This window comes from Marmota flaviventris, chromosome 3 (genome assembly GCF_047511675.1).
Source record: "Marmota flaviventris isolate mMarFla1 chromosome 3, mMarFla1.hap1, whole genome shotgun sequence".
Lineage (NCBI taxonomy): Eukaryota > Metazoa > Chordata > Mammalia > Rodentia > Sciuridae > Marmota > Marmota flaviventris.
Window position 1 is genome coordinate 155,509,873 of NC_092500.1, and position 288,358 is coordinate 155,798,230.

Consider the following 288,358-nt stretch of genomic DNA (forward strand, 5'->3'; position numbering starts at 1 on the left):
TTTTAGTTAAGGCATATTATCATTTGTTCCACTGATAAAAAATGTTAATGCCATTTTTAGTTCATAAATGTAATTTTGACAAGACTGTCAAAGTTCTTAGCAATAAAATTTTAAGCATATTCTCAACTTCTATTTGTATATAATGAAGCAATATACTGAGTGAACTCAAATTAAGATTCACTTTTTTCTTTAAATTGATTCTATAAGGTTTTCTTTAAGATGATATTTATTTTATAATAATCAATACTTTACTAGGTGCTACATAAGCTGAGTTTAAATAATAAATATTCAATTTAGACTTTTTTGATAAATGCCACATGATGCACTCTTGCTTTATTATAAAATAGCTGATTTTATTAAAAATTGATGTTTACTAGTGAAAGAATAGGAACTTTAAACAGAAGAAGAAACTTATTTATTATTCATAGGAATTCATACTAGTACAGCCATGTTAAAAGATAGTTTATAATTTTCTTACAAATTTAAAGATAGTTTTAACATGAAATTCAGCAATAAGGCTTCTAGGTATTCACCAAACTGATTCAAAAACTTATCTACACGAAAACTTGAGTGTAATTGCTGATAGCAGTTTTATTTGTAATCACCAAAAACTGGAAACAAGTTAGATCTGTCTTTTAATAGGTTAAAAGATAAAATATAAAACAGCATCTTATGGACTTTAATAAAAATATATCAGTATTAATTGATATTACAGCAATGTCAGTAATGGCTAATAAGTGTGTAACACAAATAAAAGATGTTTATTAATAGAAGAATACGGGTACAGAGTTTATAGAAATTCTCAGTACTTATTTAATTTTTTAAGATCTAAGACTTCTTTAAAATAAAGATGTTTATGAACAATTTAAGAGAAATATAAAATTCATACAATGTTAACTGAAAGCTCTTCAAGATGACACATAATTTTAGGTGGTATGGATCTTGTTAAAGTTTTTCAAAAGAATAAGATAGAGTGAGGATACTTAGTGTAGTATGTGATAACTTTTTCCACATTATTTTCCAAGTCAATGGAATCATGGGACATTTAGTTTAATTTTTGAATAAAAAGGTGAAACTGTAATTGTCTTCACAGAATCCTGATCCAATACTTTAAATCAGGGGAAAAGATGTTATATCAAAAAATGTGCTAAATAAAGTTATCTAAAGAAAGAAAAATCAATTTAAATTCAACTAGGTAAAAATAGATATTGACATTTAAAATCAGAGATAAATCCTTATAGAACTATGAATGTTTTTCTTAGGAAAAACTTGACTGCTCCACAAAAAATAAAGCCATTCAAGGAGAGTGAGGGTCTTTCCTTCATTAGATATACTTGCTTTCTGTCAGCTGAGACCAAATATTAAATTGTTTATTAACATACAGGAGGAAAGAAAAGATAACAATATTATCACATTTGTATTTATTTAAATAAAATTTTAAATGGAATTTAATTATACACATTATAAATATTTAGATACAGAATTCTGTGTCATGACATTGCTACCGAACTCTGTAGATATTGTACTAAGCATCTAATACAATGAACTTTATGCTTAAATTAGACAGCAACTACTAGTAGCATAAAAGAAAGTGAAGTTGTCTTTTTCTTTTTTTAGATTTTCATACTGGTTAATTACAGCCAGATTTATTTTTCAGTATTAACCTGTATGAATAATTACTTCATTAAAATGCATTTGTCTTAAAATATCACTTTGCTTCTATAATTTGCTTGTTCAGATAAAATCACCAAAACATTATTTTCTGTTGTTGTAAAGATAAGATGCATTAGAATTTTCATTTAAATTCCAAAAAGACCATTTCATGCAATTTGATTTTATTCTATTTAATAGTCTACAGAGATATTTGTCAGATCAGAACTTTTATTCTTCCCATGAACATGTTGAGTCCCATAGAGATTAATTGATGAGAATACATTATCAATTTATGATGTTCTTTTTGTATGGAAAATGTTATTCTATGAAAGAAGAAAATAACAAGTTTGTGTTAGGACCCCTATAGTTTCTCACAATAAAATTCAAACTAAATTTAATCTTATACTTAAAAAAAAACTAATCCACTTGCTTACCTCAATATATTATTGGAAGCCATGGGTGAATTTAATCTTAGGGATGGTTGAAATCCATGTGCTAAAACTTTGCTAAAATTCTCTTTTCTTTTTTATTTTCCCCTTTTCTCTGCCTCTTTGCTTTCATTCATAAATGCTGGCTCTCTGAAAATCAAACAAAAACAAAACCTCAGACCATGGCCAGTTCCTCCTGGACTTTCTGTTCAGAACTTATAAACCAGAGAAGATTCTCCATAAACCTGTGCCCAGGAATGATTCTCCTGCCCCAGCTCATCACTGTTCTACCAATCACTGTGAATGAGGTGTTATAATTGCTCCAAATCTGGGCAGAACTCACTTCTGAAATCAGGGGGCTAACTTCAAACTTCAACAAGATCATTTGGTTGGAATAAGAACCAATTCCTAATATAAAAGAGGAAGGGGTTTAAGAGAATAATTGGAGTAAAATAAGTGTGTATACATTGTATGTAATAGCTACCAATTAGAATATCTTCATCAAAATTGCATTATGACAGAATTACTAGTCTCACATTTAGAGAGTTTTAATGAGAAATTGAATGTCTTATACAAAATGACTTGGTAATTTCAAGTGAATCTCCTTAGACATCAAATCCCATTAATGCCTGTATTCTAGTATTGCATATTTCTGGGTATTTGAGACGTTTCTTTCATCCTTTTCCCACAAGTATCTTTTCTTCAACATTATTGTGAAAAATCAAAAAAGAAATCTCGAAAATTTCAAATGCTACATACCATTGGCTACAATGATCAATAAGAAGCTGACTTCTTACTAAACTGTGTCAGGTCCTACCTAGAATAACATTTAGATCACATATGTTAGTGTGCCTTACCGGGTATAATTTATTATTTCTTTCCACTTCTGTCTACTTTTGGGACAAAGTCACAAAGTGTCACAGGTTAAGTGTTGTATCCATCATTTCATTATTCCAAGGACAGGATGTGAAGAGTATGATCTTGCAAATGAAAACCTCTGAGCTTAGTTTCAGAAGAGGAGAGACCAGTGGTGGAGGGCATAGGAAAGAAGAACTGAAGGTATTATCTACAAAGGTATGTGAAAAACTGATGTAACAAAGCAGCAGAGATCTTGCACCCTCCTGGCAGGTCCTTTCAGAAAGATTACCTTGTGGAATCAGCTCACCTCTAATGTAATCACTCACTGCACAGTATTATGCTTTTGAAAGACTAAAAGCCTATGGATTGGATGAAATGGTGCTGTCACCTATCCTGGAATTTCTCTGTAATCTTGCTTTTGATGGTGAAGAATTGGACTAATTTCCTTGGTGTTCAATATGCTGATACAACTTTATGGGAACTGGGGTGTGGTATTCATAGAGATTTTCACAATGAAAAGTGGTAATTTTCAATGTCAGAAAGATTCATAGGAAAATGACTTGGAATAACCCATTTGATTTTGCATGTTACCGGGACTGGACATTTATATATCAAACCTGAAAGATAGTTCTGTAACGTAAATTGATTAATTTAAAATGCACAAGAATTCTACTTAAAATGAGGATTAAATTAAGGAAATATATTTGTGCATAGGAAACTGTTAACTTAGTTTCCTTGGTTTAAAGTATTAACAAAAACAAAGTAAAAAGCTGCAGAGCCCATAAACATGTACTAAATGGGATATGAATTCAATTTTGCCATACATATTATGGTTCTGGTTTATAGAACATTATTTCAGAGGTTGGAGAAGTCTGAATTTCCATTGGATAGTATCATAAATGAGCGTAGTTTTTATCACCAGTTTATAAAGTGTAATTGTTAAAGGTGTCAGGAATTCTTTATATTTATATCTGAGCAACTACATTAATAGTCTGTGTATATGAGGCAATGAATAGGAATAAAGATGTAAAAAAATAACTAATATGGGGTCTAAAGTTTCTAGGATATAAAATTATATGCAAAACTATAAAAGTGTTGTAGAAAGTATGGTCCACATCATAAAATACATAGAATGCTATTCTTACCCCCCCAAAATTATAACTAGTATTCACCTAAAAGTTTTTAATATGGAAATTTACACCAAAATTATAAACACTTGTAGTATTTTAAAGGAAGCCTAAGTTTTTTATTTGCTTGATAGGATTCTTATTGAGAGCTTTCTGTATCTTATGGGTGTTATATACATCATCCCATTTAATGCCCATTTCAAAAGAGATTTATATTTAATCTTTAATTTTGATTAAAGGAATTGAAGGCACAGGCAAACTAAACAATTTCCCCTAGCAAAAAACATAAACTACTTATAAAATGGCTCTGAGACCATTTTTTTATAATTCCAAAGCTGATGTTTTCAATCTTTTATTGTCAATGTTTCTACCACTTTTATTGCACTTAAAATTGATTAATGCCCTGCATGAAATATCCTCAGGGCTTACTCAGCTACTAAAATGAGTTTCACTTTGCAAATTTTAAGATATAGTTTGTCTCTTTCTAAAAGTTGAAATGGTGGTATGTGAAAATGTTTCATTCACATTTCTATATATTCAGAAGCCACTTAACAAAGTTTTATTAAGTCCTGACTATGTTCCAAGTGCTATTTTAGATAGATTTGATACAATAGAGGAATAATTTAAACAAAAATTATGCCCCCATGGAAATAACATTCTGGAGGACAATGAATTAAAAACACAAATATTTTTATATTCAAATGGTGAAAATGATTTAGAGCAAAAAGTGAAGTTCTGTTAACAAAAAAATTAGCAGGATATATTAGGAATCAGTTGTAAATAGAGTGTTTAGAGAAGTCCTCAGTGAGGTTGGGAACACAGATGCCTGGGTTCTTAGGAATCAGATTGATTTCTGGGGAAAGAGTATTTCAGGAGCAGGATCTGTAAGTTTAAATACTGTCAAGTTGAAAGTATGAAGGGCTAGGTTTGTGGCTCAGTGGTAGTGCACTCACATTGCATGTGAGACCCTGGGTTCCATCCTCAGCACCACATAAAAATAAATAAGTGAAATAAAAGTATTTAAAAAAAGAAAAGAAAAGAAATATGCATGCAGTGTTCAGTGAACAGAAAAGTGCCCAGTGGGTCCAGAGCAGAGAAAGTGTAGTTAACTACAGGAGCTGAAGTCAGATGTAAATGACAAGATGGTGGCGTAGGGCTATGTGCTCCTAAAAGAACACTGGCTTTACTTTGAGTGAATGGAAACCCCTGGAAGATATTGAGCAGAAATATAACATAATTTAATGCACATTTTGAAGGCTACTCAGTTGAGAGGCAAGGGAATAAATGGAAAGACCTGTTAGTCAGAGGAATTAGGTACTGATTAGAATGTAGGTAGAGGTACTGAAGAAAAAATTGGATATAGACTCTGGAGCTTAAGGGAAGTGGTTTGGCAGGACATGTAATTCTGGAAATCGTCTGTTTATGAATGGCATGTCAAATCCTGAAATAGTAGGCAATCCCCCACAGAAGAGTGCCAGCAGAAAAGGTCATGAGTCATAGGCATTCTGACATTTGGAGGTCAGTTGTGTAGATGCAGAGAAATTGCCAAAGGAGAGAAAGAACAGCCATTATGGTACAACATGTTGTGGAATGTCCATTCAAGAAAATGTTATAAGGGGTAGTTAATAATATGCTGTGTCAAATACTGCTGGTTTGGAGACTAAGGTGAAGACAGGGACATGAATAATGGATTTAGTAACATGAGGGTTATCACTGACCTTGATAAGAAGTTGTTACCAAATAATAGGGAAAATGTAAAATGCAGAAGGAAGTTCTTCAAGTAAGAAGGAAAACATGGCATCTAGAATCCAAGTGATAGTATTTAAGCAGTTCATATCTTAAAAGATCCAAAGGACGGTAAAAATATAGGGTGCAGGCAGGTGGCTGGAGGCAGTAATATCAGCACACAGATTATCTCCTCTGATCTCATAAAGGGTAAAATTTGCTTAGACAACATAGGAAGTGAGGTCTTTAAGTCAAACAACAGGAAGAGATATGGAAATATGAGAAAATGATTCTTTTGAACTCATCACACAAAATAATTAGAGAAAGAACAGAGAAAATGTGCCAATATAGCTGTAGAGGGCAATGGTGGAGAGGAATCGGCAGCAAGACAGTGTCTCTTTCCCCAGCCACATTCTGCTACAGAGGTGGAGAATAGGGTAGACAGCTTTAAGCAGGGTTGTTGTGCTTTGTGAACGTTGAACCCTAAAATTACATTTTTTTCTGTTTTGTTTGAAATAAAATGTTTATGCTAAAAAAATAAATAGAAATGATTTCAAACAGAATTGCTTCCTAAATATTTCCAAAACTCAGTAATTGAAAGTCTTGCTTTAAGGCATTTTTTAGTACACTCTACATTTTAGCTTTAGATAACAGAGAAAGAGGTATATATTCTATGCCTCTGTCAGAGCCACTTGAACCCACCAAAGGCAAATCACTATTTCCACCTAAGTTGTAGCATAATCACGCTTGAATTGGAATGCAAAGCCCAAGGTCATCCTGGGGTCCTGTTGCTCGACCTTCTGGTGTATATACAAACACATGATTATTTTAACTCTCATTTTCAGACCTGTGAAGCATAGTAGGCTTGTGTTAAAGTTTGAGGATTTAAGTGGAATATGAAATAAATAATATTTCCTCATCTACGTGCATTTTACTTTCAAATTTCATAACTTAGGAGAGTAGTGCTTCATTTTCCTCCTAGCAAGAGGTACTGAAGGTTTTCTGATAGTTCAACTCTAATGATATAGTAGAAATAATGATGTCCCAGAGAACAGAAGCCAAAAGGTAGAAGCTGACAAAAATGACAGGGATGGCCATCAACACTCATCATAAAATGGGAAAGAACCATGAATTGTGAGCAATGTGGATTTCTTTTCCATTCAACTATTTAAAACTGAGGATTTTTCAGTCATCATTTTCACATGCATCACTGGAGATGAAATAAAGAGCTTGCCAAAAAGTCCATCACCTTAAACCTGCATTGTGACTGAATAGGCAATTCAGAGCTCTTAAGGAAATTACTTCAAGGAGACAAAGCATTTTACTTTTGCGGGACTAAAGTTTGGAGTAAGAGACCGTGAAATAGAAATATGATTATCTTTCAAAGCTGCTAAAATGAATCACATGCATAAAATTATGCTCAATAACTATTTTAACTTCAACAAAAATTACAATGTTTTTTTTTTCCTTTCTAAGATTTTATTTTTAATTGAAACAGTAATTGAGAGGCTCTGGCTAATGAGCCCATAGTGGAAAAGTTGACAGTTAAGTGAAGCACTGGACTCCTGACCATCTGGGCTTTTCTTGTATGCATTAACTTGCAGAGACACAAGTACTGTTGTTGTTAAGATTATGTTAAGTGTGAGTATTAAGGGTACACTTCTGTCTCTCTCTATTCTCTTTAGAGTTAACATTGCCATTTTCACTTCCAGCCAAAGACCTGTAAATCCCCTTTCTCTGTGTATTGACACTAACTCTGAAGTCATGAGCACTGCAAATCAACTATAGTACTTCCAAAAGTCCTTCACAGAGTCTAAATTCCAAGTGTTCCCTTGTCTTTCTTACTCCTTTTTGGATACTGAACATCTTAACTATATCATGAACCCTCTGCATCACCTCAAGGGTTCTTTTAATCTAAGGGAACCTTGCAGCTATATTATTATCCTGCCAACTAGTAACTCTGTCGTTATGTATTTTCCTTATTCTGTTACTCACAGAGCACAAAACAATGAAAGGTATCTCATTAGAAAGGGAAAAAAAAGTCCATAAAATGCTGACACGACATTATGATACTTATAACCATCAAGCTCTAAGGAAATTAAGTCTATAATAATAATAGTTTGGAATTTTAAATGTTTCATAATTTATGAATGCCTATTTATTATAGACTTAATCTCACACAATCTCGGGCACATTTCAGGAAGCTTAGATAAGGCTATGAAAAAGAAAAGCATGCATAATATTTCAACCCCTACTTAAATTTGCAAGGCACAGTTTTTCATAGTTAGATATAATCATAAACTTTGCAGATGAGATTTGTGGTGATGAATGTGAATCTCAAAAAGACTTTCATAATAAATGTTAGCAAACTAATATTATAAAATAAAATACTTTATAATAATACTTAGTATCAATTTATGCCCTATTTGCTATGTCACAGTGGATAAGATATATTTTGATATTATAATTAAAATCACAAAAAGTCATGTTTAATGCAACTTTTAAGTGCTTTGAATTTCACTTAACAAATAAAAAAATTCATCAAAATCTGAAGATTATTATCATATGTAATAATTGATGGAATTGTTAATAGACCAACACAATGATTATACATGTTTCCCTAGAGTAATAGCCATTGCTACATACCACAGATATTTCTGTTTGACTCCTTATAAATTTTCAGTATAGAATTACATTTAGTATAAAGGTGACTGACAATTAGTTTTGTGAAAATATTAGTTATATATTAATAGTAAGAAAAATTTTGAAACCAAATGTTATGAAACAATGTAAAAATTTAAACTCTGAAAACTAGCTGTACACACATGCTCTTTCCTTCTCTCTTCCTCTGCCTCCCTCTACTTTCTTTCCAGCTTGCTTGTTGGTTGGTTTTGATTTTCCTGGTAAAAAGACTGTTAACTTTCTCTGGCTCCCATTCAATCAATACAAAGGGGAAAACCAACTTGATCTTTCCAGTATAACTACAAATTTTCCAGCTTAAAACTTGATATTGTGTCAGACTTATTTTGCTCCTGATTTTGTCCCATTCTTCTGGATGATATCTTTATGCACGTGAAGGGTTTGTCATATCATGGCAACTGGAAGGATCCTGGACCAGTATCTTTATCTCTTGAGTCTCAGAGCTTCTCACTGATGATGGAATTGGCTGCAGGATTTTTCTGATGTGCAATGCATCCACTACTTCTGTTTGCTCCTGCCACATTCTCTGCAAATGAAGTTCTGACATTTTACATCACAGATCTCTTCAAGTTCATAAAGTCTGTGAGCAATTTCTTGAATTCAAAGACACATGGGAAAAGCTGTGTCTTGGCTAATTTAACTCTGATGCATACAGGGCCCTCATTGCCTCTTGTCTGAAGACCACATTCCCCCAAGGATACTAGACTGCTACTGTCCATTATTCAGGTGGAGAACACTGTCTGGACACCTGCTGGAGTTCCAGAGAAGAAGTGGGAGAAATTCCCCTTGTGTTTTGGATTCCCTACTAGCATACCTGAGTTTCAACACTCCCATCCTAAGGCACCTCTCTGGCTCTGGGACATTCACGACTCATCTAACCCCAGTTGTGTATCCTCTAAATCTCTGTAGGACTTCTCTGTATGAAAAATAAAAAGGAGACACAGAAACAAGATGCAGAAACAGGAAAAACTGCAGAATAACAGAACAGCCAAGCTACCAGCTTGATTTGTATCAATAGGTTAAATAAGGTCACTGGCATCAGTAATACATTATTGTTCATTGTGTCATTAGGCAGGTTACAGAGTTAGCAACATTATGCAGCTTTTTCCTCAGTTACATACTATAGTTGTAATGTGCAGCTTTCAAGAAAGTCCACTGTTTAAAGTTAGTGTTATGTGGACAGGCTCAGGCTCAGTGGAGCTTGGTGAAACATTGTGGTTGTCTAATAAGAGAGTTTCATTATTCCCAGGACCTGTGTGACTGAGATCAAGGTCAAGTCTGATAAGACTCTAGCATAGACCCTCCTCAAGTAGGGCATTGCTATAGCAGCCAGGCATCCTGTGTCTTTACACAGAAGTTTTTTCAGCAGCCAGACATTCTGTGTCTTTTCACAGAAACTTCCACATTTGTGAAGCTATCAGAGATCTCAATCCCAAACACAGAACCCTTACGCCTCTCTGCAGCCTATGGATGGATTTCACATTCTTTTCTGTTAAATGGGAAAGTGTCATATATTATCTTCTGCACCATACCATAAATGGTGGTAAATATTGTTTATCTTTATGCTCTAGAGTTTCAATATTGAATATTTTTTAATTGACATATAGTGATTATATATTTCATGGCATACAGTGAGACATTTCAATACATGCATCCAATATATAATGAGACAAAGGTAATTGGCATATCTAACTAAAATATTTGGTTAATATCCTCAGCCTTAGTTATACTACTGTATTATAGAAACTTAAAAGCTATTTTGAAAATCAAAACATCATTCTCCATTTAAAAATCCAGTTTCTGAAAAATGAAAAATAAGTCTTTTAGTTGTTTCACAGAATCAGAAACCAGTACTGTGTTCTGTCTTATATGTCCCTGGTTGGACCTGGTTGGAACTGACCAGGCATGAGACTAATTAGCACTTTTATCAACAGAAGGATGGCCAGAGAAGTAAACTATCCCATAAAACATATATAACCTAAATATAGTTAGAAATAACAAACATTTTAACTTACCTGAATATTAAAATAAATATTTACTATTGATTAAAATTCCTTTCCCATTTGCTCCTTAAATTTTGCCAATAATTTTTGTAATTCCATACTTTTTTCTAATGATTTGCTTCCTGAACAAGTAAAAGTATTTTTTTCATTTGATCAAAGAAAATGTTCCTTAAACCACCTAAGTAGTTGAAAGTTTCTTTTCTGGCTAGTTATTTCAAACAAAACTTTTCTAGATAACTATGTTTGGAAGAACCTTGAAAAATACAACCTGCTGTGTGCTGCTTTTCTGTCTCCTGCTGTGAGAAACAAACATTCTCTGACTACATAAGGCAGCTTTCATTGTAGTTAGAGTGCATATGCTAGTAGACAGCATCCTCTTCTTTTTCCAATCCTGAATTTACAAAGTTTGTAGACATTTGTTTTACTTAAGTTAATGCTAGGAGAGAAGGGGTAATTTTTGAAACTATTAATATTCAGATTTTTGAAAACAATCAAGCGGCTATCTGTGAGCTGAAAGTGGGGGGAAAAAATCTCTGCAAGGTGAATTTATCTTTCACACTCAGTGGTCCCTCAAACTTGGCCAGGCGTGCACAAACGTTTCCTAAATAGTAGCTCTGCCTGTGTCTTGAACAATTGTCATCTACTGAGAAGATTTAGAGTGCTTTGATTCCAACAGCTCTTCTGATTTAACTTCAGTAACATCTGAATTATTTAAAGAAAAAAACAACCAGCGAAACAGAACAAACACCCCAAGGCTTTCCCAAAACTTTGAGTTGTTTTCTATTCCCCATTTACATACAAATATTATAAAGCTGCTTCCAGCTCAGAGAGAAACTAGAAAAGTATTTGAATCATAAAGTCATTTTAACAAATGTTTGTTATTTGAACTTTGTTATTTCAACTTTGTTAATTTAGCCTTTCACTTTGAGAGAGACATTAACAGGGATACATACAGATGCTTTTTATCATGTGCTTGCTTTGAAAAAATAGTGCATTGATTGCTATAAAGGAACAAGACATCAATTGTCCTTTTTATTATTTATTTATTTTTGGTATCAGGGATTAAAATCAGAACCAGGGGTGCATAAACACTGAGCCACATCCCAGCTTTTTAAAATATTTTATTTAGAGACAGGGTCTTGCTGAGTTGCTTTGGGCCTCACTAAATTGCTCAGGCTGGCTTTGAACTCATGATCCTCCTGCTTCAGCCTCTAAAGCCACTGAAATTACAGAAGTGTGCCACCATGCCAGGCTTGATTGTCCTTTTTAAATTAAGTACTAAGGGACTATGGTTGACAGACAGTATTAATGATTACATGATGGTCATTTGCATTTTTGCTGAGAAAAGAAAATTCCTTCTTTATACAATCATAGGCATAATTTTACCTATTAAAATAAAAATGTAAAAGAAACTATAATTCTTTTATTATAAGGAAATTTTATTATATTAAAGATCTTTATTAATGTGCAATAAAATCTTTACTTTGAAAAATGCTAGTAGTCTTTACAGTGGTGATTGAGCCCCTATACCAGTGGGCTTTCATACTCTTTGAACTCAGAAATCTGTTGAATTATTAAAAATTATCGAGATTCCCCATGATATTTTAATATGGGTCTAATTAGTTATATATAACATATTACATAGGAAGCAGAAATTTATAAAATAATTCTTATTGACTCCATTAAAAATAAGAATAATAAGCCAAAATTTTGTCAACATATATAATACATAGTTCATGAAACTAGAAATCTCTGTGATGTCTGGCTTATTAGGAACCAGATGGATTCTTACACCTGCTTCCACATTCAGTTTGTTGTGATATCATGCATTGTGTAGTTTCTGGGAAACTCCTCTGTACACTCAGGGGAAGATGAGACTGAAAAAGACAGATGATATAATGTGGCGTGTATACCATTTTTCAAAACAAATACTTCCATTCCTTTGTGTTTTCTTTATGACTCACTGAGCATACACATATGTATCAGAAATGGCAAGCAATTCAGGGTTTCTGCAGCGTAGAATATTTACATTGGGACACATTTTATTCTAAATAACTAAAGTTACCTATGCCAAAAATGTTCAGAAATTTGACATAGTGCACGCAAGTGTCTTCTTCCAATTTAGTAAATTTTCAATAAAAAGCAAGCACATATATAATATATAAATCAATAAACACATGTCTCAAACATCTCCACTACATCCGCAAATACAATCGCTTTGAGAAGCGCCACAAGAATATGTCTGTGCACCTGTCCCCCTGCTTCAGGGACGTCCAGATTGGTGACATCGTCACACTTGGCGAGTGCAGGCCTTTGAGCAAGACGGTGCGCTTGAGTACATTGAAGACGGTGCGCTTCAATGTATTCAAGGTCACCAAGGCAGCTGGCACCAAGAAGCAGTTCCAGAAGTTCTAAGACTGGATGCCTGCCCACCCTCCAAAGCAAAATAAACTTATTTTGTAATTCAAAAAAAAAAAAAAGATAAATCAAAGGTCTCTATGTTGTGATATAATCCTTTACCTGCTCTTCCTCCAGGTCTAGTACTAGGTCATATGTCAGGAGCCACTCTGGACAGAAGCTATGTACACACCTTTAAGTCCTGAGTAAATAGGTATTGAACATTGCAATGCAACTAGACCTTACCTCTGCTCAGATAATGAGGTGTGATGCCAGAAGTGGGCGTCACCTGACAGGGTTGAATTACACCCACCTGTTCCTTTGTAATCCTACCCCTTTGCCCTTTTGTGGGTAGAATGTTCCATGGAAACTCCTCTTGTGTGCCCTCTATATAAGAATAAAGAATTCCAGTGGCTCTCTCTTTCCATGGACCCCTAAGGTCACAGAGCCATCCCTGGATTTTGAAAAGGTACTTCTGTATATTCGCATGCTTTCTTTGTTATTTTCTTAAGTTACTGGAATAGTTAGATTTTGTGAACTTTGTGAACCTAGCACGGGTCACCAGCTCAGATAGATGGCAATAGTCATGTACCTGGGAACTCCAGTTCATCCTCTGTGCTTCAATGTTAGCTGCTCCAGCAGAGTGGAAACTGTAAAAATTCCTTACATTCACCTACTTAGCCCTCATCCATGCATTTATAGTACTTATCACATTTAAGCATTCATCTTTTTCATTCTCTTTATCTCTATTTCTGTCTCCATCTTTCTCTGTCTCTGTCTCTCCCACTCCTAAGCCTACCAGACTATTGAAGACAGATATTATTACTAAGGACTTGATGAATTTAATTGACAGAAAATGATTTATTTTTTACCATTTTAAAGAATCTAGTTTCCCTCTATATTGAACTGATTCAAACAATGATATTTTGTCTACTTTCTTCAAGCTACTTTTTGTGTGCCGTCATCAAGCCTTCTCTATGAAGTTCCACCAAATGAATAAATAAATTCTCTTCTGGCACAGTCATTATTGACCTGTCATTGAACCTTACCCAAAAGCAAGAGGATTACATCAAAAGCTGAAGAAGCTTAACCTGGAGAAAAAGAAATGGGTCTAATTAAATTTTAAAGAGTAATGTTAAGAAGCAATTTGCTTTATATGTCTGCTAGTTAAACAAATGCATGCTTATAATGAAGACTGACAGCTGTAGAAATTATCTAGTGGTGAGTTTCATATTCAGGAAGCTGAATTCAGAAACATAGTGATTCCAACAGCTGATCCCAGGCTAGTAAAATACAAAAGAAGAAACGGTTTAGCTTTTGTTTGATTAACTACACTTTGAGGTCATGTTATTAAAAGGAAAACTATAGACATTCCTTAAATGATGGCTAATAATTAAGGAGATTTAGAATATTTTAAAACTCCAACTGGGGTATATATTTGATTACTGTGAATATGTGATATTTTGAAATATATAGATTTATGTGTAATATATTAAAGTAACTTTCCAACATAAATATTATATTCCTACCTGTTCAAATTTGCTTACATTTGCACATATTGTCATTTATAAAGCTAATCACTATTTGGCTACAAAAATAGAGGTCTTGAGTTTTGGTAGTTTATGCTTCAAAATAAGATTCCAAATTATGTACAAAGAGAATGTATAACAGCTGGATGTAGAAAACCGTATTATTCCTTTCCTATATTATTTCTTTTAACTCCTTGTGTGTGTGTACGTGTGTGTGTATGTGTGTGTGTCTGAATGTGTCATTGAACATAGAAAAGCAACATCATAAATTAAACCTCTCCACATGATCTATTAGGGCTTCAAGCACTAATTTTCTAGAATGTCATCTTTTTCTGTAACTATACATGATGAATGAAAAGATTTTGCTTACTCTTTCAGTATTGCAACACTGGACCAATACAGTAAAGGCTTGCTTATTAAATAGTATTATAGCCATTATTCTATTAGCTTGGTAATTAAGTAATCTTTTATAATCAGCTTATCTAACTTTTCATTCAGCATACTAGGCATCATCTAATTAAGATGTTCATAGTCACTTGAAGTGTTATTAATTAAAGTAGTGCTTACTCTATGATTTTGGAAAAAAAAATAAATTTTGCCTTATATTAAAATTATTTAAATTTGTGGGTTTTTTCCTGAAATCTTATGACATTCTAGGACACTCTTACCTATGTTATATACAGGCTTAGATGCTTAAGAAATGCATTATTTAAAACTTTAAAGTTATACATATTATGAAAAGTATTACAAATCTCAGTAACTTTCATGAGGCCTTTAATTGTTTTGTGATCTGGAGAGATTTTTTTCTTAACATTTTAAAAATTATTATGCAGTACAATTAACCTTTTTTTGGTAGGAAGTTATTTGAATAGATTTGTATGACCACCACCATCATATTTATGATACTTCAATAACTTCTGCATGCTATTCTTTTACAGTCACAGCCCACTGCAAAACCTAATCCCTGGTCACTACTGATCTGTTTCCCATCACTTCAGATATCTCTTTTTGAAAATGTCACTTAAATGGAATTATATACTCTAAACTTCAGAGACTGGCTTCTTTTACTCAGTATAATGTCTTTGAAATGTAATTGAGCTGTTATATTCTTCAGTAGTTCATTTTTAATATTGCTAAATAGTACTCTATTTGTGATGCATCAATTTGTTTTTTCATTAACTCCAGTGAAAATACGTGGTTTATTTTCAGTTTCTGACAATTATGAAAACAACTACCATAAACATTCACATATAGGTGTTTTTATGAACATATGTTTTATTTCCCAAATGTATTCACATATCAGTTGCTCTAGCTATTTGATTACAATATTTTGGGCTTATTCTGTTTGAGGTTCACTGAATTTCATGAATATATAATTACTTATTTTACCAAAATTGGAAAGTTTTGGCCATTTATTTCTTCAGATAATTTTTCAATACCCTTTCTTTTCTCCTTAGGTCAATTACACAGACTCTAGACCTTTACTGTCACTCCAACTCACTTGACCCTTGGACTCTGTCCTTTTTTATTAGTAATATTTTCATGTTTGTTCAGACTAGATAATTTTACGGATCTATCTTCAAGTTTAATGATTTTTTCCTCTGTTACCTACTTTGGACTATTTAATGCCTCTTGTGAGATTTTATTTTGTTTATTGTACTTTTCAGTTACAGAATTTTTATTGGTTTTTCTGTGTATCTTTTATTTCATGGTATAATTCTTGTAATTTTTTTTCTGGAATCTATTGGTGGTAATTTCCATATAATTTAAATTGTTACTAGTTCTAAATATACCTAATTATTTTGAATGTGTCTTGAGCACTTTGAATATTATACATTGATATTGATATTTAAATCCTTTGAAAATGTTTATATATTTGTTTTATCCAACAATTGATTCAGGCACAAAGGCCAGCTCACTCATTGTGAATGTAGTCTCATAGCCTCCATGGTGCTATGTGGATCTGTCTAGCACTTCCACCTGCGAGCAAGGTCAGAGACCTTGGCAGTGGTCTGCTTATTGGTTAAATTCTCTACATTTTCAATATGTGTTTAGGATCAGATACTCACTTTGTGATGAGCCTCTGAATTTTATAAATTTTTTTATGTGATGACTCCAAAGCTACTTTCTTTTTCGTGTTCCAAGAACTTTCTGTTACTCAAGAGCTCCACTTGTTTCTTTTTAAGTTAGAAATCCAGTGCTTAGTTGACCTCATTCTGATTTGCATTTCTGTGAATAGTATCCTCTTCTGGGGACAAGCAGCTCAGACAAAGACAGAAAAGGGAAAAAAATATTCATGGATCAGGAATAAATATTCCCCACCCTTAGAGTTTAGTGCTGGTGGTTATGGAATTGCTTAGGGACTCAAAAAAAACAATAAATAAGGAATAATAATATTTAAAATTATTTTTAAAACATCAAAAAGAACATGTAATTGGAAATTTTTGTACTCTGTCAAATATTAATAATTCACACTCCTGTTCAAAAACCAGATATGGAGGGCAGCTCTTGCAACCCCTATATCCCGGGTTCTAGGATGTGCTGCATTCAGACTGATGATATCACAAAGGAAATAATGTCTAACTCACTGTAAGTCTGCAGGACTTGGTATTTTAGTCTTCTCCAATTCACCTACTACCATTTCCTTTTCAGCACCTTCACATGGCTTCTCCATGCATTCTATCCAGATTTAATGATTAAATTCAATGAGACAGAAAGGAATATGTTAAATATTTTCCAGAAATAAAATTAATTTTTAAATGTAATATTTTTTCATTATAAAACTAAGATAAAGAGCTATAAACAGATTGAATATATCCAATGTGTTTCAAGATAATGATAGTAGTGTTAAAACAAAGAATGTGGAAAAAGTTTTGGACTTTTCCTTTATTAAATATATGGTATATATGTCTTATATGTATATGTGTGTGTATATATATATATGCATACACCCATGTAAATCTTTTTACAGGAACAAGAGAAATTCTGCAATCTAACATGCTGCATGGTTGAATGTGAATTTTGTCATCATTTGACACAGGAAAATAATGTAAATAAAAATTTCTTAAAATCACAAGCTTTGCCACTTCCCTATGTAATTATGTGTTGCATTGTGAAAACAGTAAGAATGCTTTGAAAATAATTCCCATTTTTAAAGGTAAGGGACAAATACTGACAGTTATCAGTATTTTGATATGGCTTCAAGTATAATAAAAACAATTATCTATCTTTAAATTTTTTTGAAGAAAAAAATACACATAATTTAACAACTGATGGTAATTATATACATTGTTAGCAAGTAATGGTTACATTGATACAGAAGATAGACTATAATTTAGATCTCTTTTTCTAAATGAGTGATATCTACTATAATTACATAATCAAATATCCTTTTAAAAGATTATTTTTACTAACCCTAACAAACTAAAACAAAAGAAAGTAAAAATTTAAAAAAAAAACTATAATTACTTTTATTTATACCTAGGACATTATTGCATACTTCACACAAGATTATATGGTTCTGATCCTTCTAAAAAATCATTCATCCTTGTAAGAAAATGTCAGATTCTTTCCAGATTTATCACTGTCATCATACATCACTTATCTTATAAATGAATTCTTGCTCAGGATCTCTTTCAGAAAAGTACTTAAGAATTCAGATGGATATTATTTTGTGGGAAGAAAACCTGGTAAGCCCTGCTTTTTTAGTCTGAACTTTTTTCATTCCAAATGAAACATCTGTTGAATTCACTTTTCTCCAGGTGTTTGTAAAGCTGTGCAATTGTAAAATATCTTCACTATTTTGTCCAGTCCAATTGTTCAAGACAAGAGAGAGAAAAGATTCTAAGTGTATGTAACACCAAGGTATTCAATGCCGGATAGTAAATGCCTTAAGAATTTTTGGAAATGCTGGAGGAGTAAAAGTCAAGGGAGAAATGATACCAGAAGGACTGATTTAAATGATACACCACCCTTATTATCCACATGTAGGAAGCTGCAGCTGCTGTTGCTGCCATGATTTCTCTAGCCACTATTCCTGTGGAACTTCCAAATGAGGGTGAAAATCAGAAATATTGATTTCAGCAGGTCCAACTGCTTCTAAACACTTGTTTCTTGAAATCACTTGTTAGTAATATGTTTCCAACTTTTTGTGAGTTCCTCTGTTGAACCAAGACTTTCCTTATTCTAGAGTCTTGATATAAAGTAATCCAGAAAATATAACATTTAGTTTCCCATTCCTAGTTTTATAGGAAAGGAAAAAAGAAGACCTTGGAAATTAATGTAAAACATTAATCAGCATATCCAATACACATGAGATCTTTATTTTTCTATAGATGTCTATTGATTTATCTCTTTTTATCCTTATAAATTAATTCAGTTCTCAACCACTGCGTAATTTATTTTTGTTAATAAGGTCATTTTGTACCATGACTGTTGACAATATAGCATATTATACTAAATGTGGGAACTCTGATTTTGTTATTGAATACCAGACATTGTATGTCTTTCACTAAGAGAAATATATTCAACTACACAAGCAAGAAAATGCTTATGGAATTATAAAACTTTTTTTTAAAGTTGCTTATTGTGTAAAATGATCAAAAAATAAGGGGATGTGAATTTTTTGGATGGCAACTGGAGTATTAGGGTTTGGATGTGAGGTGTCCCCCAAATCTCAGGTGTGAGATAATTCAAGAAGGTTAGGGGAAAAATTAGTAGGTTGTATGAGTCTTAACCCAATCAGTGAATTAATCCCCTGAAAGGGATTAACTGAGAGTAATTGAAGTGGGAGGGTGAGGCTGGGGGAGGTGGGATTTGGGGGCATGGCTTTGGGGTACCTGGAGAATGGAGTCTCTCTCTGCTTCCTGATCATTACAGAGCTGCTTCTCTCTGCCACATTCTTCTGCCATGATGTTCAGCCTCACCTTGAGACCCGAGGAATGAACCTGGTGTCTACAGATTGTAGATTGAGACCTCTGAAATGGTGAGACCCCCAAATAAGCTTTCCCTCCTCTACAGGATTTGGTCCAGGTTTTAAGTCACAGCAGTGAAAAAGCTGATTGAAATGTTGAGATTAAAAATATTATTTCAAACTTAGGAATTGTGAAATAACCTAAAAATCAAAAGATTTAGGATATTTATCAAGCAGATTGGATAATTTTAATTTATGTTGTTTTAAATTAATTTGAACCACTGTATTATTTTTAAACAAGCAGGAAAGAAAAAAATGACTATATTTAATTTACTAAAGTAAGTATGACTTATATGTTAATATAGAGTATGGCAAAGACTGATTTTATATATAAATTTCTATGGTACAGCTAATAGGATAAAGCCTGTTTTATTTTTTAATCCAAATTATGATAATTCTTTAACCTTTAACTTCACTGTATCCAAACTGTTTGAAAATATTTGTTTAGATCTTACTCCAAGATCAAATGTTATTAATATAGATGAGGTCAACTCATGATTCATATAAAAAGAAATTTGGCAAAGAATTTTGTGGTACATTTTCGACAATCACATGTACCTTTTTAAACAAGTAAACAGTAATTATTGGGTCGGTTTGATATAATTCAGAAGTTTTAAGATTTGCTTAATCTTACCGAGGGAAAAGAGTAAATGTAAAGGTGAAAATTCAAAGTCTGCTGATTTTTTAACCCATTGTAACTTTCAAAAGACTATCAAATTCAGTAAGATGTTGTCTTTCTGAAATGTAGTCTTAATAAGTAATATTTGAATTAACATGCTCTATGTATTTGGTGAATTATATAACTTCCAGTGCAAGCTTAATAATTTTTTAATTACAAACTATGTAAATAGGTTAGACAATTGAATTTAATTTGGCTTATTAACATATGGAGTATAGGATATTATTAACTATATTATTAACTGAAAACCCTATAGAGTATGGTATCAGACTACACACACACACACACACACACACACACACACCCCTCCAAGTGTCTTCAAAAAGATTTCCCTGAGAAAAAGATGTCCCAGTGTATGAAGTAAAGAGTAGAAACTATATAGAAGAGAGTGGATTTGAGGGGAGATAACCGTTTAATAGACTTGAGTGAAAAGAAAACAAGTGAGAAGAAAACGAGAAGCACAATGAATGAAAGAATAGTTGTAGTATCAGAACCTTCAGGTCTCTGCTATTGTTCTTGTGCCTTTAGGGTGGCATGGAATGGGAAGTCTTTGGTATGCCTTAGAACAAGACATGATTCATGGTTATGTGGAATAAGTAAGAGACCACAGAAAATGGTGTGCTCAAGTAAATATGGAATGGAAGGAGGTGTGGTAACAATCGCAATGTTGTTTCATGAGGGTGGGTGGGAAAAAAGACGAACTGTGGCATATGACCAGACACTGTTTCCTCCATAGCATACCCTATTTTTTTTTTTGTTTGCTTGTTTTAAAATTGAACATTACACCTTCAGGTAGCATTTAGTTTAACAGTATGTGCAGTTTCACATACCAGGGGGAGAAAAGAATACTCTGAACTGAATAATTGTGTCTAGATCTTTTTCAATAGGCTTTAGTTACAAGGAAAAAGGAGACAGGAGTGAGGAGAGAGGAAGAGAGACAAGGAAAGGGGAGAGGAAAGAATGGGAGAGAAGGAGAAGGGAGGGGAAAGGAGAGAGAAAGAGAAAGAATCCATCTATTTATCTTCTCCATTTTTCTCTAGTTCTTCTTACATTATCCTGAGGTACAAGCCTGTTAGTTCTGATAATTTTTTGAACAGGAATTTGTCAAAAATATTAAGTTATCAAGAATCACAAATTGACCCTCTGGACATACATTGTTATTACATCTCATGTTCTTTTTTTTTCTTCTCATTGGTTTCATTTCAAATACTGAAACATTAATTATTCTTATATTTGGCTGGTAAATATCTACCATGTTGTCTTCATCTCAACTCAGTGGAAACTGAATTGAAAAACAAGGTGAGCAAGCAAATAGCGATTTTTTCTTTGTAATTATTCTTGCATAGAAAATTATTCTAATAAAATTGTCCATTTATGTTTTACTCTAGAATGATCACATGAGAATACATGCCAAAAGCCTACCTAGATACAAAATTCCATGATCTCCCTGGCTCCTGCAGGTCTAATTGTTCTTAAAACATACACTCATCTTAAATAGACTTAAGCTGTAAAGGTTACTTTTGTTCTATTTTTTGTTCATTTGCCCTGTACAGATATAAAATATTATTCAATATGCAATTGTGAATTATCCTTTGATTTACTCCTGATTTCAATCTTCTGCTGGTGCATTTCATGCACAGTAGTCATAAAATATTTCATACACGTATTACATTTTGATGTGCATTAATCTGAGCACAGTTATAATGATCACAACTATATGAAAATTGCCAGCATTCATTGAAAATATTCTATGAAAATTTGTGCTCTTACTCTGTTTGTATATATGTTCATAGAAGCAGCTAGAAGCACAAATGAGCACTTACTAAAGAATGATTCCAGAGTAGACTAGACAGAGTGGCATAAGCTCAAAGACAGGCAACAGACCAACATTACCAATAGGACCCAGAAATAGACCTACTCTTATATAGGCACTTGGTTTATGATAAAGTTCCCAATCTAATGAAGAGGACTTGCAACTACTGGATATATGGAAAACAAGTAAATACTGAGCCCTTCTTCACATTACACACTAAAGTAAGTACCAGATGGACTGCAAATATAAGATTAATATTAATATTAAATAAAATACTCTTAAAATATAGAATGACTTTTTTTTTTTGAGAACCAGGGATTGAACTCAGGAACATTTGACCACTGTGCCACATCCCTAGCCCTGTTTTATATTTTATTTAGAGACAGGATCTCACTGAGTTGCTTAACACCTCACTTTTGCTGAGGCTGGCTTTGAACTCAAGATCCTCCTGTCTCAGCTTCCCTAGATGCTGGGATTATAGGCACACACCACTGTGTCCAGCTAGAAGGACATTTTAATCTTGAAAAGGAAATAATTTTTTAAAAGGTCACTCTAATTACTAACCAAAAGTAAAAAAATTAAATTAGATTTTAAAAGGCAAAAATTATTTAGAATCACCATGTGACACAGCTATTCCACTCCTTGGTATATATCCCAAAGAACTACAATTAGTATATCATAGTGATACAGGCACATCAATGTTTATAGCAGCACAAATCACAATAGCCAAGTTATGGAAGCATTCCAGGTACCTGTCAAAAGATGAATGGATAAAGAAAATGTGGTATGTATACACAATGGAGTTTTACTCAGCAATAAAGAACAATGAAATCATGGCGTTTATTGGTAAATGGAGGAAACTGGAGAATATCATGCTAAGTGAAATGAACCAGAGTCTGAAAGTCAAGGGTTGAATGTTTTCTCTTATATGTGAAAGTTAGAACAAAATAAGAGGGGGAGGATAGTAAATGAAAATAGAGAAGGGATCAGTACAGTAGATAGAGGAAGGAGATGGAAGGGGAGGAAGGAAGGATGGGGAGAGGGAGGAACTGCAGAATTAAATTGATGAAGCTACACTATGTATGCACGTGAATACACCACTGTGTATTCTACCTTTATGTATGTCCATAAAGTAACAATAAAAAAAACCAATAAATTATAGAAGGAAGATCAGTAGAGAAAGGGGAACAGGGGAAATAAGGAGAAGAGGGACATTGAAAGTACTTGGTTACTGAAATGGAGCAAATCGTATTCCATGCATGTATGATTATGTCAAAGTGAACCCTACTTTTGTGGATGATTATAATGCACTAACAAAAATAAGTGAAAATGGGATGGTATTTTGGCTCAGTGGTAGAGAGCTTGCCTACCACATGCAAGGCATTGGGTTTGATCCTCAGCACCACATAGAAATAAATAAATAAAATCAAGGTATTTGTCCAACTACAACTAAGAAAAAAAATTTTAATAGTGAAAATGAATAACCAGAGTAGAATAAAATATTACCAATCATCATATACAAGATTAGTGTTCAGAATATAAGCAGAATGCCTAAAAAACAGTACAAGAAGACAAACTAACAAGAGGAAAAAAATGCAATTGTATTTTTCAAAAAGAACAAATGACCTATGAGTACATAAAATGGTCTTTGCTAATCTTTAAGAAAATGTAAATTGATCCCATTAGACAACTACGATAATTTAAAAAAAATGTATACAAGTATAAAGAACGACTAGTCCCCCCATCCATTTCTGATGGCTGTAATTTGGTATATAAACTGGGGACAATATTTGGTGTATATGCTTATACAAAACATATACTTATTTTATGACCTTATAATTCCATTCCAATAGATGTTTTCAAAAGAAACTGAACACTACTAAATTGCTTAATGACTATAAAATAGATACATGATGAATACATTGATGAAAGTCAATGACTGTGTCTTCACTTTTTCTGGAATAATATATAGAAAGTAGATTAAGCAGAATATAATTAAATGGTTCTAGATGGAAAAATCCAATGAGCATAATATGGATAATATTAAAACAATTACAAAATTCTATGTGCAGTAAGATAATGTTTTTTAAATTTTTATTCTATTCAAAAACAAGATGTGGCATTTGGAAGTCGGGTTAGGAATCACTTTTAATTGTGGGGTCTGGGTGACTAGAAGAAAATTCCACATGGACCTTGGAGTTTGGGCAGCATCCTGTTTCTTACTGCTGATCATAGTTATATGAGTCTGTTTGATTTGTTAAAGTTCATCAATTTATGTGTATATGATTTGACTTTTTGCGCTAGAATATATCAATAATATTTTTTAAAGAAATGTAAATATTAGTGTCTTTTAGTACAAATTTACTCTCCGGTTAAGGGCAGCTCTTTTTGCTTCACTGTTGTTTATTTTACATCTACTTCACAAATGTGTGGTAGTGGTCAGATTCTTTCTGACATCTCGTGTTTTGGCCTGTACTAGAAACCAAAATGAATACAGATGTCTTCTATCACTCAAGATAATTCCCACTGAATTAAATCCTTCATTTATTTTTTTCTGACAAGGAGTTGACATGATGGAGTAGTTTTCTGATCCATATTTCCACTTCCATAGTTGTCAAACAATTCCATGGTACTTATTTTATTTCATCCATAAAACATTAAATAATTATAAAGCAAAAACATTAATGAATTGTTATGGAAGATAACAGACAGTGTGTGTGTGTGTGTGTGTTTGTGTGTGTGTGTGTGTGTGTGTTTGTGTGTGTTTGTGTGTGTAGTGCTGCGGATTGAACACAGGACCTAGCACATGGCAGGCATATTTTCTACCACAGAGTTATACTCCTGGTTGAATAACAGATTTTTGAGATACTGAAAAGAAGACTTTTCTTCTACTTACACATTTAAATGTTTAGTGTGTATATACCACAATTTGTGAAATCTATTCTCCTAACCAAACATGAACAAATATTATTAATGCTAACATGTACCTTTATGTCATATTCTTTAGCACAACATTTATAAGGACTGTGTATTCACGTTTTTCAGATCTTGATGGTTTAAACTGAGAACTTTCAATTAAATAAAGAAATATGTCTTCAGACTGTCTTTTAAAAAGTGATCTCTTCTTTTATTGCACATTGTCTGTGGTTTAATAGGGGATAGAACCCATATTTATTTCTTTATAAGCTAGTAAATATTGTAAATATTCTTCATATTCTTTAGGTTGCTTTTAAATCACATGGCCCTTAATGTCAGTAAGCATGTAAGTAAGTAAAATAGGCTGACATCCAATTAACATGAACTTTTACAGGTTTAACAAGCAGTTATAAATTTAAATCCTTTCTTAGGCACTTTTAAAGATAGCGTAATAAGAAGTAGAATGGACTAGAGGGAATGTTGCTCCATTGATTCATAATAAATTTTTTCTAAATTATTTGTTTTCAGACAGAAGGAATTTGTTTTGCAATGAAACCCATAGGTTATTTAAACATTTCTATCTGCTGTAAACCCAAATAATAAAATACAAATCCTTATACTATATAAGAAAATCATAGGGTCTATGCTTGGGATTGCTATTTTATGTGATTTTATTTTTAGGCGTTCAATTTGCAGCTGTTTCTTGTCTTCTTTATTATTTTACTGCCAGTATGCACACTGTTCCATGTTGCCAAGAGATTTTATATCAGAGATTTTAATAAAATGTAACATTAAAGTTTTAATTAGCAAGCAAAACTTTTGCATACAAATGTACAATCTCAAAGGCTGTCTCTATTAAAAATGTGTTTGTAAATGATAACATACAGGCATTTTTGCTCCTATGATTTGACATAATCATTGAAAGTGATTCCAATATAATAGTAATTCAGCTTTTATGTCAAAATGTAACATTTTGAAATAATAGTCAATCACACTAATTACAAAGAAGTGATTCTAAAAAGTCATGTAGCATATATCTGATTGTAGCATGACTAAAGTTTTCATGAATAATGTATATAATATGATTGTGATAATATTATCAGAGATTTCTCTTGAAGAATTGAATTTTAATCATTTTTATTATGCATATCATTTTAAAATGCATCTTGCACACATATTACAAGAAAAATATAATTCCTTGATTTTTCCAGCTTCATGGAGATATAATTGACAAATAATTGAATATATTTACCCTGTACAAGGTGATGCTTACATATATATATATATTTACACATAAATATATATCCGAAGTCACTACAATAAACCAACTAGTTAACCTTGCATAGTTATCTTTGTATGTGTACAGTTAAAACATTTAAGATTCACTTTAACAAATTTCAAGTATACAATGACTATGTTAACCAGTCACCATAATCCTCAGAACATATTCATCTTATGACTCAACATTTTGTTTTGTACTTTTTGACCAACATCTTCCCATTATTCTGCTTGTATGAGTTCAACCCTCACATTGGTGAAAGCATGTGGAATTTGTATTTCTCTATCTGATTTATTTCACTTAGCATATTGCCCTTGAGTTTCATCTTTGTTATTGTAAATGGAATGATTTCCTTTTTATGAATGAATAACATTATATATAGACCACGATTTTTGTTTCAAAATATACAAAGAAAATTCGTGAACATGTGATGGTTTTCTGAAAGCTATATGTGTTTCACACTTATGGGAAACTGCACAGTTATGCTAAAAACACATTCCTAAAAAGACAACTATATTTTCTAAACTTCTTGTAAGGGATATTCTAATTTCCCAAAACACTGAGGGCAAAAAATAGGATCTTTTCATGTAAACCTATTTCATGTTTATTTAATCCAACAAATTCGGTCTTGGTAAATAGTGTGCTGCAAGATTGTTGACTCATAAAGCCTTTGTTCAAATGCACAAGCATTTCACTTACAGGCACTTTGGAACAATCGGAATATAGCTAAGTTGAGTATGAGTGGTGTCTTGTTCATCATTTCTTATGTCATTGATTTGAATGATGCTGATGTGCATTACATGTTTTAATAAGTGGAAAAACAATATGTCAACTTTTGTTTTATATATGGAAAAATTAAATATGTATGGATTATAATTCTGAATCAAAAATACAACATTTATACAATGAAATACAGAGGATTATCTCAATGACCTTGGAGTAGGGAAATGATGCCTAAAAAAGCAAAAAAGTACTATAACTAAAATAAAATAATAACTAAATTGAATTTCATTAAATTAAGAATTTCTGTCTAGCCAGGCATGGTGGTGCACACCTGCAATTCCAGTCGCTCAGGAGGCTGAGACAGGAGGATCCCGAGTTCAAAGACAGTCTCAGCCAAAGTGAGACACAAGCAACTCAGTGAGACCCTGTTTTAAAAAAAAAAATACAAAATAGGACTGGAGATGTGGCTCAGTGGTGGAGTGTCCCTGAGTTCAATCCCCAGTACCCAAAATGATTAATAATAATAATTTCTGTCTATCAAAAGATATATGGTGTGAATAAGTAAAAGATTATGGAAAAATGGAGAAGCTTCCAGATGTAAAGATAGATACAGATGTGGGCATACATATAGATAGATAGATAGATAGATAGATAGATAGATAGATAGATAGATTTATCAAGAACTTGTGTCATATTCAGAATGTATGAAGACTGCCTAAAAATCTGTTTTAATTTAATTAGTGTTTATTTTAGTACATTATAGTTATACACAACAGTCAGGATCACTTTGGCACATTCATAAATACATATAAAATAGTTTTCTCCATCTCAATCCTTAGTACTATCCCTTTCCCTCCCCTCCTCTCTTCCCTGATCTCATTCCTTTACTTTAATAGTTTTTCTTTCTTTCTTTCTTTCTTTCTTTCTTTCTTTCTTTCTTTCTTTCTTTCTTTCTTTCTTTCTTTCTTTCTTTCTTTCTTTTAATTGATGCATTATAGTTGTATATAAAATTAGAATGTGTGGTGGCATATTCATACATGCATCTAGCATAATTTGGTCTACTGCATTAATCAAAAGCGTACACTCTAATTTAAAATTGGAAAGACATTTAATATGAAAACAGCAACCTTGACAACTTAAAAGCCATCCGTTGGTGGCTATTTCAACACTCTCAGCTGGGCTGTAGGTTTCTCCTGCAAAACAATTTCACATAATACCAATATCATGAAAGGCCAGTCTGTGACAACAGTGCAGTGACACAAAGCAAGACCCTTCACAATCATGTCCCAGCACAGAGAGAAACAATAAAATAGTTCAAACCACAAACTTGACAAATAATCTCCTCTCCCAGCTACCATGAATGCCTGCTGATATTATGCCAATTAGAGGTTTAGCCACACTTCATCCTTCCCATCTCTTGGGTAGAATTTTTTTTTCATACTAAATTATTCCTGCTTTCTGATAAAACCTAACTAAAACACACCTTATTTTCTTCAACACAAACAAATGGAAGTTCACAACTTACTGTGACCTTTCCTCATAGTCTTCTATTGAGAAGTCTTGTGATTTCCCATGGTGTACCAACCACCCCCCCAACCCCACTGCAGCAAGTAAAAGTCCCAATTATAGTTCATGGCAGATGTTTTCCTAGTGACCTTCAGCTCGTGGGCATCAAAAACAAATAAGTCATTCAAAAAGAATAAGAATATTAAAGTAAGTCTAAGAACACATCCTAAATAATGTGGTTGAGCAGGGAAATTAAAATACAACTAAAATGACAGTATCTAAATTTTAGAAGATCAAGAGTACTGAAATTTTGCACATTAGTGGTATAAGTGAAATATGATGCATTTTCATACTTTTAAAGACAATGTACAACAAACAAAATATACATCAGGGCTGGGTGCAGTAGTGTACGCCTTTAATCCCAGCGGCTGGGAAGACTGAAACAGGAGGATTGTGGGTTCAAAGCCAGCCTCAGCAACTTAGCAAGGCACTAAGCAACTCAGTGAGACCCTGTCTCTAAATAAAATGCAAAATAGGACTGGTGATATGGCTCAGTGGCTGAGTTCCCTTGAGTTCAATTCCTAGTACCAAAAACAAATAAAAAAATAATAAAATAAAAAGGGCTGGTAATATAACTCAGTGATGGAGTGCACCTGGGTTCAATTTCCAGTACAGAAATATATATATATATATATATATATATATATATATATATATATATATGAATACAAATATATGTGAATATCAATTTGTGAGATTTTACCAATGCATCTGCCTTTGAAATTATGGTCAAATTCAAATTTGATCCCTTGGTGCTTTTTTGTCTTGCCTCTCTTCCTCTCATTCCAGCTTCTTAGACCCCAACACCCACTATGATGTATATAATACTATCCATTAGTTTGAATTTCCTAAAATGCCATATAATTGGAACCATACAGTGTGGACGTTTATGTTCCAGTTGCTTTCAATTAGTATTGCTATTTTGAAATTTATCAATAGTGTGTGTATCAGTTCAACACTTTTCACTGCTGACTGAAAATGTACTTGGGTGTGCCCAATTTGGAGCTATAACAAAGAAAGCTTGCTATGAACATTTATGTGAAAGCTTTTCATGGACATCAGTTTCCATTTATTGACCTAAGGAACGAGTGCCTGGATCATAAGGTAGACATATATTTAATATTTAAGACATTTCTCATTTTCCAAAGTTGTACCATGTTTACTAGTTTATCTGAATTCTGATTGCTCATTATTTTTATAAATACTTGGTATAGTAATTTCATTTTCACCATTGTAATAAATGTATAGCGATGCCATTATTTATTTCAATTACATTTCCCTAAAAACTAATGATGCTGACATATCTTTATGTGCTTATTTTCACCCATCTATCTTCTCGGGTGAATCATTTGTTCAAAATAAGAAACAGACCAATAATTAATCTATGGAAGAATGAAAAATAATCAGCAGCACATCATTTCAATAGAAAATGGGACAGTAATAGAAGGGACCACTAATACACACAACACTGTAGACATTTCTCTGAGATGTTGTGTTGAACAACAAACAAACACAAAGAAGAGCATACTTAGTGAGTCCATCCTGTGAAGTTTAATAAGAGAAAAAAGTGAGCTGCAGTAACAGAAGACAGAAAAACCCCTCAGGGAAGGTGTTTGAAACGTTTGAGACAGGGCGTGGTTTGGTCAGCCTTTTACTGTGTAATCAAAACACCTCAAAAGAATAACTTAAAGGAAGAAAAGTTTATTTGGGGATCACAGTTTCAGACTTCGGAGTCCATCGATGGCTGACCCCATTGCTCTGGACCCAAGATGAGGCAGAACATCATGGCAGAAGGGCTTGGGGGAGGAAAGCTGCTCAGTTCATGGTGAAGGCAGGAAGCAGGGAGAGAGGGGAAGGGGCCATGGGGAAGACGCATGCTTCCAGGGTATACCCTCATTGACCCACCTCACCCAGTTATTCCCCACCTGCTTACAGTTACCACCCAGGCAGTCCACTAAAACTCAGATGGACTGATTAGGTTATAGCTCTTGTAATCTAATCATTTTCACCTCTGACTATTCCTGCATTAGCACAGAAGCATTTGGAGGATACCTTATATCCAAACCATAACAGGCACAGGGGGTTATAAAATATTATATATCATGATTTGAGCAGCATGCATGTGTAAATAGTGAAAATTCATTAGACCACAAACAAGAGATCGTTGAACTTTGCTGTAAGCAAGATATACCTCAATTTTTAAAAGATTTTACTTTAGGAAATATTCATATTTGATCCAACAAGTCAAAATAAGGTTTTACTTGGCTATTTATGGGTGGATCACTAGTGCTGGAGTAATATACTCTCTCTGTTTTATCTGATACCAAAACATAAAAAATATAATGATATTTTAAATATAATAGGATACACTGTATATAATTAATATAAATTATATTTTATATTTTAATTCCATAAATAACTTTTTATACTTTATATTTATATCACTGGGGTGTAGATAAAACAAATCAGAATAGAAGCTTTCAGGTTTGTATGGCTGTTGAAACATTACCTTTTTACTTGCTCACAGTTTTCACTTGTCTGATAGCTGTTATCCCAGAATACTTGTCACATTCTCGATTACTATATATGACAGTGCACTGCCTATGTGCAATTATTTTAAAGGAGACAGGGACATAAACACTCAAAGACTTTCAAACGTGTCAGTCAACTGTTGTGGGGAATTTGAAGCTAAATTCAATCTCTGCCAAATGTCTATATGGCTGTTGTGTTTCACGTTTATATCTGCACTTGATAAATGTGGTACATACATATGTAAGACAATGATAAATGCATTATGATATGGATACGAATGTATTCATTCCAAATAAAATAAAAGCTTTATTTTCCATACCCAGAGCTTAAGGAATTCTAGTTTATTGATTTCCCTCCACATGCTTCCAAAGTTCAAAATGAATTATTTATTGTTATGCTTGAAATCCTTGAATAGCAATCCATGCCTATCATTTCTCAGAGTTCTTGTACTTGAATAGATACACCATGTCAACTCAGACTCTTTCTTATCATTCCTATTCCCCCGCCTTATAACCTCAACTACAAATTTACCTACAAGTTTCTAAGTTTAAAAGTACAAGTTTGCTTGTCTTTTCTCTCTCATATTTTTTGACAATTTAAAATGTTTTTATAGACTTTGCCACTGTTTGTCACAGAGTATACCAGATTGATTTTCCCCTTTAATGGATCAGCATTTCTTATTATACTCTACACTAAACAGTGGGATTGACTGCATTCCATGAAGCTCATTTTAATTCTATTTCATATGTAAGTTGATTTGAGTCCTTGATACAATTCATGGTATAAATAAGAAGTCACACTTTAACAAAGAAGTCATGTTAATGAATGAAAAGCCACATAAAAATCATAATTATGTGGTACCTTATATGAATGCAACATTTGATCAAAGGACAAAACTATGATCTTAAATTTCTTCCACTACCTATATGTTTGCTTGTTTCTTGATGTTCTGATTTTTATAAAACACATTCAAGATAAAATTTATATCACTTTCTGATTTAGGTACTAGAAAGTACTTCTAAAGGATTTTTTCTCCAAAGAATTCCAGCTTTGTTTTGCAGTTGTATATTTGAGGAGAGAGAATTATTTTGCTTTATATTAAACAGAAACAAAGTTTGAATTGAACAGCATTCTGTTATCATTACATTAATTCATTATGGAAAAGGTTCTAGTCAGAGCTGAGCTGTATAATAAAAAATGTAAAAAAAAGGAAAAGGAGTACCTATTATTGTTTCCCTATTTTATTTCTATATTTTGTTTAATTTGAATGATAAAAGAAACATGCCTCTAGTTAATTTGAAAAAAATTAGATACATTAAAATGTAGAAAGAGGTGATCCCAAGAAGGTCCATTTGCCATTTTTGGTATTGTTAAAATACTTATCTTCCTTTATCAGAGTTGACCATCTTTGTCTTTGAATATTATCTTTAATTATTTTAAATTTGTTGGGTTAAAAATTTCAAATTCGTATGTCACTACCCCATGTGGAGGTGATTTTTCTGCCCTCTTGAAGTTGGACTTCCCTGCATTATCTTTGAATTTGGTAGGGTTAATGCTGTGTTACCTTCTGCCCCAGGTTGTAAGATAATGGGCAGTTTCTGTTCACTTCCATGGAATGCTACTCCTGGGATATTCTGTATCATGCCAATGGAGGTTTGCTGGCTGACAGCTCCTGTTGAGCTCCAAGCCAACAGTAATCCATCTTGGGCAATCAAGTCTTTGGATGTCTCCAAACTCAGATACCATCTCAGAAACGAAAGATGCCTTGTAAGAACCTTCCAACTAACCTCAGTCATTTCATAGTGCTAGAAGGAATAAAAACAAATGTCATTTTAGGCCACTGAATTCTGAGTTTGTTTTGCTTTTTTTTTTTTTCCCTTTTTCACATGCTACAAAATCTGTCCTGTCGCTTACAGTTCAGTTAAAAGTAGATCATAAAGCAGAAGAGTTTTTCTATTATATAGTTGGCTTTCCTTCATTAATATATTTTCTAGGGCTAACGACCAGTTTTAAGTAACAAATGCTGGGTGTTTCTTGTAATTAGCTTTTGTAATCTTTTCTCAGTTCAAATCTATTCTTTGGCCATTTCATCCTTATGTGTAGTTTAATGATTATCCATATGGTGATCAAACCTACCATCCCTGCAAAGTCCATATTTAAATGCCTAACTGCTTACTTGATCTAATTGCATTTAAAAAACACTTAACTAATCAATATTGCTATCAAAATATTTTCAAAAATTGTAGTAATTCCTAAAAATGGATTTTTTTTAATCCTAGTCTTTGCCAAATCATTGTTTCCACCATATATCCAGTAAGGAAAGTCAGAAAATAGAAGGCATATCTATGAGTTCCTACCCGCACACTCTGCCAGCCATCCAGCACCTAATAAACATTACTAATGCTACCTTAGTTTCTGAATGTGTCCTCATTATACTATCCCCTACCCCAGGACAAGTGACCATTGCAATGCACCATTGCAGTGGTCTCCCAAATGGTCTTTCCAAGTCCACTCTTACATTACTTGAAAATCTCCCTGCTACACTCAGGGTGATCATTTCAAGGAACAGATCACTTTAAGAATTTCGTAAAAAATAACAACATACCATATTTTCCTAAAGTAAAAGCAAAGATTCTGAATGTTCTCATCACAAAGAAATGGTAAATGTTTGATGATATAGATAAGTTTCTCCTGATTTGATCTATGCTATATACACATGTATTGTAACATCACATGCAACCCCATAAACATGGGTAATAATTATGTGTCAGTTCAAACAATAAAAGCATTATGACCAATGTAAGCATATTTGTGAGTCTGTTTCTATATTTTACACTTTGTTTCATGGTTCCGTTTCTATCACTCCTCCAATACCACACTGTTTTGACGACTATAGCTTTTTACTAATCTTAGTAAATTCTTTTTTCTTTTAAGATGGTTGTAGCTCTTCTAGGACATGTGCTGTTACATATAAATTTTAGAATAAACCTGTGTATGTTAAAAATTATTATAAAATGCAGGCCATTGTTTGTATTAAATTTACAGATTATTTTTTGAAATTTAACAATTTTACTATGCTGGTGTTTTAATCCATGAATGCAGTGTTTCTCTTAATTTATTTAGAATTTCTTTGATTTCTTTCATCAGTAATTTGCAAACTTCAGAGTGTGTATTCTCTTTAGTGTATGCTTAAATATTTAATTTTCTTAAGAATATTTCTATAAGGTTTTATGGTTTGGTTTCTACATTATTGATTTTAGTATATAGAGTGGCTTTTTATGTGATCTTGTATCCTGCAAACTTAATCATTTTACTTATTAGTTCTCGGGATTATTTTGTGGATTATTTGCGATACTTTGTGTAGGCAATTATGTCATTTGCAAATAGGGACAGTTTCATTCTTTCTTTCTAAACCGCATGCCATGTTTCTCCTATTATAGTGAGTAGAATTTGTAGTATCATATTGCGTAGATGTGGTGAGAATAGTTATCCTTGGTTACAAATCACAGACTTCTTTAACTTGTCCACTATCAAGATGATAATTACTGTAGAATTGTACAGATGTTCCACATAAAGTTGAAGTAATTCTCTATTCCTAATGTGCTGAAGTGTTTCTAAAAATAATTAGTTGATGCGACATTGTTTCAAATGTTTCTTATGCATCAATTGATGATCAAATGTTTTTATTCTTCAGCATCTTGAGATGGTGGATTAAAGCAATGGATTTAGAAAACAAAACCAGCCTTGTATCCTTGGAATACAGCACACTCCTTCAAGATATATAATTCTTTTATATACTTTCATTTTAATTTGCCAATTGTTGAGGAATTGTGTCTAAATTTTTGAAAGATATTATTCTGTAGGCTTTATTTATTTATTTATTTATTTAATTTGTACAATCTCTGACTTATTTTGGTATCTGCTTAAAATTGGCTTCATACATTAAATTGTGATTGTGTCTTGCTCTTTCCAAAGAGATCGCATGAAGTTAGTGTTAGTTCTTCTTTAAGTGTTTCCTGGAAATTTCCATGAAAATATCTAGGTCTGGAAATTTTTAACTGCAAATTAAATTTGCTTAATGGATACACTCTTCAGGTTGTGTCTTTAATATTGGCTGAGTTTAGATGCCTTGGGATTTTCAAGGATTTATGAAAATAATGCTATTCATTATATTCCTTATTTATCATTTTAATGGAAACAGATATGTAATTATATCCTCTATTTCATTCACATTATTGGTAATGTGAATTTTATATTTTTGCCAGCTAGAATTTTATTAATTTTATTGATTCTTTCAGGTGAAGTGCTCTACATGTGTGACTTATATCCTGTTGGTTGGCCATGTTTGCATTTTTCTGCTTATTACTTCATATTAGTTGTAGAAAGCAGATTATTAAAGCCCTTAATTATTTTTTAAAGTTTTTTCCTTTTAATATTTTTTTAGTTGTCAATGGACCTTTATTTTATTTATTTATACATGGTGCTGAGAATTGAACCCAGTGCCTCATACATGCTAGGCAAGCGCTCTACCACTGAGCCACAAGCCCAGCCCTAAAGCCCTTATTTATAATCGTAGATTTGTCTATTTCTTTTTCAGCTCAAGTTTTACTTCATGTATTTTGAGTCTGTGCGGTTTAAAGCAACCATCAGGATCATTGAGCCTTGCTGTAGGATTAATCCTTCTATCATTATATAATTTCCCTCTGTGTTAACAATATTTTATTTCTAAAGCCTACATCACCAGTTATTAATATATCACTGCTTGATGTTTTTATTATTCTTGTTGTAGTATTATCTTCTTTCCTTTTTACACTCCTATTTTATTGACTACCAAGTGGGTGGGTATCTTGCAAACAGCACATGGTGGAGTCCATGTTTTCTTTCCAATTGTGCCAGTCTTTGGTCAAATACATTTGACTAAATATACTTTGACTAGTGCATTTAAATACTTATGTTCATGGTAATTCATGATAAAAAGAGCAATTATATCAACCGTTTTATTATTTGTTTTCTCTTTGCTTTTCTTCATTTTGATTGTTGTTGTCTCTTTCTTGTAGGACTCCCTATCCATTGCCCTTGATGATGATGCCAAGTTTGCTTTGTTTTATCTGGAGGACTACTATTTGGTCTGGAGGAAAAATTAACTCACCTGAGCTATACTTCACTGCTGGGTTGAGGGTTTAGAAATGCCATACTTTCAGTACCCTCTTCATTCCAAGAATTTACAAAGATTTAAGAATTTTAGATGTAAACATATAATTGCATTCAATGTGAAGAGACCCAATATTAATATTTTCAATTGTTCCCTACTCATAGAAATATTAAATCTACCTGAACAGGTCAAAAAAGTTTTCACTTCTGAATTCATATTTATACCTCTGTCAGCTTTTACAATTTATATTTACAGAGAACAAATAGCCAAGCTGAAAGGAACAAATTTAATGCTAAAATTAAATTTAGCATTTAGTAAATAGGTAAATTTATAGGTAAATATAAATTTACCTATAGGTAAATCCTTAGGATAGTCTGTCAGTTGAGATCTCAGGAGGGTCAGGCAGTTAAATGTAAAGAGCCTAGGAGTTGTGATGCTAGTGGATGGTGAACAGATGTCATAGCCCAGGTCATGACCAACCCACGGGGATTTTAACCAGGGAAATAGCAATTGTTTGTTAGTAGTATAATGTCAAGTGTTTTATCATGGTGAACATATTTTCGGTCATATTAAGCTACTGGCCATCCCTGAACCCTCTTTTTACCACTTTGTTCTGGCTTTTTCGGTGTGTAACACTGGTAGCTTTGGGGGAAAAGAGTCTTTTTTATGGAAACAATCTTGACTCATGACAATAAATTGCATCCTTAAGTGCTGCACAAAAGATACCAGTATTTTGTATCAGTCACAGTGACAACAGCTCAAAAGTCCACACCCATTATTGAATGCTCCTGGGAGAGACTACCGCACCATGGAGAATATGATTTCCACCGAGGCATGAACCTAGAGTCAGAAAGTAAAGGGAATCAGGAAAATTCCCACATAGCAGAAAACAAAGAAAAAAAAATGATAATGATAAATGACCCATCACTGAGGACCATGAAATAGAAGGGATGACCAGAGAGATTTGAGTAAACTAGCCATGTGTCAGGTTCACCATACTGTCTACTTCAAGTCTCCATTCTAGTGTGGGTTTAAGAGGAATTTGAAAGGGCCACCCCCTCCTTTAAGGTTTGAATTCTAAGAGGAAATTTCTTCTGTAGAATTTTGTCAAATACATTTTATGAAAATGTTTGCAGGAGTAAGGAAAAAGAGTTGCTACTTGATTCTCCTGAGTTGTCCTCATGTATAAAGGTGCCCAGAAATTCTCTCAGACTCTGAGAAGAGATTTAAAAATGACAATAATTTAGAATTTGGCTGGAGAGCTTGTCAGTCAAGGACAGTTACTTTTAATTCCAAAGAATTTTGTGAGGATTAAACATATAAATAAAATAAAAATTCTAAAACTCCATTTTCTTCATACTCTATGTAATACATATTAGTTGTTATCACTATTGAATATTTACTTTGTGTCAGACTAGGGATTTGTTTTTTGTTATGGTTTTTGGATGTAAGGTGTTCTCCAAAAGCTCACTTGTTAGACAATGAAAGAAGGTTTAGAGGAGAAATCATTGGGTTGTGAGATTCTTAACCCAATCAGTGAATTAATCCCATGATAGGGATTAACTGAATGGTAAATGAAGGTGGGTATGGTGTGGCTGAAGGAGATGGGCATTAGGGGCATGGCTTTGGGGTATACATTTGTATCTGTCCAGTGGACTCTCTCTGCTTCCTGATCATCAGGTGAGTCACTTTACTCTGCCACATTCTTCTGCCCTGTTGTTTTGCCTCACCTGGAGACCTGAGGAATAAAGCCCATGTCTATGGATTAAGACCCTTGAAATTGTGAGCCCTCAAATAAAGTTTTCCTCATCTATAGTTGTTCTGGTTGGGTCCTTTTAATCACTGCAGCAAAAAAAGCTGACTAAAACAGTTCACTTCAAACAAACTCTTCTCAAGTTCAAGAGTCAAATAGACCACAACACAATAATTCTGGGTGATTTTAACTCACCACTTTCACCACTAGATACTTTGCCAAAGAAAAACTAAAGAAAAAAACTATAAAATTCAATAATTCAATCAATAACTTAGACTTATCAGGCATATATAGAATTCTTCATCCATGAATGCATGAATACACTTTTTTCTCAGCAGGACATGGATTCATCTCTAAAACAGACCATATATTATGCCACTAGCAACTCTTAGCAAATACAAAATAAGTAGACATACTACCCAGCATTCTATCAGATCATAATGGAATGAAATTAGAAATCAGGGATAAAATAGAAAATAAAAGCTACTACAACTCCTGGAGATTAAATAATATGCCATTGAATGAACAAATGGTTGAAGAAGACATCAAGGAGGAGATTTTAAAAATTCTTAGAGGTAAATGAGATGAGCAATACAACATATCAAAATCTCTGGGACACTATGAAGGCAGTACTAAGAGGAAAGTTCATTACATGGAGTTCATTCTTAAAAAGAAGAAAAAGTCAAAAAAAACATGACCTAACATTACATCTGAAAGCCCTAGAAAAAGAAGAACAAACCAATGCCCAAAGCAGTAGAAGACAAGAAATAATTAAAATCAAATCTGAAATCAATGAAACTGAAACAAAAGAAACAATTGAAAAAATTGACAAAACAAAAAGTTAGTTCTTTGCAAAAATAAATAAAATTGATAAACCCTCAGCCATGCTAACAAAGAGAAGGAGAGAGAAAACTCAGATTACTCATCTGTGATGAAAAAGGAAATTTCACAACAGACACTACAGAAATACAGAAGATAATTAGAAATTATTTTGAAAGACTGTACTCCAATAAAGTAGAAAGTATTGAAGGCATCGACAAATTTTTAATATTTTATGATTTGCCCAAACCGAATCAGGAAAATATACACAAGTTAAAGAGATCAATTTCAAGCAATGAAATAGAAGACACCATCAAAAGTCTACCAACTGAGAAAAGCCCAGGCCTGGATGAATACACAGCTGAGTTCTAGAAGACCTTCAAAGAAGAACTAATATCAGTGCTCCTCAAATTATTTCATGAAATAGAAAAAGAAAGAACACATCCAAACTCATTCTATGAGGCCAATATCACCCTGATTCCAAAACCAGACAAAGAAAGAAAACTTCAGACCAATATTTCTAATGATCATAGATGCAAAAATTCTCAATAAAATTCTGGCAAATAGAATCTAAAAACATATCAAAAAGATAGTGCACCGCGATCAACTGAGATTCATCCCAGGGATATAAGGTTGGTTCAACATACAAAAATCAATAAATGTGACTCATCATATCAATAGACTTAACAATAAGAACCATATGATCATCTCAATAGATGCAGAAAAAGCATTTGACAAAATATAGCACCTCTTTATGTTCAAAACTCTAGAAAAACTAGGGACAACAGGAACATATCTCGACATTGCAAAAGCTATCTATGCTAAGCCCCAGGCCAATATCATTCTAAATGAGGAAAATTGAAGGCATTCCCTCTAAACACTGGAACAAGACAGGGATGCCCTCTTTCACCACTTTTATTTAACACAGTTCTTGAAACACTGGGCAGAGTAATTAGACAGATGAAAGAAATTAAAGGGATACGGAGAGGAAAAGAAGAACTCAAACGCTCACTATTTGCTGAAGACATGATTCTATGCCTAGAGGATCCAAAAAATTTCACCAGAAAACTTCTAGAACTAGTAAAAGAATTTAGCAACATAGCAGGGTATAAAATCAACACCCATAAATCAAAGGCACTTCTATACATCAGTGACAAATCCTGTGAAAGAGAAACTAGGAAAACTACCCCATTTATAATAGCCTAAAAATAAAATAAAATGAAACAAAATACTTGGGAATCGACTTACCAAAAGAGGTGAAAGACCTCTACAATGAAAACTATAGAATGCTAAAGAAAGAAATTAAAGAAGTCCTTGGAAGTTGGAAAGATCTCAATTGTTCTTGGATAGGCAGAATTAATATTGTCAAAATGATCATACTATCAAAAGCTCTATACAGATTTATTGCAACCCCAATCAAAATCCCAATTATATTCCTCATAGAAATAGAAAAAGCAATCATGAAATTCATCTGGAAAATTAAGAGACCCAGAATAGCTAAAGCAATCCTTAGCAAGAAGAGTGAAGCAGGTGGCATCACTATACCAGAACGTAAACTAAACTACAGAGAAATAGTTAAAAACAGCATGGTATTGGCACCAAAATAGACTGGTAGACCAATAGTACAGAATAGAAGACACAGAGACAAACACACATAATTACAGTTATCTTTTATTAGACAAAGATGCTATAAACATACATTGGAGAAAAGATAGCCTCTTCAATAAATGGTGCTGAGAAAATTGAAAATCCATATGCAGCAAAATGAAATTAAGCCCCTATCTTTCACCATGCAAAAAACTCAACTCAATGTGGATCAAGGACCTAGGAATTAGACCAGAGGTCCTGTGCTTAATATAAGAAAAAGTAGGCCCAATCTTTATCATTTTGGAATAGGTCCCAACATCCTTAATAAGACTCCTATAGCACAAGAAATAAAATAAAAAATCAATAAATGTGATGGATTCAATCTGAAAAGCTTCTTCTCAAGAAAAGAAATAATCAGTGAGGTGAAGAGAGAGCTTATAGAATGGGAGAAAAATTTTACCACATGCACATCATAAGAGCACTAATCATTAGGATATACAAAGAACTCAAAAAACTTAACACCAAAAAAAAAAATCAGTAAATGGGCCAAAGAACTGAACAGACACTTCTCAGAAGATGCCAAACAATCAACCAACAAATATATGAAAAAATGTTCAACATCTCTAGCAATTAGAAAAATGCAAATCAAAACTACTCTAAGATTTCACCTCACTCCAGTCAGAATGGCAGCTATTAAGAATACAAACTAAATTAAGTGTTGGTGAGGATGTGGGAAGAAAGGCACACTTATACAATGCTGGTAGGACTGCAAATTGGTGCAACCAATATGGAAAACAATGGAAGTGGAAGTATCTTGAAGTTATTCTATTCTATTTTTCTATTTTTTTCTATTTCTATGGGGTTCCTTAGAAAACTTGAAATGGAACCACCATTTGACTTAGCTTTCCCACTCCTTGGTTTATACCCAAAGGACATAACAACAGCATACTATAGTAATGCAGCCACATCAATGATTATAGCAGCACAATTCGCAACAGCAAAATTGTGGAACCAAACTAGATGCCCTTCAGTAGATGAATGGATAAAGAAACTGTAATATATATATATACACAATGGAATATTACTCAGCATTAAAAGAGAATAGAATCATGGCATTTGCAAGTAAATGGATGGAGTTGGAGAATATTATGCTAAGTGAAGTAAGCCAAACCCCAAACACCAAGGCTGAATGTTTTCTCTGATATGTGAATGCTGATCCATAATAGGAATGTGGGGGGACATGAGAGGAATGGAGGAACTTTAGATAGGGCAAAGAGGAGGTAGGCGGGGGCTGGGGATGTGGCTCAAGCAGTAGCACGCTCGCCTGGCATGCATACGGCCCGGGTTCAATCCTCAGCACCACATACAAACAAAGATGTTGTGTCTGCCGAAAACTAAAAAGTAAATATTAAAAAATTCCCTCTCTCTCTCTCTCTCTCTCTCTCTCTCTCTCTCTCACAAAAAAAAAAAAGAGGAGGTAGGGGAAGGGAGGGGGCAGGAGGGTAAGAAAGATGGTGGAATAAAATGGACGTCATTACCCTAAGTACACATATGAAGATGCAAATGGCGCGTGACTCTACTTTGTGAACAACCAGAGCCATGAAAAATTGCCCTCTATATGGTATTGTGAATTGAAATGCATTCTGCTTTCAAGTAAAACAAGTCAGAATAAATAATTCAAAAAATATTTTAAAGCATAGTTTTAAAATAGTCAAATAGTTATATATAGAAAGTATATATAAACCAGATTTTTGCATTTGACTTATAAATTTGGTCAAGGGAACTTGGTATTCAGAAAACATTTTAAGACATGTTCAAGATCCAAATTACTCCTTAAGTTACCTGTTCTGGTGATCCTCTATCATTTACCCAGTACAGTGGGGAAACATCAAATTGTGCCTGATAGGGATAATTTTATATGCTAGCAAGAAAAATCAACTCTTATCTGTAGTTTCATTATACCAAAAGGGAGAAATTTATAACTCTGATCTAATTTATATAAAGTTATAAAATAAATAAAATTAAGATTCCCATGAAATTTAACACATGAGGATGAGTCAATGCTTCTTCTTAAAATCATGAACCGGAGGTCTTTAATACAAGAAATACTTTTTAGTAAACCTGTAAAATCTTTGAAAAGAATAACTTCAAGGTACTTTCACTTATTCATCTTTAAGTACTGAAAGAAAATGATGTATCTATTCAATGGCAAAACTTTTATATGTCTAAAGATAATAATACCTTTGAAATAGTTTTTAAAAGAAATTGTTGATTACTGCTATTAAAAAGCAATATTATTGGGTTCATATTGGGGCTTAGGAATAAGCAGATTCACTTGCTAATACTCCACATGGGTAAGATAAGCATTTTGCATAAAAGACAAAGGTATTGATAATATGAGGATGCTATTGACAAAAGCTGAGGACATTCTTTTGGCTGATGTAGTACCCTTAGATGATTATTGACTGTAGTGCCAGGAAGACTCCCTTTGAAAATCGAACTCCATGAAAACACTTGACTGAGAAACAGCATTGTACTGAGATTATAGCTGTTAAATCAAATATACATTATGTACAATGGGGATATTATGGCAGGTAATATAACACACAAATTGGTCACTCAGCACATAAATGGGATTAATTGCCCAGAGAAGAAGTTTCTCAGTCATTTGAAAGACCAGAATCACCTCAATACAGATAGATTACAGCTGTAAAAAGTGCATTTAGGGAAGATGAATATTTTGAGTTACTATATAATTTGATATGAAAAAGCCAGACTATGATGCATGAAAAACAATAAAGTGCTCTCATGCCCAGGATGTATATATATATATTTTACTTTATTAATGAGTGGTGTCTGATAGATGTTTAGAATGCCGATTATTATGTGAGCTAACACAGATTAAAGTAGTAATAATACATTCTCTCTGCAGCATCTACACACAGAAGGGCCAAAGGAAAGACTCAACCTGAGAAAGTTGCTCTAGCCATATTGTTGCTAATGGTCAGGGCAATTAGAGTCACCCCACTTTCTTTTCCTTCTCTACCTTTAATATTAACTCTGATGATGGAAAAACTGCATGTATCATACAGCCAGATTGAAGTTTGAATCTCAGACATAAATCAGTTGAGGTGAAACAAGCAAGTTCATCTTGAGCAGACCTAATCCAAAAATCTGATACCTAAAATGCTGCAAGATTCAAAACTTTCTTTGGCTCCAACACAATGGCCCATTGGGAAAAATTTCACTCTTGACTTCTTGTGATGGGTCAAAAAGCACATGCACTAACATTTTGTTTGAAATTACCTTCATAATTTGTTCATAATACATAAACAAAACAAATAAATTTCATGTTTATATTTGTGTCCCATACCCAAGATACATCACCAAGTATATGCATTATTTAAATTTCTGTAAATAATTCCAAATTCAAAACCCTTCTGGGCTGGGGCTGTGCCTCAGTGGTAGAACACTTTCCTTGCATGTGTGAGGCACTGAGTTTGATCCTCAGTACCACATAAAAATTAATAAATAAAGGCATTAAAACAAATAAATAAAAGTGTGTGTGTGTGTGTGTGTGTAAACCCTTTTATTCCAAAGCATTTCCAATAATGGATACAAAACCCAGATTTTATTTAGGTTTACATCAGAAAGTAGAACTATTGTGAGTGATGTGGAATGAGACATTTATTATTTTTATTAGAAAGATGAGTCCACAGTGGATCTGAAATCAACGTAGGTCAACAGGACCAGCAGTCAGAAGAAACACCAGGATTTAAAGTGGGAGGAGCCAAGACATCTTGAACCCATGGAAAGAAACCAAGACTCACAAAGATAAACTGGACTCTGCCTCCATCTTTCCTGTCACCAACCTCTGTGACCTGCAGAAGAAGCAGGTGACTTTCACCAAACACCTGTGTCAGTACATGTCCCAGGACTAACATGAAAGAAGCAAGACTTGCTATAAGCAAGCCCTACACATACAAAGTGAACCATAGAGCCACAAAAGCTCTTGTGAGCTCTTATAGCCCCTGGGACAGGATGATGGATTTCAGAGAGGAGTAGCCACAGTTTGGTCCCACTTTCTAAATCCCTTGCCTATTTTTTCCCATAGCCAAAGCCTTACCAATAACCATATGTAGAAGGAAATGAAGGAAAATGTAATTTCACCTGGACAAAGCCCAAACAGCAGAAAACCACCACAGTATGTTCCTTAAATTTTCTGAGCCTCTCTTCTAAATTTTCTAAAATGGAAAGAAAAATATTTCCAAGAGTTTATCAGTTTGAAAATATGCAAATTGAGCTCACTCCACTCATCACCAGAGACTTTGAGTAGCTGTGTGTATCTTTCCTCTAACTACCTCAACTATGAGGAGGTCTTTGCCTGGGACATACACCTAAACAATCATGAGGACCACATGACTCTCAAGTCCTCTGCTTCTCTCAGAAGGACATCAATCCTTAACTCTGTCCTCAAGAAACAGCCCATGAAAGCATAAAGAAATGTATTTTTAATATTCCAGACTGTGCATTCAAAAGTGTCGATTCCCAGAGAAACAACATTATAAAGTATAGAGAGAATAAAAACAAAACCACAAAATTTTAAGTCAGAAATATTTGAAAAGAGATTTCTTCTTAAAACATCACACCCACACACCTGGCTACACACAGGTACAAATGCACGTGAAGGAGAGATAATACCTATTGCCTGATGCAAAAATTATTGAAGACTAATGAAATTATTTGAACACCTTGAACAATGTTCATGCACATATTTTGCTTTTTAACAATCATCTTCTCTTTCCCTTCTACTTAATGACCCTGAACATGTTTTGGTAGCACTCCAATTTCTTTCACTGCTATTTTGTAATGAATGCTGATTGAGTTAAGTGGAAAAACAATCTCTGAAGTAAATATCTGCTTATTTTATTTTTAAGGGTTATACAAAGCATAAGAAGAAATAGAATAGATTTCTCCCCCCCTCCCCCAAAAAAGACACACAAAAAACCCAAAAAAAGACACTTGTTGGTTAAATAATTCAATCATACTTTTGATTGTCAAGAAATGGTCTCTGTCTTTGAAGTAAGTTTATCTCATATCAAGCTTCCATTTGCAATGCTATAATTAGAATTCAAATCCCTCACTCATTTTTTAAAATGGGAAGCAAGTAAATAATTTTACAAAGTATCAAGTATTAAAAGTATTAAAGCAATAGAACTGATAAGACCTCATGGAATATTACAAAATTATTTTTGACAGAAAACAAATTATGTTAGATAGCATGTACAAAGATTTAGACAAGAACAGATAGTATGTCTTTTAAAATGAGTATAAGAAATGAAATTTTATGCTAATAGACCATTAACTGGATCTAGCTAGAATACTTGCATGTAAAGTAGTGAATTTGGGAGTAGATAAATGTCACACAAAATTTCTTTTAAAGACAACATTTGTATTCCAAGAAAGAAAAGTCATAAAGTAGGTTTGATATAACAAAATAATTAATATTTTTTCCTCAGCTTAAATGGATTGAGATTATTATTCAAAATCATTTCTATAGCCAGAGCTGGTAAATTTGGGTCAAAGGGAATTTAACTTTATGCAATATTTTACTTAAATTGCTTTATCTCAATGACTCCCCACCTGTATTTTATTTTATTTTATTTTATTTTTTTTTTATTTTATTTTTTATTTTTATTTTTTTTTAATTTTTTATTGTTGGCTGTTCAAAACATTACATAGTTCTTGATATATCATATTTCACAATTTGATTCAAGTGGGTTATGAGCTCCCCTTTTTACCCCATATACAGATTGCAGAATCACGTCAGTTACACATCCATTGATTTACATCTTGCCATACTAGTGTCTGTTGTATTCTGCTGTCTTTCCTATCCTCTACTATCCCCCCTCCCCTCCCCTCCCCTCCCCTCCCCTCTTCTCTCTCTGCCCCCTTTACTGACATTCGTTTGTCCCCCTTGTATTATTTTTCCCCTTCCCCTCACTTCCTCTTGTATGTACTTTTGTATACCTCTGAGGGTCTCCTTCCATTTCCATGCATTTTCCCTTCTCTCTCCCTTTCCCTCCCACCTCTCATCCCTGTTTAATGTTAATCTTCTTCTCATGCTCTTCGACCCTACTCTGTTCTTAGCTACTCTCCTTATATCAAAGAAGACATTTGACATTTGTTTTTTAGGGATTGGCTAGCTTCACTTAGCATAATCTGCTCTAATGCCATCCATTTCCCTGTAAATTCTATGATTTTGTCATTTTTTAATGCAGAGTAATACTCCATTGTGTATAAATGCCACATTTTTTTTATCCATTCATCCATTGAAGGGCATCTAGGTTGGTTCCACAGTCTAGCTATTGTGAATTGTGCTGCTATGAACATCGATGTAGCAGTGTCCCTGTAGCATGCTCTTTTTAGGTCTTTAGGGAATAGACCGAGAAGGGGAATAGCTGGGTCAAATGGTGGCTCCATTCCCAGCTTTCCAAGAAATCTCCATACTGCTTTCCAAATTGGCTGCACCAATTTGCAGTCCCACCAGCAATGTACAAGTGTACCCTTTTCCCCACATCCTCGCCAGCACTTGTTGTTGTTTGACTTCATAATGGCTGCCAATCTAACTGGAGTGAGATGGTATCTTAGGGTGGTTTTGATTTGCATTTCTCTGACTGCTAGAGATGGTGAGCATTTTTTCATGTACTTGTTGATTGACTGTATGTCCTCCTCTGAGAAGTGTCTGTTCAGGTCCTTGGCCCATTTGTTGATTGGGTTGTTTGTTCTCTTATTGTCTAATTTTTTGAGCTCTTTGTATACTCTGGATATTAGGGCTCTATCTGAAGTGTGAGGAGTAAAGATTTGTTCCCAGGATGTAGGCTCTCTATTTACCTCTCTTATTGTATCTTTTGCTGAGAAAAAACTTTTTAGTTTGAGTAAGTCCCATTTGTTGATTCTAGTTATTAACTTTTGTGCTATGGGTGTCCTATTGAGGAATTTGGAGCCCGACCCCACCGACTGTAGATCGTAGCCAACTTTTTCTTCTATCAGACGGCGCGTCTCTGATTTGATATCAAGCTCCTTGATCCATTTTGAATTAACTTTTGTGCATGGCAAGAGAAAGGGATTCAGTTTCATTTTGTTGCATATGGATTTCCAGTTTTCCCAGCACCATTTGTTGAAGATGCTATCCTTCCTCCAATGCATGCTTTTAGACCCTTTATCAAATATAAGGTAGTTGTAGTTTTGTGGATTGGTTTCTGTGTCCTCTATTCTGTACCATTGGTCCACCCGCCTGTTTTGGTACCAGTACCATGCTGTTTTTGTTACTATTGCTCTGTAATATAGTTTGAAGTCTGGTATCGCTATACCGCCTGATTCACACTTCCTGCTTAGCATTGTTTTTGCTATTCTGGGTCTTTTATTTTTCCATATGAATTTCATGATTGCTTTCTCTATTTCTACAAGAAATGCCGTTGGGATTTTGATTGGCATTGCATTAAACCTATAGAGAACTTTTGGTAATATCGCCATTTTGATGATGTTAGTTCTGCCTATCCATGAACAGGGTATATTTTTCCATCTTCTAAGATCTTCTTCTATTTCTCTCTTTAGGGTTCTGTAGTTTTCATTGTATAAGTCTTTCACCTCTTTTGTTAGGTTGATTCCCAAGTATTTTATTTTTTTTGAAGATATTGTGAATGGAGTGGTTGTCCTCATTTCCATTTCAGAGGATTTGTTGCTGATATACAGGAATGCCTTTGATTTATGCGTGTTGATTTTATATCCTGCCACTTTGCTGAATTCATTTATTAGCTCTAATAGTTTCTTTGTAGACCCTTTTGGGTCTGCTAGGTATAGAATCATGTCATCTGCAAATAGTGATAATTTAAGTTCTTCTTTTCCTATTTTGATGCCTTTAATTTCTTTCGTCTGTCTAATTGCTCTGGCCAGTGTTTCGAGAACTATGTTGAACAGAAGTGGTGAGAGAGGGCATCCCTGTCTTGTTCCAGATTTTAGAGGGAATGCCTTCAGTTTTTCTCCATTGAGAATGATGCTAGCCTGAGGCTTAGCATAGATTGCTTTTACAATATTGAGGTATGTTCCTGTTATCCCTAGTTTTTCTAGAGTTTTGAACATAAAGGGATGCTGTACTTTGTCGAATGCTTTTTCCGCATCTATCGAGATGATCATATGGTTCTTATTTTTAAGTCTATTGATGTGGTGAATAACATTTATTGATTTCCTTATATTGAACCAGCCTTGCATCCCAGGGATGAATCCTACTTGATCATGGTGCACAATTTTTTTGATGTGCCTTTGTATCCGAGTGGCCAGAATTTTATTGAGGATTTTTGCATCTAGGTTCATTAGAGATATTGGTCTGTAGTTTTCTTTCTTTGAAGTGTCTTTGTCTGGTTTAGGTATCAGGGTGATGTTGGCCTCGTAGAATGAATTTGGAAGTTCTCCCTCTTTTTCTATTTCCCGAAGTAGCTTGAAAAGTATTGGTATTAGTTCCTCTTTAAAGGTTTTGTAAAACTCTGCTGTATACCCATCCGGTCCTGGGCTTTTCTTAGTTGGTAGTCTTTTGATGGTTTCTTCTATTTCCTCAATTGATATTGGTCTGTTTAGGTTGTCTATATCCTCCTGACTCAATCTGGGCAGATCATATGACTTAAGAAATTTATCTATGCCTTCACTATCTTCTAATTTATTGGAGTATAAGGATTCAAAATAATTTTTGATTATCTTCTGTATTTCTGAAGTGTCTGTTGTGATATTGCCTCTTTCATCTCGTATGTTAGTGATTTGAGTTCTCTCTCTTCTTCTCTTCGCTAGCATGGCTAAGGGTCTGTCGATTTTGTTTATTTTTTCAAAGAACCAACTTTTAGTTTTGTCAATTTTTTCAATTGTTTCTTTTGTTTCGATTTCATTGATTTCAGCTCTGATTTTAATTATTTCTTGCCTTCTACTTCTTTTGCTGTTGTTTTGCTCTTCTTTTTCTAGGATTTTGAGATGAAGTATGAGATCATTTATTTGTTGGTTTTTTCTTTTTTTAAGGAATGAACTCCAAGCAATGAATTTTCCTCTTAGAACTGCTTTCAATGTGTCCCATAGATTCCGATATGTTGTGTCTGTGTTTTCATTAATCTCTAAGAATTTTTTAATTTCCTCCTTGATGTCTTCTATAACCCATTGATCATTCAGTAACCTATTGTTCATTCTCCAAGTGATATATTCTTTTTCCTTCCTTCTTTTATCGTTGATTTTCAGTTCCATTCCATTATGATCAGATAGGATGCATGGTATTATCTCTACTCCTTTGTATTGTCTAAGAGTTTCCCTGTGACATAATATATGATCTATTTTTGAGAAGGATCCATGTGCTGCTGAGAAAAAAGTGTAACTGTTTGATGTTGGGTGGTATATTCTATATATGTCAATTAAATCTAGGTTATTAATTGTGTTATTGAGTTCTATAGTTTCCTTATTCAACTTTTGTTTGGAAGATCTGTCCAGTGGTGAGAGAGGTGTGTTGAAGTCTCCCATGATTATTGTATGGTGGTCTATTAGACTCTTGAACTTGAGAAGAGTTTGTTTGATGAACATAGCTGCACCATTGTTTGGGGCATATATATTTATGATTGTTATGTCTTGTTGGTGTATGGTTCCCTTGAGCAGTATGTAGTGTCCCTCTTTATCCCTTTTGATTAACTTTGGCTTAAAATCTATTTTATTTGATATGAGTATGGATACTCCTGCTTGTTTCCGAAGTCCATATGAGTGATATGATTTTTCCCAACCTTTCACCTTCAGCCTATGTATGTCTTTTCCTATCAAATGCGTCTCCTGTAGGCAGCATATTGTTGGGTCTTGTTTTGTGATCCATTCTACTAGCCTGTGTCTCTTAATTGGTGAGTTTAAGCCATTAACATTTAGGGTTATTATTGAGATATGTGTTGTTCTTCCAGCCATATTTGTTTATTTATGTTACTAAACATGGTTTGTTTTCCACTTTGATTATTTTCCCCCCTTTAGTGTCCTACCTCCCACTGTTGGTTTTCATTGTTATTTTCCATTTCCTCTTCCTGTAATGTTTTGCCAAGGATGTTTTGAAGAGATGGTTTTCTAGCTGCAAATTCTTTTAACTTTTGTTTATCGTGGAAGGTTTTAATTTCATCTTCCATCCTGAAGCTTAATTTCGCTGGAAACACAATTCTTGGTTGGAACCCATTTTCTTTCAGTGTTTGAAATATGTTATTCCAGGATCTTCTAGCTTTCAGAGTCTGTGTTGAAAGATCAGCTGTTATCCTGATTGGCTTACCCCTAAATGTGATCTGCTTCCTTTCTCTTGTAGCTTTTAAAATTCTCTCCTTGTTCTGTATGTTGGGCATCTTCATTATAATGTGTCTAGGTGTGGGTCTCTTATGATTTTGCACATTCGGCGTCCTGTAGGCTTCTAGGATTTGGGGTTCTGTCTCATTCTTCAAATCTGGGAAGTTTTCTCGAATTATTTCATTGAATAGATTGCTCATTCCTTTGGTTTGAAACTCTGTTCCTTCCTGTATCCCAATGACTCTTAAATTTGGTCTCTTGATGTTATCCCATATTTCTTGGATGTTCTGCTCATGGTTTCTTAACAGTCTTGCTGAGCTGTCTATGTTCTTTTCAAGTTGATATACTTTATCTTCATTGTCTGATGTTCTGTCTTCTAAGTGTTCTACTCTGCTGGTAGTATTCTCAATTGAGTTTTTAAGTTGGCTTATTGCTTCCTGCATTTCTAGGATTTCTGTTTGTTTGTTTTTTATAACCTCTATTTCCCTGTATAGTTGATCTTTTGCTTCTTGGATTTGTTTATGTAATTCATTGTTGAAGTGATCTTTCATTGTCTGATTTTGCTGTCTGATGTCTTCCTTGAGACTCCAGATCATCTGAAGCATGTATATCCTGAATTCTTTATCTGACATTCCATCAGCTGCAGCTATTACCTCTTCTAAAGTTGAGTTGACCTGCAATGCTTGTGGTCCTTTCTTTCCTTGTCTCTTCATACTGTTCGCGTTCCTTTCTTCTTGGTGAAACTGTTGTGCTATTGAATTTTCCCCCTATATATTTATATTGGTCTTGTATAGTTGCAAAGTCTCCCTCGCAGGCACGGGCGGCGGCTCTGCCCCTCCGCCAATTGGGGCAATGTGCCTACCACGCCGGCAGGCCGCTGGGCCTGCTCTGCCAGTCGGTAGCAGGTCCGCCGTCCTTGCAGGCGCGGGCGGCGGCTCTGTCCCTCTGCGGGCCGCTAGGCTTGTTCTGTCGGTGGTCGCAGTTCTGCCTACTTTGCAGGCGCAGGCAGCGGCACTGCCCCTCTGCAGGCATCTGGGGCTGTACTGCCAGTGGGTCGCAGGTCCGCCTACTTTGCAGGCGTGTGTGGGGGGGGGCGGCTCTACCCTTCCTCAGGCCACTGGGCCTGTTCTGTCTCTCGGTTGCAGGTCTGACGTGTTCTGATGGTGGTCTCAGTTCCGACTACCTTGCAGGCGCGGGGGGGAGGGGGCGGCTCTGCCTCCCAGCAGGCCGCTGCTCCTCTTCTGCCGGTGGGTCGCAGGCCCGCCTACCTTGCAGGAGTGATTGGAAGCTCTGTCCCGCCGCGGGCCACTGGGCCTTTTCTGTCGGTGGTCACCCTTCCCCTACCTGGCAGGCGAGGGGGGTGGGGGGCGGCTCTGCCCCTCAGCAGGCCGCTGGGCCTGCTCTGTGTTTGGTCCCAGTTCCCTCTACTATGCCGGCGCAGGGGGAGGGGGCGGCTCAGCCTCTCAGCAGGCGACTGCTCCTCTTCTGCCAGTGGGTCGCAGGCCCGCCTACCTTGCAGGCGTGATTGGAAGCTCTGTCCCGCCCTGGGCCACTGGGCCTTTTCTGTCGGTGGTCACCCTTCCCCTACCTGGCAGGCGAGGGGGGTGGGGGGCGGCTCTGCCTCTCAGCAGGTCGCTGGGCCTGCTCTGTCTTTGGTCCCAGTTCCCTCTACTATGCCGGCGCAGGGGGAGGGGGCGGCTCAACCTCTCAGCAGGCGACTGCTCCTTTTCTGCCGGTGGGTCGCAGGCCCGCCTACCTTGCAGGAGTGATTGGAAGCTCTGTCCCGCCCTGGGCCACTGGGCCTTTTCTGTCGGTGGTCACCCTTCCCCTACCTGGCAGGCGAGGGGGGTGGGGGGCGGCTCTGCCCCTCAGCAGGCCGCTGGGCCTGCTCTGTCTTCGGTCCCAGTTCCCTCTACTATGCCGGCGCAGGGGGAGGGGGCGGCTCAGCCTCTCAGCAGGCGACTGCTCCTCTTCTGCCGGTGGGTCGCAGGCCCGCCTACCTTGCAGGAGTGATTGGAAGCTCTGTCCCGCCCTGGGCCACAGGGCCTTTTCTGTTGGTGGTCACCCTTCCCCTACCTGGCAGGCGAGGGGGGTGGGGGGCGGCTCTGCCCCTCAGCAGGCCGCTGGGCCTGCTCTGTCTTTGGTCCCAGTTCCCTCTACTATGCCGGCACAGGGGGAGGGGGCGGCTCAGCCTCTCAGCAGGCGACTGCTCCTCTTCTGCCGGTGGGTCGCAGGCCCGCCTACCTTGCAGGAGTGATTGGAAGCTCTGTCCCGCCCTGGGCCACTGGGCCTTTTCTGTCGGTGGTCACCCTTCCCCTACCTGGCAGGCGAGGGGGGTGGGGGGCGGCTCTGCCCCTCAGCAGGCCGCTGGGCCTGCTCTGTCTTTGGTCCCAGTTCCCTCTACTATGCCGGCGCAGGGGGAGGGGGCGGCTCAGCCTCTCAGCAGGCGACTGCTCCTCTTCTGCCGGTGGGTCGCAGGCCCGCCTACCTTGCAGGAGTGATTGGAAGCTCTGTCCCGCCCTGGGCCACTGGGCCTTTTCTGTTGGTGGTCCCCCTTCCCCTACCTGGCAGGCGAGGGGGGTGGGGGGCGGCTCTGCCCCTCAGCAGGCTGCTGGGCCTGCTCTGTCTTTGGTCCCAGTTCCCTCTACTATGCCGGCGCAGGGGGAGGGGGCGGCTCAGCCTCTCAGCAGGCGACTGCTCCTCTTCTGCCGGTGGGTCGCAGGCCCGCCTACCTTGCAGGAGTGATTGGAAGCTCTGTCCCGCCCTGGGCCACTGGGCCTTTTCTGTCGGTGGTCACCCTTCCCCTACCTGGCAGGCGAGGGGGGTGGGGGGCGGCTCTGCCCCTCAGCAGGCCGCTGGGCCTGCTCTGTCTTCGGTCCCAGTTCCCTCTACTATGCCGGCGCAGGGGGAGGGGGCGGCTCAGCCTCTCAGCAGGCGACTGCTCCTCTTCTGCCGGTGGGTCGCAGGCCCGCCTACCTTGCAGGAGTGATTGGAAGCTCTGTCCCGCCCTGGGCCACAGGGCCTTTTCTGTTGGTGGTCACCCTTCCCCTACCTGGCAGGCGAGGGGGGTGGGGGGCGGCTCTGCCCCTCAGCAGGCCGCTGGGCCTGCTCTGTCTTTGGTCCCAGTTCCCTCTACTATGCCGGCACAGGGGGAGGGGGAACCACCTGTATTTTAGCTAGCATTTTAGTAGCAGGAACTGGGTTTCCATTTAGTATCGTAACCTGCTTTTAAGCCACAATCTTTGATTAATTTCCTAACACTGTGCTTTAAAATTAAAGTTTTAAAATTTTATAGTTTATATTTTATTTCACTTGTTGAATAGTTTTTGTCTTCTGAGTTGGAGTTTACGTATTGATTTTTGGAACAGAGGTTTCCTATGGTTAAGTACACAATGCAATATACAGTTAAGAGGTTGCTGTTTTGAAATATATCGAGCAGAGAAATATGTTCAATGCTCGTACAGGAATGAACCAGCAAAATTTAAACTGTGAGGCACCATAATAAACAAAAGAACTAGTTTCTCTGGAAAATAAATTACAGAGAGACCAAACAAAAAAAAAAAGGAGTTATTTGGGTGTTATCCCAGAAACATATCAAGAAATGCAATGTGTAGATCTTTAAAATTATTATTTGAACAAATATTTGGTGTGATAACAATATTGTGGTTATGAATTCAGAGAGGAATTATTATGTCTTACATTTTTATGATGAAATATTTATAGGATATACTATATTGGTGAATGAGATTTGCTACGAAACTATCCATTGGTGATATATGAAATAGAAAGGAGGGTGTATGAATGAAATAAAATTATCATGAATATTTTTTATTTATGATACAATAATTTTATTTACCATGAATGATTACCATGAGTAGTTGCTGAAGCAACTGATTGGTATAGGGGAGTTCTTAAAATTTTTTCTCTGCATTACATATATATGGTTACAATTTTCCATACTACATGGAAAAAATGAATAAATAATTGAATTAATTTCTTCAATTCTTGTATTTTCCCACAACATCTGCATTAATATTTTCGAGGGCCATGGCTGATGAAAGCAAATCCTATTTCAGATCTTTCTGTGTTCCTCCTTTTGAGTCTGTTGAGGAAATATAGTGCTCATTTAGAAACTACCTTTTTAGAATCTGCATCCCTCTAACTAATACATGCTTATACATGTAATTCTTCTCTTTTTTGGGACTCATTTATTCTTCATCACTATCCATATATACAAAATGGGTACTTCCACTAGCAAGATATATGATTTAAAATGAATGAGCATCAGGATTTCTTCAGCTTCTTCTTGAAATTTAATTATAATTTATTTTAATATATTTCCAAAAAATGTACAGTTTAGATACAAATATTTAAAATACTCTATACTAATAATTTTATCCAATACAGGAAGAGAAATGTATTATATTTCAGGTATAAATTGGATGAAAGTAAATATATAATACTTATAGGTTCCACTAACTTGATTCAATGAATGACTTCCTGAAAATTATATATAATCATTACATCTGAAAAAAATGTAGTTTAAACTACTAATGTGCATGGCATGATTTCATCTAATTTTCTTAGTTTTGCTGTTTGTTAAAGTTTTTGTGTGAATACTTTATTATTATAGTCAAAACAAGATAAAAATCTAAACCTACTAAAATAATGCTAATTTTTATGAACAAAATTTTATTCCCTTTCCTACTCTATAAGCAAAATAATTTCTGCTAACAGCCTGAGGGGGGAATTAAAACAGAATATGTTTGTTATCTTACGTACATTTTACCTTTCCTCAAACGAATATCCTGCTGACTCTGACTCCAGATTCTTTGATGCTGGCAACAGCGGGAGTCATAAATCTGTATTTCAAACCATAGGAATCATGTTTCAACATTCCATGGAAGAGACAAATGGAGAAATTTTCAGTTCATGTTATAAATATTTTGTTACTGCAGGAAATATTTAAAGTGATATTCTAATACCATTTTTCTGAAAATATTCATCAAAGCAAAGAGATTATGTCCAACCTGAAAAGTATGTTATATTTTCTGTCACAAAACAGGAAGATTTGAGCAAGATAAGTGTGTAACAACCTAGAGTTTAGACTATTTCAGCACTTAATAATTAACAATTCTGTCTTGATTTCTTTGATTGTTATTGATCGTCAATTGAATTAAAGTATTTAAGTATAAACAAACATCACCTAATATGGTAATCGCATGTAAAAAAATATCATGAAACAAAGCATTTCCCGCAGTTTGACATTGTCTATCATCTCGGTACATCTGGCTGAATTTGGTATCGCATTTTTGCATCTCTGCACCTCTGCAGAGCTTTGATATCAATTTTATTCTGTAATCATACGGATAAATTAAGAGTGATTATCCCATAATTCTTCCTTCATTGGAATATTTATATACTACTGGAATGGTGTATTCCTTGAAATTATGTAGGAACTCATTTATCATATTGTTAGGGATTATTTACTTGTAGAACAATTTATAATAAATAATTGAATGATTGATAATAGGTTCATTCAGAATTTCTAATTCTTCCCATGTTAATTTTTGTCAATTGATGTTTTCCTAGGGATCTTGCATTTTTATATAATATTTCATATGCATTCATATTAGCTTCAAAATGGATTTTTACTAACTTTATAGTTTTCCCTCTTAAATTTATTACATTACATTTTGTTCTAACTAACCAGAATTCTTTTTTAATAATAAAACTTGAATTTTGCTTAATTCCCTTGTTGGCCTCTCTACATTATTTCATATTCCATGAAATTCTACTCTGATCATCATTATTATCTTAATTATACTGTATTCTTTAGTTTGTTTTTTTAGTTTATTCTGTTCTTTTTTTAATTCATGAATAGGCATTCATGAACTTTCCTATTAGACTTTTGTCTTCTCCAAAATATTTTAGCTCCATATTTTCTTAAAAGTATGATTTTACTGAATTCTACAAATTTTGACATTTGGTTATTTGATTCTTTTCAAACCTTAAAATGTTGAATTTATTTCACAGCTTCTAAATTTAAACTAGGAAATATCTAATATATCTTTTTACACATTTTAAAAATTCAGTTATTTTCTGATAAATGTCATGATCAAATATTGAACTATACTGAGAGTTATTTCACAGTTATCTTTTTATAAAAGATGTTTGACAACAAATCTTGTTAGCAGAGTTAATATATGTCTATTAAGACAAATCAGTTAATTTTGTTGAATACATTTTTTTTAATCTTTACAAGTTTTCTATACTACTTTTAACACATCTATCATTGAAAAAATCATTCAAAACATCCAAGGAGAATGGTGGATTTGTTAACCTACTCCTGAACCTCTATCAATTTCCAGGCCCCATATGAATCTTAGACATCACATATTACAGTATACATTATTTTATGTACCATCTTAAAAAAGATTGACAGTGTTAATTATGTATTTTATTAATAATTTATTAATAAATAAATAATTATTGCTAATGCTCATCGCATATGTACACATGAAAGGTAAAAATATGTCAAATAAAATTATAAGATATAACTAATTTTAAATATTTGAAATCTTGTTGTTCTGAATCATTTCCAACATTATCAATGTTTATCGTTTTTATTTCAAGTACCAGTAAAAGTACTTCACAGAGCTGTTAACATTTATTCATAAATTATTTTTTTAAAGTGCAATATTAATGTCTGCAGTAACTTTTCCAAACCACTCACACTCATTCTGCAAATTGGAATAATGAAAATTTATTGTGTGAACAGAAGGTGTTCAATCGTGACTCAAGTTGCGTCTTTTAATACACTTAATCCATGCCAACAGAGCTAAAGACTAAGCATACAGTCTAACAGCAACAGCTTTGTCAGGTCTATTCCTAACCAACAGCTGCAATAAATTCTCTAGATACTGAAACCAATCCTTATTCCAGCAATGCTAAACAACATATGAGTTATTAACTTATGATTAATATATAATTAAATGTGTGATTTTTGAATTATTAATTTATAATTAAAGATATTTTATTGGGTACATTCAAGTTTATAAATATGTCCTTGGTGGCTTTAAATTTTTATGATTTTTGTCTCTAACCCAAGAGTTATGGTTTAGATATTAGGTGTCTCCCAAAAGCTGGTGTGTGACAAGGCAAGAAAGTTCAGAGGTCAAATGATAAGGTTATGAGAATCTTAATCCCCAGATAGGGATTAACTGGATGGTAACTCTAGCCAGGCAGGGTGTGGCTGGAGGAAGTAGGTCCCTATGGGTGGGCCTTTGGGGTATATATTTTTGTCCTGGTTGAGCTAAGCTCTATCTCTGTTTCCTGGTGCTGTGTCCTGACCCACTTTCCTCTGCTACCCTCTTCTGCCATGATGTTTTGCCTCATCTCAGGCTCCAAAGAATGGAGTTGGTCCTCTATGGACTGAGACTTCTGAAACATGAGCTCTAAACAAACTTTCCTCCTTTAAAATTGTTCTTCTGAGGTCTTTGGATCACAGCAGGAGAAAAGCTAACTAATAAAAGAATCTGACTAGATATATAGGTAGGTAGGTAGGTATGTAGGTAGATAGAAACACTTAAATCTGATAATCTTCTTCCTCCTTAATAATTGCAAATGTTTAAAACTGATTTTTATTAAAATATTAATTTAAAAATTATCTGCATAATATTTTGTCAGATGCAGTTTGATCAAATTTATCTATGTGTTAACCACAATATTAGCTCTTTGCTCATTTCATTCAAATTTTGTACTTCCTTTTAGGATGATTTATTTGAAAGACAATCTCTTTTTTGAAGTCTGTTTAGTAAAAATATGCTTGTGGTAAACCGATATTTTCCTCATTTTTGTGTGTTTACCCACCTATGTTTCTGTTTTGCCGTATATTTTGAAAGATTGTATCTGCTGCATAATCAATTTTCAGCAGACCCAGATTTTCTTTTACCCTCTTAAGATACACTTACTGTTGTTTCTTAGACATGCTTTGGTGTCTTTTCAGTCATTCATTTATAAATTACCTATCTTTCCTTGCTATCTCTGTTTAAAACTATCGTTATGTCCCTGGTGATTTGGCAGTTCATTCTGATGTACATTGATTGATTTTTTTTTTTTAATTGAGCCTACTTAGTTATATTAAACTTGCGATTATCAGTTGTGAAATTCACTGCCATTAGTTTTGCATGTATTATCTTTCCAACATAGTCTCTCATCCACCTTACCAGAATTTACATTAGAATTTTGTTAAAACTTTTTATTTTAGATATCCTATTTCTTATCTTTTCTATCACATGTATAACTTTTCACACTTCTCTTTTCTATAGGAATTATTATCTTCAGCCTTGATTACTAGACTATTAATTTTCTCATAATCCTCTATTTTACTCTTGAATACTCCAATAAATTACTAAGAATAAAAATTAAAATTTTTCTCTTAAAAATTCTTTGTGACCTTTTGCAAAACAATTTCATGGTTCTTGTTTTTGTAATATCAATCATTTTTCATAGTTCAGACATATCCGTGTATATTAATTGCAAGGTAATTCTAATTTATGTCCTTTGTGGTTCAAACATATTATTTACTGTTTTACTGATTTTCATTCAATAGTATCTTGTTTCCTAGTGTCTTAAGTATCTTTGATTATGTGCAAATATTTCTTGATCTGATTCTGGAGATTCTGAGGAGTAGTACTGGAGATGCTTCTTCCACAAATAAATTTCATTTGGTGCTACACATGCTATTACAAACTTGGGGGTACTAGAAACCCCTAGAACTAAGATTTATGGCTCAAAGTGAAATCTAAAGTTAAAACTGTCACTAGTTGATAAATTAATCTCAGGATCTTTGTGTTAATTTCTGCATTTACATTCAACAATTTTCTTTCACATATGTTATTGGAGGATATGGTACACGTTAGACTTGAAACCACTTAGTGTAAAACAAAAATCCATAACGATGTCCATTTTCTCCAGGATTTAAGTAATGAACTTGGGTGCACTGTGAAACACACTACTGGCATCATTGAAAGACTACATACATTTGAAAAATATTTAATTAACAAAGGGAAAGATTAATATCTATTATTCTCCTCTTATAAAAGAAGAAGTGCTAGAGCACCTCACTAGTTTCCCATTTCCTAACACTCATTTCTACAATGGTAGTGTCTGAATTGTAAAGCCCACACCAATTCTGATAAGGTAGAATAACATCAGATCAAAGACTTCCTGCTGTCTGTTTTGTTTGATTTGCAGTTCTCAGTACCTGAAAAAGATAATTGGGATGATAGACAGTAATCTAACAGATAAAGTACCTGAGCTGTAGAGGGTCAAATTACAGTTTTTCTTTCTGTTTTTTTTTTTTAAATTAATTATTGACCATAGTTTTGTGACATAATAGGCAGAGCTGTCAAGAAATTAGACAGGTCTGCTATATCAGCTAAGATGAATTCTTGTTACATCAGAAAATCATTTCGTAAACAATATTACACACTTTTGCGTAGTTTTTAACTTATGTTGAACCAACTGCTTGTAACAATTCATCTGTCACTATTTCTGATGGTGTAAGTAATGTTGTTTCTGGAAAACCACATTTATTTTACTCGGAAACAAATTGCGGTGTCCATTAATGTCAGATGTAGTTTAACCTATACCTTAACTAAATAAATTTTATCTCTATTCCACATATAAAATCCTCTTCGCTACTAGACTTATAAAACTAATCAAGATAAATTATTCATATAACTGAACAATGTATAAATTAATAAAGCTTAAGTACTAATTGGAGGAACCTCCTCAGTTGGATTATCTATATGTATTCGGTTCCTTTAATTTTTTAAAATAAAAAACATGGAAGTAACTCATTCACTTTGTTGATTTTCCAATGCCGTTTTGTATGATCTTCTTTTCTGTCTTGTGATGGAAGGGTTAATAAACACAAACGACGTAGGGAAAAAAAGTTTGGAGAAAGTAGAGGGTTTATTTTGGGGATGATTGACATCTCATTTATATAATTAGGTATAAATTCATTTCAGAGAATCATACTTCAATTGACTTTTTGCTTTCTTTTTTTTTTTTTTTACAAAGGAGGACATATAATTTATAATATTTTGATTAGTAAGTATTAATTGTCCACTACTTATTAAAATTGAAATGAATTACTCTTGTGATTAAAATATAACACCAATAGGAGTGCTTATTTTCCTGTTAGTATCGATTTATCAAGGTTAATGCAGTACAACTCAGAAGTACACAACTACTCACATTCCTCTTTTTTGCTGTAATTTTAAATTTTGCTAGAATACTTGTGGTATTCTTTACACAAGCATTTGTATTTCCCTAATATTAATTCTTTAGCTCTTCCCTAATCAGAAATTTAAGGGATTTCATTGTGATGTTTGCAATGATCTTTACACAGAATATATACTTATCCTAAGTGTCCAATCTGACAACATGTCCCTCCCTCTCACAAAAAGCTTGCTTATTCTGGCAAACACACTTGTGGCTCTTCTCTGCTCTGCAACCTTTATTCCTATCAAGATAGTCATTCTTTAGGACAACCCCATCTAGAAAAGAAGTTAGGTGAAACACAGAGGAGGCAACTCAAGAAAAAACATGAAATCACGGAAGCTGTGTATCACTTACAGATCCAAGAGAAGACAGGTATCAAGAAATTAAACATAACTCAGTAATTATGGGTTTTTATATAGCCCCTAGTCATGGCCACCTTCTTATAGGAGTGTTCCTGCTGTGCTAGGTATGGAAGTATGTGAAATGTGACATTAAACATCATATTTTCCTTGACAATGGCCAGTGGTACTAGCTCTTATGTTCTTGGAATCTTCCATGTGGTGATGTGTTTTCTACTATGGGTCCTCCTGTCTTTCCCTTCCACACCCTGACCTGTGACAGAAAGGAATAGGAACTGCCTAATTCATTGAAAGGCGATCAGGCAGCAACTCTATATCCTTTCCCCATCTGGTTGGTTTCCTTGTACGTTGTCAAATGGGTACTTTTCCTAACATAGGAAACTTTTTTATTAATATTGTTGTTCTAATGTTTCCCCTAATGCTTGAGGTGATTAATTCTTATAAAAATAAAAGGAAAACTTAAATGAATAAGCAAACAAACAAAAACCAAATAAATACATCATTAGTTATTTAAAATTATTATTCTTGTTTTCTTATAAGGTAAGATAGAAGAAATAAAAAAAAAATAGAAAGGAGATAAAAAAAAGGACAAGGAAATATAATTTTCACTTCAGGTTCTGTATGCCTTTCCAGGCCTGCCTATCACTCCCTAAGCCAGTGTCTCTCCCAGGCCTGTGACTCCTAAATTTCTGGGAAATCTGTGAATCTCAAGAGTTTCTGCAAATTCACCAACTTATAAAAATTAAGTAATGCACTGATAATTAGCCTACTAATAAATAGATTAGGTAAACCAAGATATGACATTTAAAGAAACCTACAATTTAGACTATCCAATAAAATCTATTGATCAGATAATGGACCATATTAGCCTAAGGATCCTGAGAACAAACACACGGATGTCATCTTCACAAGACTTTCCATGCCCATTCCTCACCAAATTTCCTTTAAAAGAGGCTAAGAACCCCTAACGTGTCTTTCACCCTGGAGATGGCCTGCATTCTCTCTGCAATGTGTATCCACTTTCTTAAGTAAATCTCTCTGGGTGACTCTGGTTTGCCTGCTGAAATTCTTTTCTGTTGTATGCCAAAAATGCCGCTTGACCTGAGACAAGTTCCCACTCTTCCCTCTCTGGAAACTCGTCACTGGGACTCTCTTCCAGTCACTCTTTCAGCGACAGAGTCCATTTACTATCTCCATTCATTTGTTTAATTTTGGCATTAGACAAATTTTTGGCTAGACAAAGACAAAACAATAAAGTCGTTCAGATCATAGATTCTGGAATCAAGTAGAGTTGGATAAGAATTAGAGGCCTGCATGAATGAATTTGTGTGAGCTTCCAAATTTTTTTTTTTATTCTGGACCCTTACTTCAATGGAAAATTAAAATAATAGTGATTTTTGTTTATTTCATAGGGGTATTATGATTTTTAAATAAAGTAATGTAATATTATTAGCTTAGTGAAGATCTAGGCTTAGTAATCCTTGAAGAATGGTTTTTAAATCACTGAAAAATTGCTGACATTATTATAACAATAGATGATAATTGTAATAGTAACAGTAGTAGAAGAGGAGGAGGAGGAATAGCGGGAGACAAAGGAAAGATAAAAAGAGAAAAAAGGTACGATGACAGAAGATACATATTTCAATTGCTTTTTACCAAATTAAATAATTCAAAAAAGAAAATTATAGAAATCATCTTATTTTATCTAAAAAGCTTTACTATTTTAAATTCATGGATTTCATTGCTTGGCCTTTTTTTAAAAAAATTTCCTTTAATAACTGACAGTGTTTATAACTGTTTCAATATGAACAAAGTGTGAAAATTAATCATAGAATTTTAAATTTCATTTACTGTTCTTTTCAATATCAAACATCTTTTATCTATGGCTTATTAAAATCATCATCTTCAAGGAGTACATCTAAATTATTGGATGTCAGTGCAACAGTGTTTTCTCATTCTCTCATCCATCAGAAATTTAATGTCTTTGGGGTAAGTACAGTGTTATCTTACATTATTGCACAATAATTTTAATAATAATGGGGAAAGAATTTTCATAGGCTCTGTCTTGACTGAAAACTTTACAAAGATGGTGGAGGGACTTGGGCCACTGATGTATCAATTACTTACATTTATCCCCTATTTTTTTTTTTTTTGTTCTGAACCAGATTCCCACTGATTGCTACCAAAAGTCATTTTCATTTGGCAGCTGTTCAATGGTCTTGGTTTTTCAGTTTATTTCTTATAGAATTGTCCCATTTTGTAATGAGATGCTTATGCTAATTGTTTTCCTCCAATAGAAAGAACAGGATTCATTAACATTCCAAATGAAACATGACAATTGCCTGTGCGTTTTATGTAAATATTTGTGGTGTGTCCATGCATCAGTAACAGCTTTGTGGCTATTAGTATGAGTGATGTTATTTTTTAAATATATAAACTTGATATAAACCTTTAACTTTATCTTTACATCTTTGAATTTTGGCTTATGTGAGCTAGGTCAAGGTACCTGTGTGTGATATTTTGTCACATTGGTCTTCTTTTACTCTCTCACTCTGGTTCTTTCTCTCACTCCAACTTTCTTTTTCTTTCTTTCTTTTTTGACTTAGTATGAAATAAATATCCTTATTAGTGTTTAATTCAGATTTCTTTTTGTTGCTGCCTGATATTTTGTCAAAGTTTTATTGATCTCTGCAAACATGATCTCTGTAATAAACCACATCTCTCTGATGTTAAATAAGACATAACTGGGGACCAAGCATAGATGAAGTTTGGTGTTTGGGTTTTCATCTCTAATTCGATCTCTTCATTCCAGTCAGAATGATCTTGTTAAAACACCAGTAGAGTTTTGTCATTCATCTACCTAAAACTCTTTAATGGCTTGCCATTGCTCTTGAATAAAAGACAAACCACTGATTTGGTCTTACAGCATGCTTTTCCTGTGCATCCCTTAATATTTCTGCAGTCTCTTATTTTGCCTACCCACCCCATATCCCATCTGTATTACACTTTTTCAGTTTCTCAGATTCATCAAGCCCTTTCTCCCATCTAGGCCTTTATGAATACTCTTCTCTTTGCTACAAATACTCTTTCTCCACAATTCTAAGTGGATAACTCTGACTCATCCATCAGGTTTCACTGGAATCTTCTATCATGTCTGCCTGTTATTTCTATTCAGAGTGCATTTCATTAACTGCATCTTATTATGTGTTTTTTTAATTACTTGAGTCATTGTTCTCTCTAATAAATTTTAAGCTCCCTGAGAGCACAGACCTTGCCTAACTGTTTTACTGTTATATTTGCTTTTTAATGATTCTAGTACTTAGGATGCATTAGGTACTCAATAATTTGTTCCCAATTGATGAATTATTGGGTGGATAGATGCATGGGTGAGACTAAGACTATTGGATGCTTATTCAAGCATCAGCTGAATTCATTTGTAACTGAATCTATCTAAAAGTGTTAGTATTAGTAACTGCTTAGAATCATAAATCTGCTGAATATTAATTTCTTCTTTCATTCAACAGTTACTTATGATGTCCCAAATAGTGTGAAAGGCATTGTAATAGGTTTAGCCATTTCAGTAATCAATAAATATAAAAATCTCATGCAGTTCACAGTTTAATTAGCAAACAATATCACATCCAAGCGAAACTTTTAATTATAAACATGATAACAATAAATGTACGTTTTCACTGAAGGAGATAGATACAAAGAGTAAGTCACTTTTTCTCTGTTCTTTGTTTTTGTTTTTTATTGGTCATATGTTTTCCTACACATTTTTTCATATGGTTTGTATTCAAGGGAAATTCTGTCAAAAAGCCAGGACACATTCATTTTTTGTTGTTAGGGTCAATTCTTTAGGGAGACCTGGTGGTTTGTTCATGGACAGGGATTCAGGAGGAAAGAAAGGTTATTAGCCAGTTTTCATGAAGTCCTGTAGCAGCCACTATTGGGGAGTTGCTGTGTTGTGTCAAGGCTCCATCTTGCTCCTCCAGAGAACAGCTTGACAACACTGAGCTGAGTGTCAAAATCAATCTTTTCCCTTTAATTGCTTCAAATCCTTTGTTATGAAGCTCCATTCTCTTTGTATCCTACAGGAAACACAGATTAAAGGCTTTATGTAGCCTTACGGTTTTTAACTAGCTGCACTTTCCTCTGCAATTTTAGATTTATTCGGCCTATGGATCAATCATTATTTTAGCCTCTATGAAGTCTTGTTCCTTTAGATTTATATCATTTTATATGTTAATGTTATATTATTTTGAAGAATGGAAAGCAATGATGCAAAAACAAAAAAATAAACTAGTTTTTTGAATAGCACATGAACTAAAAAGAAACACCAATGTCCTTTGTTTGTTTGTTTGTTTGTTTACTACTTGGAAATTTACTTTGCAGCCTCAGGTGGATCATCCCAACAAAGGTCTCTTGATCAGAACACTAAAAGCAGAGTAAACAAAAAGGAACAGGACAGTACAGAAATTCTTTCCTTAACAACTCATAGTGATCCTTAGAGAGGAAATTTAAAAGATACGTGTAGCTTCCTGAACATAATTTTAACCAAGCTCACAGTATATAATTTTTACTTGATATTATAATTTGTGATATTTTCCATGTATAATTTCTACTGACTTTATAAAATCATTAGTTTAAATAACTTCACCTACTATTTTATATATATGAACCTAGGCATTTATTGAGGAATACATTTAGGAAACATATTGAGGTAGACAAATAAATTAGATTAGTGCATCTTCCAAAAATAGTGGGGGGAAAGGTGTAATCATGGCAGGTCTGTTGTAGGTTCTCAGAATTTCTTTCATGCTCGTTATTACTGCATTCAGTTACATAATATTCCTGTCTAGAGGGATCTGTGTCTTATTCATTATTAAATTCTCAATTTCTTCACAATCTAGGGATATAACTTTATCCTCAGGAACGCTGAAGGGACTGTCTGGTCCCAGATTTTCCCTTTCTCTCTCCCCACCTCTCTGTCTCTCCCTCACTCATACACACACACACACACACACACACACACACACACACACATGCTTATGTGGTATGCTAGAATTCAGTCCAATATATATTTAAATGAAAAATCAAGTCTAAATTGTGGATACTCTGTATGTAGTTTGTGAAAATTAGAACTGTGTTTGGGCAAAAGAGAAAAATAATTCATAACTATAATTTTCCTACAAATGTTTCAAACCAAATTAAGTTAATGGCCATAATCAGGGACAGTCTCGTTTAGAATAATTTAGTTGGGTAGACAAAGGTAGAAAAATACCATTCTTTCTACAAGCTGCTTATATCAAAAAATATTTCACACATATTTTGCTGGGATTCTAGATGATGGTGACATTTAAATAAGAGAAGACGTTATTATATTTTTTAAATATTTGGCTTGGTACCATTGGTTGTCAAAACTTATCTAAAATTACCTCATGTGGCATATTTCAATTTGCAGAAAAAAAAATGGACCATTAAGATAAGTTTGTAAAAGGCACAACCTAAATCTCTTACTTGATTTGACAATTGGGTGGCTGTTACCCAGCCCTGTTAATTTAGATGTAGAAAAAAGCTAAATGCTTTCAGAGCCTTTTGATCCTGCTTTTGAAGTTGAGCTCAAATGAAAGTACCTATATTGGTTTTAGACATACATAATTGGAAGAAAGCCCATCCACCTACAACAAATTTGCTTAATGCTTGTTAATTAATGATCAGTTTACCCAATATGTTCACTCAAAAGTTCTGTTAGTCATACTTTTATGCCATATATAGAAGGAAGGCTTGAGTCCCTCTGCAACTATTAATATAACTGTCTATCAAAATAAGTTTTTCAGTTTTCACATACTTTAAGTTATTTTGTGTAAGTTAATTTATATCTTATATACTAATTACTTCTTAATTTTTATTTTTTGGCAATTTCAAACTTATAAAAGACCAAATACTTATATTCTTTAAGCCCAAAATCATCTTCCACAAAAAAGAACATATATCATTCCATTGTTTTTAAGCTTCCTCTGATCTTTGGAGTTGCTTCTACTGACTTCTTTGGCTTTAGGACTCATAGCTGTGAATTCAAGCAAAGCACAGAGTTTGAATGTCAGAGAAAATCAAACGAATTCATAAACAAAGAAAGTTGAAATAGAATGTATTTTTCTAGTTACACATAAGTGATTACTTATTATTTTGTAACATATGTCCAAATTTTTAATATGCTCAGTTTCTTACTAATGCACAGTAGCTGGAAATTTGTTTTTTCTGTAAATTAAAAGAAGACTTTCATTAGTATACTTATCTAGAAAAAAATCATAACTGTTTACAGAGTAGTAAAATATAAACATTTCAAAATGTAAAATAACACACATGGAATAAAGACAATTTAATTCATATAAATTCTGACTCATGATTTTAACTTGACTGACATTTATGTATATTGACTTTATGTTACTTGGTTTAGGTATAAATTTATATTAGTTAATAATGTCAGTATAGTGTCCAGACTTTTTAAATAGGGTTTGGATATATCAGTGTGTCTATTTGGGGCCCATTATGTTATTTATACGGAATTTGAATTTGAAGCAAATATTAGTAGATTTCATTACCCAACATCATTACATCTTCCAAGGAATGGACTTTTGTGATTGTGATTCTTTAAATGTCCACTGGCAACTTAAGACAGATAAAATTAAGCAGGGAAATCTGTAGATCATTTATTTTATACTTTGTATCTCTCACATTAGGAGAGTTAAGAAAATCTCCTGACTGAAAATTTAAATTCAGAATGATATTTTATTAAACATTATTTAAGCTTCAAATTATTATCAAATCCGGTCAACTTCTTAGCGTTCTCTATTACTAGCAATCTATGCAGCAAAATGGAAGTCCCTAGGGTTATATTTCTGAGGAATTTGTCTTATTCTTCACCATATTAGTATTTATAGTACCTTGAAGTCTGGAGATTGTATTTAAAAATCATTATGTAATCTCTTTACCTATAGAAATTTTTTCTTCAGGTGACAGTAAAATTCCAAAACAACAAAAACTTGTCCTAAATTACTTAGATTTAAGGAGCCATGGGAATACAAGGCACAATTAAAAGCTGAACATTCTGGTACATAACTGTAATCCCAGATACTCAGAAGCTGAGGCCAGAGGATCTCAAATTAAAGGCCTGCTTCAGCAATTTAGCACACACTGTTTCAAAATAAAAATAATAAGGTCTAGAGGTAAAACTTAGTGGTAAAGTGTCCCTGGGTGCAATCTCTAGTACAAATAAAAATAGTCACAAAGATTTTAGTTTTTGATTTGTGAAATTATTTACCAGTCATATGCTTCTATGAATTATTTCTGTGATGAAAGTATAATATAAACCTATACATAACATTTAAGAGTGAAATGACAGTCATTTGGAGGGGAGGGTACTGGGGATGGAACTCAGAGGCATTCAACTATTGAGCCTATTAACTTTATTTTATTTAGACACAGGGTCTCACTGATTTGCTAGCACCTTGCCTTTGCTGAGGCTTCCTTATAACTCAAGATCCTTCTGCCTCAGCAGACTATAGGCATAATCAAGTGCGCCTGGCAAAATTCTTGATTCAGTGCTGTCATGAGTGTTTAAAGACACTACATACAGGAAGCATGTCTACGAAAGATTTTCAGAATTTTATACAAAAGAAATGAGTTCCTTGTCCAAGAGAGCTTATTGTATTTGTCCTTCATGATGTAACACACTTCTTTATCATCTTTTTTTTCCCTAGGAAAATTTTTACCTGCAGGTACTTTTATGTAAATGTATATCAGATTAAATTAAATATATCAAAGAGAGACTAAACTTGATGTTCATTTTTATCAAGTTTTTCAAAATATCATAGAATAATTCCTCATTTATTTTTGGTGGTTTTTATAATCTATTTTTCTTCATTAAATATCTTAGCAATAAAATATGAAGCTGTTTCAAATACTTTTATAAGCAATTTGAACTTATTTTCTAAATAATCATAACTTAGATATAATAAATCCAGATATAATAAATCATTAAATGTAAGGATAATTTCTGTAAATTTTCATTTCTTGTAAGAATAAAATAAAAATTTTCAGATAGCATCATGAGTTACAGACTATTATTAAGTATAAATTAGTTTGATTAGATTCCTGGCAGACAAGTGCTATTAATTATGCCTATCGTTATCCACATGTATATTTTTATTTCAATTTTGATTTAACATTTTGTTAAAATGATACATGTGCTTTATGAAGTAATCAAAAAATTTTTTAAAACTATAGAATAATGTTAAGTATCATCCCAAGTCCATCCTTTCAGAATGAATGGAAATTTAAAAAATTTTTAAATGTCAGTGTAAAAATGAAAGTGTGTATAAAATTAAAATATTAATATATGGCTGTAAAAAGTATTTAAAATTGTCATTTGCCTTCATTTAAATTTTAAAAAGTATTTGAGGTCAAAATTAAGTTATTGTTATAACTTAAGCTATGACTTTAAGGAGCTGGGAAAATAGCAAATTAAATTCAAAGAAAGCAGCTGGAAATTTAAAAAGAAAAGAGTCTCCATCAATGAAATAAACAACATAGTTGATCAATGTAATCCAGAGTTGGTTCTTTACAAATATCGATAAAATTGATGCCCTTTACCCACTCACTTCTTACATTACTAAATCTTCCTGGCTTTTTTTTTTAAATTTTTTAATTAGTGAAACATGAGAGCATTTTGACCCATCATACATAAATGGAGTATAATTTATTCTTCTAGTTGTACAGGATGTAGAATCACACCGGTCATGTAATCACATATGTATGTAGGGTAATAAAGTCTGATTCATTCTACTATTCTTCCTATTCGCTTACCCTCTCTCCTCCCTGCACTCCCCTCTGCCTAATCCAAAGTACCTCTATTTTTCCCTACTCCCTCACCTTATTGTGAATTAGCATCTGCATATCAGAGAAAACACTCAGCCTTTGATTTTGAGGGACTGGCTTATATCACTTAGCATGATATTCTTCAGCTCCATCTATTTCTTTGCTGTGATTTTTTTTTTCTTTAAGGCTGTGATTTCTTTGTTCTTTATGGCTGAGTAATATTCCATTGTGTATATATACCACATTTTCTTTATCCATTCATCTCTTGAAGGGTACCTAGGTTGGTTCCATAATTTGGCTATTGTGAATTGACCTGCTATAAACATTGATGTGGCTATGTTACTGTAGTATGCATAAAGCTTCCTGGCTTTTTAAAATTGTTGTTGTTGTAAAATATATTCAAGGATATTGTGGGATGAGTTATTGTCCAGATTTGTCAGTTTGTCTAGAGATTATAACTGATATTCATTACCTTCTCAGGAAATCATTGTAGATTTTCCTCATCCTCAGGTAGTATGTCTGCTAGTACAGGTTACTCATGTGGGGAGGAACATGGTAAACCAGTTGGTTTTCCCTGAAGAGTCAAATCCTCATTGTCATGCCCATACCAACTCACTGTTATGTCGACTGGTGCTTCACAGCTAAAATGAGCATAGAAACAACCTTGGGAATCCCACTGTATCCTGCAAATGCCAGACATGCTCTTACCTGCTCACGTTATTCTCCCTCAAATACTGTGTTGACTGCTTTCTGGTCTAAAGAAATGAGGAGTCTAAATTACCAGGTAATAGCCAAAGCTTTAGGTTTAGTAAACTTGCACTGTGTTAATGAGGGAAGAATCCTAATGTGGGAACTAGGATTTGTAGACCCAAGGAACTTAAAGCTATATTACAGGAAAACATTAATTGAGTATGATGATGAATAGGGCCACTTCTACTTCCATTTCCCTGTTTCTGAACTCATATTTTCCCTAAAGTGTTATTCATGACCATGATGCTTAATTCTTTATAATGATAGCTTTAAGAGTCTTTGCCAGTGGCTCATCAGGCTTGGAGCTCCTGGGTGATGTCATATATGGTGAGACTATTGGATATTGTGGTCATGGATCTGGTGATCTACACTTATGCCAGATATTGTGAAAATCACAAAGATTGTATTGAAATGTCTTACTAAAGTGGTCACATCCAGCACGGCAGTTACCATCAAGACTACTATGATAAATTACTGGCAATCCACTGACACCACCATGTCTTATCTGTTTCCTTTTGGTCTCTACAGATGAATTGAATGGAGAAATAATTATTCTTATGACTCCTGCATCCATGAAACTTCCTTAAAAATTAAAAATTTCCACTTGAAATTATGTATCATTTTTTAAATTTCTTTATTGGGGGAGAATTTGTCCACTTGACATTTTTGTACTGTTAGTTCTTACTCTGACTCTCAAAGACCCAGTGTGTACATGCTTCCAGATTCTCAATAAACTCAGCTGAATGGTATATCTAAAACTAGAAAAATGACAAGCTGTTGTATTTGTGGACCAATTTAACCTACTGAGAAATGGAATCTGGCCAGACTCTACTTATATCTACTCCACTAACTTCTTATAAGGCATCAGAATGATGCGTGGGGCTCCCAGTGCATGAGCACAGCTCTCAGCCTCTGTGTGTACTATGTATGCACTGACAGAACCTTGAGGAGATCCTGGCACAGCAATGAGTGTGTATTTGAGTTTTCAATATTAATAAATTAATTAATCAAAACTAGTGCCCATCTTGCAGCTCCTCTTATATATTTCAAGAATTTATAACACTTGCCCAATTATGCAATTAAACCATGGGAAATAGTATAATATAAAAAATATGGTCTCTAATTCATAAAATCTATCAAACCTGTGGATATCAAATTTGAAACTTAAAAGTTAAATGACATTGGGCAAGTAATTTCATCTTTCTGATTATTAGTTTGTTAAATAGGAACATGCATTCCTACTTCATTTAATTATTTAATAAAATAGCATGAAATAATACTTCTAAATAATATTTTCATTTACTAAAGTAAAATAGAAGATCAATGCTTTCTTTCTTCCATAGACTTTCATCATATATCTATTTTTTGAATGAGTAATAACCTTCAAATAGGGTTGGGGCTATAGCTCAGTGGCAGAACGCTTGCCTAGCATACGTGAGGCACTGAGTTCAATCCCCAGCACCACATAAACATAAATAAATAAAGGCATTCTGTCCATTTATAACTACAAAATTTTTTTTTAAAAAAACTTCAAGTAATGAATAGTCTCCCTTGAAGACATTGGAATCCAAGTAAAAATAATAACTAATGAGATATTTTGATAAATCATTTCATCTAAATGGCCTTGGCCTTATCTTTTTCATTTATACTGAGTAGCCCTCCAGGGGGCCACTGAGTAGCCAGCTCAAACGTCTTCTACTGAAGATACTAAACATAAAGAGTCAGGCTTTCACCTCTTTTCACTTGTACACAACTTTTGAACAAAGAACAAGCCCAGAGAGAGATTACTGCATCAGTGAATAGTTGTTTGATGAGTAAAATGAGCAAGAGAATATTTGTGGCTTAGATAAATTTACAAGGAATATACTGCAGGTGCCGAATTACTGTAATCAACAGAGCCGGATAAATGGGCACACCTTCATGACATACCCCTGGCTTGCTTTCTGCTGAACAGTTTGACCAGTGCCTTGAGTAGAGATGCCATAGGCATGGTTATCAAACTTACCAAAGACCCTGCTATGAAAACATAAGTAGGAAGTGGCCCATCAAAATTATTCAAAATAAATATTCTAGTGCTTTTCATCCCAAGTTACAGTAATCAGCTTTACTGACCATCATTTTTAATAGATTTTATATTATACTAGTACCTCCTTTTCACAATGCACCATTTATAAATACACCTTTGTTGGCTGGATGTGGGGAGCATGCCTGTGATCCCAGAGACTCAGGAGGCTAAGGCAGGAGGATCGAAAGTTCAAAGCCAGCCTCAGCAACTTAGTGAGGCCCTAAGTAATTCAGTGAGACCCTGTGTCTAAATAAAACACAAAAAAGGACACCGTATGTAGTTCAGTGATTAAACGCCCTTGAGTTCAAATCCCAGTACCACTAAACAAATAAACAAATTTTTCTCTCTTTTCTAAGACTTCTTTTATTTCCCTCTTCTACTTGTATTTTCTTTTCTTTCCAGAAGGATCTTTCTAAAATGAAATCTTAGTTTTTTCATTTCAGTATTTTAGACTGCTTGTCTACTATTACCAGCAGAAAAACTGAAAACTTTAAACAGTTGAAATTTCTCAGGTAAAGTCTTCTTTATCTGACGAATCTTATTTAGTGTTGAGCCATAATTAAATATGATTTTATGTGAATTCATGAATAACTCTCTCTGTTTAATTTTTATGTAAATGTCTCAAAGACAGATAGGATATGTTTTATCTGTAGATCTGCAGCATCTAGCAACAATATTAATAACAATTTACATTATTCACTTACTGTGTATTAAGTCATTTTTCCTCACAACTCTATCATATGACGTGTGGGCTATTATTGTCCACACTGCACAGATGAGAAGATTGAGTATTCAATAACTGTTTATTTAAATCATTACCTAATCTTACACCATTAAGAAAGACTGTTCTTTATGCATCAGTACAATAAAACAAACTTCTACAGCTTAATTCGAAAGCAACTGGGAAAATATTTCTCACTGGTCTATAACTGCCACCATTTAGCAAGACATTTCTTACCACTCAGGCAGAATTATCTTCAAAAAGAAATTGCTCATTGGTTTGGATAATTATGGGTCATAATGTACCAATTGTACACAGTATGGCAGATGAAATTATGGTATAATAAAATTTGTGCACCAAAAAAGAGGGAAAGTGGATTTCATGGAAGGTAAAAAGGCATGATTTTTAGGAATGTGTTTGTTATTTAGGAAGATCACTGGATTTTTCTACCTATAGAAAAGGCTTCTCTTTTAATAAAAGGAAAATCAAAGACTTCTCTCAGTTTTCTAGTACTTTTCTTTTAGATGGCACTGATTCCTGAATCTGAAAATTTCCAGGCGGATGACTGATATTCACAGGGACATGTCTGTCCCTTGCTGAAAGTGTTAGAGTAATTACATGTTCTGCTACGATTCCAACTGGGAAAGAATTGACAGCTTCCACAGAGGCTTAGTCAGATGTCTCAGATATTTAGTCATTCATTTCCAACACCTGCACTTCTAAAATGTCCACCTGCATCCTCATTATTAACACAGAAGTTCGTTTTTTTATTTGATTATTAATAAGTGGAGCTGATATACCACTTAGGAAAAGCCAAATCAAGTAAACACATTTGTGTGAATATCCATCCAAACCAAATTTATTTGAAAAATAAAAGAACATTTATGTATGATTTTTCTATCTTTGATCTTTTTATCCACACCACTGGATAAAAAGCTCTTACAGATAACCTTAAGGATAACAAGGTTAATAGACTGGGAGACTATGGTATCTTTGTTCACTTTTTCTCTTATTGGGATTTTAAAAACTGTACTTCCAAATTGTGAATGGAATATATATTTTGTATTTTATATATTTACCTTTTATTTAACAGATAAAATTAATCCTGATGCTTTTTTCCTCCTTAATCTTTAGCTGAAATTAAAGAGCATGATCTAATTTTTAAAATATTTTTATACTCTCAGTGATCTCCTGCACCTCTTCTTTTTATTCATTTTTGGGAAACATTTGTGAGAAAATGGTAAATTTCATGTTGCATTATTCTCAGACACTCTGGTATGAACCTGCCAAGGACAACAATGTTGGCCTAGAGAGTCATCATAGAACTCTCCAAAGATGAAAATCACATTAGTAGCTCACTGCCAACCAACCTACAATTGTTACCATTCCTCCAAACAATATCTCTTTTCTGTCTCTAATTCAGGATTCTGTCCAAGAATATGTGCCACATTCATTTCAGGTCATTTCAGTCTATAAGTTTCCTCATTTCTTCCAAATCCCTACTGTTCTTTTCATTTTAATAGGACTGATTTTCAACTGTTGAGCACCTGATGTTTCCTATGACCAGACTCAGATAATGCGTTCTTGTAAAGTTGGTGTCTGCCAAATATTTCCATGACAACTTATCAGTTTTCTCCCATTACAATCAACAAAACACAATGTGAGAAGATACTGAGGGACTTTACAAGTGTTCTGTCTCTGAAAAAGTATCCAGCTTCAGCATTCATTGATGATGCCTGCCTAAATCAACCACGATGCCATTGCTTGTCATTGATGATTTCCTATGAGCATAATTCCTCTAAATTTATTATTTGGTAGTTTATCACAAAAAGAGCTTTTGTTTGCTATTTATTTATTTATTGTTTTATATTTTGCTTGTTTCTTTTTCTTTTTTATTGATTTAAAAAATGATAGAGGAATGCAATACAATTCTTATTACACATATACAGCATAATTTTTCAAATCTCTGGTTGTATATAAAGTAGGTTGACACCAATTCATGTCTTCATACATGTACTTTGTATAATGATGACCATCACATTCCACCATCCTTGCTAATCCCCTTCCCCCCCTTTTCCCTCCCACCCCTCTGACCTATCTAGAATTCATCTATTCCCCCCATGCTCCCCCTCCCTACCCCACTATGAGTTAGCCTCCTTATATAAGAGAAAACATTTGGCATTTGATTTTTAGGGATTGGCTAATTTCACCTAGTATTATCTTCTCTAACTCCATACATTTAACTGCAAATGCCATGATTTTATTCTCTTTTATTGCTGAGTAAAATTCCATTGTGTATATATGCCACATTTTTTTAATCCATTCATCCACTGAAGGGCATCTAGGTTGGCTCCACAGTTTAGCTATTGTGAATTGTGCTGCTATAAACATTGATGTGGCTGTGTCCCTGTAGTATGCTGTTTTTAAGTCTTTCAGGTATAGACCAAGGAGAGGGATAGCTGGGTCAAATGATGGTTCCATTTCAAGATTTCCTAGGAAATACTGCTTTCCATATTGGCTGCACCAATTAGCAGTCCCACCAGCAATGTATGAGTGTGCCTTTTCCCCACAACCTTGCCAGTACTTATTGTTGTTTATCTTCATAATAGCTGCCATTCTGTCTGGAGTGAATGATATCTTAGGGTAGTTTTGCTTTGCATTTCTCTAATTGCTACACATGATGAACATTTTTTCATTTATTTGTTGATTGATTTTATATCCTCTTCTGAGAAGTGTCTGTTCAGATCCTTGGCTCATTTGTTGATTGGGTTATTTGTTTTCTTGGTGCTTAGCTTTTTGAGTTCTTTATATACCCTAGAGATTAGTGCTCTATCTGATATGTGAAGGGTAAAAATTTTCTCCCAGGAGGTAGGCTCTCTGTTCACCTCACAGATTGTTTCTTTTACTGAGAAGAAATTTTTGGTTTGATTCCATCCCATTTATTGATTCTTGGTTTTAATTCTTGTGCTAAAGGAGTCTTATTAAGGAAGTTGGGGCCTAATCCCACATGATGAAAATTAGGGCCTACTTTTTCTTCTATTAGACGCAGAGTCTCTGGTTTAATTCCTAGGCCCTTGATCCACTTTGAGTTGAGTTTTGTGCATGCTGAGAGATAGGGGTTTAATTTCATTTTGTTGCATATGGATTTCCAGTTTTCCCAGCACCATTTGTTGAAGATGCTATCTTTTCTCCAATGCATGTTTTTGAAATCTTTGTCTAATATAAGATAATTGTAATTTTGTGGGTTAGTCTCTGTGTCCTCTATTCTGTACCATTGGTCTACCAGTCTGTTTTGATGCCAATGCCATGCTGTTTTTATTACTATTGCCCTGTAGTATAGTTTAAGTTCTGGTATAGTGATGCCACCTCTTCACTCTTCCTGCTAAGGATTGCTTTAGCTATTCTGGGTCTCTTATTTTTCCAGATGAATTTCATGATTGCTTTTTCTATTTCTATGAGGAATGCCATTGAGATTGTGATCGGAATTGCATTAAATCTGTATAGTGCTATTGGTAGTATGGTCATTTTGATAATATTAATTCTGCCTATCCAAGAGCAAGGTAGATCATTCCATCTTCTAAGGTCTTCTTTGATTTCTTTCTCTAGGGTTCTATAGTTTTCATTGTATAGATCTTTCACCTCTTTCATTAAGTTCATTCCCAAGTATCTTTTTTTTTTTTTTTTGAGGTTATTGTAAATGGGGTAGTTTTCCTCATTTCCTTCTCAGAGGATTTGTCACTGATATTAAAAAACCCTTTGATTTATGGGTATTGATTTTATATCCTGCTACTTTTATGAATTCATTTACTAGTTCTAGAAATTTTCTGGTGGAGCTTTTTTGGTCTTCTAGGTATAGAATCATATCGTCAGCAAATAGTGCTAATTTAAGTTCTTCTTTTCCTGTGTGTATCCCTTTAATTTATTTCATCTGTCTAATTGCTCTGGCCAATGTTTCAAGAACTATGTTGAATAGAAGTGGCGAAAGAGAGCATTCCTGTCTTGTTCCAGGTTTTAGAGGAAATGCCTTTAATTTTTCTCCATTTAGAATGATGTTGGCTTAAGGCTTAGCATAGATATCAAATGATGAAATAGAATACACCATCAGAAGCTTACCAACCAAGAAAAGCCCAGGACTGGATGGATACACATCCGAGTTCTACAATCCTTTAAAGAAGAACTAATACCAATATTCTTCAGTTTATTTCAGGAAATAGAAAAAGAGGTAGCACTTCCAAACTCATTTTATGAGGCCAATATCACCCCGATCCCAAAACCAGGCAAAGACACATCAAAGAAAGAAAACTTCAGACCAATATCTCTAGTGAACATAGATGCAAAAATTCTCAATAAAATTCTGGCAAAGTAAATACAAAAACATATCAAAAAGATTGTGTACCATGATCAAGTTGGATTCATCCCAGAGATGCAAGTTTGATTCAACATACAGAAATCAATAAATGTAAATCATGACATCAATAGAGTTAAAGATAAGAATCGGATGATCATCTCAATAGATGCAGAAAAAGCATTTGACAAACTACAGCACCTTTACATGTTCAAAAGACTAGAAAAACTAGGGATAAAAAGAACATTTCTCAACATTTTTTGCTATTTATATTCATTTTTTACTTATTTTCACTGAAATCACAAATTATTATTTCATGTAGCATTTTTAGATGTTCAAGTTGTCCAAATTTTTGGAGTCAATACTAGATACTTTATATATTTTTCCAAATCTATATAATTTCTTGATCATACGTATATTTTGGTAAAATAAGATGCTCCACATTGCTTGAGAATCATTCTGGTTCATATTGTTTACATTTTATACACACATACGCACACATACATATACATATATATGTATGTGTATGCATATAAAATATTAACATTAAACACATGAGTAAATATATGAAATGAACAAGAGATCCAGAGATCCTTGGACAAATATATTGATATAAAAATAGACTATTATATAAGTATCTATGTATTTTCATATATGTGTATAAATTTTCATATTACCATTTTTATTTTTCACATTTAGCTATAAATTTCCTGTCACCTCAACCTGCTCATTTATTTTAACAACTAATTTAATTATTTGTTCAATATTACCAGTATTTCAATCATGCTAGGATAGCCATCTCCATGGATTGAACCCTACCCCCTCCCCCATCACAGTTACCTGACAATACCTTCATAATCTCCCATGTACCACCCCACCTCCCCAAATTTCTTTAATCATCAGATAAAATACTGACCAGAAGAATGGGAAAAGCAAACTATGTTTTAAAATACAAGAAACAGAAAAGATTACACAGTGGCATATTCTATAGAAACATATTTTTAAAGAATTATGATAGAATTTGCAGAAATTAAGTGTATGTTAAAATAGAATAGTCAGGGACAACTCACATGTTTTGGTTTGAGTAAGTTGGCAATTCAATCGCTGTCAAATGATGCAAGAAATGTAAGAGGGCTGGGAATTTAGTTCATTGGTAGAGTGCTTGCTTAGCAAATGTGAGATCATTGGTTCCTTACCCAGCAAAAGAATAATGGCCACAAAATAATGACAATGATGATGATGCAGGAACAATATCAGAATGGATGGGAAATTAAAATCCCTTCTTTGGATATACTGAGATTAAGTTGTCTATTAAGTATTTACAAGGAATTTTAGAGTAGGAAGTCAGATACATGACCCTGGATTTTAGGTAGGGGTGCCAGGCCAAAAAATAAAAAAAAATAAAAAATATATATATAAATTGAGACTCATCAGTGTAAGGATCATATTTAATGTTGTGGATTAGATGATCTCACAAAAGAAATAATTGAATCCAGACAGAAATACTTTTAGTTATTAGTGAGAGAACAGTAAGGTGAGGATTGAGAATTACATTTTGGGTTAGGTTTCTAATCTGCTTTCATATTGATACAATACAACATATGTGTGGTAAGAAGACAGGACAGAATGGGAGGAATTTTAGACAGAAATATAAACAAATCTTAGGAGCTGTTTTATTGTATGTAACAAGGACAAGGCAGAGGCATGAGCTGCAAATAATTTGAGTCTCTTTTTTTTTCTTTTTATAATAAATTCTACCACAGCAGTCTGGTGATAGTCAAGGATTCACATGAAGAGAGGCAATTGCTGAAAGTAAAGAAGAGAAATACAGAGTAAAGCTCTTTCTTAGGAAGAAGAGCACAACACACAGGGTTTGAACTTTATCTTGATAAAAGGAAATTACATGTTTTTAAAAATAACCAGACCAAGAATAAGTTTCATGGATCCCAATGCAGGTAAGTGGTTAGATTTAGAAGTACAACAGTAAAATTCTCTTCTTACTTTTAAAATTTTCTTAGAAGCAAAGACCAGCTGAAGTTAGGAGGGGGATATATTTTGGATCAATAATAATAAAGGAAAGAGAAACTTGAATGATTTTCTTAGAGAGTGTGTGAGTTAATGATCTATGAAAACATAATGGAATTTTGTTATATAATTGAAATCACACTTGAAGTAGTAAGGAATTTAAAGTATGAAAAACATTATGTATTTGTTCATGTTTGAAATCGGAGAATGCAGAAAGTTGAATATATTAAGCTTGGGGCTTTTAACAATTTCACTGGGAGGAAAGGTGAGGAGACCAAGAAGAACTCTAAGTCAGATAAAATGACATTTCATATCTGTAGTATAAATTAGACCTCACAAGGTATAGATTTCAGCAGATTTACATTGACCTTTTTTTCTTTTTAAATTGAGGGAATCAGGGTTCTAGAAAATTGCACTGAAAAGATAGCAGGTGCTCATGAAAGAAATTACTTGAAATTTTGATTTTGTGAGGTGGTATAGTTATAGTTAACATTTAGGTACAGCTATGACTGTAGGGATGTGGCAGAGGAGACAAGAGAAGAAGCTCTTTGGTCATCAGGAGGTCAAATAACTGAGAAGATAGAGTGTGTCAGGATTGAAGACAGGAAAGAATGTGATAAATCTAGTTCAAAGTTAAAATTTTTGTCCACTTAAATATATATTTTACAAATAATATGTGCAATGGATAGAAAAGAGCGATTGAGTAAAAATGCTCCCTTGTATCCCCTAATCTTCAAATAATGGTCTGAAATTAGTAGTTATGCTGCCTGACAGTTCACATGAACTTGGAGCTCTGTCTCTTATACACATATAACAAGGACTAGCCCTGCTAATGCTTGAGAACATTTCCCCACCAAAGAATGATCCCTTAATGCACTCTATATCCATATACACATGCATGCTTTATGATCACAAATCCCTTGTGCATTAGCCTAATGGACTGGATCTGTGTGAACACTGAAACAAAAAAACACGGAGCATTAATTCGGAGAAGAGTATTAGAGAAGTGGTAATTTGGCTGATGACAGAATATTCATTTCTACCAAGGAATTTGAGATGACTGGGGAAGGAGAAGAGATTGGGTCAAATCAGTGGATTTACAGAGCGCTATGGGAATGAGGTAATGATACTGAGAAATAATCTTTAGGGTGAGCCTATGCAATACACCAGGTAATTCCAGGCTAATTTGAAGCCAGGGATAATCAAAGAATAACAAAAGCAAAACCAACTAAACTTCCAAATGAACTGACTCACACTGAAGGCAGGAATGCTGGTTTCCAACATAAAAACTACTCATCCCAAATTCTACTGCTCTACACATTAGATCTGACAATCAATCAAAACGGATAAGACACACACAAAAATTCAAAAAATACAGCATACTGCCAAAAGACTAATCAATAATATCAAAGTCCAATGTGACTCAAAGGTCAAAACTACAAGAAAGGGATTTTTAAAATTACTGACTTATGTTAAATGCTCTAGTTAAAAAAATGGACAACATATGCTAACAGGTAAGGATTTTAGCACAGATGGAAACTAAAAGAAATTGTCGTATAGAGAATAAAAATGTTCACAGAGATGAAAAATGATTTTGATGGTCTCATCAGTAATCCAAAGCAGGAGATGACTTGAGAGCAGTCAACAGAAATGACCCAGATCAAACACAAAAATAGAGGAAAAGCAGAATGTAGCATCCAACACTTCAGAAGGTTTAACCTCTCTCTGAATAAAATCTGAAAAGGGGGAGACAGAGATAGACAGTACAAATATTTGAAGCAGTAATGGCCAAGAATTTTTCAAAAATAAAGCAGACCCCACACAGTGATACAGGAAACTCAGAGAACACTAAGAATAAACAACACATCCCCCCACCCTTCCCTGAACCCAATCATTTCAACTAATGAAAACCAAAGATAAACAAAATCTTGAAGGCAGTCAAAGAGGGGGGGAACATCATAATTAAAGAATCAGTTTTAAGAATCATCAATTATATTTTCTCAGAAATATTTGAGAGTTCTGAAAAAACAAAACCATAAGTATGATACAGAATTCTATACTGGTGAAATATTTTTAAAAAGTGAAAGAAAAATCAACATTTTTTAAACAAAAAATGAGAAGTTTCATTGCCAGCAGATATGAACTACAGTGAAATTTCCAGCAAGTTCTTTGAATAGAAAAAATATGATATGAAATAAATATAAATATCAATATGCATACTGATATACCCATAAGATGTTTATCAACAAATATACACAGACTTACAAAAAGCAATAATATCACCATTAATAATTAAAATGAAGATAAATATAGAACATATTGGCTTATTTTTTAATATCTCTAATAGAAAATTGAATATAGATTAAAAAAAACTGTTGCAATATGTGGGTTTATAAAATATAAAAATAAAAATGTATTTTAGAAGTAGCCAGAAATATGGAAAGAGGAATTAAGAATATTTGATTGTAAGGTTCTTACAACACATGTGAGACAGTACAATATTTTTGAAGATAGACAATTATTAAAGAATGATGACACACACCTGTAATCCCAGCAGTATAGGAGGCTGAGGCAGAAGGATCAAAAGTTCAAAGCCAGCCTCAGCAACTTAGTGAGGCACGTAGCAACTCAATGAGACCCTGTCTCTAAGTAAAATATAAAAAAAGGCTGGGATGTTGCTCAGTGGTTAAGCACCCCTGGGTTCAATCCTCAGTACAAAAAACATGTTTGTTTGTTTGTGTGTGTGTGTGTTGTGTGTGTGTGTATTATAAGCACTACACAGTCACTGAAATTATTCATAAAAAGAATAAAAATAATCACTCAATATTAGAGCTATAAAATATTATTAGTCCTTGTGGGAAGAAATTTTTTAAAAATCATACAAAACACTAACAAAGCAAATTAAAAAATACCAACAATACAGTAGATTGTGACTCAACCAAACCAGTTAACTATAGTGAATATAAATTAGCTAAATATTTGCATGTAGATAATCAGATTTGATGAAAAAAGACCAACTATATATATTGTCTTCAAGTTAAACATTTAACATACAAAGATATGTAGATTAAAAGATAAAAATGGGAGATGGTATAAATTAAACCTAAAACAAAGCAAATCTACAGTAATCACATAAACAAAAGGAGACTTCAAAACTTGAAATATTACTATGGTAAAGAGGATCCTTATGTGGTGATAAAAGAGATAATTCAACAAGAAGAAATCACAATCTTAAAAAGTTTTTTTGTCCTAACAACAGAGCTCCAAATAACATGGATAAAAAATTATAGAAAACATGAAGAAGTTTATAATTTTTACTCAATAATTAAGTTTAAGTAAATAGATTAACAAAATAGTAAGAATATAAAATGCTGGAAGGACATTACCAACTATGTCAACCTAATGGATATTTATAGAACTTTTGAACCAACAACAATCAGAATACACACACTTTCCATGCACACATGAAGCATTTGACAAAGTAGGTGGTCTATAAAATAATTCATAAGAACTTTTAAAGGACTGAAGCAATATAAAGCATGTTTCTACTATAATTCTAATATAGAATTATAGTAGAAATATATAAAAGAAAGATATAAAAATGCCTAAACATTCAGACATTAAACATCATACTTCTAATAAAATATGTATCTGAGGAAATCAAAAGAAATTAGAAATTGATTTAAAATAAACTTCCAGGAAGGAAAATTTGTGAGATGTAAACAAATTAGTATTTTTTGGCAAATATATTACTATCAGTGAGAATATTATTTAAACAGTTCTGAAGTTATCTACTCTTTTACAAAAGAAAAATAAAGTAAGTTAAGTCCTTTAAAGCAAGCAGAGAGGAGAAAGTTACAAAGATAAAATAAAAATCCATCAAGTAGCAAAGAGATAAACAATAGAGAAAAATCAATGAAACCAGTTCTGATTCTTTGAAAAGATTAATAAGATAGGGTAAGAAATAAATGATAGAAAACAAATAAACAATCTGAGGAGTGAAAAAGGAGCTCACAGGCAATCTGAAAATCACTACAAATAATAATAATAACAATAACATCAACAACAACTTTATGGATCTCATGAACAACTTCATGTTCAACTTTTAATCTTAAATAGATGAATTCCTGGAAAGGCTCAGACTAACAAAGCTCACTCAAAGGGAGTTAGATAACAGTAATAGCTCTTTATCTATTAAAGAAAGTGCATCTGTTGTGTACCATCTCCCAAGCCAAAAATCTTCCAATAAAGAAAATCTCCCTGGGTCTCTCTGGTCCAGATTCAGTTCACTTTCTATTTCTGAAATATGGTTAGTACACATCTCCCAACCTGGCTCCTTTGCTTTACTTGTGCCTTTTCCTTGAAACGTCCTTCTTTCAGGTATCCAGCTAATGATTCCTTTTCACCATGTCTTTGCCCAAATTATATCTTCTGAAACAGTAGAGCATGACCACTCTATATAATGTTGCATCTTTCCCCACCTTTTCCCTAATACCCCTAATTCCCTTTCTTACTCTCTGTTTTCTTTTTCTATACCACATATAATCTTCTAACATCCTGCAAAATCACATATTAATTGTGTTTGTTCAATGCTTATCTCTCTTGCTCTGGAAAACCTACAATGCAAAGGGGCAATACTGTCCAGGCCTTGTGGCACACAACCATAATCCTAGCAGCTCAGGAGACTGAGATAGGAGGATTGCAAATTTGTGGACAGCCTCAGCAACTTAGTGAGGACCTGTCTCAAAACTAAGAAATAAAAAAATTAAAAGTGAGAATGTAGCTCAGTGGAAGAGCACTCCTGTGTTTCCTACTACAACAACAACAAAATAATTTTTTTAAGGGAAAAATAAAAACAAATGATTCCCTGGCATTATAATTTATGCTGTTTCTATCTTATCAATTTGTATTGCTTTGATTAAAATAATATAAAATAATTTATATGACCTGAACCACTAAAGAGTCTAATATATTTTGACTGAAATATATTGTTTCTTATATTAATTTAGTAGTTCAAGTTTCCATTGTCCTTATTCCCTCCATCACAGTTGCAAAATAATGCTTTAAATAAAAACTGCAAGCTTTTTTTTTTTTAAACTCTAATTGCTTTGTGTCACCTTTAAGCCCACTCGAAGTCATCTGAATGATGAATCATGTGGAAGGAATCTGAATTTATATAGCAGTGTTTTTGTAAGCTGGAAGAAAATAAATTCTCCACTGCTGTTTTATAAATGGCCTGACAACTAAGTGATATATTACCCAAGAAACAAAAAGAATGCAACTAAATTTGCTGTATTTCTAGTAATTATTTCATTTTTTTTCAAGAAATAAACAAATGTAAAGAGTACATTTTATTTTGGATACATACATGATAAAATGATAAGCTAATATTTTGATTCATTTGTGAAATGTAGATAAATTTGTGTTTATGTGAAAGCCCAAGGTAATATCCATCCACATAAACCATTTCTGATCAGTTACATTTTTTGAAAGGATAATATTCTTAAATGGAAAACAAGTATTTTCTTCAACCTCTTTTAAAGATCACTCCAAGGGAATAAGCACATTCTACTAAGGTTACCTAGTGCCTTTACTTCTGAAGTTTTTACTTTTAATGATATTATATTTATCGTATGGTAAAGGTAAAATTTTAATAAAAGTAAAATCATCAGACACATTAATATTGGTTTTCAAGTTAGTTCCCTCACCTGTTTATGGAAACTGCTATCTAAAATAGAGATATACAAAATAGAATAAACAATCTCATAAAATTCTGAGTTTTAAATAAGGGTTTAAGCATTATTCACTGAATTTGACAGCATTTTTATTCCTGTTTTTATTAAACTTGTTTGGAAGAATAATTATTTATTTTAAAAGGTAACCATAGAATACAATACAAATCTGAAATAGTGGCATACTAAGGAATATTCCCAACACTCTGTGTGCAATGTCTTTGCTGGTGAGCATGTTTGTTTGTTTATTTGTTTGTCTATTTATTTATTTATTAAAAGGGAAAAACAAAGTTTTATTGCTTTGCTACCAAAGAAGAAACACAGGGGACTCTCTCTCCCAGAGTGATTTTCCCCATCAAGGGGAACAGAGGATTTTTAAAGAGTTTATCCAAACAATCCCATTTCCCATGAGATTAAGAAGGGTAAATTTAGGTAGGAGAGATTAGGGAGAAAAACAGGGCAGAGAAGATCAGAGAGAAGATCAGGAAGGATAAATGAGGGACGAGAGGGGAAAAAGTCCATTTTAGAGCAGCAAGGGCTATATTCAAAGCGTAAAGTGGACTGCTGTTACAAATCTCCACTCTCAATTTTTACATTATTCCTATAAAATAACATCTCCCAGCTGCTTCCTGCTGAGAGAGGGTAAAGTTGGGGGGAAGTGACTTGATGCCCTTGTTCTCCATCAGGTGGGGCATGGACAATTAAGGGTATTCAGCATCATGGCAGTTCCAAGGTATAGGGTGGGAATTAGCAGGTGACTGGGCAAGGAATGCCCAGGGCAGGGATTGTGCTAGGACAACAGTAAACAAGATAGAAAAGCATTACATTTTTGTAAACTATTAGCCCAAAAGCAATTATTATCTCAAACAGTTTATGATACTCAGGACAAACCTGTGATCCTAGAGTTCTTTGTAATAGTTGTTATCAGGCACTCCCACACAAGAATCCTTCCTTTGTAGCCTCCAGCTTTCTTTACTGACACAAGTGTGCATCTTAAGTTGAATTTTTTTAAAAAATATTAACTTTCCATTTAAATGTCCATGCATGACTGTGCTTTGGATATATAATATATGCTCCTATATTTAACTTACATTAGGGGCAAGGGACAAATGTGGGCTAGTTTCCCTTAGCTCTTTTACTTTCTTGACTTTTGTCTCTGAGTTTTGGGTTTAAACTTGCAGCAGGCCTGTTTAATCAGTCTTAAAGTGGAAGTAATGGGTTATAACTCCAATGTCTATAATTTTATAGTTACCCCTTTCATTTAATTAGGGTCAGTATTAGTACTGGACATCAGCATTATATCCTATCTGTCCTGAAGGTCTTAAATTAACTCAACACTGTTCTGTTAGAAGAACTACTTCTTCAAAACACTAATAGGCAACATTTATAAAGGTTACAAGGAAAATGCAAAATGAACACTAATGTATCTTTAGTAGCTATTCAGCCTCTACAAAGACTCACCTATTTACCAACTCAATTACATACAAGTTTTACTTTTTAAAAACTCTTTTATAAACCTAAATACCTTTTACAATTTACCTATACCTTTGCTTAATTTTTGTATTTTTATCTCCTTTTATTTTGAGATCATGGCAATCTTTACAACAACACCACAATCTATCTTTTGAACACAACTTTAAGTAAGCTTAATTATAGCCTATTTTGGAGCAATTCTAACATGAAGAAGAATGGGAGGCAGAGCCTTAACTCAGGTGAGGGTGGCATGTTGAAAATCTTGAATCATTTTATTTCTTGAAGCTGATCTTCGCCTCTTTTCACAAGTATTTTTCTGAAAGTTCTCATGCATTATTCTGTGAGTCTATCTGAATATCAGTTAATACAATACAACATTTAATCCAAAACACAGTCAAACAGAAAAGCTAAAAGAACTCTTAAATACCTTTTTATGGAAAACACGGCAAAATATTTTAATGGTACGCATTGTCAACCTTTGAACAAATCAGACTTTCCTTACTATCTTCTAAAAATTCATTTACATTTCTATCCTACTGAAAAGAATAATACAAAATTTTATATAAAACTTATTGATAACAGGTTAACTTCTTTCCAGTTATAAAACATAAAATGGAATAAATAAATATAAACCCAATTTATTATTTCTAAATAAATCTGAAGTAGACTGTTGCTACAGAAAAGTTTAGTTTGGAGAACATCAATTTTGGTAATGTTTCCTCCTGAGCTTTACATTTTAAAAGGCTTATGTACTTGACGACCATGAGTACATCCAATATACAAAGAAGCCAGTAATGTTTAGTATCTCAGTTACACAGATATCCATATGTTAACTACTTTTAACTTTCAAAGTAAAATTTAGAATCCATAGTGTATGGTACTATAATCATGTGTGCATATATATGTACTAGCAAAAATCAAAGGATAGCTTTGAATCTCTTATACATTTAAGAAACAGTGTTAATGATCAGAAGTAGACTTAGTCTGTTGAACCCCAATGCAAAGAAAAGACCACCAACTCCAATTTTTAAATCAAATTAAAGCAAGCTTGTATTGTGTACACAAAAAAGAGGTGATCAGCAGCTGTCTCTCCCTATGCAGGCTGGAGATCAGCCCCAGCTCTCCAGGAATAAGGTTTTATATCACAAAAAGTTGCAAAAGGGCAGGAGGGTGTGTCTTGAGAACTTACAGCTAACAGGTGTTTGATAAACATAATACAAAAGCTGATAGTAGGTTAATGATCCATATGGCATGATATTTCAAGGTAGGGGGTAAATGCAGATCCCAACATCAGAATTTATGAGGTGCCACTGAGGTTTCAGAGAGGGTTGTTATCTGATCAGGGGGAGCCAGGATTTATGAGGAGCCACTAAGTTTTTAGAAAGGGTTGTTTTCTGGTCAGGGAAAGCCAGGCATGTGTGAGTTCAAGCCTCAGGCAGGAATTCTAAACAAGTTCAGAAATCACAGTAATTTATAGTAAAACAGAAATTAACTTTTCATGACTTTGTGATAAGATGGCTCCCAATCCTAAAATGGAATTAGGCTGGGTTCATCAAGTCAAAACAAATAGATATATAGATATAAGCCATGTCTTCAAATAGCTGTTTGGCCCTTCTAAGATACAATGAATTAAAGAGAGCATTTATTGGTTATCTTTTACATGACAAGACTCAGACAAATATAGCTCTCAGTTGCATACATATCTCTAGCCACATATATTTAGGGGGCTGACTCATGGTAATAACCTTAAATAACAGTTCTTAATTTAACCAGTTACAAAGTAATCATTTAAAAGACTTTAAAACACATACAAGGGCTGGGGTTGTAGCTCAGTGGTAGAGTACTTGTCTTGTGCATGTGAGGCCGTGAGTTCAGTCCCCAGCATCACATAAAAATAAACAAATAAAACTAAAGATATTAAAAAAAATATGAATTCTAATTCCTTTACATCTTAATTTAAGTAATAAAACCTAACAGATATAAGAGATTATTTTGATAGATAAGAGCAGATTAATTTTTTAAGACATAGATTTGTTTCAGTACATTAAAATCTGACCTTAGAAAAACTCTTATTAAATAATTTTTACTGACTATGCTAATTATAGCCAACTTAATCATACACACAGACTATTGAGATTTAACTTCCACATTGTGGAGCTTACTTAGACATTCTACAACTTGTGTACATCCTTAGCTTTGTCCTTCCTTTCATCTTAGACTTGAGCACAAGAATATTATTTTACCATACAAAATACTTTCTCATTTGGAAACATTTATTTTTCTTTCTAATTTTACATAATAAAAAATATTTCCATTTTTATATTTCTTTTATAGTTTCAGACCCTTTCTTAAATTCATATCCAAAACAATCTTTATGAATGTTAACTGTTTAATTCACACCACAAATTTCATCCCAGGAGAGGAATTAGACAATCTGACACATACAAAAAAATTGTGCCTCAATCTTTTTTTTTTTTTTTCAATGTTACATCCAAAAGGTTAAAACACAGGACATTGTAGAGCCTGACCAGTTTCCCTTATCATTGTCACAATGCCATCAACTTTAAGTGAGTTTCCCACTGTCAATTGTACTCTGAGGCTTTATTCAGGCTTTTTTTTTTCTTATAGTGGCATTTAATGGAGGAGACTCTTCCCAAGTTTTTCTTTAGGTCTCCTTAAAGATCTTTCTACATGAGAAGATAGCCAAAGGTATCCTGACTTTACTATACTGTTTCATTTTTCTCAAAGCAGAACAATTGATGGAGTAAGGCACACAGTTCAGGCAAAGAAGGCAGAGTTCCCCAAAGCAAAAGAGAGCTTCCACAGCTACTGGGATGGTCCCTTAGTCCCTCCCGGGAACAGCTCCCTTGGTTCATCTCCAGGCAAACTCACCCTATCTCCTAATTCTCCAGCAGTCAGCTCTCAGCAAGCTCACCAGTTCACCTTGAATTTATGCATGGAAGGGGGGTTTCCTAGAGAACCAGATTTGATCAAGAAAACTAGAGTAGGGGCTGCACTAGTGTCTCCATTCAGTCACCATCCCCATGCCAAACCAATAATGAAGACAAGGTTTTGACAAAAAGGAAAAAGAAGTTTTACTGCTTTTCTAGTAAAGGAGAAACACAGGGGACACCTGTCCCAGAGTCTGTGATTCATAAGCATGCTTCATTCTTCATGTTTCAGAAGTATTAGTAATTAAAGACTTCTCACTAGGAGCCTGCATAAATTTCACTAAGCAAGAAATCCCAAGCCAATTGTTACTATCTAGGGGTGCTGGTTTCATTGTCTCTACTCATCAAAGAATTGAAGAACAGGACACAAAGATAGTAAGCAAGCGACAGGTTTATCGTAAAAGTGACAGAAATAGACTTCTCTGAAGAGAAGGGGCCCAAGCTTAGAATCCAGTGGGGAGGTTTGGGCCTGTTCTTTTTATGGTCTCTGGAATTTCCTCTTTTCCTTATCCCCTCGCTGCCAACACTCTCCTCACTATTATTGATTGGTGCCCCCTCTGTTCATGCATCTGTTTTGGTTTTTCTATTGGATCCCTCACTTAGGAGCAGGAATAGGAAAGTGTTTGTCTGATTGGGTCTCCTGCTTGTGTCCAAGAGCACTTTTGTCATGCAGGAAGTTAACCCCATCAGAAAACCCTCTCCATGCTCCTTTTTCTGGTCCTGTCCCCAACCTCCTCACTGTCCATCTTGCCCTGCTTTCCTATGCCCCTATATATCTCCCTCACAATCACACATTTATTGGATAGATGTATTACATGCGGAAATGAGGTAGGCACAATGTCTAATCCATTCTGAGGGCTATAATAAAATCTCATCAACTTGGGTAGTGTATAAAAATAGCAGAAATTTACTTCTAAGAGTTTTGGAGACTGGGAGTTTAAGATCCAGGTGCCAGCATGGTTGGTATCTGGTGAGGGTCATCTTTGTAGCTGAAGACCACCAACCTCTTGCTGCGTCCTCATGTAGGAGAAAAAGGGCTTCAGGAAGTTGCAGAGTCTCTTTTATAAGAGGTTAATGCCATTCATGAGGGCTAATTACTCCAAAAGGCCTCAATCATACTATTACTTTGGGGTTAGGATTTCAACACATGAATTTAGAGATGAAAATCAAATATTTAGTTCATTGCACACAGTATCTATAAATTTTAACAACAATGCTTTTAAATTATGTATCCTATATTCAAGAATCCAATAGTGGATAGAAAGTAAAATAACTATAAGCATATCATATTTAGCTATATTGCTAGAAAAGTTAAACTAATTTTACAGCATTTCTCCTTGTGTCCAAATCATAATAACTAGAATAAAAAAGGAAAAGAGATAGTTGATTACATTTAGCTATAAAACATACAAAGCACATAGGTTTTCAGACTCAGATCAGTTTGTTGGCAGTTCTAATAAACATCAAAGTACATTTCATTTTCAGATGCTATGACTCTGAAAAGAATAATTCATTCATTGTATTTGGTCAACTATAATTTTGGATATTATGATAATTTATAGTCTTTAGATTTATAAAATAAATGGAATGAAAACCAACTTGTAAATAATTGACCATAAATTGTACAGATAATGTAACAGGAAACTTGAGGCTAAGCAATTCACTGCTGTCTATAATAACTAAAATCAGTAATTTCTGTTCAATCTGCATATATTAAGTAAAAGGACATCAATAAATATATTCTAGCCCAGTTACCTAAGATGCTGAAAAATCTGGAGAGCAAACTGTGAGAAAATAAATGGCTAAGGAAAACTTTAAGGCCTTCTAGACTCAGGAAAGGATAAAGTTCTATGGAAAAAAAAAAAAACTTCACTTTGAATAATTTCTCATATTTGAGAAATGAATTCTATAAGTTCTACATTGTCCAGAAGACCCATAAAAACATACTGGTTCAAAGAGGTTTTCCATGATCCACCAAACAATTCTTAATTTTGTATCCTGAAAATTGATTCCTTTCCTCACAGAGCTTATGATGATTTGTAATTATGTCTTATAAATGGATATGGGAGTTAAAATTCATTTTTTTGGACAGGCAGCTCTAATATTAGCTGAGAGAATAGTTTGTCTTGGTTTTGTAAGGTAGGAATAGAGATCTAAGCCATTGAAGGGTAATGGATGATTCTTAGGGTCTTCCTGGAAGAAATCTTTAATGATGACTGACATGCCATTCTTAATTAGTCAAGGAAAGATTTCTTTGGCAACTAAGAGAGAGATGATGAGCAAAATAATTAAGATGATCGCAAGATGACAGTGATAGGGTATGACCTGTGGTATGAAGGGCCAGTCAGAAAAACATGTAACAGTGGCCAAAAATATTTGAAGATGTTAAGTTTTGAATTCCATTGCTTAAAAAATTTTGAGCCATATAGTGAGAGTAACCTAGCACAGAATAAATTAATACAAATTAATCATTAATATATTTTTTTAATTTATTTTTAAAAGCATGGCTGAGATGACAGCAAAGCCAAAGAAATTATACAGAGGTTTGATAAGACCAGATAGCAAAAAATTGGTGAAGGTAAATGAGAGGTAAAGATTCTCTCTGGGATTATATACTATTATGTGGTCCCAAGAGGGGGCTGAAGATTAAAGACCATCAGAGTAGGATACCAAGGGCCTGAGTTGGCTGTGAGAATGAGCAAAATTCTCTCAATAAGTACAAACATTTCAGGAGCTGAAACAGGCAAAACAGAAACATAAACAACCATCCTGATTATAAGACAATGTTTTACCTTTGATCTTAGTGAAGTAAAACAACATAAAACAAAAATGTCTTCCATGGATCCCTAGCTATAAGTTAACAGTTTAGGCTAAGGGTCTGAATTTAAATTACCTGTGTATTCCAAGTAAACTTAAACAAAAATTTAGTTAAATTTTCCTAGACTGGGGGTTGGGGATATAGCTCCATGGTGAGCATTCACCTAGCACTTTCAAGGCCCTGAGTTAGACTCTGCTTTGGCCAGTTTTTCTACTATTGTGACTAAAGGATATGACAAGAACAATTTTAAAAGAGTAAAGCTTATTTAGAGCTCACGGTTTCAGATGTCTCAGTCCATACAGGGTAGGCTCCATACTTGGGGATTAAGGTGAGGCAGAACATCATGGCAGAAGGGCATGGTGAAGAAAAGCAGCTCACGTCATGATCTAGAAGGAGAGAGAGAGAGAGAGAGAGAGAGAGAGAGAGAGAGAGAGAGAGAGAGAGACTCTATTCACTAGATACAAAATATACACTCCAAAGGCATGCCCCCAATGCCCGCCTCCTCCAGCCATACCCTACATGCCTTCAGTTATCACTCAGTCAATCTCAATCAAGGGATTGATTTGATTTACTCATTGGCTCTCTGAAGCCAATCATTTCACCTATGAATTTTCTTGTATTTCTCACACACAAGCCTTTGGGAGATACTACATATCTAAACCACAACAGATTCCCCTCACTACTAAAAAAACAATCAGAGACTGATCATATCCTTTATAAAAGTTTCAAAACACAATAACACAAGAAAAAACTATACTTGCCTTCTGATAATGACTTAGTGCCTAGACAAGTGACTAAATCAGTCAAGGTCACTCCAGGAAAACTGGGCTGGCATGAAATACTGACACACAGACAAACACTTTTTTCTTTGGGTTCTGTGATGTGACCTCTGACCCAGATCCCACAAAGGAGTCAAGGCAGGCAAGAAAGAGAGGGAGTCTGCCTCGAACCCAGATTTTGTTGGGGAAGGCTGTTTGAAAGAACATTTTATCCATATAAGGCAGAGGGGTAATATTACAAGGGGCAGCCCACTCCCACTGGGTAATGCCCACTCCCAAAGCTGTGTTCCTCTGCTGAGCAGAGATGGGGATCCACCTGCCTCCTACTCAGCAGAGCCAGTCTCCACATTCCCATTATTCAAAACTAGGGGCACTCAGCTCCTATGTGGCAGCTCCAGACAGCCTAGCATAAAAGGTGTAAAGCAAATATTGATAGAAACACAAGGAGGAATTTATAGAATCATTATTTTTAAATAAAATTTTGATACTTTATTATTCCACAAATTTGTATATAAAAAGATATCTTCTTTGTATATACATTATTTTGCATCACATTTCAATGATAAATAACAAAAAAAGCCTATAAAGTTTAGACCAGGTCACACAGAACACACACTGCAGAGCCAGGGTGGCTTCAATATCCCCCAGTTCCACCATACTTATCTCTGAAACTTTTGAATCTTAAAACTTCATGAGATAAATCTCTGAATGATCTTTGCTTTGAAGCATACTTCAAAGGGAAGTGGGACATTCTTCCTTTGCCTTTTCTTGAATGTTTTCTTCAGAATCTTTCTCAAATACAGAGGTATTTTTTCATATATTTTCTGTTTCCCCTTATAAATTAAGTAAGGGAATGTATTGTCCCTCTGTGTTATTTACTGCAGAAGAGAATAGATAGAAAGCCAGGCACAGTGGTACACCCCATAATTCCAGTGACTAGGGAAGCTAAGGCAGGAAAATTGCTAGTTCAAGGCCACCCTTAGCAATTTAGTGAGACCCTAAGCAACTTAGTGAGCTACTCCCTCAAAATTAAAACTAAAGAGAGCTGAGGATGTGGCTCACTGGTAAAGCATACCTGGGTTTAATCCTCAGTAGCCCCCCTCCAAAAAAATATCCCAGAGAAAATAGGAGCTCAACTTAGGGGATAATAAATTACACAAAGTTTTCAACAATGTATAACCATGTAGGAGAAAATTATGGACACATCACTGTGTGGCACAGAATGATTTCAATCTCAGCTATCTTAGAAGACATGCAGACGCCAGTCAACATTCAGGGTTACAGTTATTTCTCTGACTGCTCTATTTGAGGCCTTATTCTTCTTTTAAATTTTAACCACTTAGAAAGCAGTAACTATGTTGAATTTGTTCACACCAGCAACACAGTATTTTACTGTCTTCAAATAATTTGGGGTGCTTAATAAAATGTCGAAGACCAGTAGGAAGAAGAAGATAAAGGAAGGCAATTTCTAGCATTTAGAACCTGCTTAAAAAGATAGCAAGCAACTTATTAGGATTCCTGAGAAAAACGTGTATAAATATTTATCAGGAATATGACAATGGGAATTATTGAATATATACAATAGAGATTGATTCTTGTGCTTTTCAAATAAACATTATAAGAAAGAGCCTTATAAGAAATTATATAAGAAAATCTTTAAGAGCTAGAAACTTTTCTGAATGATCTACCCTGCATTCCTGGCTAAGGGAGAGGAAGCAGTCAGTAGAAAACTGCAATAAAAGGAGGCACATTTTGGGGGAGCAGGTTGCAAAGGGAACAGCATCATAGACAGAGGCAGAGATTAGACAAGCATGATTCCCAGGTCAGGAGTTCTCTTGAGAAAAAATGCCTTAAAACTCCCACCAACATCCCAATTCTGACTACAACAAGAAATCTTTTTTTTTTCAATATAAGGAAGTAATAATTATTTTTTAATCATGGATCTGTTTTCTCAATTTGGTTTACCTTAAAAAAGTCCACTTAAGAAGGAAGGTGAGGAACCCTGACTAAAAATAATAGAAACAATTCTAATCATGTATTTTTTTCACTATTCAACAGGGGTCTCTATCACAAACACCACCAAAGATTGACTGCCTGGTTTTATGTTTAAAAGTGTTTTTAGTAGAGATGTTTTAAGTTGAGCAGTCAATCATAAATATTGCTTCCATAAGTAGCTTCTATTTCTTATCAGATTTCCATGCTCTATCCATATCTGCCATTTCTCTCTCCATTTCTGCATCTCTGGGGACTTCATTATATGAGCCGTATTGATGACCCTTCCCCCTGCCTTGCCCTCTGAGTCCACTCAAGACGTTTCTAGGTATATTCCTTTATATTATCTTTTGTTTGAAATTGCCAAAGTCACGTCTTTGATAACAGTCACCTCAGACTTCAGTGCTTTGCCCTTTCTGATGCTGTTTGGGGCTTTTGCTCCTTCATCACATTTAACCTTGCTCGCCCAAGCTAGTAACCCTCAGTCTTTTGCTTCTGTTCTCCCTCCTTGATTTATTTTCCATTTCTTGACATTTCAGAATGTGCACTTTTGCTTTCCCAACAATAGGAGCTGTTGACATATGATGCAAATGTAGTTTCTTTTCATCACATTTAAGCGCATTCCTTTTTTTTTTTTTCCTGGTTTCTGGCTTTCCCCAATATATTTCAGTATAACACTCCTGCGTGCGAAAGTCTTTTCTGCTACCATGCAATAAAATTAAAACTACAATCACATTAAAAGTAAATTTTATAGATACAGTAAGATAGTTCTAGATTTTCTTTAGTTACCCATTAAAAAAATCAAAATACCATTTTATACTACTTAATTCATAGAAAAATTATACTTCTCATGTTTTATTTGGTGATTTGGAAGTAAAAACATTTTTAATGAATTAATACTACCAAATCTGCCTTTTTTACCTGCATAGATACACATATGTTTATGTGTGTGTTTATGTATATGTATAATGTTTATGTATATGCATACATATAATCATAAAGAAGCCTTGGGAGACAATTCTAACAATATTTTTTTAAAAATATTAACATAAAGAACACTCAATTAGAGAGATGATTGTGTAACATCTTAATCAACCTTTCTAAGCAGAATAACAAATCAACTTTTAAGAATTTGCCATGGTTTTATATACAGAGACTTGTACATTAATTACAAAATAATTTTCCAGTTATTATAAATTAAAATATGACAAAACACGAGTTAAATTCAGGGGACAATATTGCTAAACTTAACACCTGTTCTTTAACAGATTTTACTGTAATGATGATTATGGGAATAGGAATGATATAAAATTTAGAACTATTAACAACTTATGTAAATTTTCCTCTAATAAGATTCAATTTATTCTCAAGTCAACTAAAGGCAATGAGCAAAAGTTATTATCATCACAAATACATTTCACTATAATTCACAAATGTAAAAATGATAATCAATCTTCATAATTTTGAAAATAAAAGCACAATATAAACATTAATTAGGTTAACACATTTTAGATTTTAGATGTAAAATACAAATTTAAATAATATATACCTAAGCAGTCTGCACAGCATCTGAATTTCAACAGTTGAAGTACAATGATATGATTTTTGTAATTAAAATAATAGTCTATTAATGAATGGTTTATATCCAAATACTATTTACATGCTTTTTCATCTATTAGTACTATAAAAACATGGGTATTACTGTGCATAAAGACTAAGCACACACTGGACGTGGTGGCACACGCCTGTGCTCCTAGTGGCTTGGGAGGCTGAGGCCGGAGGATTGTGAGTTCAAAGCCAGCCTCAGCAACAACAAGGCACTAAGCAACTTAGTGAGACCCTGTCTATAAATAAAATACAAAAAAGGGCCAAGGATGTGGCTCCATGATCAAGTGCCCCTGAGTTCAATCCCCAGTGCTCCCCACCCCCCAAAAAAAGAAGTAAACTGAAATAAAATGAATAACTCTTGTATTAAAATGTATAGAATTGAGATAACAGCATTTTATCTTTATATTTCCTTGTCAAAATCCATGTAGTACAGTGGAATACACTGATATAGCAAGTACGCTCTTTAGTATAAATAAAAAACTTTTACCTATTTGAATTTTAAACATTTAATTGCTTTTCAATTACTTTAAAAACTAGACATTTTAATAAAATTCATGAATAATGTTCCAGATCTTGTATTCTAGATTAAGATAGGTTTTTAAATGATGTCCTAAAAGGTAACACAAAGTTGAATTCTGCATAGGCAGTCTAACTTCACATCCAATGACAGAAAGGACACATAATTCTTTGCAGTGAACTCTGTACACCCTGGGAACAATCTATTACTGTCAATATGAGGTTGAGTGAATGTCAGACAATGTTAGTGAAAACTGCATCTTTCACTTCTAAAGCTATCCTTCTGTTGATTTGAGCTGCATCAAAGATTACAATAGGAATTGAAGCACTCATAAGTAATTCCTCTCTGGACAGGAATATGTGAACTGTCCTTCTGGGAATATTTAATGTGCTTTCACGATGACTAAGCCTACACTGCTTAGTGGACTGACCACTTGCTATTACACCTGCTTTAAAATATAGCTCATTCATAAAAATAAAAATAAAAATAAAAGGAAAGAAAAGATAAGGAAAAAAAAACAAGCCACAAGAAAAAAAAGTGATTTAAAATTTCTCTTAGTAGTGAAATTCATTTCAAGGTTAAAGGTTTTATTTTAAAAAGAGAGTTGTGACCTCACTGCTATAGGGTGAGGCAGGCAAATGGCAAGATAAACACAATTGGCAGTTTTGATAGGAAGCGTATTTTCATATCTCTTCCAAAACATTAGTGAACCAAGAAAAAACAAAACAAAAACTACTTTCGGAAATCATTAACTGCCACAGACAATAAGAGATAAATAAAATAAAGTGATCCTATCTTCTCTTCTGTGAAGATACTATCTTCCAGTGTACCGTGTTCTTGGCACCAGCCCAGATCTTTAAGAACAGATTTTTTTTTTTAAAAAAAAAAAAAAGAGAGAGAGAAAGAGAAGAGAGAGAAAGAATTTTTTAATATTTATTTTTCAGTTTTCAGTGGACACATCATTATTTTATTTGTATGTGGTGCTGAGGATCGAACCCAGCGCCCCACGCATGCCAGACGAGCGCATTACCGCTTCAGCCACATCGCCAGCCCAAAAACAGATTTTAAAAGTCACAGATACCAAGGATTATTCATAATTGAGCCTAGGGAAAAAGTAGGAAACAAACTATTTCCCATAGAAGCAGCAGTCGGAGTATATGTGTGCCAGGAGTACCTATAATAAAAGCTAATTATTCACCTATTTCTCAAATCCACTGTATCATGAAGACTTCAGCAATGACAGGATCAGAGTTTTTCATGGTTTCATTATTTAAATATATAATATAAAGCTTAAGAAGTCAAAGAAAACAGAATGAGTTTTTTTATATTTTAGACATGAAGGTAGAAATATTATTTTACAAATGTATGAAATATGATATGTCAAGAGCATTGTAATGTTTTGAACAACTAATAATAATAAAAAAACTATAAAAATAAAAAAATAGATTTAGTATTTTGTGATATTGTATTAGTGTCAGTTTCTGACATTGTATTAGTAGTAGTATTAGTGAGGCTTGGTAGCATTCTTAGTAAAACTTATTCTAACTCTCCCACTTACAGGTGTGTGTGTGACACTGAAAAATACTGTGTGTGCTTAATTATTTTCTAGTTAAAAGAAAACTCAGGGTTGCAATGTATAATCTCCATAGTTTCCTTCCTGGATAAGAATATATAATTTTGTATCCATTTGGAGTTTTCCTAAATGCCAAAAGAAGAGAAGCTACCATATGAGAGGACAAGCACTAGTGAGAATGTGGTGCAAAGACAACTTCTGCATATTGTTGGTGGGAATGTAAATTAGTACAGCCATTATGGAAAAGAATATGGAGGTTTCTGAAAACATTAAAAAATAGTACTACCCCAAGATCCACAGATCCCACTACTGGGTACACAGTCAAATAGCTGCGTGCCCATGTTCATTGCTGCTCTTTTTACAACACCCAAGAAATGGAAACAATCTCAGTATCCATCAACTAAAGAATGCATAAAGAAAATGTGGTGGAAATAAACAGTGGAATGCTAATGAGCCATAAAAGTGAATAAAATTCTGTCCTTCTCCATAACATGGATAGAACATTAGATCATTATGTTAAGTGAACTAAGTCAAACATAGAATGATAAGTCCCACCTTTATGTATATCCACCCAGAAGGCACTAATTAATATATATATTTTCTCTAATATCTATCTATCTATATATTTATATATATTACATATATATACCACATTTATGATTTATATCCTTCTAGAAGGCACTAATTATATATATACACACACACACACACACACACACACACACACAAACATCAGTAGAGTAGAGGAAAAAGGAATAGTGGGGGGAAGAAGGGAGAGAAAGGGGGAAGTTCTGGAAACTGAATTAGACCAAATTATATTGCATGCTTGCATAATTTTGTCAAAATGAATCTTAATGTTAGGTATAACTAAAATGAACTATTAAAACAAAAGAAAAAAGTTAATCTCGTAGAAGTGGTGAATAGAATGGTGATTGCTAGAGACTTGGGAGACTAGAGGTGGAGAAACATTGAATAATAGGCGCTAAGTTACAGTATATAGAAGCAATCAGTTCTGCTCTGTTGTTTTACAGTAGAATGACTATGGATTATAATTACATAACTGTACATTTCAAAAACCTGGAAGAAATTGCTTTTAATTTTTTTCTTATAAAGAGACAATAGATTAGTTAGAGGTGTTTGACTTGACTTAAACATTTTGCAATATCTAAATGTATTAAAACATCACATGTTACCCCCTTTAACCTGTACAAGTCTTATATATTTATACATTAGTTAATAGGTAGGGGGTTACAGGGAGGTAATGGGGAGTAAAATTGATCAAATTATGTTTTATGCATGTATGAATTTTCCACAATGAAACCTACTTGCTGTAATATTAATATGTACCAAGACAAATAAATAAATTTAATTTTTAAAAAGGATGCCTTTACCCTTTTGCAGATATTAGAGTTCCTTGCTCCAGTTTTCTATAATCCTGGATTACAGAGCTGAGAGAGCAAATACACACCTTTCCAGACCTACTTGTCAGTATGGCTCAATCTGTGATGCAAGGTCCACAAACATGAACTTCAGTCTTAAAGTAAGGCTCCAATAAATGTAAGAGGAATGTGAGGCAGTAACTGAGAGATGGAAGTCTGATCCTTCTGAAAGCATGATGGTAAAAGCATTTGCATCTTCTAAAACCACTATGATTGAGCTCCTCCCACCAGTTTTCAAGTACTACTGAGGATGCTTGGTAAATTTTCACCACAATGGGTCCTTAGTATGGTGGGTAATCTTCCTGGGTAAATGTCCTCAACCATTATCCGCTCCTGAAGGCTATTCCTGACACCTTTTTATACTCAGTAAGTCTTTCTGTTGAAACCATGGTTTCTGCTGTCTTTAGCAAATGACCTCAACAAAATTCTGAAAGATAAGAGGTTGTTCATTTCCTCACTGCATCGTAGATATGATGCATTATGCTTGCTTCCAAATAAGTTTTTCTCTCCATGGGCTTTTGATTTTCCTATTTGTTGCTATGCCTGGTTTTATGTGGAGGTCCATAGAGATTAAAATCTCCCTGTGGCTGTCAGTCTCCCATAATTCCCAAGAGTTATTTAAAGTTATAACAAGATATAACATGATATTGTAGCTGGGAAAGATAAACAGAAAAAAGCATGGATGTATTAGTAAGCTCAGGAACTGATGCATATCTACACGGATCATTGATATACGACAGAAGCAGAAATTGCTACTTGCCTTATACCTCTCAACAAGTAAAAATCTTGCATTCTTCAATAATTCATTTTTTATATAGCTTACAGAAAATCTGCAAAATTGGGACATAGAACTTCCATATAACATTAACTCAAGCTTGCATGTGTGTTAATGTTTTACACATTCATTCTCTTCCTCTTTTTCCCTATTACTTCCCATTTCCTCTCCCTTCATTTTTAAATATATATATATATATATATATATATATATATATATATATATATATATACACGCATACATACATGTTCATATGGATATGTGTGTTTATGTGTGTTATATGGCTCTTTGTGATCTTTGAAATGTTGACAGTAAGCTGAAATGTGATATCCTATTACTCTTAAACGATTTAGTGATGGCTTAAAAGTACCCCCCACACACACACACACACACTCTGGTCTAGGATCTGGTTTAGGTTCACTGCTACACTTGCATGCTATTTTTGTTTAATCCGCTTTAGTATGAAACACTATTACTGAAATAATGCCTTGGTTTTCCTTCCATTTAAGGATCCTGAATTTATTTTAGGAGTATATATCAGTTATTTTATAGTGTGCACTCAATGTGGATTTTTCTGGTGTTTCCTCATAATGATATTCAGGTTATAAATTTTTGGCTACGCTACCACATGAGTGAGGCCCTGGGTTTCTCATATGTGCTGCATCAAGAGGCACATAATGTGCTTATCTCTTGGCTGCTGTTACCTGCCTATCTATCTTTCTTTCTTCCACAGTGCTGGGGATCAAAATCAGGGCTTCATGTATACTAGGCAAATGCTCTACCACTGAGCTGCACCTGCAGCCTGCTGTTAGTTTTAATCATGTGTTTAAGGTGGTTTCTCACTGAGTTCTCCATTATAAATGCAATGCATCTCCTCTTGTAATTAATAAGTAGTTTGTGGGAGATAATTCCACCCACTAGTATTAACATCCCCTGATGATTCTTACTGATTGTTGCTATGATGGCTATTACCAAATGGTGATTTTCTAATTTCCTCATTCATTTTAATTTGGCATTCCTTGGCATTTTACTGTGAAGAAAAGCTTTTACCCTCTTTTCATTAATTTTCTGTTCATTTATTTGATTAGTGTGTATACATAAACATACATAACCATATCTATATCAATACATCTGTTAATTTATGTACCTATTAATCTAACTATTTAGAAGTGTATTTACGTATGTATTTCTAATCCCAATTGTATTTGAGGTTTATTCAAGTCTATTCCCTTCTTTCACTTGTATCTCCTTTCCTTAGCAGTGAGGAACCTTGAAACCATTACCTTCTCTATATATACTTCATTGCTTCTATTTCCTTATGTAACCAAACAACTGATCACAATAAGCTGCATCCCAAATTCCTAAAACACTGTTATCCTCCTGTCTGCTGTCTACAGACACCCCAAACTTCTCATCAACTTTTGCTCCATCCATATGATTTTCTGACCTCCTAGACCTCATCTGCCTTCTTGGTTATGATCACTTGAACCTCAAAGGTCTACAGCTCCTCAGCCTTTGCCTGCCTTTGTGGCCCAAGGGAGGCTTTCTCACCATCTTGACCATATTCCTCGCCCTACCCCATATGTTCTACTAATTTTCTTTTCAAGGGAAAGGAAGGAAGAGTAAAATGAAGAAAATGTTTAAAGAGGCAAATTTACCCTCAGATAATATTTATATTTATATACACATTCATAAATACATATATGTGTATGTGTGTGTGTGTATGCGTCATTTGAATCTTCCTAAAATGTCATTTTGAGCTTCTTAAAATGGTGCTATAAAAAATCAGAATTTCTCCCAATGGCCCATTCCAATCCATTTCTACTTCATCTGTTCTGTGGTCCATTCAGAAAGTGGACTGTTGGACTACTTCAATGGGCTAATTTTCTTTTTTTCCTTTTTTTTTTTTTTTAGTTTTCATTTGATAATAATAAGCCCTGACATAAGACTACAGAGAATGAGGGCACTCATGCTATTATTTTTATTCTCTCAGCTTCTTCTCTATGCCCCAGCCTCTAGTTGGCTATTTCTTTTAACTGTAGGTCAGCTCTCCAAGCTTTCTCCATACATCCCTCTCCTCCATTTTGGGAACTTTCCTTTCCATTATTAATTCAGGCTTAGGCATACTCACTACTTTGTTTTAAACCATTAAGTCTCAAATTTTCAATTCTAAAAGGGCATAAGGGGCTAAATGTCCGGGAATGGTAGACTTTAGTTTGTATTTTACCTAAGCCCTTAGTATACACTTATTAAAATCCTTTTAATACATCTACTTATAATTGAGCACACCATGTGTTGCTGCTTGGACCCTTTAACTGATACTTTAATTGGTATCAGAGTAACCAGAAGCACACCATCACAACAGGATTATAGAATTGGGTTACTTATGTGTTGGAGGAGCACAAGGATAACCTATTTGCTGAGGGAATTCAGCTGATCCATATAATCAGGTAGCATCATATTTTCTGAAGTTATCACAAGGTTATACATAGGGTACAGAACTATTCCATGACTGCTATGCCAGCAATAGTGGTAATAAAGATGATGTAGTCATTTTTTTTATTTTCAGAGATAGTCTGGATTCTATAAATTAATATATATATATAAACAAACAATTAATAATAACATGTGTTTATAATTCAAGGCCACATGATATCTTTGTAGTCACAGCGCAGTTAGGTTAAGGTCCAAGCCTAGGACATGATGGTTTGTTCAATGGTAAAAATATTCCCATTGGATACTTAAATCAGCATACCATTTATGCTAAAATGAACGAAGAAGTGAGATTCAAGAATAGAGAATTGTAATATTTGAGTAGACATAGACAATGTGCAGAATTTGATCCTCCAATTTCCCTCAAATTCTTTTGTTAGCACTAACAGCTCTTTTATTCTGCTGGAGTCTGAGAGAATCATCATCATTAGCATAAAACATTCTAGTCATGACCCTTTGGATCACTCACCTCAAAAGTCGATCTCATTTCTCCTCAGGTATCATCCTCAACACATATTATTATTTATTTTCAGGCCCACAATGAAATGTAGACACTAATGGAACCTGGAGATCATGGTTCAGGGTCTTCCTAAACATGAAATTAGTTTATATATTTATAGAGTTATGAGATAATATCAATCAACACTCAGTTATGTAGTGAGGAGTATATGTAGGAGTTAAATTTAAGGCTCAGATCAGATAGATTTATTGGCAAGAGTGCATTCACCCAAAGTAAATGATTTACTGTGTTGTGCTCAGTCTTTTAGGAGTAGCATCACAATCTAGTAGTTTGGCTAATTAAATCTTTGACTTAATGATGGATATAATAAATATGGTTGAATTAATGAAGCTTCCCTGGTATTTTATAGAAAAAGGCATGAAAATTCAGGAAGATGAAAATATCAGAAAGTGCCTATTAGTTCAGACTTGCTCACCCATCTAACTAACTGTATTTTAACAGTTTGGGAGATAAGCTTTCAGATGTTTTATAGTAGTAAGGGGGAATATTAGAATCTTTGAAGAGTTTTATAATAGCTCCCCTCGGAAGACTTAAAAAGAAAGGATTTCTGTAATATAAATAGGTTTTCTGATTTCAGTGGAAATAAAGGATGTCCGAATGATAAAGAACTGGTGGAAAGGGTCAAGTAGAAGCCCCTAGAATTGCTCTGATTTCAGCAAAATAGTATTCCTAAAGAAATATCTCATTTTCTAGAGAAATGGCCAAAGGAAGTGCCACCATTCAAGGTATGAAAGGTAAATGGATGTGGATTCTTTTTTACATCTCCATTTAATGTTCCTGTTTGCCATGTGCCAAAGGTCATAGATAGAACACAAATTCATAAAATCTTAATTATTAGGTTATAGTAACTTTAACTTTATTCCCCAAATAAGAGTAAATAATTCCAGCATCGTTACTTTTTTTGTCTCCACTTACAATTAGAAACAAGAAAAAGCCTGATGTGCATCCAACACCAATGCTCATCAGTTAGCTCACCTCCAACTTGACCATGCCAACCACCTCCAATCAAAACATGTCCAATGACTTCCTTTTTTCTTGCTTTATAAGGCTTTCTACCCATCCTAGCTGCATAAAATCTTGTAATGTCAGCTGACTCCTTTGCTGTAGCAAACTCTAAAGAAAGTTTTGGTTCTTATTTAACATGGACTTCATTTATGTCTGGGTTTTCCAGATGCTCCACCAAAACAAGGTTTGCCTTTCTTCTCAGTGTGAAGGCATCACCCATAGAAGAGCCTGTGCCTTGCTGTCCCTGGCTTGGTGAGTCCATGACTAAGTCAGCAACAGGTCTGAAAGATTGTCTTTGCCCTGAGTTCCTCAGCACAACATTTGCAGTCTGGTTGCTAGATTTTATCACTGGATTCCATTCATTGTGTATTCTTGCTAGATCAACCACTTTCCTTTAATCTCTCACTTTTATTTATCTATTTATTTGTTTGTTTCTTTGTTGTACCAGATTTTTCAACTTATGACAGGTTAGAAAATTAAAGTATTTACAAATAGAAGGTATTCTTTTAAAACAGTATTTGACTTTGGGACACTTTGGAAATAATAATTTCTCATCTCTTCTGAAATTCCAACGAAAGTGAACAAGGACTTTTAGACATAACTGCAAATTCTAGAAAGATGGTTTTGATAAGTTGAGACACATTTAAATGGAGATAATATGGAAGCTAAGAAAATATTCTAGCAGATTTTTATACCAAACAAACTTAACTAAAATTATGATTCTGATTAAAATTTCAAAACAATAAGTTGATGAGAGAATTCCAAAATGCCCTATGAAATATCACCACTTAGTCCCTTATTCTGTAAAGGAAGAATGAAAAAATCTGATTATTGTATTTATAGATTCCACCCTTCATGAAGTTTGAATAAGCTTTAATTATTATATATCAATTATCAGACAAATTAAAGTATTTCTTTGCTTCAATATTACTGTTCCTGAAATCTTTATAACTGTTTGATTTTTGTATTTCCATCTTGTAGCAAGAAATGTTTTGTATCAAGTAAATAAGGCACACTTTATGGAAACCATGAAAACAGAACTATATAAGCCATTACTCCTCATTCAAACACTACACTGCATTTAAATCCACAATTTTCTGGAAAGGTTGAAAGAACCAACAGCATTCTTAAATTAAAATTAGAAAAAGTTTTCTAAATCCTTGTGTTTTTTGCCCAAAGGTACTGTAATTAGTCCTTATGAATACTTGGCCTGTTTACCTGGGAAAACTTCAGTCAAGTGTTTTATCAGTCAGTAACTAAAGTCCTCAAGTAAGGATTTCAGCACCAATACTAAACTGCTTTTCTGCACACACACATGGCAAAAACATTGAAAGGGACTCAACCATCATACCTAGTTCCATCATCAACAATTTAAAGTTATTCTCCAGAACATCAATTTAAACACCTATTGGAAGAAGCATCAGATAAGGACTGTTCTTGAGCCTTCTTGGAAGACTTTATTGAGTGATATCAACAGAAATCTAGCATTGAAACCTCAGAGAGTTGATCTTTGGGTTCATATTTTATTTCTAAAGAAGCATGTTAGAATTCCATACAAATAGAAGGCTATTTCAATAGGTGAACTTACACTGAACGTTCTCTGGAAGCAGTTAGATTTTCAAAGTTAATAACAGACCCCAAACCTTGTAGAGTACTAATGAGTTTGAGAGCGGATGGGTTCCACCTAAGATTTCAAATCAAGGTTACTGTCTAGTTTTCATTTTTTATCTGCTTATTTATAAAAATTGTTCTTATTTTCTAATAAGTCCTGGTTGTTGCCCTAATATGATGGCCCTTCTGTTCTTTTTCTTCTTGTCACCATTGTTAGATTAGAATATTTTTTATTAGAATACCCTTCTTATATTGTCCCAAATAGTAGCCACTTTCCTCAACCTTTCCAACTCCTGACCCATGCACTGACTCATCACCAGCTCCCATGGAATTATAGCAAATGGATTTTTTATTTGTCAATCACATTAAATACATCAATCTATGACTCTTTAGTGTCCCTTTCTGTGAGGGAAAACAAAAAAGTAAATTATTACAGTGTAAAAGACAAAATTATAGCAAGTCCAGTTTTTGCAGATTTTAATTGGTATTTTTTGCTCTTCCAGGATTGGGCAGCAACCTACTCCAAAATTGGTTGAGATTGTCCTGCCCCACAGGCAGGCTACATTGATAGCCAGTAAAAAAGAAATAATGAGAGACAAAAGAAGTGAGGTTAAACACAGTGTTATAGCTCACTCTGTCTTGTACCATTGTACTTGGAACAGTTGACCATTGTGATTGGCTAAGAGATTAGGTTAGAATTTATAAGGTAGGTCCCAGTTTATTGAGAATATATGGAAAAACCTTTAAATTATTCTTATGATATATGGAGGCAGCTTTAGGCCAAACTTAACAGTCTGATCAGTCTCTAAATGAGAGAGTCCTTAATTTATAATTTAAACAGAATTCCTTTAATTTATTATTTAATTTAGAACTAAAATAATTGTAAATTAGAACTGAACATCGGTGGTGGTGCAATAGGCCAATTACCACCTGAAAAAAGTAACAGAAATTCATATATGGAACCATCTAATGTAATACATTGGTTCTGACTTGTTATCATGAAAAATTACATGATCATTATTTTTCTGGAACTCCATGTAACCCTATTTGATGCTACTTCCTTGTGATCAGAATATTTAATACTGTTTCCCTTAGATCAACACCTCAGGACATTAGAAATAGTATTCTGATAAAAAGTCTATACACAGAGATATTAATCTCTAACATATTTTGTAAAGGTTGGAAATTTCCCTTTTTCTCACCGTATGCTTTCATACTCCCCAGACTACTTTTGATTTTCTCCCCAGTAGAAGTGATGGTAGCTGATTTCCTTGCTATAGCAAGCTCTGAAATCTAATTTGGGTGACCTTTCTATTTATTTCCACTCTTCTAAAATAAAACCTCAAAATAAAGAGTTTTTATTAATTGAACTCCAATTAATCAAGCTTTTCTTTGCACTTTAACATGTCCTTTAGTAATTTAAAAGGAGCTATTTAGGACAATTGATACAGTAATTACCAGACATTCCAATGTATTCAATAAACCAGACCCCCTAAGAAGCTCTAAAATATAAAGGTAGTTAGACCAGTTTCTGTTTTGTATATGCTTAACAACAAACAGACAAAAAGAAATGAATTATAGTTGAACTTACAAATGCCATATATATGACTTCAGAATCTCATATAATTTTGGTCAAGTATTTGTAATGTTTTCTTTTCCAGTGAAACTGGGGCTTTATTCAAACCAATTAAGCTTAACAATTTCATTATATTTTCTTTAGAGCAGTCATTAGCTGCATATTTTTTTTCTGTAAACATTTTGCCTAGCATTTTTTTTCCTCCTCCCTTTCAGCACTGGAGTGCAAACTGTACTGCCATCATGTTTGAACTTGATAAGCCCTGGTGTCATTCCCTTCTGCACAGGAAAAGACAGAAACACTCCCTCTGCCTAGCTCAACACAGCCATAAGCAAACTCACAGCCAAAATCCAGTTTATCAATTCCAGTCAGCCCTGTATCAAAGGTTATGCATTGAACTAAACTTGGATGGGAAATAGTTCAACCATGTATGGGAAAAAGAATTGCATATGCACTGTGTATATACAGAATTATTCCCTGTGACTGTTCCCTACATATGCATTATTACAACTATTTATAAAGTATTTCCATTTTATTAGTTCCTATATGTAATCTGGAAATGATTTAAAGTTTACAGGAGGATATGCATAGGATATTATATATATATATATATATATATATGGCATTATACTTAAGGGACTTGAGAATGTGGGATCTGAAGGGGGTTCTAGAACCAAGACTGGGGATCCCAAGGTACATCTGCACTTTTCTTCAAGATGTGGGTTGTGAACAATCTAATATAAAGATAAAAGATGGTTAAGATTCCCTTATTTCAGACACAAAGTCTGGAGTGAAATGTTTCCACTAGTGAATTCTTTTCTTGGGGGGTGTGGGCACAGTGGGTTGAACTCAGGGGCACTCAACCACTGAGCCACATCCGCAGCCCTATTTTGTAATTTATTTAGAGACAGGGTCTCACTGAGTTGCTTACAGCCTCACTTTTGCTGAGGCTAGTTTTGAACTCATGATGCTCTTGTCTCAGTCTCCTGAACCACTGGGATTACAGGCACACCACTGCGCCAGGCCAGAAGTGGACTCTTGCTAATATTCCTGTGTCCAACTTTTACAGCCAATGTGTTTCTGTGTATTTCCAACCTGCATTCTCAATGCAGTCTCCTCCTTAAGTCCTTGATTACACATCCACTCTTGCTTATATGAGCAAGAGTTTGTTTCTGTTGCTTGATCCCCCAAAGCTGAACTACATCTAATGCCTTTGGCTTTTCTTTATTTTTTTCTTTTCTCTTCTTATAGGCCAAAGTTGCTAGTGTGTGGTGTTCATAATCTTGATTTAAAAAAGAAAGAAAGAAAGAGAACAAAATACACAAAAATACAAACAAAAAATCTTTTCTAAGAATTCATTTTTATCCACAAATGATTTGTATTGTAGGATATCTGACAAAATTTCAACTTAGTTTCTTAACAGTTATTTCTGCCACTTCCTTATATTTGTTGACCTCTGTAAATGGAAGTATGATAAGTCAGTAATATTGGCAGCATGATAAGCCTGTTTCTGATTTAGAATAAACACTGATCATGCATTCACTTTATCAAGCAGGAAGCAAAAAGACAGATCATTAAATAGACAAATGGGGGTAGTTATTGAAAAACACAGCCACTTTGAGTGGAAAAAATAGTTTTGAATTTATAAACATAGTACTAAGAACATTTACTGAAGCATTTTTCAGAATTACATATGTGGTTAAATAAAATACCCAAGTAATGATTTTCCAAGGAATGTATATAGCTTTTGAAATAAAATCTAGAGGCATAACAATAACTGTCAAATTTTTCTTGTTCTCCTGCCCTGAAAGAGTTCATGTAGATTTGCCCTTTGTGAGTGATATAAACCTTGTTGACTACTTTGTCTGGTGAAATGGTCTTTCATAGTCTTACAAATATGTCAGTATTGCTCAATTACTGAGTTTTATTCTATCATCCGTAAAATAGAAGGTAAATATGATCTTTCATCTACCTTACCTTTAAGGAAACTTTTTCTTGAATTTCTTTGACCTTTTGGAAGTTTATCGCCTACTCATTACTTTCTCAGAATTTTCAAAGCCTCTAGGGAAATGTTAGTTATATATACTTGGTGTTCTTACATGAGATGATATCATAAAATGTACCTCAAAGAAATTATATATCTTTCCAATATGAGGGATATCTGTTTTTTAGAATTTCAAATAAGAAATCTGATAATTCATCTATGAATCCTCATCAATCAACAAAAGTCATTAGCAGGTATTCAAATATCTTGATACATAATGAATTAAAGACTGAAAATATGAATAAATATGCCTTATGTAAAACCATAAAGAACCTAGCTGTCATTACTGTACTTCAAATCACTGCAGGAAAAAAAGATTAGCACAGGGAAAATACCAGAGCTTAATTTATTCTTTAAGCCTTCAGTAGATTTCTATTTGTATTTATTATAGGGATTCACTAGTGGGCTTTTAATACTCTACCTCACTTTCTTTCAGTTTTTCCCTTAAGTTAGACATAGTAGCAGTGGTCAGTGAGTTGTAGGCAACCTGAGAAGTCTGCTTTTCATGTCTCTTCACAAGACAGCAAAGCACACATTTCCAACTGCTGCTTCAGGAACTTCTCTAAACTGCTGAGATCTATCTAGTGCTCATACAACGGAAATGTGAAAACTCATAGTGAATACATTCACCATCAGAAGACAAGAATGGGATATGCACCCCAGACTTTCAGGCACCACATAGCTAACTCTTGTGACGTTTCTATGCCCTTTAAGATGTGTTGCTGTGATTGAGCCCATGTTTCTATATGGCAGTAACTTCAATAGTACTCATTTATTGTGACTTTTCCTTCATCTGTGCTCTCTTTTATTCCCTTGTCTCTTACCATCTCTCTTGGAAAATTTGAGTGAATTCAAATCACTCACTTTTAACTTTGCTTTGAAGAATCTAATTTGAAATATTTGATACTGGATGTGGCCCTAGAATATAGAATTTCAGGAGGGTTTTATGGAAGACTCACTCACTTGCGTGCCCAAAGGTAACAAAGGCCCTACTGTTGGTCCTAAGTGTGGTAATAATATTGCCAAACTTACTGCAGTGTCACATTTATTAAGATAATCATCCAAAGTGGTTTGATAAGAAATACAAGTTAACATAGAAGCTTTAGCCTTCTCAGTAGTCCTGAAAATTGAAGTATTTTGATAACTAAAGTTGCAAGGATTATAAATATAGCTGGCTTTTGCTATGTGCCTTGGAAACCTTAAAGTAAGGAAATGACAGACTGAGGTCATCCAACTATTGTCTGAGCATGCTATGGAAGTCAAAATCCAGCACTGATGCATATAAAGAAATATCATCTGCTATATTTGGAGATTAGACTCTGTAGGAATAAGGCCCAGGATGCAGTTGTAAATGGAATAGATCAGGCTACTAAAGAGAAGAGTTGTTCATTAGAGGTAGGAAGGGAATATTTGGGTGGATGTGCCTGAAAACTTGAATACTCACATTCCCTGGAATATTTTAGGTCAAAAGGCCTTTTATTCCAGGATATGAGTTTCACCTTATCTGGTAACTCTCCTCAAAGAAATGTCTTCTTTGATCATAAATCAATAAAAGGGTCAATTTAGCCCAGGAAAGAAAATGTAGTGCCTGATCCAAGGGAATATCTTGCTCATGAATTGAAATAATTGAAAGACCTGGACAAAATATACCAGCAGAAACAAGAAAAACATAGGTAAGTGTACTTTAAAGGTACTGGAGAGAGAACCACAAAGTGACAGAAGTGTGGTTTATTAGCATAAGCACAGTCTCTCAGCAACTTCCTGTGAAGATACACCCCTAATATACTGTGACAATGGCTTTTTACAGTTTAGAATCCATAAGACATGTAAAAATGAAGTGGAATGCCTGACCTTACCTAGCAGAATATTGAGGAAGAACTCTGAAGCCTAAGAGTAGTTTGAATGTTAAAAACAATGTATTATGTGAAAGTAGAAAATCCCTTTACCTGATGTGTTCTTATCTGATTAAAGTGGAGTTCAGCAAACTAGGTCTTGGGAAAAATCCAAGAAAGGACCTGCTTATGTATGTCTATTAGCTAAGAAATTATTTTTTAAGTTTTCAAATAAGCAAAGAAAAATATTGTTATGTGGCTTGCAAATTAAATGTTTCTTTCAAAGTTTTGTGACCTTTACATTAAGGCATTCAGGGGTGCTTTACCACTGAAATACATCCCCAGCCCTTTTCATTTTTTAAATTTTTTTTTATTGGTTGTTCAAAACATTACAAAGCTCTTGACATATCATATTTCATACATTAGATTCAAGTGGGTTATGAACTCCCATTTTTACCCCAAATACAGATTGCAGAATCACATCGGTTACACATCCACATTTTTACATAATGCCCTATTAGTAACTGTTGTATTCTGCTACCTTTCCTGTCCTCTACTATCCCCGCTCCCCTCCCCTCCCATCTTCTCTCTCTACCCCATCTACTGTAATTCATTTCTCTCCTTTTTTTTTTTTTTTCCCATTCCCCTCACAACCTCTTATATGTAATTTTGTATAACCATGAGGGTCTCCTTCGATTTCCATGCAATTTCCCTTTTCTCTCCCTTTCCCTCCCACCTCACTACTCTGTTTAATGTTAATCTTTTCTTCCTGCTCTTCCTCCCTGCTCTGTTCTTAGTTGCTCTCATTATATCAAAGAAGACATTTGGCATTTGTTTTTTAGGGATTGGCTAGCTTCACTTAGCCTAATCTGCTCTAATGCCATCCATTTCCCTGCAAATTCCATGATTTTGTCATTTTTTAGTGCTGAGTAATACTCCATTGTGTATAAATGCCACATTTTTTTTTATCCATTCATCTATTGAAGGGCATCTAGGTTGGTTCCAAGTGTAGCTATTATGAATTGTGCTGCTATGAACATTGATGTGGCAGTATCCCTGTAATATGCTCTTTTAAGGTCTTCAGGGAATAGTCCGAGAAGGGCAATAGCTGGGTCAAATGGTGATTCCATTCCCAGCTTTCCCAGGAATCTCCATACTGCTTTCCAAATTGGCCGCACCAATTTGCAGTCCCTCCAGCAATGTAGAAGAGTACCCTTTTCCCCATATCCTCGCCAGCATTTGTTGTTGTTTGACTTCATAATGGCTGCCAATCTTACTGGAGTGAGATGGTATCGAAGGGTGGTTTTGATTTGCATTTCTCTGACTGCTAGAGATGGTGAGCATATTTTCATGTACTTGTTGATTGATTGTATGTCCTCCTCTGAGAAGTGTCTGTTCAGGTCTTTGGCCCATTTGTTGATTGGGTTATTTGTTATCTTATTGTTTAATTTTTTGAGTTCTTTGTATACTCTGGATATTAGGGCTCTATCTGAAGTGTGAGGAGTAAAAATTTGTTCCCATGATGTAGGCTCCCTATTTACCTCTCTTATTGTTTCTCTTGCTGAGAAAAAACTTTTTAGTTTGAGAAGATCTTAGAAGATGGAAAAATATACCCTGTTCATGGATAGGCAGAACTAACATCATCAAAATGGCGATATTACCAAAAGTTCTCTATAGGTTTAATGCAATGCCAATCAAAATCCCAATGGCATTTTTTATAGAAATAGATAAAGCAATCATGAAATTCATATGGAAAATTAAAAGACCCAGAATAGCAAAAGCAACTCTAAGCAGGAAGTGTGAATCAGGCGGCATAGCGATACCAGATTTCAAGCTATACTACAGAGCAATAGTAACAAAAACAGCATGGTACTGGTACCAAAACAGGCTGGTGGACCAATGGTACAGAATAGAGGACACAGAAACTAATCCACAAAGTTACAACTATCTTATATTTGATAAAGGGGCTAAAAGCATGCAATGGAGGAAGGATAGCATCTTCAACAAATGGTGCTGGGAAAACTGGAAATCCATATGCAACAAAATGAAACTGAATCCTCTTCTCTCACCATGCACAAAAGTTAACTTAAAATAGATCAAGGAGCTTGATATCAAATCAGAGACTCTGCGTCTGATAGAAGAAAAAGTTGGCTCCGATCTACATATTGTGGGGTCGGGCTCCAAATTCCTTAATAGGACACTCATACCACAAGAGTTAATAACAAGATTCATTTTTTAATTTTGAGACAGGGGCTCACCCTCAGCAAGTTGCTGAGGCTGGCCTGAAATTGCAATCCTCCAGCTTCAGCCTCCTGAGTTGCTGGGATTATAAGTATTAGCCACCATAGCCTGTTACACTGCTTTCTTGATAAAATTTAGTTGTTCTCTGTTGGTTGGGGTTTATAGTAAGAGATACTGCCAATTAATGGGGCTCCTTAGAATCAAAAGGACAAATAAATATCCATAAGCATAGAGGCCATGTAAAAGAAACTAACAATCAAAAACAAGGTGAATATAATTATGATAATTTGCAACAAGAGTGGCCACCAGAGTATAATGCTTCAACCCAGAGATATTTGCCAAAATGCCAGTGTTCTTAGGGTTGAGATAGTTAGACAACAGAGTAGGCTCTGGATTGATTTGTGTAGCCAAAAGATATTCATGATTAGTAAACAGAGGCTGATGATTGCACCATAAAGAAAAATTGTAATTTTTCATTTAGTTTATAGAATGGAACCAGTTTTCTTTTATACATTTTTAATTTTTTATTGGTACATTATAGTTATACATAAATGTGAGTTAACATTGACAAATTAAAAGTGCATATAACATAATTTGCTCCATTTCAATTCACAATATTATCACTTTCCTTCCCTTCTTCCACCCCCTACCTCCTTCCTCTGGTCTTCATTGTATTAATTATTATTATTATTATTATTATTATTATTATTATTATTATTATTTTACTGATATTTCATAGATGTACATAGAAGTAGAATTATTGTGATGTGTACATACATAAATAGCATAGTTTGGAAAATTCCATTCTGTAGTTCTTCCCTTTTCATAACCCTCCCTCCTCACCCTTTATCTCCTTCCTCTACTCAACTGTTTTCCCTTATATCATCATGAGACCCTCCTACTTTTGCAAACTTTAATTTCTTTTTAGCTTTAACATATGAGAGAAAAAAAATCCGATATTTGACTTCTATGTCAGGTTTATTTCACTTAGCATGATATCATCCAGTTGCACGCATTAACTAGCAAAGAATATAATAAGAATATGGCTGAGTAGAATTCCATCTTGTACATATACCACAGTGTCTTCATCCAGTTGTCTATTGAGAAACATCTAAACTTGTTCCACAACTTGGCTATTGTGGATTGTGCCAATATAAACATCAATATGCAAATAACACTATATTTATGAACTAGGTTTTTATCTCCGTGACCAAAATGCCTGATAAGATCAACTTAGTGGAAAAAACGTTTATTTTGGTTCAGAGTTCAGAAGTTCATTTGGTCCATGGTCCACTGACTTCATTACTTTGGGTCTAAGGTGAGGCAGAATGTCATGGAAAAGGGATAGAATGAGAGAACACTGCTCACCACAAGACAGACAAGTAGCAGAGAGAGATGGAGGGGAAGAGTCCACACTGAAGATAAACCCTTCAAGGTCCTACTTCCAGTGAACCCCCTCCTCCAGTCATAACCCACCTGCTGCCAGTGACTACCCAGTTGGTCCCTTAACTCAGCATCCTGCCTTTCTGAAGAACCAGCACCATATGTATGATGCCAAACTCTGCAACCAGCTCTAGCAGTTGTTGGGCCTCCTGGAATCATGACAGCTGATTGCCTGGGTGGTTGAACTTGTGGAAACAACTTCCTAGGACTCTTGTGCCAGCAGGTGCCCTATCATCTCTTAAATTAGTTTTAACTTTTGCACCTTTGAAACTGCAGTGGGTGAAGACTTGCGGATTCCTGAGATGCCCTCAAGGCATCTTTTCTGTTGTCTCTGTGCAAAGCACTTAGCATTTCTTTCTGTTGTAATCTCTTTAACATAATTTTTTAGATTGACAAATTTCCATGATTGCTAAGAATGTTGAAGCTTTTTCATATATTTGTTAGCCATTTGCACTTTTTAGAAATGTCTGTTTAGTTCACTTCCTTATTTATTGAATAGGTTATGTGATTTTTTGATATTAAGTGTTTTGAGTCTATATGTATTCTAGATACTAATCTCCTGTTGAAAGAGTAGGTGGCAGATATTTTATCTTATTCTGTAGACTCTCTCTTCACTTTAAATTATTTTCTTTGCTGTACAGAATATTTTAATTTGAGGCCACCCCACCTATTCATTCTTGGTTTTACTTCTTGAGCTTTAGGGGTTTTACTAAGGAAGTCGATGCATGAACCAATATGTTGGAATGTTGACCCTATGTTTTCTTCTAGTAGTGAGAGTGGTCTAGTCCAGGAGTTTTTGATTCACTCTGAGTTGATTTCCCAACACCATTTTTTAAATTGCTATCTTTTCTCCAATACATGCTTTTGGCACCTTTGTCAAGGAGCAGATGACTGTATCTATATGGATTTGACCCTGTTTCTTCTATTATAGTCTATTGGTATATGTGTCTCCTTTTATGCCAATATCATCATGTATTTTTTGTTTTGTTTTAATTTTTTTTTGTTTTTACTACATTTCTATAGATTAATTTTAGATCAGTTATGTGAAAAATCAGCATCATTCTTATTGCTCAGTATTACTTTGACTATTCTGGGTCTTTTATTCTTCCTTAGAAATGTTAGTGTTGTTTTTTCTAGTTTGGTGAAGAATGTCATTGGTAATTTGATGGGGATTGAATTGAATCTGTTTAACACTTTTGATAGTATTTTCATTTTCAAAATATTAATTCTTCCTATTCAAGAACATTTCCTAAAGTCTTCTTCAATTTCTTTCTTCAGTGTTCTATAAGTTTTAATGTAGAATTTTTTTAATTGATTTTATTTTTTAAATACATGACAGCAGAATGCATTACAATTCTTACGACTCATACAGAGCACAATTTTTCATATCTCTGTATATAAAGTATGTTGACTCCAATTCATGTCTTCATACATGTACTTTGGATAATGATGTTCATCACATTCCACCATCATTGCTAACCCTCTGCCCCCTCTCTTTCTCTCCCACCCCTCTGCCCTACCTAGAGTTCATCTATTTCTCCCATGCTCCCTATCCCTACCCCACTATGGGTCAGTCATCTTATATCAGAGAAAACATTCAGAATTTGTCTTTTTGGAATAAGCTAACTTCACTTAACGTTATCTTCTCCAACTCCATCCATTTACCTGCAAATGCCATGATTTTATTCTCTTTTATTGCTGAGTAATATTCCATTGTGTATATGTGCCACATTCTTTTTTTATCCATTCCTCTACTGAAGGGCATCTAGGTTGGTTCCACAGTTGAGCTATTGTGAGTTGTGCTGCTATAAACATTGATGTGGCTGCACCACTACTGTATGCTGATTTTAAGTTTTTTTGGGTATAGACCAAGGAGAGGGATAGCTGGGTCAAATGGTGGTTCCATTCCCAGTTTTCCAAAGAATCTCCTTGGTTAGATATATTCCCAAGGGATGTGTGTGTGTGTATATATGTGTAGTCTGAAAGGTAGGGCTATTATGAATGAAATTGTTTTCCTGGATGATCACATAATTCATCAGATTGAAGTAATAAAATGTTTCACATTAATGAATTTTGGTTGTGAAACTAATCTTATATTTATGGGATTAAATGCCACTTGAAAAAGCTATCTAAGCTTTCCTTCATGTTTTTGGATTTTGTTTGCTAATATTTTGTTGAGAATATTTGCCTCTGTACATTCTTTTCTTGTGATTTCTTTTCTTGTGATGTCTTTGTCTAATGTGAGTGTCAAGATAATATTGGTCTTATAGAATGTGGTGGAAGTATTCTTTCTCTCCCTGTTTAAAAATATTGTGTAAAATCAACATTAATTTTTATGTAAATGTCTGCCAGAATTCTCAAGTAAAATAACCTGGCTTTAGATATGTTTATTAGGATCTATTTAATTATTAATTCAATTTCTTTATTTGTAAGAATCTTAATTGCAATAGCCTTTAATGTTGTCCATTTAATCTTGGTTAAATTTTAGTTGTTTTGTTTCTATTCTACCTTTTTACTTTTTAAAAGATTATAAATGTAAATTCGTTCATCATATTCCATCATTATATTTTAATGACTAAAAAACCATAGTGATAGTCTTGTTTCCTTTCTAATATTAATGATGTATGAATATCCTCTCTTTATATGTGGCAATCATGCTGGGTGGTTATCAATTTTTATTGATATTTTTCAAAGAAATAACTTTTGATTAATTGTCTTGTCTCCATTTTCTATTTCATTAATTCCTTCTAATATATGTATTACTTTCTTCTGCTTGCTCTGGGTTTTATATTTTATCTAGTTTGTCAACGTAAAGAGTTTGATTATTGATTTGAGACCTTTTGTCTAGTTTAATAGAAGCTTTTTGTGCTATATATTTCCCTTGGAATGTTATTAGCAACATTTCATATATTTTGGTATGATTTATGTTTTTCTTTTTGGGGGGGAAGGGAAAGGTGGGTGTTGGGATCTTACTAGGGTGCTCAGGCTGATCGCAAATGCATAAAATCAAAAAATACTCTCACATCAGCCTCATGAGTAGCTACCTATTGGTGTTCACTACCATATACTACATTCTATTTATATTTTTATTTTTATTCAGTTTATATCTTACATCAAGCTTCCATTTTTTAAATATATGAATTATTTAGAAGTATGAATTATTTAGAAGTATGTTATTTAATTTCCATTTAGAGATGTACCTGTTGTCTTTCTCTTATAGATATATAGCTGATTTCATTATAAAAAGAGAACATATTCTGTATGATTTAAATTATTTCAAATTTATTGAAATTTATATCATGGCATAGGATATTTTCTCTCTTGGTGAATGTTTCAAGCACATTTTAAAATTGCATATTCTTCCGTTGACCAGTGAAGTACTATATATATGTCAGTTAGATACAATATCCCTCCCTTATCCAAAGGAAATACTTTGCAAGAACCCCAGTGGATGCCTGAATACATAGATAGGACTGTATATTATATATACTATATTTTTTGTATATATCCATACCTATAATAAAGTTGAATTTATAAATTAATCAAAATAAGAGGTTAACAATAATGATCAATAGTAAATATAAATTACTATAATAAAGGTTTAGTTTATAAATTAGTCATAGTAAAATATTAACAATAATTACCAATAGTAAATGTCAACTACTGCATTAAGCTAAAATAAGTATTATTTGAACATAAGCTTCATGATACCATGATATTTGAATTGCTATCTCAGAGAACTAACGAGTAGTAGTAGGCAGGTAGTACATGCAGCATAATGCTGGATGAGGAGGATTCATGACTCAGATGGAATGGAGCTAAATAGTGCAGGATTTTATCTTCCTACTTGGAATGGCATACAATTTAAAATACATGAATTATCTATTTCTGGAATTTTCCACTTAATATTTTTGGACTATGGTTGACTGCATAGAAATAAAACCACAGAAAATAAAATGGGATGAGGGGATCTATTTGTACCATCCCATATTTTTGCTGGATTTTTGAGTTAATTCTACAAGTTTCCAATGGGAACATGTTGAAGTCCACGTTTAGAATTCCAGATTTATCCATTCATTTTTTTCAGCTGTCTCAGTTTTGATTCATTTATTTTGATTTGCTAATATATATTTCTGATTATGAAATGTTCCTCTTGTATTGACAGCCACTTTACCTGTTATTCATATAGTGACCTTGCTCTTTTCTAAATAATGCTTGCATGATATATTCTCTTCCATCCATCTTCTTTTCACCCTCTCTTTTAGGCCAACGTACTACAGGGATGCAGCCAAGTCAATGTTTATGCAGCACAATTCACAACAGCTAAATTGTGGAACCAACCTAGATGCCCTTCAGTAGATCAATGAATAAAGAAACTGTGGTATATATATACAATGGAATATTACTCAGCATTAAAAGAGAATGAAATCATGGCATTTGCAGGTAAATGAATGGAGTTGGAAAATACAATGCTAAGTGAAGTAAGCCAATCCCCCCAAATCAAATTCCCAATGTTTTCTCTGATATAAGGATGCTGATTCATAATGGGAATGGGGGGGCATGGGGGGAATAGATGTATTTTACATAGGACAAAGGGGAGGAAGGGAAAGGGTGTATGGGGATAGGAAAGAAAGTTGAATGAGGTGGACATCAGTACCCTAAGTACATATATATAAAGACATGAATGATGTGATTCTATTTTGTATACCACTGTAGACATGAAAATATGTGCTCTATATGTGTACTATGAATTGAATTGCATTCTGCTGTCATATATAACAAATTGGAATAAATTTTAAAAAGAATAAAGCATTTTGGGCATGAATTTTCATCCACCTTCCTAAAAACTGTGTTATGATTTAGATATGAGATTTTCCCCAAAATATCATAGGTGAATCAATGCAAGAAAGGTTAGAAGTAAAGTGATTGTGCAATAAAAACCTTAATCTAATTGATGCATTAATCCACTAATAAGGATTAGCTGGTTGGTAACTGTAGGCAGGTAAAGTGTACCTAGAGGTAGCGGGTCACTAGGAGTGTGCCTTTGGGGATTATATTTGTCCTTGGTGAAGAGATTAAAAATAGTTGACAAAAGCACATTTTTTGTTGATTTTTATTGCTGTTGCTGCTGTTTGTGTATGTGTGTGTGTGTGTGTGTGTGTCCTTTGAATAGTGAACATTTTTTTTAAAGTTTGATTGCTTAGAGTTTAAGTTTTCCATTAATTGTTTTCTGATAGTTTCAGATTTTCCTTTCCCCTATTTCTTTTTATCTTGGAAAAGTTTTCTCTTTTTCAGATTTTATCTTGATTATTTATAAAAATTTTTGAGTGTATTCTTTTAGGTACTTTTCTTAGTAGTGGCTCTGGGTATAAACAAATGTGACTTGGACTAATATAATGGTATCATTTTGTTACTTCAATGCAAATAAGGGAAACTTATTTCCAGTTTGGTCCTTTTACCCTCCCTATTTTTAATATCACTTTCTTCAGTATCAGATAGTGTTCTCATTTTTAGTTGTAATTGTCAAATTATGTAGCCATATTTCTGCTCTTTATACCATTGCAATGGTCCTGTTCTCCTTGTTTTATACTTACACTTCTGTCTAAAGAAATTGTCTACATTTCTCAGAGATCTCCCATATTATTTTCTTCTCAGAACTTACTGGATTCAAAACTTGTAGACCATACCTTAAATCCAAATATGACCAACGTGGTACTATTTTGACAGGATTCACAAGATCTCTTGTCATATTTTGTGTGTAGGTCTTGATTATCATAACCCCTTCTTGGGCTATATATCCAGCATTTTCATGCCTTTTTCTCTGTCTCTAATTTATACCAATTCAACTATTTTCCCCTGAGGAACTTGCCTTTGGGTAAAAGTATTGGTCCTCTAGTACAAAAAAAAAAAATCAGTCTCCATGAAATATCCTTTGGGCAGGTCACCAAACTCAGATATGCTCACTTGAGCACTCACTGTGCCACCAAGAATTGGCCTGAACATTAGTGCAATCCATTCCAGATTGGACCACTGACCCTATCTGGAAGGGCTTTTTTTTTAAAAAAAAAAAAAAAAAAAAAAAGGTTTTTTGGGTAAACAGTATTAATTTCTTTTTATTACCAACATATGCATGCATATTTTGTGCAAGAGTAGTATTTATTTTGATATTCCTGTTGTTAAATTACTGTGTGATATAAACAGTGTTTTATATATGTATATAACACTGTGTAAATTTAATATAACACATTATAGGCTGTAAAAAAATGATTTGTTTTACTGCTGTTATTTGTTATTTGAGTATAAAACCAGATGTTTACACCTATTTTAAAAAAAGAGAGATTCTTTTAGTCATTCTTTAAGCAAAGGTCTAATAACGAAAACTTGTTTACCTTTGCCTTCATCTGAGAATGCTTTTATTTCTCCTTAAAATTCCTGAAGGATATAGAATCCATGGCTGACAGTTCTGTATGTTTACCACTTGAACAATGTACTGCTTCATTCTGACCTCCATATGTTATTAAAATCTACTGTCATTAAAATTAGAGCTCCCTTAGAGGTAGTAGGTCATTTCTCCCTGGCTAATTCCAAAACTTTTCTGTTTCCAGATTTTAGAAATTTAAAATTAATATATCTTGGCACAAAATTCATTGGGTTTATACGGAATTTGCTCTGCCTATTAATTCAATAGCTTTGTATCTCACTAAATTTGGTAATTTTTTTTAATACTCTTTCAACTTCACATTCTTTCTCCTTTCTTGGAACTCTGGAGATATACATAAATGATATCTCTTTTATTATCATCCCATAGATCCCTAAAGTTTTGTAATGTTTTTTTTAAATATTATCTTTTTAAGTCTATTTTCTTTTCATTGCTAAAAATGGGCAAATTCTATTTATCTATCCTCAAGTTTACAGATTCAATTTTCAGTCATTTCTACTATGCTTTTGAGCATATCCAGCAAGTCTTTCATTGTATTTTTCTTTTTCGTTTTTTTAAGTAGTTTTTAGTCATATTTGGACACAATACCTTTATTTTATTTATTTATTTTTATGTGGTGCTGAGGATTGAACTCAGCGCCTCATACATACTAGGTGACCACTCTACCGCAGACCACAGCCCCACCCCCTCTGTTGTATTTTTCAATATCATAATTTCCAATTGGTTTTCTAAATGTATTTTTAGTGAAATTCTCTATATCTTTTTCATTTGTCTCTAGAGAATTTGCAATTACTTATAGAAGCAGTTTAATAAAGCTGCCTTAAAATCCTAGCCGGATAATTCCAGCATCTTATTTAACTTGCTGTTGACACAGTTTGGTTGTCTTTTCTCACTGAAATTTTGATTTTCCTGGTTCTTGATATGATAGGTGATTCTTTTTATAGTATCCTAGACATTTTGTATTTAATGTTAGGATACTGGTCCTATTTAGATCTTTTATTTCATAGGTACTCATTCTGTATGTTTGACATGCAGATCCTGCTCTACTTATGTTGAGTTGTGAATTTAATTTGAAGAATATTTGCTGTACTATTTGGTCTGCTTGATTTATCTTGTGTATCTGTTGTTTCCACTAGTCCCAGATTCTACTGCCTGGGGATACAAAATAAATTACTCCAGGCCAGATTTTCTTGTGACTTTGGTTTAGAAAACAGAGTCTGGGTTTCTATTAGAACAAGAATTTGTGTGTATGAGTGTGTGTATGTCTTTAAGTGACAGAAGAAAGTCTAAGGCATTTCTAGAACACAAAATTTTTCACAAGAGGCACAAAGCATAAGGAGACCCACTCATCATGAAGGGAAGAGAGTGCTTCTTTGGCTAGGTATTCGCTCTGGCTGAATTCCCTTTGTCTTTGTCCTCTTATCTATACAGTGACCTTGAATAGAGATGGAGTGTTTCAAGTCCATAGAGACAAAGAAGGTTCCTGGGTTAGGACATCATTGTATTAGTCCCACCAGGCTATCCAGTGTTGCTGATTTGGAAAGCGAAGTTATCATGCCTACAAGGGAAGAAGAGCACCTTGCCTGGTCACTAGTTTTCACTGAGGCTACATAGTATTCCTCTTTCAGGTGCTATGTGCTTGCCCAATGGTGCCAGCAGTACTCTTGTTCAGACAAAAGATAGAATGGGCATACCGGACCATCTTCTGTATTAAACTATCAATCTAAATCATCATCATCTTGATATGAGGGAGTCATAATGCACCCTGATGCTATGGAACTTCTCCAGTGCTGTGGTCCTTAATCTCTTTACCTTCCTCTTTCAACTTTTCAGATTTTTCTTGTGTGTCTTCTTGCATTAGTTTCTCTTATACTGATTCCAGGGTTTATAATTGTACTTAGCAGGGAAGAGTAGGGATAAATGAATCTATTTTATCTTTTCCAGACCTCCTTATGAATTTAAACTTCTCTGGTCAAATATGTAGTTTACTTTTTAGGATTAAATGATATATTTCCAAACTTTAAGAGAAAATTATGGGGATTAATTCGATGAAATAGATCAAATACTGAAATTTATACTGATTATCATTCAGCTGGTGATTAAAAGGAATTTTTTTCTCACTAAAGCAAAACTGCCTTTATTCTATTGTTATCTCTAAGACTACCAGGTGTGGCCAAAAAAAAAAAGGAGGTCTAAAACATCTCATTGTATTACTCATATAAACACTGATATTTAAATATCATGCTCCATCATACACTCTGTTGGATAAGTGAACATATCTAAGGGAAATCTGACATCATGTGTGGCTTTAAAAAGCCTTCAGTAAGAGCTCTTTTAGGGAGTATATATATTCATTAGACTGAACAATTTTTTTCAGATGCACAGAGGCTGAAAGGAAAATACAGTTAACTTTGGATTACACATTATTACACTGTTATTTAGCTAACATATCACCTATAAATAAATGTGAAATTTATTAAATTAAATTTTCCAAAATATATTTTTATTTATATAGCTGGTATTTGTATTTTATACATACATATGTGTATGTGTATGAAAATACACACACACACACACACACACACACATATATATATATATATATATATATATATATATATATATATATATATATAATATATACAGTCACTCCACTTCATCAATGTCTTCCAAATTTAGCTCCTATTTTCCATTTAAGGAATACTCATGCTGTGGTAGATGACAACATTATGAAGGGAAGCAGAAAAAAGAGTCTGTTTCTAAGTTTTGCCTTGAGATCCTGTCTTTTCTTGCATACTGCTTGTTTATGTTTTTGTTTGTTTTTGTCTTAGTAAAGATGGTTTCCAGTATGTAGGAATTTGCTACTTAAGGGATTGTGCAAAAATACAGTTTTTCTTCCAAACTGGAATACTAAAGAAACCTATCTATCACACTGATGGCTAAACATAGATAGATATCTCAGTAGAGCAAATACATTATATTAAAGGTAATTCAAATACACCTTAATCTCTAAAGGAAACTATAAAATCTCCCAAGAAAAAAGAAATGATGAGTGACATGTGAATGCATGCATAGAGAAGGCAGTTTGAAGATATATGATATTGCATGCTCTCCTTTAGGAACCATGTCCTACTTTAGGACACCTCTTTTAAAATCCCTCAGTAGGTAGGACACAAAAATATCTGAAATATAAAGACATTTTTTTAAAAAGATGAATAAAATTTAGATGTAGAAGAGTCTGCTGATATGTTTAAAGTGAGGTTAGGTATTTTAATTCGTTGATTTCACTTACCTGAAATAATGTGAAATTGATTTACTTCTTTGTAAGTTGCAACCATTTATGTCATGCATACTTTGATTTAGGGGACATGGAATGTTAGAAAAAAAAAACTATTAAGTCTGCTTTCCTTCTAAACTATGATTTATTTTCCTAAAGGATAAAAATTAAATGGGTGTAGGATGGCAGAATTTTCAAAAATTCCAGAATATAAATCTTAATGTTGGCCATTAAAGGAAGTTTGTTCTATGTTTGCATGATATATTTTTATTGATTGATTCATAGCATAATTTCTATCTTGCAGACTGCAACTTACAAAATGATCCTAGAACTTCATTTGATACATTAAGTATTTTAGTGCCCCATTCCCTATCCCATAGTATAGATTTTTAAAGGTTTGTGGAGTTTAATTTGCTTTCAATAAATTTTACTTATTTCAAATATATAATTCAGTGATATTTTAGGAAATTCATAGTTGTTCAACCATTACTACAATCCAATTTTAGAATATTCTCATCATCCTAAAAAGTCCCTTTATGCTCATTTGCTGTAAATCTGCACTCTCATTTCCAACCCTAGATAACCATTAGTATGATTTCTGACTCAATAGATTTTTTTTCTAGCCCACGCACATACATGGAATCATATAAAGCCCTTTGTGCCTAGATTGTTGAAGGTCATCTTGTTGTAGCAAGTGTTAGTAACTCATTCTTTTCTATTGCATTGATAACATCTTATATTTATCAATTCACAATCTGGTATAAATTTAACTGCCTTCCCATTTAGGGTTATTACAAATAATGTTAATAAGAATGTTAACTTACAAATATTTGCACTGACATATTTACTTTCATTTCATAAACACACTGAAAAGGAATCAAATAGTAAGTTTATTCTCAACTTCGTAAGAAACTACCAAATTGATTTCTAACATGGCTCTTTTACACTTCTTGGAGAAAATTATGTGGGTTTCAGTTTCTCTATATCCTTTCCAATACTTGATGTTGAGTATATTTTGATAATGATCATGTTGGTGATTAAAATTATACTAGCAGAAGTTCAATACCCCCTTGTGATTTTAATTTGCATTTCCCAAATTAGCCAATGTTCATACATAGGTAAATGTTTATTTAAATCCTTTTCCCAGTTTTTAAAGTTAGGTTGTTCTACTGACATGCTAGTGTTCTTTATAAGTTCTAGAACAAGACCTTTGCATTGAAGTTTGAAAACATTTTACTTATGGGTAAACAATTTGCATCAAATCCAGAAGAATTAAATTACTCCTATCATAGTTATTGTTTGCCAATAAGCTTTGAAGATTAAGTCATAAAACAATAAAAATGTGGAAATAATTATAATTTGTATACCTTAGAGGAACTTCTCATCAAAATCCAGTATGAGTTATAGCCAATATAACAAACATATTTTGATTTACTTATGTTATTTTGAAAATAACAACTTCATTTCTGTGTCCTGAAGACCTTTCATATTCAATCTATGACTCTGAAATGCTCAGCGTTCTTCTTTTCCTATTCTTTAGTTCAAACTCGGTAAGCTCTTTCTGGAAATTTCCAAGTTTCCTCTTTCTTGGATTTTAAATTTAACAACTATGCTCACAGTTAGCTTCTTCCGAATTCTGGCAGAAGATGATGACTTAAACGTAGCCTGAACTTTGTCCTGAATTATTCACTCCCAGCATTTTCAAAGAAAGCAAGATTTTATTTCCCTCCTAAAATAATGCTGCCTCTATCTCTTCTTTCAATACATGTAGCTTGGTGCCTCAGTTATTCCCACAGGATTCTGAGTTGCAGTTAATACTATTTATAATCCTAGATTTAAGATAAAAAAGGGATTTATATAATACAGTCTAGTAAAGCCTTTGCAGAAGAAAATAACTCAATTGTGTCATCATAAAATAAAGACAGCTTTGCCTAATTTATGGAATGGCCCCTTTACCTATTGTAGGCATTCAGCCCATTCCTAAATACCGATTCTTCTTGGCTTAGACATGCCATTTTCTTGCCTCTGGAGCCCCTCTTATCTAATCAGAGACTGCTTACCACAATTACAGCCTGTACTGCATCATTAATTTCTCCATCTCTTATATTAATATCATTATTATGCATCAATGTTCTTCTAATGTGTTTTCCTTCAAAAAAGTTTTAATGTATGCACTGTTGCCTTTTTTTATTATAACTATATTGATCTCCCATTCTACCATTAACTTAATACGAGAAACTAAGAGAGCAACTTTGATTTCCTTCTGCGGTTTTATATGAGCCTTTGATCGTCCCAATTGTTTCCATTATCAGTATCACTTTGTAACTCAGTCTCACTATATTTAGTTTACTACCTCTCTTACCCTAGAACCATGTCCCCTCTAGCATTTTCAGAGACCCCTAAAGGCTAAGGCAGCAGGATTTATTTTCTGGCCTTTCTGCCTCTATAGTTTAAGGGCTATTTCTTGTATTGTGAACAATTCTGGATTACTAGTATGCCTAGTGAATCCAGAAATCCCCATGCCAGCATCTACCATCATCTATCACTGAAATACCCAGTGTCCCCATGTGTTCTCATAGGTAAAGATGGTATCCTGTGTACCCTCCACAAAAGACAGCCTGGTTGTCTTTAATACCAAACGTATCAGTACTTTCTTACTTTAAAAAAAAAAAAAAAATTAAAGTTAAAAACATAAGTAGTCTCTGACATTTACTTCCAATCCCTCATCAATTACTTGTCAGTTTTGGTGTATGCCTGATGATTCCAGTGATAAGAGTCTCCTATTTTTTGTCAACATGTTTATATAGTTAATTTGTATGCTTAGTTATGTTTCTGGTTCTATGTTAGAATTTTATTGAACAATAATGAATGGAAATAGCAGAACTCACTCAACCCTCAAAGCTTACTGAACTCAAGTTAATATTGATCAATTAGAGTTTTAGTGTTGAAGACAAAATATAATTGAAATAGCATAATCTATTTTTAATGTCCTAAATCTTTTACCACTAGATGAAAGTTTTTCCCAAAAGTGTATTTTGAATCATGCTAACATTGTTCAAAGGTTTTTAATGATTTCCTTTCAAAGAGTGTTCATAAAAACCTTCAAGAGAGCTACAAAATGTCTCATTACATTAGAGTTATATGGTACTTTTTAAAGTCCAATAATATCATGGGCTCATTCCTCTTTGCTGATCTCTTCATCTTACCAATTCTTACCCTGATGTGATTCATCACATATAGATAAGCTCTGGAATTATAAAGACTGGGAATCTCTGCTACAGAATGTGCTATTTGGAGTAAGAAGGGAAAGACAATCACTTAGTAAGTAAGTTGAATGTTTATCAGAGGAGAAATGGAAATGGAAGGATGTATGACTTCTTAGTTTAATTCTTTACTGTGCATGTATACATTGATGATAAAGCACTCTGAGGATTAGCAATGTCTAGGGAGATCTGTGCCACCAAACCATTATAAATTTACAATAGAAAGATGACTATGTCAAACAAAGTCAAATCCATTCTGTTCAAAAATGAAAATGCTATATTCTTAATGTGAATTTTATCTTTTTCCTAGCTAAGTAGAGAAAATAATTGGAAATAGTTCATAAAGTAATGTAACAGCAGAAAATTTCTTAAGAATAATTATGCATAAATTACATGGTTAGGGAATTATAGTGATGGAAGTCATGAGTTTTTGTACATTTTAATAATAGTGGAATTTAGACTAGCATAATTTTATGAGTAGGTTAGGTAGATGAATTTCATGATAATATCCCTAATGTATGCTTCCTGTTTGGTTTTGATGACAAATTTTTTTCCAGGTTTTGTATTAGTCTCTTAAAAAACAAACACATTTATTCATGCTGTTGAGTTTGCTATTTCTTAACGAATATGAGGCCTACATTAGACAATAATTTATGTCTATGAAAAAACCATCACCCTCTTTGTAAAATTTCATAAATCTTTGATAAATCTTTAATAGTAAGGAAAAGTTAGTTTATATTATTAAATACTGTTAATAATATGGTAATTTCCTGAGAACCTCTCAAATGACAAAAATCTAATAATGCTTTATGAAGTTCTCAAATTTCCACTCAATCTTGCAAAGAAAGTATTTTAACATAATTTTCAAAGTATTTCATTCAGTGAAAAAGAATTTTGGGGAATGGTAAGTACGTACACAAATATAATAACTAATTTTGGTTTCTGTTAGACTTTGAAATAACAAGGATAACTCCTGGTTTCTGTCATAGATAAACTCCTAAATTTCTGTGGTTTGATACAATATAGTTTCATTTGTCTTCATTTCAGATTTCATAATTACATTTCCTGTTCAAAGTCAGCTTTTGTATACCTTGAGATTTAGAAGTCTGACTTTTTCTTTTTATTACTGTAAGTTATCTTAGGGCTTCAAAATTTTTCCCCATCTACTGACAGAATAAAACAAATAGAAAAGTTGAATCTACTTTTTAAAAGTCATAACTATAAAATGAGCCACAATTCTTCTGATTTTAAAATTAGTTAAATTACATCAATGCAATCAATCCTGTGTCTATACTTGGTTTCCTTTTGGAAGAGATCTAGAAATGAAATTGTTCCGTCTGTGGCCACTTCATGAAATAACCCCCCACTATAGAAGGCAGAGTGCATTTAATTTTGTGTGTGTTTGTGGTAAACAACTATTTCCTTAAAACTCTTAATGCCATATTTTTTCCACATCATTTCCAAATAAATAATATGCAAATGCCATTTCATTTGTTTGTGTTTAAATACTCAGTATGAAAAATTTCCCCCACAGATGTTTAATTGCAATTCATTAATTGCGTACTGTGATATGATAGTCTCAAGAGCAGCATTTTGATAGAAGAGCTCTATATAACTTCATTATATGAAATTACATTCACATCAACATTCATAACTCCTCCCACTATACCCTAATAGCTTTAAGTAGCCATGCCAATATACCAGCATCCACAATTTAAAAAAAAAAATAAAACTTTCTTATCTTTAAAATTTTCCTTTGTAGACAAAAAGATTTTCTTTGCTTTGGTAATCAGATACATTATTTTTAATATTTCTAATATTAATAAGAAGTCTATAATGAAAATAGGTCAAATACTCTTACTTTTTATTTATCTTTTTGCCATTTTATATTAGCAAGTTAAATAATTTAAAATTTATGTGCTTCCAACATTTACAATGTACCCTCTACTTTGCTTGTCTAAATAAATTTGTATTTAAAAGTATGTACTATTTTAATTTAATTAAAAGTATAGTTTGTCCATGAGGTATATAAAAATGAAAATATATGTGCAACTAGAAGAATTATATGCTGAAATCATGTTTGATAAAGCTTTTTTATTACCTGATCAGTGGATATTTCTATAAATGCTGAATTTAAGATATATTTGATTTTAATATTTCTAGCTATGTAGCATTATATATATATTATATAAGTATGTGTGTATGTGTGTGTATATGTACATGTCAATTATTATGGGATAACACTTTTTAATTACCATTTGGGTTAAGAGATAGAACTTTGCTAGACATCCCAGAAACTTCTTCATATTAATCCTCTTTCTTCTTAAAAAAGTAATCAATATTCTGATTATTGTATAAATAATTGCCTTGTGTTACATTATTATTTTTTCATATGAAAGTGTACAATTAGACAATATGGTCTAATCTTTTCCATCAAAAGGGTTGTAAACTGTCTCCTTTTAGTTCATTTTTTGAAGAACTGAGCACTGTTTGAACTATAGATTTTCTAGAACGTGTTGGTTTTTATTTGTTTTGTTTGCTTTTGAGTTTATCATCATGATACAGTTTGATATGGTCCTCTGCCTTTTGTATTTTCTAAGATTTGTTGCTGGGTGAAGAAACTTGAAATGAGTTTTCTTTTAGGCTTTGGCAAAATCATAGGTAAAATTGAGACTTCCATCAGAAGCACAGGTTAACTAAAGATGATGTTCAATGTTTAGACCCATTAACTCATTGGAGGGTGTTATTCTTTTTGTCTTCATTAACTAGAAAAAATGTTTCTTCTCATTTAATTTAATCAGTAGTACAGTTAATATTCAAAGGCTACCATACACGCTTAATTCTCTTTATTAAAAAAGTAAAGATATTGAACATCAGTCTCCAAAGTTGATCAAATAGTTCCTTTCTATTGTTGCTATTGTTTTCTTTTCTGCATGTGGTTTTGTACTGGAGAATTTAATCATAGGTGATGAGCTTCAAACCAATATAAATCTAACCTCCACTGAAGTTCAAATTGTTCAATCACTGGCAAGTGTGAAAATCCTGAAGTATACTGGTCAGCTGTTTTGCCATAGGCCTGATCATATTTTTTATTTAATGGTACTTATTAGTTATAAATGACAGCAGAATCCATTTTGATATAATTGCATAAGCATGGAATGCATCTACCTCATAAATAAAACAGCTATTTATCCAAGAAACTTGGAATTTCTTTAGTAGGAAATAATATTGCAACAATAAAATTTGGGCCTATGAATGCTTATTGCAGCTGAGTTGTTTATTCTTTTGGAATGCTCTAGAATTATATATATGTGTGTAAATATATATATTTTAAATATATATACCATTATATTTGTATAAATCACTATATAAATTCACAATGATTTTTTTATTTCAATGTAGTTAAGTTATTCATACTGAGGAGTTTTACTATAATCATATAAGCAGCTTTTGGCTCTTTTCTTCCACAATAATCCTAATTCTTATCAATAAAGAGAAAGGAAGAATTAAAATATCTAAAAATTACTCATTTGTTTTAAGTCATACTATATATTTGTCAGTTTTTAAATTATGATATTTAAACTAGCACAACCAATTAGGGTAATCAAAGTGGGTAAATTTGTGTATATAATCAATACCATTATTGCTCCATTCACTAATAAAATTACCCTATCTACTTTGGCAGAGAATGCAATCAGCTCCATATTCTTTCTGCATTGAACTTTCTTTTATATTATTCACTAATAACTCCAAATTTATTTTTAGCTAACATTTATTTTTGTTGATTTTATTGTAGTCTTTCACTGCTGTGAAGCTCATTTTCTAGGAAACTCTTTGTTAGTTAATTATTTAGAAGTGTTCAATAGGTGTTCATAACTATGCGTAAAATACCTGACATGAATAACTTAGAGGAGGAAAAGTTTATTTGGGGTTCACATTTTCAATGATTCACTCCATTGCTTTGAACCAGAGGTGAGGCAGAAATCATGGCAGAAGAGGAAGAGTGGAGGAAAACTGCTTACTTCATAGAAGCCAAGAAGGGGCCGGGGGTGGGGGGGACTATAGGAAAGATGAATCCTTCCAGAGCATGTTCCCAATAACCCACATCTTCCAGTCATGCCATGCAACACCTGCCTCCAGTTACCACCCAGTTAGTACATTCAAACTGGGTGGATTTATGAGATTACAGTACTCATAATCTAATAATTTTACCTCTGAATATCCTTGCAAACACAGGAGCTTTGGGGGACACCTCATATCCAAACCATAACATTTTTCCCTTTGTCCCTAAAAGTCCATGCCCATCTCACAATGCAAAATGCTTTTAGTTCATCTCTAAGAGTTCCTAGCATCTTAACAGTTACACCATTGCCCAAAACTCCAAGTCCAAAGTTCCATCTGAGATTTAGGGCAAATTCATGATTGAGAATCCCTGTAAAGGTCAAAAGCAAGTTATGTCTGTCCAATATACAATGGCAAGGAGTGAACTTTCTCATTTCAAATGGGAGTTATAGATGCATAGAAAGAAGAACTGGGACCAAAGCAAGACCTAATTCCAGCCAGGCAATCATTAGGCTTTATCGCTATACATCCAGCATCTGGGGAGTATAGTAGTGAGAAGATCTGCCCAAAGGGCTCCACCCCCATGGCCTTTCTGGTTTGCAGCCAACATAGCCTCTCTCTGACCCTGGATCTCTCCACAGCTTACAGCTTTCCCCACATGCAGTAGGCACTATTAGCATCTCTTAATTTCTGGGGTCTCCATTCCAGCTTTGGCTTCATCTTTACAGCTTCATGCATCACACTCTTAGGGACTGCCCACATGGATTCTCATCCTGCTACACTTTGGCTTGTCTCCCAGGTATTCCTTTGATATCTTGGTAGAAGACTCCATGACCCCTAATTTTAGCATGTTGCACCCTCCCCCTACCAGAACAAGCATATTGTGAATGTTTTGAATATCTGCCTGTATCTTTCACAGTAGCTGGGACCTTGGAACCATATCTGCAGTGGCCTCTGAGTACCTGGCTGGCTAAACACACTGAAACAACTTCCCAAGTCCCCCTGTGCAAAGAGAGTGTTCCCAAGGCCTTTTCTCAAATGAATTTTCACTTCTACACATTTGAACCTGCAATGGTATGGTCTTGTCAATTCCTAAGATAACCTCATCTTTTCTATTGTCTCTGGGCAAATAACTTGACTTCTCTTTAGTTGTGGTAATCCTCAACAACTATACGTTTTTTCATTCCAAATTTGCATGTATTTCTCTGTCCAAACTGAAAGTTTTACAAATATTTCCTCTCTTCTTTCTATTCCCCAATCCCACAATAAACTTGGGTAAAAGCTGATAATAGTATCCACAGCACTGTCTGAATACTGTGTACCTTTGAAATTTTCTCTCCCAGATTAATTAGTCCATCACCTTTAAATTCAGTCTCTTACAAATTCTGAGAACATGGGCAAAAGGTAGACAGGTTATTTGTCAATATATAACATGAATGGTTTTCAGTTCAATTCCCAAAAGAATCCTCATTCTTTTCTGAAACCTCGTGAGCACATATTTTTTCTGTCTACATTTCTATTAGCATTCTGGTCTTCTCAGCTGCTCTCAGAATTGCCCATTAAATTAGTTTATAACACTCTAATCCTTCTACATCCTGCATCTCCAAACTTTTCCAAACTTTTCCTGTGAACCAGATTCAAAAGTTTCTGAACCATATGGTCAGTTTAGTCACAGCAAGATTTTTTCTCTTCTCAGTACTAATTTTTGTGTTAGTTTAGCATTGCTGTGACCAAAACACACAAGAACAACAACATAGAAAAAAAGAAACATTTATTTTTGTTCATGATTTCAGAGATTTATTCCATGGATGACTGACTCCATTGTTTTGGACCAAATGTGAGGCAGGACACAATGGCAGAAGGGCAGCAGTGAAGGAAAGCTTACCTTGAAAGTCACAAGGGAGGTAAACCATTCCAGGATAAAACCCCAATGACTAATATTTCTATTAGTTTTTTTTTTTTTCTTGTTGTTTGTAGTCTGTTTGTTCTTTGGTACAAGGGATTGAACACAAGGGCACTTAACCACTGAGTCATATCCCCAATCCTTTTTATATTTCATTTTGAGATAGGGTCTTGCTAAGTTGCGGAGACTAGTTTTGAACTTTTGATCCTCTTTCTTCAGCCTTCTGAGTCACTGGGATTACAGGAGTGCACCACTGCACCCAGCTCAAATTAATATTTCTGAAGGAAGATGATTGCTGGAGGTTTTATTCCACCATCATCTTCCTCTGCCTCCTATAATAGTATTTAATAGGTTGGATCTATTCAAATGAAAGGCAGTCCTAAAATGTTCTATGAACCATGCAGACACATTATGAGATATAAGAACCTAATCTGAAGCAGAACTCCAGTTATTAAGAAAGCAAGATTTTTATTACTATCCATGTATCACAATAAGAAATTTTAAGACATCAAATTGCTGAATTGTTGTGACCATCCTGTGTGATAGAAATAATTATTTTCCTTTTTTATAGGGAAACTGAGACAGGAAGTTTGGCTTGCTATAAATCACAACCTAGTAGAAGTATCAAGATATACATTTCTGTAGTGAGCTACCAGACAAAGTCCATGCTCCTAGTCATTGCACTGGAACATATAAGGCAAGGGTCACAGAGGAAATGTTTCATAATGAGCTGCTGATATATGTAACTGAAGTTGCTTGAGTTATTCTTATCTAAAGATTCTAACAATTAAGACTGGAACAAAAATTAAAAATTAAAAAAATATGATGACTACAATTTTAAGAATAGGATTGTAGAAATCAAGAAATGGAAATCAGCTACAGTCTGGACATACTTGGACATAAATTCCTCAAATAACAAGGTACTTAAGCTGTTTTTCAAGAAAAGTTTCTGGAATCCACTCAAGGATGATTTTAATCTGGTTTTTCAAGCGTGAACAAGCACAAAAACAACCAACTCATCCAGTTGATGTCTTTTTTGATGTCACAAGCTCGAAATTCCCCATGCCATAACACTACCCCACCCCCAAGAAAATGTGACCTGTGAAGAGGCAGGATGATCACCTGCATCTGTGCAAAAGAACCCTAATTCTCTCCTTTCTCACCATCGAATCAACATGCAGCCTCTCCCCACTCCCTACCAATCAATTCCTCCACTTCTATCTGATCACAAAAAGGCAGATTTGAGCTTCCATTTTTGTTGTTCTTTGTGCTCTACCTCACAATACAGTTCTTGACTTTATTTCTTTTTAACCAGTGCTATATTATTGGATTCTATGTACAAATGGGCAGAGGCCCTAGCTTGGTATAGAAACAAGGCACTATCTGAATCAAGAAGTAAATTTTTTCCACCTGAGAATCTAAAGGTACACTTTTTACTGAGAAACATCAAATAGTTGTTCCACCTTTTTCTTCAGACAGTAAGATATTAAGTTAATTTTCATGAGGTGCTTGTTGACTCACACTGTAGGTGTTTTTGCAAAGTCATCAGATTAACTTTGATATTGATAACTTTCTCCAACTGCCTAAGCTTAAAAATAAGCATAATAAATTAGGTATTTGACAATCACTTTCTAAAGCGGCATTTTCTATATACATCAAACAGAATATCCTACATCAAATTTAAGCAATACTTTGAATGGATATTTAAATTGATTCCTTGTTATGAGGAATTTGTAATTTTGACATTGCATGTGGTCTTAAAAGAATCATAAATTAATATTTAAGTGATTGATGATTTTTGATATAAACATTATTTATCAACTTGGTATAAAATTGCTCTTAATAAATCATCGGTAACCTACATCTCACATGAGATTTGAGATATAGCTTTTATTGAAAATAGGGTAGGTGATGTTTAAATACTTTTAGACTATGTACTTTATTAAACGAGGCATGCAGCTCTTCATGTTTGCTTTTAACAATTATATTCTCAAAAGCATTGATTGATAAAATGGACTGAGTTTGTGTTGCTTTACAATTTATAGGTTGAAAACTTAACCTCAGATGTGATGGTATTAGGAAATGCGGACTGTGAGAGACACTGGGTTTAGATGAGGTTAGGAAAGCGGAGTGGAGCTCTCATGGTGGAAATAGTGCCCTTATGGGTAGAGATTATCAAAGAGCTTCTGTCTCTCTTTCAGCTACATGAGGACACACAAAGGGGGCAGCTTGAAAGCCAGAAAGGATGCTCTCACCAGAATTGTCCCATTCTGCCACCCTAGTCTCAGACTTTCAGGTTCCAGAACCATAAGAAAATACATTTTTATTGTTTAAACCACTCACTCTGTGGTATTTTCTTATGGCAGCCTAATCGAAGATACCTGCTTTCTAAAAAATGGTATTTCCAATTTCAATAACGGTTCAATTTTTGTATGATAATTACCATTTTTCTCATTTTTCAGATCTTCCATGGTAGATTGATCTTCCCATTATATTACATCCTCCTTCTGATGACTCTATAATGCTACCTTAGTTGTCTCTGGATTATATGACTTACAAATAGTGTTAAAATATTATCACATATGATGTAGTTATGAATACCCTAAGGGAACCACCTAAAATAACATAATTATATGCTCTTCCAACTATTGTTATATGTTCATATTATAATCATTTTACTTTGCTCCTTGATGAGAATTTCAACAATGTGCTTTTTATTTGCTTTTAAAATCATATCTGAATAACTTTAAAATAGAGCAACAATCTTCTATAAGATTATTGTAAAAGGAAATAACTTACCATTTGATAACTTTTGAATTTCAGTAGTTTAATGTTGTTTTAAGACTGCATTGAGTTAAATACTATTTATTGGAAGTTTATCAGTTAAATTCGCAAACAGAATGACAACACATTTCCTTAGTTTAAGATGACATATATTGACAAAATAAAATCTGATTATTTTAAAATAATGTAGAAAAAAATACTTTTATTTTAATATGCCTTAAAATGAATGTTCATAATTTTATTTTAGTATTGTTTTTCAGTACATTACTGATAAACAGGAATTAAAATGTAATGTCTAAAATATTGCTTATACTATCAGGTAACATATCCAAATATATGAATTAAACAGTTTTTAAGTCCATTACAAACAAGTTGAAATATGTTTATGTTACATGATAGTGAAAGTGTCAACTTCCAGTCCTCTGTGCGTCAGGAATATAATCCTGTTTGTGGACATATCAAATTGCAATTAAATTAGACTGTGAAATAACAGTACATAGTATAGATTAGTGAAAAAATATATTTTGGAAATTTATTACCCTTGTTTAGTTTCTAATTATTTAGTGTTTACTAAATTAGAATAAGAAATTCACTGTTTGTAGAAGGAAAACTTATGAATATGGCAAAGTACATTTTTTAAACATTTAATAAAACAAATCTGTTTTATGCATTTATATTTATATTTTCTTATTTCAAATAAAATCAACAGTACTTATAATTGTTCATTTTTTTCTTTTCCTTTGGAAACTTTTAAGTGACAATCTCAGAAAGTAAAATGCCTAAATAAAATGACTAAAACAATCCTTGCTATCTCTTGTGAATTGTGAAAATTATCTCTCTGAATGCTGGGTATTTACAAATATGTTGGAAAACATATTCAGAATACATAGCAATCTATGTGTGTTTATTACTTAGCTTATATAAATATAAGTAGCAAGAAATAGGTCATGCATAATTATATTTTGTAATTAAAAAGAGATGTTGATGCATGTATAGTATATCCTAACACAATTTGAGATACTCATTATTTTGTTGAATTGAAACTTTAATGAGTTGAAACTGGCATTTCTATAATGTAAATTTACTGTAGGATACTCTTAATTTTGTATTGATATAAGAAAAATTAAAAAGAAATAAGAATACATTGTAACTTAATTTGAACTAGCAGTCTTCTAACCAAATGTAATATTTTGCTCTACCGAAATATTAAGCCTGAAGGAGTTGTCTTAAACTGAGAATTTGCTTCATACTACAGAAATTCAATCCATTTTTAAAATTACTTTTATGGCATTATTTAAGTTCAATTCTCACTAGAGTTAGTTTACAGTAAATGGTTATTTTATTAATTTCAAAACTACTTGGAAAAATAACAACATGAATTTAGAACTTTTTGTACTATGAAAATCTTGTGGTTACAAGAAGACAGTGTCCATTATTACATCATTTGAGATTATATATATATATATATTTTTTTTTTTTTTGAGACATGTTCTTGTTAAGTTGCTTATGACCTTTCTTAGTCACTGAGTCTAGCTTTTGAAATTGTGATCCTCCTGCCTCACCCTCCCAAACTGCTGGGAATACAGATGTGCACCACATCGCCCAGCTGATTCAATAATTTTAAATTCTGAGTTTTGTTACCATGTTTCTATAAAAATTAACTATATTATATCCCAGAAGGAAGCTACTAACAATCTTGATTTTTCAAGAGATTCAAGTGACTATATTTTCAAGCACATATATGAGTCCACACTGAAATGCACACACAGCAATATAAATTCTGATAATATGTTTGACAAACAAATCTTATTTAATATTATAAATTTACCTTAATTTCACCCTTGAAATTTTACTGATTTTCTGAATTAATTTCAATATTACTCTAATTCATTTTTCAACTAGTCAATTATTTATTTTTCAGCTTATTTAATGTTGACATGACAAACAGTAGTTGAATTAAAAAAGTATGGATATGTAAAATATATACACTAGTAGATCTTCTCATTTTGTTCCTAATTACAAGGTTAAAATGGAGGTAACTGCTTAAAAAGTAAGCTTACATAATATGAGCTAAAAATGCAGTAGTAAGAGCAGCAGAGTGAATGAGAGCTTCTTTATTAGCCTCAGTCAAGGAAACAAGAGGCACAATGGGTGTTACAGATTAAGGAATCTATTTTTAAGGTATAACTGTAGAAGGAAACAGGAGCAAAAGTTTAGAAGATTTTGAGAGTCAAAGAACTCAAACTAGTGTTTGGAAGCAGGCCAGCAAGTCTGACCAGCACCAGAAAGTCATGGCAGAAGTGGATGAAGGAAAACTGGGAGCTGGGGAGAGTCTATGGACTGGGTGGAGCCACTAGCTCAGTGGGTCCACAATCAAGTTTCATGGCGGAAATGGGCTGCTGAAGGTCATCAAGGCCAGCAATCAAGAAAGCTGGATGCAGAGAGAGAAAAAGAAGACAAAAGGAAGCACCAATTCTTCAACCCCCTTCCAGTGTATTGACGATAAAGACCTTCAGGAATGATTTCTGCTGCTCCATTTTCACCCCTTGAATCTCAAACAAGTTCTTTTGGTCAACTTTCACTCAGAGAGCTACAAGAATGGGGAATCTAGAAAAAAAAAATAGTTCACTGCTTTCTAGGTCAGAACATTCAGTCTAGTTTGATGATGAAATTAATAAATCGATTGTTGCTAAATATATTAGTAACCCTATTTGAAATTTTAGACCATTATGCCCTTTTTAGCTTTCAGAAAAGTTAAAAACAGAACTGTTTTATGAACAAGCTTCACATGAAGACCACTTTAGAAACATCAGAGTTGAATTATCTGCCTTATGAAAAGCTTGATTCTCAAATTGTACATTTTTAACATAATTTTATTTTTACAGATTGCTATATTTGAAAGTATCATTTTAACAAAACCAAATTACACAAACTTTGGAAAAGAAACCAAACCTCTGCACAATCTAAGTCTTTGAAGTCAAATATTTTTCTGCTGTATTCTTCTGCTTTGTAACTATACATTTTATATATGTATAATAATTTGTGGAAATATTTGCTTCTTAAATGTGTACAAGGAATTCTCAAGTCATTTAATTGCTTCTGTCATCCTCACTCAAAATGAACTCATCCATTTCCATGTCATTAATCCCCATCTACAATAAATAGTACATCCCACTGTGATTTCTCCCATGATCTCCATACTCATATTTAGATGTCTAAAGACCTATTTGACACCTCCATATGGATGCTTAAGTGTCTCAGATTGAACAGGTCTGGAACAATTTCTTGGGTTCCTCCTAACTCTACACTTGTTCTTTTCTCTTCCATCTAAATAAACAATCCAACCAGTACTTCTGGCAAATATCTATTTACTAGCCATACATTATACTTCTGGAAGCCCACACTCGCACACCATCAATAAGACTGGTTGGTTTCTCCACTATAGATCTAAATGAGACCATCTCTGCTGCTCCCACTGCAGCTTAATCCACTAGTATTTTAGCTTAACTACTGCAAAACCTCCTGCCAGGGTTTTCTGTCTCCACTTCTACTCTCCTGAAGTTAGTCTTCAACACTGTAGGCAGAGTGATCTTTTAAAAATACTAATGAGAGTGTCCTCTTTTCTGATCAAAACTGTCCTAAGTATTTACAGAAAAATAATCACATGCCATTGTATATATCCAGATGTGATCTGACATGTTTACCTCTCTCAGCAAGTCTATTATACTCTTGACTGTTGCTGTAGTTAGCATGCTTGCCACAGGAAAATTGCTTCCTCTTTCTGAAATATCCCCTAAGGGCTGTATTTTTATTTATTCCTCTGCTCAAATTCTCCCCTTCATTTTGAGCACTCCTGACCACCTTATCTAAAAGATTTCTTCTCACTGCATCTCCCCTCATGACTTCACATTCCCTTGCCTTTATCTATGGTGTTTTTGAACATTTATCACTGCCTCATATATCTTGATTTCTTTTTATTTTTTTATTGACTAAACCCCCAATAGAGTGTGTGCAGGCAAATTAATGGCAGAATCTTTCCTATCTGTACACCACTGACCACTGTATCACCAGGAATTTGAATATCTTTATTATATATATATATATATATATATATATATATATATATATATATATATATATAAAATTTTAAAAACGTGTAGAGTTTAAATTGCTTTATTGTATTTTCAGTTATTTTTTGTATAGTCGGGTACCCACAAAATAGTTTATGAATCACATAATGTTTAAAAGTCATATAATATAAAAAGTACCCTTTTCCAGGAAAATGTTATACATGAAAATTAAAATGATTTAATGGCATCCCTGATTTCAGTGTGACAGAATATACATTACTAAAGTTTTTGAAAACCTCTGAAAATGCACTACATTAAGCAAAATATTCTCAGTTTCTTTCCATCAAAGAGAAGAAACATCATATGATTCCTACCATAACAACAGGGTAGGAAAAATTTCCATAAATTCTCCCCAGAAACCAGATTCCCAGGATGTCTGTTTAACTGATACTGACATTTAAAAGACATTTCGGAAGAAGCTAACACTACCTGAAGTAAACACCTGCTGATTAATCTCAATAGTTTATATTACATATAATATTTTGTTTTCTTAAGCAAATCAACAGAAAATATTTTGCGTACAGAATTAGCTAATTTTAACACATTTTAATTTAAATATTTATATAGATTATATCTCATTCACTATATATACATTCGTTAATTCTTTCAAAACACACATTTATATACATTGTCAGGTCATGAGAAGATGAAAACCACAAAATAAGTCTCTAAAAAGTAGAACATTTTTTGTTTCTTTAATTAGACCATTTTTTCTTATGGAAATACCTAGGTTTATTTCCATGGGGTATATGTTTACTTAAGACCCTAGCCTTGTGTATAGAATAAAGGGTTGATTTTTTTTTTTAAAAATACAGATTTCATGGCATTCTAGGGGAAGGAGAATATATTAGTTCAGAATCAACTACAATCTGATTTTTAGCCTTGAATAGATTAATAAAATTTCTCTTGGAACAAACAATAGAGTCTGTGGCACATTTAACGTGCTATATCAAGCAAAGATATAAGCCAAGCATTGAGGGTGTTATAATACAAATAATTAAATACAAAATTAAGTAGTTGATTGGGTAGAGGATAGTACAGGGCATATACACCAATCTGAAATGGAGGGGTTGGTTTCATCATTTTTAGAGTGTTTAAATTGCTTTATTATATTTTCAATTATTTTTTTTTGTTGTTGTTGTTTTTAGGTTGCAAGCAATAGATGGTAAGGATTGAAAAAAAAAAAGAGGAAGGTCATGGAGGAAAATTTATGTCAAAATCAGAATACAGAAGTCCAAGAGTGCTGAAAGCTGAGTAGTATGTGAGAACCAATAGCAATCAATTCAAGAAAGGATACCTACATATGCTAAATTTTTATGGACTACTTTATTATGGCTTGAAATGATGAAAGAACTAGAATTTTTTATTTGTTATTGTATGACAAAATTATAATTCTAAAGTTCACTGAGTTAATAATATTTTAATATTTCATTAAAATTAAAATACAAAAGCATTAATTTTAAATGTCATACTTGTTTCATGACTCCCTAAGTGGACGACTAAAACGGAAGCATCCATACAGCCCAATGAAATATTAATGTACTTTAACTTATTCAAACAAAAACATAGAAACCATAATGCAAGGGGAAATTAAATCACTGATTCTTCAAAGAAAACAGACAATGATGCAGACTCTAATCATCTAGGTGGCTTTGTTTCAGATAGCATTTCTTTTTCTCCTGCTGAGAAGCTTTAGAGTTTTGCTCTGTGTTTTAGTCAGCTTCCTTCCTTGCCGTGACTAAAGGACCTCACCAAAGCAATTGTGGAGGAGGAAAAGTTTATTTGGAGGCTTACGGTTCAGGGGTCTCCATCCATAGACAGCAGGCTCTGTTCCTTTGGCTGGGGGTGAACATCAGAGAGGAAGAGTTTGGCAGAGGAAAGCCGTTCACATGGTGACCAGGCAGCTGAGAGAGAGGCTCCATACTGCTCCAGATACACAATATTTACCCCATAGAACAATTCCTCTGGCTACACCCCACCTGGCTCGAGTTACCACTCAGTTAATTCCATCAGGGATTAATTAAATGACTAGGGCAAGGCTATAATGCAATCACTTCTCCTCCAAACCTTCTTGCATTGTTTCACATATACGCTTTTGGAGGTCACCTCACCTCCAAACCATAACACTTTGTTTGGATTTCAGTCTCATTCAAAAAATTTCATTGTGTGCCTGTAGTCATTTAAGTTGTTTCTGAGCACATGTGCTGCTTTATTTGTATTAAAATTTATTAGGGAGATATATTTTACAAGTACTCTTAAAAATATTTATTGTCTTGGCTTCATTCCTTAGATAAAATATCAAGTCAGATTTTACTACATGAATTTGTTACTTCACACACTTTCCATTGTATATCTTGATTAATAAATTTAGTCATGTTAAATTTAGTCAAGCCATTAAGTAAAGTAAAACTACTTTTATCATATTTCTGGTGCTGTATAAGAAAATACTACATATTTAGCAGTTTAAAATGTTCTTAAAACACTCAAGTTTGTAGTTGTACTATTCACAATATAAAAGATAGACGCAATCCAAATATTGACAGATGAATGGATAAGCAAATTGTGGCATCTGCAGTAAACAGAACCTTATTGGCTTTATGAAAGGAGGTTCTGATGCATGCACCCACATGGATGAAACATGAGGAAATTATGCTAAATTAAATAAGCCCGTCACAAAAAGACAAGCACTGGATGATTCCACTTATACTAAGTATCTAGAGTGGTGATATTTATAGAAACAGAAAGTGGAATAGTGGTGGCCATGAGATAAGCAATATGATAAAAATGAGGGCAGTATTGTTTAACGCGTAGAATTTCAGTTTTGCAAGATGAGAAAGTTCTGGAAATCAGCCTCAGTACAATCAGTATCCTTACCAATAAGAGTATCCTTACCAACATCCTTCTTAAAATGGTTAAGAAAGTTAACTTTACATTATATTCTTCTTGTCATAATTAAAAATAAAAATTAAAGAATGCATTCCCTTTGGAAATCCATTAGTTTCCAGTGAGCATAAAGTGATTTGTGTTCACTTTCTTTTTCATCTTATTCTCCTTCTTGACAAAGTGAATAGCATTTAAAAACTAAATAAACAAATAAATAAAAATAGAAGCCATAAGATTGTACATCATGAAAAATCTGTACCATTTTGTAGTACATGACCCCAATAGTTACAAGGCAAATCCAGGAGAACTCTCAAATCTTAAAAAAAAAAAAAAAAATGAATATTTAACCTCCCTATGTTGAGAGATATTCAAGTTAAAATGAAAAAGGCATTTTCTCTCATCTTATCAGCAAAAATTAAAGGATCACTAACTTTAAATACTGATCAAAGTGTATAAGAGAGAGTATTGGCCATTGATGGATGTATAAATCTACATTACTTTATGATGCAATTTGTTAAGCATCTGTTATAATTTTCAATGGGAATATGCTTTGATCCAGCAATGTTATGATCCTACCATAAGTAAGTTTTTTTGTTTTTTGGTTTTTTTATACGGGGGATTAAACTCAGGGATATTCAACCACTGAACCACATCCCCAGGCCTATTTTGTATTTTATTTAGAGACAGGCTCTCACTCAGTTGCTTAGCATCTCATTTTTGCTGAGGCTGGCTTGGAACTCAAGATCCTCCTGCCTCAGCCTCCTGAGTCAATGGGATTACAGGTGTGACCACTATACCCAGCCATGTATTTTTATATAAGTCCCAAATTTCTTTATAATAATATTCATTGCCAAAATAGTTTATAATAAAATTCTATGCAAAGCAAAATTCACCATCTGGAGTAAGGAAACTAGGAGATAGGAGGTGTGTTTAAATAAATTATAGAACATTTTCTATTGAACAGTGTGTTGTCATTAAAATAAATGGGATAGATCTCTACACAGTGACATGGTAATATCTCTGCAATACTTAGGTAAAAAGCTAAATTACAGAATAAATTTTAGTTTGATCTAATTTTATATAATAAATATACACATGAATGTGTGTGTATAAATTCATGCATGTGTGTATATAAATGATATGGATGGACTTCAAACTACGAATAGTACTTAATTCCATGGAGGGAAGCAGAAAGGAAATGTTATTAAAGGGAAAATTTTCAATTTTTTTTCAGATACTTAAAAAAAAATGGAGTCGGGTACTAGGGGTGAAATTAGGGATAACTTTACCACTGAGCTACATCCTAAGATCTTTTTATTTTTTATTTTGAGACAGAAGGTTGTAGGGGCTTGCGTGAACTTGACACCCTTCTGCTTCAGCCTCCTAAGTAACTGGGATTATAGGTGTGTACCACCTCATCCCACACCATATACTTTTCTTTAGTTCAACATGGTGTTAGTTTTCCATTGCATCTATGTAAAACATGGATCCATAAGATAAACACTAGTAATAAAAATAATTAAATATTGTTAAAAATCATCTATTATTTCACAGATTTTGTTGTTGTTGTTTGTTTTATCAGAACTCTTGGCATGGCTTGATTGAATTCTATGATCAGGGTCTTACAAGTTTAAAATCAAGATATCAGACAGTTATTATTCTCACCTGGACCACAAGTGCCCTTCTAAGGTCAGTGATTAGAGCCAGATCAGGTTACTTGGAACCTTAGTACTGAGGTCTCATTTCCTTGCTGAGTCAGACAAAGGCTATTCTCAGGACCTAAAGGATGCATATGCCTTAACACCTGACCTCCACATGAATCGCTCTGATTATTTTTTATTTTTTAATCAGCCTACGTAAACTCTGTAGACTAAGAGTACAAATTTAAATAATAGAATAACTTTTAGTTTGAGCATGCTTACCTAAAACAATCTCCCTCTCTTAAATGAGCTATGTCATTTTAACCACAAGGGTAAAATCATAGTCCCAGTCCCAGGGACTACGCTGCATACCAGAGTGTAGAGATTTGCAACTTATCTTTTTATAACGTACATTACAGTTTTTCATCTGTATGAATTATCTTCTAACTTTTATACTGCTTTCCAGGTCTTTCTCTCACTTATTCTGTCATGGGCCAAGCTATATGGACAATGACCAAACAGACCCCATTTTACCCTGAGACTCCATGTCATATAACAAATGCTTCTCCCATGGAAACACCCCACCTCTGCACCTATCAACAGTTGCTTAGAATAGTATGTTTGGCAACACAAAATGGCAATCCTTATACAATGTAAAATAATATCTCTCTTTGGTTCCCATTTTTCTTGATACCCTGTCAGAGATTGAATGGCTACACGTTAATAACCATTCTTTAACTTGTACCCAACTAGGGTAATTTTGACCCACATCCCTTCTGTTTATGATTATGGAAAGACCCGTAGGAAATACCAGTGTACCCACAGTATTGTTTTGCTAACGGCTCAATTCAGTTTCTGTACCTCTGCTTGCTTGCTTGATGCTATGCCAACGTGGATATGTTTTTTGCCTTTAAATACCTTGAAATGCTCAGGCTGGAGGCTGTTCCTTACAGAGACAGTTATGGGTCCTGCAGGGAGCAGTCGCAGGCCAACTAAAAAAGACTCTTCAATTCGAACAAAATGGACTTGGGATGTTTTCTGAGCAGTCTGCCCCATAACAACTTTTACTTGGATATATCATAACACCCACTTAGCATAGATCTACATGTGAAAGTTGTTCAAAACTAAGAATTAAATAGTAACTGAGCAAATAAAGTATGTAAACAATATATACAAAGATAGTTTATGATCTAAAATTAAATAAAGAAATACATATTGGAAGAAATTTCTTCTAGCTGAGAATTTTTCAATGTTCAAATTGAGTAATACCTTAAGAACAAAAATACAACAGCAAGGTAAGTGACATATTTGGGGAAAAAATATATACATATTGAAAAGCAAACTTTCAGCTTATAAATTTTAAACCATCATGTAAGTAATCTTTTTTTAAATGAACAAAACAAATAAATACAAAATAGAGTAAGCATTCCTAAATGCCGCAGTCCAGCTGCAGCAAAATAACCGGGGGGTGACGAACAACTTGTGTACATTAAAACAGCAGGAGTAGGAGCCGTTTATTGTAGGACAGGAGCAGTATATATACATTCCACACAGCTTATCTTAATTAACATAAACTAGATACAGCAGTCAACCAATAAGGAATCTCCATACTTAATGGCTCGCTGGTGTCACCTCACAAACCACTCCCCCTGGCAAAATGCCAGGTGCCATCCTGACTTGTTTATAGACTCTAACACCTAAATGCATACTCCTCTGAAAAAATAATTTAGATCCAAAATGAAAAATCATGCCATAGACAATGACTTAGAAAACCAGATGAAACAGACTCAACATTTGCCATTTTCTGGATCTTGCTCATATTGTGGCTCTGTGAGCAGAACTTGATGCCATTTGAGACAGGGGCAAAAATTTAAAAGGGGAAAGACTATATTGAGCAAATCGCTACTGGTTTATTCAGTTGGCTTCTCATTGGCCTAAAAAGTTTATACATGTAAAAATGAATAACATAGTATATGTTGAGATGTGTGATAGAAGTCTTTTAAAATTAATCTGAGTCTTCCTTTGTATTATTGGTAGCCATTTTGAAGGGTACGACTCCTATTGTCCAGAGGGGAATGGACGTACTTTTAATCCAAATTTAGGAATCCCTATTGCACTATGTATCAATGCACATTCGAGCCAGAAAAGAAGTTGGCTCTTGAAGTTTTAATATGTGCATCATTAAATTCCAGACAAACTTGAGAATGTCAGACATCTAAGGTAAAATGGAAAGAAAACACTGGCTGTGAAACCCATCTCTCACCAGCACCCTTGAGTGTTGCCAAGAACATCATTTCTAGTGTTAGCCAGAATTCATACCATTTCAAAACTTCATCACTAAGTAAAACTAGGAGTTTTAATGAAATGCCTTTGTTCGATATAATGTTTCTTTGCAATAATTTCAACATTTGCGACTGGCCTCCTTCCTCACTGCCTTTACTGTGCCTGGTCCTGAGCATCAAATGATTTTTCCCTCAGAATCCCAAGTGCTTCACTTTCTCACACCTTCATACTCCATTCAAATGTACTAAAACCAGGTAACCCTTTCACTGCCTGCATGATGTTTACTTAGTTTCCCCCAAACTAGGGCAGTGATTCAGATTAGGAATAGTAAAGGTATGAGAAATTTAATAATTAAAGACACAGAAATAAGTGAACAGCGTGGACCCTATGGGATCATCCAGCTCTGATAGAGTCTGGGTCTAACAACAGGAGAGCCCGCTTGTTTATTTATATAGGTATAAGCATTAAAGAGCTTCAGTGTGAAACTTCTTGAGGTAAACAGGATGAAGTTGAGCAAAGCAGCTTGATTGGGGCAGATGGGATTTGAAATCAAGGCTTTTGAACCAGTGAATTCTAAGACAAGCATGCAATCTTCCCTATCAACAGGAAGTCATCTTGCAAACGGACGTTCACCTGGCACTCTGGCTGAAGGGTTCCCAGAAGCAGGGTCTCAACTGTCCAGATTTTACATAGTTCAAAGTAATGATTTATTTGCGGCTCACACATAACCCCCCCTCATTCCTTCGGGTGAGGGAGTATATGCAGTATACTCTTCAAAGGAGTTACCATTAAGCAATAGATTTAACATTAACCTCTTGGTTATATTTCCAAAGAATTGGATAGGCAGGATATTCTACCAAGATTATACAAAAAATGTGAATAAACTACTTCTACATCTTAGTTTCTACTTTTACATGCAAGATAATCATACAAAAACTTAAATAACAAAATGTTTAAAATTGATTCTGATAGAAGTAATAGATTTGAATAAATGGATTTCTGTCAACTTTTTAAAATGGAAATTGGCTGAATAAGTTTATAGAGTTTACTATCAATTGCTTCCCAAATGTTCATTTAAGAAACACTGAGTTGGAAAAACCTCTTTATAACATTGTTTGTGAGTGTCAGAATTGAGCCCTATAATGGCATTATTGTATTCAAACATTTTGATCTGAATAATTTTAACGTTATATAGCACACATTACATACTAGAATGTATAAAGCAAAATCTAAATTTTGAGCTTTGTAAGTTAAAAAACGATTAATGCAAATATTTTACCTTTTTTATTATGGAAACTTTAAAAGTATGAAAAGTACAGAAATTGGTATGATAAACCCATATGCATCAACATTTGCTTCAATGATGATCAACTCACTATAAATCTTATTCCTTGATTATGTTGAAATAAATTCCAGATGTCCATTATTTATTGGCAGAAAAATTTTTAAATGGCAATTGTAAAAATGTAGCCAGAACTGCAGGAAAATTTCTCAACAATGTTTGTATTTTTACATGAAAGAAGACTGTAGAGCAAAAAGTAAGAATATTCAAGAAAAAGTAACTCCAATTACTGTTAAAATACTTTATGTATTGGTAACTCAATTTTATTTATAAATAAAACCTCAACTTTACTACATCAATGTCCCCAATAATTACAAGATAGAAACATACAGAACACTCTATTTTTCTATTCTTTACCTTGTTTTTCCCCCCTTCAGATGTCTCAGTTATCTGTTACTGTATAACAAACACCAATACTTAGTATTTTTAAAATACAAATGTTTATTACTTCTCATTACTGTGTAAATTGACTAGATGCTTCTGTCTGTCCTGTTTGAGATCTTTATGCACCTGCAAAAAGTTACCTAGATTGAACTGGGGTTAGAAATTTTTGTTAAGGGCTAGAGAGTCAAAGTTTTCAGCTTTGCACAACATCTGGTCCCTGTCATTTCTATTCAACCATGTCACATTAGCTGAAAGCAGACACAGTCAGTATGTAAATGAATTAACATTGCCAGATTCCAATCCAATTTTGTTTACAAAAACAGGTAGTGAACCATATATAATCCACCTGCTAGGTGTTGCAGACCTCCCTAACCTATAGTACTAATTATTTATTCATTTAGCAAACCTACAACAAAGGGTGTCTATGAACCAGTCAGTACAGAGGGTCAGGTATCAGGAGAGTTATTCTCTTTATAACTTGTCTTGAATAATTATAAAATATGACAGAAGAGGACCTAGGGCTTGAGTTATGTCTTCTTTATAACTGAATTCCCTACAGTATCTTGTATAAGAGCGCTGCCACTTTGCCCAAGTTTATAATAATGTCTGCTTATGTTTTTATGAGTTGATTTTATAATGAATTGTGATTGAAATATTTTGTTTCATGTCAGCCTAATACATTATTTAATATTTTTAATGAAGACATTATTTTAGCATAATTTAATATAAAAGAATAAATATTGTGGTTTAAATTATTAAGTTATTTTGTTCATATATGTTAATGCCTTTTATAAGTGTAAATTTTTATAAGTGTAAATTAACCAATTTTACCCTTTGTAAAAATTCCTTGTTTTAATTTTTATTGCAGTTGAAATTACTTAGAATTGTAAGTGTGCCCTATGAAAATAATATTGAAATGATGAAATCAATTCCTTCACAAAATACACTAAGAATAACCATAACAGAATCAAAAATTAATGGAAAATATAAATGGTTGAATAAAAGTGGAAGATACTGAATTTTTTATAAAAGTACATATAATAATTATTACAGACTATAAAAATGTGGGAGGAGTCTTCCAAATTTTCAACAAATAAATAATACTCAGCCACAGAGTCTCTCTTTTTTTTACAATATAGAACCATTTGAAATGTTCCATAATTTTAAAACCAAAGTTGAAAACTGACTTATTTAATAAATTTAAAATGTCATATTTTTCACACTTTATATTTTGTTAACTAATTAAAACTTACCAAGAATGATATTTTCTTGTTTGCTCTCTTGCTTTAATAAATCCCATTTGTCAAGCAACAATTATAATAGAGCTGGTATTATTTGCTTAAGCACACATTTGGTCATAGCTGTTCATATTATTGTAGCTTCAATTCAGTTATGTGCTCAGTATATAAAAAGTCTGATTTCTCAAGAGAAGGGACTTCACTAGCATACAGAACTTCTCAAAGAAACATGAAAGGGGAATGATTTCTTTCATATGAAAACTCTATTTTTTTTTCTAGAGCTCAGGGAATATAAAAGAGAAATGAGGCTGGTTAAAATTCATCTTGACTACATATCCAAGAGACCTATTTAACCCGGCAAGTGTCTTACCTCTTGATGTACTTCATGATCAGGTGTCTGAACAATTAGAGGAGTAACCTAGCCAAAATAGAGTGACTTAGTTATGATTTATTACAGCATAAGTGAGCAACTATTGATCCTGTCGTTTCATTTAACAAACTTATTAGGAGACCACTTGAAGAGGAGATAAAAGTACTAGTTTTTGTCTAAAGGACTTTTGTTTATGTCATCTGATAAGAGCCAGAATAGGCCCACACAGAAACTTGAAAAATGGTTGTCATGAACTTAAGGAGTAAAGTCCAAAAATAATAAAATGAAGTGCTGCTTAAGCACTCCAGAATCATCAAGACAGATATCATTATTATGTAGGAAATGAAGATGTTAACATCTTTTGGAGTTTAAAAGGCAATTCAAAGAAGTCTGATTCTAAAACTGAAAATATTCAAGGAATAATTTAACCATATTATTCTGTGTGCATTTAACATCTCTATGAAGATTCAGAATTCAAATACCCTACCAAGTCATATTTGAATATTCTCTAGATTTCCTTTTAGGTATAAGCTGTAATTCTATAACAGTGTACAAAGCATTGTGTTCAAAGTTACATAGCATGATAGAGATTGTATAAATTATTTGAGTTCTTTTGCATTTGATTTCAAACATATGAAGCTACATGCTTCAATTCTCAAAATAGAAAAAAACAATGTAGAAAGAAATGCTTAGAAAATCTTCCTTCTTAAAAAATTTTCCTTCTTTACTTTTGCACTGTGCTTCTACTTTGCATGTATTCTGAGAATCTCTAATTATTGGTTTATAGTAATTTTCCTGATTCTCTTTATGGTGGCAGGTAATTCCATTGCAAGAATGTGCATAATATATTTAACTTGTATCCCATGGAAGGGAATTGGGATTTTCTGGTATTGTACAAAAAGACAAACTGAAAACAATTTTGCATATTTTGCTTTTTATTGGTTTAATTGTATATCTCTACAAATAAAAATTACATGTAAGGTGCATTCTTAAAGTGAGATTCTTGAATCACAGGGTAAGTAAACATGTATCTTTTTAAGATATTGCTAAATATCATCCTGCAGTACATGACAACCCTTTCCCTATGGGTTCTCCAATCAACTATATTGTCAAACTTTAAAAATTTTTGCTTAGAAACATTAGAAACTATATCTCAGAGAAGTCAATCATTCTTTTAATGTTTATAGGACATATGTAGGTTTTTATCCTGAATCTTGTCTTTTGACATTTGCTCAATTTCCGGTTTTATTTTTGTGCTCTCATCACAATTTTAAGAATATCTGTGCCATGCTCATTTCTGTTTTTTTCTCTCAATTTTCATTTGTCGTTTGGCCTTGATTGTGCTATTTCTGCTGCAATGTTATGGCAAATATCTTTTCTCTTGCTTAACTATTCCTGCTCCTAGCCTCAACAATGTAGAAAAGGAAGGATCCAGAAAGAAGAGAAGTTAAACTAATAGGTTTTCATATTCTGACCAGTGCAGGAAGAGAGATGGGAAATGTGTTTTAATTGTGATATGAATTGAAGTCATAAATGAGGCAAACAGGACACAAAATATTTTGCTTGAAAATGACTAGCAGTTGTGGTTTCCACCTGTGGGATTACTGGTGAATTGGAAAGAAAGAAGCAGAGCATATTTGAAAGCAGGGATAGGCAGAGGGGGAAACCAATTAACAACACACAAGAAGACATTCAGTGGTGACCTACAAATGGCAGACTGACTGCTGAAAAACTACATCACCTAGACATATATAAAAGAATCTCAAAGTATACAAAAAATTTAATAATTGTACTCCCTGAATGAATAGAGTGCAAGTAGTTTTTTTTTTTTTTAAATTTTGTCTATCTTTCTTTAAATGAATTACTTGGAGCTTGCATCATTTAATGATTAAAAACAAAAAGGTCTTAGCTGGGCGTGGTGATGCAGACCTGTAATCCCAGCAGCTAGGAAGCCTGAGACAGGAGGATCACTAGTTCAAAGTCACCCTCAGCAATGGCAAGGTGCTAAGCAACTGAGTGACACCCTGTGTCTAGATTAAATACAAAATAGGGCTAGGGATGTGGCTCAGTGGTTAAGTGTCCTGAGTTCAATCCCTAGTACCCCCACCCGCTATAAAGCTCTAAATCAAGGAGTCCTTATGAGTATTGTAATGATGATGAGACATTTACCTAATTTGTACTTGTCATGCATTCCTGTTTGTTTAATAAAAATAATGGTCTTGAAATATTAAAATGTGAAATTGATTCCTGTGATAGAAATTTTTCTATTTTTATTCCACACACAAAAATATAAAGTGAGAATGATACAGGTATTATAATTCATGTAGTAACTTTAAATATACTTCAAGAAGAAAGTCAGTTTCTATAGACATTCATAAATTCATATCAAGATATAACTTGTTGACATAGTTTAAATATATATAACCATATAAGCACAAATACATACTAAATATAGGTATGTATCTGTGCAAATTTTGTGAACATGCAAGATGTGTCAGTTACCACTGCTCCTCATAATAATCATGCTGAATAATAAAATTTGTACCAAAATAATAAAGTCTGAATCATATAGAATAAAGGTAGGTGGCTAATTGTTTAGTATATTATAAATATATAATTAAAAGGCCACATATTATTCAATGTCATTGTAAAAAATAACTTAAATCTATACTAACATAAATAATTCCTCTTAAATGTGAGATATATATTTTTATAAAAATATAAAATTATGTGGAAATAGCATTCTGGTATTAATCAATTTCTCTTTTTGATAATCTAGCTGTTGTTTTAATAGAAATGATTAAATTAGCTTGATTTTTAATGGAAATCACAGATATGTAGCAGTTATAGAAAGGGGTGCTTACATTCCTAACAGAAGTAACTCCAAACATCTTGTGTTCAAAGAATTATCTAGGATTATAGCATAGTAGGTGGTAAATGAGCTAATAAAATAAGTAATATAATTCTATGTTGGAGTCCAAACGTAAGTGTTAAAATAAAATTTAACATTAAGAGTGCAGTAATTTATGTAAGATTGGCAAAAAGAGTGTATTATAATAGAAATTAGATGAGGAATATTTTCAATATTTGTATTATTGTGATTTGAAAATTTTGAAATTTGTATTTGGAAATTTTATTATAAAGCAAAACTATAAAGATCAAGAATGAAGTGAGCTTGTTCAGCCATCATCTGAATGCTCACCAGGGTGTCATATTTGATGAAAGTAATTAAAGTCAAAATTAAACTTATTCTCGTGCAATACAATTTTTATGTGGATGGTAACTGAATTTTTTAGGAACATTTAATAATTCCTTTGTTTTTATATCAAGCTTCATTTATCCATTTTTTAGTCTCAAAACAGCTCTATCTGGTCATGTTTACTGAAATGTCTTATGACCATGTCCAATGTAGACAAGCCAGTCTTCAAGGTTTAATTATAGATTTATGTTTTTTGTACTGTAATTCCACCTGGTTCAAGTTAGTCTTCTTGTTTACAGTATATCCTTCCTAATCTTACCAAAACAGGGAAATTTCCCTTGTAATTATCATGAGCCTCTCCTTTGAAGGTTTAATCATGGTGGTAATTTTACACCTTTTTGTGGGTGATACAATAAATACTTAATTTCACTCACCAAATTTAAATTCCACTAAGACAATGACTCTGCATGTTCTTCAGCTTCTCATTCCTATCAGAAAATATAGTTCTTTGTGCATAGAATATTATGAAGTAATATCTGTTGAGTAAATGAGCAAATGAATACTGATACTTATTCTTAAATCCTTCCCTTTTATTCATTTTTCCCATTCATCAAATTTGAAAAATTTAATTATTGTTTTGTTTTCCCTATGTTATTTCCCATTTGCAATTTTCAGAGTTTTAGTTTGTTTTTCAAAAAAAGATCCTATAGTGACTTCCTTTACAAGTAATTTTTATTATTCTTGTTATACCATTGGTAATTATTCTCAATATTTCATGTATGTCCTTATCTTATTCTAGAAATTACTCCTCAACTTTGGATTATTATGGTGGGCTTCTTACTAGTTTTTCTCTTTGTTCCTTCATCTCTTTAGTTTAAATGTACCAGACTCATTTTATTTTATATTTGTTTCCATTAATTCGTGTTAATTGTTAACTTACCAAACCACCTATGAACAACATGACATTACTCACATTAGTGTATGTAGTATGTAGCTCACCTTATTTATTTACTCACAAATCATGCTTCTTCCTTAATAAAGTTCACTTTTTCCTTATTTGCCACTTCCTATTGGCCTTTGCTCTTATTTATATTGTACTATCGGTACAAAATCATTTTTGCTTTCTGATACACATTTTCCCCAAACCATGGTATTTAGAAACTCTCTGTGTTAAAACCAAACATAAACATTCTAATCCTTTTCAAAGGTGCTAGGGAGGAAAAGTCTAGTAGTTTATATATTGATTACATGCAATAGGGAGGATAAATATAATGTAAATATTATTTTAATAAACAATTAGTTAATCATAAAACATAAGATAAATGTATGTACACACAAGAATTTACTTTTCAAATAGTTCATAAATAGTGACATAGTAATATTAGCCAATTTCATCAGTGATGGATATTTGGAACATGTTGCTTTAATAAATGTTTCAAATTCAATCATGAGATGTCTGTTAATCATATATATGTATTCTGTGTTTGAAGATTAAGAGGAGTTCTTAATTTTTCAGAAAGGAATGAGTTTTTACTGAAGTAGCAAAGAAATCCCTTACTTGGGATTCATGTACACTTCAGACTGTCCTCCATTTTATAAAACATAAATGTTTGTCAGAAATGCTTAAATTTGCCAACAGACGCCAGTCTTTTAAATACTAATTATCCTGAAATGGAAAATAAATAAAGATGGTGTAATGTAAATCAGCAACTTGAATTTATATATTTCATCACAGTGTTTTCTTAAAGTGAATCACATCTATCCCTTACTGAAAGTGTACTCTGATGAAGCTCTTTGCTGAAATTCAGGTGCTCCAGTCTGCTAGATTGGTAATGAGATCTTGCATGCTGACGACTTAACCTTGCTCATTTACAACATATTTTTATATGCTTATGTACTAAACTAACCTGAAGTTGTAAAAATGACCATAAACAAAACTCTCACAGAGTTGCTCATAAAATTCTAGCACTGCACTCAATTACTTCTTCTCAATGTTGATGTTTTGTACTTAATCAGTTTTATTATTTCTGTTATTATATAAACTTTCAATGTTCAAAAAGATTAGGAAAAAAGTTTAAAAGAGAACACTTCTGAAGGATATTTTGTCACAGTATCATTTAAAATCTTTGACTTTAGCTCACTCTTGTCATATTCTCATTTCTGTGAGGAAAGAATAAGTTAAAGTTATCAAAAATCACTATCCATCATTTCACACACACACCACACACACACACACATTGATATTTTTTTAATCATTGTTTAACTTTCCTTTGTAATTTCAGTTTTCTCCTCTTCATTTTTCCTTGTAACACAACCCTTCCACCAGAATAATTTCCTGTTACCTAAAATACACCTTTATAATTTCCTTTCATGTTGTGGGTCTCTTTATGGTGAATTCCCTTGTTTTTTATTTTTTGTTTTTTTTTTTTCTTTTGTTTTTTTTTCTTTCTTTATCTCCATGCCATTTACCTCCATATTTGACAGATACAGTCACTGGTTCTAGAAATCTAAGTATGCAAATGTTTTTCAGTGAATTAAAAATACTTTTATAATCTTCTGTCAGATTTCAGTGATTTGAAAGGAATTGTTTTTTCCTGTTTCTGTATTTTTTCTTTTTATCTTTTATTTCTATGATTTCAGTTATATTGTATGAATGTTCATTTCTTATTATTCTCTTGATACATTGCTTTTATCTGTCATTCATTTTTGTTTGCCTGCTTGTTTTAAATTTACACTAGATTAATAGATTCTAATAACTCTAACTAGTAGAAACAGAAATATTGTATATCTTTTGTTAATGTTTTATATGATTTTTGATTCCTGTTTTAGTTTTTCTAGAAGAGATTAAATACAATCAGTTTTATTTTTTTTTTTAATTTTTTATTGTGGGTTGTTCAAAACATTACAAATTTCTTGACATATCATATTCCACACTTTGATTCAAGTGGGTTATGAACTCCCACCTTCACCCCATACACAGATTGCAGAATCACATCAGTTATACATCCATTGATTTACATATTGCCATACTAGTGTCTGTTGTGCTTCGCTGCCTTTCCCATCCTCCACCCTCCACCCTCCCCACCTCTCCCCTCCCCTCCCCTCCTCTCTCTCTACCCCCTCCACTGTATAACCCTGAGGGTCTCCTTCCATTACCATGCAATTTCCCTTCTCTCTCCCTTTCCCTCCCACCTCTCATCCCTGTTAAATGTTAATCTTCTTCTCCTGCTCTTCGTCCCTACTCTGATCTTAGTTACTCTCCTTATATCAAAGAAGACATTTGGCATTTGTTTTTTAGGGATTGGCTAGCTTCACTTAGCATAATCTGCTCTAATGCCATCCATTTCCCTGTAAATTCTATGATTTTGTCATTTTTTAATGCAGAGTAATACTCCATTGTGTATAAATGCCACATTTTTTTTATCCATTCGTCTATTGAAGGGCATCTAGGTTGGTTCCACAGTCTTGCTATTGTGAACTGTGCTGCTATGAACATCGATGTAGCAGTGTCCCTGTAGCATGCTCTTTTTAGGTCTTTAGGGAATAGACCAAGAAGGGGAATAGCTGGGTCAAATGGTGGCTCCATTCCCAGCTTTCCAAGAAATCTCCATACTGCTTTCCAAATTGGCTGCACCAATCTGCAGTCCCACCAGCAATGTACAAGTGTACCCTTTTTCCCACATCCTCGCCAGCACTTGTCGTTGTTTGACTTCATAATGGCTGCCAATCTTACTGGAGTGAGATGGTATCTTAGGGTGGTTTTGATTTGCATTTCTCTGACAGCTAGAGATGGTGAGCATTTTTTCATGTACTTGTTGATTGACTGTATGTCCTCCTCTGAGAAGTGTCTGTTCAGGTCCTTGGCCCATTTGTTGATTGGGTTGTTTGTTCTCTTATTATCTAATTTTTTGAGTTCTTTGTATACTCTGGATATTAGGGCTCTATCTGAAGTGTGAGGAGTAAAGATTTGTTCCCAGGGTGTAGGCTCCCTATTTACCTCTCTTATTGTTTCTTTTGCTGAGAAAAAACTTTTTAGTTTGAGTAAGTCCCATTTGTTGATTCTAGTTATTAACTTTTGTGCTATGGGTGTCCTATTGAGGAATTTGGAGCCCGACCCCACCGACTGTAGATCGTAGCCAACTTTTTCTTCTATCAGACGGCGTGTCTCTGATTTGATATCAAGCTCCTTGATCCATTTTGAATTCACTTTTGTGCATGGCGAGAGAAAGGGATTCAGTTTCATTTTGTTGCATATGGATTTCCAGTTTTCCCAGCACCATTTGTTGAAGATGCTATCCTTCCTCCATTGCATGCTTTTAGCCCCTTTATCAAATATAAGATAGTTGTAGTTTTGTGGATTGGTTTCTGTGTCCTCTATTCTGTACCATTGGTCCACCCGCCAGTTTTGGTACCAGTACCATGCTGTTTTTGTTACTATTGCTCTGTAGTATAGTTTGAAGTCTGGTATCGCTATACCGCCTGATTCACACTTCCTGCTTAGCATTGTTTTTGCTATTCTGGGTCTTTTATTTTTCCATATGAATTTCATGATTGCTTTCTCTATTTCTACAAGAAATGCCGTTGGGATTTTGATTGGCATTGCATTAAACCTATAGAGAACTTTTGGTAATATCGCCATTTTGATGATGTTAGTTCTGCCTATCCATGAACAGGGTATATTTTTCCATCTTCTAAGATCTTCTTCTATTTCTCTCTTTAGGGTTCTGTAGTTTTCATTGTATAAGTCTTTCACCTCTTTTGTTAGGTTGATTCCCAAGGATTTTATTTTTTTTGAAGATATTTTGAATGGAGTGGTTGTCCTCATTTCCATTTCAGAGGATTTGTCGCTGATATACAGGAATGCCTTTGATTTATGCGTGTTGATTTTATAGCCTGCCACTTTGCTGAATTCATTTATTAGCTCTAATAGTTTCTTTGTAGAGCCTTTTGGGTCTGCTAGGTATAGAATCATATCATCTGCAAATAGTGATAATTTAAGTTCTTCTTTTCCTATTTTTATGCCTTTAATTTCTTTCGTCTGTCTAATTGCTCTGGCCAGTGTTTCGAGAACTATGTTGAACAGAAGTGGAGAGAGAGAGGGCATCCCTGTCTTGTTCCAGATTTTAGAGGGAATGCCTTCAGTTTTTCTCCATTCAGAATGATGCTAGCCTGAGGCTTAGCATAGATTGCTTTTACAATATTGAGGTATGTTCCTGTTATCCCTAGTTTTTCTAGAGTTTTGAACATAAAGGGATGCTGTACTTTGTCGAATGCTTTTTCCGCATCTATCGAGATGATCATATGGTTCTTATTTTTAAGTCTATTGATGTGGTGAATAACATTTATTGATTTCCGTATATTGAACCAGCCTTGCATCCCAGGGATGAATCCTACTTGATCATGGTGCACAATTTTTTTGATATGTTTTTGTATCCGATTCACCAGAATTTTGTTGAGGATTTTTGCATCTAGGTTCATTAGAGATATTGGTCTGTAGTTTTCTTTCTTTGAAGTGTCTTTGTCTGGTTTAGGTATCAGGGTGATGTTGGCCTCATAGAATGAATTTGGAAGTTCTCCCTCCTTTTCTATTTCCTGAAGTAGCTTGAAAAGTATTGGTATTAGTTCTTCTTTAAAGGTTTTGTAAAATTCTGCTGTATACCCATCCGGTCCTGGGCTTTTCTTAGTTGGTAGTCTTTTTATGGTTTCTTCTATTTCCTCAATTGATATTGGTCTGTTTAGGTTTTCTATATCCTCCTGACTCAATCTGGGCAGATCATATGACTTAAGAAATTTATCTATGTCTTCACTATCTTCTAATTTATTGGAGTATAAGGATTCAAAATAGTTTTTGATTATCTTCTGTATTTCTGAAGTGTCTGTTGTGATATTGCCTTTTTCATCCCGTATGCTAGTAATTTGAGTTCTCTCTCTTCTTCTCTTCGCTAGCATCTCTAAGGGTCTGTCAATTTTATTTATTTTTTCAAAGAACCAACTTTTAGTTTTGTCAATTTTTTCAATTGTTTCTTTTGTTTCGATTTCATTAATTTCAGCTCTGATTTTCATTATTTCTTGCCTTCTACTTCTTTTGCTGTTGTTTTGCTCTTCTTTTTCAAGGATTTTGAGATGAAGTATGAGATCATTTATTTGTTGGTTTTTTCTTTTTTTAAGGAATGAACTCCAAGCAATGAATTTTCCTCTTAGAACTGCTTTCAATGTGTCCCATAGATTCCGATATGTTGTGTCTGTGTTTTCATTTATCTCTAAGAATTTTTTAATTTCCTCCTTGATGTCTTCTATAACCCATTGATCATTCAGTAACCTATTGTTCATTCTCCAAGTGATGTATGCTTTTTCCTTCCTTCTTTTATCGTTGATTTTCAGTTTCATTCCATTATGATCAGATAAGATGCATGGTATTATCTCTACTCCTTTATATTGTCTAAGAGTTGCCCTGTGACATAATATATGATCTATTTTTGAGAAGGATCCATGTGCTGCTGAGAAAAAAGTGTAACTGCTTGATGTTGGGTGGTACATTCTATATATGTCAATTAGGTCTAGGTTATTAATAGTGTTATTGAGTTCTATAGTTTCCTTATTCAACTTTTGTTTGGAAGATCTGTCCAGTGGCGAGAGAGGTGTGTTGAAGTCTCCCATGATTATGGTATGGTGGTCTATTAGACTCTTGAACTTGAGAAGAGTTTGTTTGACGAACATAGCTGCACCATTGTTTGGGGCATAAATATTTATGATTGTTATGTCTTGTTGGTGTATGGTTCCCTTAAGCAGTATGTAGTGTCCCTCTTTATCCCTTTTGATTAACTTTGGCTTGAAATCTATTTTATTTGATATGAGTATGGACACTCCTGCTTGTTTCCGAAGTCCATATGAGTGATATGATTTTTCCCAACCTTTCACCTTCAGCCTATGTATGTCTTTTCCTATCAAATGCGTCTCCTGTAGGCAGCATATTGTTGGGTCTTGTTTTGTGATCCATTCTACTAGCCTGTGTCTCTTAATTGGTGAGTTTAAGCCATTAACATTTAGGGTTATTATTGAGATATGGGTTGTTCTTCCAGCCATATTTGTTTATTTCTGTTACTAAACATGGTTTGTTTTCCTCTTTGATTATTTTCCCCCCCTTTACTGTCCTACCTCCCACTGTTGGTTTTCATTGTTATTTTTCATTTCCTCTTCCTGTAATGCTTTGGCGAGGATGTTTTGAAGAGATGGTTTTCTAGCTGCGAATTCTTTAAACTTTTGTTTATCGTGGAAGGTTTTAATTTCATCTTCCATCCTGAAGCTTAATTTCGCTGGATACACAATTCTTGGTTGGAACCCATTTTCTTTCAGTGTTTGAAATATGTTATTCCAGGATCTTCTAGCTTTCAGAGTCTGTGTTGAAAGATCAGCTGTTATCCTGATTGGCTTACCCCTAAATGTAATCTGTTTTCTTTCTCTTGTAGCTTTTAAAATTCTCTCCTTATTCTGTATGTTGGGCATCTTCATTATAATGTGTCTAGGTGTGGATCTCTTATGATTTTGCACATTCGGCGTCCTAGTTTTATATTTTTAAAAGAATAAAAATACTTATCCTAATTTGCTTCCAAAATATCTGTGATACCAATGATTCCTGAAAATTTGGTTATCCTCAGATTTAATTTGAAATATAAGAGAATCTCTCATGTGGATATACAAAATGGGAAAATATTTCAATTTACTATAGTTAATGTTTTTCTTTTTGTACTTATACTCCAAACACTAATTTTAAAATACTTGAATGGTTTGCATGATGACTTGAATTTCTTCCACTAGCAACATTTTTTTATTCTTTCTAGACAATCAGATGGAACATTGCTGGACTTATTTTATTTTATATTTTTTCAGTGTGTGGGGTAGCAGGGATTGAATTCAGGGACATTTGACCACTGAGCCACATCCCCAGCCCTATTTTGTATTTTATTTAAAGACAGGGTCTCACTGAGTTGCTTGCTGCCTCACCTTTGCTGAGGCTGGCTTTGAACTCATGATCCTCCTGCCTCAGTCTCCAGAGCCTCTGGGATTACAGGCAAGATTCACTGCACCTGGCCACCCTTATTTTATTTTCTGTGTCAAAGAAAAATATCCTCAGGAGGAAAATGGAAGAATTTCCAAAATGCAAAAATCATGAATTTGAAATACAAATTCAGTCTTTAGTTTTTCATTCACATATTTTACTTAAAGTACTGAATATAAAGTAACAATATAATTAGGATTTTACTTTGAGCTATCAAGATTGCCATTTAAATTTTATTCTATTTTAGGTAGAAAAATTCAATATATTTTATGTAGGAGGTAACCACACAACTTTTAAAGTTATCTTTATGACAAATTAAATATAGAGTACAGATTATCTTTGAAAACCATAATGTATCCTAAATAAAATATGTTCCAAATCATCATCAAAATTACTGAGGCATATACACAGGAATTTGAAACAGCATCACCAACAACCATTTATTTGTCTACTAAAAGAACTATTTAGTGAATGTTGAATAATAAAAATTGTGAGTTTGTGCATGTGTGTTTGTGTGTTGCAATTCTCAAATTTTCTTAAGGTTAGTATGGCAGTGAACTGAAGAGTATTATTATATAACAAGCTTACCCATCAGAAGTATTTAGTTTTTGCAATATTTTCTCATTAGTCTCAAATCACTGTACAAAATTATTTTTAAACTTTTGGAGAATCAGAACTTATTTGTGCATAGAATAACTAAGTAGCACAAGCTAATGAGTATGAGTCCTATAATACTTATCCAGGGGAAATTTTTGCATATCCCTTTTTTTTTTTTTTTTTGGTACTGGGCATTGAACCCTTAAGGGGAAATTTTCTTTTTTAACTTTATACCCACCTTCTTTACACCTTCATTTCTATATAAACATATTTTCCTTTATTTTCAGGCAGCTAGCATATAAGTAGACAAGAATTTGATTCACAAAACCAAATCATGTACAAGAAAACATAGCCATATTTTTAAATTTCTTAAGGAAATTGAATGTAATATGAGCAATCAATTGCTCATCAAAGATTCTAAGACATCTGACTTAATTCAGTCTCAGCCTCCTTCCCATATTTTTTGGATGTAGTGCAGGATTCTAGGGGATTCATTCATGTCAGCTCTCTAAATAGGAAGGGGCCTTAGCATTTATCATAAACATTGCCATGTGGTGATGTACATGGTGATAGACATTTTTCTGCTCCCTGTATTCTATGAACCCTTGACATCTCTGAGGATAGAGGTTTGCCTAATACAAGAAGCACAGAACTTTTTTGCTGATTTTTTAATGGAATTGAGCTTATTCCTCTGCCTGCTGAAGATTTTCTTTAAATAGGATATGGACTTTTAAAAGCACAATTTTTCCTTTGTGCAATAAGAAAAGCCTAGACCTTACTGTTAAAAGAAAAACTTTAGACATATTAAATTTAACAGGGCTTAATTAAAGAATGTTTCATGAATCAGGCAACACTTGGACCCCAATGATATTCAGAGTCCCACCTGGCAACATGAGCAGTGAGAGTTACAGGCCAAACACACAAGGACAGGAACCTAATTGCGTACAGACAGACTTCTGCCTTATTTGGACGTGGTGTGATGAGATGACTGCCTGTCATTGACTGAAGTTCAGCTATTTGAGATTGGCTGAAAGTGGCTATTTAATACAAAAATTATACTTCTAGTTAGGTTTAGTCTATTTTATGTACTAAGTTGCAGTTTATTATGTAGAAACTTGAAATATGGCAATAACCTCAGTTTAATGCCCTTGTTTTGCCTTAACATTAGAAAACCTAGGCTTGATTGAGATGTTTTTCAAGGGTAGGAGAAGAAGAAACGTAGTATTAGGAAATTTTATGTTCATTCTCTTTTATGTATGGAAGTAGAAATAAATGTCTTAATATACTACCTTCCTTATATACAAAGCACATGTGAGAACCCAAGGAGTACATTTGCATATTTTTCCATGAGACATTTTCTCAACATCTAGTCCAAAAAACACAGGTAGTTTCCTGTAGTTTTCCAAGAGATAGTTTCAAAGAAAATAAATGGCAATTAAATATAACTTGGTTTACATATATTTCAAACATTTTGAATGTAAAGTCTAATATTTTAATTTTTAATATTGCTTCTTTATCTGCCCAATTTATAGAAGCAAAGCAGTAATAACTAGAACTATGAATATGGCATACACTATAAGTAAGAATGGTTTTCTAAGTTAAAAAAAAAATCTCCAAGGAGAATGTAGTGTGAATCAGTATGCTGGTAAGTATTGGGGTGAGAGAAAGTGAGGGTTATTGTTTTTAAAGAAATAGAGGAAAAAGAAGTGTTGTGCATCTTACAAATAGATCATATTGGCGTATCAGTCCCCAGTGCACTGACTGTTAAGAAGCTTTTTGCCATCGTGGAATAAAGGATAGATGCTTTTGGAATCTGATAACAAAACATCGTGAATGTTCTGCTAAATCATTTGGGTTTTATGCCTGAAAAATTGTTAAACAGTGCCTTCTGCAGAAAACAAAATTAAAATATATCACTCTAAAATGTTGAGTGCAAAACCATAGAGACACCATTCAGAATTGTTCTCCTCCAGAAAAAAATAAATAAATAACAGATACAGTCACATTGTTGAGAAGGCTGCAAACGTAAGAACCAAGTTACATCTGTTTAGAAAGAAAGCTAATTTCCAAATTCATTTTACAAAAGATGCTATTGCAAAGCATCAGTGATATTCAATGGGAAAGAGCACATCTCATGCACTGGTCATAAACCAGATTACTGTCTGCAAAGCCTAAGGTCTCTAGGTCTCTAATACTTTCTTAGAAATTCGATATAAAACTGGTATCCCAAAGAAATTTCTAAAAAAGAATCCTGAATAAATTGAACTTACATTCCCAACATCAAAAAAAATGAACACTTTAAAAAGTTAAATTCAGATTGGAAAAATAAAATAAATTATGATTTTAAAATATATCAATATATGCATGCATATTTAATTTCCAAACCCTACTTTTAGCTTATATTTATATAATTATGATCTCTGTTTTGCATTTGAAGAAACTGAGAAGAAAGTTTATATTAGTTTTCTATTCCTTGATAGCAAATTACCACAAAAGTATTAGTTTAAACATAGATTTAAATATCTCACAATCTCTGCAAGTCACAATTCCTGTGTTTCAGTTAGCTTTTTCATTGCTATGATCAAAATATCTAACAAAAAAAACATAGAGGAGGAAAAGTTTACTTTTTCTCACGGTTTCAGAGGTTTAGTCCATGGTCAGCTAACACCATAGTTCTGGGGTCATGGAAAAAGAGCAAAGCAGAGGCAAGGAGGTTAGGACATGGTAACCAGAAAGCAGAGAGAGCTCCACTCACCAGTTACAAAATATAAATCCCAAAGGCATGCCCCCAATGACCTACTTCCTTCAGCCCCACGCCACCCTATCTGCCTGTAGTTACAGTCCTGTTAATCCATATTAGGTTACCATAACATCCTAGATTACAGTCTTATTGGTTTCCTTGCTTCAGGGACTCATCCAGTTGAAATGCAGGTGCCAATCATGTCAGAGGCACAAATGGAGAAAGGTCTGCTTCCAAGAACTCACAGGTTATAGCAGATCATTTCCTGTGGTTGCAGAATGAAGATTTCAGTTTCTTGAAGCAGACAGCTCTCAGATTCTAGAGGCTACTAGCAGTAACTTGCCATGTGATTGATAAGATGACATAAATTAGGGTTTTAATTTTCCCCTTGTATCAAGCATCTATTCAAATGATTATTGACCTTTCAAGATTTCTCTTCTTTCAAATGTCTATTTCCATGCTTTGTTAATTTTTCTATTTGATTGTTTGATATTTTATTTTATAATGTTTTGTATACTATGTAATAATCTTTCTATAGATTGGGTTCTAAACAAGTTGCCAATGTAGAGATCTATATTATAGACTCTTTTTTTTATTGGTTGTTCAAAACATTACAAAAAAGCTCTTGACATATCATATTTCATATATTAGATTCAAGTGGGTTATGAACTCCCATTTTTAACCCAAATACCGATTGCAGAATCACATCGGTTACACATCCACATTTTTACATAATGCCCTATTGGTAACTAAACTGCATTTTTTTCATTTTTAGCATCTACTAATGAATAATATTTAATTTTTAAATATTAAATTTGTGATTATTTAGTGATTTTTTTGCCCTTCAACAAATGAATGGATAAAGAAATTATAGTATAAATATCAATGGAATATTACTCCATCTTAAAAAAATGAATGAAATTATGCCATTTGCCAGTAAAAGAATGGAACCAGAGAATATCAGGCTAATTGAAATAAGCCAATCCCAAAGAACCAAAGGCCAAATGTTTTCTCTCATATGTAGATGCTAATTCACAATAAGGTGGTGGCTAGGGAAGAATAAAGATACTTTGGATTAGACAGAGGAGAACAAATGGAAGGGAGGGTATGAATGATAGTAGAATGAATCAGACATTATTACCCAATGTGCCAATATAATTACATGACCTGTGTAAACTCTACATCATATACAACCAAAATGCATTCTGTTGTCATGTATAACTAATTAGGACAAATTTTTAAAATGTAAGAAGGAAAGAATAGCTCCCTAAGAGAAATTACATCAATTTTTTTCAATTACATGTTTTATGTAGTGCTTTGCACTTTTTCTTTTGCCAGATGTATTAGGCTTTAGTTTATAGTATACTGTTTTCTCTTTAATAGGACAAGCATGTACTGTCTAGTAATCACCACCATAATTCAAAATGAAGATCATTTTAATCAAACCAAACATTCCCTATTATCCATGTTTAGTCACTTCAACACCAAACCCCAATTCCTGGCAACCAATCATGTTTGGTTTCTACAGTTATGCCTTTTGCAGAATGTTATATAAATGACATCATTCAATGTAACTTCTTGTTCTTTCTTCTGTCATTTAGTGAGATATATTTGAAGTGTACTTATATTGTCTCATGTCCAATAGCTTTTATTCATAAATATTACGATCGTACAAATGCTCCACAGTTTATGCCTTTTCAGTTGAAAGACATGTTCAACTGTTTAAAGAGAATAAATTTAACTTAAACATTCAGTGCCAACTTAGATTTTGTGTAAACATAAGTTTTCACTTTTTTTGAAGAAATACCTAAAAGTACAATCACAAAATAATTTAGAAAGCGTATGTTTAAGTTTACGAAACATGGCCAACCTGTTTTCCAACATGTTTGCAACATTTTAAATTTTCATCAGCTAAGCATGAAGAGTTCTAGTTATTCATCTCCTTGTCAGCATTTGCTATTGTCAGGTGTTTATTTATTTTTATTTGTTGTTGTTTTTTTTTTTTTTAATTTAGCCATTCTAATGTCTGTGTAGTGGTATTTCACTTGGCATTTATTTTATGTTTTCATGATAACTTTTAATGCTGAACACATTTTCATATGCTGATTTGTAATCCAGACAAACTTTCTTGGTAAAGATCTGTTTAAAATTGTTGACCATTTTTTAATAAGATGATTATTTTATAATTCTCACATGTGGACATTTCTTCATATATTCTGGATGCAATCCTCATGATTCTGATTTGAACATTGCGACCTGAACTTGAGAAGTATTTTACTCTTTTGGAAATTTCTCTAAATGCAAATTACTTATTGTTTCTTTTTTTTTTTTAATATCACTTAAAAATTTAATGTATGGTAAATGTGTGCTGAGTCAAATTGAGTAATACAACAGAATTTTCTATTATTTTTTTGCATTGATTCACCCATCAATTTCTTATTTACTCATTTGCTACATTATTGTTTCTTACATAAATTATTTATTGTTATCATATCTAAACCCATACTTTTGTTTACATTGTTCGATATTGAACACAGTGCCTCAAGAATGCTAGAGAAGCACAGAGCTGTATCTCCAGCCCTAAATATTTTTCATCTAACCCAAAGTTAGCGATATTTGTTAGAGTTTATTTCCAATTATTCCAGGATCATTTGTTGAAAAGACTACTCTTTCTCCTTTGAAGTGCCTTTGCATTTTGTGAAAAAAATCAGCTGACTACATTTGTACGGGTCTGTTTCTGCATTCTGATATATATATATATATACATATATATATAATATATATGTATATATATATATATGTATATATATATATATATACCCATTTTATCATGAATAATATACATGCCCATTTTATCATGAATCCTAAACTCATTCTTTATACCTTTAGAATAAGTCCTAAAAACCTTAAATGGGAGTCCTTCAAATTGTTCTCCTTTTGAATATTGTTTTGGCTATTCCTGTTGATTTGTCATTTAATATAAAGTCTTATAGTATAAGCTTGTTAATGTCACCAAAAAAGAAGCTTGCTAGATTTTAATAGGAATTGCATTGCAAGTGTATGTCAATTGGAAAAAAATACTGATATTTTAACAGTATTGTGTTTTCCATTCCATCAACACTGTGTATTTCTCCTTTAATTTAGGTACTTTTGATTTATTTAATTCAAGCTGTGCAGTTTGGGGCACATAGATTTTTTGTGGTAAATTGCTATCTTTAGTGGGTTTTTTTTTTTGTGTGTGTGTGTGTGTGTGTGTGATTTTTCTTTTTCTTTTGAATTTTGATTATTCATTGCAATTGCATGGAAATGCAATGGGGATTTGAATATCAGTCTTGTGTTTGAGAGCTGTGCTGAAACTTCCATTTTCTGGAATGTTTTGTAGATTATTTGGAATCAAGGAATCCATGAGTAGAGGCAGTTTTCCTCCTTCTGTTTCAATCCATATGTATAATTTAATCTATATGCCTATTTCATTTGCTAGCATTGGTAAGTATTTTGTTTAAACATACAAAGCATCGTCTTCAACGTGTTTTTCTTGTAAGGTCAAAGTCTGACCTGAATATTAGGAGAGTCTTGACCTCAGAATTTACCTTAAAAGCATCTGTTCCTCTTGTTTTCAGAAAGAAGCTGAACAATCAAAACAATTTTTGTTAAAAGCAATTGGAAAATTTTAGCAATGAAAAATGTGGAGTTGAGTTTTCTTTGATTAAAAGTTTTGATTCACAAGTTAAAGTTTTAATAAATATATGGCTATTCAGCATGTTTATTTCTTCTAATGTGAATTTTATATTTTGTGTCTTTCAAAAAATTTTCTTAATTTAATTTGTCAAAGTTATGGGCACAGAATTTTTTGCATCCATTTTAAATTTTTTAATATGTTTATAATCAGTTACGATGTCTTCTGATTCATTCCTTGTTCCAAATACTGTTGGATTTTCTCTGTTTTTCTACATCTGGCTAGAAATTTATCATTTTCATAGATCTTCTCAGAAATCATGTTTTGGTTTCACTGATTATGATCACTTTTTTTAAATTTTCATACTAGTTAATATCTTTATTACTTCAGCTAATAACCTTTTGGGTGTGATTGTTAGGTGAGAACACTTTAGATTTTCCTTAGGAAATTATACTTATGATATTTATATATAGTCAATTATTATGAAGTTATCTCTGTATATGGGATGATTTTTAACTGTGAATAATTTTTAAAAATGGATTACCTGGTACCACAGTGCACTCAGGTAATCTCAGTCACTCAGAAGGCTATGTAAGACTGCAAGTTCAAGAACAACCTTAGTAACTTAGAAAGACTCTAAAGATTTAATGAGACTCTGTCTCAAAATAAAACATAAAAAAAGTGCAGGAAATATGGCTCCGTGGTTAAGCAACCCTGGGTTCAATCTCCAGTACCAAAATAAAATAAAATAATATAAAATACCAATTACTAAAAAGTTTTTGTGTAATTTAAAATAATTTACTTTATAGATCATTGGACTCTATAGTTAGAGAAACACATAGACTTTTTTTTCCACAGGAAAATTTCAGCTGAAGTTTAAACATGACTTACATTCCTCCAAGAAAGGATTGCCTCCATAGCCAGGCAACATTATGGCCTTGAGATATTCTAGTTCTCAAAACATAGCCAAGGGCTTCTTAATTCCCCAGAGACATTATTATTTCTAATAACCTGCTCCAGAGTTACATTACCATTACACAGCTTCATTTATATGTAAGATGTATTCAGCTCTCAGATAGCAAAATTTCACAAAGGTTTGTCAGATGTTCCCAAGTGAGTTTGGAAGAATAATGAGCAAATCAGAATATTTCTTCTAAAATTAGCTTAAATTTCTGTTAAATTAGCAACCCCCACAAAAGAAAAGAATCATAGAGATGCAAAAGTATGGGACTGGGTTTCTCTATTATTTAAAGTACAGTGTTCCCCAGCTTTAATGGTGCTTTGGGAATTTTTAATAGTACCTCAAAATTATGTACTCAATCAGCTACTTTTTTGTAGATTATGAAGTTTTTTTCCCTCCTCTAAAAATGTTCAGAATGATTCTCCTCCATAAATGCAGACTATTTTCTATCTTTAATCATTCACAAATTATACAATCGTGTCATCTTAAATTCATCCTCCTTAGGATGGCTCTCCAATTTCAAGTTTCTATCACATGCAAAAGTAATCACATTGATCAAGACTCATAATTACTTTGAAAAGGGTATGCTAAAATCTGCTTAAATCATTGAAAAGAATAGTCTTTTGTCTGTACTAACCATATTATGAAATGCTTTGAGAGCAGTCTTATATGTAAACCATGTTAAATGTGACAGTCGCTTACAGAGTCCCAGTAATTCTTTGAAGAAAACATGTGGAATCTTAGTAATAAATATGGCACTCAACAAGTAAGGCATTGCTTAAAATATGCCTCAGATGGAAAGATCAAAAGAAAAAAAAAAGATTTTTAAAACTAGAAAGAAGCTAAAATTGTAAGCAAGAAAACAAATAAACTGAGAATTAAAAAGAATAGAAAAGTAATGGGAGGGAAGATGGGGAAAAAAAGATTTCACTTAAGCCTTTTTGCTCTGCTCTTTCATCTTATCAACAACTTTAGTGGAACTTTTTTTTATCTCCCACCCTCTAAAATATGGAGTCTCATAGGCATTATTTGGTACTTCCTCTAATGATACAAACTCTCTACGTGAGACCCACCAGTTTCAAGAATCTAAACACCAGTACATGTTGTTGACTCCTATTTACATTGTTGGAATATACCTATCCACATAAGAGCCTCTAGACAGTTCCATTTACCTGTCAAAATCAAAATTCTTGTCCCTACCGCACAAACCTGCTATTCTCTGTCTTTTTTATATCAGTATGAAGTGCTTGATTCCACGATTTCTAAGTTTAACAAGAAAAACACTCTCACCTGCACTTAGAGGTCTCCTTATTGTCTTTCTCTTCCACTTCACAGACAATATAAAACAATGAAGTTAACTCTACCTTCAAAACATATCCCCAAAGCAACCTTTTCTCATTCTCAGCAGAGCAGACAAAAGACCTCATTGAACATATCTGTCAGATAAAATATTACTTCTGCTCAAAATCCTGCAGGGGTTTCCAGTCATTCATAGCAAATGTCAAAAGATCTCACAGCATTTGCTAGGCTTTCCACGTTCAGGCCTCACAGTACTTCCCCATTTTACCTCCTACTACAACCCCAAACCCATGATACTCTGTACAAATATTTCTTTCTTTCTTTTTTTTTTATTATCCATGAACTAGTTTTCTTTTTTTTTCCATTATTAGTTATACATGACAGTCATCTGGAGTATAAAATATGATTCTTCTGGTTGTACATGAGATAGAATTACCCTGGTTGTATAATCATATAAGCACAGAGGATAGTGATGTCCCTTTCATTCTACTATCTTTCCTATTTTCATTCCCTGTCCCTTCACTTCATTCCCTCTTGTCTAATCCAAAGTACTTCTATTCTTCTCTAACAACCTCTCCCCCTTATTGTGAGTTAGCATCTACATATCAGAGAGAACATTTAGCCTTTGGTTTCGGGACAATTGGTTTCTTTTACTTGGCATGTTATTCTCCAGTTCCATTCATTTACCCACAAATGCCATGATTCCATTCTTCTTTATGGCTGAGTAATATTCCATTGTGTATATACCATATTTTCTTTATCCATTCATCTGTTGAAGTACACCTACGTTGGTTCCATAGTTTAGCTATTGTGAATTGAGCTGCTATAAATATTGATGTGCCCATATCAATATACTATGCTGATTTTAAGTCCTTTGGGTAAAAACTGAGAAGTGGGATAACTGTGTCAAATGGTGGTTCCATTCCTATTTTTTCTGAGGACTCTCAATACTGCTTTCCAGAGTGGTTGCACCAATTTGCAGTTTCATCAGTAATGTATGAATGTACCTTTTCCCCACCATCCTTGCCAACATTTATTGTTACTTGTATTCTTGATAATTGCCATTCTGACTGGAGTGAGATGAAATCTCAGTGTAGTTTTAATTTGCATTTCTCTAACTGAAAGATATTGAACATTTTTTCATATATTTGTTGGCCAAATGTATTTCTTCTGTGAACTGCCTGTTCAGTTCCTTTGCCCATTTATTAATTGGGCTATTTGGGGGCTTTGGTGTTAAATTTTTGAGTTTTTTATATATTTTGGAGGTTACTGCTCTGAGGGAGGTGGCAAGGATTTTCTCTCACTCAGTAGATTTTCTCTTTTCACATTCTTGATTGTTTCCTTTGCTATGAAGAAGCTTTTCAGTTTGATACCATCCCATTTGTTGATTTTTTATTTTACTTCTTATGCTTTAGGAGTCTTGTTAAGGAAGTCAGTTCCTAAGCCAACATGATGTAGATTTGGGCCTACATTTTCTTCTGTTATGCACGGGATCTCTGGCCTAATGCCCAAGTCCTTGATCCATTTTGAGTTGAGTTTTGTGCAGGGTGAGAGATATGGGTTTAATTTCATTTTGCTGCATATGGATTTCCAGTTTGTATAGTACCATTTGTTGAAGAAGCTATCTTTTCTCCAATGTATGTTTTGGCCCCTTTTTCTAGTATGATATAAGTGTATTTACGTGGCTTTCTCTCTGTGTCTTATATTCTTTTTCATTGGTCTTCATGTCTGGTTTGTTGCCAATACCATTTTTGTTATTCTCTGTTCTGACTATTTCTCATATTTTTCACTTAATCTTCTCATGCATTACTTTTAGCTAATGACCTTATTTTATTAGTCAGGATTCTGCAGAGGAACAAAGCCCATAGAATGAATATAGATAGATAAAAAGGTCATAAATTTTAGTGAGGCCAATGTATGTGGTATGCAATTTCTCCAGTAAATTATATATATTAGAAGTTATATATATTATATAATACATTATAAATATATATTATAAGTAATATATATATGTATGTGTGTGTGTATATATACACAGACATAAACCTGTAAAAGGGAATTTATTAGCTTGGCTTGTACAAGCAGAGGCTGGATATCTGCATGCCAGAGAACTAGAGAAAAAGTAACTTCTCTCTCCAAAACTTTGGAGCCTCAGAGTAAGAGGAACCAAGGACCACAACCCAGTTTGAGGCTGATGGTTCCCAAGAGTCCAAATTCAAAGGTTGAAGAAGCTGGATCTGATGACTGGGCAATGCAAACAGCAAATAGAACACCTACTAAAGAATTGATCTGTGCACCTAGTAGGGCTTCCTCCTTCTGGGTTTTTTTTTTTTTTTAAATCTTTCCCCGGCTTATTAGATAGTGCTTCCCACATTCACAGTGAACCACCCGCCTTCAGTCTGCTGACCCACGTGCCAATTACTGCTGGAAACACCCTCAGAGACATACCCAGAAGTGTGCCATGCTAATTTTCTAAGCATCTCTCAAGCCGGTCAAATGATGAACCATCACACCTTGTCTTTTGTTTCTTATTTCAGAAGTTTTAACATTCTTATTCTTTTATTTTTTCATCACCAAAGGTATAATTACACTTTTTTAGTGAATTGCCATAGAATTTCAATGAGAATTACAACAGACCCTTAGTTGTACCTTTACGTAATTGAAGTTTCTTTATGTTGTTCAACCTCAGCTACACTTTTCGTCACTAAACTATGAAACTCTCTTATTCTTTGAAGAACATGGGCTTACCAGTTGTTCCTCTGGTGGTACAGACTCTTGCTTGACACATGGGTCGTTCTGCATCTTGTTCTTAAGTATTGCTTCAAAACAAATATTTCTAAAGATAGTTTTCAGTTTCTCCCATTTTAATTCTGTGTGTGTGTGTGTGTGTGTGTGTGTGTGGTGCTGGGCATTGAGCCCAGGGCCTTGTGCATGTGAGACAAGCATTCTACCAACTGAGCTACATCCCCAGCCCCATTTTAATTCTTAAAGCCAGTACGTGCTTTTCTGCCCCCACCTGGTTTCCAAAACTCCTGATAAAAGTTGATCATGATCTGCATGGCTGCAGTTCCTACTGAGCACTTCAAAGTCTGATACATCTTTTTTTCTTGAAAAACTTTCTTCTTTTACTAATCGTGGCCGTTCATTCTCTTACAAGAGCATTCAGATAATTTTCCTATTCTTGATTTCTACATTCCAAAGTGCTTGATCTTGAGACTCCACTCTATTCTTTAAACCTGTACTGGGTAGACTCAACTAATGTAGCTGTTTGAAATACAAATTATATGCAGATGACTTCAATTTTTCCTCAGGTAAAGGGCATTTCTTTGAATTGTACATTCATATCCAAATGCCATTTGTATATATCACTCATGGCAAAAGTAGCATATCTAAAATGTAGATATGTGGACCTCAAATGTGTTTCACCACCTCAGTCTTCCAAAATTCAGTACATGTCACCACTATCCACCCACTTGACCCAGTTAGAAGCATTAATCTTCAACCTATGTCTACCTCTTATTCTGTTTCTTTTTCTTTCCTGTTACTCCCTATCACATCCAATCCACCATGAAGTATTTTACCACAAAAGTATATCAGAAACTCCATTTTAAACCTTGAAAAATAAAACATATAATTGAAAATTTTATAATGGAAACTCATTTATCCAGAAGAAAATAGAGGTTCTCTTGTATTTGGAGAAGTATCTTTCTTGAAAGTAAAGTAGGAGAAAGGGAAAAATACTTCTACCAATTTTCATTATGTGACTTGTGTTTCTATTTCCTTCCAAGTTTAATAGTCTCCAATAGTCTTTCATTTCTCAATTAAAATATCTTGTAAAACTTACCCTTTTGTGAAAGAAAACTCATGTGCCTTACTTATTTATTTTCTACAGTATTTATCCTGTTGTTTAGAATATATTCTTTTGTTTTTATTTTTTCTGACATCATAAATAAAATCAGCACCAAGACAAGCCTTTGTTTTTGGACTTGGCATTACTCCTATAATGCAAATTCATAGCAGTCATATAAAAACAGTTTTTGAATTATTTGAAGAAAATATGCATTAATTTTCAACTATTACTGAGATAGTTCAGTTATTATTGAGATAACCATAGTGGTATGACATACTTAAATTGCTAAAAGAAAATGTTTCAAGCTAGATTTCTATACTCAGTAAAATATCTTTTGAATAAAATTAACATAAAATTAAACATGGTTTTTATTAAAGAAGGTTTTTTTTCCCTTAGGAAAAATTAATCTCCAAATATTTTAACAATAAAAGATAAATGAAAGGATGTTCTTCAATGACAATAATGACTAAAAGAAATTCAAAACTGCAAAATAATCAAAAAGAAATTCTAATATATGTGTGAATAAAAAATACCTACTAATTGGCCTGGGGATGTGGCTTAAAATCAATAGAACTATTGGTAAATTTAATCTAAACTGCACAAGTAAAAACTCATCCTACCCAATATGTATCATCTATCTATCTATTTATCTATCTATATCTATTTATCCATCCATCCATCCACTCATCTTGAATAAGCTTTTCTAAGATAAGTCAACCCTACGTGAGGAATATCTTAATTAGTGTGCATCACCAATGTAGCTGCTATGCTTATTAAATCAAAGTGAAACTTTTAAATATCATTGTATTGCACTTTTTGACAGCCATATGTGTCTGATTAGAAATGTGGAAACATTATTCAAACATAAAACCTACTCACTTTTTATTAAGCAAAATCTACCTTTATGGTTTCATAGAAAACATATTTTTATTGTTTTACAGACAAAAGGCAATATTCTTTTTCACTTCTTATATTAGGAATAATCTCCAAATTTGTGGAATAAAATAATTTATATGACGTATTAGTTTCCTAAGGCTCTCATAATAAATTGTCATGAACTTTATGGTTTAAAACAAGATAGGTTCATTTCCTTACAGTTCTGGAAGCCAGAATTCTAAAGTGAAGCTATCAGTGGGGCCATGCTGTCTCCAAAACTCTAGGGGAGAATGTACCCTTGTCTCTGCCAGCTTCTGGTGCCGCCTGGCATTCCTTGGCTCCTGGCAGCTTAACTCCAGTCTATGCTCCTGTTTTTCAAGGCTTTCTTCCTTTTTATTCTCCAGATACAGTATCAGTCTCCTTTCTTTTATAAATATCAGGAATTTGAATTCATGCCCAGGATTTTTCCTATAGGATGAATCTAAGATGATTTTATCCTGAAATCCTGAGTAGTTACATCTGCAATGATGGGTTTTCCTATAAGTCACATGTTGGGGTTCTAGGTGTACAAGACTTTTGGGGAGGCACTATTCAACCCACTGTGCAAAGATATCCTTTTTTTCCTTTCTCTCTCTTCTGCTTCGTCAAATAACGTTAACTTGTTTCTCTCACATTTAATCACCTCACAGTTTTTCATGTAAATTTCTCAAGGTGAAGGTAGAGATTATTACTAAATGGTCAATAATTCTATACCACAAAGGAATCAAATGGTACGGTCTATTTAGATTGTTCTAGCTGCTTGGCTCACTTCTGGATGTTTTCCTTGAAAAATAAATAGGCATCTGCAAGTTATAAATAGAGGAATTAAGAGTAGGCCAGTTTCAAATTTGGGGCCTATAAATGTGCAAAGCTCTAAGCTTTCATGGTCTCATTTTTAAGGTAAAAGTCTATAATAATTACATAAGATGATGCAAATCAACTTGCTAACAGAATGAAAGAGATGCAATTGATTGTAATCTATTGCCACATAAATCACTCAACATAATTGGTAATTACTAACACCTCACATTATGCCAATAGTATGATTTGCTTCTCAGGTAGGCAAAACAAGCAAAAATATGGCCATGTCTAATTATCATAACTGCATGTGGATATCTAGGCTTGATGACTCACTCTGACAAGGTGGATATGGCCTGCATAAGCTTATTTGTCATTGCCACAAGAACATCCAGGCTAAATCATCCATCACCTACTTCTATCCTGTTCTGTTTATTCCTGTAGTTATTGAAATCATCATAGCAAATAACATTTCCAGCTTCATAAACTCTTTTTGTACGAAAACTGCAGGCTTAAAAGTATACTGGGAGGGACAGTAATACATATTTTTTCCAGAAAATTACTAATTGAATCATGATTTAAATATTTAAGCTTTGGTTGCTCACTTGATCAGTTTTTGTTTTAACGAACCTTGCAATTTAATCAGGTTCATAATGTTTTGCCTTATGTTATCTGCAATAACATGAAGGAATGGTAATATATTTACCCTTACATTTAAAATGCAACATTTATAAATGGCAAATATATTTGTCTAGGTTTAGGTTTTATAATATTAAAAATAAGTTGCCGTCTCTCAATTATGGGGGAAAAATGCTTTTGTACTTGTAAAACACTGTGACCTTCCAAAGATGCATCTGTTCAACTCAGCAATTTGGGGGCTTCAGATATTCAAACCAGTTTGCCATCCATAGAATGGAAAACTCTTAACTCCATAAGCTGCAAAAACAACACACCTCTCGCATTCAAATCACCAATATAACATTAAAGCATGCTTCCTGCTTTCCTAACATGACATACCACTAAGAAATCTGCTCGAATTTCTCACTCTGAGAATGTCATTCTCCAACACATCATTCTGCCCTTTTCATTCTGTGACAGGTGTTGTGCTTTTATTTCCTGCTAAGGAATTTCTAAGAAATGTGCTTCACAGCATAAAAAAAATAATTATTTTCAAATTTCTTCTCAGCATTAAGAAAAAATAAAATGTCATTTTAAAAAATATTAAGAATGCAGTCAATCTGAAACGTTCTATAGTATTTTACTTCATCACAAGTCCATCAAAAATAGATATTGACCCAAATTCTCATGATGGAATTAATTGGAAATGTATTGGGCCCATTTCTATAGATAGTTTTATAAATTGCTTTGCAGTCTTCAATTGGATCTCCTTATGTCTCCCTTCATATTGTAAATATCTTAAAGGATAAATATATTCTGCTTTCTCCTACATAATGACATTGATGTCAAATGTACACAACAAATGTTTCTTAAACGTATCTATAAATTCCTTCCAATGTTACTGAAAATATTTTATAGTATTCTCAACAGAGCAATAATTCTCAATCTTCATGTCAAGGATCTTCATAAGGAGGGATGAATGAAGGCATTACAAATTCATGTGTCTCTTTATTGACATTTAAAAGTTATAATGTCAAAATAATAGCTTAATAATGCTAATGAAATTACTAGAAGCAAACACTTGGAGATTGTTATCTTCCTAAGAAACACAGGCTTGCTTTTCTAGCTTATAGAAAGGAGTATATTATTATCATTTGTTTATGGATGTTACAATAAATACAAAATAAATACAAATGATAGCTTATCCAGCAATGTCTAGACTAAATGTCAAATCAGGCATTTTATCTGAAGGGAAAGATACAGACTTTTGAAATGAAATTTTAAGTTGCACCTAAAGACAGAATTCTTTAAAATGTATCTTTTTGCTTAAATATCTTGAAAAGCAAAGTAAGAGGTTCAAATTTTAGTCTACAGAGGCATATTGATGTTTTCTAAAACATGAATCTGACACTTTTTATGTGTAGCCTTAAGCAACTGATTCAATAGCTCTAAATGTCACTCAACTCTTCTTTAAAGTCAAGAGAATACTAGTATTTTTCACTCAGAGTTGTTTGGATTATTGGGTGAGTTAAAGGACATAAAAAGCAGAAGGAAAAATTTCCTATATTATAAATTATGATCCTTGTTAATTTCACAATGACAAGAAACCACCTTCCAAAGATTTTGTTTTATAAAATCTTGATATTCTCAACTATAGCAGGTGTATAAAATGAAAATTTTCTAGATTTAAGGGCAGGATATTATTAGCAGTTTGAAACTGAATTTCTATCAGATGGTAAAGGCTACTTTAGAACTTTGGGTAGAAACAGAGAAAGAACTCAGGTTTAGTGTGGTAGATTAATGATGGCTCAGAGTCTTTACTGCTCTTTCCATTAACAGATAATCCCCCCTCCCCTTGAGGTTGTGCTGACATTAGTTACTTGTTTGGAAGCGTCAGTGTAATTGAAAGATTGTTCTGGAAAATCTGAGATAAGTCATCAGAAGATTTGCTGCTTATCAGATTTCCCATGGTAAGATGCAGAGATTGACCGAGGTCCACAGAAAGAGGGCTCAAAGCCCTTGTCTGACAATCTCAACTAATATTCCTGGCTAAGATACCAGCAGAGAGTGATCATCATGTGCCAGCCATGTGAGAGAACCTCTTGCAAGTTGTTCTTCCAGGCATGAAGACCCCTCAGCTGATGTCATGAGGAATAAAAGTGAGTCACCCAGCTGAGCCTTTCTTAAATTCCTGACACATAAAATCACAAGCAAATTAAAATTATTGCTTTGATTCACTACATTTTGGAGTGATTTGTCATGCAATAACAACTGAAAAAAGCATCTAACCATAATTTTTGATTAGTTAATTTTTTAGTATATTTTCCTCTGTAATAGCAAAATTCTAATAGTAAAGGGTCCCACAGGTAATAAGTGGGAAATGCTTCCCAAAACTAAGTTATTCTCACCCAAGTCTTGGGATGTGAGTTGTGAGGAGAAAGCCCATAGATACAATGAAGAAAAAAGACTTCACACTGCACATTCACTTTGCATGAAAGATCTCAATAGACATAGGGTTTCTGTAATGTACAATAGTTTTCAATCAGAAAGACAATTACATATCAGAGAACTCACCTTGGGGAAAAAAACAATAAAAATACATTTAGGTGTATTATTACTATGCAAACACTTTAAGACTTTTGACCTATAACACCTTCTTACAAAAATAATGGATATGGAAATTCTTCTTAGCAGCATTGAGACCCAATTCTGATTAAAATAATATTATTAAATAGTCAAGCTGTTTTGAAAAATGACCAAATAAGAACCCTTTTCTAAAAAGATGAATAAATGATACTTCTGAAGATGTAAAAGTGTCATTTCTAAAAAGTCTTGAGACCTAATATAAGAACCAGGGTTGGAAGATAACTTATCATTTTTGTGTTAATGTGTTGACACTAGTTAACACTATACACAGTGCTTCACTCTGTATCTATATCTTGTTCTTTTTCTTCTATACTATCCATCAACATTTAATTGATTCAATGAAGACAGGGATGGTTGAGTTTTGTTTATCTTTACATCAGAAGCTACAAAAGAGGAAGCTCTTCAAACATATTTGTAAATAAATGAAAGTAAATAAATGATCATATATACATGTATGAATATAAACATACCTATTTCAAGAACAAAGTGAGCAGTATCAAAATTAGTTTCCCACAACTAGTACGGTACCCTATATATACTATAGTGGGGGTGGTTTTTTTTTTCCTATTTGTTCTTATGATATATCTTAGCAATCTCAGCAATTTTTTTGTTTCCTTATTAAATGGACAACTTTTACCATTTCACTTAAAGAAAACACCTTATAGGTTCTCTTTGGCATATCTAAATTTACAGCATCACTACCCTTATGTTTGGGGGCTATTAAGTAACATAAGCATTACTTGAACAGAAAGCACTGCGAGGCCTTGACAGTCGACTTGAAAACCAAATAGCTATAGAAGTTCCCCCTTTTGCACAGGTTTTCTTCCCGTGATTTCAGTTACCTACAATAAACCGCAGTCTGAAAAATACTAGATGAACAACTCCCACCATAAACAACTCATAAGTTTTAAACTGTTCAATGTTCCAAGTGGCATGAAGAAAACCTTATACTATCCCACTTTCTCCTGCCTGGAATGTGAATTACCCCCTTGTGGGCATATCCACAGTGTATAGTCTATCCACTCATCACTTACTTCATATCCATCTCAGCTGTTTGATGGATTGTCATGGCACCCCATGCTTTTGTTTAAATGACCCTTATGAAGTAAGTAAGCTAACATTGTTACAATACCTAAGCCATTCACCTCACTTCATCTGGTTTAAGTAGACATCACCTCACATGATCACAAGACGGATGAGTATAGCACAGTAAGATATTTTGAGAGGAACCATATTCACATACTTTTTATCACAGTATATGTATATTTTTATAAATAGCCAATTTTTTATTAGTTGTTAATTTCTTACTGAGCTTAGTTCATAAAATAAGCTTTATTATAGGTATATAGAGAAAAACATGGTATATATAGAATTTGGTATTAAGTCCTGGAATGTATCTACTGGGAATCTTGGAATACATCCTTTACAGATAAGGGTGGACAACTGTGATAAATCTGAAAAGTTCTCTAAGTCACCAAGTATGCATGTGTCTTACTTAATTGCTTGCTTGCTATTTGCTTTGGCTTCATGACATCCTGTGATACAAAGTAGCATAATTTAAAAGTAGCATAATGTAAAATATAATCTAATATTGGTAGTCACATTTCACTTAAAGTTGTTTTCTCACACCATAAAATTAGTATTATATTTAACAATGATGTTAATATAGTATTACTTACTAGTGGTTTTTATTTTTACTGTATAGAATTCAAATGTTTTGATTCCTTGTTGAATGGTAAGATTTACTTTAATTTTAATTGATAGTGAAAGACTGGTTTTGCCAGAGCTGTTTCAGACCAAAATTCCATCATAAATATAAGAGTACACTTTCCTCATATTCTCATCAGGTTTGGATATCACAATTCATTTAAAAAATATTTACCAGTGTGAAAATTAGGGGGAAAAAAGCCAATTGATATTAATTGCTAAGTATTTGGCTAAAAGTGAGATTGAATAGTAGTACTTTTTCAAGTTTCATTTTAGGAATTAAAATTTGTATCTCTGAATTATTTGTTCTTATTTGTGTTAATTTCTCTTAGGTTTTTTTTGGTCTTTTTATCAATTATTAAAAACTATTATCTATCAAATACATGGAAATATTTTTCAAAATAATGTTCTCAATTTCTTATTAATTTTTCCTGCTTTATTGAGATATGATCGACAAAAAGTAAATATTTAAGAAGTACAATATGATGACTATATGTATTGTGAAATGATTAACAAAGTCAAAGTCATTAACATATAAATCACTTCAAAATTGCTATTCATGTGTGTGTGTGAGTGTGTGAACACAGGACACCTACTCTCAGCAAACTTCAAGTATAAAACACATTATTATCGACCATAATCATCTTGTTGTATTTTAGAACTCCAGAACTTATTTATCCTTTGAAAGAAAATCCATACCATTTGACCAATATTTTCCTCCAATCCCCAATATGGTAACCAATATTCTGTGTACTTTTGAGTCAGACATTTTTAGATTCCACATATAAGTGATGTCATGTAGCATTTGTCTTTCTGTGCCTGGCACAGTTATTTCACTTAACCTAATGATCTACAGTACCACCCTATTATAGCAAATGTTAGGACTTCCTTCTTTTTAGGATTCTGTAATAGTCTAATATGTGTGTGACGCATGTGTGCATGTGTTTGTACATTGTTTTCTTTATTTTTCTTTATCCATCCATCTGCCCACCCATGAATACATTGTTTCCTTATCTTGAAAATTGTGAATATTTCTACAATGACCATGAGAATACAAATATCTCTATTGGTGCTGCTATCATTTTCTTTTCATATATACCCAGTAGTGGGCTTGGTGGATCAAATCCTGATTCTATTTCTAGCTTTCTGAGGAAACTCCACACTATTTTCCATAATGACTATACAAATATGTATCTTCATGAAACAGTATACTAGAGTTTCCTTTGGTCCACATATTTGAAACCACTTGTCATCTTTTGATAGTAACCACTATAATAAGTGTGAGTCGCTATCTCATGGTGAGTTATATCTGCATTTCCCTGATGATCAGTGACGTAGATCTTTCTATGAACTTGTTAGTCATTAATATGTCTTCTTTGGGAAAATGTCTATTCAGGTCCTTTTCCTGTTTTTAAGTAGGTCATTAATTATCAATTTACATGCATTCCTTATATATTTTGGATATTAACTCTTTATTGGACATATGGTTTGTAAATATTTTCTCCCATTCTGTGGGTTGCTTTTTCATTTTTGTTGTTTCTTTGCTGTGCAGAAACTTTTCAATTTGCTATTTTCTCACTTCTTTATTTTTGTTTTTCTTGCCTAGGAAAGATCATTATCAACACCAATGTCAGGGAATTTTCCCTGTCTTCTTCTAGTGTATGGTTTCAGGACTTATATTTAGTTTTTTAATGTTTTGAGTGTTTTTGTACCTTTTGTAAGATAAGGGTCCCATTTCATTCTTTTGCATGCAGATAGCTAGTTTTCTCATTTATCAAAGATATTGTCCTTTCTTCATTATGTACTCTTGGAAACTTTGTTACTTGAATGTATTTAGGTGTGTCACTTTTTCTGAACTCTGTGTCCTTTTCATAACCCACACCATATTGTTTAGTTTACCATAGCTTTATTGGAAGAATTTTTTTTTGTTTGCTTTCTTTTCTTTTCCTTTTTTGTCTGTTCCTTCACTTTTAACATGTCTTTAAAGCTAAAGTAAATTGACTCTGACTGGCAATGCATAATTAGATCTTGCTTATCGCTTTTCTTATTGTTTTTGTTCTTATTCTCTCTCTCTCTCTTTCTCTCTCTCTCTCTCTCTCTCTCTCTCTGTGTGTGTGTGTGTGTGTGTGTGTGTGTGTGTTTACCCAATAAATATCTTTTTATTGGAAAGTTTAGCCCACTTACATTTAAAGTGATTATTGATTAGTTTGAACTTACTATTGTAATTTTGTTCATTATCGTTTTACTGTTTTGTGATTTCTTCTTCCTCTCTTGCTGTCTTTCTTTGTGATTCTATGTATATTTATATGTTTGTTTGATATTTTTCCTCTTTATATTTTGTGCATCTACTATATTTTTGTTTTTTGGGATTTACATTAACTATCTAGAGTTATAACTTTACATTTCATTCATACTTTCAGATTTTTTAAAAAGAATTCTTTAAATTCCATGCTGTCAAATAGGTCTAAAAGTATTCTGTGAAATATAATCTTGTGTTAGCTTTTTGCTGCTATGACAAAATACCTGAAAAAAAATAAATTTAAAAATTAAAAAGATTTATTTTGGCTCAAAGTTTCATAGGTTTAGTCCAGTTTCTCTTTGCCCCGTGGCCTTTGGGCCTGTGGTGAAGTAGTACATCTTTGTGAGAAGCATGTAGCAAAGGAAACTACTTACCTTATGGAATCTAAGAAGCAAAAAATCAGAGAGAGGAAAGTACAGGGTCTCAATATCTCCTTCAAGGGCATGCACACAATGGACGAACTCCCTTCCTGTAGGTCCCCTCCTAAAGTTCCACCACTTCCTAATAGCACCACAGGCTGTGATTGATATTTTAACACATGAGCCTCTGAGAGTCATTTTGAATCCAGATTAAAGCAAATTCCAAACATTTTAGTTTCATACAACCTATAGATGTGATATCACATGACAAATTAAAATTAACTATTTTGATGAAATGAAATACTGCTTTTTCATATATTAAATTCTCATTAAACTGGAATGTATTTGCCACACATGTAATTTTACTATATAATTGATTAACTCTAATTCATTATTTTATTATAATATGTTTATAATAGTCTTCTAATTTGTAATCAAGTGTTCTATTGCTTCTTCTTTCTTATAATATTCTTAAGTATGGATAGATATTAGGCTTCTGGGTTCAGTTTCATAGTATTTATCTAACTTTCCAATGCTTATCCCCCACACCACAATACTGAGTTAGAACTAGTTTATACATTTTTGGTTAATACTAGTTTATATATTTTTGGTTAATGATTAAGTCATTAGTACATTCTTCTTGATTTTTCATAAATACAACAAAAATAAGTAATTTAAAAATTTGCAGTTGAAATTTTGATTCTGATTTTGCTATAGGATTTATTTTTTGCTTAAACCATTTATTTCTATTATATTTTGATGATTTTTAAAATTTTTCTATCAAGCTAATTTTTTTTCTTCTTAGGTGAATTTCTAAATCTTGTAATATAATATTTTACTTTTTCCTTAACTTGTTGACTTAAGAATTTCGCTTATAGGATGTATGGATAGAGATAGGTAGAACAAGGTCTTCTTTTCAAAATGAATTTTAATTATTATTTATTTAACACATCATTTGTTATGTATTTTATTTGAAAATATTTTTTAAAAAATTATACATCTATAGAATGTGTTAATTTTACCATGTAGCAAATGAAACTACTTACCTTATGGAGTCTAAATCAATTATGTTTGATTTCCTATCAGTTCTAATAATTAAGCATTTAGCCTAGAATGTGTTAAACCATGCTGGAATTATCTGTATTTTAAAAAGACTAGATTGCTGTCAGTTGATAAATCATCTTGTCCTGGAGTCTAATATAAAATTTTAATAAGATCAAATTTTAATGAGATTAATAACTATTTCTGTCCTGCTTCTTATATATCTAGAGAGCTAGAAAATGTGTCTGGAATGGGCATTAAATAACTATTTTTGAATAAGGAAGCATTCCTTTATATACATTTGTATGTACTTTATCTCATTTACTGTCTGTAATAATTTTCTCAGTAAATAGTATTTCATATGAGGAAAAAAATGTTTTAAAAGTTAAGGAATTCATTCTGGCTCATGAGATTATGATGACTTCAACCCTTATGTCTAAATCCAACACCTGTGATTTTTATACCCGTGACCCTTTGCTTTTACCTTTTTGCCACATGTATTTCCATTAATTGAATTGATTTGTCAATCTCCCCTAAGCTTATGAAGGTACTATATCTCTGAAGTTTCCTATTTGGTCACAATATATTCTCCTAGAAAAAACCAGTAGGTAGAACTTAGCATGTGCCAACTTTTTAACAAATCTTTCACTATAAATCAAAACAAGGTAATGCACAGAAAGCCTCTACCGTCCAGCTCTGCTTTAATAATTTTAAGTTAACTAAGGATCCATCCACATGGGAGTTTAGGGGAAAGTAGGTTTAGAACACTCAGATTCACATTTCATACTCAACAAGTCTTTGAAAAAGATCAAGTTGATTAATGTGCATAAAAATCAAAAGATAATTAATGAGACTGAGCTAAGGAAATTTTGAGTTGAATAGAGAGAACGCTTTTCAATCTATCTTCCCTTCTGAGAGAAGAGTTTTGAAAATAAGACCATAATAAGTACAGGGAAAAAAATACAATGAGTATAAAAATACATAGGTGGCAAGTATATTCTCTTCTTTCTTAGATGCGTAGATTACATTTAACCACCTGTTTGGTTTATGGTTGTACTGAAAGTTTCTGAATTTGTTGGCTGTTCAATATAAGAAAATACTCAAGTTTTTCATTTTTAAAAAATTATTCCTATTTTCTTCAAAATAGCAAGCAGCCTTATTTTGAGGACTTTAAAGAAAATGAAAACATAATTCTCAATTTAACTGGAGAAGTTCTAATGTTTGGGGGGAAGGATTATTATAAAATTATTTCTATGTAAATAAACACTCCAGGTATAATTCTGCAAGTGCTGAGAAGAAAATATGCCACAAAATGACTTGCACTGAAAAGAAATTACTATGACCTTTAAAGATATTTAAATGAATTACAAGTACATTAAAAATACCACAAGAAAGAAAAATTTAACCCTCTACCTGAAAGCACTTTATAATAAAAACCAAAAAGTCAACCAAGATTAATATTTAAAGAAGTTTCAGATATCTATTGAAAGTTTTAAGTAGGCATTCAATAATCAGAATGAAAGTTGATATTAAAGTATAATCAAATAAATATATAGTTAAACAATTTATTTTATCTCAGGGAGAGCTGAAAATAAACCTTTTTAATAAGTTTTTATTTGTTATCAATATAAGAATAATTGTATCATTTTTATAATTTTCCTACTTCTTGTCAATAAAAATATGAAAATAAAATGAGTGACTTAGAGTTACAGATTATTAGTACTTGTTAAATGTTCTCCTTGATTGTTGGGAAATTTTTCACTTTATTGGTTGGGAAAGAATGTCCAAAAAGGCAAAGAATAATATGAACACATTGAAAATAATTTCAAATTTGGGTCTTTGAGTAGTACATTGTAAATATTTTATTTATATTTTCTAATATAATACATATTAAGATAATAAAGAATTAAGAGTTGAATTTTATGTAAAAAATAAAATCATGAGTTATAATTTCAACAAGATAATGACAGATAATGAATGTAAAATTAATTCTTGGAAAATTATTCAATATCTTAGACTCTTAACATGGGACATATTTAATATTCAATTACTTGTCTATGTAAATACTGACTCTTGGATATTTATTTTTATTCTGAGTAACAATCCACTATGGTCATTATTTCTATCAAAGTGAACTTAAGTTAATTAGTTTCCCTAACTAGTAATCTGAAACATCATCTTCCCATATATGGTCAGCAATATTCCTATCACTTTTACCACATATCAATTACTATTTATCCTTTGGGACTGCAAAATTGAAAAAACAAAAATTTATGGAAAAAGTATTTACTCCTACTCTGTGGATCAAAATGAGACTCATCACAGACATCTTAAAAAAAAACATTTGGGCAACAGATTTAAAGTTTAAAATAGATATGCAGATGCTAGATAGATAGGTAGATAGATATTCTTCACATAATCTGGGAATCTATCCCATGGCAGCGAGAACAGTTATGTAATAATATATTAACTGAAATTTTTATTAAATATTTGTTAATAATGAACAAAATGAAAACAAAATGCACATTTCTTTATTCCTTTATTTTTATTTTTATTTATTTGTACTGGGAATCAAACCCAGGGAACTAAGCCACATCCCCAGACCTTTCTACTTTTATTGAGACAGGGTCTCACTAAGTTCCTTAAGGCCTCACTAAGTTACTATGGCTGAACTTAAAATTGTGACTGTCCTGCTTCCTGTAACTTTTCTCCCTGTCCACCACATATACTCAGCATCCCAAGTTTCTTAGATTACAGAAGTGCACAAACATGCCAAGCAAATGTCCATTTATATATGTTATGGTAATAGATCCCCTATTTTAAAAATAAAATATGACTATGTATATGCATGTATTACATATACACAGTTTTATAATTATGAAGTGTAATGACTAAAACTTGAAGGGATATATATATATATATATATATATATATATATATATATATATATATAATTGTTAGTTATTTAGATAAAGGGAGATGATATGGGAGGAAATAAAAGAGAATGAAAATAAAACCAAATATTAAAAACCACAGAGGCTAAGCGTTAAAAATATTTGTCATTATAGTATTGAGGTTCCAAAGATGTCCTAATACCTATGTCTTCCAGTATTCACAAGTAATATTGTACAGCCCTTGCTACCTATCTACCACATATACATACATCTCCTTAAAACTGAGACAGCCTTAGTGACATATTGATCAAAAAAATCTTATAGAATAATATTTGGGGGATGTCAAGGAAAACTCTTAAGACCTTGCAGTTTCTTGCTATGCCTCTCAGACGCTTTGGATTCTATTTTGCAAAACACAGACAGCAAGCTGTAAGAGGTGCAGGACACATGCAGAGGCCATGTGTGGACATTCTGGTTAACATCCCTGGTGAAACTCCTTGTTTACAGGGAGCATGAACTTCCATTCACATGATGGAGATATTTTAAACAGCCAGTCTAGTTCAGTCTTCTGATGACTTTAGACCAAGCCACAGTCTGATTCAGCCTATGTAAGATGTAAATCAAGAACCCATCAGCTGAGCCCTGTTAATCTCCACAAATGAAAGAAGTAATAAGGATTTTTGTATGCTTGTTTGTTCTAAACTAGTGTTTTTGAGACATTTTGTTATTAATCAGAAGACAAGCAATCTCACTGATTTCATTAATGTAAAATAAGTATTGCATGAAAATAATTAAAATATTAATTAGGAAGATATTTTCAAAAGTGGTGGAAGAAAAACTAGTTTAAAAGAAAAATAAAGAAAATCTGAATGGAAGCAAATGTAGAATGTGTATGTGTGTGTGTGTGTGTGTGTGTGTGTGTATATATGTATATATATGTGTATATATATATGTATATATATATATATATATATATATATATATATATATATATATTAAGGTTATGCTGGTTGGGGAGTTAGGTAGACTGGACTTGCTTTGAATTCCTGGTCAGTTTCTTCTCAGTTGTTGAGGTTCCTAAAAACTGGCTTTCCAATCATTAATGAGCAAACTATTACAATTAGCATGTAAATTGCTAGCAAAATCAGGGTGATTTATCCTTGAGTTCTCCATAAAACTCCTCTTCCATTTCTTCTGTAAAATCAGAATCATAAACAGAGATGTAGAATACTTGAACAAAGACAGATGTTACATGGAATATGTGTTAACATCTGGCTTGTGGTACTCTCAACACCTGATGTAGTTCTATATTTCTATGCCCAACCCTGCACTTCCTTAATCATAGTGGATGTATTGTAAGTGTTTTCATTTTTTTGTTCAGTATGACAAAATACAACTAACAAATCATTCATTGAAGATTACTTAGAACATCTGCACATTTATTTTTCCATGAAATAATGAAACTATTTTGTTTTCTACTCATCCCAACACAGCAACAGTAATACAAATACAAAAAGCAAATTGTTATTTGGATTAAATTACATGAGAGAGTTTTGTGAATTATCAGCATTTTTATGATATAAACATATCGACAAAGAAAGGTTAATCCTTACTAGATACAGTAGGATTAAATTAAGTAGTTACTGAACATGAGCTTTGGTGGATGACTGTATTTCTGTTAGCTAGAGATAAGATACTAGATTCTGTGGGAAAAAAAGAATAGCAGAGCAAATGAGACACTGTAATACACATGTCCAGAATGAACGGGCACAATTGTGTCTGGCCAAGGAGCTGCATGACAGTTTAAAATGAACGGGAGCAGACAATTCCAAAACTGTCTTATAACATTTTTTCCATAACTTTATAATAGTTTGTTCTTTATAAGAGAAGTACAGGATGAAAAAAAAACAGCATATTATTAAGCTACTTTCCTATTTTATGTCAACAGGTGAGTAATACATAAAATTACAATTTTTGCTTTGCATTATTTTATGTTTTATCCCAAACAGTGAAATGTGTTTGTTAAATAGTTTAAAGGCCTGTGAATATGTTTTCTGTACTCACTTGAATTGCAACTTACTAGCTTATCAAGTAATTATCTTCCTCTAGATATTTTGTATTGAGATAATTTGCATGGAAGATAACATAAAACAAAACAATTGTTGAGATCAATTACAAACCACAACAGCACATGAAAACAGTAGTAGTTGTGGTCCTGCTTTTTCATGTCTTGACAGTGTTAGTAAGTTCCAAAATCTGATTTCAAGAGTGGAAAAGGTAAATTTGACAAAATGCAACTAAACAAAACTTTATTTCTTACATCGTTTTATCAGCAAGAATTTTTTTACGTTTTTCTAGTTTTCATATAAATGTTTTTCTGTTGGGAATATCTTCTGGAGCCTGACAAAAGTTATTTTTCACTTACTGTCCTTATATATTAAAATGAGACTCAGTCTATTAACGATGTGATTACTCACACTATACATACAGGAGGAGGTATTGCTAACATTTTACGACCTTGACAATTTTTATCAAAGAATTATTTCCATTAATTTAGTGAAGTGCTCTTACCTTGACCATTTTTCTATATCCCATTATGATAAATCTAGTATTCCCAGAAATACCAAACCCTAGCAGACTCACAAGAGCAATAGTTCTCATACAGCTATCTTAGAAGTCAAAAGGCCAAGTAGAATCAATGAAAAAATTAATCCTAAATCATTTGGTAATTTTTAAAATCAGGAACAGTCTCCCGTTGAACCACTCTACATATGTAGTTGTTGCTATTATGTTTTCTGTTCTAAATTATTAAACAGTGCATTGATTATGGACCGAATGTCTACTATGGGTTGAGGACAAAAATCTAGAAATTTGACCTCTCCCCCTCTGCAAATATAATATTTTATCTGGCAGCTCATTTCCTATTTGTGAAACAAATCGACAAGGATAGAAACTGAAGGAAGAAATTTGCTTGAGAATGGCCCAGATTTCCCCTAGCAGATTGAAGAGGGAACAGAAATAATAGAAAAGGAAAGGAAATAACACAGAACCCAGAAGACTGGGATTTCACGTAACGATGAGAAAGAAGAAAAGACGGATATTTGAGGAAGTGCTTGCCATTCATGTTAGGGTCATTGATAGTGAAAAGAGGATAATAATTTAAAATATAACAGGTCAATAAACATAACATGTCAATAAAGTTTTGAATGAATATTAGCTGCCATTGATTTCTGAGTTTCATGGCATTACATACACCTCCACACCACAACAGTTGCATCACATGGGCACCAACTGCAAATCTTCACACATGTGTGTGCACACGTGTATGGTCAGCCAGCAACCGTGACTTAGAAATATCATCTTTTTAGATATTTACAACAGCTAAAAAGAGAGAAAAAAAAAGAAGTAAAAAGGGAAAAGGACACTTATCATGCCATGGAAAAGTCATACATCAAACATGAAGAAAATTTATTGAATTTCAGTGTGATATTTAGAAATGAGGATTTTATAATCTATCAGTCTACAATATCGTGAACTGCACTTCTAATTCTGCCTTTTATTTCCTAGCTTTGTTCACAGATCTTGATCTATGCCACTTTGAAACAAACAATACATCATTATAAGAACAATTCCCAAATCTATGCAAATGAAACATACAGGCTCCTTTGTCTTCTTTGAGATATCATCTTTGAGAATAGATGTTAATGAGAAGAATGCTGGGATAAAGAGAAACACAACCTGCAATTTCCTCTCCCTACCCCAATTTTTGCTTAGCAATCCATGAATCTATAAAAATAATGGCTTTTCCAGTTTTTAGTAGTCTTTTTAAACCACAGTTTCAGGAAATAGGAAAATATAATAGTTGACTCCTTACTCTTAGAGAGGTTGTAAGAATCCCAATGTCAAAGTGTACTTTTTAGAGGAAAATTCTTTCAGTGGTTATAGAATTTTCATCTTGTACGGTCTGTTCTTTTTTATATTCCTCTTTTATCGGCCAGATGTATAGTCATTGTGTAAGATAGACGTGGATTCAAACTCCAGCACTACCACTTCCTCACTGATGATATCACGCAAGCTGTTTGATCTCTTTAAGCTTGTGCTGGAGGAAAAATAAACCTAAGTTGGCAAAATGTACTATCATGCAGGATACAGCTGATATGTATTTCTGAGTAAATGGGCATTAAAATCAAGCAGATCTAGATTTGAACCCTGACTGTAATACTACCTGTGATATGATCTTATTTCAGGTCCTTATGTTTCTATTTTATATAATAACTTATTTTGTCTTTCTCCCTGGTTCCTGGTAGATGACACTTAAATCCTTGGAATTTCCAAAATAGACATAATGCCTTTGTTATTCTTGGCAGGCCTTGCAACCAAGAATGAATTTATGCTATTGAAATGACTCAGGATGGGGGCTGATTACCCCACAAGCACCAACTATAAGATTATAGGGTTGAGGCCTTTAGTTACATAATATTAGCAAACCACCTTCAAGAAGATGAGGGAAAGTAGAAATAGAATTCAATCACATGACCAGGGGTATAATCATGCCTACATAAAGAAACATCAATAAAAACAGCAGATAATGAAGCTCACTGAAGCTTCCTGGTTTGTAAACATGCCAGTGTGCTGGAAAGGTGTCAGGAGGGTGATACACCTGGTTCCACATTGAAAGGATACAGAAATTCTGCATTTGGGGACTTTCTCAAAACTTTCCATGTGCATGTCTTCATCTGACTTGACCTGATTTGTATTCTTTGTAATAAAATTGTAAGCTGTGAATGGTGGGAAAATGAGGGTAAATGTTATGGTTTGTATATGTGGAGTCCTGCAGAAGCTCATGTGTGAGAAAATGCAAGAATTTTAAGAGGTGATGTTATTCATTTATGAGACTTGAAACCTAATCAGTGGAGGAATCCACCAATAGGGATTAACTTGGTGGTAACTGTAGATTGGTAGGATGTGGCAGGAAAAAGCTGCTCACTGAAGGCATACCTTTTGCTTTGGTAGGAAGAGCTTTCTCTCTCTCTCTACCCCTGTCTCTCTGCTTCCTGACTGCTATTCCTAGCTGCTTTCCTTTGTCACACACTTCCCCCATGATGTTCTCTCTCCTCTTGGGCCCACAGCTATAGAGTTGGCCATCTATGGACTAAGACCTCCCAAACCATAAGCCAAAATAAACTTTTCCTCTTCTAAATTGTTCTTGTCAGGTATTTTGGTCACATCATCACAAAGCTTCCTAGACCATTAAGAGAATCATTTTATTAACTGGGTCCACCGTGCTGACCACCCTATGCTTTCTTAAAAAAAAAAAAAAAAAAGTAATTTAACTGCTTCCCTGCCTGGCTTATGTCTACAGGACATGTTACATTGCTCACAAAGCAACTTGTTATCTGTAGGAAAAATTCAGGCCTGAAATGCTGATAAGAACCCAGTTACCTTGAAAGGGGAAGTTCTCTGATCCTTACACAAACAGATCCCAGAACTGAGGGAGGTAAGATTAATTCCCCCTAACCAAAGAATCTGTCAAAACAGGTTCTAGTTGAAACTGATCAACATGTATGTAAGTGACCCAGACTTATCATGTGCAGTGGGAGCTTGAAAATATGATGTCATCCTGCTGTCCGTCAAAAGTCAAGAGGTGGACTTGGGTGGACTCTGGAAACGTCCCCAGAACCCTCAACAAAACTAATGGCAGGAGGAGTGCACTGTCCTTCTCTGAGAAGACCCCCTTTCTCTCCCTCTCTTTTCCTATTCCTTTTAATAAACTCCTGTTATTCTGAGTGACATGTCTAAACTCTTTGTGGTGTGATTGCAAGAATCTGGGTGAGAAAGGACGGCTGGGGTTGCTTCAGTTCTGTGCAGCAGGTATTTGCCCTGTAACATTTGTTAGCATTTGAGTTCTATGAGTGAATTTTCAAACTTAAGGGAGTTGTAGGAACCCCTGAATTTGTAGACAATTTTTCAGAGCATGGATGACCTGGGGACTTCCAAACATATGGATGGTATCTAAAGTGAAGGTAGTCTTGTTTGGAACTAGGCACTCTGTCAAGTCTGTGCTAACACTGGGGAGTTAGGGTTATAATTGCATTTCAGTAATGCAACATATAACATGCCTAATGCAGTATGTTTCTCATACATAACTGATGATGGCACCTATTAATATTAGTGTCCTTAAACAGAGCAAATATTAAAACAGGCAACTTCCTAGAACAGTTTCTAATTGTGAGTAATACTTTCAAATGTTGTGTCCTTTATATTTGTTTTATAATTTAAGTAATAAAGTTATGATTTACAAGGATGAAACCAGACATCATTTTATGTTTCCCAGTATAGGAAAATTTGCAATAAAATTTCAAAGAATATCTTTAAAAACTCAGGATAACCTGACTCAAGTTGCAAACTCAAGTTATTTGCATTTTTTTTGCATATTTTCAAGATGACCTAATAAATAAATTTATGAGTATTACCTTAATATTTGCAATAATAACATAATTATAGCATGGTTCTAACAAGCTGTACAATTGGTCGAACTAAACATTTAAATGTGGTAACATACATCTCTCTGTGTAGAACAGAGCAGATAAGTTGCTCCAGTACGTAACAAAGAAATCTTACCACTTCTACAGAAACGGCTCTAAAAAGAGAGTATCCCTGAAAAAAACTGAATCAAATCTTCCATTCCACAAACACTCCTTCTTTCTTCATGTCAGAAAGATGTTATTTCTTTAAATATGACTGGCTTTCAGTGCTCAATAAAAAAGAAAAGTCCTTGTGGTTCTAAAATACTTCATTTTATATTAGAAACATCCTTGGTATAAAAAGATTCACTAATAATTAGGCAATAATGATTTCACCTCAGACCACTTATCTGGAATAAATAACCTCAAAGAGTGAAACTGTTGAAGACTATTAACCCTGACTCTTTCATTAATAGCCAGGAAATGAACCAAACCACAATCTTTATAGACAATCCACATCAATTTTCAAGAATCATTTGAACTAAAAAGTGACATGGCATTGACAGAATTCTAAGCATATATACCATGTCAGAAGCATAGTTATCAAAACATGTTTGACAGAATCATAATTTTTCCTGGAATTAAAATGAATTTAGGATCATGGATTTTTTTATATTAGTTTATACAAAGGTTTTGTTGTTGTTGTTGTTGTTACTTTAGTTTGCAGAGATTTTACTTAGCAGACAATCCTTATCCTTAATTAGTATATCAAAAGTTTATTTTACTTTAGAATGATAGACCCACTCAACAAAAGCCTTAGTAATTGAAAATATTAACAGCTGAAAAAAAACTCTATGAATATTCAATTAGATGATGATAACTTTCTCTGCTATTACATGGAGGTTAGTTATGAACGACTTACACTATACATGAGGACTGGTGCAATGAGGGTGAATTGCACATTTTTGGAGAATTTTCAAGATGCTCAGAAGAAAGGAAAAATGGAAACTATTGAGGAGAAAAATGGAAGAAAGAATTTAAGACTGGAAAAAATTTTAAGTGAAATTACTTTTATGGCCTTCACCATTTGGTAGTTACTCAGAGAATCACTCTCTCTCTTGGTCTCCATTCAGAGAATGCCAGAAGTTCATGAACTCTAAATTAGAATGGATGAAAGCATTTCATCATTAGGGAATGTGAGTATGCCTGATTATTATAAAAGACATTAATAGAAATTTGGAAATAATTTTCCATAAATTAAGATGAATTTTTAAATTAGTTAATAGCTACCTAAACCAACAGAACATTTTTATAACATTTTTTAAATGTCATTTGAAATATAGCTTGAAATTACCCATTTGTAGGAGGAACAAGCTGAGAACAAAAATATAAATTATATATCTATCATATCTGTATTTATTATTGAGTAATCTGACTTAAAATTGTTGTAATATAGCCTCAAATCTAGATGCTATTTCTAAATACATGGTCAGCAGAGTGGCTGAGATTGCAAATTGTTTCATTTCTCCTCTAGGTTCCAGATTGATATTCAACAAAATACCACCCGATAATTTATGTGTAATAAATAACTTTAAAAATTATCTTTAAAACTCCTATAATGGCTACTTTAGAGGTTGTTGAAAGGAATTCTTTGCTTTCCAATTTCTCAAAAAGTCTAAGGATAGGATCCAATTTATTTCCTCATTATGTACTGCATTTGAGTCTTCTTAATAATATTCAGCCCTCCCCTTTCCCTGTGGTTTTGTGTAATGGCCTATCTTGTTTGATGCTGCCCACTGCCTGGAACAACATCCTCATTCTCCTGAAATATTGGAACATTTGCTCATATTTAAACCCATCCTCTATAAGTCCTGGCCTGAGAATGACTGTTCTATGAGGGGCCTCCCAGAGTGCTTCCAGCACATGGTTTATCAGAAGACTCACCACATGGTGCACAATTATTCAGTCGCCTGGATGAGCTCTGAGTTCAGTGAGGTCAACCACTGCTTTCTCTCATCTCTACATTCTTGGCAGAGAGCATAGTCTGTCAATGAGGACTTGAAAATATTTGTTGACAGCTTTTGGCCTTAAGGCAGAGTACACTGAAATAATGTCAGTCCTTAACCTTAATGTTTAGTGTATTTTGTAAAATTTAAGAACTCAAAAACTAAATTTCTATAGATGGAAAAGGAAAGCAAATATAGCCTTTGCTTTTATATCTGTAGCCCAAGTAAATTGTATCTTTATCACAGCCATCTCTAAATATGTCCCAAACACAGTCTCCTCATTTCAAAATAGTTAAATGGGCTTATATATAAAAGTTATATAGTTAAATATTAAATGGTATAAAAATATGCAATATTAGTTATCAGAAGTACTAATATTCTAATTTGATTAAAATTAGATCATTGAAATTCAACCATTGAAATTTAGAATATTTTAAAATATTTTATTTATTTTTAGATACCAAGTCACAATATGCCAAAAGAAAGCCAATCCCTCCCTCCTTAACAAAGTCACCTAATTTCACCTCAGAAAACATCTAGCAACTAACATGCATAAATATGTAATGGAAATACCATTGCAACATTAATGAAAAACACTGATACATTTTTTCATGTTTTATTCACATCTACCCCATAAGCTATATTATTAATATCATTGAGGCTAAGAAGTATTATGCAATTTTTTCAAGGTCACAAAATTCTTAAGTGTGAAAAAAAAAAAAAAAACATATCACATCTCATGACTCCAAAGATGCTGTTCAAAGCCTCACATTTTTCTGCAGAAAGCCTTTGCTCTGGTCAGCAGCTTTAGCAAAAACTAAAAAAGAGTCCTATTGGGCACAACGTTCAACTTCCAGGAGCCTCAGTTTCGTTTCCTGACTGGCAAAATTGAAATCATTTCCCTATGAAATGTTTCATTTCAAACAGTCATAGAGAATTCTGTTTCAAGAGTTGGATTCTTCCCGATGGTAGATTCTTTGAAACACGTTTTATATTTTATTTTCCCCAAATCATCACTAAAGTTACATTTTTAAGCATATTATGGGCAACTGCAAACATAAAAAGTTATGGAAAACTCAAAGAATCTGCCATGAGGAAGAGACCGCCTTCTATCTGGTGCCACTGTTAAAGTGGACAATCTGAATAGCCTACAAAATTTACAACTAAAACATCATTTTTAAAAAGCATTTTTAATTAGAAACCATTTTTATCAGTAAATGGAATTCATTCATCCATTTAGAAAATATGTGTTAATGCTGACAAAACACCACATACTGTGTGAAATAGTATGAAAGTAAAGAGACAAAGTTGGTATTTTTTTGATTATGCCCCTCTTATAATCTTATAATTGAGGCAATTATAAAGAGATATACATAAAACATGTATCAGAATAGAGGATAATAAGTAGTAGGAAAAATTAAATAACCATTTTTACTGTTTCTCAGTTATCAAGTGATGACAAATGAAAGCTAACTTGGAGAGATAATCTTAATTAATTAATTTAAAGGCAAATTACTTCTTTACAAATGATTTATTTACAAAAAAAAGACAATATAGATGAAGAGGTGAAAAATATGTTTCTGTATATTGCCACATTTTAAGCCTCCCCATATATGTACTGTGTTTGTACACATGTGTGCAAAGACAGAAGCAGCATGTGTGACAAAAGCAATTATAGAAAAGTACTTCTAACCTTGACATGTACACAGGCACACAGCACAAACATGCAAAGTGCAGAAGGAATAATTACTAGTAAAAGTTGAAAGCACAATTTTATTTTATGACTCGGAATCTATTTCAAGTAAGTGAGAACATTGTGATTCATGAACTTATCTAATTAAGAGCAAAACCAAGATCTAAAGCCTACACATTCAGTTGCGGTTTCCTAATTGACCTTGGAAATGATATTGCAGGTTTTTAATTTCACAACAAAATATTTCAGAAAAAAAGTGTAGTTTGACAATTTGCCATAACACATCTACAGAAGAATAAGAATAGCACTCTAGGTTGTTCTCTCTCTCTCTCTCTCTCTCTCTCTCTCTCTCTCTCTCTCTCTCTCTCTCTCTCTCTCTTCCTCTCTGTCTCTCCAAACACACACACACACACACACACACACACACAGAACCTACAGCAAAAAAAAAAAAAAAAATGTTTAGGCAATCAGGAAATCTAGTATAAGAATGCCTTTTTTTGCAGTTCTGGAGATTGAACCCAAGGTCTTGCACAAGATAGACAAATGCACTACAACCTGCATCCCCAGAATGTTTTAATTTATTTTGAGACAAGGTCACACCTCAGTTGCCCAGGCTGGGCTAAAAGTTTTAATCCTTACACACAAATGAACAAAAATAAAATCAAACTATAAAACTTCTATTAATTAACCTAAACAAGAATATATTTTTAATAATTATTTTTAAAAGCCATAAACTTAGGACAACATGAACTTCTTTTCTAATCTTGAAAGGAGTGCTAAAATTATCATGTAAGTATATTATGTGAGTGTCATATCTCCTCCTCTGATCAGAATTTTTGTCTGCCTTTATCACTCAATATTCCTGTACTTCAACATATGTTATTTGGGATTGTGTCTGGCTTCTGAAAAGGAGGAAACCCTCGCCTTATGTTTATTCATTTGCATAAAAATGTGCTGAGATTGATTGACAGTGCTGAGCTGGCACAGCATCTGCAAGCTCACCCAGAACCCAGGTTTCTCGCACCTCTCTGCTGTTATCGTCACCTGTGACTTCCATTCTTGTACTGAAAAATGTTTTTATTATGGCCGCTGAAGCTTCAAGTACCACATCCACATTTCTGGTGAAAAGAACGGGGAAGGGAAGAGACCTAAATGGAAGTATCTCCCCATACTTTCATTATTTCATGTTATTCACTTTAGAGTCTGCCTAGAATTCTGAAATAAAAAAAGTGCTCTGTATTGATTTATTCTGCTTACCTCTGTCTATGGTCTGAACGTTTGTGTCTTTCTGGAATTCTTTTGTCAAAATTCTAACCCCTGAGGTGATCAACAGTATTAGAAAGTAGGGGCTTTTAGGGGATGGTGAAGTTTTGAGAGGGGAGCCCTCAGGAATGGAAGCAGTGCCCTTAATAAAAGGGGCCTCAGTAGGATTCCCCTCTCCTTCCATTTGAGTTTACAATGACGCTATCTAAGAAGCAGGCCCTATCCTGACACCAAATCTTCTACAGCCTTGATCCCAGAGTGCTCACCCTCCAGAACTATGAGAAATAAATTTCTTTTGTTTATAAGCCACCCGCTTCATGGTTTTTTTCTTTTTCTTTTTTTTAATATCAGCTTGATTCTTTTAATTTAAAGTCATGGAATTACATCTAAATGCAAAGTAGGTAGAAATGGAAACATTACCAGTATGGAGATAATTAGAATCTTTAATGAAAGAGGAAAGAGTAAATATTAGGTAGGTGACCAACTATCAATTTCACATTCAGATTTTGAAATTTACTGATTCTCAAACCTATTAAACCCCTTGGAAGAAAATACCCCATTGTAAATTTATGGGATTATCATGCGATTGGTAGTCAGTCACTTGATTATGCTTCTGAGCACAGACTTTCAGTCCACGGGTTTATTACTGTGCACATACATGCATGCACATACACATACACTAATGCAAAGAAACAACATATATACAAACACACACACACACACACACACAATCACTACAGTGCAAATCTGAAAAAAAAGGTTGATGTGAAACCAGAGTGATACTTAAGTTTTCCATGTGCTCACATTTATTCAGGTTTTCATGTACCTTTGTAGTTTTTTTTTCTTTTTCTTTTTGGTAGTGCTGGGAATTGGACCAGAGGGCCTTGTGCATGCCAGGCAAACACTCTACCAACTGAGCTATATCCTCAGTCCCTTCTTTGTAGTTGTATGACATTTTTCTGTCCTTGGACTATATCAGCTGATTGTCAGAGAGCAAACTGTCTTTTCAGAAGTGTTTCCTGGAATGACAAGTTGTTCACAGTCTGCCTTCCCATGCTTTGGCTGTATCAATCAATAATTCCCATGACCTCCCTGTGATCAAAGCTAAATCATCATTTCTTTAAGTCAGATTTAAGCTGACAAAAATAGAAGCATGTGAAAATTGCAGTGGAAACACACCTTACCTCTGCAGCCTTTATGATGACTGTCCAAGGACAGCAAAGCACACTCATATTATAGAACTGGACTACACTATCCTCAAGAGGGTACTGACTGCTGCTGTGAGATGGGAACACATAATTTTATGAAGAATCTTGGGCAACAAAATAGTAGTCTTTCTGATGTACCCCAGCCTTTGAAGCATGTTCATCTTAATCAATAGCAGAGGAAAGGGCAAACTCTTTTTTATTTGACATAGTTTTATGGCAAAACAATCATAAGTAGAAAAAGTTTCACAATTTAGTTAACAAAATGAATAATATTAACATTTTCAGGATAATTACTATACTCAATGCACTTTTTAAAGAAGAAAATTTATCTAGGTAATTCAAGGAAAAATGGCAATTTTACTTAATTTTCTGAGGTAAGAGGAGCTACAAGACTTGGAATGTAGTTCTTACATGTAAGTGGTAATTCTGGGCACCAATCCCAAGCCTAATGTAAAACTATCTTGACTTTATGGTCTCCCCACTCTTCACTCACTTGCCACTAATAAGTAAATTGGCTCTTGGGTTTGGCTATAATACAGAAATGTCATAGAGATCCCAGAATAGTGGCAATTTCCAGACTAATAACTAAAATGAGAAAAATAACAGGACCCTTTTGGATAATTCAAAAAATATGCTCTAGCATATAAGATAAGACTTCAGAGAAAGTCTAACGGCTGAGGAAAGTAAAGAAGAAGATCTCCCCTAGCAATAAAAGAAAGAATTTTATTTCACTTAATGCCTCTCCCAAATGATCAATTTTCTACTACAATGAAAGATATAAGAAGTTCCAGAATTATGAACATGTTTAAAAACACCCACATCCCTGAAGTGCTTCATTCTCTCATGTCTAAAACTAGAATTTTGCTGAGCCAATGATCAGATATTGCCTTTGTGATTACTTTGTGCAAAAGAGAACAGATTTCATTTGTATTCTTTTTCTTCCTAGGATGAATCTTTTAAACAACTACCAAATCTTTACTTAAAATTTTTGACATGGCTAAATGGAAGTTTCCGGCATGTCACAGAACAGCTAAAGCAAATATATAGACTACATTTATATATGTACACATATATACACACTCATAGACATGCACATAAGTATCAACTCTTGTTCTCATAAAGCCTAGTGATCTGCACATTTATTCTCTTCTGTGCAGCTCTGCAGTGGGTATACTATCTATGGACCTGTCTATGACCTGGCAGATTAAACTGGAGGTGAAAGGAGTAACAAGGAGGAAATGGAGGGAATCTGGTGCTTTAAATTGAGAAGAGAAATGGCCCAAATTGATGAAGGTAATAGGCAACCTTAACTAGGACAGTGTAGGTGGAAAAGTGCAGAAAGATTCATTGCAGTAAATTAAAGAGAAAAATAGATAAACACGAATATGTTTATAGCTATATCCAATGATATGAATAAATCTCATTAAACATAGTATTAAGGAAAGGAATACAGTCATAAAAGCACATTGACTCAATGTTGATTTCATTTATATAGTTCACAGTTAAGCAAACTAAATCGCAGTCTTTAGCAATAAGACTGAGATGGCAAATCTACAATGCAAAAGAAAGAATGATTACCGTAGTGTCTGGATAGTGATTGCATTTAAGGAAGAAGGACAGGGTTTTGACTGCTAATGGGTGTCAAATGACAGAAAGACACATTTCTGCAGTGGTGAAAATGTTCTAATTTGTGGGCTAGGTAAAAGTTTCATTAGTGGGTTTTTTCTATTAAGTCATAGTGTTCACTTTATTTTATTTTCTGTGTATGTGTGGTTATTTATAAAATAAAGTTAAAAAATGAAAGCAAAAACAAGAAAAGATGAGATGAACTTCTACCTTCATTCATGGCAAAGTCATGATGACAGGTCTTGACCTGTTGCTCTAAGCAATTATAATACTAGAGAACAAACCAGAAACAATGGGACAAAGTATTACTTGACATGAAATTGACATTAGACTGAGCTGTCTCTTCTGCATGATTATTAAGAGAAGGGAAACAGATAAAGTAAGCCTTTTATTGCCCTGGTTTCCTTTACTGAAGGTAAAACCTGAACAAAGCATGACAATCTCACAAAAACTGAGAAAATAGAACAGGATAAAAACACAACACGGCAGAACCCACATAAACAAAGCCAAGTCTGTCAGTTTCGAAAATGTCTGCCAGTATTTCAACTCGTCACCCAAAACAAAAATCAATACTCTATAAAGAATGAAAAGATAGTCTACATTTCCTACAACTACCATTCTCAATATCTAGTGTAGAGTTACAACTACTTGATTTGCAAAACAAGCAAGAATATTCAACCCATTCTCACAGGGAAAAAAGAGAAAAAAGACCATACATTAAAAATAGACTCTTAGAGGAGTCCAATGTTAAAATGAGCAGATAGGAGCTTTCAGTGAGCTGTTATAAATAAGTTCAAGGATCTAAAAGGACGTATGGAGATAATGAATGAACAGATGAAGAATCTCCATGGACAAGTAAGAAACCTATGAAATAACCTATTGAAAAATTGACAATAGACTGGTACACATGAAAATGAAACCTTAACTGAATGAATTTAACAACAATTTGAGGAATGTAGAAAAAGTGGAAGTTCAACCAATAGAAATGATCTAATCTCAGAAAGAGTTCTAGCTGTCTGGTGAAATTAGGATTCGTGGGTACACCATCCAGCCAGGCAGCATCATCAAATCTTCTCCAGCCATTTGCAGGTGCTGTGGTACAGACAAGTGGGCATCTAGTTTAAGTGAGATTACATTTTATCTGGAAAAAAAATTTAAATGAAAGAGGAATCAAGACAGGGTTATAAAACTTGATCAGAAATTTCAAGCTGGTTAAAAAGACGGAGAAAAAAGCATGAGAGGCACGGATAAGCCATATGGTAAGGAAGTTCAAAGATGGCCTGAAACAGAGAACTAGAACCAGTGGGCTAGAAATATAAAGAGTAAGAATCAAGAAGTGGGAGGGATAATACTAACATTATGAGGGGATTTTAAGAGTAGATAATGAAGGGGTCAGGGAGGCACCATTATCCACTGGACTTTCTATGATGATGCAAATATACGGAATGGTCACATATGATGGTCACTAGGCACATGTGCTTATGGGGCACTGGAAATGTGGTTAGTGTGATTGACGGACTGAAGCACTTTTTTTTGTTAACTTTCATAGTCTCATGTGGTTAATGATTGCTATGTTGAGCATTGCTGGCTAGCATATTATGAGTACAGAGTGAGTCAATGAGGCTGGACAGGAAATAAGATTTTTTTTTAATTCAAAACCCAAGGCATTTTAAGAATCATCTGTATGAGAATGAACATAAAAAAATCTTAATTTGTAATGAGAAAATGACAATGAGCCAGGAGTAGCCACTTTATGAAATGAAGAATTATCATCCAGAGGACTCTAACAAGTAAGGATGTGGTTGCACTAATCTTTTTCCATAAAGCTCAGAGAGGCGAAGTGATTTATTCAAGATCACAGTGCTTGAAGAAATAACAAAGGATTTGAAGTTTGATATCTTTATTCCAACAACCATTTTCTCCCTGGTAAGTAAAGCACCCACATAAGTGTCTAGAATACTTGGAGCCTTAGCACCAACTAATGTTTTTAAGTTAATATTCAGTGAAATAGAACTGCAGAATGACCATAACCATGACCTGGTATTCCGCTCCAATGACCACATATAACGGCACACAAATTGTGCCTATTTCATGGCAGAATGTTATGGGAGAAATTCAATTAAAGGATAAAGCATGTTGAGTCACCCCCAAAATATTAGGCTGAGAGGACATGATATCAGGCTTCAGTCACATCTGCATCAGAGAAATTTTGACCCTCTCCAGTGGTGGTACATTCCTTTCCCAGAACATATCAAAACCCCTCCAGGTCCAGATTCACTACTTCCTATAGTTCATATGCTAAGAGCTGTGGTTTTCATTAAGTGGAACAGTCTAATCCTATAGATAGTTACCAGGGTCCCTTTCTTTGCCCAGAATTTCTCCATTCCTGTCCTTTCTCTTACCTCCTTTTCTGAGCACTGTTTCATGTATATTTCTTTAATGATAAAACTTCTTTCTTATAAGACAGCTTGCTACCCCGCCTACACCAATCTAAATTCTTGGCAAACAACTAATGTAATCTCCCTCCCCACTTATGGGTTGTGCTTTTAAAACTTGTCTGAAATCTGTAGGAACCCAGAGCACATATTCAAGGCTGCTCCCATTGGTATTTCCCAACATGCAATTCTTTGTTTTTGTTTGTTGTTTTTTAGTTGTAGTTGGACACAATACCTTTATTTTTATGTGGTGCTGAGGATGGAACCCAGTGCCCTGCATGTGCTAGGTGAAGGCTCTACTGCTGAGCCACAACCCCAGCCCCCAACTTGCAATTCTGATCAGAGCAAATAAACTTTCTTTGTTTCTTAATCAGTTTGGGCCTCAGTTGCTCTTAAGGCTCAGCAATACAGATGACATGAAGTACAGAAAATGTTGTGTTTTTTAATATTTGCTTTATGTTTCTATTTATATAAGTCCTATGGACATAATACTAATCTTCCTAAAATTACTTCCCCATTCCAAAACCCTGACAGGTAATAGCGTGAACATCTTTCACAACTGTGGAGTGAATGTTATTTTCTTTCCTAAATTCCAGACCAGGTAATTTACCCAGATCATTCTTTCAGAGACAAAGACACAGACAATAATTCTTTGATAATTTTGAAAGTCATATATTCAATCTTGAATTTTCATGGACTGTTATAAATACAGTGCTAGACCACATTCAATCGTATGGAAATTTTAAGTCAGCTATAGAAATGCTAATTCATTTCCTTACTAGAAATCAAAAACAGAATGTGAAATCACACATTTTTTTTTTTCTTTCAAAAGTCATGGAAGCCTGGTTACTTCTAGAGTTCCTTACATTTTGCTCAATTAACTACTTCTATTTGCTAACTTCTTAGAGCTGAGGTTTAAAAATGTGCTGGTTACAATATTGTTATTAAGAAAAGAAACTTTAATCAATTGTCTTTATTATTTTCATTTTGCTTTAGAAAGTCTAAGTATGTTTGTCATTCACATCAGTAGGGAAGATCAGCAGGTGAAGGGATAGAAAGGAGATGTGGCTAAGAACAGGAAGAGGTCAAAGAAGAACACACACACACACACACACACACATGCACACACACATATACTAGAGCAAAGCAGCTTAAAAAAATTCATCATAGATTTAGAAGGCATGAAAGTCAATCTGAGACAAAGCACACCCAGAAAGGATGTTTAACATAGAGCCATCATCATGAGGATAAATAAAATAATAATACAAGCAACAACGCAGGCAAATGACAATTTTGAGCATCTCAAGTGAGATGTGACCAGGGCAGCAAAAGGCAGCAGCAAAAGAAAAGAAACTCTTATTCTTTTTATTTTTAGTACATTATAGTTATACATAATAGTGAGGTTCATTTTGACATACTCATAAATGCATATAAATAATTTTCTCAAGTTCAATCCCATTACCACCCCTTCCCTCTCCTCCTCCTTCCCCCTGATTGACAAATAAATAGAAATAGATATACCTGAAAGGGCAACCACAGACCACTGCAGCTTAACTAAATTGCAGCCCTGCTATTAAGTACTATTGCAAGACTATTTTGGGGATCCAGAGAAGATAATGATGAAATCTGGTATCTTCACCTAGTCTGTGCATTTATAGTTTTTCTCATTTGTTTTTTTTTTTTTTAACTGGGAATTGCTGATATTTGAATCAAGGCAGAGTTTCTAGCTACCTCAAAGCAGATCTCATAGTGAATATGAGTGCCACAAAGAAGAAAAAGACAAGTGCCTCAGTGCCGAGAGGACAGAAACACACTGAGAAATAAAGTGCAAGGCAGGATTACCAAAAATGTCTCTCAGACCCAGGACACGCAGGAAGCAGGGATGTCAGGAGCTCGTATTTATGATGCGTAGGGTACCTGGAGTTACACAGGCTGGGCAGCCTCTCTAAAGATTTAGGGCCTGAACACCAAGACATCAACAAGACAGTATTTATTGAGCTGCAAGGTATCCATAAAACTGGACTACAGCTAGGGGGAATAGAGTAAATAGTAGACAAGATCTAAAACTGGATCAAAGAGAAAGACAGAAACAAAGGGAAAAATACAGAGTTTGTTATCAGAATACAATAACCATGAAATATTCCAATATGTAAAAGAGACAACTACTTTTGTGTGTAAACCATGTGATTTCAGGTCACTGTGTAGATGTAGGTATGGGTATGGGAGGCCACATCGTAGAGGGATTAAGAGCAGAGACTATGAAGCCACACTGCTTTGATTAAAATCTGATCCCACACCTTACAAGCCATGTCAGAGTGGGAAATTTCCATGACTCTACTGTCCCTAGGTTTCCTAATGAATGTATGGGGCAGGTTTTTATCAGCTATATCAGGCACATGATAAATGATCCATAAGTGTTACCTTTTAATGTTGATATCGCAGCATTATCTGAGGATTAGAAATGCTGTCTCTTTAATAAATGATATCACAATAATGTATTGGATTAAATGATGACAATTAAAGCAGACAATTTACCATTACTATCAAATGTTTTTGCCTAAGTCAAACACAGGGTAATTGAGACAAATGTCTATAAACAGTAAAATGCAGATGCCAGAAAGGTTGGTCGATTTGAGTCATCAGATTTTATTATTTTGATGTTACAACTCATTGAGGTTGCCAAGTCACGAGTGTTTCTGATTCTCTAAACATATCTACCATAGATCAAATTTGAGGATGACGCTGAAATTCATTTTACTTCCCTGGGAGTAATTGACATCTGGATAAACCACAGGAGCATGGTTCACTGAATCGCAGCCCTGAGACTAGGTGTTCTTCCAACAGTCAATTTTCAAGGCTGGAAAATAATGATAAAATCCCATTGGAAATCTCAAATCTTCTCCTAGTTTGTCCACTAAAAGATGTTCCCACTAGTTTTTAATGACCTAAATGTCCGTGAAACCTCTCATGGCATGTTACATGTTTTACTGGCAGATTTTGCTTTTCTGCATCACATTTGTTACCATCTATTTGATTTTCCTTTCCTGACTAAAGAAGAAAAATTCCTGACCTGCTTTTACTTTGATTTATTTATGTTTAAAGTAAAAGTATCTCACACTCTATTTTTTTCAAAAAAAGTTTGTGGTTTTGTAGTTTTCTTTTTGCTCTAATATGATTCTTAGAATTTTTTGTACATTTGTTGAATCCTGACTTGAGATATTTTTCAGTATATACAACATCCTCTTATCAAATCTCTCTAGTTATGGCAACTGGGTTTTCCAGAGTTCCTCTCGTTTTTTTGTAGATTGTGATCTTTTTTTTATATATAGTATTTATTATGAGCTTGATATTCTTAAATACATTTCAGAAAAATTTAATGCCTCTCCAAAATATAATATTTTCACCCAGAAAGAGAGAGAGAGAGAGAGAGAGAGAGAGAGAGCTAAAAGTGATTAAAACTTTTTACACAAAATGATAAAATATAAGTCAGAAGTTGAATTTTATAGTTGCAATCTGTCATATTTTTTTAGATAAAAGAAGCATGTCTAACTAGTTCAGTTCTTGTTAAAGCAAAATTTGACATTAATTAACAAAGAAGTTTGGAATAACAGGAGGTTACAAAACAAAAAAAGTTCTGGTAACATAATCAAGACTGGAAAATTGTTGAACATAAAGAAGTAAAAAAATCATTTTTACTGATGAAACTATCTTAGGACTCAGGCTTGTGTATCGTCAAGGCTTATAGATGTTCTTTGAACCATGTAAATAGTTTACCACAACTCCTTCCTGTTTTTCATTTGCATTTTTAAATATGTAATAATTCATCTGACATGTGTTCTTTTTGAAATTTCCTTTTTGAATTTAGTTGCCAATTAAAAGGAAAAAATTTCTAATATTACAACCTATGTTTTTCTACAAAATTTTAAAGAGTAAACAATTTTGTGGATAGATAAGTTTGAAAAGGTATTACTTCATGTTTATGAACAACAATAAAATATATGCCAAAGTGTCTATGGTTAAGAAAACTCAAAGTCAAGAGTTGAAAGTTTTCTCTCATGGGTGGAAGCTATAGAGAAAAAAGAGAGGGGAAAAAGGGGGGCAGGGGGATCTCAAGAAAATAGAAGGGAGACCAGTGTAATAGAAGAAAAGTATCAGGGTAGAGGAAGGATGAGAGGAAAATGGGAAGTATTAGGAATTAAATCAATCAAATTATATTATGTACACCAAAGTATATGTAGCAACAAATTCCACTATTGTGAATAATTATAATGCATCAATTTTTACAAAGTATTTATGGTTAAAACTTAGTGAATTGATCATTAGTTCTTACAGTCTTGAGTTTGTCCCCAAAGATAATCACACAAGTTTATTTAGTTATAAGATTGCAGTAAGTCCAACACCTGAATTATTAGCTCTTTCCTTGAAGAGATCAACGTCTTCTCAACTCCAAACATTTCTGGTGATTATACACAAGGCCCTGGTGTCTTTGTTCCAGTATCCACTAAGGCCACTGATCTCTCTGAGGTCCAATTCTGACCCTTGCTCAATCACCAAGGATTATAAAATGCAGTTTGATAAGACAGCTCAGCCTAGTGTAAAGGCTGCCTGGGCTCTAAAGTGTAACAGTCTAGGGCTTGTGTCCTGATGTAACTGCAAATGCTGTGGAGAACATATCCACATACAATGCCAAGCTAATCCATACTTTCCAGAGCACCATATTGAATAGGTAACACAGCAGCCATTATTGCAAAATCAGAAATGCCATTCTCAAAAAAATGAGTTTCTGATGTAGCTTATTGAAAGGAAATACTTCTCTTCACTGCAGTCAGTTCCTGGTATTTATTGAGTTTTCTTGCTTTCTTGACTACCATGGACCACTCTTCCCTATGCAAATGTCTACAGTGTAATTATGGATAGAACATACGATTTCCTGTGGAAGGTTCTGGACGCACTATAAATCAGCAGATGCAAACAGATACTGGCAAAAAAAAAAAATGTACTGCCTAAATCTAGATGAAAGGACAACCAGCACTCATCCAGCAGGGAGTCTTGCTTCGACTATTTGAACAATTTTACTATAAAAGATTGTACCATGTTATATCCTGCCTTGTAAAAATCTTTTCATGAGGTAATAAATAGATAAACCTAGAGCAATTTGAAAACTAAGGCTAAGCTGGAATTCTTGCTGCATTCTGAAAATTTCTTTGCAGGTCATGTAAATAATTGATCAAAAGTTTCTGAAATGTTATGGAAGTACAGAATATGAAGGCTTATATAGTAGGTGATCATATGCATTTATTAGAGTTGGCTTAATTGGGTTCTTTTCCAGTCTCATAATAATCTATCCCCAAGAAACAGACCAATTACATGCTATTCTTGTTTTAACAAGTGACCTGTAAAATTAGCAATCCAATCACCTGTATTAGACAGGTTCTAAAATTCACTGAATTTTCAAGTGACATTCTGTTCAGTTAGTGGGATTCCTGACTTCTCTGACAGAAGTCAACCTAATTATCAGATGTTACTGGTGGGATTATGAACAATGTTAATGACATTTTTCTTGTATCAAAATTAAGTAAAAAAAAAATCACTAAAATGGAGAAGGAGAAATGAAAGTGACAATTTGCAATGGTAACTAGCAAAGTTTTATATTCCAATGGTGGCTTAATGAATAATAGAGAAATGGTGATGCTTCTAATGAGAATAATAATAACAGTGTAAACCATACAATATTATATGCAAATCATAATGATAAAATCTGCATGCGCTCTAAATCATTGAGAGTTGGAGGTCTTTCCCTTGTAATTCATAGCTTATGACCATGGGCATGTATATAGACATTTAATACAATCTAATCTTTTTTAACACTTCCAAGGTAAAAGAGGAATAAAAAAGTAGTGATGCATGTTGTGTGTTTTTTCTTTTTTTCAGGTCATAAAATATTCAAAAAGCAAAGAGCAAATTATATACTTTCAAAACTTCTTACATGATTAAGTAGCAGGAAACAGGTTCAATAGAATAAAATTCACAGAAATCATGTTCTAAAGTTAAAAATAACTTAAGAAATGGAAGATTGTACCTGTCACCGAGCAAGCCCTGACTCATTTTTATGAAGACTGGATCTCACACACTTATGAGGCTTTAGGGGAGCCTTGCCACTGTCAGAGGAGCTCAGCAGGTATTAACTTCCTGCTGGGGATTTGATCATTTCTCCTCCCATATATCTTTTTATAGAAAGGGAAAAAAGCTCCACTAGATATAAAAGGTTTAAAGAAAATATCTTTTCGCATATTGAATATGTTCTAAAGTTTTTCCTGTGAGTATAAAGCAATTCTGTATGTATAAAATTGGTGAATACCTAAAAATAATATTAAAATAAATTCAGAGAAAAAATACCTTGCAGCATGTACTGTGTCCTTCGATGCTAACATTCCTATATAAACACAAAACAACTGGAGTGCAGCTCTCATAAAATGAAGATCATTTTTCAGTCTTGCAAATTATCAACCTTATTTACTTGGGGACAATGAAAGGGTTTTTGTTGTTGTTGTTGTTGTTTTAATAATACCAATACCACTACACTATTGTCTAAATGCAAATGAATTCAGTTTCTTCATTCTTTTTTAGGAGTTATAGAATGATGAATCTGAAAACTCAGTAAAAATATTGAATTTCTCCTTTGTCATTGAAGGGTCCCAAGACAGTAGAAAAGCCTTCCTCTAATCCACTTCTGATGATCAACATTCTCTCAGAGATAGCACAACAGGCATGTCAGACACTATGTCTAGGACAGTGCTTTTTTGGGTGAATAAGCCAGGCCATATGTGACACTATTTGGGGAATTCAAATGACTTATTTAAAAAAACAGTATCTCTCTTGTTCTGGCAGAGTTTTATTTTCACCACAATCTATTTTTGGTAAAGGGCCTGATGAAGCGCACTTAAAGCTTACAGATATTTTAAAATATTCTTATAACTAAGGTCTTCAATGAAATGAGCAAATACTGGACTACCTTGATGGGTGATGATGCAGAAATTGCTGCTAACACTCTCACAATTCCAGCTACACAATATTGTGATACAATCAAGATCAGGGCTCTATCGAAGGGCAGGTAATAAATACTCTCAATTTGGGGGGCCACATGATGGTCACTGTTGCAATTACTCCACTCTGCTCTTGTAGCATAAAACCACAACATGCATGAGTGAGTCTGACTGGGCTCAAACCAAAACTTCCTAACTGACGAATTTAATTTAATATAAACTTCATGTCACAAAATATTGCTTATTTTCCAACCTTTTAAAATGTCATTCTATGCTTGTGGGCCCTATAAAGACAGTAAAGTATAAAGTACACAATAAAGTACACAAGACTTTATATAAAGTACACAAGACTTTACTCATGGATGGCAGTTTGTAGGTCCTGGTCTAGGTGACGAAGGCCTCAAACTTAATGTGGCTAAATCAAAACTGTGGAGTTTCCCAATTTTCCAACACAATCACAAAAGTCTCTCCTGACCCTCTAACCCACAAGCCTCAATACCTAGGTAGATGCGGCTTGGTTTGTTTTTCGTGCCTAAAGCTTTATCTTTGGTTTTTTTGCTTCTTTCTTTTATCCTAAAACTAAATCGTTGGGGTAGATCTTCAAAATACATTCAGAATCCTTGTGCTTTTCATCATATGGACCCCTCCCCACTAGTCAAGCCACCATTCCATTCCATCTGGACTGTCCCCACTTCCAACCCTACCAAACTGTCTCTATTCTACGTACGATCTGGAATGGTCTTCCTAAAGCGCAAGTAAGATTCTATTCTGCTTTTCTGTTTAATGCACTCTTATGGCTTCTTGTCTTACACAGAAGAAAACCTGAGTACACACTGGGGCCTTTGAAAAAGGACACGTCTTGGTCTATTTTCTGAATTGACTTCTGCTTCCACCACTCCCGTCTCTACTCCAGCCAATGAGCCTCCCTCTTGTCTCTGGAACATTCAAGCACACAGTATCCTCAAGTCTTAGAATTCACCATTCTCTTCACCAGCAATGCTTTTCCCTTGTGGGTCTGCATGCCTCTCTCCCTTGTTTCTGTGTGTGTGTGTGTGTGTGTGTGTGTGTGTGTGTTTTCCTCTGGACTGTAGACCCACAAAGGCAGAGGTTTTTTTTGTTGTTGTTGTTGTTGTTTTTTTATATACCATTATATACTCTGCTAATAGAATAGTAATTGAATGAATAAATAACAAATGGTGAAGAATGAATTGAGACAGGAATTGTCAAATGGAGCAGGAGGAAAAGGAAATGATGCCTGACTGCCCAGGCATCTGTTTGGGGCTGGCCTCCTAATTTCATCATTAAATCCCACAGAAATAGTATTACATCACAGCCGAGCACATTGCTGTGTAACTCACACTTCTGTTCTAATAGCCACTTCCTCTCCAGCTACTTAAGGATTTTTGAAGTAACTTAGGGACTTTGAACCTGAAAAATAGACAATTGCCAAATAAGGTTAGCTTTTCTCCTGATTAATAATTGGGAATTTCATATACACTTTTAAGTATAATGCCTAGAAATTATGTCAGAACAAATGAAAACTATTAATGCCATAGAAAGTCTACTTTTATTCATCTATATTATCTTTACTCAAATGTAGGGAAATACATATAAGGAAAAATGGACAACTTCAAAATTTTGAAATACAGAAAATCTCTTAGGCCTAAATAAGAATTTTCCAAGAATAATTATAGAATTTTATTATTTAGCAGATAGCTCTAATATTAATCACTACATAGATATAGAGATATTAATTCAATAAAAACATTGAACCCAAATATTCCAGTGCTCTCTAAGCACTGTGTCTCTCCAGGGGGAATAGAAAAACAAATAATGTTTTAAAATGTGTCTTGATCTATTTTCTGATTGACTTCTGCTTCTACCACTCCTGTTTCTACTCCAGTTTTTAAAATTTGTTTTAAGTAATTAGTTGTATATGAAGAGTAGAATACAATATAATTCATAGAAGTCACTATATAGTGCATCATACATAAATGGAGTATAATTTCTCATTTTTCTGGGTTGTGTAGTCATATATGTACATAGGACAATAGTGTCTAATTCATTCCACTATCCTTCATACTCTCATACTCCCTCCCCTCCCTTCACTCTTCTCTACCTAATCTAAAGGAACTATTCTTCCCTAAGCACCCCCCACCACTCCCTTATTGTGAATTAGCAACCACATATGAGAGAAAACATTTGGCATTTAGATTTTGAGGATTGGCTTATTTTGCTCAGCATGATATTCTCAAGCTTCATCCATTGGCCAGTAAATGCCATAATCTCATTCTTTTTCAAGGCTAAGTAATATTCTATTGTGTATATATACCACATTTTCTTTATCTATTCATCTGTTGAATGGCACTTAGGTTGGTTCCATAGTTTAGCTTTTGTGAGTTGAGCTGCTATAAACATTGATATGGCTGCATCACTATAATATGCTGATTTTTACTTTTTTTATCTAAAGTAAATCTACTTTTTAACAAAAAAAAATCATACATATTTTGGGGCAACGTGTGATGTTTGATGCATGCAAACATTGTATAATGTTTAAATCTGATTATATTCATTTACCTACTCAAACATTTGTCATTTTTATCATAAAAATATTTAAAATTGTTTCTCTGAGCTTTTTTGAAATATACAGTAGATAATTATAATTTATAGTCACGTTGTGTCCAGAAATACCTTGGAAATTCTCATTTCTATCTTACTATAACTTAGTATCCATTTATCAGTCCTTCCTCATCCCTCCTTCCCCACTACTAGCCTCTGGTAACAACCATTCTACTCTCAGATTCTATGAGATCAACTTTCTTACATTCCACATATGATTGAGACCATGTGATACTTGTCTTTCTGTACCTGGTTATATTGCTTAACATAGTAATCTCCAGTTCCATCTATGTCATTACAGATTACAGGATTGCATTTTTTTCTATAACTGAGTAGTATTCTATGGAGTCTATGTGCATTCATCAGTTGATGACTTGATGGATACATTAGTTGTTTCCATTTCTCGGCCATCGTGATGGGAATCACCATCCGGATTCTCACAAGCAAAATCCATACCTTAGTTTCCTCCTGCTACAATAAACAAAATACCACAAACTGGGCAGCTTGTAACCAAGAGAAATTTATTTATCACAGTTCTGGAGGCTGGCAAGATCAAGATCAAGGCGTGGGCAGATTCAGTATCTGCTGAGGGCACAATTCTTGATTCATAAAGGGCAACTTCTCTCTGTAACTGCTGTAGAGTGAAATAAAACTTCCTGGAAGGGGCAAACCAGCTCTCCAAAGCCTCTTTTATATGGACAAAAATTCCACCTGCATGACTTAATTATTTCCCCAAAGGACCCACTTCCTAATACCATCACATTGGGTTCATGGGGTCTACACACTAATTTTGGGGAGAAGCAACATTCAGACCATAGAAATCCATTCTTTACATTTCCAGCATACATTTTCTAAGTTTACACTTAAAATACAAATTGAGACTTTTTGTCCCTATTTACAAAGCTTACCTTTCTGATTCAAAAGAAAAAGTAAATTAATCTGTCATGGTTTGTTTTTTCCTAAAGCTATTAACACTTGACATCTGAGTTGTGTCTAATTAATAGTTTTCAAAGTGGTGTCCATTAGCATCACAGCAAGGTAACTAAAATGTCAATGCCTGGAATCCCCTTGACTTCCCCATCTCTGATTCAGAATATTTAACCAAGAAATTATATTTTTAACATCAGCCCAAGTGATCCCAATGTCTAACTATTCGCTTGGAGAAATACTGATTTTATAAGACAGAGCAGACATTTAAAGAAAACAACAAAACTTTGCAAAATTATTCCTAAATTAAAACTTTTAGCATTCCCATTTCATGATTAACACCTCTCTTATTAATGCAATTAAATGTGCCTGTCATGTTTAACCAATAACATAACAGAAATTCAAGCAAGACTGCAGGAGTAGCAGGATGTTTTCTACAAAGCTAAGAATTTCTCTCCCAAAATTACTCTGTGCATCAAATGGCAGGGCTTTGTTATTGTGGTGATCATTATTGTTTTAAAGAAACTATAATCAGTGGTCTAATTGAGGGCAATAAAAATATCACAATTATGTTTAAAAGCCTGGGAAACTACAAAGTGTGTTTTAGCTGCACTTGTTACCAAGTTTCATTTTAAAAGTCTAATTTGATGGGGGGGGGGGGTGGAAGGACATAAAGAAATCTCAGTTCTGTCTCCCCTAGCTTTCTGTTCTCCTTGGCTGGTGCATAAGCAGAGAAAGAAAAAGAAACCTGAAAGTTTTATGAAGCTTGGAAAAGGCCGTTGATATGAAATGACTGTCACACTTCACCTTCACTGTTTGAGAAATAATTATTGCTGCTTAATGGTTGACAGGCTGGAATCAAATTTTACAGTCTAGATGTTTGGGAGCCAGGGGCGGGAATGACAACTAAGAAAGCCTGTCAGCAAAGGTTCACTAAACTTTTGAGAAGGGCGGGGGTCTATATCTTTTTCGATAAAACCATGTAAGACTTCACACAGTCGCCTGCTTTGAAAATAATTTTCTTGTGCTGAAAAATATGGAGAGTTATTATTTACATTTCAAATTAATTTTTTGAAAAGTCTAACTTCTTTTCTTCCCAGAAATTCAAAGTAAAGGGAGACTACAGACCCTCAAGTTTTCTTTCTAAGGTATTTTCCCTAGATTCCCCATGAAGTCAACACAACACAGGTGTTAAAAAATGAATTATTTTCCACATTTTGTTTAATAGCAGATGAAATTTTTTTTTCCTATCTGAGGTTAAGGTTTTATCTGCCATTAAATGAATACCATAAATAAAAATATTTTAATATTCAGAGAGTAAACGGGGACAGTCTTCTTTGTAGAATATGTTCTCTTTTTTCTAAGTTATATTCTAAGTGTGTACAGTTATTCATTGGTAGACAATTGATATTAATCTGCCTTAGCATTTCTGAATGTTTCTCTTCTATATTCAAGTTAATCTTATACATATATAGTCAGGCACTGCACAGTAATGCTTTAGTTAGCGACATACCACGTGTACGTATGTATATGACAAACAGCCTAGATGTGAATATATAGGATATAAGATCTAGATTGGTGTAAATACATGATAGGATGTTCTGAAATGATGCAGTCATCTGATGACATTTCTCAGAACATATCCTGCGTTAAATAATGCATTACATTTTTAAACATCAGTTTAAGAGATTCTGAAATCTAATTACTTTGCTAAATACTGATCTAATGAAACATAGTATGCATTTAAAGAAATAATGGAAATTTGCAAGAATATTCCTAAATTAAAAATTTAAAGAGCAGAAACTTTTAGAATTTCAAATGCGTGATTAACATCTCTCTTACTAATAGAACTAAAGGTGCCTGCCATACTTAACCAATAATATAATAGAAAATTAGTCCACACTGCAGTAGAACTAAGATGCTTTTCACAGCTTGTAGAATCCCTGAAATGATCATTCTGTCTATGATTGAAGATAAAGTATTCAAACAAGAACTTTCTTTCTTCCTAATCACACATTTGGTAAAGCATGTGTGTTTTGAATTCAAACAAATGGGATATATATATCCCATTTGTTTGAAAAAAAAAATATATATATATATATCCCATTTGTTTGAATATATGTATGTTGGGTTTTTTTGATACTGGGGATTGAACTTGGAGCAGTCAACCACTGAGCCACATCCCCAGCCCTGTTTTGTATTTTATTTAGAGACAGGGTCTCACTGAGTTGCTTGGCACCTCACGTTTTGCTGAGGCTGGCTTTGAGCTTGTGATCCTCCTGTCTCAGCCTTGCAAGCTGCTGGGATTACAGGTGTGTGACATGGCTCCTGGTAAAATGGGCTATACAAATTTTGCTATATAAAGGAATATTTGACATCTCCTATGAAGACATTAAAGTATTCTCCTTTATTTATAATCACAAAATCTGATGAATAAGTATATTAAAATATTATTATCTTGCATTTTTATTAGTAGCAGAAATACTATTATTAGTAAGTACATGCTATATATAAGACACACATAAGATGGTAATAATAGAGACATTAATGTAGCATCTAAAACCTGGAATTAAATATCACTATTACACTGTTATCCTTTATTACAAGTTTATAAAGGATATAAGTATGTATCTCAATATATCTTGTAATGTTCTTCAATTAATGGGACATAACATTTATTGATTTTTGTTTTATCTGCAAAACAGACAATAACATTATGTAGAATTGTACCTAAGGACAACAATTGTTAAAGAAAATGAATGAACCAAGGCATACTTTAATTTACAAATAAAATGCTGTGATAGTTTGATTTTTTAATGTTTCCCAAAAGTTCATGTGCTAAACCATTGGTCCCAAACGCAGCAGTGTTCAGAGGTGGGGCCTTTGGAGTGTGATTGGATCATGAGGATTTTGATCTCATGAATGTATTAATCCACGAATGGATTCATGGCTTCATCAGATTTGAGGAAAGAACTTATTATAAAATGAGTTCTCTCTCTTTGCTGCTGGCCTCCATGAGCTGAGAAACGTTCCTCCACCATGATGTACCACCACCTCATGGAAGGCCTAAAAGCAACCAGGTCAAGCAACCATGGGCTGAAACCACAAACCAAAATAAACTTTTCCTCCTTTAAGTGGATTTATCTCAGTTATTTAGTCACAGTGAGTGCCAGAAAGCAGACTAGTACAGTCAGTTAAGAGAACATTTGTTGCCATGATTATTCTATTATTCCAAAACCTTCACAAATCTGAAAAATTCTGTAAAGCTTTTGATAATGGGATGGACTTCCATCAGGACAAATGAGTAGACTTTGAAAAGTAAAGAAATTGAACTTTTTCTCCAAACACTTTAAGGTGAATGTGATTATTCTGTTTCACAAAATGAGTAAGCTTATGCTAAAATCTGAAAAAATGTTGTTATGCTTTTTTTTCCTAAAGTTCTCAAGGTTGTCTGATATCTAATTTTGACAAAAAATAAAAATCTACTTTATCAAAATAAAATTGCTAAATGTGAAAGGAATAACCCATTTTCATCTTATTTATAAAACGTAAACTCTAAACTCCTTAGACAACAACAAATTTTCCTGGGACTAGGGGTGTAACATTTGCTTAGCACACATGAGGCCCTGTATTTAATTCTTAGTACTATAATAAAAAGAAAGAAAGAAAGAAATCTTCCTCATATATCAATTTATTCTGTGAAAATAGGGAGAACATAAAGCTAAGTATTGTCCACATATAAGGAAACTAATCAACAAGAGCCAGTGTTGCTTCACAAAGAGGCAGTGATATTAAATTATTCTTGACATTTAATGAAATAACTTGAGAAATTAAAATAAAATGCATATAGCTTAATATAAGCCTCAATTATTCATATATCAGCTGATAAAATTAAAAGCTCATGTCAGCAAATTAAAATAACAGAGATTTCTAGTTGCACACAGCCTTGATAAAGGTAGAAGTAACAACCATTACTCCATTATCATGAAGCTTTCTTTAGCAATAGAGATGGTCATGACTCCTCCAGGACCATAGCTTGACTATGATGGGCCCACGTATCATTTATGTCCAAAGGTGTATATCATCAGATAAATCATTTCTCAGAGTATATGTGCCCCCACAGTCACATCACATTGTGATGCATTCATATGTTTAGCATTCAATTTTATATTGGTTTCAAATTTTAAAAGTCCCAGTTTCCCCTTCTAAATTTTGTTTATGGAGATAAGGCTTACTTGCCATTGGGCCTTTTACTCCTAAAACCTCATTTCTGTTGGCTCAATGACTCAATATTTTTTAATAAGACAAAGCACAATATGATTCTCCAGGTGTTACTCATTATTTAATATCAGTCACATAGAAAGTTATGAGTCTTGCAAAAAAATTGCATCAGGTCTTGAGATGTACAAAAGAGAAGAGTGCATGCTTTTTCGTGATTCAAATTAAGAAGGGCTGGCTCTGACTAAAATTTGCATTGATACCAAATTGTTTGTGGTCTAATTTTATCTGCCCTGAAGATGGGACATGGGCAAATAACTAGATGTCTGTAAATGGAAGCAGCTGGCCACTTGGCTTATAATATGCAAGATAGAGAAAAATCTATTTCTTTCCTATTGAACAGTTCGTCCTTGGTATGGATTACTGGTCTGCTCTGGTACTTAAAATATGGAATGTTTATCTGCCATAGCAGTGGCTATTGGGAAGGAATATTCTTCAGCCCGGATGGGAAGTTTTACTTCCAAGGTAGAGACCCAATTAGGTGACAATGACAATGAACAATTTTGAAAGAAACCAAGAGAAGTAGAAAAGTTCACCAAAAAGTCTGATGAAGAAGGAACTAGCTTTCAGGGGTTCAGTGGATTTATCATGCCCTCTAAAAGATAATAGCAGATAACGGCAGTGAAATCCATGTGTATTTTTATAGCTTCCACATCTTACTGAGGGGAGAAAATCTGGAAGAATAAATAGGTTTCCTGTTCTAACAATGGTTCATTGTTTCAGAGTCACTTACTTGTACATTGCTGGTGGGACTGCAAATTGGTGCGGCCAATTTGGAAAGCAGTATGGAGACTCCTGGGAAAGCAGGGAATGGAACCACCATTTGACCCAGCTATTGCCCTTCTCGGACTATTCCCTGAAGACCTTAAAAGAGCATACTACAGGGATACTGCCACTTCGATGTTCATAGCAGCACAATTCACAATAGCTAGACTGTGGAACCAACCCAGATGCCCTTCAATAGATAGATGAATGGATAAAAAAAATGTGGCATTTATACACCATGGAGTATTATGCAGCACTAAAAAATGACAAAATCATGGAATTTGCAGGGAAATGGATGGCGCTAGAGCAGATTATGCTTAGTGAAGCTAGCCAATCCCTAAAAAACAAATGCCAAATGTCTTCTTTGATATAATGAGAGCAACTAAGAACAGAGCAGGGAGGAAGAGCAGGAGGAAAAGATTAACATTAAACAGAGATATGAGGTGGGAGGGAAAGGGAGAGAAAAGGGAAATTGCATGGAAATGGAAGGAGACCATCATGGTTATACAAAATTACATATAAGAGGTTGTGAGGGGAATGGAAAAAAAACAAGGAGAGAAATGAATTACAGTAGATGGGGTAGAGGGAGAAGATGGGAGGGGAGGGGAGGGGGGATAGTAGAGGATAGGAAAGGCAGCAGAATACAACAGTTACTAATATGGCATTATGTAAAAATGTGGATGTGTAACCGATGTGATTCTGCAATCTGTATTTGGGGTAAAAATGGGAGTTCATAACCCACTTGAATCTAATGTATGAAATATGATATGTCAAGAGCTTTGTAATGTTTTGAACAACCAATAAAAAAAATTAAAAAAATAAATAAATAAAAGTTAAATTTTCTTCTTTAGTACCTCCAAAGTGAAATGGAACATATTGATTACATTATCAAGTGATTACTGTTTGTGAACAAAATCAGTATATATCTTGCCATTGTCTTCTCTCTAGGCAATACAGAAAATGAACTTTAATAACTCAATAAAAGTAACATATATAAATCATATCATGTTTTAGTAAATGGTAGACGACATCTGGAGTTTTAAAAACTATGTACATATGCTAATACATAAATATGCATATAAGTCTTTATATAGAGAGATATTCATAATATATCTGTTGCAGAACAATATTTTTAAAGATTAACCAATGTGTTTTTGTTTTTCTATTCGTGAAATCTCTAGGGCATTCTTTGTTGTGTTGTTCTCTCAAGAAAGTGTTGACACATCAGAAAAAAAGATAAAATAAAAACATCAATTCTTGACTTTGAATTTCAAAAGCCTAGATCTCAGGAGGATAAGAATAACTTAGAGCATGAATGACAGATTTACTTTATGACAAGAAGAACAGCTTTCTGCAGGAAACTCCCCAAATCCAGATATAAGACAAAATTTCCTTGACCTGGAAGGACAGTCTCAGGAAAGAAAAAAAAAAGAAATGAATGAGCAACATAGGCTCTAGAGAAAATAAAGTCTTGCATCTGTAGTATAGTCCACAGGAAATGAGGGTAAGAAAAACACCAGATCTACTCAGAGGTCAAGAGAAAGAGCAGGGAGATTCTGGCATGGAATAAAACTGTGTTTTCTTTCCAATAAAGTCCAGGATGCAGTGAGTTGTGGAGTAAAAATTTCTTCTACTCTTGGAGAAGTAGGGAATAGTCAGAGATACCCTCATGGAGGTTTCCTCAGCCGTGGTATGTTATAAAAAAGAGGTAGGACCCTTAGAGTCACAAAGAGCAATGGGGTTACCTGAAAGTCTAAATGAGATCCTCAGCCCTAAAGTACACGAGAGATTGAAAGTAGCCAACAACTACATGAGCCAGGAAAAAAGATCCTTCCCCAAAGGATTTCATTTGCCAAAAAAGAGACAGAGTTTCATCTATAAATTTTGATTCCAGAAATAATTCCATTTGACTATAATATGGCTGAGTTTAAAAGACAGCATTAGAATGCTTCAGACATCTTAAATGAGTATAAATGAAGCCCTCATTTCATGTGTTTACATGAATACCTATAAAGGGAAGGGCAGGGAAGAGGATTTTTAAAGGCCTTATATTGGTTCCTGAATTTCTAAGATCACCACTATATTTTAAATATCAATTCATTCCCAAAGTACAAGACCCAGAATAGTAACATTTACTGTTCAAACTTACTCATCCCTTAATCAGGCCAGAAGTGGAGTCCAATATTGAAGAAGCCACCAGTGCTCCCTGATGAGGCCATGAGGTCCCTTCCCAACTTCAGGAGGGAAGTGCTTTTATAAAAACCATCAACAGGGACACAGTATATGCCTTATAATTTTCATTTTCAAAAGCTGACCATGTCTTTATAAGTTAAGCCCATAAAGGGAACTTTTAGAAAATAATGTGAAAGCTAAGGCTACTTTCAGGGGAATCCCTCTAGCCCAAGGAAGAAGCAAAGAGTGGAGCCATGTTTTTCTGAAAAGGGACAGTCTCTTCATCCTGTTTCCTCTTCCTGGACCAAATAAAAATCTTATGAGCAAGAGAAAAAGGCTAGAGTTTCAATAGGGGTATTAATCTCCATATCTGCTACCTTAAAGGAATGGCCTTCTCCAGACTTCCTTTCCGAATTTTCAAAGTTAAATTATCAAGAAAATAAATGCATTAATTAAAAAACAAACATGGACAAGTGGGATGATGAACATAATCTGACAAAATAAAAAAAATTAAGGGTATTGAGAGACAGGGAGGAGGTAAGGGCATGGGGAAATATTGGGGACAGAAATCTACCTAATTATTCTATGTCTTTGTACAAATATACTATAATGAGTCCTTCACTTTTATATTTATATTATTATAATATTATAATGCTATAATAAAAATAACAATAATAAAGAGAGATCAGTAAAGCACAAGGATCAAGGAGAGGGAGGAGAGAAGGGAAAGGAAAAGTACTAGGGAATGAGACAGATCAAATTATGTTATGTGCATGTATAAATATGGCATAGTGAATATCACTGTTATGTATAATTGTAATGCACCAATAAAAATAGATTAAAAAGAAGAAAAAAACAAAAAAGGAAAAAATTTTAATGATTATAAATCTTACATTTTACCAAAAACCACAGCACAAGAAAAACATGCATTACTGGTAGAACGTGTCTGAAAAATACCTACACATTCCTTTGATGCTTGGCAACCCCAGTGTGTCAAGTAGTTCTTGTAAAAGTTGGTGTGGTTGTAGAATGCATTGATATAAATTCATGTTCAACAACAACAAAGCAGATTGTCAGTCCTCCAGCTATTCAATTCCATATTTTGTTTTGGACATTGAGCCAAATTTTAAGAAGGAGCATTTTCAAACTACAATACCTCTATGAGAGAGTGGAAATGAGCCAAAGGAACTGAGACAGCTCTTTGAAGGTACATTGAATTACAGTTTCCACATGAGTATTGTAACACCAGTACTGAGTGTAAAAAAACATAACTTATTGGATTGTGAATGCTTGTCATAAAGGACATAAAGCATGTTTTACTGAAACTATAAAGAAAAGTTAGGCAATATTTTTGTGTGTGTGAAAACATAAGAAAAACATGTACATTCACATCAGAAATGTATAATATTAGATGAATTTCCATATGAATTTGTGATAATCAATGTCAATCAGAACACAGGTGAATCAATAATGAAAAATGTAAAAAAAGTTCCCACTCTGATTGCATTGAGTTAGTCATGCATTCAAGTCATAAATACTTTATCAGCATTGACTACCTTAACTCCTTTGGACATTATATCAGTGTATTTCATGACATGCTTTCAGTCTCACAATTGGCATAACGTCCACATGTTAAATAGATATGGGACTAATTATATAACCGGTCTCATGTCTGCTTCAGGAAGATAATCAATCAATCCATTCCAAATTGTTATAGTTGATTGAAGCCATAGTTTTCAGCATCTTAAAGTTACATGAAGGATGCTCAAGCTAACTGATCTACCATGGTGTAATGATTGAATTTAATATAATTTTTAGACAGAAAATAATATGACAAAGATTCTTCTAGTTGGATGAAGAAAAATGAGGAGAAAACTCAGTTGGTTTTTTACCATGCTATGAGTTATACCAATCAGTATTTTATATTAACATATGTATTTTTCACTTGTGAATGTGTATGTGTATACATATGTGTATGTGTGTGTGTGTATAACATATATAAACATATATATGTATATATACACAAAAAACCCTACCTCATTAAATGAAATAACGGGAATCTATATAAACTAGAAAAATAGCAAAGGAGTGGTAAATAATTCTATCTTAGTAGGACAAAATGGGCCTCTTCAGGAGGGAAAAAAGCTCATAGGAATGCTGTAAGAGTTCAAATGTTTATATGCATTTTGATTTCTCTGTAGACAGGTAACAATTGATTTGATGAACATTTTTAAAATTTTTAAAGGAAAATTAACTTGGCATGTATTAAAACTAAATTTATTTTTGATATGAGCATATAAAGGTCACCCAAACTTTCAGATATACTTGTTCCACTAGGACATGTATATAACTCTTATAGTTATTTTAGTTTAATATATTTTCATCATTCAAGATGAATTTTAGGTACGTATCTTAATTAATAGCCAACCAAGAAGAGGCCGAAAAACACTAAGTGTGCATCATTGGTGTGCAGCATTGGAAATGCAAAGCAGGACACCAGGAGGGAAGGGACTGCAACTAGAAGTCACAGCTGGGTCCCATCATGAGGGGATTTCTGAGCTCTGTTCAGGAGCTGACTTGGAGTCAGTGGACATGGAAAACTCAGTGAGCTGCTACAAGCAAAGTAGAAATAGGTCAGAGTTGCCTATTAGCAAGTGATGCCTCATTGACATATGGATAATAGATTATTTTTTAAAAAAAGGAAATTTTTCAGTACTCGGCCAAAGGTACTGAAACTCAGCCATGTGATTAGACAGGAAAAACACTTGGCCAAATACTGAAATTATGGAGGTAAGAAATGAGGCAAATACAACTGGAAGTTTTGGGAATATTAACATGCTCATCTCAAATACAATTAGCTTCAGGACATGTTAATTTTTCCTTAAACATCTAAAAACATCATTCAAATGTATTTTACCTGGCTACTTTACAAAGAAATCAAATTGCATGTAAGTATTTAAACTGTTAAAGTGTGATTGAATAGTGAGTCCCTTCTTTCTGAAAAAATACCTTTAAGGTGAAACAAAAAAATTCATAAGTAGAAAAAGTTCTTTAAATGTGTGAATAATATTCCTATGCTTTTATAAGAAAGTTTTCTAAGTTTGATAAGAAATGTTGCTCAGTTTATGGGATCATTAGAAAGTTCTAAATGATCAAGTTTATTTAGGATGACCAAAAAATTCTCATAAATACAAATTTTAAAATTGAAAAGTAGCTACGTCTTCCTTTAACTTATATTTCATTATATTTGGTGATGATTAAACACAGTTTTCAATCCAAGGCTTTATATGAGGTTGGAAAGGAAAGATGGGGATTAATAACACTATGTTGATTATTAAAACAGCTTCTGGATCTTCCATAAAAGATTTTAGTTGCCCATCTATTCTGTACTCCAAGTTCATGTCCTAATAGATGATTCTTCATGAGCATCACACTGTCACAGATAAAATTCCTGCAGAGCCTTTCAGAATCCCTACTTTTGTTGAGTGTGCTGAGCTAACATGATTTTCTGCCACCACGATCTTAAGATGTGTCTATGGGTTCATGGTGGTAGGTAAACTAATTGGATATTTAAAATAAACATCTATCATTTTCTTCAAAGACTAGGAATAAATTTATTTTAATCCATGTAACTGCTCTGTTTTTCAAACAGCACATAAATTGTTTCCAGTGACTGATACAGATAGGAAAGTACTCAAGGAAAGATATAATAGACCACTTGAGAAATCATATAGACAGAGAGAATACAAACATGCAAACATGAAAAAAATACAGATTTACAGAGAAATCACACCACTTGATTTCTGCAGTGGTAGTGTCATCTTTTGACCCTGTTTGTTTCGCCACATTAAATTTGTCACTAAGTAGATTCCACCATCACTGAGTCAAAGTAAGGACATTTTGAACCACACTAATTTCTCTGTATGATTCTATCTATCACCCTTATGCCTGATATCTAAACTTGGTTAACTTTTAATATTCTTGAAATTGATTTCATAGCAGCAACATTTGTAACTTTATTAAGGAAGTTTAACTTCTACCTCCCTTGACTTTGTTTAAATGAATTCTGGCTTCTGAAACCAAAAGAGCTCTCTAAAACAACCCATCAACGTTAGATAATGAAATCAAAATTTCAATTTACCTACAGGGACTTGAAACCTCATATTGTTCTAGACCTCATTTTCCCTCTCTCCTTTCCTTTTGGCTGCCAATTGAAATAGATTCTCCCTCGGGCTGTACTTCCTACATCATTTCATAATTTCACCTAGAATCAGGTGAAACATTTGTGTATACTCTTATTTAGAAAAGGAGGAATAAAGCAAATGTGCTATTTAAAACCTTTATTAAAGTTTATGAAATACATTTTAACAAACAAATAATGTCGTCTACTTACATGTCAACTACAAACAAAAAAGTTTTACTTCTTCTATTTAATTTATCAAAGAAAGGCAATTGCATTGAAGATTATTAGCAGTCATTTCCCTAGTTTGTACGAACATTGTTTCTATTCAACGTGTTCTTTCTCCCAAAACAATATAACACTGGTAGTGTAAATATTATTATCTTCATGTAAGAGAAAGTGTGTGTGTGTGTGTGTGTGTGTGTGTGTGTGTGTGTACATTTATGGCATAATTACAAAAGGCAGTAATGAAGTTGGAAAACAGAACTTAGTGAAACGAACTCTATTTCAGTATTTCTTCTTTTACCTTTACAACAAAATCTCAAGTGAATCTCAGAAAGCAGCAGCTGCAGCAAAAATCTCAAACAGAATATAAGAAGCACCAGCCCTCTTTCTCTGTGAATAACAGCCAGCACCCAGGAGTCCTCTGATTCTGTTTTTGCCGAATCATGTCTGTCTATGTACTTGTTTTTGTTTTTCTGATGAAAGATTCATAGCTTTCATTAAATTCTCAATGAGTTTGTAGCCTTGTAAAGACTAAAAACTATTGTAAGGATCCCTGAAGAAATACGAATTAAAAGTCCAATTCTAAAATGTTGAGTCACGGTTTTGCCTTCTTTCCAAAAACAAGTATAAGACTGAAGTTATGTTGGCAATTCAGTGAGGATATGTAGAGGCTCTCCCAATTCTTGCCATATTTCCTGGTCATCTAAATGCTCTTCCTTTCCCATTTCCTGAGCATTCTCTAAAATGCTGGTCTCTCCCTCAGATGAGTGCTCACCTTCACTTCAAACTTCAATGATCACTTTATAAGCTGATAGTCACCAAATCAGTATTACATATTTCTATCTCTCTCCCAAATTCTGGAATGTTCTTTCTTTTCTTTTCTTTTCTTTCTGAGGGCCCTCCCTCATCCAACCTTAAATTCTTCAGAGTTTGGACTTAAGGTGGCCTTCTTCAGTGACTCAATAATAAGGTGAAAACTTACCAGTGCCCACATGATGCCCTCTAATCCCTAAGGTTTTCCTACACTCCTAACCCAAGGTCACCTGTGCACAGTGTTGGAGGACAGCAATTTGGAATTACTAGAGTTCTAAGTAGTATTTGAATCCCTCTAGGAATTAATCTGTTAATTTAACATCTAAGCTGGCTCTTCTTATTGCAATAAGGTAGTTATCAGCTGAACTATTCTAAAGAAAAAGCAAGAAGGAATCTGTGAGTTCTACCTGGAGTGAAAATATCAGTTAGAAAGGATTATCTGGTTCAAGTTTTAACTTAGCCTTCTCTGAACTCTTCAGGTAGCTCAGGTCATAAGAAACAAACCGGCAACCACAGCATCCCAACAAACCATGTTTGGTCTGTTAATGGATTGGGAACAGTGGATAGTATCAATGCATTTTAATATAATACATAAAAAAATGAACTTCCAGTTCCTCCATGCCAATACTTAGGGATTTGAAATATCAAGAAGATATGGGAAAAGAGTCTGAGTACATAGGAGGAAAACCAGTGACTGAAGTGAGTGTATTAAAGAGGAGGGAATTATCAAAAGCCTTGATAAGTGATCAACAAACAAGAAGCCTAAAGACCAACCACTGGATTTAATAGTAGGTAAATCACTGTCTACTTTGACAACCTGAATGTTCATGGGGAAAATTGGAAGAGAAAAAAATTTAAAAACAGTTCATACTGTCATCTCTTTCAAAGATTTTTGTTTGTAAGAATAAGAACACCAAGGAATTCTTTTTTAATTATTTTAATGGAAGAAGTAAGAGAATGTTTGCCTACTAATCTGGTAGAGAAGGAAATTTTGCTGAATCAGGAGAGAGAAGCATTCCTGGAGCATGGCCTTGGGAAGGCTAGAGGGGAAAGGATCTAGAACAAAAGTGATGGGGGAGAGCAGGCTTAAGAAACATCCCAGATGGCTCATCCGTGGTAAGCAGGAGAGCCAGAGGACATGAGGACAGACAAGGTGAAGTCTGCAAACGTGCCAGCAACAGCTTGTGGAAATGCTTTGCTGTCTGTTTCCATTTGCTGGGTGAAACAGGGTGCAAGGTCATCAGCTGAAGCTGGGGACATGGGCAGAGGAGTTAAAAGTTTGAGGACAGGCCAAACATGAAACAGTTCTGTACTTGATGAGGTTGGTTAAGTAATCTAGACAGTCCATGTACAGCCTTGAAGGCCACCACACAGCATCTGCCTTTTATACAAGGTGCAGTGGGGAGCTATGTTTATAATTCAAACTTTCTTTTAAAATTATCTTCTTATAGTATATATATATCCCTCTATGCCACATTATGTCTATATGATGCATTGTTTCATATATATGTATATATTTCATACATATTATATATATGTGTATATATATTTATGTATATGGATATCTATAGTATATATATGTAGAATATCTGAATAAGTTTTTCTGTAGAAAGCTACTTTACCAATAAGATCAAAACATCCCAGCAAAAGAAACCCTGCTTTGATTTTTTTTCCCCTCTCAAATAGAAGATTTCTCAAATACACTTGCTGAATTTAATAGAAAATCTATAAAAAAAAATAAAATCTTAAGTTTATAAGAATGTACCTTGTCAAAAAGACCTGTAGAAATGGCTGGCTCGTTTAGCCAGTGTGCATTCTGAAAACTTCTGTACTTATAAAAATGTGTTCTGAATGTTAATGATGCTTTCAAAGTTTGAAAGAAAGCTTTCCTTAGATTAGGATGTTATGAATCCGGCTCACCTATCTAATCAGATTTCTCAGGCTACACCAAGAGAATTCTACTAAGAAACAGAGACAGCATCAGCTGCCACCTCTCTGCTTCATAAGAATATTATATGGACTAATGAGATAATTCTTGTAAATCACTTTAGTTCCTCAGAGATAAGTGCTCAATAAAAACAAAATGATATTATTATCCAGAGTCCACATGGCTCTTTGTGTATAGGCTCCTGGTTAGGGAGATATCAGCTGCATACTGGCATCTGCTACTGTGAATTAAGTACATACTTCAAGATTCAAGTGCAAACTTTCACAAAATGCATTCTTAATTGGTTCACTGGTTGCCTTTCATTTAGATTATGTTTATCAGTATTGAATAAGGGAGTTCTGGGTCCAAGGAGACTTGATCTAATATTAGAACAAAATAAAATGTAATTAAAACTTTCATCTACCTGATTTTTAAATTAAGGCAAAGTCTTAAAATTGTGTTTAATTCTTTGAAGATATATTTTTATTCCATTGGCCCTAATTTAATAACACCTTCTCATTGTCAAGCTCTTAAAATTATCTTTTGATTCATTGATTTAACTCTACTAAGAATTACCATGTTTTTGGGGCTGAGGATGTCGCTCAAGCGGTAATGCATTCGCCTGGCATGCGTGGGGTGCTGGGTTCGATCCTCAGCACCACGTAAAAATAAATAAAGATATTATATCCACTGAAAACTAAAACATAAATATTAAAAAAATTCACTCTCTCTCTTAAAAAAAAGAATTACCATGTTTTTTCATGTAATGTGAGAGAAACAATATTCCCTCCAAAACTTGTGATAAATATAATGAATCTTCCTTATGTCCTAAGTATCAACAAAATGAGGATTCCATTCCTTCCCTACTCAACAATAGTACTCATCTATAGAATTTTGGACATATATCTTTTAATGTTTGTAACATAGTATTGTGAATTGGAAACATCTACTAGAAAAAAAAAAAAGTATGGATTGTTAATGCTCTCCATGCCCTTTGTTTTAATATTCCTAAGGGAAAAAAAGATCTAATATATTCTATATTGATAAATCCTATTATGGACCAGAAAATTAATTTCAATTAAATGGTAATGATTCAAATCATAAAAACATGATTTAAACTAGAAATTATTAACCACACATACCTAGAAAACATCCAAATATATGAAAACTAACACTTTTAAGTAACCCATTGATTAAAAAAAATAATTAGAAAGTGTTTTGAATCAAAGGAAATGAAATTCCAAATCAAAATATTTTATCTATCTACCTGGACTTAAGTGATCAAATTGAATGAATAAATCATGCTGCTATTTATTGAATTAATATAAAAAATTTTAAGGGCTACCTAAGGGACTTTTGGATCTCTGTTATGCAAGTAATCATTCCTACAGCCTGCCTAGTGTAGCTGGGCTCCTAGAAGAAGGCAGATATCATGGGAGCCAGAGCTTTGGAATTCCACTCAGTTATCATCTGCATAACTAGAGAAAATTTTCACTAAGCTTTTCCTTTGTTCCTCTGATGTACAAACTTCCTTAGAAGTTTTGATAAAAATCCATTGAAAAGCAACCCAATCATGTTTTTGTGCACATTTGGGATAAGATGTAGGTGGGATTGGAAAAAATTGAATTTTAATGAGAAAAGACTTCTAGGTAGAGAAAATATTCAAGAGCAAAGGAACAGAAATAAGAGACTGGTGCTTTTTAAATTTAATATTCTAATGTAGAGAGTAAGGAACAAAATAGGAAAAATGTAAGCAGGAAACTGTTTAAGAAGATCTCTTCTCTCATGATGAGTTAAATGTTATTTCATAGGGAGTTAGCGTCTGTCTTGGGAGAGCATTGTTGAGTGAGTGCAGTAAGAAAATCCGAGCCCATGAGGTTGGATGGATGAGCATCAAGAAAATAAGATGGTGTTTTCTTTTTTAGATACATATAAAAAAATAATGATGATGATGATGTTAAAAAAACAGATAAAAGTTCAAATGGGAATCTAGAGAGAAATGGTACTTTAATATAGAACTAAGAAAATAGAAGTACAGAGGAGGGGGGAAAAAGACAAAATAAGAAAAAGAAACTTGGAAAGTGAAATCAACCAGGTTGATTGGCTGTGGATACAGCAGAAGATATCAAATGATATATAATTTAAAAATCTAGGGATTCATTGGAAGGTAGATAACAGTGCTACCAAAACAAACATGGAACCTGCCTCTTCCAATGCATCAGTTCAAGGGCTGTAAGTGGCTTTGCTCATCAGTTTGATCCCAGTGACTAGCAAAATACCCAGCTCCAAATGGGTTTTTGATAAAAATGTGCTGAATGAATGAATAATAGTGGGATGTTAGAAAGAGAAAATAGTGTATTTAACTTTAAACAATGACCTTGAAATATGTACAAAACATTTAAGCATTTGAGTTAGAAAAACTGGTATCTGTCTCAAGAGAATTTGAGATATGACATAGAAACCAATTTACTGAGATCTAAGGGAATTTTCATAGATAGCCACATTGGCATGACCTCCCCTTAATTTGAAGCATTCAGTACAGAAATACAAATAGACCTTCATATATTGGGACTCAAAAAAGTATCTAAAAGTTATAAAATTAAACTAACACATTGTTTTAAAAATATGTTCTATCTTTATTTGTTGACAAATATAGCTTATGATGACAGATTTGAATATAGGATTCTCAACAAAAACCACAGATGCTGAAGATCCAACAATTTGCTGAACTTTAATCCTGTGGCCAACAGTCCAAGAATGCACACCCCTGCTACAATGGGCTGCCCTCAGAAGAGCAAGCCCAAGGAAGAAGATTCCACAGACTCTGGTAGGATATTCAAGAATGGTTCAACCTGAGAATTCTAGAACCCCAGATATCCAGAGTCTGATCTAGAAGGAATTAAAAGTAGAGCAGATCCTAGAAAAGATTTGCTCTTATTTTTATCTGAGTATAGTATTAGAATAGTCCTAATAGACAATATAGATAAGCTGGATGAAAAAACTTAGTCTGCAGAAGGAAATAATGATGAAACCAACAGACAAAATGATAAGTCCTTGAACAACAGAATTCAGGTCCTATGATCTTAGCTCTTGAGAAACTTTGCTAACTGTTTTTCACTCTATTTGTGTCAGGTTCTTCTCTGGTTTTATTATAAATTTTCCTAGATAATTTGAGTTGGTTTCAATTCCTTGTAATCAAATAACTCATGATTAAGAAAATATAATCATTAAGGCTATGAGAATATCCAGGAAGGGGATACAAAATGCAAAATGAGCTAAGAATGTAACCTACAATTTCACAGCTTTGACTGAGTAGATCTACTATATCTGAGAGATGTGGGAATGATCCAGAAGGAGAGAACAAACACCCAGAGAAAATTTTTACTAAATTTATTAGCCTTCCTTAATTTTTTTTTACTCCCTCTGAAAATATTTGAACTATAACAAAATCTCAATGAATCAACCAATCCATTTTGCTTGTATAAACTCACTCCTGCAAAATCATTGACCATTTTCTGAAATGTTTTGCTTGTATAAACTCACTCCTGCAAAATCATTGACCATTTTCTGAAATGTTTTGCTTGTATAAACTCACTCCTGCAAAATCATTGACCATTTTCTGAAATACAGAATTTTAAGGTGGTCCCATGCTTTCTCTCTATTCTCTGAGAACAAATATCTGACTGGTAAACACTGTTCACAGAGCAAACTTGCACATAAATTCACCCTAACAAGGATCTGTGATAATGAATGTGCAAGGAGGGAAAACATCAAGAAACAAAACAAACAAAACCACTGTTTTTCAATTCCACCAAGGCTCCCTTCTCAGGAATTCAACAGATGATAAAAAATGAAAAAACAGAACTACTATGGCAAAGACAAGTTGCTCTGCGTGTTTGGCAGGGGAAAACAAAGAAAAGGATCTCATTGTTAGGGTAAATTTTCACATTTCAAAAACGAAATAAAAAGACACATGTAATTCTGTGGGAGTTAGTGAATGATATCAGAAGTCTGTCAGGCACACTAGGGCCAAACCTCCATAGCAATCAACAGAAAATTCAAAGAGTATCATTTAAGTCCTTGCATTGAAGAAGTAGACTGTATAAATAGAATGGGGGAAACATTACACTTAAAAAATGGAATGTCTATCCTGAGACCAAATAAACCACTGACAGATGAAGAAATTTACTTCAACCTAATCATCAGGGACCTATGTGCTAAATAGAAAAGAATCAAAGAGTAGGCTCGCAAATCAAGCTTTAGCACATCTGAGAACAAAAGATGGTGTCATTATAGTAACATATGCATATCACAGAATCTTCAAGCTTATAAATAGCTAATGTACAGAGACAAAGAATAAATAAATATAAAGCAATCCTGGTTGTAGAGAAGAGAATATTTATGAAATGAAGGAATTATGTATGCATTAGGAGTCGCATGAACCCAATGTACATAGAATGGAAAACAGATCAAAAAAAGACTTAGCTATAATGTCATGCAATCTTTTTTATTTTTCACCTGAGGAAACTAAGCAACAGAGAGTAAAGGCTATCTTACAAAATAGATTACTCACTCTCAGTCAAAGCAATGCAAAAAAAAAAAAAATTGGAGCAATGTCCACAATTAGCCTAAGACTAATTTTAAATGATTAGTTAAACCAACAACAACAAAATAAAATAAGACAAACAACAAAATTGTATACACATTTTCTCTTTCAGAATTATCTCATTAAAATGTTTAACCCTCAAGCAATATTGCCTTAATTCTTTAATAAAAGGAAGTCTTTATTTAACACAAGGGAAATATTGTAGAATTTTAAAAAGTTAAAAACCTAAAACATTGGTTTTTTTAAAAAAAATTTAGCTTGTTTTGGTTCATAGTAAAATAGGAACTTCAGAGTTGACAATGTGTTATGGTTTCGATGTGAGGTGGCCCCCAAGAGCTCAAATGTGAGACAGTGTGAGAAAGTTCAGAGGAGAAATGATTAGGTTGTAAGAGCCTTTAACCCAATTCATGATTTAATTTCCTGATGGGATTAACTGAGTGGTAACTAAAGTGATAGGGTGTGGCTGGAGGAGGTTGGAATTGGGGCATGAGTTTGGGTATATATTTGTTTCTAGTGAGTGGACTGACTCTCTCTCTCTCTCTCTCTCTCTCTCTCTCTCTCTCTCTCTCTCCTTCCTGATCACTTTAATTTGAGCTGTTTCCTTATGCCACACTCTTCCACCATGATGTTCAGCCTTACCTTGAGCCCAGAGGAGTGAACTCTGTGGTATATGGATTGAGACTTTTGAAACCATGAGCCTTTAAATAACTTTTCCTACTCACGATTGTTCTGGATGTGTCTTTTAGTCAGAACAGTGAAAAAGCTTACTAAAACACACTGAATATATATAATGCAAACAACAGAAATTATTCTATTTTATTTTTAGGGTTTAGTTTTACGATCGCCACCTGCTATGGGTTGGATGATTGTGGACCCTTAAACTGATAAGTTGAAATCCTCATCCTCCGTGTGATGACATCAGGAGGTGGGGCCTTTGGCAGTTGACTACTCACAAGGGCAGAACACCCGTGAATGAGATTAGTACCCTTATAAAACAGATCCAAGAGAGGTCCCTCTCCCCTTCCTCAGCAAGGATGCAGCAAGAATGTGACCACAAGACAGATTTTTCATGAAAGAAGAAGCACTAGGCACCAAATCAGTTGGTGCCTTGATCATAGACTCCCGGGATTTCAGAATTGTAAGAAAATAACTTTCAGTTGTTTATCAGCCATTCAGTTTATGGAATTCTGTTATGTAAGACTAAGAATCCATCTCATCCACCTAGATTAAAAGCAAGGGACAATGACTTAAAGTGTGTCAGATTCACCAAGGCCCCTCATCTCCCTGGTACATAGATTGCTTTTCCTCCATTTTTATCTTCATATCAGAAAACAAGATAGTAGGAATCCATGAAAATCTTCACTAATTCCAGAGGAGTTCCCCTCTGGGCACAGTGAGATTAGGTGTGTGGCTCTGAGGAGTCAAGGTAAGGAGCCCTCTCTTACAGAGGATGCTCACTATCTCCTCACCTCCACCTACTAAGCTCCTATATGGCAGGTAGTACCTGTCCAAAAAGCCCACCACCTTCTTCCAGCCTGATTTCTCTTCATTATCACATTAGCTTCTCTCTATTATATTAACACTCCCACTCCACCTTCAAGTAGAAGCCTATTTCTTCCCAAATCCTGCCCCCTCACTCCTGGTCCCCAGATACCTACCTTTTGAGTGTTTCTCTGATTGTTAACCATCCCATTATAATGCCAGCCACTTCAGCAACACATTCTATTCTCATCATTGCATGTCAGTAAGTTTCTTATGGAGCCTTTAGAGTACTCACTTTTCAGTATTAGGCATTCTGGAAACTTGTAGGAAGCCAACAACCTGATCACTCCATCAGTCTTGAGGCAGCTACTGACAATGGAGAAGCAAAGGTCCTTTCCCATGCTGAATTCTTCTTTCAACCAGCACTTTCAGAGCACAGAAGACCTGTATGGCTGGAGTCAGATAAGATTAGCATAAGCTCACTGCAAATCAGCAGCTGTACCACTCTACTCAGGAAGATATCATTCCTGTGGGCAGCAACATTCACTATTGAGAATGTTTTACAATTGTTTTCTACACTATGTTTTGAGAAAATGGAATTATAGATAACTTTAGTAATGGTTTTCTTTACTGCATACCTATTTTTCAGAACCACAAGGGAAATATTTCAGAATGGAACTATTTCTTTATGTTGCTAGAAATTGTTTAATGACTCTTCAGAGATACACACACACAAACATACCTACATGTACATACATACATATTTCATATATAATATATATACTAATATAAAACATATTTCATATGTAATATATGTAACATATATATACATGGAATACTTTTGTTGTTATAGCTGGTGAGAAGTCTACTTATGACATGAAAGTAAGCCATCCACAAACCACAGATATGGATCCTTTTTTCTCATTCTCTATAATTCTTTGAGACCATATTGTTGCAAGTTATGGCCATGCCTCACAGCCATAGCCATGAATCTTTACCAAGGGAAACAATTCTTCACTCAGTAAAGTTATCTCCTATGATGAAGTTGCAGATTTCCTTTGACTTGGTCCTACCAACCATTGTCAAGATACTGTGAACAAGGCTTTTCTAATGTCTTCTCAACCCAGAACGATCTGGAGATATCAAAGTGTTAAGGGACAAATAACAATTAAAGATAGTTTAAGGAGAAATGGTACAAAATTATGAATGAAACACAGGTAGATGAATAAACCTCAAAATATACTGGGAAGAATAAATTTCAGATTTTATAGAAACATGAATAGTGAATAGGAGTTTAGTTGATAATAATTACTAATTAGTTCAGTATAGATTTAGTGAATGACATAGATCATTGATTGTCTCAAGAGAATCATCTTTCAATTTGAGAAGACCTTTATATTAGTTACAAAAGAACACAAATATTAAAAGAAAAAAACATAACTCCAATAATAGTCTTAAAACAAATTATATGAAGCATCTGTGAATGTGGAGCATATAAAAAAGAGCCAGTGGGGCTGGGGTTGTGGCTCAGTGGTAGGTAGAGCACTTGCCTAACACATGCGAGGCCCTGGGTTGGATCCTCAGCACCACATAAAAATAAGTAAATAAAATAAAGGCATTGTGTACAACTACACCTAAAAAATAAATATTAAAAAAAGAGCCAGCACCAGCACTGTGAAGTTAAAAGAATACAGGACTCTTTTCAAAGGACCTCAGTTCTAGACTGGTCTGCTGCTTACAGAGCTGTGGTGCATTTGGCAGTTCACACAGTTACTTTATCTATTAGTAATGTCATGTGACATATTTCTCAGTACTAGAGAAAGAATAAAATCATCAACTAATGGGAGAATATTGTGATAAATGTAAAGAACTCTCTACATCAATTATCTAATTATTATGAGAGTAAATTAATACAAATCTTACTTTATTTCAGGATCAGATGATAATAACACAGGACCATCACGACATGCCCTTGTCAGTCTCCCTGCAGGAACTGTTTTCAGACTCCAATGCAACCAAATCTCTCAAGGGAGACTATAGTTTCCTCATGAAAATGGAATTTCCTTGGCTGAGTTACTCTCCAGAGAGCCAGAGCTTTCTTATTATGATGGCATATATTACAGTGAAGATAGAGTCTGGAAAATTCCGTTCTGGGAACAACTGAAAACTGACTTGTGAAGACTAGAGCAAGTGAGAAGTGCATCCTCCACTTGCATATTGCAAAATCTCATATGCTGAGATGCCGCGATTCCAAGATCGCATCCTGGACCCACACAAAGAATGCTACTTCTGAGACACGATATTAACTGGAACATCAGACGGGATCAATGTCCATTCTACACAGGAGCACAGACAATCCAAAACTGCAAGTGACAGCCAATTTTCCCATTAAGTCGAGTGTTTATTCATGTTTATGGATTCTCTTTGATAAAAAAAAAAAAGCATGGTGCCATTTTCATTTCACCCTATTTTGCTTTTCATTTTTTCTTAACAAAGATAATCTTCAGATGTCCAATATGCAGCTAAAATATGATTACTAAGGGGCTTGATAATTCTGTAAACATTGGTGACAGGCAACCACATTAAAATTTATTGTACTAAAAGCAGCAGTGTGTCAAAGCTTAACATGGTGAATTGAATATATGAGTTTGTCACCTAAAATTGACTCTAAAGGAGTAATTCTAAGGAAAAAGAATGACAACAGATATCAGAAAGATTTTTATAGATGGAAAGCAGAAGGACACATTGCAACTTATTAAGCAGACTGGAGATTGTTGAATGCTGAGCCAGCAGTTCAGAGGAAAGAAAAAAAAATTTTGTGTCCCAGAACCGTGGAATGGCTCAATATTGGGAAAAGCAGTTACTTGTGAAGGCAGGTACACAGAGGAAGGACAAAACAAAACAAAACAACAATGACAAAAAAGTATGTGTTGAAAGTCCATTTAAAAGCAAATTGATTCCCGTATTTTCTTCCTTTATTGCTTCTTTGCCACCACAAGAAAGGAGCGGCTTGAGGTCATGCCCAGAGTTGAAGAAAAAAAAAAAGGTACAGGTGAAAATCTATGCTGAAAAGTATGATAAAGTAAACTACTCCCTGCTTCAAGTTCCAAGAGTGCTGAAAGTAAGGCATTTATGGTGCCAGCAAATGACTAAATTGCTAAGTTCCTAGCTATCCCAAGAGAAAAACCAAAGGTACTAATATCTGAATATCAAGGGAAAATGTCCCCAAGACAGAGATGGTCAGAAAGGAAAGAAGGGAGGGAGGAAGGAAGGGAAAAATAGAAACTGAGATGTTACCTACATTGGACGCTGCTTGCTATGGTTTGGATATGGTTCAGCTGGGTCACACAAAGGCTCATGGGTTGAAATTTAACCCCTGTTGTGAGGTATTAAGATGGAGGGCTGGGATTGTGGCTCAGTGGCAGAGCACTTGCCTTGCACATGTGAGGCACTGGAATCAATCCTTAGCACCACATAAAAATAAATAAATAAAATAAAGGTATCTACAACTAAATGCATACATACATGAAGATGGAAACTTAACCTCCCTATGATGTTTAGAGATAATTGAGGGAGATAATTAAGATGAAAATCAGTAGGATGGAAGCACATGATAAAAATCTGACGGCTTTATAAGAAAAGGGAGAAAAACCAGAAGACACACACTCGGTCTTTTGCCACGTGATGCCTTGCACTACCTTGGGACTCTGCCAACCCGAAGGCCATTGCCAGATGTGGCCCCTTAACCTTACACTTCCAGACCCCAGAGAAAAATAAGCCTCTCTTCTTTACAAATTACCCAGTCTGTCCTAATGTATAATTAGCAAAAGAAAACGGACTACATACTGTGGTACCCTGCCTCAGTCCACTTTATTGGGCCAGTGTACCCATCCCCCCGCAGACTGAGAATGCGGTACCCACCTATCTGCTCCACAGGAGAACTGTCTTTGGCCAAAAGAAAGTTACCCTGCCCTGGAGGTTACAAACTCTACATCTGTCTAGCGCCTAGTGACGGGAACCAAGTGCTTAGAGTTCACTCTGCCCCAACAGCACCCTTGGGACCAGTTTATAAAATTAGACCCCAATTGAAAGGTCTTATACTTATTTATTTCCTGTCCCAGACCTGTGCCCCTTTCACTCCTGTTCTTTTGAGTGCACTTATTCAGTAAATTAAATGCTGCAAATCTCTTTCCCAGACTTTTTGTCTAGGTAACTTGAGCCAAGACCTTATCTGATATATTTTAATACATTGAGAGGAGCTTTACATCTCTGACTGTTTTAGAATGTGCTTCCATGAAAACAACAATGACAGAAAGAGGTAACTCTTAAACCATCAGGATAACAAAAATTTATGCAAGGAATAACATAAAGCAATCATGTTACACTGTATGACTACATGATGGATAAACACAAAATATTCATTTAATTTAAATATAAGAGATTGGGGGGATATTTGAATATCTATTGAAAGAATATTTGCATGGATTTGGGGGTGAGTCATAAGAAATGTAACCCCACTTCTGAGGTGAATAAGTCATTAAATAATCCCTGAAAATCTTAAATGGTAGTTGTTTAGAAAGATGAAGGTAATTATCAGAAGAAACAGTTACAGGTTTGAACTTGGCTGCCTTGGAAGAGTAAAAAAAAGGTAGAGAAAGGCAAGGCTGTTCTTAATGATAAGACTTATAGGATTAGTTGAATTTTTAAATTTCATACATGTACTTATTTATAAAATAAAATTCACATTTAACATTATGCACATGAAAGAGTACACACTAATTTTAGAAAATTCAGAAAATAAAAAGACTGTAAAAATAATCTATAGCCTCAATATCCAGAGACAATATTTTTAACATTTTGTTGTGAATCTACCCAGTCTTTTTCTTTATTTTATTTTCCACAATTTAATTAAATATGCAATTTTATTTATTATCATAAGCATTAAATGACATTATTAAAATTTTTACAAGTATAATTTTGCTGGCAATCTATCTCATCATATATATTTTATATTTTCCTCTCTTTTTTTGTATTTTCTAGAAATTCCATAAGCTTCTTTATTATAAGCACTGTTGAACTGCATACCTATGAACACAAATTATTTTTTTGTACTTTGATTATTCTCAGTAATTTTTAACATGCAGTATCAACTGACTTTTATCCCTGGATCTATCAATTAATATGGGTTTTCGAACCTGAAATCATTTCAACAAAATTTTGTCACAATAAGACAATTTAGAGGTACTGTAAGTTTCATTATAATGAGATGTTACCTGTGTAAATGATTTTCCAGTTCTTAGGTTTTAGGAGTTTGCCATCTCCCTCTGGGAAACTTTTCACTTTCTAGTACAACTTCAAGCTCTCCCCAGTGAGCACTAAAACAAATAAGTCATTCATTTTTCTTGCTGCATTTGCCTCTTCTGTCTTTGCATTCATTTCAATCTCTCTCGAGGGGCTTATAATCTTCCTTTCCTGTCTTCTCACTTCACATATATTTATGAAACTGTCCATTTTTCTTCACAAACCATGCATTCTTTCTGAAGGCCTGCTTATGATTTATTCGATTATATGTGCTTTTGTCCTACCTTGGTAATATTGATTTAGATTTCTTATCTTCTAGGCCTTTTTATTGTGCACAACTTTGACGTTTTTCCCTAGATATCCATCCTGTTCATTTTCTTCTTCAGCTAATGTTTATTAATAACAGCCACCACTGTTTAACTCCCAATGAGTTAATAGCAACCATATGTTGAGTCCCGACTGTATGCCAGGCATTTTTTCTTCTCTACAACCCTGTAAATTAGGCATTAGTGGTATTCCATTTTACACCAGAGGAAACAATTACCAATTGTAATACAAAACACTTGGACCTGCTATTTCTTTGAAATAAAGCACTTCCACGCCACTCCATAAAAATTGGGAATGGGAGAAAGGAGCCTTTTTTGTGTTGGTTAGTTTTAAACAATTATACTGACTCAAACTAATTTGTGTCAATTCATGTCTATTAGAATTCCTACATTATTTTTTGTCAAATAAAACCAAGTTGCAAGTTTTCTTTCCATTCTATGCCCACAACTATTCTTTTCCTTGCCTGAGAGAGACTTTATAGGTGCCGACTAGCAACCTGTTGAAACTCAAACACTGATCATTTAACTGTGTGACTCCCTAGCATTCAAATGCATGGCTCCAGGTGGACAAGTGAATATGGGAAGAAAATTGTTCTGGATTATATTTGTCCATATATAGTACTACTAAGAGGGGAAAATATTTTTAAAGCAAACTCTTGCAAAACATCATTCATTTTGCAGTGTAATCTACTTATATCTGAAACATACAACTGCCCTTTCTAAGAAATGTTATACTTCCAATTATTTCACATTATTTTTCATCATTTGATACCAACAAGTACCTAAAAGACTGGAGTCTTCATAATGTGCCAATCTGATACAAAGATACCTGAGCGGTAGTGATTCCCTGACACCCTTCACCTTCTACTGATGGTAAGAGGGACTTCTGAACCAACCAAGATAGTTGAGAGTACCATGTCAAGGATCATCCAAAACACTTCATTCACAATCTTTCCTTCATATTGGCCTAATCTGTCCTTTTTCCTAGTTTGACTTACATTATCCCATTAAATCCTTAAAGCAACTATATCACTAGATAATTTAGTTTCTTGCATTCATGAGCAAGGGGGCAAAAGAAGCCTTTTAGGAATGTATTACATATATTCAGGTCACAATTTCTCCTTTATTTCTATTTTTTTTTCTGGAATATGGATCTTTGCCTCTGAGTCCTGGGTTTCTCCCTTCCTTTTCATCTTCTTCATGTTTGATGCACTCCATGTTACATCACCCGTGGAAGCTTTTCCTGGACCTCTTTATTCTCACCCTTTCTTTATATACTTCCTCTTTTACACTAACCCTGCTTCCTAGGCTTTTGATATCTACGTGTTTTCTTCTCCCGCCTCAGTACTTATCTTTGCCACAGGCATGCCGCTGTTATCCAGTGACTCCAACAATATAATTTACATCCCCTTTCCAATTTCCCCCATTTAGAAGATCTCTTTTGTAAGTGACTTTTCAATTTAACAGATTAAACTCCTACTTGCATATATAACTGAAATTGCCTAGCTCATTTTCCTCACAATTATATTAACACTAAAATTACAATTGTTCTCTGTCCACGTTGCCATTTTTGCAAAATCTGACCACCCTAGTGTTAGTTATGACCTCAAGAAGAAATCAACACCCTCTGAAGACTGAAGAGGAGGAAGCAGGAGTAGCAGAGACTTCACACTATGGTGCCAGTCTGCCAGCTATTAAAGGTGAGAGACAAGGAAGGAGATTAAGTGAAGAGACTCAGTGCACAACTTAGTTTCAGAAAACTCTTGGCCAGATCAACAGGGAGTCCTCAAGTTGATGATATCATCCATTAGGAGGAGCTGTGCATCACAGAAGTGGGCAGGCACTGATCCCTCTGTTGTGCTCACTCAAGAGCTGGGAACACCTTAGTAGAACCAGGGCTTGGGCACTAGACCTATGGTGGACCTCCATGGGCGGCTGCTGGGATGCCAAACCTCTCTGCTCCCTGCAGCAGGCTCTCTTGGTAGAATACTTTCCTGTCAGGGTTCTCAGGGCTACAATGGTCCCCTTGTACTTCCAGACACAGTGACATCTCATGGGTGTGTCTATATTCTTTGGTCTTTACCTTTGCCTTCTTTGGGTCCTCACTGCCCTCCTCGTGCTCTTGTCCTACACAATGACTCTGATGGTTCCAACAATACCCACTATCCTAGTGCAATCTCTCACTGGTTCACTGTCCTAGGGTAAAGCAGAATAGTTATTTTCTGCTCCCTCTCATTATGTCCTAAAAATGGTTCTGACCCCCTTTTCTTAGTTCTGCTGATATAGAAGAAAGCACTTCATAACTTTGGATAAGATTTATTTAGCTTATGTTAATTTACATGAGAGAATCACAGCACAGTGACTTATAGCTAACAGGACATGTGCTTCTCTCAGAACCCATGGACTCTACTACTCCTTGAAACTGTACCTCCATATTCAGGTCTTTAGAACATCTTCAGTCTCCAATCTCTCCTTTTGTAAAAGGAACCATTGTAATCAAACAATGGGTAACTTAAAGGAAAATTAAATCTCAGAATCAGGTCTTAATATCTGGGATGAAAGAGAGGACCCAGACTGAATGTGCCTCATCTTGGGATCAATAGGCAGTGGAATTTAATAGCCCATTCAGGAAAATCAAGACTGACACTCTCATCTAGTGGCTGCAAAAGCACAGTCATATCAGAACAAAACATTCCAACACTGGAACATGCCATAAAGTCCTGCTTACTAACCATCACATCCACCTGCTATTCATTTCCAGTGAAGTACAAGTCAAATTTCAACTACATACATCTAGCTTGATTTCTTCCTATAGCCTTCTAAAATACCACTTCATATGTCCTGTGAGTGGATTTTCAAATAAGGCAACTCTTTAGGGCAAATAATAACATAAATTTGCATAAAGAAAAGAAATGTTCTTCTCCCTGGTGAAGGAACAGACTGTAGATACAGAGTTCTGTCCTAACAATGCACAGCCATGTAGAATCCTGGATGTACCACTTCCTGTCGCATTCTAAAACTTCCTCATTAAAGTTAATAGTGACTTCAAAATTTCCCCAAAGAACAATAAAAGGCTTACTTCACATTGATAAAGAATCCTTTTTAACTGTTACTATAAACATTGAAACAGAATGTCCAATGGGGTATTTAAATCTTTACATTAGAGATTTAAAGAGCTTATAGCTTTAAAATGTCATCTTTTCCCAGATACTGCCAGTTATATAGAAAGCTACAAAAATGTCTGACATTTTAGCCAGGGAAAGCACAGCAGATATAATCATTAAATCAAATATCTTTAAAGAACAAATGCTCTATCCATTTTTCATCTGTGAATCTGTACAATATTTTCTTTTAATATAAACTACTTGCTGAATCCCCTGGATAACTTACCTTTACTGTATCATTTTCCAAATCTTCTGAGAATGTGGAAACTACTAAAATAGTCTTAAAATAATTACATTCCAAATATAATTATTCCTGGTTTAAGTAAATTTTTTACACATAAGTGTAATAAGTATTAGGTATTAGAAGATTCCCACTCTAATCTAGCCAAATATTTGTTCCCCATTGCCCTCAATTCTGCTCTGTAGAAACACAAAAATGTCAGATCCTCTAAATACCTGAAAACTTTTTCCTTTTTTTCTATTCATGCTCAACAAGCACTTCGCCTCTTCAATTTGTCATGTTATGTTAGATTTTTCTTCCACAATTTTTTAATTAGTGCATCACAGTTATATATACTGATGGGATTTGTTTACCTATTTGTACATGCACACAATACAAAATATAATAATATAATTTGGACAATATCACTTTCAGGACTTTCTCCCTCCCTCCCCACTTTCCATCCCTTGGTTCCTTTCCTCTATTCACTCTTTGATTTTCATGAGTTCTATCCCATTCTTACTTTTTGTTTCCATATTTTCCACATATGAGAGAAAACATATGACCCTTAACTTTGACTTATTTTGCTTAACATGATGGTCTCTAGTTCAACCATTTTCCTGCAAATGACATAATTTTATTTTTCTTCATGGGTGAGAAAAATTCCATTGTGTATATATACCACATTTTCTTTATCCATTCACCATTGATGGACACAGAGACTGGTTCCATGGCTTGGCTATTGTAAATTGTGTTGCTATAACACATGGGTATTCATGTATCTCTGTAGGATGATGACTTTAATTCCTCAGGGTAAACACTGAGTAGTGATATAGTTGGGTCAGATGGTAGTTCTCTGCCTAGCCTTTTGAGAAACCACTATACTGATTTCCATAGTAGTTTTACTAATCATAATGTGGGATATTTTTAAACAGCAGGGAAACCTAGATGTTTTCCACATTTTATATATATAATCCTTGGGAAATATCTGAGTCTAATTTTCTCATCTATAATATGTAGATAAGGTGAGAGTGATACCTACTTCACAAGGAAATTATGAAATTTAGTTGAGATTATGCTTTAAACTATAGTATACAACTTTCATGTAATATTAGCTGTTGTTATTTTTACTTTGAATATTTAATCTTCAGCTTTTAGTCTTTCTTAAAATAGGGTATAAAGATTCTTTATGTTTTTATTAGTATATTATATTTATACATCACAGCAGAGTTCATTTTGACATAATCATATATGCATGGTACATAATTTCAGTCCCTAGTATTCTCTCTTACCCTCTCCTCCTTCTTCCTCCTTGTGTTGTTCTTCCTCTATTCTACAGGTCTTCCTTCGGTTTATTTGTGGTTTATTTTATTAAATTGGTGCCTTATAGATGTAGATAAAGGTGGAATTCACTATGGTATAGTCATACATGCACACAGCATAATTTAATTTCATTCCACAATTCCTCCCCAGTCACATTCTTCTTCCTTCTCTTTTAATCCCCTTCTTCCACTCCATGATCTTTCTTCTATTTCCATAGGATCCCCCATTTATTCCCTTGCTCTAGCTTCCACAGATGAGAAAAAATTCAATCCTTGACTTTCTGAGTATGGTTTATTTTTGCTTAGCATAATGTTCTCTAGTATTATTCATTTACCAATAATTTCATTCTCTTGTGTGACTGAGTAAAACAAATCGTGCATATATACCACATTTTATTTAACCATTCATCTGTTGACAGGTACCTGAGCTGGATCCATAATTTGACTATTATGATTTGCATTGCTATAAACATTAGTGTGTCTGTATTCCAAGAGTATGCTGATTTTAGTTCTTCTGAATAAATTCCAAGGAGTTGAATAGCTAGGTAATATGGTGGTTCCATTCCTAGTCATTTGAGGAATCTCCATACTGCTTTCCAAAGTGTTTGTGCTGATTTACAGTCCCAGCTGTTTGAACAAATTACTCAACAAGTGATTTGGAAGAAACAACTCTCCTGTCAACATAACTAAAAAACACATTCTTCATCAATTATTGCATATCATATTTATATTCAGATAAACACTTCCCTTTAAAATATGCACCAATATGACCCTTCTTTAATCCACATTGTTCTGTATCTACAAGAGTTTAATAAGTTAATATGGTAAACAGAAAGTACAATGAAATTATGAAGTTGCAAGCTAGATGCTTCCAAGGAGAAAGAAGTAAAGACATATAAACAAATAGCGAGACTCAGAAAACAATTTGCATATAGTTTTTCCTGGGAAAAGGTCTGAGAAATTTTTATTGAAGAGGTGTTTAATTGGAGTCCTAATATACCTATTCCTTTATCTCGCCATCATCCATTCACTTATCCAATAATATTCCATTATTTAATTGTTTCTATGTTTTACACATTAGGTCACACTAACAATTGCTTCAAACATTTCAGTGATAAATACAGAGGTTTGCCACCCCCAAACAAACTGTCTAGTAGAAGAGACAGATAAGTACTCTGTAGTAAGTGCCATAAAGTACAGAAGTTAAAAGAATACTTGACTTTGTCCTAAAATAAGACATAACATGATAGAAAATATAGGATGCCCATTTATCTTCAGACAGACAACAAATATTTATTAGCATATGCATTCTAAAAATTTTTGCTGTTTATTTGAATTTAACATTTGAATGGCTGTTCTGTTTTGTCAGCCCTAAATCTGAGGGATGAATTAAGAGTTGCTCCATGGTCTTCCATGATCAGGTCACATGGGATAACATGGAAAAGTATATGAAATAGTGGAAACAGCATCAACAAAGTCTGCAGTGACTCACAACTTGTGGGGCAGTCTAAGCAAAGTTGGCTGGGAAAAACAAAGAATACTGTAAACTACATTAAGCAATTTGAACTCATTTATGAGAAAAACAAACAATTATTTAGAGATTTCAGTAGGAGCTAGAGTGACCAATTTGGATTTTTCAAAAATCATTCTGGTTGCACTATAAAGAATAAATTCAAGGGAGAACAATTGGAAGCGGAAAGGAGAAGTCAGTCTATAATAAAATAAATACAGGGAAGGTCATCCTCATGAGAAGTTTGAAATCTTAAAGACAAAGATTTGAAAATCATAACACATTCAAGGAGTAACCTAGTTTGCAAGGTACAAGCTAGAAAGAAATTAAATTGAAAAGTGAGATTGAAGACAATTTTTAGGGAGCTTATATAGTAAAGGCTTGACTTAATCCCTGGAGAGTGGTTGGAAGATTTTGAAGGGATTATCACTATTATCCAATTTCTCATTTCAAGAAAATGGGCAGGTTAGCCCGACTTCTCAAAATCATCAGGTTGGATAAAGTCAGTGATGATTCTGAGGTGAGGAGGAAATAAGATCAAGTAAGAGAAGAAATGATTAAAGTATTCTCATTCTAAACACATGATTTAAGATCCTCTGTGCTAAAAATGACCATCTATCTCATTCTGTAGATTTAAGCCTGGAAGTCTTAAGATTAGCATTTTGAATACAAATAAACACCAGGACAAAGAAGCATAGGATCAGAGTTATGCTAAAACTTCCAAACATTTTCTTCTTCAACTCCATGTTACAGGATCACCTTCATTATCATCATCATTTTAATTATCATCATTATCACTAAGATTTATATAGTTCATTCTATGGGCCAGTATGGCACAGCAACTTTGTGAGGTAGGTGTCATTATTATACCCATTTTACACATCAGAAATCAGAGGAACAAAGAAGTCCATAAATTGGCCATGGCATATAACTAATAAGTGGAGGTATGATTGCAAAAATTGAAGTTGTATTGCCACATTGAAATTTCAATAGATGTGAGTCACTGTCTTAAACCAGCTAATAAACTCTTAAGTATTGAATAGAACTCCCTTGAAAAAATATATATGCACCACTAACAGAAAAACAGGGTGAGTGCTTATTAGTATGAGCTTGAACTGATTGTCTAAAACAAAATTTTAGATCCTTCATAGCCATATGACAATTCAATCATGATTAAGGTGCAAAAGCATTATCTATTTTATACACATTTCATCTATCATACATAACTTTGTCAGAATTTCAAAATAAAGAGATAAACATATCCCATTTCAGGAATGTATCAATACCTTAGGAGTGGATCTGAATTTGAGAAGCAGATCTATAACCAGCCACACAGAAACAACGAATAGACCAGACTCCCACCCTTCAGAGAATCACAGATATTTCTCCTTCAGCAGAATGATTAACTAATCCCCTACCCCTAATTAACAGATAGATGAAATGAAAATACATGTTCATAAATGTATTCAATAGCTATTGTGAAGAAAAGAAATCTCTTAAGATTAATGAAAAGTTAGTGGTTCAGATAGGCAAAATACATGGTAAAATTGATTTTGATTTTAAGATAATAATATTGTGGGAGAAAAGAGAATTCTCAAATCCCTTTCAAAATGGAGAGTTTAGCATGTCAAATTTAAATACAAAAGAATAAATAAAACATGGCTTCACCCTATATGAAGGTAATAGCACAAAAAAGAGCTCTACATCTAGTAACCTTAATACATAAATAATAAAATTCTGTCTTACTTTTTAATTGTTTCATAAAGACTGGGGGGGTATTGTTGAGAAGTCTTCCCTGAAAATTAATAAGCCCATCAGTTGAGTTTTCAGACCTAAATCACAGTGGCTAATAATAAAATTATAAAGCCAAGAATTTAAAATTTAAAATAATAGGACTTATATGTACTTGATTAAAATTCAAAGAAATCCCTCTCTTGAATGGTCTACATTTAGCACAATCTGAAAGAATTAACAAACATAAAATTTTTAAAAACTCAATTTTAAAAAATCACAAAGCACCAAAGAAAATAGATATGTAAGCAAGAAGCAGCAGAAACAAACAAACAGAAATGAATCTACAAAGTCTTCAGATATTGGATTTGCAGTAAAATAATGTACTTTTAAAGGTATATTTAATATTTCTCAAACAAAAGCAAAGATAAAAATCACCAATTTTTAAAGAACAAATTGTACTTCTAGAATTACAATTCTAGAAACTGAAATCAAATGGTAAGTAGATATGTTTGGAGATAGCAAAACAGAATAATAATAGATTTATGATGATCATAGGCAAAAGACATGAGTGAGTTTATATAGAGTGAGTTTGAATAATAGTTATAGAACATTTACAAACACCTCTCCTAACTTTGCATCACATCAACATGGCTTCAGTTTATAAGAGTGGATTATAGCTGAAAGAGATAAATGTATCAATTAAAGGCAGAGATTGTTAAAGTCAATTAAAAAAATAAGAAACAATTATTTATTGTCAAAAAGAAAACTAGCTTAAACATAAGAATCCAGTTAAAAGTGAAGGAATGAGAAATAAACAAAATTCTGATAAAAGACAACAAACTACTTAATTAATAAATAGTTGTCCATGTTCATGGATAGAAAAATTAAACATTGTAAATAAGTCAGTTCTTCCCAACATTATGTATAGATTCACTGTAATTCCATTCAAAATTTCATCAAGTTATTGTGTAGCAATTGACAGACCAACTCTAAAGTTTGTATGGAGAGACCCAGAATGACAGTACAGTACTGAGAGGAGAGACCAAAGTTAGGGGACTGAGACTATCAAACTGTAAGACATACTGTAGAGTAATCAAGAGAGTGTGGTCCTGGCAAAAAGAACAGACAGAACAGTACAGCAGATGAGAAAGCCCATTAATAGACCCACATTAATATATTTACCTGATCTTTGACAAAGGAGTAAAGGCAATAACTGGAGAAAAGATGGTCTTTCCAACAAATGGCGCTATAATGACTGGACTCCCATTACCAAAAAAAAAAACAAAAACTTTAGACACAGTCTTTAGAACTTTTATAAAAATTAATTCAAAATGGATCACAGATCTAAATATAACATGCAAATCTATAAAACTTCTAGAAGATAATACGCAAAACCTTAGATAATCTTGGTTATGGTGATGATTGGTGGGATTATGAGGTGACATTATGGTGGGATTGTTTTCATAGTGTACAAAGGAAACAACTAATAAAATAGACTACACTAAAATTTAAAAAACATGTGCTTTGTGAAAAACTGTCATGAGGGCTGGGGTTGTGGCTCAGTGATAGAGCATTTGCCTAGCATGTGTGAGACACTGGGTTTGATCCTCAGCACCATATACAAATAAACAAATAAAAGTATTCTGTCCAACTACCCCCCCCCAAAAAAACAAACATTGTTATGAAAGTGAGAGAAAAAGTCATAGAAAAATTATTTGCAAAAGATATATCTGACAAGGAACTGTTATTTACAATATATAAAACCTCCATGGTTTATAATATAAAAATAAACAACCAATTAAAAATGAGCAAAGTATCTTGATATCATCACCAAAGAAGATATACAGATAGCACATGAGTGTGTGAAAAGACACTCTACATAAAATGTTATTAGGGAATTGCAAATTCAAACAATATGAGATTGCTAGCTACTATACACTTCCACTACAATGATATACTCCTATCAGAATGGGCAAAATCCAGAACACTGACCACACAAAATACTGGGAAGAATGTGTACAAACAAGAATTCTCATTCATTGCATGGAAATGCAAAATAGATACTTTGAAAGATCTATTGGAAGTTTCTTAAAAAACTAAAAACACTCTTGCCATATGATTCAATAGTGATACTCCTTGGTGTTTAACCAAATGAGTTGAAAATATATATACACACAAAAACCTGAACATGGGGTTTTATGACAGCTTAATTCATAATTACCAAACTTGGTAGTAACCAAGATGTCCTTCAATAGGTAAATGAACTTGAAATAATTGTAGTATGCTACAACCTGGTAAAGGGAACAATCCAACAAGAATATATAATGAGAATAGACATAAACATTTATGCTCTAAATGTCAGTGCACTCAATTACATAAAAAATACTCCATAACATTGATTCTCAGGCAATAATACAGTGTGATTTCAACACATGCTTACTGCCAAAATACAGGTCATTAAAACATAAAATCAATAATGATATCTTCAACCTAAGTAATATTATGAATAAAATGGATGTACCAGACATCTATAGAATATTTTACCCCAAAACACATGAACTTACCTTCTTCTCAGCAGCACATGGAACTTTTTCCATAATAGACCATATTCTAGGCTGAAAATCTTAGCAATACTCTCTTAATGAAGAATAGATCAAATAAATCAGAATAGAGATTAAGAAATTCTTAGAAATGAATGAGACACACCATATCAAAATCTTAAGAGGAAAATTTATAGCAGTGAATAACTATATTAAAAAATATAGAGAGCTCTCAAATAAATAAGCTTATGCTTTACTTCAAGACCTTAGAAAAAGAAGAACAAACTAATTTCAAAACCAGTAGAAGACAGGAAACAATTAAGATTAGAGCCAAAATCAATGAAATTGAGAATAAGAAAAGAATACACAAGATCAATGTAACAAAGAGTGGGTTCTTCGAAAAAATAAATAAGATTGATTAACTTTTACCAAAATTAACAGACAGAAGACCAAAATCAACAAGATTAAAGATGAAATAGGATGTATCACAACAGGCCCTTTGAAATACAGAGGATTACCCAGAGACAAACCCACAATCTATAGCCAACAGATAGATATTTGATAAAGTTTCCAAAATATATCTTGGAGAAAAGACAGTCTTTTTAGAAAATGGTGCTGGCAAAACTGGATAACTATATGTAGAAAAAATAAATTACACCCCAATCTTCCCCCTGCACAAAACTCAAATCAAAATGGATTTGGAACCAGTGTGTTGAAGGAAGCAGACTCAGGGCACAGGGATGAAGCAAATTTGTTTTCTCCCTCTTCCCCTACAAACCTGTTCTGCAGAGCTGGATCTTCTTCCTTTTGCCTTGTCACATTATCCCCGAAGAATTTGTAATTAATGTGTACTTCCCAGGGAAATAACAAAAGCTATGGAATTTAAACTTGATTCCCCTCTGCCAGCCCTAGTGGCTCCATGGAGTCTATGAGTTTCCTCTCTGCTAGCTCTGTAGTTTCTGGCAGCTCCGTGATTGGAGAAGACAAAAGGACAAGAAGGGGACAGGGAAAGCCTCCTTGACTGGTGCTGAATGTACCTTGGCTTTTACATGTAGTTCACATGTGTACATTTTTATTTCCTTTTCTGTGGCTGTAAAAGGGGTTTGTTGATCCAGTGGCCATCTCTGGGGATCGATCGGCATTCCCAGTTCTTTGGCATGGGAGATACACCTGCTACAGGGCCCCTGAAATCTGCGTCCATATTTCCTGCTTCTCAGTGGTCACTATATGGGCATAAATTGGATGAAGTCTCTTCAGGAAAAATAACTCCAAAGTAATTCAATGTATTAACACCTCTCTTTTATTTTGTTCCTTTCTCTCCCCCTTCCTCCCACCTCCCCCCCTCTCTCACACACACACACACACGCACACACACACATGCACATACATCATATTAATGTCAAATGTTCACACGGACCTGTTAGACACAAAACACAGTTTATATTTTGCTCTTACAGGCTATCATATAGGGCATCCACCTGTTTTTCCTTTATCTTTCAGGTCTTCAGCCCCCAAACTACGGGGGACAAAATTAAGTTATCTGCAATATCCCTCTGGAGCCCCAATGCTCTCAAAGGGAGAAGTGCCACATCTCGTAGCACACTGATTCTTCCATAAATCATCTCTCCAATTTCTTACTTCCAGACCTCAATATCTCCACCCTCTTTCATATCGTTTTTATAGAGGTTGATGGTCAGCTGAAGGTTACAAAGATCTGTCAGACATGCACTTTGCAAATATTCCTTAGGTCATCTACTCCTCAGAGAATTTTGGTACTTATAGTCTTAGGGTTTCAGCAAAAACATAAACAAAAAATTATAATTTTAATATCCCCATTTACATAATGCAATTATGATCATGTTAGCACCCTGCTTCGAATCTTTAATAGCTTCCTGTTGGTGTCTGTATGAAGTTTAATTTCTTAGAGTGACACACCAGGCTCTTCATCACCTAACTCTCTAGTCTCAATTTTGTCTCTCCTATCCTCACACCAGGGTTCCAAGGACTGATTTTCTTGTTCCTAAATTAGTCCTTGCTCTTCTTTCAAATCTCAATAATGTCATTGCCTCTGGTTTGCTGTTGTCTCCATTGCATCATGTAACTTCTGCTAGTTCTGTAATTTCAGTTTATATGTTTATGTTAGTGCATGTTTGTTTGTCTTTTCAGCTAATAAATGCACAAGATAAGGGTGCACCTCATATGTGTACCCAGAGCCTAGCACAGAAACTAAGAATGCATAGATGGCCAATAAATATATATTTAATTAATCAATTACCCATTTTATTTGTGCTTAATCATATAAAATTCATTCACATAAAAATCAGTTCTGAGAACTAAAAATAATTTATGCCTATTGTCAAATTTTGCATTTGGGTGGATTTCAAAAGTATGTTTAAAAAATTATTAAGGGATTCCAAGTAGTTCTGTTACAAAATACATTAGCAGGATTTAAAATAAAGAAGCATTCAAAAGACTATTCCAAACATCTTTTGGTTTCAAAGGGGAAGTAAAAACGAAATTTGCTTTCAGAGAACACCAAGAAGAGTTGTTAATCTATTGTGAAACTGAACTATTGAAATACTCTTCAGCACAAGATTGTGAAACCAAATAGGTCGAAATGTTATCATTCTTTCATTTAATAAATTATGTCTTTAAGGGTCTTACAACTTCAATGAGAGGCAGAAACCACCATTTGTATCCCTCTTGAATATGAACTCAGAATTGAATGAGGGTGTCTATTTCTAGTCTAGTTGAAGGTGATAGAGGATATATTTCAACTCTTAAATTTTATAATTTAAATAGCAAGTGAACTGATACTTCAATGAAAAATTTGGTTTAAAGAAAATCACATTGTCTTTTAAATAAATGTAGAATCCGTATTTAGTCAACAACTTTCAATGAATTTTCCTCACTTATTCAATTTGTCATTCTATCATAAAATTGAATTAGATTAGTTAGGCTTCATTAAGTCTTCTCAAGGCCATGTTGGTCATTACCTTGGCTAGTTGTAGGAATCTGATGGAATAGCTAATGATTTATGCCCATCTCTTTTAAAGGGAGGAAGTTAAAATGTTATTCCTATAGTTTCCAGGGTGACAGTGTCTCTGCTCTGTTGTGACCCAGTTTTCAAGGCACTTGAAGGTGCAAGTCACCATCTCTCCAGACCTTAGGATAACTTACACTCTTCCTTCTTGGTCCTCACCTTAGCAGCTAAACATTCTGCCAGCATTGTTACTTCCACTGATTGCCTGTAACAACTCAATTTGCTTCTAGAGACTAAAGATTAGAAGAAATGGAATTATCTACTCTAATCTCTTTAAGTCCACTAATTTTACTTGAGTTGGATCAACTCTATCCCTAGCTAATAAATAGATAGATTTTGCCATAATGTTTAATTTGTAATACATTTAAATATGTGCATTTTAATTTATTTGTATTTCTCTGACTGCATATCTATGATTCTAGGACAGCCAAAGTAAGCTTATATTTAAAACAAAGAGAAAATAGATTGCTTCTAAAAAGTTAGTTCAGGACAAATAAGCTTTTTGAACCATTTTAAAATACTTTCAGGACTTTTAAAGAAAACAGTCATGTTTCTCTAGATATCATTAAGCTGAAATCCCAGAGAGGGAAGGTCAAGCCCTAGAATACTGTAAGTCTGAAAAGGTTTACACTTTTAAAAACCATATCCATTCTCCAGTGCTGTCCAATCTCCTCTCCCTTCCCATGTATTTGGTATTTAAGAAGGTGCATTTTGACTTTAACTTAATCTATCCAGGGACATTCCCTGGATTATCTTTTTCCCCATTCACTTATAAAGATGACACCTAATGTAAGGGTAACTCTCCTGAACTATTTCATTAGATGCATCTCTTTCATAATTATATACTTCATTGACATTTGAATTGTGCTTATATTTGCAGTGATAAAATTATGTTCTTTACTTGAACCTAAATATTCACAGCTATTCTTATATTCGTAGCACCAAATCCTATGGTGTGCCTTAAGAATACTGTAGGCATTATATAATTCAACAGTCTTCACAGTTCTTTGAAGTAGATATTATTGGTGCTATATTAACTAAAAGTCTCAAAATTTATGACATTTGAACCCCGTTATGCATAGATAGAAAATATGTGAGGTCAAATTGTGAATACAGGTTTATCTGAACCCAAAGTCCATGTTCTCGTTCGCTTTCTCTCTCTCTCTCTCTCTCTCTCTCTCTCTCTCTCTCTCTCTCTCTCAAACACACACACACACACACACACACACACAACAATGGCAGTAACTATAATTTATGTAATTTATGAATATCTTAAATTGAACATCTGTATGTAAACAGATTTATTTAAACTGTTAATTTTATTTGTCAGTGACATGGCAGTTAAACTTGGTTTTTTAATCTCTAGGAAGGTAAGCTCAAGGATTAGGAGGTGTCAAGAGGAATTAGGCTACTGAGTCCAAAGGATTCAAGAGACAAAGAATGAAAAAAGACACTGAGGAAAATACATAATAAAGTCAGCATGCATCTGTCCCCAATTCTGCCCTTAGTGACGTCACATTGGTAATTTGGAACAGGCATTTACACCCCAGATAGCACCACAGTCTTTAAATCAAGATTCAATATTTTGTTGTTGTGGTGGTGGTGGTGGTGGTGTGGTGGTGATTGTCAAGACAGCACACAGGAGAGAATATGATAATAATACAAACTACACCTAAAAGTTTGTTATGCCTGTAGCTACTGAACTGTCCATAGCATAACAGTCTGAGAAACTATGCTAAAGGCATTCAATGTACTCAAGCAGTTCAAAAAAGACACATCAGTGACTAATAGATGACATTACAGCATAGGTCTTGGTCTTTTTAAAAAAAAAGTGTTATTGCTGTGTTATAATTATACATACAAATGAGATTCATTGTTACACATTCCTACAGTGAACACAACACAATGTGGTCATATAAATGAAAATATCAACCAAAGTTTGTACAAGAACTCTGCCCATTAATTGCAGTGATAGATTGACTATGGACACAAAAGTTCATCAAAGACTAATGAGTAAAAATGTTCTGTTACAATCAATCATCTAAGAGAACTGGCCATAAAAATTGAATATTTATTATTGTATATATGAATTGCATGCCTTGTATCTTTTTTTATTCTAAGCACTCTTTATATCAATAACTTCATATGAATCTTATGTACATATACAGGTACATACTCTTGGAGGAAATAGAAGGTTGCTAAATATTTATGAATGCACATCTCGAGTTGCTATAATAATGCACAAATTTTTAAGATACTCAAAGTTTCTTGTGGTAGATATGGACATTATGGTAATAGAGAATGAAAAAGGTATTTGTGAACACATAGGGCAGTTTTCCTATAGAATATAAGAGTATTTAGAGTTATAAAGAAATTGAATTATGAATTAAAGTACTGGGACTCTTTCTGTAGTTAATACTATATTGTGCACTTAAAAATTTAAGATGGTAGATCTCTTTTTAAGTATGCTCAACCACAATAAAAAGAACACATTATAATAATTGCTGAAATAATAAGTTAAAGAACATTTTATGTATAGCAAATCAGTAACCAAGGAACTTTGGCTTGCAGAACTATGAAGATTCTGTGTATGCATGCAAAATAATGCTAATGTAGAACATCAACAGAAAATTTTGTTGTTAAAGAAGAATTTCAACTGCAATGTTAATTAGCATTAGATGATAACTTTTTAAATATCTGACAGTTAAACATCTTGAAAATCCAAGGTAATCAGCCTTATTACATCTCATGATCAGACAACTATTAAAAGTGACATAAATGTGATTTAACTTTAATGGGATTGTTGTTATGCATGTACACATATCATTTATATAGAAAATAAAAATAATAATTTTAGTGATTGCAGTATTTCAAAACAGCAACCAGTCCAACCTACACTTTACTACTCTACCAAGTGGCAGATTATGCATTATGCACAGTTGGACAAAACTCCTAGGTCCCCAAATGCAGAAAAGAATACTCTTATCTCCCTGTGAGTCATGCATTGAGAGCAAGAACAGCAGCATTATGCACAGTATGCATCTAGAAATTATGTATGGGTATAATCAGTTAAATATTGAGTTAAATTGTAAGTACTGGAGGTGGAAATGTGAGATGAATTTAAATTGACTCTTAAAACCCACAAAAACAATTCCTTTCCAGAATTTACTCCTTTCTTATGATTTAAACCTCTTAAAGAAAAATAAGTTGAATTTTAAATCCTTTTCTAATTCTATAAACTGTCTCCTCTATAAAACCTTATATTAATTATATTATGGTGAATTAAAAATCTGTTTGGGATTCTCTGTAATTTTAGAGAATTTTAGAATGTACCTGATGCTGATTATCTAGTTCAACCACAATTAGCTCAGCTGCACAAGACAATGAATGAACTAAAATGTATACTGCATGTTAAAATAAAGATTTTTAAATGAAACATTTTTAAATGTATTTTTTCTGATTTTGATGTACTGTAATACATTTTAATATATTAGATTAATAAACATGAAAAAAATATTTAGACAGAATAGAATGTATTCTAATACCACACTTTCAAAGCAAATAATTAATACTTCATCTCAGATTTGAAATAGTAAAGGATTATAGAAATAACCCCCAAATAAATTTCTACTCCATTTAAGGCCTACTGTATTCATTTCAGACACCAAGGAAAGAGAAGAAAAGATAAATTATGAAGTCTTTGACTTACAAGGTTTATGGTTATGAAGAAGAAAATATGAAATATATATATTTACTGCTTGATAATATCATATCAAGTAATAATAAGGATATAAAGAAAAATTAGATTCCTGAGTAATGTTTTTCATAAACTCTATAATCTTGTTAACTTATCATGAAGGAATGATAATTCAAAAGTTCTGCTGTAAGTTCCTACAGTTTTCACCTTTCAAATTTTTGTAAGTTGACTTCAAGTAATTATGGTTCATGTGATTGGTTTGCACACAGTGTAAAACATCATACTTCATTATCCAATATTATACCCACAAGTCACATGTAAATAATAAAATTAAAGATTTTAACATCAAAACTTAATTTTTTTTTTGGTACCAGGGATTGAACTACCCAAGAGTGCTTAGCCACTGAGCAACATCCCCAGCCCTTGTTAAATTTTATTTAGAGACAGGGTCCCGCTATGTTGCTCAGGGCTTCACTAACTTGCTGAAGCTGGCTTTGAACTGTAATTCACCTGCTTCAGCCTCCTGAGCAGCTGAGATTACAGGTGTGCACCACCACAATCAGCTCAAAACTTAAATTTTTATTACATAAATTTGTTTATGTAATAAATAAATTGTTGAGTAACATTTAAAATTTAGCTACACCAAACACAGCTTAATTTTGCTCACCCACTGTGCTTGGTAAGGGCTAATTTAATGGTTGGTTAGGACAAACATACAGCATGTTCATTAACACAGAAGATACTATGGGACAAATCTAGTTTAGCAGAATCAGTATGCATTTATTATGTTCATTGACCAGACAACAGAACCAAAGTCAATAATATGAAGAGAAGACAAGAAAATATTCCAAATTCATGGTTTCTTTTTAATTCATCTAATAGGTAATTTCATTCTGAGATGTTTTCAGAAATTTCTACATGTCACATTGTTATGGTTTATATATTAGATGTCTCCCAAAACTAATGTGTTGGAAAACGCAAGAAAGTTTGGAGGTGAAATGATTGGGTTCTGACAGCCTTATCCTAATCAGTGCATTAATGCACTGATTGGGACTAATTGGATGGTAACTGTGGGTAGGTAGGATGTAGCTGGAGGAGGTGGGTCCCTGGGGCCATGCCTTTGGAGTATATATTTTGTTGTTGTTGAGCAGAGTTCTCTCTCCCTGCTTCCTAGTGTTATGTCCTGAGCTACTTTCCTCCACCACACTCTTCCGTCATGTTGTTCTGCCTCCCTTGAGCCCCAAGAAACAGAGTCAGCTGTCTATGAACTGAGACCTCTGAGATTATGAGCTCCAATATAACCTTTTCCTTCTCTAAAATTGTTCTTGTCAGGTCTTTTGGTCATAGCAGTGAAACAGCTGAAAAAACCACACATATTATTACTATTGTCTTGGTCCAACAAAAATAACGTTCCAGTTATTTTAATTAAAAACTACTTCTTGTCAATTTTTAATAGACCAAAAATAAGAAAAGAGAGAAACAATCCTTTCAATCTTATCTAAAATGTAATATACTATAAAAACTATTCTAATAAGCATTTCTAAACTCAGAGCTTTCAAATCCCAAAATTCCTATGACAAAGTCATTGTTCATACTCAAAGTCAATACTAAATGGAATCACTGGTAAATCTGAACTTTGATTGTAAAACCAATTATTAACATCTAAAGTTAAATTTAGGTTCAGCATGATCTGAATCACCTATTTGTGCAGTTATTCTCTACTAGATTCCAGATATACTCATTCTTAATCTTGTCACCATAACGGGGTCTGTGGAGATCTCCTGGAGATGTGGAGACCCGAACTTGGACCTTCTAGGTTCTTGACTACATTGCAGAAAAGAATTTAAGGATGTGTCAGATATGAGTATCAGAGAAAGAGATTCATTATAAAGGGAAGTACATACTTGAGAATAGGAGTGTGGGCAATCTCAGAAAGTTAGTTTCCTCATCTTGGTCTGGGGTTTTAACATTTATGGAAGGATGGTATTGGGGGGGCTGAACTACAGTTGAAGTCAAGCAAGATTATACAATTTTATGCCAGAATTCCTTGTGCTTTTACACTTCCCTTGCATACTCTAATCATACTACTTGCTACATAGCATATCTCATTAGTATCTTATATTCCCTACCCAAGTATGTGCATCTTAATATTATAATAAGGCTAGGGTCATTTACTGGTCTCCAAAGTTCTTACTGTGCATGCCCCATAAAGGAGTGGTTTCTCCAGAAGTATTGTGGTTTTCTTGTGAGTTTTTTGCTTTTTAATCAATCAATAGGGAAGCTGTGAAAAAGGATTCAGGTATCAGATCACAGGCTGGATCACTCATGAGTTGTTCTGCATTTCAAGAGCGTATAAACATTTCTCTTTTGAGACTCTATTTTCTCTCTGTCCCTGAATTCCTAGCTGAGTCTGACCCAATACAGATGCTTAATAGTTATGGAAGGCATGAATGCTCAATGATAAAGCATAGTTGGTCTATTTCTAGCTCCAACAATGCTGCCATGTAGTGAAACAATATCTGTCTCTGATCTCAACAGATGCTTACTTAAGGCCTTGAGGGATATAGTAAAATGTTACATAGTTTAGGTAATGGCAAGTATTAATGAAAAGACCCTTTTCTATTGTTAATCATTTTTCCTCAACTCCTCATATTTTTAGAAAACCTATATTTTAGAAAACCCAATAGTTAAGTTTTTAAATCTTTGGAGTAATATTTGTAATTGACATTTTTACTCAATTTCTCAACATATAACATACTTAATTAACCTGGTATAAATGTTGATATAATTATGCAAATAGATACAGATCTAAATCTCAAAGTCAATTATTTAAATATAATAATAGTTTAAAGATTAGAAAAGAAAAAGAAATTAGCCAGTTTATTATTGGAATCAAGTGAAAAACTAATAGGCAGGGCTAATTTGAGGCAGAAATAATTATTGCATTATTACTTTTAAATAGCAATAAAAAGTATTCTGAAGGAAAGGCTAACTGCTACTAAAATGTATTTAGGATAAATTTCTGTTTTATAAAATACCATTCTTTGGATAAATTATGATTTAACTGATTGCTTTGTGAAAAATACTGATTTAAAGGTGTTTAAAGAAATTTTGCAGGTCATGGTGTCCCACGCCTCTAACCCCAGTTACTTTGGAGCCAGAGCCAGATGGACCATAATTTCAATGCCAGCCTGGGCAACTTAGCTTTGTAGTATTATTTAAAATCTGGAATTCTGATGTGTCCTGCTTCATTCTTCTTGTAAGGATTGCTTTGGCTATTCTAGGTCTTTTATTTTTTCAAATGAATTTCATGATTGCTTTTTCTATTTCTATAAGGAATGACATTGGGGTTTTAATTGGAATCACATTGATTCTGTATAGCACCTTGGGTAGTATGGCCATTTTGACAATATTAATTTTGCCTATCCAAGAGCATGGGAGATCTTTCCATTTTCTAAGGGCTCCTTCAAATTAATATTTGATTAAATAAATCAGCATCTTCATTTGAATAGTACTACTTTAGAGTGAGGAATATGTGGTTTCTTTTATGGTCTCCAGAAAATGTTTGATGGATCTTTGGATTCAAGAATACTAAATAAAATAAACTTATGCTCATTCAAATTCTTCATGGCCCAAACCTTAACAGAAACCTTTTTGCATTTACCTCTTAAATCTCATTGCTAACTGTCTAATAAACAGAAAAAAACTTCACTTTGGTCTTTTTATTATTTGTGACTTATCAGAAATATTGCTGCCAATATTAGGAAGGATATTTCACTAAACAAGAAGTAGTATTCTTATAGGGGTTGTGAGTAGCTCCCAGGTTAACAGGAGGGTATACAAGACAAGAGTCTGTCAGGGCCTTCTGTATGTCCACAGAACTCATGCTGGTGGCATTGCCATATTGCTGTTTGTCACTCCGCACTGCACATTCACATTTGCAATGCTGGCATGCTGACTTTTCAACTTTGCCATTACTGGCCTAAGTAACCTCCCAAGTTCTGTCCATAGGAAGAATATAGTATTACCAATGTGACATGTCAAACAGATGTGTCATTAGAGGAAACATCAAGATAAAATTTACCAAATACTAAAATATATGTTTGTACAATATAAGAGATCAAGAAGATAGACATTAGGGTTAAATTACTAATATTGAGGAAATTAATGAAACAGATTCAATGATAACTCTGGTTATAGCCAGTTTATTTCACACTGACTGCACATTGACAAAATTTTTTTAAATATCTTTTGATAATGTATAAATTAAATATTTTATGATGTATAATGTTGGATCTCCCACTTAATGTGCCTTCAGCTTTGGTATTTACATGAGCACTTACCCCCAGTCTCTTAGTTCTCAGGCCTTAAGACTTGTAATGAAATTACAACATCCACTTTCCTGGATTCTCCAGCTTGCAGATGGTGGGGCTTCTTGATTTTATAATTGCATGACTTACTTTTAAAAACAAATACGTAAGTAAATTTTATGTAGGATATGATGTATATCTACTCACAATGTGAGGATAGAGTAAAGGTGGGAGAGGCAGTACTTTTAAGACGAACAGAAAAGAATATTTCATAATTGGATCGAGGTCTAATTAACATATTTTTAAGAGCAAGGAATAAAAATCAGAATGAATAAAATCCTCATGTAGATATTTTAAGGAAACCATGGAACAGCTATGAATAAAACAGTCTTAAAAGTAGCTAGAAAAGAAATATTACCTTCAAAAAAATTGACCAGCACTGGCAGCTGCCTTCTCCAAAGTCTGACAGTTGACACAGTTGTGATGACACAGTAGGTACAGACAAAATTCAAAATGGAATGAGAACAAAATAATCCATCAATTTTAACAATGAAGAAACTGGGAGAAAAAGAATAATGTAAATACTGAATGCAAACAAAGTATAAAGTAAGCAAATAGGAATAAATCAAAATATATCAATTATTAAAATAAAAGTAAATGGACTAAAAGTCTTTTAAAATATTTTCAGGTAAGATTTTTTTTTTAATTTTTAGTGTTGGTTGTTCAAAACATTACATAGTTCTTGACATATCATATTTCACACTTTGATTCAAGTGGGTTATGAACTCCCATTTTTACCCCGTATACAGATTGCAGAATCACATCAGTTACACATCCATTGATTTACATGTTGCCATACTAGTGTCTGTTGTGTTCTGCTGCCTTTCCTATCCTCTACTATCCCCCCTCCCCTCGCCTCCCCTCCCCTCTTCTCTCTCTACCCACTCTACTGTCATTCATTTCTCCCCCTTGTATTTTTTTCCCTTTCCCCTCACTTCCTCTTGTATGTAATTTTGTATAACCCTGAGGGTCTCCTTCCATTTCCATGCAATTTCCCTTCTTTCTCTCTTTCCCTTCCACCTCTCATCCCTGTTTAATGTTAATCTTCTTCTCAAGCTCTTCGTCCCTACTCTGATCTTAGTTACTCTCCTTATATCAAAGAAGACATTTGGCATTTGTTTTTTAGGGATTGGCTAGCTTCACTTAGCATAATCTGCTCTAATGCCATCCATTTCCCTGCAAATTCTATGATTTTGTCATTTTTTAATGCAGAGTAATACTCCATTGTGTATAAATGCCACATTTTTTTTATCCATTCGTCTATTGAAGGGCATCTAGGTTGGTTCCACAGTCTTGCTATTGTGAATTGTGCTGCTATGAACATCGATGTAGCAGTGTCCCTGTAGCATGCTCTTTTTAGGTCTTTAGGGAATAGACCGAGAAGGGGAATAGCTGGGTCAGATGGTGGTTCCATTCCCAGCTTTCCAAGAAATCTCCATACTGCTTTCCAAATTGGCTGCACCAATTTGCAGTCCCACCAGCAATGTACAAGTGTACCCTTTTCCCCACATCCTCGCCAGCACTTGTTGTTGTTTGACTTCATAATGGCTGCCAATCTAACTGGAGTGAGATGGTATCTTAGGGTGGTTTTGATTTGCATTTCTCTGACTGCTAGAGATGGTGAGCATTTTTTCATGTACTTGTTGATTGATTGTATGTCCTCCTCTGAGAAGTGTCTGTTCAGGTCCTTGGCCCATTTGTTGATTGGGTTATTTGTTATCTTATTGTCTAATTTTTTGATTTCTTTGTATACTCTGGATATTAGGGCTCTATCTGAAGTGTGAGGAGTAAAGATTTGTTCCCAGGATGTAGGCTCCCTATTTACCTCTCTTATTGTTTCTTTTGCTGAGAAAAAACTTTTTAGTTTGAGTAAGTCCCATTTGTTGAGTCTAGTTATTAACTCTTGTGCTATGGGTGTCCTATTGAGGGATTTGGAGCCCGACCCCACAGTATGTAGATCGTAGCCAACGTTTTTCTTCTATCAGACGCCGTGTCTCTGATTTGATATCAAGCTCCTTGAACCATTTTGAGTTAACTTTTGTGCATGGCGAGAAAGGGATTCAGTTTCATTTTGTTGCATATGGATTTCCAGTTTTCCCAGCACCATTTGTTGAAGATGCTATCCTTCCTCCATTGCATGCTTTTAGCCCCTTTATCAAATATAAGATAGTTGTAGTTTTGTGGATTGGTTTCTGTGTCCTCTATTCTGTACCATTGGTCCACCCGCCTGTTTTGGTACCAGTACCATGCTGTTTTTGTTACTATTGCTCTGTAGTATAGTTTGAAGTCTGGTATCGCTATACCTCCTGATTCACACTTCCTGCTTAGCATTGTTTTTGCTATTCTGGGTCTTTTATTTTTCCATATGAATTTCATGATTGCTTTCTCTATTTCTACAAGAAATGCCGTTGGGATTTTGATTGGCATTGCATTAAACCTATAGAGAACTTTTGGTAATATCACCATTTTGATGATGTTAGTTCTGCCTATCCATGAACAGGGTATATTTTTCCATCTTATCACATCTTCTTCTATTTCTCTCTTTAGGGTTCTGTAGTTTTCATTGTATAAGTCTTTCATCTCTTTTGTTAGGTTGATTCCCAAGTATTTTATTTTTTTTGAGGATATTGTGAATGGAGTGGTTGTCCTCATTTCCATTTCAGAGGAATTGTCGCTGATATACAGGAATGCCTTTGATTTATGCGTGTTGATTTTATATCCTGCCACTTTGCTGAATTCATTTATTAGCTCTAATAGTTTCTTTGTAGAGCCTTTTGGGTCTGCTACGTATAGAATCATGTCACTGAAAATAGTGATAATTTAAGTTCTTCTTTTCCTATTTTTATGCCTTTAATTTCTTTCGTCTGTCTAATTGCTCTGGCCAGTGTTTCGAGAACTATGTTGAACAGAAGTGGTGAGAGAGGGCATCCCTGTCTTGTTCCAGATTTTAGAGGGAATGCCTTCAATTTTTCTCCATTCAGAATGATGCTAGCCTGAGGCTTAACATAGATTGCTTTTACAATATTGTGGTATGTTCCTGTTATCCCTAGTTTTTCTAGAGTTTTGAACATAAAGGGATGCTGTACTTTGTCGAATGCTTTTTCTGCATCTATCGAGATGATCATATGGTTCTTATCTTTAAGTCTATTGATGTGGTGAATAACATTTATTGATTTCCATATATCGAAACAGCCTTGCATCCCAGGGATGAATCCTACTTGATCATGGTGCACAATTTTTTTGATATGTTTTTGTATCCGATTCGCCAGAATTTTATTGAGGATTTTTGCATGTAGGTTCATTAGAGATATTGGTCTGTAGTTTTCTTTCTTTGAAGTGTCTTTGTCTGGTTTAGGAATTAGGGTGATGTTGGCCTCGGAGAATGAATTTGGAAGTTCTCCCTCTTTTTCTATTTCCTGAAATAGCTTGAAAAGTATTGGTATTATTTCCTCTTTAAAGGTTTTGTTAAACTCTGCTGTATACCCATCTGGTCCTGGGCTTTTCTTAGTTGGTAGTCTTTTGATGGTTTCTTCTATTTCCTCAATTGATATTGGTCTGTTTAGGTTGTCTATATCCTCCTGACTCAATCTGGGCAGATCATATGACTTAAGAAATTTATGGATGCCTTCACTATCCTCTATTTTATTGGAGTATAAAGATTCAAAATAATTTCTGATTATCTTCTGTATTTCTGAAGTGTCTGTTGTGATATTGCCTTTTTCATCCCGTATGCTAGTAATTTGAGTTCTCTCTCTTCTTCTCTTCGTTAGCATGGCTAAGGGTCTGTCGATTTTATTTATTTTTTCAAAGAACCAACTTTTAGTTTTGTCAATTTTTTCAATTATTTCTTTTGTTTCAATTTCATTAATTTCAGCTCTGATTTTAATTATTTCTTGCCTTCTACATCTTTTGCTGTTGTTTTGCTCTTCTTTTTCTAGGATTTTGAGATGAAGCATTAGATCATTTATTTGTTGTTTTTTTTTTTTTTCTTTTTTTAAGGAATGAACTCCAAGCAATGAATTTTCCTCTTAGAACTGCTTTCAATGTGTCCCATAGATTCTGATATGTTGTGTCTGTGTTTTCATTTATCTCTAAGAATTTTTTAATTTCTTCCTTGATGTCTTCTATATCCCATTGATCATTCAGTAACCTATTGTTCATTCTCCAAGTGATGCATGATTTTTCCTTCCTTCTTTTATCGTTGATTTTCAGTTTCATTCCATTATTATCAGATAAGATGCATGGTATTATCTCTACTCCTTTATATTGTCTAAGAGTTGCCCTGTGACATAATATATGATCTATTTTTGAGAAGGATCCATGTGCTGCTGAGAAAAAAGTGTAACTGTTTGATGTTGGGTGGTACATTCTATATATGTCAATTAAGTCTAGGTTATTAATTGTGTTATTGAGTTCTATAGTTTCCTTATTCAACTTTTGTTTGGAAGATCTGTCCAGTGGTGAGAGAGGTGTGTTGAAGTCTCCCATGATTATTGTATGGTGGTCTATTAGACTCTTGAACTTGAGAAGAGTTTGTTTGATGAACATAGCTGCACCATTGTTTGGGGCATATATATTTATGATTGTTATGTCTTGTTGGTGTATGGATCCCTTGAGCAGTATGTAGTGTCCCTCTTTATCCCTTTTGATTAATTTTGGCTTGAAATCTATTTTATTTGATATGAGTATGGACACTCCTGCTTGTTTCCGAAGTCCATATGAGTGATATTTTTCCCAACCTTTCACCTTCATTCTATGTATGTCTTTTCCTATCAAATGCGTCTACTGTAGGCAGCATATTGTTGGGTCTTGTTTTGTGATGCATTCTACTAGCCTGTGTCTCTTAATTGGTGAGTTTAAGCCATTAACATTTAGGGTTATTATTGAGATATGGGTTGTTCTTCCAGCCATATTTGTTTATTTCTGTTACTAAACATGGTTTGTTTTCCTCTTTGATTATTCCCCCCCCTTTATTGTCCTACCTCCTACTGTTGGTTTTCATTGTTATTTTCCATTTCCTCTTCCTGTAATGTTTTGCCAAGGATGTTTTGAAGAGATGGTTTTCTAGCTGCAAATTCTTTAAACTTTTGTTCATCATGGAAGGTTTTAATTTCATCTTCCATCGTGAAGCTTAATTTCGCTGGATACACAATTCTTGGTTGGAACCCATTTTCTTTCAATGTTTGAAATACGTTATTCCAGGATCTTCTAGCTTTCAGAGTCTGTGTTGAAAGATCAGCTGTTATCCTGATTGGTTTACCCCTAAATGTAATCTGCTTCCTTTCTCTTGTAGCTTTTAAAATTCTCTCCTTATTCTGTATGTTGGGCATCTTCATTATAATGTGTCTAGGTGTGGATCTCTTATGATTTTGCACATTCGGCGTCCTGTAGGCTTCTAGGATTTGGGATTCTGTCTCATTCTTCAAGTCTGGGAAGTTTTCTCGTATTATTTCATTGAATAGATTGCACTCATTCCTTTGGTTTGGACCTCTATACCTTCCTGTATCCCAATGACTCTTAAGTTTGGTCTCTTTATGTTATCCCATATTTCTTGGATGTTCTGCTCATGGTTTCTTAACAGTCTTGCTGAGCTGTCTATGTTCTTTTCAAGTTGAAATACTTTGTCTTCATTGTCTGATGTTCTATCTTCTAAGTGTTCTACTCTGCTGGTAGTAGTCTCAATTGAGTTTTAAGTTGGTTTATTGCTTCCTGCATTTCTAGGATTTCTGTTTGTTTGTTTTTTATAACCTCTATCTCCCTGTATAGTTGATCTTTTGCTTCTTGGATTTGTTTATGTAATTCATTGTTGAAGTGATCTTTCATTGTCTGATTTTTCTGTCTAATGTCTTCCTTGAGACTCCAGATCATCTGAAGCATGTATATCCTGAATTCTTTATCTGACATTCCATCTGCTGCAGCTATTACCTCTTCTAAAGTTGAGTTGACCTGCATTGCTTTTGGTCCTTTCTTTCCTTGTCTTTTCATACTGCTCGCGTTTCTTTCTGCTTGGTGAACTGTTGTGTTATTGAAATTTTCCCCCTATATATTTATATTGCTCTTGTATAGTTGAAAAGTCTCCCTTGCAGGGGCGGTCGGCGGCTGTGCTCCTCCTCCAATTGGGGTGATCTGTCTACCACGCTGATGGGCCACTGGGCCTGTTCTGCCGTTCGGTTGCAGGTCTGCCTACCTTGCAGGCACGGGCGGTGGCTCTGCTCTGCCCCTCCTCCAATTGGTGTGACGTGTCTACCATGCCTGCAGACCGCTGGGCCTCTTCCGCCGGTCAGTCTCAGGTCTGCCTACCTTGCAGGCGCGGGCGTCAGCTCTGCTCTGCCCCTACTCCAATTGGGGTGATGTGACTACCATGCCGGCAGGCCGCTGGGCCTGTTCCGCCGGTCGGTCACAGGTCTGCCTACCTTGCGGGCGCTGGCGGCGGCTCTGCTCTGCCCCTACTTCAATTGGGGTGACGTGACTACCATGCCGGCAGGTCGCTGGGCCTGTTCCTGGCGCGGGCCGCGGCTCTGCTTCAGGTAAGATTTTAAAATATAAATAAAATAAAGCATTATTCTGTTTTAGGGACACATAATAATCATGCATGAATAAAAGTTGAAAGTACTTGTAGTTTACACTGTGTGTGCAAATATTAATCAGAGGAAAACAAATGTAGTAATACGACTACAAATGTAGTCATATTAATGTCAAACAATAAGAATTAATTCAAGAAAAATGTCCAAGATAAAAAGTTATACTATATCGTATAACCATAAAATTAGAAGTTAAGATTTCAGCAACAAAACAATTCCCCCAAAAGTAAAATGATACTAAGTTTGTGTGCATTAAAAGTCTTCACATGTATAAAACAAACAAGAGCATGTCTACAAAAAGAAACAAACAGATCCAAAGTCCTAGTGAAAGATTTTAACAAATGTCTCTCTATATTTGATAGGGCAAGGAGATCAAAATAATTATGGTTAAAGAAGATTACAATATATTTTAACATGTTTGTAAAGTGGACAAAAGACATTAACCAGAACTTCATAGAAGAGGGAGAAATGATGTATATACACATGAGAATATGCTTTGCTGGAATAGAAAAAAATGCAAATATGTTTTACTTGAATAGAGAATAATGCAAATTGAAACTAAGCTAATTTTTACATAAATTTTCAGATAATAATATGTGAAGCAACTAGAATTTTCATGCTAACAGAATGTATAGATACATTGAACCACTTTGAAAACTTTTTGTATATTATATTGTGTAATAGGATATGTTCACACCCTATAATCCCACCGTTCCTCTCCTAGAAGAGCTCCCAAGAGAAATTGCTACACATGGACCCCCTGGGAGACATTATTGGCATTTCCAATAGCATCAGTCAGAATGGCCAAAAGACCATCAAAATCAACATGGATAAAGGATGTATAATCTATGTATTCAACCGAATGCTCTCCAGCTATGAATAATTTGAATAACAGCCAAAAGCAATAATATGGTACTCTAAAAGATCAGCGGTCAAACACTCAAGTTTTGAAAGAATACATGCCCTTTGATTTTACTTTATAATGGATGCCTAAAAATTTACAAAGTTAAACAATATACTGATTAGGATTGGCTAATGATTCCTAAAGATAACGAAGACCATAACAGACAGCAAAGGCATGTCTACTAGAAAATTCAAGAAGCAATTACCTCAGGACAGGGCAGACTGAGAAAGACACAATCAGCCTGCTGAGATAGGATAAAGTTCTATTTCTTTGCCTGCATCGTGGGTACCTGGGGTTCATTTCATTATTTTTCTCCAATTATAATATGTTTTTATCTACTGCTGTGCACATCTATTATTGTTCAGATATTAGAAAAACAATAAACCACTGAAGATGATAGTTTGAAGATGATAGTTTTCAGATCAGATGGCACTGAGGATTGTTTTAGTTTTTAGAGAAAATATTAAAACATACTTAATAATCTTTACAAGGAAATTTATGAGTCATAGACAAGTACAGAATCAGTGGGAAAACTAGACCTACTTCATAGTTATTAAATCTAAACTAGGATATTTCAACCATAAGTCAGCTGAGCAGGCAACAGGCTAGGGAAAAAAGAATATTTTCACCCTCAGCAAGGATTCTTCACTGTTGGTTAAATGTTAAGCTTTTCCCCTGCAGGGTACAAGGAAAGAGGTCAAACACTTGAAGAATAATCGAATAGTTTAACCTGTGCTGTAGGCGCTTGTTAACAGAACTCATTCTGCAGTTAGAAAGCCACAGATTTTCTGGGACTCTTCAAAAGCTGTCAACTTATCAACAATAATTGGCCATATAATGAGGTCCTCACTTTTATAAAATCTTTGGGAATAGGAACTTTCATTTTTTTCCCTAAAAAACAATATAAACCTGTGATAAAATAAATAAAGTAAATAAATAATTAAATTATGAATGAACTGTTGTTTCTAAACTAATGTTTTAATAGATTATTAGATTCATCTTTCCATCTCATCACAAATGGATGAGAGGATTTGGGAAGATAACCTTGTTTTACAAAGTAAATGGTCATAATAAGTAATAAACATTTTCTGGAGAGGATAAAATTTGTAACCTACTGAGCTAATCAGATCTGTCGGGAAGGTGCACTACAGGGCAATAGTCTGTTAGCTTGTGCATACATCCAAAGCTACTTGTAAAAGATTGCTATGGGATTGAAAATAATAATAGTCAATGCAATTCAACTGCTTTTCAAAATAATCTCTCTTTAATTTGGTCCAAAACTATTTTTTAAAAAAATTTAGAAGTAATAAATAATTTATTGTACATTGAAATTAGTGCAGTCATATGCTTGAGGTAACATGTATGGAGTTTCAGGCTCACTGGGGCTCTACTGGGCCTGTACTATCCTATTTATGCTCAGATCTTGTCAATAGATATTAAATCTACTAGAATTATAAGCACTGTCTTACAACCTTTCCAAGACAACCTTGTATGTAAGATCAATAATCAAATGTTCATTTTCACCTATTTACATATGAAATTGAAATAAATGGACTTAAAATATGCAAGACTCCCATGTGTGTTTTCTTATTTATAACTTCGAGATTTGATTCTTGACTTGCAATTGATCACCATAAGACACAACAAGGACAAAGTGAATCAGAATCTAGATTCACAGAGAAAAGATTATTCTGGATAAGACTGTTCACATCAAAGCTAAATTAATTACAGTATCAGAATTCTAATAATTTATTTTTTACCACTTTATCTCACAACAATTTATATGATACTATCATTGTATCATTGGGTAATTATGATAAAAAAGAACTAGTAAATTAATTATCTTAAGTATATGGACAAATATATATTTATAGGGTTGCTGAGGTCAACGTGGCATGTTCCTACAAGGTGATAAAGATGTTGGTCACTCACTGGTGATATTTAGGCAGAGTTTGGAAGGAGAACAGTGAGTAAACCTCATGAATATAGGAGAAAAGTTTTCTAGGCAAAACAAAAGCAAGGGCTGGGATGTGGCTCAAGCGGTAATGGGCTCGCACGCCGGGCACTGGGTTCGATCCTCAGAACCACATAAAAATAAAATAAAGATGTTGTGTCCACCAAAAACTGACAAATAAATGTTTTAAAAAAGCAAGAGTGAGCAAGATACACAAGCAAAAAAGTAATTTCCATATTTTATGGAACCTAAAAATGATGAAAATAATACAGGAGTAGGGGTAGATTGGAAAAAATTGTTGGGAAGGTACTGGAAGGTACTCAAAGGTGCTTAAAGGTTATGATGTATTAGGATGTTTTTGTTGCTATAACAAAATACTTGAAGTGAGTAAAATATAAAGCAAAAAGATTTAATTAGCTCATATATTTGAAGATTCGAGAACATAGCACTAACATCTGATGAGGACCTCCTTGGCTGCATCACTACATGATTCTAGTTTTGAAATATATATTCAAAATTATCCATTAAGCTATAAATGCAAAATACAACTACAATCAACAATATCACATTTTAAAACCAGAATCATTTCAAATAAGTGGGAAAGTTTAAATTTCTTTTTGGAAAAAAGAAATATTATGTTAAATATAGTTAGAAAAATAAAACTGGTCATGATTTTAGAACTCCTTAACAATATTAAAAATTATTATCAAGTGAAGCACATGTCTGTAATCCTAGTGACTCTGCAGGCTGAGGAAGGACGATCATAGATTTGAAGCCATCATTGGAAACTTAGTAAGACCCTGTCTCAATATAAAAAATAAAAAGGACTGGGATGCAGTTCAGTAGCAAAGTGCCCCTGAGTTTAACCCGAGTACCAAAATAAAATAAAATAAAAACTTTTATCACGGACTATATATTATGGTTAGATCTATAAATTTTCAAATTAAAATGAATTATTTAATATTATAAAAAGCAAATATTCAACTTTCATAAATCTTGATTATTCCTGAAACCATCAATGGCATCAAAAAAAAAAAAAGAAGAAGCAGCAAGAAAATGGAAGCTCAACATCACTCCAAAACAATACTTTCTTATGGAAGAATCTACCTTATTTACCCCATATGAGAAAGAGGGTTGGACAACTTAACTAATATTCTTTTTTATTATCTAAGCACTCCTACTGCACAAACCTCCCTAACCCCAAAGCAAAGTCCATCTCCATAGCTAGCAGCCTATAACCCTCAATACTTTCCACCATTTAGGAATAATTGGCTTTTGTTTTGCCTACACATGGTAAGAAATGTGGAGGACTTCCTATTTCCTGGCACCCAGAGAGTGTCAGTGTTGAGTGTAGATGTTCAGAGTATACTTTTTTTTTTTTTTTGATTCTGGGAATTGAACCCAGGGAACTTAGCCACTGAGACACATCCCCAGCCCTTTTATAATTGTTTTTATTTTGAAACAGGGTCTTGCCAAGTTGCTGAAGCTGACTTTGAACTTGTGATCCTTGTGCATCAGCTTCAGAGTTGCTGGGAGCATAAGTAGTGTCCACCACACACCTGACTGGGGAGATTTCCTGCATTATTATAAATCTCGAGTGACACAGGAACTCAGGTTTTTCATGAATTATTTTTTATCTGTTTTTGGTATGTAGGGGTCTCCTAAGTAAAGAGTGCAGGGCAGATGTCCCTATGCCTCAGTGTGAAAGCATTTCTAAAGTAGTACAGGTGCTAACCACCAGGAGATAAGGAGGTGAGAACTTCCACAGAACACATACATGCCCAAATAATTCCTACATTATTTGAGAAGAATATAGTCTTCCCATAATACAAGGATGGAAGTGCAAGGCATTCTGTTTAGTTATTAAAGCAAAATGTAGTTTCATAATTCAGGGGAAGGTTGAAGACATCCAGGTGAGATATATCTGATTTATAATAAAATCATCTTTTTTTCTTGAATCATGTCACGAGCCACAAGAATAGAGGCATTTAGTTGTTATACATATCATTCCTTTTTTATGTGAAAAATTACAATAAAATCTGATTTAGAGATTTGATATAAAGAAAATGAGCATCACTGGCCATACTAAAAGTTATGACCTTAGATGGTGATTAAGGAAAATGTAATTCATATACAAATATGTAGTCTCCCCAAATAAAGAAATTGGCATACTGAGTAAAACCTCAAATCTGACATAAGGTTATTGATGTTGAATTAATGATCATACATAAAAATGTTTGTTTATCTTTAAACATAAAAATGAAAACATTTTGGTGAAATGTTACAAATCCAAAGTTAAAAAAGTAAAAATAGAATTGCACAACCGGCTATGAATTCTGGTTCTTCTAGCTCTACTAAAATTCGAGTTTAAGATAAAAATCAGTAAACTATTTTGTATATTCTAATACTTTACTCACAAGTCAGAAGTAGGTTACGATCACATATCCAATGTATCCTAGATTCCAATTGGCCTTCCTTAGCCTCCTGGTCCTTATCTGTAAAATGAGAACTTTGGTCTTTCAGTGACAGAGTTATTGTTAAAAACTAAATAAGATGGCATATTTCAAAGTGTCCAGCATAAGGCAATAATGTAGTTAAAACTCAATAATTTTTTTCTTTTCAAGTCATATTATTTTGGTTGAGCAGTTCAGTTTTTACTTTGATACACCTAGAAATTTGATGAGTACTCAATCATCTTTTTGATTCAGAAAAAAAAATGTTATACAAGAAGAAAAATCATGACTTTGGAAAAACTCATACTGAGCCTTAAAAGCTTTGCTCAATATTGTCTTCATAATTTCAAAGTAATGAGTGTATCTACTCCCTAGGCAAGTCAGTCAATGTGTGATCTCAATAAAGAAATAACAAGGTGTTGGAGTTCCTTACCCTCCTGCCACTCCCTGTTGTCCTCAAGTGCCAGAAACCCAACCTGCTGCTAGTTTTCATCAGGGACGATGAAGCTGTCCTTAAGCCTGGACTGCCTTCTTAGGGTCACTACTGGGTCACAGATGTTATCATGAGACATTGAGACATTGAAGGCCTCATTGCTGAGGGCCATTGCTAAGTAAGAATGACGCATGGCATGACTCAGGTCATTTTCAGTGACATTGCATGTAAGGTGACCTTGCTCAAGGACCAGGGCGGATCTGGGTTTAGGGCGGAGAATGTGGATTTCCCCAGAACGTGTTTGTAGAGTGCCGGTGTGAGTTCGGGAATAAAGAATTGCTGTTTGAATCTACAAGGCTGTGAGTGGCTCGTGATTTTGTGCCCAGCCAGACTGCGGCACCTCATCACTTATTTTGTTTTTGGAAACTGTTTCTCTTTTTAATATCCTTTCTGGGAGCAAGACTAAAGCCATGAGCTCCTCTAGCTACAGCAAAGCTAAGAAAAACTCCAACCAGAGATTTCACAATTATTCCAATAGTTCTCCTTTCTCCTTTCAAGTGGTGCATGACAATGGAGTAAATTTTGACATATTTATACAAACATGGAGTACGTCTTCTATTTAGAATTCCAGTCTTGTGCTTGTACATGATGTGGAGATTCTCAAGTCAGTACAACACACCCCTCCATACATGCCTTTGATGATTTGCAAACACCTTCCCAGAAGTGGTTGGAGTGTCAGGAATACACACAGGCAGCCCAGGGATGGAAAGAGGAAGAACTGAGGCCCCACACACAATGCTGTCTCCTGGGAGAACTGACCAACCAAGTACTTTTGGAACGACAGGTTGAAAGCCTCACATCTCCAACCTCACAGCTGCAAATGGAAAAGACAGTGTGATGGCAGGCTGCAGAGGCTTTCTCCAATGCTCTATGTATTCTTGGATCAAAAACACAAAGTCAAGATCAGAAACTTAAGACTGTTTATGGTTATTTCAAAATTTTGCCATTTTTATAAGAAAGGACATAATTCTTTTATAATGGCCAATTAATCAAAAAAATTAAGGAGAAACCCTCCCCCCCTCAAAAAAAAAATAGCTGTGTAACTTCAGCTGCCTAACCTAATTACTCTTCAGACATTAATACCAGCAGGATTTGACCAATTGCATTGTAAATTATTTGAGCACCTCACCTCATCACTTATTTTGTTTTTGGAAACTGTTTCTCTTTTTAATATCCTCAACTGTAGCAAAATTTCTAATCTGGAGCCAGAATTTTCTTTTGCTTGGTGCCAGGACATTATTCTTTATTACACTAGACTGTCTTTTTTATATCAAGGGTTACTTAAGGAGAAAACAGCCTGTCACCACATGATGACAGAGACTAAGAGAGAGGAGCCTGCTCTGAACGATTTTCCCTTACAAAAAAAAAAAAAATGTTAGTTTACTACATTTATCTCACTACATGCCTACTCAAAATTTTCAATTGTTCTCTATTGCCCCTAGAATAAAATTCAATTTGCTATCCTCGGGATTCAAGGCACATTATAAATTGGTTCCTAGTTATATTTCTAAAATTGACTTCCATTATTTAATCGTGGAGAAAATCTCTACAATCTTCTGATTTTTTCTGTAAATACTTTTTGTGGATTTAAAAAACATGTTTTATTATTTTCTGATTTAAGAGTTTACTTAGTATAAAAGTCACGAGCATATACAATAAATGAAAAATTTTGTAAAGATTCCAAACATATAAACAATTGAATCAGAGAGCACAAACTACTAATAAACATGGAGATATAAATGTTCAATATTGCTAGTAGAAGAAATGTAAATTATAATTTCAATAACATTTTACTTTTTACCTTATAGTATTAGTTAAAATTTTAAAAATAATTTAATTCCTCATATTATGTATGTATATAACTTCTTAGCCAACACTCTTTTGATACATAATTTATTTACTTGAAATTTTTTTTGGTTTTTAAACTTCTCCTGTTTCATAGTTTGGATATGAGGTATCATCCTCAAAGCTTATCTGAGGCAAGATAGCAATGTTCAGAGGTAAAATGATTAGATTATGAGAGTTGTAGCTTCATCAGTGTATTAGCCCATTTAATGGATTAATAATTTTAAATGGATTACTGGGTGGCAAATAAAGGCAGGTGGGAGATGTCGGAGGAATACGTTACTGGGGGCATGCTCTTGGTGATCGTATTTTGTCTCTGGCTATCTCTTCTCCCTGGTTGCCATCAGCTGAGGAGCTTTCTTTGTCATGCCCTTCCACCATGATCCTCTGCCCCATATTGATGTCCACAGCGATGCAGCAGACTGACCATGGACTGAACCTCTGAAACTGTGATCCCTAAATAACTTTTCCTCCTTTATCTTGTAATTATCAGGTATTTTTGATGACAGCAACAAAAAACTGACTAAGATATGTTGTTATCTCCCATTTCAGTGAATGGAAGTTTTAAAAGAAATAATAGGAACATATGAGATTCCAGGTTGCCTTTCAGAATGTCTGTCTGTCTGTCTGTCTGTCTGTCTGTCTGTCTGAATGTCATACCTCTCTTACGGCCATCAGGCACTGCACAAAGTTACCTGGCCAAATATAGTTTTGAGCTACAGAAGAGTGGAAAGGCAGATATTCAGGCCATTCTTTTATGACCTGTTAAAATTCTAGATCTTTTATCATTTTTGTTATTTTTGCTAATAACAGCATGCTGAGGCATTCCATCTTTTCCAGAGTCACTATATCAGAAATGAATCTCAAAGTTGCCTCTCAGGCTTCTCATAAAAAAAAAAAAAAATTCTTGCTTACTGAATACAATAAATCATGTTTATATCAGGACCTAATGAGAAGTTATTTTGCACTACAATTCAATTTTATTTTTTTCTTTATATACAATGAGTTTTCCCAAAAATATACACTGAACATTCACTTTTCCATACTTCATTTACCCATATATGGTTTGAATTAATGTTGCTATTATGCTTTATTATCTATTAATGTAAATTTCATACCATGTCTCTTTTAAAAAATATATGAAATTACTTTTACCAATTGTATTTGCCAGTAAATTTTGGAGTAGTCCAGCTAGAATCTTTGTTGCATTTTTTATTGTATTGCTACGCAACTTAATTGGAGATAAAATAAAATCTTTATCATACTCTGTGTTCTAGAAAGAAATATTTCTTACTAAATTTTCTATGTCTTCCAATTATATACTTTTCTTCATACAAATTCTATACATTTCATGTTAAGATTATTTATAGCTTTTAAATTTTTTCTGACTTTATTACTAGGATCCATTTGTATTATATTTTCTAAAAGATTATTGATAATATATGGGCAAGTTATTGTTTTCATAATTTTCAGCCAGATTATTCACATATTTTAACTATGTTAATTTTTTTCAGATACTTACCTGGAATTACCCAGGCATATGAGTATTTAACCTACAAGCATTAGTCACATAGTACAAGTACCTAAATTCATCCATTTAGGCCAACCGTAATAAGCCTACAGATTCCAACTCTAATCTTCCCTTATATGTTTCAGTTTCTACTTTTCCTACCAAACATTAAATAACAGCAGTTTTATTATACCACAAAATTCACATATGATTGGTATCTGTAATTTAGATTTATAGTAAGAACTGGGTAATTTTAATGTAATTGCTCATAAAAGTCATTGACAAATAACTTGAGAATATAGAGTGTTATTCTTCAGTCATTTTACTCTTTTAGACTCTATACAAAAAACGATATATGTTGAAGAACCTTAGAAGAGATTTTAAGTTAAAGAAATTTTCATCTTTTCAGCAATCATATTCTGAAAGCATTTTTCAATATACAAGCACCTAAAATACTTTTGTTAACCACAATTCTATTAATAATATCATGTTATGGTCCCCAAATAGTCATTGTGCTATGCCCAATATTGGGACAAACACATGAACAGATAACATGATACAGGAAGAGGGGAGATGCAGCCTTGCTAATTAGCTACTTTGCCATAAACCCTATCAGGCCAAGAATTTTAGGATTCACCTGGGAACATTTGTTGGTTGATTGGGAGTTATATTCATGGGTGGCTCATTAAATATTGAGCTCCCCCTCTCCAGTTGACCTTATATCTGATTCTGTGTTCATTAAATAAACACTATTTGCCTGATTTTCACTATCTATAAATATGAATTACATAGATGGCACCACTGTACAAGGCAACTACATTTTTCAGATTAAAAATTTGCACCTTTGAAAAGTATGAATTCTCACTCCAATTGAGTAAAATCCAATCAACCATTGCCTATAACATGAATGTGTCTTCTAAGTTGTTATTAGAGTAGGCTCCTTTAAGGCAGAATGGGGTTCTCTAGATATTTTGTACAGTGTTGCACACTTAATAGGTGCTTAATATTTTTGAAGGGAACAGCCAAAAAGGACTCAAGGCAGGAAAAGATATGACAGCAACTGCTAGAACAGTTAAATTATGGATTGAGTAGAAAAAAATAAATGATGTTATACCTCTTGTCCTCCTTAACCACATTTGCTTTAAAATACAAGAATTAGAATAATAGTCCAGTTTCATGCAATGGTATTAGGCAGAGAATGTGTCTACAGTCTTTGGATAATTTATCCCATAGATCAACTGAGTGTTTTTAATGAATGGCAAGAGAAAATAAATACTGAAAACTGGCCCATGACATTTGAGGTACTGAAGAGACACCCTACCATGAAGAATTTATCAGTGCTCCTGAAAGTGAGCCTGCATACTTTTGAGCTTTTGAAAAGGAACAGTTTTTCTCAGATAAACTAAAGAATTAAGAACTTGGGGAAATGTTAGGCTCCTGAGTGGTCTGTCTTACAATCCATGTCCCAGACATCCAAATTTCAGATATTGAATTAAGAAAAAAAAATGAAGAAACAAGTCTGGATATCATATCACCTCAGTTTATGACCAAGCTGACTTATAGATTCATTTATAGAAATTACCACAAGCATGTTGCAGAAAAGGCTAGCCTTTTTGGCCATGATTATATTAACTATCATAACTAACATTGAATATCTGAAGACACAGGTTTTTGATGGAGATTTTACAAAAAGAAACAGTGATGTGATTGCTAATCAAAATATCTTGGTTCTGAAATGTTCTTAAAAGGTATTTCAAATTCTTTTTTCTTACAGTATAATCTCCACATCTGCTTCTATTATTGAGGCTGCTGGTAAGATTCCCAGGAACCTTGGATATTTACTTTTATAGTCTGAAAATAGTAAATTCAAAGGCTGCAACAATCATTTATAAACACAAGACAGTATTTTATATTAATCTACATTTCTCCAGAGTATTATGTGCGGTCTCCTTTCTCTGGAACCCACATGTGCTTCTCTAGATTTCATCAGCTAGTTTAAACACTGCCATATCTACCACATACCACTGTAGTTCTATGAAATTTCAATATCTTCCCATACAAACACAATATATTTACATTATCCTTAAAAAAGGTTGTAGTGAGGAGGTTTGGAATCTTAAGTTCACTTTTTCTCTGTTTACACTCTTGGGTGAACGTCCTTTAAAAGAAAACAACAGAAACTGCTGAAAAAAATCATTTTACATGTGTGTTATTTTCATCCAACAGTCAACAAATTCACTTCTTTTTGGCAACTGTCCACCTCAGAATGATAGAACCCATCAACTTTCTGCCAATATGGATATTTTTCATAATAAGTACGTGAATGAACCACCAGAGGTTAGATAAGTCTCAGGCAATTGCTGTCCCTCTTATCAACTTATGATACATGCATGAAGCAAAAGAACTTTCAGTATCCACAAAGAGCAGTTTTAGCAAGGTCAACATTTATTTAAAAGTAAATCTGCACTTGGTGTTAATCTCAAAACCCAAAATAAGCATTTGAAGAATGTTTTTTTTTAATATCAGTGTCATGTTCTCACTAAGGTAAACCATCTCCACATTTTTTGTTGCTGTTGTTATTCTTGAGTTTCAGTTAAAATAAACTAAAATACCTACATACGGTCATTTTCTACAATGGAGGGCTAAGAAATTGGGAATAACTCTGGGAATAAACTGAAATTTCCAGATAAAATATTTTTAAAAATCATCTTAGAAGCATCAAGGAGCTAACATGATGGTAAGGAATTGGCAGCCATACTGAAAGGCAATTTTGAACCAAGATAAACATAGCATAAAATTTCCTTTCATTTAAAGCCTTGACACTCTTGAAAGCTATGAACTTTGGTTGGAGAGGGCATATGAAATAAGAGGAATAGAAATGAAATTTCAAGGTCTGCTCAGGAGGAATGCTAGTAGAAGACTACAACATTACACAGAGGCCACAGTGGCTACACCCTCAAGGTAAGTCTGCCACTCAAGTCACACAAATTAGCCCATCAAACTGACATTATCTGAGAAGGCAAAAACCTCAAGATGTGACTTTGACCAGATTCCAAATAATCTAAGCACTTAATATAGACACTGAAAAATCTTCCTGACGGCAATGGTTCTTAAACGGAAACATGCATCAGAATCACATGGAAGGCTTGTTAAAACACTGGTTGCTGGGTTTCAAATCCAGACTTTCTGGTTTAGTGGGTCTATGGTGAGGCCAAAGAATTCACCTTTCTGACAAATTCTCAGGAGATGCTGATTTTGTTGGCCCATTGAGAACCACACATTGAGAACCACAACCCTAAATAAATATATCTTTATTTCCACAAAATAAAATTTTGCAAGGTCATTGAGAAGATAAGATAAAAGGAAAATGAATGCTCAAAGGTCATGATCAAAGTCATCGGAAGCAGAGCATCAAAGACTTCAGATACTGTAAGTTGCCGATCATAATCAAGTCTTTTTGATCAAGTCAGCCATGTTGACTTTAGTCACTATGGTTAAAAATTAAAAGTCAAGCTTAAAATATCTTTAAAAAAATAGTAAGTAGTGAAATATGATGCCACAGATTGGGAGAAAGTTAGCAAATAGTTATTTTGCAAATTAAAGATGAGCTTTCTGAATGGGATTAACAACACATAGGTAAAACTGAAGAGAATTAATGAGGTGATATATAGGTCAAAAGAAAGAATGTAGGCCAGATGTCAGCAATATATAGTCTATAGGCAAAATCTAACCCACTGCTTGTTTTGTGTAAATAAAATTTTATTGGAACACAGTCATGCTAATTCATGTATTTATTGACTGCAGCTTTAAGGATTTGAACTGGAGTTAAAAGAGTCAGGCAGCTAAGACAAAAAATTTTAGAAGATATTCTCAGGCTTAATGACTGATCCCAAGTTTCAGCTCTACATACGCAAGGCCTGAATAATGCCTTCTTAAAGAAATTCTGCCTCAGTTGTCCCAGTCCCATCTTGGATTGGAAGGGGCATGAGAGGGTTTTCTTCTAAATCAGTTGAAAGAAGAAATGGAGATGAAAATCAGAAATATGAGACAAACCTAGATGCCCTTCAATAGATGAATGGATAAAAAAAAAATGTGGCATTTACACACAATGGAGTATTACTCTGCACTAAAAAATGACAAAATCATGGAATTTGCAGGGAAATGGATGGCATTAGAGCAGATTATGCTAAGTGAAGCTAGCCAATCCCTAAAAAACTAATGCCAAATGTCTTCTTTGATATAAGGACAGCAACTAAGAACAGAGCAGGGAGGAAGAGCATGAGAAGAAGATTAACATTAAACAGGGACGAGAGGTGGGAGGGAAAGGGAGAGAGAAGGGAAATTGCATGGAAATGGAAGGAGACCCTCATTGTTATACAAAATTACATATAAGAGGAAGTGAGGGGAAAGGGAAAAAAACAAGGGGGAGAAATTAATTATAGTAGATGGGGTAGAGAGAGAAGATGGGAGGGGAGGGGAGGGGAGGGGGAATAGTAGAGGATAGGAAAGGCAACAGAATACAACAGACACTAGTATGGCAGTATGTAAAAAAGTGGATGTGTAACCGATGTGATTCTGCAATCTATATACGGGGTAAAAATGGGAGTTCATAATCCACTTGAATCAAATGTGTGAAATATGATATGTCAAGAGCTTTGTAATGTTTTGAACAACTAATAATAAAAATTTTAAAAAATCAGAAATATTTTGAACTCAACAATAAAAATGCTCCTCACAAAGCAAGGAGAATGAAATTAAGAAAATAATGTATATTTAGAAAAAAGTATATAAAACAAATGGAAGTGATCTAAGTAAACATCTATGTTTAAGAGAAGCATAGTATAGACATTTCACACCAGAGTATTCAATAAACTGTGACCAGGGACCCAAATTACATGTAGAACATGTAACCTATAGCAGCAGCACTGTTCTCTATAATTATCCCTTGGTATCTATAAGGGATTGGCTGCAAGACCTCCCATAGACATCAAATTACATAGATGCTCAAGCCTCTCATGTAAAATGATATATAATTCCTGAAGCTCTAGAAATTATAATCTTGCTACTCAAGAATGCTCTAGAAATGTTTATACTCAAAAACTGGATAATAGATTTAGATATAGTTCCTTGTAGTCAAGAACCAGCCCTCTCTGCCTTTTAATCTGCCTTGGAGTACAGTGATTCCTCTGTATTCATGGGTGATTAGTTTCAGGACCTCCTCAGATACCAAACTCTGGAAACACACTTGCTACTTATATAATATGGTATAGAATTTGCATATAACCTATGCACAGCCCCACATATCCTTTAAGTCATCTCTAGATTACCTAACACCTAATATAACATAAGTGGTATGCAAAACTGTATCACTTATGAAATGTTGATAAGAAAATCAGTCTGTGTGTGTTCAGTATAGATGCAACTGTTTTTTTCAAATATCATCCATCCATGGTTAATTGAATCTGCAGATGTAAAACCCATGGATATAGAGAGCCTACTGTATAACTATAAAAAGATTGAATTATAGAAACAAGGGTAAAATTAGGGAATATCATAAACACAGACTGTACAAAAAAGGACAATAATACATAATTTTCACATATTTAAAATTCAGAAACAGACAAAATTAAATCAGAATCAAGGGAAAAGGAAAGAGGTGCGATCAAGAAGGTACATAAGGTGATTTGAGTTGTTCTGACAGTAGTTTATTTCTTAATGTAGACAAGGTAACACATTTGCTTTTTAGTTGTTCATTAAACTACATATTTGTTGTGTGCAGTTTTGTGCATATATTTCAAATGAAGAGAAAAAGGGGAAATCCTATATGAGGATTCACAGAGCATTTATTCTATTTAACTATAGAATTCCATTATATTTCTGAAATCACTTGTTTATTATGCATCAAATTTACCAATAATATGTTGTTTTCCAAGGCTCTGTAGACACCTGATCTGGTGAATCAAAGAATTTATAAAGTAGTCTATTGAAAGGGTCATTATAATAAATAAGAAAAAAAATAAAAACTTGTTATAGAAAATACAAAATGTTCACAAAAGCAGAGAGCATAGTTGCTGTAATCTGAACATTTGATTCCCCAAAAATATATGTGTTGATGTCTTTACCCCCACAGTGATGAATTAGGATGTCAGCCTTTGGGAAGTGATAAGAGGATGCAGATGGAGACCTCATGATTGAGAATAGTGCTTCTATAAAAATGAGGTCCAAGACAGACCCCCTTGCCCCTCCTCCTACCACATGAGGAGATAGAGAAGAGCCATCTAAGAACTGGAAAATAGGCCCTTTCCAGGCACCATGTCTGTCAATTCCTTGATCTTTCCAGCCTCCAAAAATGTGAATAATAAACCTCTGTTATTTATAAGCTATCCACTCTGTGGATGATCTTAAACAAGAGTTTAAGATCATAATTTAAGGAAAGTTCTTATATCACCAATCCAACTTCAATATTTATCAATATTTGTATATTCAATTTTAGCCACTCTCCTCTAGTCATTTTCTGGAAATTTTAAAACAAATACTGGTATTATGGCATTTCATCTATAACTACACCAGTAATTCATTTACCAAATTAAGAAAATTAACATCACTATGTTAGAATTATCATACCTTAAAAAATGACTATTTGATATCATCAGTATATTTTCGACTATCCTGCTTATGTCAATACTTATTTTTAATAGCTGTTTTCTTTGAATTGGTATCTACCTTAGTCTTTTTGCTGCTATAACAGATACCACAGACTGGATAAAGTTATAAACAATAGAAATTCATTTAGTCCATGAATCTAGAGGCTAGAAAGTGCAAGAATATAGCCCCAGCTTGTGGTAAGGGTTTATGTGAACATCACACAAAGCAGAAGGACAAGCAAACACAGGAGATGGAGAAAAATTAGGTTGAATTTATCCTTTTTATTAGGAACCCATTCCCATAATAGCAAGCCCTAGGGTCCTTATGACTTAAACACCTCTTAAAGGTCTAACCTCTTAGTACTGTTCAATGGAAATTAAGTTTCATGGTGAGTTTTGGAGTGGGGGGGGACATGCAACCACAGCAAGATCTAAATGAGGTCTAAACAGTGCATTGATCACTATGCCCCTTAAATCTTCTCTGCTTTTCAGCAACCCACTCCCACATGCTTTTCAAAATGTGAATGATCTGTTGAAGAAACCAACTTACTGGCTATACATTCTGGAGTTAGTTGATTTCTCCCTTACAGTGTTGATATTTTATTTTCTTTGACAGTTTCCTTTTTTTCTTTTTGGACGTATGCAAATTTACCTTCCAACCTTGGTACACTAGTGTGCCATGTTCAGAAATCAGTGCTTTTGTGTCGCAGCATCAACCAGCTAGAGCACACCTGATAACTCAGTTAGCACTCTTAAAGAATACCACAGCACTTTCAAAAACATCCATCTAGATGACAACAGCAACATTCAAACCATCTATTTGATGCAATAATAATTGTATTACTATATATCTAAATCTAATTACCAAAAATACTTTAAATTAATGGACTTTTAACTCATTACTTTTAAGGTAATGAACTTCTTTCCAATTAACTATCATTTCTAAACCTTAA